Source organism: Tenrec ecaudatus, chromosome 16 (genome assembly GCF_050624435.1).
Source record: "Tenrec ecaudatus isolate mTenEca1 chromosome 16, mTenEca1.hap1, whole genome shotgun sequence".
NCBI lineage: Eukaryota > Metazoa > Chordata > Mammalia > Afrosoricida > Tenrecidae > Tenrec > Tenrec ecaudatus.
The window spans coordinates 106,237,071-106,523,397 of NC_134545.1; the positions used below are offsets into that span (position 1 = coordinate 106,237,071).

The following is a 286,327-nucleotide window of genomic DNA, read 5'->3' on the forward strand; positions in this document are numbered from 1 at the left end:
TCTTTCCTCTATTTCCTTTTACTTTCCTCAGAAGAGGATTTTTTTAAACCACTTATCTGCTCTTTGATTTCCAACTACAACAGCTGGAACACCAACGGCCATCTTGGATTTGGCCTTGAGGATGGAAGTCCTGTGCTAGCAGGGTATAGACAGGAAGATCGACTTTTGAAATTAGCTCTTTTGCTAAATACTTTTCCAAACCTGTGGATTCTCTTTGAACTCTTTTGATGGGTATAAATGTTGCGTTTTTAGAAGGTCCCAGTATTTGATGCTGTCTTTTATAGTGTGAATATTTTTCATTATGTTCAGTAGTATATTTGTGCCTTGTCTTAGGGGGCCTTAAGTTTGTCCCTATTTTTCCATGAGCGACGACTTTAGAATTTATATCTAGGTCTTTGCTCCATCTGGAGTTCATTGTGTGTGTGCTGTGACGTATGGGTTTCATTGTCTTGCAGGTGGAGATCCAAGTTTTCTAGCAACATTTATCGAAAAGGTGCTCTTTTCCACTTAATATACTTTAGTCCTTTATCAAAAATTAGTTGTCCGTGGGCATTTCTGGGTGATCAATTATAATCCGTTGGTCCAATTCTAATCCATTTTAAGACCACTGGTAGCCACCCAACTCCCTGTAGAACAAGTGAATCAGAAAATGGCATCTGTGCTTCTGTGCCATCTAATCCGATCCCCCCAACGGCCAGAACGAGCTTCCTAAGACATCAATTCCCTCTTGAATCCTCAAAGAGCTCCCTGTTATACTTGGGACAAAGCCAAATCCCCATCCAGACCGCTGTGAGGAGGGCTGTCAGCCAGGCTTCCCAGCCACCTCTGCCTCCCACTCACTCAAAGAAAATGACCCAATTGCTTAGAGCTGGAAGCGCCACTCGCCCGCTGACTGAACCCCCTCACTCCCCCTGGTTATGTTTTATTAGGTTTTACTTTGATTAGAAACACAGGTGCAGGGCGCATAGATTCCAGGTGTTATCCAGGGCCAGAGGCCGTCAATTGCCCTCTGCCTCCATCGTGAGTCTGGAACGATGACTATGCTGCAGAGGAATCCAGTTTGCTCCTGAGGCTGGTCGAAGCACGGAGTTAGCACTTGTCTCAAGCCGACCAGACATGACCAAGGGGCTGCATTGTGATCAGGAGTGACCCCAGCTCCATCCATGTTACCAGCCTCCATCGAGAATGTGGAGGGCGGGGAGGGTGGTGACGGGCTCGCTTGGGTAGCTGTGGAGTCTGGGGTGCTATGGGAGACTTCAGTTGGGACGAGCAATTATTTGGTTTTGAAGGGGGGTTAAGGGTTCGAGGATGCAGACAAGGATTGATGGATCATCAAGATTTAGGAGATGGTTGAAACCATATGGACGTGTCCTTGGATGGGGCCGACAGTTAAGCGCTCATCTCCAAACTGAAAGGTTGGTGGTTCAACGTCATCCAATGACACCACAGAAGACCTAGCTACCAACTTCCAGAAAATCACAGCCATTGGTCACCTACCACAGAGACCAGTCCTGCTCCGAAAGACCTGCACTTGCCATCCCCCAGATTTGGGCTTGAGTTTAAAGACACATTTGTGAAGAGACCATTCAGTGCTGCGTCGTTAGGGAGAAAGGCCCAGGGTGTCCCAACATTCATGGGGCAGGCAGGTGGCGGGACAGAAGGATAGACTCAGAGAGCAGACGTGGGTGGACGGAGGCATGACAGCTGGGAAGGGCAGGGACACAGAAACCAGGGGGAGAAGCAAGGTCAATATAAGACAGAAACTGCAGCCAGATGAGGCCCCCTGAATGACCATGAGCTGGGGGAATGGAGATGCCTGATGGACAGCGACAGAGGTGGACATCAGGGTACAGACCATGAGGTTTGAGTGGGAGGCGAGGATCTTGCCAGGCTGCTTCTCCTGGCACACCAGCCAATGTTCCTCAAATGACATGTGTCCCTATGTTTCCACCTGCCACTGACCCACAGGTCATGTGTGTGTGTGTGTGTTTGTATGTAGAGGTGTGTGTGGGGGGTGTTTGGATGTAGAGGTATGTGTGTGTTGGTATGTAGAGGTGTGTGTGTGTGTGAATGTAGAGGTTTGCGTGTGTGTGTGTATGTAGAGGTGTGTGTGTGTGTGTATGTAGAGGTGTGTGTGAGAGAGAGAGCACGCCCATGTGTCTATGCAGTACTTAAGTCACTTTGCTGTCAGAATCTTGCAGTAAACATTGTTCTTTAAAGCTCACACACACACACACACACACACACACATCCACATGCATCCTCAATCTCATTAACTGCTAGCCCCACTAGTCAGGTCCCCGACACAGCCTCCTGGTCCTTTCACAGAACCTTGTTAGCTGGAGGACACATGACCTGGCAGTCCTTCTATACCCCCTTGATATTAGTCCTGAAAAAAAATACCCAAAACAGCAGGAACTGTGACAACTCCAGTTTCTCAGATGCCACGTGGGCTCCTTCAGAAATTCCCCCACGTGGCCTCTAAGATACGAGGAAACATCTTATTTACCCAACAGTTGTAGGCTTCTAGTGACTTTCTCTAAGACGTGTGAACAATGACAAACAGTGGGAGCTGATGAAACGCTCCCTTCCACACGCCATTCTTGGGCTATATTTACCCAATCTAAACTGGTCTAAAGTGCTAGCGGGTTTTCTTCTTCTTCTTCTTCTTCTTCTTCTTCTTCTTCTTCTTCTTCTTCTTCTTCTTCTTCTTCTTCTCCTCCTCCTCCTCCTCCTCCTCCTCCTCCTCCTCCTCCTCCTTCTTCTTCTTCTCTCCCTCTGTCTCTCCTTCTCGTCAACTGTCAAACTCTTAGCAATGGGAGTGGACGTTCTTGGTAGGTCACTCCTCTCCAATCACATCCACCCAGCAAGAACATGCAAATGCGATGTCCCCGAGTCACCCACATGGTCCTGATGACAGCTGTTACCCTGTCCCAGCCCTATGTGGCCAGCCAACTTGCCACAAGCTAGAATGTAATGTGGCTGGTGCCAAGCACCATGGGAGATTTCTGCCACGAGGTGGGTGTTCAGTGGGAACCAGGCATCCCACCAGGCACAATACGTCATCTTAGGTGAACTTAACATTCTTGAACAAGACAAGAGGTTCTCCTTTGGCCTTCTAGCTCCATTTTCTTTTCTTTTAGTCCACATATTTAACATTTATTTGAATGTTACATATTTAACACTTATTTGAATGTTACACATTTAACACTTATTTGCCTGCTACAAGTACCAGAGGGAGCCTGGTGGCAGCGTGGCGAAGGGGTTGGTGGCCAACTGGGAGGCCAATGGTTGGAACCCATCAGCCATTCTGTGGGAGAAAGACGTGTCAGTGTGATTCCAGGAAGACCCAGCGTTTAAAATCGCTGGGAGTCAGAATCAACTCAATCACAAAAGGTCTACTTATCAGCAACAGAGTCTCTTGGGGGCCCCAATGATTTGGCCTTTGACTATGAGCCCAAAGGTAGCAAGATCAACCCTTGGGAGGCAGCCCTGAATGGTCACAGTCCTAACAACCTCAAGGGGAAAATTGGACTTGACATTCAGGGGGCTGCCACGTTCCTGGTAAGAGGCTCTGAGTTTCAAGCCTCTGTACTCCTCCCTTCCTGCCCCGCATGAAAGAGAGATTTCCGGCGAGGGATGTGGTACTTACATAATATCCTGTCAACTTGCAAAGGGGTGGAGTCTAGTCTGTCATTCAGGTCGCACTTGATGACTTCATTTGGAGACATGAAAGAGATAAATAGCTTTCACTGGCGGCCAGATACACTGACTCCTGAAAGACTTTCCTATTGACAAGCCACTTGGAGCTACACTGATGCAGCCAGAGCCCTGGAGCTGAAGGAGCCACATGGAGACCCAGGCCAGTGCTGAGATGATTCCACCGCCACTGGCCTAGGAGCTTCCTGCACTCAGTGTCCTGTATGTGTTGCATGAGTCTGAAGAGTTTACAGACAGGTATTGAACATATGGGCTAATATTGGACTTATGGACTTGATCTGGACTAGGCTGGGATGTTTACTTAATATACAATTAGTCTCTATATAAAACTCTTACCTGCACACATACGAGTGTCCATGGATTTGTTTCTCAAGTCTATTTACACCAACACAAGGGACAAAACTTAGGCAAGAGTCAGAAAAAAGGTTTGAAGAGAAAGAGTGGGTTTCCTGAAGGGCGATGCATTGGAAAAGAAACCCAAGGGGCCCTTAGCTAGTCCACAAGGCCAGGCAACACATAGGGCTGGACCATGATGGCAGACCTCCTGCCATAGGCTGGCCGGCTGCCGGGCTGTCTGCTATTGGCTGGCTCTCTTTAGCATACCTCTTCTGTTCAGTACGTGCATTCCAGCACCCCAGCCTTCCAGCTGAGCTCTTGCCTCAGACCTACAACTCAAGAGTCTGCTCCATCGTCATGGGAGTCATCTGGGCTTTCCCTGCCGTTTCATGGCCTCTGATAGCTCAGGTCTCATCCGTTGTCAAGGGCACGTGTTCCATGCTGCCCCCACCTTCCTGTGTGCAGGAGGGGTCTGTGAGAAGTGTCTCCACCTCTCTTCTGTGTTGGGATTACTACCAGTTACCTTCCATGACCCTCTCTTCTCCCCTTGCCGCCCACAGGCCCGCTAGCACCGTGAATGAACTCGAAGGCAACGGACCACAGCCACAAGTACCTGAGAGTTCCTGCAGTCGAGGCTCGGGAGAAGAAGGGCAGGGCAGTCACTGGCTCCACTGGCCCGGCCGTGGGGCCGGAGGGATGGGGGTACCGAGCTCGATTCTGCAACAACAGGCTCAGACCGGATGGGGGGCTTGGGTCTGTGAAAGGTGGGTGTTGTCCCCCTGTGGCTGGAGTGGTGCATCTCAGTAGAAAGGACCAGCCTTCCCCAGGTCCCCCTAGCAGGGCAGCGCTCTCTCCTGGGGCCCAGTGACAGGCAACCCGCCCTCCTTTGTGTGTGTCCCTCCCCACGGAGACAGCAAGCTTCTTCAGGTAGGACTGCATCTTGGCAGCATCTGGAGCAGCACCTCATAGGTGCTCAGGAGGAGTTCTGCAAAGAAGCCATGGGAAGAATTCACTGGCAGATGCATGGGGACAGGCGCTGTCCGCCCCCCACCCCGGAATTCCCACCTCTGGGGGTCCGTCTCTCCACTGATGGCAGCAGCAAGTCCAGGCTCCCACTCTGACCTTTGTTCCTACAGTAGGTGCAGTACCTGCGCCATGTAAACCGGGTCCAAAGCATGGAGTCCATGCCAACTCGCAGGGACCCTATGGGACAGGGGTTTCTGAGACTGTGACTCTGAATGGGAGGAGAAAAGCCCCCTCTTTCTCCTTCAGAGGAGTTGGTGGTTTCGAACTGCTGACCTTTCAGTTAGCAGCCCAACTGGTAACCCACTAGGCCACCAGGACTTGGACGTTAGCCAATGCCAAGCAGCCCCAGTTCACCATCAGTGGGACCCCTTGGTCAGAGGGCTTCCTGGGTCAGGGTGGGGGCTGGCCTTCATCACCCAGGCATGTGTGGTAGCTGATCATCCTGCACGTGGTCGAATGGTGCTCCCACACCACCGACCTTCCTTATAGAGGAGCCCGGTGGGTCCATGAGGAGCCCTGGTGGCCTGTCAGATAAGAGCTGGACTGCTGACCACGGAGTCCAACCCACCGGTAACTCTGCAGGAGAGAGATGAGGCTGTCCGCTCCACGCAGCCTTGGAACACGCAGCCGCGAGGTAGTGTCAGCGCGATGGCAGTGGGGAGGTGGCTGGGGGAGCAACAGTTCGGCTCTCACTGTGAACCCAGGACAGGACCAGTGGTCAGAACCTACCAGTGGCTCTGCAGAAGAAGGACTTCTTGGTCCCCATGACAACTCACAGCCCTATAGGCTCCTATAAACTCCATAGGGTCCCATAGGGTCTCCAGGAACGGGAGTGGATGCTACTGCCATGGATTCGTTTCTATTATATTTTTGGTTCAGGTTTTGATGGTCCTCAGATGACCACCTTGACATGTCTCTGACACATACACATGACTACACCCCTCTCCGATCTCCCAGGAGAGCCCCTGGGGACTGCCTCTCCCCCTGACTGCCACGGGAAGGTGTCAAGGCGTCAGAGGCTACATCTGTCTCTGTCCTAGTCTCCATGGTAACCATCATACCAGACAGGCTGAGGCCAGGCTGAGTTATTTGTCTGCTAAGTGGAGAGCTACAATGGAGTCCAGTCCCGGGGCTAGGAGTTAACAAGACAACAACTTTGCAAATAGGCACACACGCTGTTCTCTGCCTGCAAGTCTGGGGAGCCTTCCGACCATTACAGTCAGACATGCTTACACTCAGAGACAAGTACTGCCAGTTCTAGGGCAGAATGTGACCTCAGGTGGCTGTGCCAGGAGTGTCTATTAATGCCACCTAGCCACGATTCAGTAATGATAATGAAACCGTGATAATCACAGCTATCAGTAACTGAGCACTGAGTAAAATGCTTCCCCCACCCCCAATCTCCTGCTGTCACCTGCACCAACGGGCCTCTTTCTGCAGCTGCGTGAACACACCTAGATGCTAAGTCACTCACCCCCTCCCCTGGGCTTTGGGCAGTCATACATCTGTTTGGTCTTCTTTGATTTTCTGCTAGGAAGATGCTCCCCTATCTTCTGTCGGATGGAACTATTTAGGAGCTGACTCTGTGTTGGCTCCCAGGTAGACACGTCGTGCAGCCGTTTCCTTGGCTTTGGTAAGACTGATTCACAGATGGATGCCTGGTCCAAGTCAATGCTGTGAGAGGCAGCTCCGTGATATTTGGAGGCAGCCCTTACAAATGGGTCCTGTTTTTACAGAGAGCCGCTAAGCTGGTAGGATACTGGCTTAGAACTGCTTGAACTTATTGGGGTTACCTATTTCTCCTTAATTAGACACCCTAAAATTTAATAGCTAAAGTAACACTTGCATGCAGCCATGTCTCTGGATTTTGTGGCCTGGTTGGGATCTGCTGGGACGTTCTTCTGCTCTGTGACAATGGTCGGGCTGCAGTCATGGGTGGCTCCTCTGGGCTGACACATCCACGGTGGTCCACCCAGATGGCTGGGACCTCAGCTGGGCTGTTGCCGGGAGCATCTCCGTTCTCATCTCTGTGGTGTGATGACTCCAGGGGACTCCACGAGTGGGCATTCCAGAAAGACAAGCTCCGCTATGCAGACACGTCTCAAACTCCTGCCCATTGCTTCCAGCATGCGATGGAAATGAAACCACACAGAAGCACCGTTCTGAGATTGGCTCTATTTTCACTTATTCAGTGACACTGAGGCCACCCAGGTAGTTTGTGCATCAGTAGTTTGTGCCCTTTTCATGAATGAGTAGCATTCCATAGTGTGGGGGTAACACAGTTTTTATCAATATGCTTATTGATGGGCATTTGGACTGTCTTCAGTCAGGTTATTATTACAAAGCTGTGAAAATCCATGTACAAGTCATCATAGGGATCTATGCTGTCATTTATCTTGGTTAAGTACTGAGGTCAAGAATGACTGGATTCTTTAGTGGGTCTATTTTAACTTCAAAAACAAACAAGCAAACACACAGAAAACTGCCAAATTGCTGTCCAAAGTGATTACAGCATTGCCTGTTCCCACCAGTATGGTGTAATTCCAATTCCTCCCTAACCTCACCAGCAGTGGGTATGGCTCATCTTTCTAAAGTTTAGTCATCATAAAAGGTGCCTTCCTGGATCCTGGTTTGTCATCGAAAACACACAGGGCACCCAAACTGTGTCTCATCCTCCCAAAGCCGCCTGACTACTCACCTGGGATCAGCTGGCTATCAAGCTGCAGCAATGCCAGATCCTTCTGCCCTGGAGGATCGGGTGCCAGGTGACTCTTTGCGCCCACTTATGTCCATGGGGACCATGGAAAGTTGTGTGGCCCACTTGCTAAGGCAGAACCTACCCTTAGCCAGGTGACAAGAAGACAAATGTATAGGCGGGTGGAGCAGGGCTCAGTGACCTACCTTGTCATTTAGGACAGTTCTATCCATTCTGAGGCCCTCCACCAAAGTCCTCAGTCCTCCTGTGGCCACTCCAGCGCTTGAGTCATCTTGACATCACACATAGAGTTTTCATTGAAAAAGACAACCCACCGCCTGCGCTCGACGGCAGAACTGAGCGATGACGTATTCAAGGGCTGCTCCTCTTGCCCTCTCTTTCTCCAAACACGGACTTGGGAAGAGTGTTTACCCAGCACGGAGAAGGCTCAGGAATGGATGGGTGAGAATTGAAATGGTCAGGCCAATAAGTGACCTCTGTGAGTTGAAGCGGCGACCACTGACCCAAACCACAAGCATGCTCCCTTCAAGCTTGTGCCGCTCAGACCCAGCAGTCAGCCCCTGCTGGCCGCCCATCCCTGCCGCTCAAGGACACTTGCCCAGGGCTGTGTCAGTGTCGATGAGAAAGGGCCTGTGCTTGACCAGGTTGACTAGACAAACACAGCCATTGACACTCATGTATGTGTACAAGCTTTATGTCGAGAAATAACTATGTGTCAAGAAAGCATCCCAGCCCAGTCCAACTCAAGGCCCTAAGTCCGATACGAGTCCATTAGACCCTCTTCAGACCCACACAGCCCAGTCCAGCTCAAGGCCCTAAGTCCGATACGAGTCCATAAGTCCCTCTTCAGACCCACACAGCCCAGTCCAACTCAAGGCCCTAAGTCCGATACGAGTCCATTAGTCCCTCTTCAGACCCACACAGCCCAGTCCAACTCAAGGCCCTAAGTCCAATACGAGTCCATTAGTCCCTCTTCAGACCCACACAGCCCAGTCCAACTCAAGGCCCTAAGTCCGATACGAGTCCATAAGTCCCTCTTCAGACCCACACAGCCCAGTCCAACTCAAGGCCCTAAGTCCGATACGAGTCCATAAGACCCTCTTCAGACTCACACAGCACATGCAATGATGCAGAATGCAGGAAGATTACAGACCACTAGGTGCACAGTCTGCGGGTCCAATGGCGGTGGACACATCTCGAGGGCTCTGGCTGCCATCAGGGTCAGTCAGTGGGCAGGGGAAGGCAGAGAGAGGGAGGTTCCCAGGTCCCTCCTTATGAGAAGGCCACGCCCATAAGGAGTCACCATCAGGCTGTGACCTGATTGACAGGCTCAACTCGATCCCTACATTTCGATAAACCTTCAAGTTGGCATGAAATGATGTAACTACCACAGGACCTTACCTTGACCCGACATGGGGCTGTCAGGGAGAAACATGGAGGTGGGGCAACGGCTACCCTAAACCCAGCATAGAGCTGTTTTGTTTTCCAGAGCTGTTAACTTGGGGAGGCTGCAGACACCCCCATACACAGGAACATGGCACACGGGCAGGGCCATGCATCAGGAATGGAGACATGCTCCAATCCCAGGCTTCTGGAATCCATCACATGAACACATGCTTGGGCAGCCTTGGTGTCTGAAGATGATTTTAACAAGATCATGAATCTCTGTGGTGGCCCTGGCACCAGGTCAGGTGAACTGTCCTTGGAGTAGATGCCCATCCCCCAATGTGGTACTAGTGACACAGTGGTCACCAGATAGCAAGAGGCTTCAGGAAACTTCTAGGTGGATTTGGGGCCGGCAGTCCTCTTCTGCTGGCACCAACACTTGGTTTTCCTTTGTAGAAAAATATCACCCCCACCCCCATTCACCAGTACTGTCCTTAGGCTGGCAGTGATACACTCCTTAAGTGGGCGTGAACCCCCTTCCCAGTCTAGGAAGTGGGCATGAAACCCAGGTCTGTAAATCCCTTCCTTGATGTCACTTAGCTGGGAAGATGATAGGCTGATGTTACTAAGGTCACCTGGATACGGCATGTTGGGATCTGTTCCCGACTCCATCATGAAGCAAACTCAGAGGAAACTGGAGACTAGACTGGGAAGAGACCCCTGATGACTTCGTCAGCACCCAGATCCAGCTAGGCTTGATGCCCATCACCCCCCGGACCCTGCCTCCAGTTTCATTCGCCAAGGAATTCCCCTGGCCTCCAGGGCAGTCTCAGTCACTTGTCTAACATCCACAGGGGAAAGAAGTCTAGTCCCTGTCAGACCAATGGTCCTTGCTCCCTCCCATCAAATGGAGCTCCCCTGGGCAGCAAAGTCAAGAAATGAGTCGAAACCTTCTACTGCTCTGTACCCCTTTCCCCTTTACACTCAGGCCACTACCAGTGCCCACTGCTTCTCCCAGATGGCCAGTAATGTGTTCTCTCCCTCACCCCAAGCTGCAAGATCCCTCTTCCTCTAGTTTGTCACCCCATTGGCAGTGGCCTTCCCCACCTCTGTCCCTTTGCTGTGGCACCAATTTTGGTTCTTGGCAAAGGGCTCTCAGAAGGACGGGCCCCTTCTCTGGCTTCTCTTCAGTTCCCTTCCCACTGGGCCTCCCTTCCTGGAAAGGAGAGCCAGCCAGAAGCAACATGGAGGCGCTTACTGAGCTTTTTCTACACCAAAAAGGCCAAGTCTCTCGCCTGCCCCGGCTCACCCCCTACACTCCCCACCAACACTGGAAGCAGCAGGGTTCCAAGCCAGTCCGAGCACAAAAGAACCTTTCTCTGTACTGCTCTAAGACCAGCCAGCAGAATCAAATGCACTTCCAAAGTGGTCTTGGTAACTGGACCCCACTCAGAGCTTCTACTTCTCGATGATAACATTTGGGGGACTTAAGCTGTAATTGAGTTAAAATGCTTTGAAAAGATTGAGCCAGATCTCAAAAGTTGAGCTCAAAATCCCTCTTGTTTTCCAGTTATTGAGATGGCCTTAGAGGCCTGGATACATTCCTTTTGGAGGGTGGGGGTTGACGGGGGGCTGGGAGAGGAGGGGAAGAGTGGAGATGAAAAAAGGAAGGGAAAGGAAAATTCGCAGAGTTGTTTGCAATCAGAAGTCACCCACTCATGGTGCTCACCAATCCAGTCTGGCCCAGGGGCAATTTTTATGTTCAGCGTGGTGATGAACGTACACATGACACACACGTGCTGATTTCTGCTTTCTTTGGGAAACTGGAGGCTGAGTCTCCCCAAGCTGGCCTCTGTTTGTCCTGCTGTTAGGTCGTTCTGGCCCAGGCACAGGTCCTTCACCCCCTTCCCAGCCCCCTCTGCCGCCTGTCCTTGTGTCTCCACTAGAATGGAAGCAAGAAGGCACCTACTCTCAAAGCCACCTCCTGGTCTGGGAAGCCACTCAGGTAAGGGCAGAACTGACAGGTTTGCTTTTCCAGGAGTGGACAGGGTCACTCAAGGGGCTCTGGTGGCACAGCAGGTTACACATTAGGCTTCTAGTCACAAGGTTGGCAGTTCAAACCCACCAGTCATTCTGAGGGAGAAAGAGGAGGCTTTCTGCTCCGGTGGAGAGTTACAGTCTCAGAAACCCGCAGAGGGAGCTGGTTTTACTCTGTCCTTTAGAGTCACTGTGAGACGTAATCGACTCCATGGCAGTTGAGGTTTTTAAATAGGGTATAGGGCTGTTATAGGGTTAGTACGAGTCAGAGGGGTTTTGTTTTGTAAGTTTGTGGGGCTCATGGTGGGGGGTGAGTCAGGCTGTTAAGCATGGGACAGAAATGAGGCTGGCTGCTCCCATACATCCTGGGGTCACTACGAGTTAGCATCAGCTCAATGGAAGTGGGCTTTTAGGTGGAGGGGTTAATAGAAACCCCGTCCATCTCTGACATGACCTCCCGTTCATGTCTGTTCCTGCTGAGAAGGCAAGTCCTCCTGGGCTGGAGAGACCAGCGGAAGGGTACCAGTAGCATGTGCCTGCCTGCCTCCTAGCTCTCCCCACGACAGTTATTTTCCTACTGTTTGATGAATGTGAAATTCAGAACGCGCGTCAGGAACAAGAACATACATCAGCTCTGGCATTTATGCCGGATGGGATGACTGACGCTTGGTGATTGAAATGTGTAAACAGATACTGTTAATTCCCCAGGAGATTGACGCATTCCCAGGCGCAGGCTGAATCTCTACAAGACACAGCGACCGTCAACGGCGTTCTCCTTCCCCCAGGAGGCCGCTTCCTTCTGCGGGAGAAATGTGTGGGACACCGGCCGAGCGCATCCTTGAACAGGAAAGGCCTCTCATGCTGCGCTAACGATCTTCTCAGGTTCCTGAGAGCCCACAGGACCAGCCCACTACACTTCTGGTACTCAGAGGCATCCGGTGGGGAAATTGGCACGCCTTCTAATCCATTTCTAATATATAGAAAAGTACTGTGCGTCTCTCCAAAGCATATAGTCAATTCATACAATACAAGCATATGCTCCACTCCGGGGCAAAGGATGACTGATGCCTCCCCCTCGTTCGTGCCCTGCAGAGAGAGCAGGTTCTTGGACGAGGCTGCTCGAGAGTGGAGAGGAGGCGTCCTGTTGTGGAGCTGGTTCCCACTCCAGCAACCCTCTGCCCGACTGAGCCGAACACTCCGCTCTCACCGTGGGCCATCCTTCAGCCCATAGCTGAAGCCAGTGACAATCTACTTGGCTGAGGATCTTCTTCTGGGTCCCCGACTCTCTCCTTGACTCAGCACGGTGTCTTTCTCCGGGAACCAGGCCCTCCTGAGACAGCTTGGCACCCTGGGTTCAGACTTGAGGAACCGCTCGGTGGAATGGCTCCACTCTTCTCCCAAGAAGCGGGCAGCTCCTTCTGAAGTCGTGGTCGGTCTTGGAAGGGCACGGGCCACTCTGCTGAGCACTTGTGGAGTCCCAGCCCGGGGGCCCTTCTGACCTCGCCCTCCAGGTCCATCCTCAGCCTTCCTCCAACGGATCCTGGTTTCCCCTCCTATATGGAGTCCTCACTGCATGCCGGCTGTCTCCCCGCTCTCCGGGGATGCCTCCGCTTCCCCTTCCCCTCCTGGTCTGCAAGGTAGGTCAACGACGGGCCCTCTTCCCATTCCAACCTGAGTTCACCTTCTTGGCCAATAAATACCTCGGAGGCGCCAACAGCTAAGCGCCCAATGACTCGCCAAGCAGGCTGGCGGCCCGAACCACCCAGAAGGGCCTCGGAAGAGAGGCCTGGCAGTCTGCTTCCAAAAGGTCGCGGGCTTGGACACCCGTCACCGTGAGTCAGAACTGGCTCCCTGGCACCTGGTTTGATTTGGGTATTCTCGCCACCTCTAGCCATCAGGACCGACCAGGCTCTGGCATCTGCTTTCAAGCGACACCTGCTGGGGTCCTCTGTCTGGGTCCTCACAAAGGGCTGGAGGTGTGAGCCCGCCCACCCGCGTGAAGGGAGCGTACAGAGCGGCAGCATCCACAGCTCCAGGGAGCTCAGCGGGCGGAAGCACTTTCTGTTGGGACTTTGTAGTTTTTCACAACAGCCGCATTTGAATGAGACGGCAGCACCCACGGCAGCCTAAGAGGTGTGAGAAATTGAAGGGCGGTGGAATGAGCAAGCCCTGCACGGGCCTCGGTGCTTTCCCGGACACATGAACACCGGAGCTAGAAACAGCTGGGCCACGAGCTTACAGATCGGAGACATGGCTTTGGCCTTTAAACGTGAGCATTCTAGCAGATTCCATAAAGTGCTGCTGCCTATCACAGAAAGCCCCCCACAGCCGAGGCACATGTGCGGTCCATTGGATGCCCTAAGAGGCAGGCAGCTTAGGCCTGTGTGGCTGCTCTTGGGCATCTTCAGAACCCAGACTCTGCCCTCCTCCACGACCCTCCTCCACGAACGGCTTCCATCTTGCCGGTGAGCATCGAAGGTGCTTCAGGAGTGTCCGCCCGCAGCTGGCAGAAGGAGACAGAGAAGGAACCAAAGGGCACAGTTTCCTCTGTAAGGGACCTGCTTCACATTCACATCGCCTGCAACCTCTCGGCCTGGTGGCCACCGTTAATCACAATGGCAGCTTTGAAATACAATCCTGGCCTTGACCATCTTGCTCCCAGACCACAGCCAGGGCTCTGTGGTTAAAGATGAAGGGGAGAGTTGGGTGGAACCTCAGGATAGGCCCCCCAAAGCAGCACCTAGAATGAGGGTTTGTGGGTGAAGGAGATGTTGGGAAGGACACCCAGGAAGATCTGGCTGGGGGTGGGCAGGGGGACGTGCGCTGAAGGGCTGTGGTCAGCAAAGGAGAAGACCTGCAGGGACTCAGTGTCAAGCAAATCATGCCAGTCTGGGCCCACCCCACCGGGAGGACTGGGAGAGGGAGTAGGGGCCCCTGGGAGTGTTCTTATCACTCCCCACTGTCCTCTGGGCAGTTCCCGTCTGCTCCATAGGGGCATGAGGAGTCAAAATTGACTCGATGGCAAGACGTTTGATTCTTTTGTTTTGCTTTGTTTGTTTGGTTGTGGTTTATGTACAAGGAGAGCTAAATTGTATCCTACTAGAGATATTTTCCTGGTTAACCGATCACATAAGCTAACATAGTGACTGCCGAATGTGAAACTCACTACCATCAAGTCAAACTGACTCAGAGCGACCCCGTAGACCAGAATAGAATGTCCCCCTGTGGGTTTCCAAGACCGTAGCTCTTTCTAGGAGTCGAAAGCCAAGTCTTTGCCACATGGAGTGGCTGGTAGGTTTGAATTGCTTGCCTTGGGGTTAGCTGCCCAACTCGTAACCATGATGCCACCCGGGCTCCTCCACTTAACGTGTAGGGTGATGAGAAATGTAAACTAAATTGAATCATTAGGCCACCAGACACAGTAATTACATTTTGTGCCGTGCTGGCTGGAAGAAAATTCCCAAGATCTTTAGGTGCCATAAACCCTTTAGAGGGATATCAAAGTGCATTAATTAATGGGCAGCCATTGGAGGCCTAGATCATTTCTCAGGAAGAAAAACCACCTCCCCGGGAGAAGCAGAAGGCCTTGTACTCCCGTAAAGAGCCACAATCTCAGAAAGCCACAGGGACGTCTGCCCCGTCCTACACGGTCCCTGTGAGCTGGCATTGACTCGAGAGCAGGGAGTGTAACTTGGCGGGGCTTGGAGCACGGCTGGCTCCTGCGTGCCTGTGCTGTCTACATTTCAATGAGAAACTGGTGGTTCAAGTCCACCCGAAGGTACCTCGGAAGAAAGGCACTGGTGATCCACCCTCCACAGTTGTCCTCCACTGGAAACCTCGTGGAGCAGAGTCCTGTGCACGAGGTCGCCTTGAGGTAGAGCCCCGTCCAGGGCGGCGGGCTGGGCTGGGTTATGTCTGTGTGTGAGTGGCAGGGCAGAGCGATGGCAGCACAGACAATGTGCCCTGCCAGGCACCAGCTGACGACTTCCATCAAGGGGTTACACTCACAGAGAAAGGTCGCCAGCCCCTGCAGAGATGGCCAAGGCACTTGGGGAGGACCTGTGCTGGTGAGCTGCCCACTGACCCCTCCAAGAGCCACTGGTGCAGGACCGTGTCAGGGCATGACCTCAGAGAAAAGCACGGGCCCAGCACGGCCACGGCCACAAGACTGCCCACATACGTCACACAGGACCACACGCCACGAGGCTCTTGCCACTTGTTTTATTTAATGAGTTCATTCTCCCCGGGTTGGTCAGGCGACAACATCAACACGCACGGAGGCGCAGCTGACTGCTTGCAAAGGAATCCCACCACCCTGCCCAGACCGAGGCTTCTCGGAGATGCCGAAGTGTTTTCCATCAAATCACGCTGGACTTGGAAGGGCCAGCGAGCCACACACCCAGGGTCCCTCCCCTGCTAGTGCCAGGCCAACGTGGGAGCCCTGGTTTCCAAGCCAAGTCTCTTAACGGTGAGAGCAGGCCATGCTGGCCTCCCCTCGGCTCTTTCTCTGAGCCCCCTCGCAGGCCAGCGAGGGACACAAGCTCCATGACTCGGTTTCTTAGGAAGGCTGGCACCTCTGGGTCCTGGGACATGGGAATTCAGAGTGACTATCCCAGCAGGAAGGGTGTGAGTCCCCGTGTGGACAGAGCACTCTAGCGTGCACCAAGTTCAATGTCCACCTGCAGCTCCACGGTCCCACCTGAGTCATCTTGGTCCCCGACCCCCCACCCCTGCAATGCCACCCTTTATTGAAAGGGGACTCTGAGCTGACCCAAGCAGCTCCCAGAAGCTCACTGCTAATACTCCTGTTGTCAAAGGGTGCACGGCCAGAGAGGGTGGACTCTCTTCCATTGCCAGGGAGCACCGTGGATGGTGGCATCTGGGAGCGGGGGCAGGGCTCCAGGGACACTGGGATGTTCACTAAGCACACAAACAAGGGGTGCCCCAATTTCCCTCTCTGAAAGGGAAGGGGGTTCCTGAGTGAGCAAGCATCTGGATCTCTCTTATTCCCGGGGTCCTGCTGGAGTCTCTCCCTCTACTGGTCTCTCTGCTGCTCTGCCCACATTATGTGGGTAAATAGAACATCATAGAAAAGAAAATAGCCCTTTACCTGGCCCCCCCGGGGGTTGGGGTGGGGGGAGTGCCTGGCACTCCTCCCTGGTACAGCCAGGTGGGTCAGCATCCGCCGGAGTGTCAGCCGCTCACCAGCGTTGTCGCCTCCTGCGGCCCCGCAGCTTGAGCCGTCTGGCTGGCAAGCTGACAGGCTGCTTGCCAAACTTCTCCATGATCTCTCGAATCCTGGCCAGGTTGGTTTGGCTGAGTGTGAAGTCGCAGTGCGTGGCGCCCATGTCATAGCCCACCAGGCAGTCCTTTGTGGAGGCGGTGAAGCCTACTGCCCTGGCTGTGACCACATACTCGCCCGGGTTCAGGAGGCGCCAGTAATCCCCGTCGCTGGCTGTGAAGACAGAGCAGACGAGGTTGGGGGTTCGTGGGGGCAGGAGCAGCCCCACGCCACAGCCAGCCTGCCAGCTAGGGAGACTCTGGGGCTAGTGGGGTCACCCAATTCCAGCTTCTGCAGATGGGGATCATTTCAGCACAACGGGGGCCGAGATGGTTTCCTCTTAGAAGCTGCCATAATGGATTCATCAGGAAGGAGAGCTGGGGGTACAGGCTCCCCACATTGCTAATGCACATGAGCAGAGAGGACTTGACGTTCCACTCTCCCTGGGTGACAATACAAGCCATCCATGCCAAAACCTGAGCCGCCCACTCTTAGGCCCCCACCACAATGCCATCTTGAAAAGTCATTGCCGACCCCCCCACCCCACCCTCTGGCTTCCTTTCATGGGCTATAAATACAGAAGCAGACTTTTCATCAGGGTGGAGCTCCTGACTTCTGAGAGCAGGAACTGGGTGAGAGCCCAACGCCTTTGGGAAGAGGCCCTGACTTCCCCACACCTCATTCTGTGGCCCAGACAGGCCAAGAGTGATGGAAACACAGGAGAAGATACACGTAGATGCTTCAGCACATCTACGAGGGTCGTGGAACCTACCTGCCAGACACCCAGCTCGCTCGGAGGCTGTATCCAACAGCTAGTCAGCCCTGGCTGAAGGCCACTGCCAATGACATGGATGCGGCCCTGGCCTGCACTGCCCCCAAGGCGGTGGGTCCTCGTTGGCTGAGGTTTCGGAAATAGAGCAGCAGGTCTTTCTTCTCAGGCTCTCGTCTAGAAACTCGCTGAAGCCTGGTCAGCACCGTCGCTGATCACCAGCCTCCACGAACAGGGGGAGGTGGCTATGCACGAGGTGGCCTGGCCAGGAACCGACCCTGGTTCTCCCACCTGAGAGGTGAGCTTGCTACCACTGAGCCACTACTGCCACCAATTTCCACGGCCTTAGACCTTGTGTTCAGAGCCTGTGTCTTCATCTTCAGTGTCATGACAGGCCAGCAGTGAAGGTCAGTTCCGCTGAGCAATGAGCACCCAGCAGGATTAGAGAACGGCTTACTAATGACCTGCGATACGCAGATGACACAACCTTGCTCGCTGGAAGCGAGGAGGACTTGAAGCTTGCCGATGAAGACCAACTTGGCCTTTGGTGTGGATTGCCACTCAGTGGAAGGAACCCCAAGTCCTCAGAACTGGGGGGGGGGGTGGTACCATGACAGCCAGAGAGAAGACTGAGATCATCAAGGACTTGATTTTGCTCAGATCTGTAACCAGCGCTCAACCGTGGAAGCAGCAGTTAAGAAATCGGATGACATATTGCACTGGGCAAATCTGCTGCCCAAGACCTCTTTCAAGTGATGCATGTCTGTCGCTGTAAGAACCAAGGTGAGTCTGGCCCCAGCCATAGCCGTTGTCAGTGGCCTCACAGGCATGTGAGGCTGGACAATGAATAAAGATGGCCCAGGAAGAATGGGCGCCTTTGACTCATGGCCTTGTCGAAGAATACTGACAACACCAGGGGCTGCCGGAGAGCAAACACCTCGGTCTCGGAAGAAGTACAGCCGAATGCTCTCCAGCAGCTAGGACGGGGAGACTGTGCCTTGTGTGCTTTGGACGTGTTAGCGGGAGAAAGACATCATGCTTGATTAAGTGAAAGGGCGGTGAAAAAGAGAAAGTCCGTCGAGGAGATGGATCGACACCGTGGCAGCACCCACAGGCTCCAAGGAAATAATTGTGAGCATGAAGGAGGAATGAATGGGCAGGGTTTTCTTCTCTTGGAGATATGCCCCAGGGGTCAGAACCGACTCAATGGCACCCTAACAACCACCCAATGCCAACGAGTCAATTCTGAATCCTATCAAGCCGATGAGTAAGTATGAAACCAAATCTCTTACTGGCAGGAGAGTTGACCATTCTATACTTCCACTAACCGGGGTGCTTGCTCCCAAAACATCAGAGTGAAGGAAGTTGTGACGCAAGAGTCCTCCACCCGCCTCTGGAAGCACCATCCTCAGGGAGCACGGAGAACCAGGAAGGGTCAGCCCAAGTCCTCCCCAAGGCAAGTGCTCACCAAGCTGAAATGGAGTGAAAGAAATCTTCGATCAATGACGACTCCCAGCATGCGGGATCCAAAAGGTGCCTTTGTGAGCTCCACCACATGTACAAAGCTTACTGTTGTGGATTAAACTGTGTGACCCCCCCCCCACACACACACACAGACTCCTAAATAGAACGGAATCCTAACTCCTACACCTATGGATGCAGTCCCACTAGGGAACAGGACTGTCTGTTATGTTAGTCTGGTAGGGTGTATGTATCGGTGTAGCTTAAACCTAATGACTTTGAGACCTCAAAAAAAAATGTGGACAAGACACAAAGTTGTTCTTGTTCATTTTCTTATGAGAGGGGGCCTCAAAAATTTGTGGGGGAAATTCCCTTATCTTTTCATTCTAGGTTCCCACCAACTTTTTGAAGTCTCCTGGTACAAGAAGACAAAACCCAGCCTGGTCCTGGCACCATCCTCCCCATCCTGGTTCTGAGTGAGTCTCTGGCTGTGCCGCTGGATGGAGCCATTTCATAAAGGGCATTTGTCCTTGTAGCTGACCTTGTGTTTTACTGTGCATGACACCCTTCTCTGGGAACTATGGATGACCTGCCTAAGTGTATGAGATGGCGTCCCGCTGTCCTTGCTTTAAGGAACAGTCTGGCCGTAGTTCTTCCAAGACAGATCTACTCATTCTCTTGCAGTGCACAGTATATGCAAGATCCCGCACCAACTCCGTGATTCAAAGGATCTGGTCTTGTCTGGTTCACTGGCCGGCTGTATATGCATGTACAGGAGCCAATGGAAGATAGCACGGGCGGGTCATGTGCACCTTAGTGTTCAAGGTGACGTATTTGCTTCCTAACGCTTTAAAGAGGTAGTTTGCAGCATGTTGTTTTTATGGATGAATGCTTTCATGGGCCTTGACGGTGGATCCAACTAAAACAAAGGGCTTAACAATTGCAACCATTTCTCCATTTATTGGGATGCCATTTCTCCGGCTGTGAGGATTCTTGTATCTTTATTGTGAGGTATAATCCCCACGGAAGGTTTTATAGTCGATTCCCCATCAGTAAGTGTTTCAAGTCCTCTTTGCTTTTAGCAATAACAAACAAGCAAACCCCACACAAAATGTGTCAGCTGTGTGTCACGGGTGGTTAGTGAGTCTTCCTCCAATCCTGCTGCCTCCGCCTTCTTCAGATAGCCCGGCTTCTCCGGTGATTTGCTCCGCATGCAAATCGAATGAGGATGGTGAAAGGATGCGACCCTCACACCTTTCCAGGTCTTCCACCATGCACTATCCCTTCGTTCTGCTTGAATGACTGCCTCTTGGGTTAGCTATAGATTCCACTTGAGCACAATTCAACAGTCCGGAATTCCCACTCTTCTCAAAGCTACCCATAGTTTCTTATGAGCCACACAGTTGAGTGCCTTTGTAGAATCAATAAGACAGAGGTAAACATCTTTCTGGAATTCTCTACTTTCAGCCAGGATCCATCTGACCCCAGCAGTGATATTCCTTGTTGCACACCCTCTTTGGAATCCAGTTTGAATTTCTGGCAGTTCCCTGTCTATGTAATGCTGTAATCATTTTTTTTAATTCTCTTCAGCAAAACTTGTATGCACTATTAATGGTATTGTTTGATCATTTCTGAATTCCATTTGACCTCTTTTCTCTGGAATGGACACAAAAGGGATGTCAGTAAATTAGGTATTGTCTTCCAAATTTTCTCGGCACAGTGAAACGAAAGCTTGCGTTCATTTGTTGCTCCATCTCAGTTGATCTTGCATCGATTTCTGGCGATTTGCTTGTCACCAGCGCCCTTGGTGCAGCTTAGACGTCTGTCTTCCTTCAGCCCCGCTGCACCCAGTCACATGCTGCCTCCCGAAATGGCGAAATGCTGACTGGTTGTTTTTGGTCCAGTGACTGCGGATTCCTTCCATCCTTTTCTTCCCCGGCGCTTCCTGCATCATTCGGTATTCCCCCATTTTTTGTTTTGCATTCCACACTTCCCGACGACTGACGAGTGTGTGCAGCGGTTCCCTCTCTTTGTGAACTGTGCGACATCAGCAAATGAACTCGGTTCATGTCCTCGGGGTCGGCTCGACTTTGACGAGGCAGCTCTTCCCCGGTCGTATTTGGAGCACCTGCTGACCTGAGGGACTCATCTGCTGGCACGACATCAGTGCATGTTCCTATCACTACTTCTCAGGTTTTAGGTGGCCGTTTTGTTTGGGTCTGCTCTGTTTCTGACTAAGAAGGTCCCCAGCCTGTCTGAGTCTGGAAGCTCCCCTGTCTACCACGGGCGGCCCTGTGGGCATTTCAGTGTGCAGCCTGCAGCGTCACAGTGACACACAAGCCACTGCAACACAACCAATGAACCCATCAGTGTAAGGCCCAGAGAAGCAAGCTGGCACGGGGGGAGGGAGACAGATGCCACATGGAGAGGGCTAAGGAATTGAGAAATGCTGAGGCAAGAATTGCCACCGAGGAGGGACAAGAAGAGCCTCCCAGAGAGCTGGTGTCCTGGATTCAGACTGCTGACCTCCTGGACTGTGAGAAAATAAATGCCCACTAGAGCCATGCATGCCGGAGATAGAAGAGACTTTCTACACCTGTAAAGAGTTACAATCTCAGAAAGTTCTACCCGGCCCTGTAGGGTTGCTGTCAGAATGGACTCAGCGGCAGTGAGTGAGGGAAAGCCATCCACTTGCGCTCTCGTTGCCACAGTGACCGCAGGAAATAGAGACATCTTTCCTCCCTGATCCTTTTTCCTGCCTCCCCCTGTGTCTGAACCATGGCGCCCTTGACTATGGACCATGCCCTTGAGGTATAGTCATTGAACAACCAAACCCACATCTCCATGGGTCAATCTACCCTCCATTCCTGCCCTCCCTGACCACGTCTCAGACCCTTCTCCCGGCCACTTCTGAACTCCGTGGGGGAGGCTGTGTGCCTGAACCACACACACTCTCAGACCTCCAGGCTTTTGCATATGCGGTTCCTGCTGCTGTTCCCTAACTCCCCTCCATCCTTGGACAACTCGGAATGAGGGTTTGGTTCCCAGGCCTAGCCTTTCTCTGAGCTTCTTTTTAACGCCAGGAGCTGCTGTCATTTCAAGGCACACTGCCTTGCCTCCTCTGATGCTCTTAGGAGAACGTCTTAGGAGAAAAGTTCTACCTGCACATGACTAGGACGGACAAGCAGGTGCTGAGAGATGGTGTTCCAGCAACTTCAAACTTGTGATGGGGGGCCAGGGCCCCTGTGCTTTGACCCCCTCGTACCTCCCACATCATTGCACCCTGGGGCCCCTTTTCTGCATACACCCTTCTGCCTCCGAGGCTCTTTCCAAGTCACTGTTCCCTCCAGCTGAAATGCTACGCTCCTGCAGGCCGCCCCATGCTCCTCCTTCCAGTGCCGGCAGCTAAGTCGTCATCGCCTCTGCACGGAGCTTTGCTCAGCTGTCCCATGTGACCCCCCTCTCCCAGTGCGTCCCCTAATGTCTTCCTTCCTGGATCCCAGGAGGGAGTTACTGGCTCAGATGCTCACGGGGGCAGAGCAGCCCCGTCCTATGGGGGTGCTCTGAGTTGGAATCAGCTTGACGGCAGTGAGCGTGGGTTTTGATGTGGGGGCTGGGGCGGGGTGGTCTGCAGTGACTGACTCACAGGCCTCCTTCACACAGACACTCCCAGAAGGCAGAGGCCACCCCCAGATTGCTAGGACTCCTAGCCTGCCACACCGTGCGTGCTCCCTAACATGTCTCCACAGGACGGGTGACATGATTGGGCCTTGGCTTAGCATCCATGCATCAGAGTAGGGGGGCTGACTTTGAAGTTGTGTCCCAAGCGGCGACTCATGGTGACATCCGTGGGGGCAGCGCAGAATTGTTCCATGGGCTTGGCAAATCTGTGGCCAGATCGCCAGGCCTTTCTGCTGATGCACTTTGGGTGCGTTGGGACCCCCTACTGATGTTGGGGCTGAGAGTTGAGTGAGGAACCATTCCTGCAGTTTAGAAATGTCCATTTCCGGACACCGAGTCCCTTGCCTGAGGCAGGGTGCCTTCTCTCTGGGAGGCCCCTGCTTGGCGGCTCCTCTTTAGCCTGATGTTCTCCCGATTCCAGGGGAACCGGAGAGACTTCATCCCATGAAGTGTGGGGGCGTCATGCTGGGCCACTGTCCTGCTGCGCCACAGCTTGGCCTCAGGGGCGAGTGTTCCGTGGAGCATGGCAGGAAGCAGACACGCAGGCAGGGGCACCTCTGGGCATCTGCAGACAGAAGGTCAGGTTCGTGTTCTCCGAACAAAGAGGAGTCACGGGGGGCCCTGAGCTTGGTGCTGGGCCAGTGCGCTCACACGTGTTTGTAAAGCATTCGAGCTCACCAGTGTCCCCGGAGGGGTCCCACTTACTGCTTCTGTTATGCAAAATCCCTTCCGAAATAAAGCTTGTCATATCACATGAACTTCAGACAGAAATTAAGACAAATTCTGAGTTTGTGTTGCACTCTGGATGCTGGAGCCTATAAAACAGAGAGGCACGCATGAAGTACGGAATCCATTTGTCATGTGAATATGCTGGGGAATTATTTATAACGAAAAAAATAGTCAAGGGAGAGAGAAATGCACTTGCCATTAGCTCGCCAAAACAGTTTCCGCCTCGCTTCCAGGGGCCTGACAGGCAGGGCCCATTAGGCAACGGATTCTAGCTCCACTTACAGCTCCCCAGGGTCCTTTTTAAGTTCCCATTCCGTTAGGGGAAAAAAATGTTTTCTCACATTGCAAATCCAAGGAATGTTCCAGGCTCTTTCTTGAATTCCTTTATTTCAAAGTCACCCAGAAGCAGTGTTGACAAAGGAAGCACCAAGCCAGACAGCCTTGCTGCTCACCCATCAAGATCTTCTGCACCCGCAGAGGCTCTGGCCACTCCAGACTCCACCCCCAGTGCCATGCAGTCGATGCTGACTCGTAGCGACCCGATAAGACAGGACAGAACTGCCCCGTGCGTTTTCACGACTCTAACGGTTTACGGGAGTAGAAAGTTGCGTCTTTCTTCCTTGGAGGAGCCGGTGATTTCAAACTGCTGGCCTTGAAGTGAGCAGCCCAACACAGAACCACTACACCACCAGGGCTCCACTTGGCCCACAATAACTGAGTAATCAGATGAATTAATGAGTGCATGATGGATGAATGGATGGATGGATGGATTGGCGGGAAGTTGGGTGGATGAATGAATGACTGGTTGATGAGTGGGTGGGTAGGTGAATGGATGGATGGAGAGATGGATGGATGCCTGAGAGGGGCCTCAATATACAAGTGCCGTGCTATGCAGTGTGACATCTCCTGGTCACTGGCTATGAGATCCTCAAGGAGGAGAGGCAGGAACATTCAGACAATACAGTTGTCACAAAATGGATAACCCAGCGGGAAGAGTGAGATTTGAGGTTTTACAAAGCAGTGTGTAGGGTCTCAGCTAATTTAATCTATCTACATCGTAATGGCCTTCCAGACCAGGCCATCCGGCACCGTCCAAGGGTCTCCATTTCCTCAGGCAGACAGGACTTCTGCTGGTGAGGCCTCCTGTCCAGTCTCCTTGGGGGAACTGGAGTGGCAAAGGCGTGAGAACACTTAGCAGAATGTTCTCGGATGACAAAGGGGCTCCTGAGGGCAGCAGGGAGGGAGGGAGCTCGGTCGCCCTGGCTCAGGTCTCACTGTGGCTCCTGCTTGTCTTCAAGGATGGCTCACAGCACCACTTGCTGTCGAGTCAGTGACAACCCCGGGGACCCCGCAGGTATTGGAACAGAGCTGTGCTCCACAGGGCTGTCAGTGGCTGACTTTATGGGAAGAGGTCACCAGGCCTTTGATACTTGAGGCACATCTGAGTAGATGGGAATCGCCAACCTTTGGATTAGTAGCCATGTGTGTGCTATTTGCTTCACCCCGGGGGCCTTGGGTGCAAGAGTATCGAGAAATGGAACTTCCGTAAGGAACAACTGCTTTTACATGAGAAGTTACTGTGAAACAGTGTCTGTCATATGGAACACACCCAAAACAATGTCAGATCACATTGCTATGATGAGGAATAGGAGTAGCAGGAGGAAGAGGATGCTTTTCCACCCATAAATTGAGAAAAATTAAGTTGTCAGGGACTTCATTTTACTTGGATCCACGATTAACTCTCATGGAAACAGCAGTCAAGAACTTAAGTAGCCACTTTCCCAACAAGATCGCTGAAGAAAAAGCAGGTGCATAAGCAAATGTGGTGAAGAAAGCTGATGGTGCCCGGCTATCAAAAGATATAGTGTCTGGGGTCTTAAAGGCTTAAAGGTAAATAAGCAGGCATCTGGCTCAGAAGCAACAAAGCCCACATGGAAGAAGCACACCAGCCTGTGAGATCACGAGGTGTCAAAGGGATTAGGTATCAGGCATCAAAGAACGAAAAATCAAATCATTGTGAATGCGGGGGAGTGCAGATTGGGGAATTCAAGAGCCATATATAGGCAACTGGACATCCCCTTACAGAAGGGTCATGGGGAGGAGATGAGTCAGTCAGTGTGGAGTGTAGCAACAATGACACATACAACTTTCCTCTAGTTCTTAAATGCTTCCTCCCCCCACCCCCCAACTATCATGATCCCAATTCTACCTTAAAAATCTGGCTAGACCAGAGGATGCACACTGGTGCAGATAGGAACTGGAAACACAGGGAATCCGGGGCCACTGGTGAGAGTGGCGATACTGGGAGGGTTAAGGGAGGGTGGGGTGGAAAGGGGGAAGTAATTACAAGGATCTACATATAACCCCCTCCCTGGGGGATGGACAACTGAAAATGAGTGAAGGGAGATTTCAGACAGTGTAATACATGACAAAATAATAATTTATAAATTATCAAGGGTTCATGGGTGGGGGCATGAGGAGCTGATACCAAGGGCTCAAGTAGAAAGCAAATGTTTTGAGAATGGTGATGGCAACAAATGCACAAATGTGCTTGACACAATGGATGGATGGATGGATGGATGGATGGATGGATGGATGGATGGATGGATTGTGATAAGAGTTATATGGTTTAAAGCAGGGGTTCTCAAACTATGGCCCACGGGCCACATGTGATCTACCAAGAACATTTATCAGGCCCGCCGGGTGTTTTTGCTCCATTTGGTTTTTTACTTCAAAATAAGATATGTGCAGTGTGCATAGGAATTTGTTCACAGTTCTTTTTTAAACTATAGTCCAGCCCTCCAACGGGTCTGAGGGCCCATGAACTGGCCCCCTGTTTAAAAAGTTTGAGGACTCCTGGTTTAAAGAGTTTTAAAATGATTTTTTTAAAGATAGAAAGAACTTAAGCAGCAGCTAAGAAATCAGTTGACGTATAATATTGGGCTGCACACAACTCTTTTACGTGTTAAAGAACAAATACATCACTTTGAGGACTAAGGTCCCCCTGACCTAAGCCATGATATTTTCAATCATCTCCTATGCACGTGAAAGCTGGGCAATGAATAAGGAAGACCAGCAAGAAGGACCGTGTTGGCAGAGAAGAGTCAAAGTACCAAGAAGACCAAACACAGTGATCTTGGCAGAAGTACAGCCAGAATGCTCCTTAGAGACGAGGCTGGCAGGACTTCGCCTCACACACTTTGAACAGGCTGTCAGGAGGGGCCATTCTCTGGAGAGTGACGTCATGCTTGGTAGAGAGTCAACGAGAAAAGGTGTAGACCGTCGGCGAGATGGGCTGACACAGTGGCTGCAACCATGGGCTCGAGCATAATGATAATTGGGAGGGGGCGGGACCAGGCAGTGTTTCACAGGCTACTGTACACAGCATCCCCGCGAGCCAAAATCAACTCAATGGCACCTAAAGCCCATGACACTTACCCATTATAGATGATGAATTCTTCCGAAACATCACCTTCAGTCATTGCCTGTGGCCTGTCCACTTCTTGGACTGGTTCACCGGGATTTTTGCTCTCTACCCCAACCCACTGCCCCAGGCCTCCATCTGCCAACATTGCCCTGTACCAGCATTACTTACAGCTTCTCACCCTGCCACGTGTAGGGACCTACGTTTCCTGCATCGTAACAACACTGTAGAAAGAGCTGCCTCTCCCGCTTCTAGAAATTTCCACTGCACCCAGACAGTAACCAGCTGCTCCAAACCCAGCCCAGGAAAGGGGCAAGAGGAGTAGAAAGGACAGCCTGAAAGCTCTTACTTCTAGAGGTCTCCCAGGGGAAGTAGAGGAAACTGGAGACACTGTCAAGCCAGCTCTGCCTAAGCAGCCGCTAGCACTCCACCCATGACCCTAACCCACGAACACACTTCTTACATGAACCTACTTCTTACAGAGTCGCGGTTGACAGCGTGCATGCCGTTTACCTGTTCGGATGTCGTGGTTGACACCTTCTACGGAGATAATGGCATTTGGAATCCCTCTCCCAAGTGAATCTCTCACGATGCCTTTGATGCCGCGATGAACCTGTCAGGGAGTGTGAGAAGCAGCAGGTGAGATGGTAGCCAGCTCTGGGGACAGCTCTGAGCCCAGTGTCACCCCAGGCCCCACCTGGAAAGCTCACCCCACCACTGTAGCACAAAAGGCTGGCCATTCCATGAGGATTGGGCGCATTGACTTTGGTTTTTCCTTTTGGGTTCTTCCATGGAGTTAAACAAAAATATCCCAGGGGGTTAAACAGATGAAGATCTGAGATGGCTCATCAAAACCCATGCACGAAAGAAGGCATTTGATTTTTTTAAAGGATGAGACCAAACTCAACCCGATCCCATCCTCACCCAGTCATTCTAGTTTCAGCGACCCTACAAGACAGGAGAACTGCCCCTGCACCATGTTTCTCCCCTTCCTGTGACAGCTGGGAAGGAGGGTAGCTGAGCTATGCCTGCCCAGCAACAACAAGAGCCTGGGGCTGGAAACGAGTTTTTGTCCAGTCCTCTGATGTCCATTAGTCTGCTCTTTACAGGGGCATGGATTGCACTTGGCTCATCTTAGCCTGAGCTGGTGTGGTGGTTACATAATCTGTTGGAAATTTGAGGCTTAAGAGTGAAGGGGTGGAGTCTAGCCTGTCAATCAGATCACAGCTTCATGGCCTCATTTGGAGGTGCTAAGAAGATAAAATAGCTCGTTGGAAGCAGGACACACACTCACTCCCTGAGAGACTCTACTGACAAGACACATGGAACTACACTAGTGTCCTGAGCTAGAGAAGCCACATGGAGACCCCTGCCAGTGCTGAGAGGCTTACAGCACCACTGGTTCCACAAGACTTCCCACCCACTGGCCTGTGATCATCCTGCATTCGGCATCATTGCATGTGTTTCATGAGTCTGAAGAGGATTTTATGGATTGGGCTAATATAGGACTTATGGACTTGATCTGGACCGGACTGGGATGTTTTCACAATATTCAATTGCTCTTGTGTATAAAGCTCTTTCTTATACACATATGAGTGTGTCTATGAATTTGTTTCTCTAGTCTATCCAGACTAACGCAGCCAGTTTAATCAAGGATGCTCTGGACAGGTCCACGGTGCAGGTGATGCTGTATCACCCTGCACAGCAGAACTCAGTGTACCTTGTTAGAAATGCTCCCAGAACTCACCTGACTCCCAGGAGGCCTGCAGGACCCCTGGATGGGTTTGTTTGTTTTCCCACCAGTACCAAGTGGGGCAGCTGCCCACCCCCAACCCTTGCAGGGCAGCATCCAAGGGTCCTTGGGACCAGTTCCAGTTGCCGCAAACTATGAGGAATGGCCCAGCTCACTTCCTGGGGCTCTAATTTCAGTAAGAACAAAGAAGGGTCCCTACCTGCACTGCTCAGGAGGGCAGAGGTGGGTGTGGGGGTGGAACTTAACCTGCTGACACAAGGCGGAAGCCCTTTTGAAGTCTCCTGTCTCCAGCCACCTTAGCAAGCCCCCCTGCCGTCAGCGCTTCTTCTCCCTCACTGTACCTGCTCCATGAACACGATCAGGGATTCCCGATTATTCTCCCACTCCTCCGGCAGCTCGCTCTCATGCGGGTACTTGTCACAGCCCACGTAGATGGACAGCTCGAAGCAGTTTGTGTGCAGGTAGCTGAAATCATTCAGGCCTGCCAAACCAACCAAGGACAACTGCTGAGACAACACGCCAAGATGCCCACAAGACACCGCAGAGGTGACCGTGTGGAGGAGGGGGGTCTTCAAAAGTTCACTGAAAAATGGCATGAGAAGGTCATGGAATTTTCCCCACGAACTTTCTAAAGGCCTCTGGTATGTGCTCCGCAAGCGATGCTAACGCAGACGTGGTGGGGTGGGTGTGGCAGCAGCCAGCCCTGAGCCATCCCGGCAGGAGTGGTTTGGGGAACGCAGACAAGGACACCTCGCATGTCTTGCTCACTGAACAAAGTGCTTTCCAGGGAAGCGGTTGAATGTATGGTATGAAATTCCAGTTCACACACGGTTTCTAGAAGCATCCCGGACACTATGGATTTGAAACATGTAACTAAGTTTTCGCCTGTAACTATGCTGAACTCAGCTATACCCAAGCCTCCACCACAAAGTCAATTCTGACTTACAGCAAGGTGTTGGTGAAGAATCTTGAAGGGCCACGGGCTGCCAAAAGAAAAAACACACCTGTCTTGGAGGAAGTACATCCAGAATGTTCCTTAGCGGTGAGGATGGCGAGACTTTGTCTCACATACTTTGGACCTGCTAGCAGGAGAGGCCAGCCCCTGGAGAAGGACATCCCCCTTGGTGAAGTGGAGGGGCAGCAAAAAGAAGAGAGGCCCTGGGTGAGATGCAGCGACACAACGGCTGCAAACGTGGCCACAAACAACAATTGGGAGGCTGGCACAGTTGTTTCCTTCCGCTGTCAATAGGACCTATCCGTCAGAACTGGCTCAATATCACCTAGCAACAATGATTTAGGGGTTTTCTTTGTTCTTTTTCCATATTTAAATTTTTTGCCAATCGGACTTGAAAGGCGCACAGGACAAATGCTGGGATTTATGGAGTCTTGTGGTAAGTGGCACCACTCTCCATTAACCAACCTCCACCTGCACTCTGCTGGTTAGTGAGAAAGAAATGTGGGCAGGAAGCAATGTGGGGGTGGGGAATGGGGAGGCAGGTGAGAAAGGACCATCATCTGCAAAGAAAAGCCACAGCAGACTTCCGGACGCCCCCAAGGAGAAGCACGGTGAAAGGGACTGACAGCCACCTAGCCCCAGGAAGCAGGGGAGACAGGAGAAGGTGGGCTTATGTGGCCGTGGACTTTGGAAAGCATTAGTATTGACCAGGCACGGATGATCCAGCTGGGTTCGTGTCCAGTTTAATCACGGCAGCCTTACCAAGTCCATGGAGGTGCGCCACTCAATGGTTTGGGTAGGTCATGCCGTTGACGTTGAAAAGTCAGTAGGGAATTTTCCTGACAGAAAGGGACGTGTGTTCCATCACAGGGGCAGCTACAACGCCTCTGTTTGCTGGGCCATTTGCCTGCCCACGGGTTCAGATGGCACAGCAACAAAGGCTCCTGCTACTGTTCTTCGTCTGCCCCCAGGACAGGAAGCATGTCTGAGCAAGAGAGGAAGGCTGGAGCCTGGGCAAAGTGAAATAGCATGCGGGTTAATTGTGTCATGGGAAAAAGAAACGGAACGTGTGCATCCAAGAGGCCGCGTGGCCAACAGGCTTCTGAAAACCGGAGAAGGCAGGTGACGGGAGGGCTTCATCACCAGGCACCATATTGTTATGCAAATAAAACACGGGCGCTATACAAGCATACTATGCCAATGGGGGGGGGGCTGCTGTGAAAAAAGTTTCATCAGCATATCATGCTGATGAAAATATTTCTTTGGAGGAGGGCATGGTTGGCAAACTAACAGAACACATGCACTACCTGTGTGAAAGCACTTCCGAGGGTACACACGTTCGCCATGTTATGGAATTCTCACAACAACCCCAGAGGGAGGGAATATCATCATCACCATCATCATTTCATTTTACGAATTGAAATAAATGGAAGTTTGGAGAGGTCATCCTTGGGGGTCATCCTTGGGGGTCATGCAGCCACCAAGTGAAGGAGTAGGATTTGCGATCCTGTTAGTCTGCTGTGGAAATTTTTCCAATCTATCATTGGCTGGACTAACCTTCACGTAAAGCCAGGAGAAGCAAGGAGCATCACATCCGGGTTCTTGCAATACTTGCGTTGAAATCGATTGTGACCCGCGGCGATTAGAGGGCAGAGCAGAACCGCTCCAGCCTCCACGATGGACGCGGACTGAGCGTGCTGCTCGACAAACCTAGCTGAGTGCTTACCCTCTGTGCCACCAGGGTTGTTGGCCACACTCTGCCCATCAGGGGTCCTCACCTCAGGACTCCGACACCCTCTCCCTCCTCCTCTAGGAGCCCTGGGTTGGGGACCACCCCAAAACAGGAAATGAATTGCTCACCCCAAGTCATGGGCTTACAGGGACCTCTCTGAGGGCCACCATGAAAGATCCTGAATCTGTAATGGGGCCTCTGCTGCATGGACTCCCCACAGTGCGCACAGTGAGACACAGGGAGGCTCAGTCGGCTGGACTCTAGGCGACAGGGCCGTGTGTGAAATGGTCTCACCGCATATCCGGCTATCAGGACACACCACAGCTGGGCCCAGACCAAAGGCCAGTCCTCTCTGCAGGTTTCCATCCCAGGATGTCCCCCTAACCTGATGGGCTCCAGCCCTCTCTGTCCTTTGGGAATGTCCTGCCATAGGGTTTGTTTTTCGGTCCAACATTTCCGCTAACTCCTATTTTACCCATGTTGGACCCTATAAGTGTGAGAACAGTTCAGTGACTAAGAGCAGCCCGGGGAGTCTACCAGATTTCTACTCAGCCCTTTCTTGGGCAGACCTCTTCCCACTTCATCAAGTGGGAGTGCATCGTAGCACAGGACCTCAAAGATGGTGGTAAGGACGAAATGAAATGTACGCCACCCAGGGCTCAGCACAGCATCAGCGTACGGCACCCACCCTGCTATTACTTAACAAGAACAGTGATCCTCATGACAAAAGAGGGTGTGGTGGGTTACACGGTGGCCCCTGAACAGCTAGGTGGAAGTCCTCATCTGTAGGACTGGTGTGTGTGGCCTGGTTTGGAAATAGGGTCTTTGCAGCTGTCATCAAGTTAAGGAACTAGGGGAGCCCTCAATCCATAATGTCCGTATAAGGGGAAGGAGACTTGGAAAGCAAGCAAAGCTGGCCATGTGGAGACAGAGGGAAGGTGTGCTAAGTGTTGCTGGCAGCTCCTAGAGGATAGAAAAGTCTTTGGGGGGAGCATGGCCCCGCTCCTCCGGAACTGGAACGCCAAGTCTCCAGAAATGCGAGGGAGTAAGTTCCCAAGATTCGAAGCTCCTACGATGGAGGATTTTGCGCTGGCAGCGCCAGGACCGTAGTAAAGAGGGGTGGGCTCCTCCCTGTCCTGGCAGTCCCCATCATGGATCACGGATCATGGATCAGGTGGTCTGTAAGGAAAAGCGGGGCAGATGGAGACTTACTTCCAGCCACAGTGTGCCAAGAAGCCCCGTTGACCGTCCCGTCTTCCTTCTGGAAGTCTTCCGTGTGGCAGACCCTCCTCCGAGCGTCCGTCATGAGGCGGTGGGTGGAAGCGTAGGAGTAGGCCAGCCAGCGGAGCACGTGGTCGTCGGGTGTGGGGGTGTGCTCCTGGGTCTTCCACATTGACCGCACCATGTCGTAGGGGTATGCCACCACCAGCTCTCCGCCCTGCAGGTTGCCGCCCAGCACAAAGGGGATCTTCTCCATCCAGGCGATGACAGCCCTCGTCTCCGCCGCCACCTGTGAACATGCACATGTGGGACCCACCGATGAACGCAGCCCCAGCTGCCACAGGAGGGGCCATGAGAAAACAACCGTTTTATGGAATAGTCCTCAGGAAATCCAGAGCCTCACCATCTGCCCTGGGAGAACTAGACTGTGTGGAGATGGCGGGTTCAAAAGAGGAGCATGATCCCTTAGATGTGACTTTCTTTTGAGCTAAAGAAGGGGGCAGCAACCATTGTCTCCATGTTTGCTGCTGTTGTTTGGGGTTGCTGTTCTTAAAAACACTTTATTATTAAGAATAGGCTTAGGTTTACATAAAAACTGTGGCGAACTCACAAGTATTCTCCTGTCCCCTCCTCCCCCAACTGCATGGTTTGTCCTGTTATGAGTATCTTGCAGGCATGTAGTGTACTCGTTGCAATGGACCAGTCAAGACTAAAACGTTACTCTTAACTGTAGTCCATAGTCACACTAGGTGCACTCTGGGTGAAGTACTGGCCTTTGGTTTTCACAAAGTTATGAGTGCAGGTGTCCATCAAGACAGTATTATGCAGAATTATTTCAATGTCCTGAAACAACTCGTTTTCCTCCTCAATTTTTATGTTTCTGAGATCCATCCATGTTGGCGCATCCAACTTTAGTTCCGTTCCTTTCACTGAAGACTGAGCATGACCGTCCTTTACCTGTTCTCAGAATGATGACCATCTAGATCTCTTTTAGCATTGTGCTAGAATGAACAATATTGCTTTTAATTTTCTTGTACTATCCTCTACAGCTGTAACTTGCCTGTATCATCAGAAATGAATGGAATTTGCTTGGTCAGAAGAGTTAGACACACACGCATAGAGACACACACATCGGTATAATATGCACATACATTCTATACATAAATATAAATACACACACATACATGTATATGTTCCACCTTCCAAGGAAATCAATGGTTCTCCTGCTTTGTGCTAACTTACACTGTGGCTTCAGGGTAGAGTGTGCACCAACCATGTCCTCTCTCACACTTGTGTATTGTCTGACTTCTCAATTTGGTCAATGGTTGTTGTTGTTGTTTTTAATGTACTTGTCTAAAACATAGCATTTCAACCCCTAAAATGTCATGAAGGAATCTTGTTGGCACCACAGTTAAGCCCTTGGCTGCAAACCCAGAAGTTGGTGGTTTAAACCCACTGGTGGCTCTGAGGAGAGAAGACCTGGCGAGGTCCTCCTGCAGGGCTCCTGGCCGAGGAGACCCGAGGGGGCAGCTCTGCTGTGCTCCGCAGGAAGCCGGGAGCTGGAGACTACTAGACCGCTCACAACAAATACAACAGGAGCTGGTGACTCGACTGGTCGCTGAGATTGAGCACAACTGTGGTGGAGGGACCCCAGGAAGACTTATTGGGGGGGATTTGAATGGCCTCAGAAGAGGATTTTTAAAAAGCACTGATTTTCTCTTTTTATTGTTGTTGTTCTAGCTACAACAGCTGACATACCAATGACCATCTTGGATTTGACCTTGAGGATGGAAGTCCTGTGCTAATATGGTAGAGGCAGGGCAATGGGTGAATCCTGGGTATCTGAAGACTGTGGGGCTTCTCTGTGGCCAGTCATGTGGCATCTGCCTCCAGCGTTGTTGCCCTCCCAAAAAGAGCCAATTGTCATCAAGTTGATTCAACTCGGAGCGACCAATTAGGGCAGAGTAGAACTTCCCCAGAGGGCTTTAAGGCTATAATCCTTTATGGAAGCAGATACTGCGTGGTTATCCCCTGAGCCATAAAGTGGGTTCAGATCACTGACCTTTAACTTCGCAGCCAAGTGCTTAATCACCATTAAGCCATCAGGGCTCCTTCGACCTTGATAAGCCAATCTCATTTTTGTCACTCACTCACTCACTCACTCACTCACTCACTCACTCACTCACTCAATGGCATTTAGTTGACACTGACTTACAGCAACCCCATAGCACAGGGTAGAACTGGCCCTGTGGGTTTCTGAGATTGTAATTCCTACAGGTGTAGAAAGGCCCATCTTTCTCCCCAGTCACGCGCAGAGGAACCTAATCCTACCTTGTCTAGCAACCAAGGCAGGCATCCTGAGAGGCATGTCAGATCAACGCCAGGGTCGGGATGGCGGTTCTCATGGGCAGAGGAGGCACTAAAAGGCCTGGCTGTGAGTTATCCTTTCTACAACACACTCTGTGAAAGAAGACCTGAGAAGCTTGGGGAAACATCACACCCACATAATAATCTCGGGGGACTTATTCAAATAAAACTATCTCCAGCAGCCCATGGGTGCTCCGAATCGTCGCAGCACAGTGGCACTGGCGATCGTGAGGTACTGATGCTGCTTCTGTTGTTAGGTGTTGCTAGGTGACGCCAAGCTGGTTCTGACTCCCAGTCCCCCTGAACAGCCACAGGAAACACCACCGGCAGGGCCTACGCTGTCCTCACAGTCATGGCTTGGCTGAGCCCGGACAGTGGCTCAGTGCAGAATTTTTCTGTTTTTGAAGTACTATAAAGTGATAACAAAATATACCCCAAAGCTCTCTCTTCTATGAAGCCCCTTCCTGAACCACACTTTAGAAGGCGGTTATTGTCTAACGTGGCTCCCACCTTCCGCAGCCCACAGGAAAGCAGAGTGGCTTGGGCCGCGTCCTGCGCCGTCACCACGGGCGCTCTTGTGGGGCACTTCCACACTCACCGTGGCATTTTCGGACAGAAACCACTCTGGGATGGGGATGTAGTGATTGGGCACCCTCCGGGGCATGCTGGCTCGGTCCTCCGCTTCCCAGAGCAGTGTGTTTAAGTCGGGGAAGTTGTTGTTGATGTCGATTCCCTCGTGAGTCCAACGCCCCAGGGACCAGCCTCCTAGCTCTGAGCCCTGGGAGACAATCAGACCAGACTGTGAGGGGCCCACAGCCTGCAGGTAGTCAGCACTCAACACCAGAGACCCACCCACAACATCGCCAACGGGGTATGACAATGGCTAAGTGTTCAGCGGCTCAGCAAGAGTTTGGCGGTTCAAAGTCACCCGCTTTCTCTCTCTGTGGGAGCAAAGACTCATGATCCGGTTCTGTAAAGGTCCTACCAGTCAGTTCGACTTGATCACATGGATGGTCTGTGGGTTGGAATCAACTCAAAGGCACTCACCAATCACAATTCTGAGAAACCAGAAGCCCTTTGGCTAAAAAGGGCCTCTGGAGGCGAGAATTGAAAAGTTTGTGGGGCATTCCATTCTTCCCATTCCATGGTCCTACAAACATTTTGAAGCCCCTCGGCGATTAAGATTTGGTGAGTAAGGGACGGAGGAGTCTGATGGCCACAGAGTGGGAGTGCAGAGAACCGTGCCGACCCCAGGGAAGTGCTGAAAAATTAGGTGGTCTCTTCTGACCCCTTTTCCCTATTCCCCTCTACACTGGGTAGTTATGTAAGACTCTAAGAGTCCATCAGGGCAAAAAGAAGAGGTTTTCTAATCCCATAAACAGTTCTAGTCTTGGAAATACAAAGGGGCGGTTTTACCTTGTTCTATAGGGTCACTATGAGATGACCTGACTCGATGGCATTGAGTTGAGTTTTGAGTTATTGTTTTAGCTAAGAGCCCTGGTAGGTGGTGGGTGAAGCGTCCAGCTGCTAGCCACGAGGTCAGCAGTGTGAAACCACCAGCCAAGCCATCCGAGAAAGAAGAGGCTTTCTACCCCTGTAAAGAGTTACAGTCTCTGAAACCCCCAGGGGCCAGTTCTACAATGTCCTCTCGGGTCATATTGTTGGGTAGCCAGAGCAGGGGCCAGGTGTGTCTACTGAGCATGCTCCACATTCAGGCCCTTAAGCCACAGAGGCGGTATACCTGGGTGGGCCCAAACTAGGCTAAGTGAGCTTAATCCAGCCAATGGGGTCAACCAGTACCGTTGACCACGCCACCTGCAGAAAGCCCTAAAAGCCGGAACCTGGAGACCACCAGCCTCTTTTTCCAGCTGCTCCTCGGTCTCTCCCTCCCTGGCCTCAGGCTGCTTGTGCGGGTGTGCAGTGGCCTGAGGATGCTTGTGTTCAGTTCATGGTAAAGCCTGAACCATCTTCTAGCCTTTCTGAGAACCCACTTGGATCACAAACTAAGCTTCGGTATGAATTCGTTCTCATGTGAAGCCAAGATCCCAGGTATTTCCCACCTGAGACACCTAACGGTATGTGTCAGCACCAATCGATGGCCTTGAGTTTGGGTTGGCCTCCTATCTGGGGGTTGGTGCTTCCTGCCTCCGGAGTCTATCCCAGGGCATTTCCCAGCGGAGGGTCTTAGGGATCAGGATCAGAGGGAAGTCCTTACCCCTTCGTAGGCCTTCTCGTAGCCGTCGGGGTTGAGGGAGGGCAGGATGTGAATGCGGGTCTCCTCCACCAGGCGGACGATGCGCTCGTGGCCAGCCAAGTACTCCTGGCACAGAAACTGCAGCAGCAGCAGCAGCAGCTCTCGGCCCAGCACCTCGTTGCCGTGGGCCCCGGCAATGTAGTGGAACTCGGGCTCCCCTGCGCTCAGAGGGGGGAGACACAGCTCTCACTGGGTGCTCACAGAAACGACAACGGCAGGGGCAAAAGCCCCAATGATCCATAGGCACCAGGCCACCCTCTCTCCTCTACAAATGAACATCCCGCATCGCTCCTGCATTCCAGAGAATGTGGGATGACACCAGCCAGAGGGTAACAAAGGGTTTCTTATTTAGCAAGAACAGAGAGAAACGTCTGCTCATCCTGGAAAAGGTCCGAGCAAAGCACTAGCCATTATCTTGCTCTGTTGGAGGGCAATTCCTTTTCTGGAGCCAGCTGCCTGTTACACATGGCAAAGGCCCCCAGAATAGTCCACGCAGAAAGCAGAGACTAGCCCATGGGGCAAATGAGCGATGGCTGGGCATCATGTCTTTGAATATTCCCCTCCTTCCAAGGCCAGCTCTGGAAACACCGGGGTTTATCTGCGCCAGGCATGAGCGTCCCAGCTCGCAGGCAAAGCAGCTGCCTGCTTTTGAGGAACTTGGTACCCGCAGACAAAGCTCTCTCACCTTTTAAAAGGAGCTCCCGAGAGGGCCCTTGAGACCCGGAGGGAGGTTTGAGTGGAATGAATCAGACAAATCTATGCCTTCGAATGCCAGTGGATTACTAAACAGTCCCTGGATTTTCCAAAGGACAAATCCACACCAGCTCAGTGGACTCCTGAGCATACCAGGAGGCCCCTCAGAATGTTCGTCCGGGAAAAGGAACGAGACGGTCATGGGCTTCTCCCCTGAAAGTCCCTCCGATGGGTTTGGGGGTAGACTGAATGAGAAGTAGCCAACGGCAGGAAATATTCCGTTTGGGATGGAAATGCTCAACTAGAGAAATAAAGGAAGGAGGCTTCCACCCTTGACCTTGAGCTGTTCATAATTTTCTTCAAGCCCAGAATTTTGTCCTGGGGTGGGGCCTAGACTCTAATGGGTCCCCAGCCACTTTTTGTCTTTTCACTTTCAGGATTAGCCTCAGAGATGGAGAGGGTGGTCTCTGTGGAGAGAAAAGGCCACTTCCGTTCTCAGTCGTTCCACCATGCTGTCCCCAGAGGAGTGTCCACAGCTCCCAGAGCTGCAGAAGCATCTCCGTAGGAGCTGTCACATGGACCGCTGAGGCCCAACTGGGCAAATGTGCTCAGAGTGCACAGTCACCTCCCTGTCCTTTCAGGAATCCAGCACCCGAGGCACCCGGGAGCGCATCCCTCACCGACTTCATGCTCCCCGGGGTGATCGGAGATCTCCACAGCATACAGCTTCAGGCCCTGGTGGCTCTTGCCAATGTTGTAAATTCTCGAAATATTGGGGCACATTTCATTCACGACCTTCATCAGCTGGAACACAAGGGAGTGCAAAGTTCTCACAAAAAATGCTTACCAAGCAAGCCCACCTCTGCTCTTCCCCTACAGCCCCTGCCCCAAGCAGCCCATGGGGAATGCCTGCCTGTGCCCCCTCCCCGAGGATAGCACCCACCCTTCCTTCCTATTGTCATTTCCTTTAAGAAGACACCCTGGCCGGAGCACTCCCTGCCCTGTCCTCCCCAGCCCCCTCCAGCTCTGAGTGCCCAAGGCTGCACGGCCGTCTGCTTCTGTAAAGAGGGAAGGCCCGGGACTGTCCTTGCGGTCTCAAAGAGTGGGAATACACTGGGTGATGAGGTGGATTTAAGGATTCGAACTTTCCTACTGGCTTTAGAAAACGCATGCTCCACACCCAAAGGGGGAAACTGGTTCTCTGGAGGCTTCAGAAGCTTAGCTATGACAAGGCTTTGTGGTCCTCCATGTCTCAACCCTACCCAACAAAGTCCTTCCTCAGCCTTTAACGTAAACAAGGAGGGTAAATGAGGCAGCACGACCTGGGAAGGCTCCTTGGGAAGCCGAGGATAGGGTAGGATTGAGACGCGCGGCCTTGGAGAGCAGCCAGACCTGCAAACCATGCAGCCTCTCCTCGCTCCTTCCCCAGCTGTGACCGGAATCAGTTTTCTCCCTGACATCTGCTGACTCGCAAGCACCGCTGCTCCCTTCCTCTCCTGATGGGATCAAGCAGGGAGCCCCTTCTTCTAGTCATGCCCATCCTCTCGCTAGCTCCCAAGAACTTAGCCGCACGGTTCTTGCTGCCATTGTGGTTAAGTGCCATCCGATTGGCTCCAACTCGCAGCAGCCCTATGCACTACAGAAGGAAACACTGCTCGGCCCTCACTGTGCTCAAGGTCACTCACGGAGGGCTGTGTCAGTCTGGGTAGACTAGAGAAACAAATCCACAGACACTCAGATGTGTGTAAGACAGACCTTTATAAACGAGAGCCATTGAATATTGAGAAAACATCCCAGGCCAGTCCAGATCAAGTCCACAGTCCAATATTAACCCATATATCTGATACCAATCTATAAATTCTCTTCAGACTCAGACAGAACGTGCAATGATGCTGAATGCAGGATGATCGCAGGCCAGTCTTGTGGATCCAATGGCAGTGGAACCATCTCAATGCTGGCAGGAGTTTATACGTGGCTCCTTCAGCTCCAGGGTTCTAGTGTAGCTCCGTGTGTCTTCTCCACAGGAATGTCTCACAGGGAGTGAGCATGTGTCCTGCCTCCAGTGAGCTATTTATCTCCTTAGCCGTTCCAATGAGGTCATCAAGCTGCGACCTGATTGACAGGCTAAACTCCACCCCTTCACTCAATCCTCTCAAATTGACAACAGGTTATGTAACCACCACAAGGGCCTGTTTGTGCTGCCCCTCTACTCTATTGTGCATGATGGCTTCTCCAGGGCCTGATCGCTCCTGCTGGCAAGTTCAAAGTAAGAGATGAAGCGTCCCCATCCTCCCTTCTAAGGATACATTTCTTCCAGGACAGATGTGTTCTTTCCTGTGGAAGCCCCTGCTACATTTAATATCCTTTGCTAAACCCTACTTTCCCCTCCAGTCTTCCTTCCTCATTGACAATGCACATGCCGACAACAGGGTGCTTTCTGGTTTCCTCAGCTTTGCAGTCGGGAGACGTCGAAACGTTGCAGACCAGGAAAACACGGAGAGAGCGACGGTGCAGGCGCTCATCAGAATAGTCTGCACATTGCAGTCGCACCAGTGAAGACATGAGGATGGATGTCTAGCGGCGGAGGATTCGCCCAGAGAAGCCAAGCAACACCTCAACCATTCTATGACCCAAACCGTGGGAACGCCGTGAGCGTGCACGTCAAACTCTGCGCAGGAATTCGGAAAATGAACTACTGGTCCTGTAGGGTGGGCGGCTGGACGAGGATTACCTTCTGTTGGCCGGTGGATACTGGTTGTGACAGTGTTTGTCCAGAGCATTACTGTGCGAGGGGAAGAGGAGACCAGACCAAGTCCTTCCTGCCCCATCCTTCCTCCGCTACCTGAGAGACGGTGTACAGTACCTGTCCTAGTGGAGGAGAAATTCCAGGAAGAGGGAGGAATCTCAGGGAGAGGTGCCCAGGGTGAGAAGTTGGCTGACCAAGCCCCTCTCCCTGCCCAGGACCAGCCTCTCTCCCAGCTCAGACAGGCCTTTTTCTCATCTCAGAACCAACCCTTCTCCCAGCTCAACCTTCTCCCAGAACCAAACTTCCTTCCCAACTCAGACTCACCCCTCTCTCATTTCAGGGCCAGACTCCTCAGCTCCTCTCTGGTCCGGGCACCCATTCATCTCTGCCTGTCTCAACCTAACCACATGCTGGCATAGCAGCCAACCCCATCAGCCACCAAAGTCCTTCCCAACCACGGCCAACCAGACCAGCTTCCTCTCCTTCCAAAGTCCGGTGATTGTTACAACCTCAATTACCCATATGTAATCAAGTGCCCACTCCGGGCTCCTGATACAAAGGCCAGGGTCTTTGTCCACGTTCTCCTCAGGGGGAGGAGATACACAACCTATGTGTAGACACACCATCCACCCTGACAAGCACCAAGAGGACCTGCAGCACCCACCTTGGGATACTGGCCGTACTCTGCTTCAGAGTAAAGGGGTTTGCAGGGCATCTTTCTCCCTCCTCCCCTCCTTTCAGCCACCCTGCACCACTCGCTGGGCCAGGAACAATGCTACCCGGCCACTGCTGCTGCTGCTGCTCCAGGAGCTTGCTGGGAGCAGAGCCACGCATGATCTGGCGACTGCCCTCTTGCAGCTCCATAAGGTGTCTGCTGTCTCGCCTCGCTTCCCACTCCTGCTGTACCATCTCATGTTTTGTTTGTGGCAAACGTCTCTTTCAATAGTTGTGTAAACAAACCTTTTTAATGTTTCTTTTCTGGCAGTAACCCAGCAGGATCCATACAAGAACCTGTGGGGGAAATGCCGTCTCTCTCTCCCGTCCCCAGAGTCTGGGATCCAAAGGGCAAATCACTTCTGGATTTCAGGAACATTCTTGGGCCCCCTTCAGGCTCGAGAGCCCTTCCCTGGGCAGTTTCCGGTTGAGTGCTGCTGGGCTTGGGGACCTCGGAGGGCTCCCCCTCCGGGGCTGGACTCCTGATGCCAGCGTCCCTCCTAAAGGTGAATGACCGCCAAGTCCCGCGGATGAGAGTCACACAGCGTCACGCAGCCCGCTCCACCAGCTCGCCTTAAGTGTCTTCGTGTGGGACAGCAACCTGGTTGACAGGTTGGGGTCCACCCTTCCCGACACAAGTGCAAGTTGACATAAAACCTAGCGGTCACAAGCAGGCTGATCCCTCCCCTGGGCTGGGGGCGGGGATCACACTGACCTCCAGCACCGATGCTTCTCCTGCAAGGCCAGTTGCTCAGCTCCGCACCTGTGAGGCTCTGCCTTTGAGCCTTGTGACCTTGCCCTGCAAGAAGACTTGCCCAGTGAATATACCAGGGAGGCCGGGCCTCTGTGGCGCGTCTCTTCAGCCAGGTGCATATGGATCTAAGGGTTTCCTGTTTGTTATCTTCTCCCCTTGGGACAGCCACCAAGCAGGATGTGTAGACCAAGCGCAGGGCCTACCATCTTAACTGGTTCCCACACCTTCTCTGTTTACACCCTTAAGCAAGCAAGCGTTGCCAAGAGCTCCGAGTTACTCGATTTCGGCAACTCCATCTGGAGAGAAAAAAACCCATCTGGGGTTGCCATTTCCTTCCGGTAAGACTAAAAGCTGCAAAGGTTTCAAGCAGTGGCTTTCCAGCCCAACTGGACAACAGAATCTCACAGCGGCCATGACCATTTCAGACTCCCTCACTGCTCCCAGAAATTCTGCTCGAATGAGCCTGGGCTTGGATTCACACATGGGCTTTTTCACAAATCGTCCCAGCCCCAAGTCATTCTAATAGTCAGCCAGGATGAAGAAGGATTGGTTTGAATAAGAAGGGACTGTGGCTCAGTTTCCCTATCTGTAGCAGGGCAGCAACAGCCCCTAACCCACTAGGGTTGTTGGAGGTACTGATACACGTCAGTACCTCTAACCAGACCTTGTTGAGTGTCGCATCTGGCAAGGGGAAGGTCCTATGTGAATGGTTTCTGCATTATCATCACCAAATGAAGTTGTCCAGGATTTCATCTTGCCTGGATCCACAATCCATGCTCATGGAAGCAGCCGTCAGGAGATCGAATGACACACTGGGTCCATCTGCTGCTGCACTAGACCTCTTCAAAGTGTTGGAAAGCAAGGATGTTCCTTTGAGGACTAAGGTGCACCTGACCCAAGCCCTGGCATGTTCCGTGACCTCACGTGCATGTGAAACTTAAGTTGCTGACAAAGAATACTCAAAGAACCATGGACTGCCAGAAGAGCAAACACATCTGTCTTGGAGGAAACGGCCAGAATGCTCCTTAGAAGCAGGATGGTGAGACTTCATCTCATGTACTTGAACATGTGTTCAACAGAGGCCAGTCCCTGGAGAAGGACGTCGTGCTCGGTAAAGTAAAAGGGAAGCAAAATAAGAGGAAGATCGTCGCTAAGATGGATGGACACAGTGGCTGCAACAATAGGTTCAAACATGAGACCAATCATGAGGATGGCTTAGGAGCAAGCCCTGTTCCCTTCAGTTGTGCACAGGGTCACTAAGAATCAGGCCCAGTTCAACAGTACCTACCGAGAACATTGTCATTATTCATAATAATAACCATTGCAATTATTTACACACAAAAGCTGGACGCTGACGAAAGAAGAACCGATGCATTTGCATTATGGTCTCGGTGAGGAATCCTGAAATGCACTTGTATTATGTATTGGCAAAGAATCCCGGAAAATATGACCTGTGAGAAGAACAATGGAGCTGTCTGGGAAGAAGCCCAGCCAAATGCTCCTTCAAAGCAAAGACGGCGAGACTTTGGACACCTCAGGAAGGATAGCCCGCTCGGTAAAGCACAGGGTCATTAGAAAGAGAAAGACCCTCCATGGGGTGGACTGACCCAGGGGCTGCAACAGCGGCTCCAATGGAGCCGTGGGGGGGAGGATGGCACAGGAGTGGGCCACATTGCCTTCCGTTCTACGTCGGGCCAGAGGGAGGTGGGACCAAGCAGACAGCACCTCACACCAACTACTCTCTCTAGAGTCTCCATCTAGAGCCTATAACCTGTTTCTTCTCCACTTCCCTCGCGGGCTGCACCTGCACGCTATGGTATCGCTCCAACACAGAGGGATCCTTCAGAACTAGGGTATGGAATCAGAAGCGGCTGAGTCAAATTCTGTTTGGACCATGTGTTAGTGAGGGAACCTTCCACGGGGCATGGGAGCCCCCCTCTCCACTGTGACACGACAAGCACCGAGAGCCTCCAGTAAACCACCTAATGGTTCAGACTCTCGTCCATAGGGCGGCCTCTGAATCTCTGACCACGGAATGAAGTGCTGTGGGCATGTGGCAGATGGCCCTTCCGACAACGTCCCGGGAGGAGACAGCGCAGGCTGGCTCTTACCTGCCGCATTTCCTTATAGTTGTGATGCTTAAAATCCAGGTCATCAGTGGTGGTCATTTCATTCCGTCTGTGGTAATAGTTATTAGGATCTAGAGACAGAAATATACATTTTTATCCTGCCCCCTGCCCCCTAGGACTTGAAGTCTCTCAAGAAGGGTCTCATTCATGCAGCAGGTAGATGGCAAAACAAGCCCCACACAGCCCAGGGCTCAAGGTCAAGCCTTCACACAGGGGAGAGAAACAAGCCGCGGGGAGCCCGGAGGATGTGGAATGAGCTCCCAGGCCAGGCTCCCTGCGTTCAAATAGCGACCTTCTCTTTGGCTTGCACACTGGGTAACCTGGGGCAAGCCACTCAGCCATCTCTGCCTTGGTGTCTTCAGCCACCCACGGGGGCAATCAGGGCCTTCTCTCATCTCTCTACTCGTGGGTGTCAGAAAGTCAGCAATCAGCAGAGAAATGAGCGGACGAATGACACAGCTACATTCACGTGCGTGGGGATTTTCGGATTATGCTGGACGCCTCTCCTTGCTTACCTAGAAGTCACTCCCTCTTAGCCCTCCCTGACAAAACCCTGCAGTGCTAAGGGACCTTCTCTTTCTTGCTTCTAGGAAGCAAAACTTCGTATCTTAATTCCAGAGGCTCGCTGTGACTGGCCAGAGACAATCAGCGCACAGCTCCCACCACCCAACACATACCATTGATTCAAGTGGCAGGGAGGGTCTTGTTGGGCAAGAGTCTCTCAGCTGTGGCAGTGCCCAGGGACCGGCCATCACCCAACTACAGAGGAACCAGCCTCAGAGTGCAGACAGCATGGAGGTCTCATAGGGAGGCTGAGACTGCAGTCCAGACAAAAGCAGGCTGCCACCTCTGTTGTTGCTGTTGTTAAATCATTTTACTGGGGACTCTTACAGCTCTTATCACAATCCATCCATCCATCCATTGTCAAACACTTTTGTACATATGTTGCCATCATCATTTTCAAAATATTTTCTATTTGAGCCCTTGATATCAACTCCTCATTTTTATAGGCATTTCATCCACATACCATCCAATCTCTCAATCATATCAAGAAGAGTTGGACCATCATTAACCACAATCAACTTTAGAACATTTTCTTCTTCCTTGTACCCCCTGTCACTCGTGTCATCACTTTCTCCGAGTGTGGCTGCCACATCTTCATCCTACTCAGTGGCTGCTGGCTTTGAACCGCCAACCGTTCATTTATCAGCAGAGCACTGAGCCATCACGACACCAGGCCTACTTGGAGAGACCAGAGAGAACCCCAACATCAGTAGATGCTGGCTCAGCCAACCCTGGAGCCAGACCTTTCATGGGACTTCCGGTGACATTGTAATAAAGGTTCCCTTCATAGTTAAGCCCCTGGGAGCTGGGGTCCCATTGTGTGCAGCGGACTGTCATGCGAAGAGGGGTGTCCACGCAGGCTGGAGGAAGAAGAGTCACTTCAGGATCCCTGATCCCTCCTTGTACCCACCGGCTGACGTAACAGTCCCTCCTGGCCAGGACCGAACCCCAGAGAAGGCAGCAAAGGGACCAGGGAAGAAAAAGGAAGGTGAGGGCGAGTGGTGGGACCTGCCAGCACAGCCCTGAGACCTTCCCTGCAGCTGGAGGGGTGGGTGGCCACCAGGACCCCAGGCACCTCTGGAGTGTACTAGACACACTGGACAGCTCAGCTCTTCTTCCAATGGAGAGCAATTGGTCAGCAAGGTTGGGGCCAAAGAGCTCAAAGGGCGATTCTGGAGGCAGAGGTGGGCTGAGCAGGTGGGTGAGCAGTCAGGCAGTGTGGGCAGGGCTGTCCCTGACCTCAGTGGGTGTCCCATTCCTCAGGACCTAGGGCCCCGTGTTACAGGGTCTCTGTGGTGCAAATGGTGCTTCCTGAAAGGATGCGGGCTAGAGTCCCTCGGCAGCTCCTTGGAAGAAAAGCCTGGCAATCTTCTCTTGAGAAACCAGCCCCTGAAAGCCCTAAGGAGCTCAGTCTGCTGTCACATGCACGCAGTCGCTGTGGCCCCTGGAGTTGGGTTTCTGTGTTCAGTGGGGCCCTTTGTCCACCGGGCTTTGATCTGTCATTGTTCTGTCCTCCTCTTGTGCGGGTGGGGTGGGTGTTAGTGCAGGTAACTGTACAAAGCGGTCCAGGGCAAGCATCAGTGGCCGCTTGCCTTCCGGTGCCTTCAGTGGATGGCAGCTCAGAGTGCCCCTGTAGGACAGAGCTGAGCTTCCCGTGGGGTGTCTGGGGTGGTGATCTTTGAAGGAGCCAGTGGTCGGGGCTTCTCTCCAATAGAACCACCAAGAAGGAGTGTTCAAATGAACAACCTTGCAGTTAGCAACCTAGCGCTGACCATTGGTGCCGCTGGGGGCCAGAGCAGATCAAATGGATCAGAATCCTCTTTTTCATGGGTCCTGGCAGGTCTTCAGGTAGGGCATGGAGAAGCCCCACAGGGGCCAGCCTCCCAGTCCACGTAAGACACAGCTTATGGAAGGCACCCCCACGACCAGAGGTCTCCGCCAAGAGCTGGCTTTCTCAGAAAGCACCGAGGCCACGAGTTAAAAATCACCTACAGACCCCAGTGCAGAAAACACACCACTCAACAGTCTTGAAAGCATTGCTGGCAGTTCTGCTGGAAGCACAGAAAGGTGGCTGAGAGAGAGGCCACAGGGCAGGGCACCCTGGCACCCTGTCTAGGAAAGAAAGCAAAAGCAACTCAGGTCGAGCCAAACACCCTCCAATTATTTTTTCCAGCTCTTTCCCTGCGAGAGCGAGGACAGGCCCGAGGTAGGCCTTCACACTGCTTAAACAAGAGGGGGGTAAACAGAACCCGCCGCCCAAAAGAACCTCCGTCTTTGCTCCCCCAAGCAGTCTGCACAAGGATATGGGCGTGCCTCCTGAAAGAGTCTCGGCGCAGCCTCCATGCTCCCTTGAGTGGGAACAAATGCCTCTTCCCGTGTCCCTTTGTTCTGAGGGGGCCAAGGCGGGTGGAGGACCTGTGATGAGCCCAACATGATGGTCTAAAGCGGTGTTGTTAGGGAGAGGGCGGAGTGGAGACCCAAAGCCCATTCGGAGACCACTGGACATGCCCTTGTCCCCTTACAAGGAAGAGACGAGCCAGCCAGGGTGCAGTATAGCACTGATGAAACATACAACTTTCCCCTAGTTCTTTAATGCTTCCTCCCCCACTATCATGATCCCAATTTTACCGGACAAATCCGGCTAGACCAGAGCATGTATACAGGTACAGAGCAGAGCTGGAAACACAAGGACTCCAGGACAGATGAACAACCCATCAGGATCAATAATGAGAGGGGTGATACCAGGAAGGGAAGGGGAAGGTGGGGGAGAAAGGGGGAACCGATCACAATGATCTACATATAACCTCCTCTCAGATGGCCAATAGAAAAATGGGTGAAGGAAGACATCGGTCAGTGTAAGTCATGAAAAACTAATGATTTATAAATTACCAGCGGGGAGGGAGGGAGGGAAAGAAGGTGGGAGGATGAGGAGCTGATACCAAGGGCTCAAGTAGAAAGCAAATGTTTTGAGAATGATGATGGCAACAAATGTACAAGTGTGCTTGACACAAAGGATGCATGGAGGTATTGTGATAAGAGCTATATGAGCCTCCAATAAAATGATTTTAAAAATAAAAATAAAGAGATGTTGCTGCTGCTGCTGCTGTTATTAAGTGCTACTGAGTGGCCATGGTCCATTAGGACCCCACATACAACAGGACAAAGCACTGCCCAGCCCTGCCCAAATCTCATCATTGGTCCCCTGTTGTAGCCTCTGTGTCCATCCATCACCTGAGGGCCCTCCTCCTTTTCACTGCCCCTCCTTTACCAAGCAGCACATCTTTCTCCAGGGACTGGTCTCTCCTGATGACATCTTCAAAGAGGTGAGTGAGTTTTAAGCCCATGGTCCATCAGAACCAGTGGACTTCAGCAGCTGGGATCCTGTGTTACCTGAGTAGAGCTGTGTGCTCCATAGGGTTCCTAGTGGCTGATTTTGGGGGGAAAGAGATTGCCAGGCCTTTCTTCCAATGTCCCTCTGGGTGGACTCCAACCTCCAATCTCCCAGTTAGCAGCCAAGAGTGTTAACCGCTAGCACCACCCAAGGACACCCCCGCGGCCTAAGAAACCCACTGCTATTAAGTTGATTTCTAACTCAGCGACCCTGCGAGATCTTCGGAACCCCGTAAGGTGACACGGCTCAGCAGAGAAGCAGCTCCGGCCATCGCATTAAGAGTGGGATCATTCCATATTTGACCAGTATGACCTTGAAAGGATGTTCCGAACATCCAAATGGGCTTTGGCAGATAAAAAGGGTCGCCACTCCTGTGCCAGGGGCCAATGGTGTGAAAAGATGCTGGTTCTGATGGGAATCGTCATGTTACCATGCAGAATGCTCTGGAAGGCGGGTTGCTGACGATGCAGTAAGTTAAAACTTAGCACCCTATCATTTGATCCCTCTCAACGGCCATTTAAATTGGTTCTAGCTTTTACTATTTTCTTCTTTCTTTTCAATCGAAGTCTTTGTCCATTCCACTTTGTTATTGTTGTTAGTGGTTTTCAAACAGTATTTTTTCTGTATAGTAAATCCAGGATAGATACATCTATAGAGACAGCAGTTTTAATTTTTTCTTCTTTTTCATTTGAGGTTTTTATCCGCTCTACTGTGTTGCTGTTGTTAGTGGTTTTTGTTTTGTTTTTGCTTTTAATGTCTCTGTATGTGAAATCCAGGGGAGGTAAATCTATAAAGACGGTGCAGGGAGTGTGGCAGGAGGGGTTGGGGGTGGACGTGGACTGAGCAGCTAATAACAGCGAGGACAAGAAGGAAGGAAATGCTCTAAAACTGAGTGTGGGGACGATTGTCCAACTCTTCTTGAGCTGACTGAGCTACCGACTTGTATGATATATGAATTGCATGGCAAGAAAACTGTTGGGAAAAAATCTTTTTAAAGAAAAGAAGTAGACAATAGGAGCTTCAATTCCATCAGTCATAACAAAATACTGGAGGACCACCAACCGGCGAGGCGTGTGGAGCAGGTCCTAGTCTGAATCCCTCCGTATCAGTAACCCATCTGAAGATGCTCCCTCTGGCCGCTAGCAAGCTTGGCTCTCCAGTCCAGAACTGTCACCTCAACTCGTCTCTGGCGATGAGTGCCTTCTTTCTCTTCTGAACTTCAGAAGTCCTATCAACAGGGGCCCACAGTCACCCATTTTCCAGTTCAGAAACTTCCGGAAGGGTCTCTGTGAGAGCCCCCAACAGAGACCATCTGAAGACAGTTGGGGTGAAGAGGGCAGAAGGCAGCAAAGGGATGTGCATTTTTCATAAACTAGAGTCTCAGGAGGCAAGCTCAGACCACAAGGTCCCCTTGGGCTCGGGAGGCCACAAGGTGGGACAGTGCTGGCTTGGCCTCATTCACCAACACAGAGGAAGCTCTCTAGTCCCACCGCAACGGCATGGACTGGAAGCCCTGCACCTCCACCCCCAGCCCCAGACACAACAACCACTTAGAGGCACGCATGAACAGCCAGTTCCCCTGGGCGGACGGGCAAAATCACTTCTGGAAGCAGAAGGGTGCGATGCACATGTGTGGTACAACACTGAGATCTGTCTCCTGGAAAGCCCAACAGACTTTGTAAGGTTACTTCTGCCTTTGTGAGCCTCTTCACAGCCCCAGGACTTCTCAACCGACACGCGACGATTAACTACAGAGGGAAATGTTCACTTCACAAGGCTCTCACAGGCTGCCCTTCGACCTTTCCCAACAACAGATGAATTCCTGCTGCAGAAGCGGTGGTCCTGCCCTTGAAAGGAAGCAGACCTCACAGTTGGTGGGTGGGACAAGAACAAGGTCCTGACCTGACACCGAGGGGCTGGGGCCCGGCAGCACTGTGGAGAGCCCCAACTGCAATCCCAGCAGTACCAGTTCAAACGGAGGTCCAAGTCCAAACCCCGGCAGGGCTCCCGCTCCTGCCCACAGCACCTTCCGGAATGAGGGGACCCTGTGCTGGACCCACTTCATGGCTCGGGATCCCCAGGACGGGAAGGGTCGTGGGCAGGTACAGTGACACAGAGGCAAGGCAACAGAACAACAACAAACCCCAGGTGGCCTCAGAGAGCCTATGGATTCACATTTCGAATCACAATCAATCGAAGCGTCCCAATCTGGGTTGTGGTTATAGGTAGGGCTGATAACCACCAGGCCAGCAGTTCAAAACCACCCCCCGATCCTCAGTGCAGCCCTTGATCTTCGTCAGCAAGGGCTTCAAGTCCTCCTCACTTTCACCAAGCAAGGTCATGCCATGGGCATCCCGCAGGTTGCTTAATAAGCCTTCCTCCCATCCGAATGCTACCTCCCGCGTCGTGTCCGCCAGCTTCTCGGATGATTTGGTCGGCACACAGACTGAATGGGTAGTGGGAGGATGCAGCCCTGAAGGCAAACCATGTGGTATTCCGTGGCTCCCTTCTCACCACTGCCTCTGCATCCCTGTACAGGTTCCACACGAGCGTACGGACATGTTTTGGAATTCCCATTCTTCTCAAGGTCATCCATCGTTTGTTATGACCCTGCAGGATCATGCCTTTATTACACAGGCAACGAAACGCAAGCAAACATCTCTCTGGTGGTGGTCTCTGCTTTCAGTAAAGATCTTTCATGACAGCTTCATCCTTTTCCCTGAAGAGGGGCTGGTGGATTTGAACCAGTCACCAGGAGGTGGGCTGTCCAAGACTGTCAAGTTTCAAATGCGCTTCCATCACCTCCTGCCCTACCCCCATCCCACAGTGTAGTCAGGGCCCTCCGCACAATGAAACGTGTTGGCAAACATTCCCCCCTAAAGCTTTGTCCTTTTTTGGGGGGGGGTCCTTTTCTTTCCTTCTCTTTTTGTTGTGGGGTGGGGCAGGGGCTCATCTGAGTATTAACCACCAGGAATTCCCAGTCTTGCAACGCACGTCATGGGTGAAGCCGGGGGGTGGGTGGGGGGGGGTTGGGGGAGTTAAGTGATTCCTTGTGCATGGCCTCTTGCTGGTTTTTATTGTCTTTGTCCGTGCTTTCTAAAGATTTCACAAGGGACACACGCTGGGTTTTTGTGACCTGAGAGAAGGGCTCTGGCTTTATTGACTTATTTTAATTTGGGGTGAAATATGCACAATGAAGTACACACTGGTCCAGCGGTCTGTGCCTGGGAGGTCCTATGACAAAGGGAAGATACACCCCGTCGTGTCTTCCTGCTCACGAGCTCACCCCCTGCATTTCACCACCAACCCAGATTCTCTGCCCCGGGGCTTCCCCCCCATGCAGCAGGGTGACTCGGGTCGGCCTTGGCTGGACGCCTGTCCTCGCTGCCAGGCACAAAGAAGCGGGACTCACCAGGGAGCGGGCAGCCCAGGATTTCCATCCGCAGACAGATGTCCCCATTGTCCAGCCAAGTCTGTGGGTTGATTCGGATGCAGCGCGCCACAATGGGGACGGGCAGCTCATTGAGGACCGGGATCTCCTTCTCGCTGTTGCCTTCAAATATCTGTTCATGCAGAAGGAGGAACGAGGGGGCACATTGACAGGTACCAGGGCATCTAAGAGGAGGCAGTAACTAAGTCACTCCACAAGACACAACTGGGGAGCAGCCCATGGGTGCTGGGTATTGAGGGGCAAAGGAAAACGGCAGCAGGGCTGGACCCTGCCCTCAAGAAGGCCCTAGACTCAGGGGAGGTTGTGGGGGCAGCGCCTTAAGTGCAGAAGTCAATGGGTGTCTTGGGAAGTGCTATGCGTGCTGGCCTTGAAGAGAGATGATTAGACACCTAAGGGGGCTGGATAGTGAGTGGGTGAGGCAGGATTCTAGGGAAGAGTGTCAGCGTCTTGGGAGAAGAGCCACGGGCACATTTCCTCCTGGCAAGCACGGATAGGCGTCGAGGGTGAGGATGAGGAAATGGTGACCAGGATGAGGCTGGGGTGGGAGCGGATGCAACCCTGGACTGGACCCCACACTAGAAATCTGAGTAAGACAGTGACCTGCCCAGAACTGGCTGAGCTGGAGCTGATCTCAGAGCTCAAAGATGAGGGTCTCTGAAGAAAGTTCGAGATTATTGAAATGGAACAAGTGCAAGGGACTCCAGCCTACCCTCTGCCCTGTCTATCTGTGGGGCATATCCGTGGCTGGGGTATGTTGCCTCTCGCAGATGAAGAGTATATGGCGCAGCCCTTGGTGCTGAGCTGCAGGACACGGGAGGGGCATGCGTCATTGGTTCTCAGACCCTAATGTACGCTGGCCTGAGCTGCCACAGAATGGGGGGCCCTCCAGAAGCATGAGGCATAATTCTCTTTACAGAGCCTCACATGGCCAGGAGCCGAGGAGTTCAGAGGGAAGCAACAACTCACCATGTCTTCGGATCCATTCTTGATCGTGACCCAGGTGTGGCTGTCATTGCTCACCATGACCTTGTAGGAGGTTACCCAGTCACTCCTACAAGAGAACAATGCCTAAAAACCCAAGACAACGACTTCACGGGCAGGCTTTGGAGGTTCTCCAGGGAGGGAAGCAGGGGTGTGGATATGAAGCGATGGGCTAAAAGGTGGACCGGTGTTGACTTGGCCCAAGGGGAGGTGGGAGAGCCACAGAGGGAGATGAAATGATCCCTAGTGGGAGGGGCATAATATGGGGCTGGGGGTGGGGGGCAGGATGTATGTGACAGAGTGGTCTGAAGTTGTTGGATGCAAAGCTGATGATCTGCAATGCAAACCCCGCCACCAGCTAATTCACAATTTTAAACACGCATTAAAAAAAAAAAGAAAACAAAGCCTCCTCCCTCCTTCCCACGTTACAATGACAATGGCCAACCTATTCCATGTGGTGCTGTCACCGAGAAGCAAGTAGCAGCCAGACACAGAATGCACCTCATCAGAGCCGGGTCCCCAGTGGGTGAGCCCTCACTGCCGTCGAGCGGATGACGGACGAGCCACTGTGATCCTTTAGGCTGGGACAGAACTGCCCTGCGGGTTTCCGAGACGAGCACTGGAAGTCAAAAGCCTCATCTTCCACCCACAGAGCCACTGGGGGTTCCAACTGCTGACCCTGAGGGTCGCAGTCCAGCACGTCACCACTGTACAACCCATCCACCCCTGCCACTGCTTTCCCATCTATGGGAACGGACGGAGCACACCCTTAACCTATTACCGAGAGCACTAAGTGGCTGCCTGGCTACCATGCCTGGCCCTCAGCTCGCCACAGTGGCCACACCCAAGGAGATAGACAGACACCAACATCTAGGCCTACACGGAGCATTTGCTGGCCCTCAGTGCACGCCCATCACACACTCCTCACTGAACAGGGGTGCCAGGTGGCAAGATTGGCTCAAGAGAGGATTACGACACCGGTCCAGACATTTCCTTTGGAAAACTAATTTGGGAATGTAACAAACTGGGTCCAAACACACCGGGAAAAAATACCAGCTTGCGTCTCTGAGAGAGGGTTGTGTTCCCCCTTGGCTGACACAGCCACCTAGACAACCCCCATCCGGCGAGACTCCCGAGCGAGCTGGCCCCAAAGCCAGACACCTGCCATCTTGTCCTCCTGCACTGAAAGCAAAATAGCGCTAAGATAGCCGGCATCTGACTTCGGGTGTGGAGGTCATTCGGCGAGGCTTGGGCAAAACAACCCTTTATGCAGAAAACACATGTTTTCTTGCTGCTTCGTTTTCCTAAGAAACCCCTGCTTCCATCTTGTAAGTTTTAAATTATTACGTCTGAGTCTGCTGAGGACTCGGGACACCTGCTTGTCTTCTCTGCCCATCTCCTTGGACTCAGGAGACAGAGCTAGCCGGGCAAGGTCATTGGCTTTCCGTGTGAGGCATGACTGTCTCCGAAAAGGGTATTTAGAGAGGGCAGCCGGCTGTACTGGTTCCAGTACATTGGACTCAGTTGTCAAGAATGTATTCGTAGGCATGTTTCTACGAATCGCTTGGAAACAAACATGCCTCTCACACCTTCTCTGCTCTTGGCCCCATGGCTCGGTCGGAAGGCCAGCTAGGAGTCCCACTCCCGCACCAAGCCGTGGCTGCAGGTGTGGACGCATTCAGTGTACCTGTGTGAAAGCAGCTCCGCAGCAGCTCAGTCCCTTGAACAATTAACCTCTGCCACAGGAGCAACCGGATTCCCAAAATTTCCAGATGACCTGCAACCGTAGATGAATCTCCATCACTCCTCTCCCCCCTCCCCCACTCCCTGCCCAGGGATCAAGCCCATGGCTGACTCATCAGAAGAAAGAGCTGCATTCTGCTCTGATAGGGGTGGATTGGGGATGCCTTTGACTCCAAAGAAGATTGTACATTTTAAAAGAGAGAAAATGGTCCTGCCTGCGTGTGACAGATCAAGCCTAACCACTGCCAGGGAGTAGATTCTAAGCCATAGCAACCCTGCAGGGCAGAAAGAACTGCACCCATGGGATTTCTGAGGCTGTGCTCTATGTGGATGCAGGCGGACTGCCACATCTCTCTCCCACGGAGCACCTGGTGGGTTTGGACTGCTGACCTCTGGACTCACAACCCAATGTCTAATCCACTGCACCACTAGTATTCCTTCAGCAAATCAATGGGGGAGGGCAGGCATATTAAAATCAAGTGCCCCAAGGGAAAAGAGGGGGGGGGTAAAAGGAAATGAGAGCCAAGTAACAACTTGATAAGAAGAACACGTGTACTGTCGATATGTGGATAAACTCACTGCCATCGAGTCAACGCTGACTCAGAGGGAGCCTGTGGTTCAGAGTAGAACTGCCCCTCTGGGCTTCTGAGACTTTACCTCATTACAGAGGTACAAAGCTCCACGGGAATGGCTGGTGGTTTCGAACTGCTGACCTTGCGGAGTACAGCCCAATGCAGAACCACTACACCACCAGGGCTCCCTATGTTTGTTTAATCAGGAAATAATCACATGCATCAGAGCACTCTTCTAAACTACAGATACACAGCTTACTCTAGATCAACTGGTTCATCTCTTTACCCCACCATCCCACCCTCAACCTTGTCCCCAGCACGGCGGTCTTCTGTCTCAGGAAAGGCACAGCCATGCTCCCAGGGGGCAGTGTTCCCAGGCCATCCCTGTTTGTTCTATTGGATTTACTTGATCATGACGTCTGAGGACACGGGCATGTGTAGCTCTTCCTTTTCCTTGTGGTACTACATTGGGTGGGACCTCACTCCAGGCTGCAAGCAGCGGACATATCAGACACCCTCCTCCTTACACTCAGAGGTGTCTCAATAGTTGGCCATTGAGTCAGAGCTTTCTGTTTGAGTCAAGTATGAGTTTACTGTTTGCCAGGCAACGTACTTTGGACCTCTGATCAGGAGAGACCAGTCTCTGGAGAAGGCTATCGTGCTTGGTAAGGTAGAGGGGCGTCGGAAATGAGGATGGCCTACGACAGGAGGGATTGGCACGGTGGCTGCAACAATGGGCTCAAACAGGAACGTTTGTGAGGGCGGTGCAGGTCTGGGCAGTGTTTCATTCTGTGGCACACTGGGCTGCTGCTCTACGTTGGCGCCAGCTCGACTGTACGGAGCAACAAGAAGCCACGGGGTCCTTGGGCGGGTGCAGCTGCTGGCTTTCACTTAGCTGGTTCACTCTGCTGGAACCACCTCAGTCCGTGTTGTTTCCATAGGTGTTGTCTATTGGGAAGGGTGTCCTCGTGGCATGGTAGTTAAGTGCTTGGCTACTGAGCAACAGGTAGTAGGAAGAAAGACGTGGCAGCCGACTTCGGCAAAGATGAGAACCTAAGGACACTCTCTGCTCAGGCTGTTGTGTTGTTAGGTGCCATTGAGTGGGCTCCCCCCACAGCAACCTGACGCACAACAGAAGGAGGGAGGCACTGCGTGGTCCTGCACACCCTCACAGTTGTTCCTGTGCCCCCCGGGCAGCTCCCGGCTGTGAGCTGCAATAGACTTAGCAGCAACAGGTCTGGCTTTGGGGTAGCTCTTATGGTAACTGGTGAGTTCTAAGAGGGCCTCCTGGAAGACATGAGAATACATTCACCTTGCACACATATCTCAGAGTTCCCAGAGAAAATGGCGAGTTATAGTCGGGTCCTATAGCTGCTGTAGCACCACATCATATCCGTGTGCAGAATAGTGTCCAGCCACTTCTTTCCACAATCCATGATGGAAAATCTATTACTCCCTCCTCTCTGCTTCTTGCCCTTAAATCGACTTTGTCTGATAAAGTTTGGCTAACCTGGCTTTGCTAGTACTTGCATGATATTGTTCGTCTTTCCATCCTTTTACTCTTAGCCTTTCTATCTCCTCATATTTGTACTCTATCTCTTACAACTAGTACAGATTTCAGTTTAAAATAATAACATTAGCCTCTTATTGGAGAAAAGGGTCCACATGAATGTAATATAATTGTTTTGGCATTTGGATTTATAGCGGCTATCTTATATTTGTTTTCTGTTTGACTTGCCTATTTCATTTTCATTATCTTTTTATTTGGTAGGAGCCCTGGGGGCACCTGTTGGGCTGCTAACTGCAAGGTCAGCAGTTCAAAACCACCAGCCCCTCTGCAAGAGAAGACAAGGCGCTCTACTCTTGTGAAGAGGTGCGGTCTCAGAATCCCCAAAGGGCAGTTCTACCCTGTCCTGTGTGGTCCCTATGAGTCGGCGTGGCAGAGTTGCTTTTGGTAACGATTTTTCTTATCCCATTTCCCCTTTCTTGGCGTACTACTTATACGCCAATACATTATTCTTTTCAGGATGACCCTAAAGAGGACAGCAGGCATCCTTGAGTTATCATAGTTTTATTTTACATCTCCATGGGAATGCTACAGTCGTACAGCGCTTTATGTAGATCGACAGTGCCATCGACTGCACGATTTTGTAATTCCGTTTTAATGCTCTCTAGATTCTAAACGTCACGAGTCATTAGATAGCTAATATCTGCAAACCCCTTTTGTGGTAAGAACATGCACAGCCAAACGCATCCAGGACTTCTACGTGAACACTCCAATGACCTTGACTCCATCCTGCACACCCTGCTGCCTTCCTCTTTGCAAATGGTTCTCGCACCATTGAACTAGACTCCCTGCACCCTAAACTTCTCAGCTGGCTTCTAAAGCTACTATTGTCGATTGTCGAGGAAAAGATGAGCAAAATGGACGTAGAGATGAGACTCGCATCTCTAGAAGAATTTAAGTGGATATCTAGAACTGAAGCAATCATATTTAAATTTTAAATCATTCAAGCCCCTGTCTGTTATCTGCAAACACTGGATCACCTGGGGGTGGGTCTAATTCTATTGTGTCTTTTCCCTTGCTTATTGCTCATGCTGTCCTCCAATGTCACGTAAGTTTATGTTGAGTGCTGAACGTTTATTTTCAAAAATCTGTAGAAGCTTCCAGTGATCTTCTCTTCCACCAAGAAGAGCTTGCTAATCCCCGTTGCTAAGCAGGTAGCATAGGGCATCAGTTCACAATCATAGACTCAGCTCCGCCATCGTTCATCCTCACATCTAGGGCCAGGACTCTCCGGAGCTTTCACTGAAAGCCCATTAAGACATTGCTACCTCATGCCCAAAGACTGTGGGAAAGTCCACTCTGCTTTTCAGAGATATGTGCTTGGGCCCGTGCCTGTTCATAATTTGGTAAGTGTCTTAATAGAAGCAAAAGCTACATATGTGCGCACTTAGTCATATCCACACACCCATTTTAAAACTATTACTGCGTAACATGAACATGAGTCAAAAAATGAGCACTAACCAATTTAGTTCGAATTCGCCATTTTTGTTTCCCATGTAAAGCTGACAAACTGCTTAACCTTTCTGAAAATAATAAGGTTACGTATTCATTCTACCTGGAGCGAGATTCCCATAGGCGGGTTGAGCCCGCGAGACTTGAGGTCAAGAGGTTCAAGATGACATCAGAGAGCATTTACCAATCGGCTTTGTGACCCGTGTGGGAGTCAGGTGGCCTCTGAGCACCATTTCTGAAAAGAGGTCTACCTCTGGTGGGATGACCGAGATTTGAATGAGGTCATGAACAGAGTTCTGAGCATGGTACCTAGAACACAGGAACTGCTTGCTCCGTAAGCAGACACTGCCAATCAGACCACACTATAATTAGCAGGCTGCCAAGTGCACAGCCCACAGAGAAGATCACAAGTTGAACTGTCACGGAATTCAGGAGCTCTCTCCAGACACATCCCGAGAGTGAGTAATCTCCGATCCTAACCCTTCGTGCCTTCGTTGTGGTAACGATTTATCACGGTCACAAAGGAATGAAGAATGCATTCATTCTTAATTAAAATGAGGACGATTGTTCATCCAGGCTGATAGATAATTTTCAGGTCAGTCTGACGCTGTCGTGGGGCCGAGTGGCGCCTTAAAGATCTGAAATGAAAGATCGGCATGCGCAGACTGAAGCCACGGGGAATGGGTTAAGTCTGGCAGCAGCTCTGTGACAGACACCGTGCTGGCTCTCAGAAGATAAAGGTAAATTATGCATGAGCCTTTCAGTGAGGGGTTGAGCAGGTTAATGGCGAAGACTGGGAAGTAAACGGAAAATTGGCAGAGAGTGTGATTCAGTGCCGTGATGAGGAGGAGAGACAGCAAGGTCGCCGGGTGTGAAGCAAAGGAAGGAGGCAGGGGGCAGGATAGTGAACGCAACAGGCTCCTTCCTCATTGAGCACAGAAGCTGCATGTCTTAGCCTGTGATGCCAGGCCCAGCCATTGTTACCAGAGACACAGCCAAGGAGACGGGAGCCATAAGGTCCAAGTGTCTCCATCTTCCAACCTTCGGGGAAGGTTTGAAATTCTCAGCACTTCTGTGACTTCCTTCCATTTCCCTCAAAGGGTTCCTTCTGTATCACAAAACCACCTTGACATTTCATTCTCCGCTCCTGGCAGTTTCCAGTCAGAGCAAGGCCGGCCAAGGTAAGAGAAAGAGCTGGCGTCCTAGGCTTGGGTGCTGGGAATGAGGAAGAGGCCACGCTCCTTCTCTGGGCTCCAGGCAATGTCCTGCCTCAAAAAGAGAAGGAGAGGCCACCTTGCTACGATGGCCACACAACCCTCCGACCCGCCTTCCCTCAGCTCCATAAAATGGGGGAGATCTCGGAACGCACTCAGATATTTTACTACCCACACCCACTGCCCCGGCACCATGTGTCCTTGTAGGGCTTCCAATGCTGCAGTCTCGGGGTGGAAGGAGTGTGGGGAGCAGGTGGCCACAGCTTTCTGCTGCAGAGGAGCTGGTGAGTTCGATCCTCCCGCCTTTTAGGAAAAGAAGGAAGACCCAGGAAAGTGCATTGGAATGGTGCTGCTGGAGAGCAACACTGACGGTCTCATGGATTGCTGAAAGAACAAACTGCTCGGTCCTGGAAGAAGTATGACCAGAGCACTGAGTCGAGGCAAAGAGGGTGAGAGTTCATCTGATACACTTTGGCCATATTGTCTCTGGAGAGAGACATCATGCTTGGTCCAGTGGAGGGGCGGCGAGAAAGAGGAAGGCCCGCAGTGAGACGGACAGACACAGTGGCTGTCACACTGGGCTCAGGCACAGGGACCGCGGTGAGGGCGGCGCCGGACTGGGCAGTGTTCTGTTCATTGCCCAGAGGGTCGCTCTGGGTTGGAGCTGACTCACTGGTATCTAACAACAACAACAACCTTTTAGTTAGCAACCGAGTGCGTAGCTGGCGCCACTAGGGCTCATTGACATTGAACTACATGATGTCTGTGTGCTTTTAATAAAAACCCAGTAAGGTTTTGAGTCGAGGAAGCGGTGACCTACATGCCTGCGGAGACTTCCAGCAGCCAACCCAGATCCCAAAGTGAGCCCTGAACAAGCAAGCAGGTACAGAAAATCCTCAAGGTAGAGGAAAATGGAAGAGAAAAGGACAAGGGGGGAAAGCCCCAGAATGCTTTAAAAACAAGAATAAAAAGCACCGAGTAAACAAAAAGCCAGAGTTGCCTCAGGGGAAAATAACTGGTGCTGGGATCACAACACCGTCTGGGGGAGCACCCCCAGGAACGGAGTGTCCTAACCCCTCAAAGGGAGGCTCAAATGGTCTCAGAACAGTAGACCCAAGAGAAACACATAGCAATTCTCTCCAGAGGGGACAAACATTCCATTTAAGCTCTCCCGGCTTCCATTGCACTCCATCGCAATTCCTTTTAAAATTAAACTCACAAGAAAACATTTGCCATAAGAAAGAGGCAGCAGAAACAAAAAGCCACAAGTTTATATCCCAGAGGATTTTAACATTTGGAACTACTATATATATATTTTTTATGTTCCTTCCTCGAAGATTTATGGAGTACCTATCATGTGTCAGATACCTTGCTGGAGGCCTCTACAACTATTCATGTGTTTTGATCTTCAGGATGACCTTCTGACCTGGATGATATTAATCCTTCATCGTAGATGAGGGTATGTGGCACAACGAGGGCCAAGACGCTAAAAAGTTTGAGTGGTGAATCCAAAAGGTTATATAACATGCCGAGTGCAGTAAACCATGTAAGTGATAAAACCAGAACTTAAACTTAGGTTGTCTGGCTCCAATAGATTGGTTTTTAAACACTTTAATAGGAAACATGTTTAAAGAAGTAAAACACAGAATTTTAAAACAAAGAAAAAGGAGAGAGAGAGAGGGGCCATAAAAATTACCAGGCCTAAGAACAAAAAAAGACCAGGCAGATTTGAAAAGGAACCAAATGAAAGGTTCTGAGATGTAATTACAGTGCATTACATGACTCAGCTACATAAATAATAGCTGAGTCGACGAGGAAAGAGAATGAATGAATGTGCTTACAGAGGTGGAGCAAAACAAAGTAGTAGAAACAACGGAAAGAAGCAGTCGCAGGAAACAAGAATTGGGACTCAGGGTGCGGGGTATCCTTGCTAATTGCTCTTGAGTTGGTTCCAACTCGGAACGACGCTACGCACAACGGGACAGGGCAGTGCCTGGTGCTGTGCCACCGTCGCTATTGTGCTTTTGGTTGAGCCCTTGGCTGCAGCCATGAGTCAGTCTCACTCCCTCGGGGTCCTCCTCTTTCCCACTGTCCTACTTGACCGAGCATGGTGTCCTTCTCCAGGGCCTGGTCTCTCCTCATGTCACGTAGATGACCCCTCATCTCATAAAGTAGCTGAGAGGAAGTCTTGCGTTCTAGCAGTGCTTCTTCCAGGACAGACGTGTTGTTGCTGTTCTTTTGTCAATCTGTGTTACTTCCAATATTCTCTCTGGCACCCTGATGCAAACACATTGATTCCAACACCCGCCAGATGACTGTTTCCTGCATGAGTCTGATAAGAAGGTAGGGGAGAGATTATTGACAGGAACCACCTGTGAGTAATTGTGAACAAGATTCACCGGAGTGGCATCCTGCTGTGTTGATAAGCAGGAGGACGGATTTCCTCTGGACCCAAGGTTCCTGCCCAGTGAACCTCCTGGGATCCAGAGACAGTGATACCCTCAGAGGAACAGCAGCAGAACCAGGAACCAGAGCACGGGACAGAGTGATGGACTACCCAACCCACAGAGCAAGTAGAGCTGGGGGCTTTTCCTCCCGGGGGCTGGCTTGCAGAGTAGGGTGCCACTGGGCACTTAACTGGGGGAGTTGGGCTTGCTGACCCATGCAAGTGAACTGGGGGCCTTCGGGCTGAAGATTACTTCATTCAGGAACGGTTTGCTGACCCATCAAGCTTGAGTTGACTGCCTTAGGGTTGTGGCTTACAGAGGAGCGATCTGTTTCTTTCTGCATTTATTAGAAGGCGTGAAAGAACTTTGTGGCATGTGCTGATAAAACAACTTGACCCTGAGCATTTCTCACTGGCACTACAAGTTGTGAATAGTAAACTCTTTAGCCAGGAATTTTGTCTGTGAGTCCTGTGTAGCCATTGCAAAGGATATTAAATCCCAGAGAGCTGAAATGAAGAACATTAATTAAGAAATCCCAAGTGCGTCCTTTGAGGTCTTGACTGCTGATTCCATGAACATTGATTTCAGATCCTAGCAAGACAAAATCATTGACAACTTTCATCTTTTCTCTGTTTACCATGATGTTAACGATTGGTCTAGTTATGAGGATTTTGGTCTTCCTTTATTAAAAAACAAAATAAAACATTTTATTGGGGGCTTGTACAACTCTCATCCCAATCCATGCATCCATCCATTGTGTTAAGCACATTTGTACATTTGTTGCCGTCATCATTTCAAAGCATTTGCTTCCTACTTGAGCCCTTGATATCAGCTCCTCATTTTTCCCCCTCCCTCCCTGCTCCCCACTCTTTCATGAACCCTTGATAATTTATAAATTATTATTATTTTGTCATAACTTACACTGTCCAAGGTCTCCCTTCACCCACTTTTCTGTTTTCCATCCCCCAGAGAGGAAGTTATATGCAAATCCTTACAATCAGTTCCCCCTTTCCACCCCCTCCTCCCTCTACCCTCCTGGTATCACCACTCTCAGCACTGGTACTGGAGGGATCATCTGTCCTGGATTCCCGGTGTTTCCAGTTCCTATCTGTACCAATGTACATCCTCTGGTTTAGTCAGATTTGTAAGGTAGAATTGGGATTATGATAGTGTGGGGTGGGGGTGGAGAGGAAGCATTTAGGAACTAGAGGAAAGTTGTATGTTTCATCATTGCTACACTGCACCCTGACTAGCTCATCTCTCCCTGTGACCCTTCTTTAAGGGGATGTCCAGTTGCCTACAGATGGCTCTTCGGTCCCCCAATCTGTACTCCCCATCATTCACAATGATTTGATTTTTTGTTCTGATGATGCCTGCTACCTGATCCCTTCGACATCTCATGATCTCATAGGCTGGTGTGCGTCTTCCATGTGGGCTTTGTTGCTTTTGAGCCAGATGGCTGCTTGTTTACCTTTAAGCCTTTAAGACCCCAGACGCTATATCTTTTGATAGCCGGCCACCATCAGCTTTCTTCACCACATTTGCTTATGTACCCATTTGTCCTCAGTGATTGTGTCGGGAAGGTGAGCACACAATGATATGATTTTTTGTTCTTTGATGCCTGATAACTGATCCCTTCAGCACCTCATGGTCACACAGGTTGGTGTGCTTCTTCCAGGTGGGCTGTGTTGCTTCTTGTTTATCTTGGTCTTCCTTACATTGAGTTGTAGCCCATGCTGAAGGCTACAATCCTTGATCTTCATCAGCAAGTCCTTCAAGTCCTCCTCCCTTTCAGAAAGCAAAGTTGTGTCATCTGCATATTGCGATTGTTAATAAGCAAGCTTTCCTCCCGATGCCACATTCTTCTTCCTGTAATCCAGCCTATCCAATTATTTGGTCAGTGTACAGATTGAATGAACAAGTATGATGACACAACACAACCCCGATGCACACCTTTCTCGGGGCATGGGGTAGAGGCTACTATTTTTTATTAGAAGTCTCATAGTGCGATTTGACTTTTTAAACCACGTATGTGATTTGCTCCACCAAAAATCATCCCCATATTTCTCTTTCTCCTTCCTGCTCTGTTCTTCTGTTCCTTTCTAATATTTTCCACCCATCCTGCAGTCATTTTCTTCTACTGCTTGCAAAAATGGAGCCCAATTTAGATCATAGTTATAAACTTAAAGCCAGACTAAAAAACAGCATCTGTTTTCCTTTGCTCTTACGAGTTCATATTTTACGGTGTTTCTCGGAGGAGGGATACAGTGGAGTTTTATAAGGAAAACTGGAAAGTCTCCCACTCTTCTTCCTTCGCCACCGTGTGTTCTGGGTGTGTTGCCACTGGGCCTTGCTGCTAGCCAAGCTACTGCTATTTTTTTAAAAGATTGAAAATTACCTGTGAGGTGGACTTTAAAGGGAAAAAATGGCAATCACAAGGTTCTTTCCAAAGAAAAACATAATGAATTCTATGAAATGGATCCATTATTTTAACCTTTTAAAATGCCTAGAAAGACTGTGGACTAAGCCCCACCCTCAACCATGATTGAGATTTAACGAGGTATGAATGGCTCCCCCAGAAAGGTAGACCTTGATAGAAAATAGCAGGTTTTCTACCAGACAGGGGAAATGCTATCAACAGACCAAAAGCCATGTTGTATGAAGGTTGCATGTTGCCAGCTGGGGTGCCCAAAGGGACAAGATGGGCTACAGTCAACTTGGGACTTGAAGTGTCACAGTCCTCTGAATGCCACAGAACTTGGCTCAACAGCTTGCCAGGTTCTAACCAGCCAGTTGATGAACCCAAGGGAAATGTTCTCATGTGTAGTGTAGTGGTAAGAAGAGAGGAGGAGGAGGAGGAGGAGAAATCACCAAACTCATTACCACCGAGTTGATTCCAACTCACATACAACCCTACAGGAGTTTCAAGACTTTAAACCTCTGTGGAAAAGAAAGCCTCCTGTTGGTGCTGTGGAACAGCCAGCGGATTTAAAGCTCTGACCTTGATATTAGCGGTCTAAGTCAACAGCGACTTGGGTAGATGACAGTAAGTGACAATAAGCAGGTCCATTACAGCGATGCTGTCAGGAGGGTTAGCACACCCAGAGCTCTAACACTACCGCAGCTTGACACCTGATCTTTTCCACCAATGACATTATTACCACAAATGTGACATTTTCCAGCCAAGAGCAATACTGAGTAAAGGGGACTTGTATATTCAACTGGCCACCATTTGCAATACCATTTGGAGGTCCAGGTCAATGCAGAATAAAATGTGTACCCGGAAGAATCTTTTTCTTTAATTTCCTTCCATTTTGAAAAATCTCCTTTTCTCTGAAATTAAAATGACCAGGCATAGTAGTTTTGAAAAACTGACAAAATGGCTAGATACTTTCAGGGAGATCAGAAACTTCTGGTAAGAGGATTATAGCGGGGGCAACATTCATCTTTGGGGCCAAAAAAAAAAACCTAAACCTAAAATACAATTCATAATGATTTCATAATATAAAACTCAACTGGATAAATGAGGAGGCCGTAAGATTTTCATACTAAAAAGAAAGACCACTGGCAAACTGGGGAGCTCTCGTGGGCTATGAGTTGGGCTGCTAATCGCAAGGTTGGCAATTCAAAACCACCAGCCATTCCATGGGAGCCTTCATTTGCGCCCAAAGGACAAAGAAGAAACAAGAGAGGGCAGGGCGGAAAGGGGGTGGGGATGGGGGAGGAAGAGGAGGAGGAAGAGACAAGACTCCATTTACAAGAGCAACAACAAGAAAAAGACTGGAAAAATGGAAACACTCAGGGCCGGTATTGGGGACTGAATTGGGTCCATAAAAAGAGATGGGGACACGCTCTTCTCGGTGTCCATAGATAAGACTTTGTTTGGAAATGAGGGTTTTCTTGTGTTCTGTTAGTGAAGGGGGTCTGAAGCCCAGTCCCTTCTGAGTGGTGCCTGTCGAGGGGGAGTGCACACATGGAGAAGCACCATAGGCACCATGGGAGGACCTTCTACAAAGACTTAGCAGCGATGAGAAGCCAGGTGGGAGCCTGGCCCAGCTCTCCTCTCAAAGTCCTCAGGAAGAATCGACACAACTGACACCCCGATCTCAACTTCTAGCCTCTAGGATGGTGGGATGATTAATCTCTACTGTTTTAAATCACACACGGTGGTATCTTTGTTAAAGCAACTCTAAAAAACAAAGATGAGTAGATTTAAGAGGTGTATAAGAGAGAACTGGGAAATAAACCCAACTTAAACAATCCCAAGAAGCTAAAAAAAAAAGACCATCTGAACAAATGGAAAGAAGACCCCCAAGTTCGTTTATAAGGAGACACCTTGAACCTAAAAATGTCAATTCTCCCGCGACCGATCTCTCCATTTGAGAAAATCCACCTTAAAATAGAAACAGAATTTTGTTCAGATACGAGTTGCCTTCTTGAAGACGTCCTATGGAGAAACAGATATGACAAGAAGAGCCAGGAAAGGTGGAGGAAGAACGGGGGACTCACCCAGTACAGGCTACTGGAACCCCAGCAGGACTGTGCTGCACCAAGACAACGAATACTGTAGATCCCCAAATATCAGCCGAGGCACCTAATTTTACCACAAAAACTCGGCTTGTACTCGAGGATATATGGTAGATGGGACATTGAGATCCAATGCAGACAGCAATCATGACTAGGTTGGAAACAATAGAGACCATATTACAAACAGGCATCCTGGTGGGCATTTGAGGACCCTGACGGCATAGTAGTAACCCTGGTTCTTCATGGTGACATGTTGGCCTGCTAACTCGAAGGTCAGCAGTTCAAAGGAGAAAGACAGAACTGTTCACTCCCATGGAGAGTTCGTCTGGGAAAGCAGCCAGTTCTGCCCTGTCCTACAGCGTTGCTATGCGTCTGAATGAACTTGATGGCAGTGAGTTCGCTCTGGGGGGTTGGGAGCATGGTGATTACCTGTTGGGCTTCTAACGGTAAGGTCAGCAGCTGGAAACCACCGGCCATAGAGAATTCGTCTCAGAAACCCACAGGGGAGCCAACCAACTCGGGGATGAGGGAACAATAGGAGAGGTAAAACTGATGCCGAAGAGGCCCGGTGGGGGTTGATCAAGGGCAGTGTATCCAAGAGGAAGTACTGAGTGGAGGGTGAGCATGATAGCAGGACAGAGGAAGGTAAAAGGAAATAAAAGAAGTAGGAAACAAAAGCTATTTGTAGAGGTATAGCTCTAGGCATGTATACATGTAAATATATTAATTTATGATGAAAGGGATAGAGTCCAATGTAAATATATTTATATTTTAAAGTATTAAGATAGCAGACGGACTTTGAGCTTCTACCCAAGGCCTTCCTAAACACACGAACATTTTGTTCTAATAACTTGGTCCTCTTTGATGCTCACCTTCCTGACATGATCACTGAAGACAAAGTAGGTGCATAAGCAAATGTGGTGAAGAAAGCTGATGGTGTCTCGCTATCAAAAGATATAGCATCTGGGGTCTTAAAGGCTTGAAGTGAAACAAGCGGCCATCTAGCAGGGAAGCAAATAAGACCACATAGAAGAAGCACATCATCCTGTGTGATCATGAGGTATTGACGAGATCAGGTATCAAAAGACCCAAACTAACAATTATATTGATATGAATGAGGGAGGTTGGAGTGGAGACCCAAAAACCATCTGGAGACAATTGGACATCCCCCCAAAGAAGGGTTACAAGGAAGGGACAATTCAACTAGGGTGCAGTACAGCACCAACGAATCATTCCTCTAGTTTCTGAATGCTTCCTCCCCCCACTACCATGACCCAGTTCTACCTTACAAATCTGGCTAGACCAGAGTACACATGTTGGTACAGATAAGAGCTCTTCATACATGGAATTCAGGACAGATAAATCCCTCAGGAACAGTAGTGGGAGTAGCAATATCATGAGGATAGGGGGATGTTGGGGTGGGGGAAGGGGGAACCCATCACAAAGTTGGATATATAGCACACACCCCCAGGGAGGTGAATAACAGAAATGTGGGTGAAGGGAGACAATGGACAGTGTAAGGCATGAAATAAAAAAAGTAATATATCATTGATCAAGAATTCATGAGGGTGGGGGAGGGAAGGGAAAAAAGAGGAGCTGATACCAAGGGTTCAAGTAAGAAACTGCTTTGGATGTAACTGTTGATGGCAACATATGTACAAGTGTGCTTAATATAACTGAATGATGGATTGTCACAAGAATTTTAAGAGCCCCTCAATAAAATGATTAATAAAAAATAAAATAGAAACCCACAGGGTCAGTTCTATCCTAACCTATAAGGTCACTATGACTTGGAATCAATTCAATGGCCATGAGTTTGAAGTTTTGATAAACATTTGAGGGGGGGAAGAGTCTAATTTATTAGAATTAGAAAACCCAAACATGCTCAACATATCTGAAACCAAAACAACTAAAGAAAACACTCATGCATTGACTGAGTTACATTATGGAAAGATTATACAGGCAAAATAGTGAATGATGCAGAAGGCATCTCAGAGGATGGAATGAATATACAGAATCACTGTACCAAAAAGAATTAGTCAACATCCAACCATTTTAAGAGGTAGCATATGGGCCAGAATGAATGGTACAGACAGAAGTCCAAATTGCCCTGAAAGAATTAGCCAGTAACAAGACTCTAAGAGTTGATAGAATTACCACTGCAATGTTTCCACACACTGATGAAGCACTGGGAGCACTCACTCAGCTGTGCCAGGAAATTTGGACGATTGCTACCTGGCCGGCTGACTAGAAGGGATGCATATCTGTGGCCATTCCAAAGAGCAATGATCCAACAGACTGTGCAAAATATACAATAATATCGTTGAGATCACATTCAAGTACAATTTTGCTGAAGATCACCCAACAATGGTTGCAGCAGGATATGAAGAGGAAGCTGCCAGAGGCTCAGGTCAGATTCAGATGAAGAGATAGAACAAGGGATATCAGCGCTGACAACAAATGGATCTTGGCTGAAAGTAGAGAATACCAGAAAGATGTTTACCTACATTTCATTGTTTATGGTACGACATTTGCTTTTGGGGATCATAACAAACTATGGAGAGCCTTGAGAAGACAAGGAACTCCATTGTGCTCATGCTGAGCCTGTGCTTGGAGCGAGAGGCAGCTGTGCACGGAGAACAAAGGAACGCTGTATGTTTTAAAATCAGGAAAGGTGCATCTCAGGGTTGTATTCTCTCACCCTACTTGTTGTATATGTATGCTGAACAAATAATCAGAAGAGCTGAATTATATGAAAAAGAATGATGATCAGAATTGGAGGAAGGCTTATTAACAACCTGCAATAGGCAGATGACACAACCTTGCTTCCTGAAAGGGAGGAATGGAAGCACTTGCTGATGAAGATCAGGGATTGAAGTCTTCAGTATGGATTATAACTCAATGTGATGAAGACCAAAATCTTCATAACTGGATAAATAAGTGACATCGTAGTAAATGGAGAAAAGGTTGAAATTGTCAAGGATTTCATCTTGCTTGGATCCATAATCAATGTTCATGGAAGCAGCATTCAAAGTTCAAACGATTCATTATATCGGGTAAATCTGCTGCACACGGCCTCTTTTTAAAGATGTTGAAGAGCAGGGATGTTACTTTGAGGACTGAGGTGCACCTGACTCAAGCCAGGGCATTTTCAATCTCTTCATATGCATATGAACGTTGGATATTGAACAAGGAAGACTGAGGGAAAAGCAATGCATTGGAACGATAGTGTTGGTGACGATTGAAATACCATCTGTTTGGAAGAAGTGCCCCAGAATGCTCCTCCGAGCAAAGGATGGGGAGGCTTCATCCAGGTACTTTGAACGTGTTATCAGGAGAGATAAGTCCCTGGAGAAGAACGTCATGCTTGGCAAAATGGAGGAAGGCGTTGGATAAGATGGACCGGCGTGCTGACTGCAGCTATGGGCTCAAACATAAGAATAGCCGTGAGGATGGCTCAGGGCCAGGCAGGGCTTTGCTTTGTCCTTTTGTACACAGGACCATTGTGAGTCGGAACCAAGTCAGTGAGCTCTAACAATAACAACAACAACGGTGGATTACAAATGCCCTGCACCAAATACATTCAAAATGGAAACCATGAAAACCTTTGCGGAAATGACATCTTTAGAAGGAGCAGGGTCTTTATAAGCATGGCACCAATCCCAGCAGCCGGGGGAGACTAATAATGTGAATCATATAAAAATTATTGATTTTAGGGGGGTAATAACAAAAGGTACATAAGCAAAGGCACTGACTATGAATGACCACGACTAACTGAAATCACAAGAAAATTAATTTTTGTGTGGACACAGGGTGAGATCTGTGGCAGCCATGGAAGACCTACCTCAATGGAGCTCTACAGCACACAGCTGGGTTGACTGGAGAAACGAATCCAATGACCATCAGATATGTATAAGACCGAGCTTTGTATCAAGAGGTCATTATCTATCAAGGAAGCATCCCAGCCCAGTCCAACTCAAGCCCATAGGTCCAATACTAGTCCATAAGTCTGATACTAGCAGTTCCGGGGACCCTCCAGATGAGAAAGCCACACCTACCAGACTGTGACCTGATTGACAGGCTAGACTCCACACCTACACTTTCCTATCTTCAAGATGACACAGAATTATATAACTGCCACAAACATGGGGGTCAGGGCTTCCTCTACTTCCACCTTACAAGAAAAAGACCCTCCAGCAAGTCTCCGTGAGCCACTACTGTCAGCTTCAGCAAACACTCCGCGGCGAGGCGGATGGACAAAGACAGTCGATCAAAAAACACACACAACGAATTAGCCCACCACCAAGTCATGAATTATCTGCTCCGCTCACAAGTAGGGCAAGCAAGCACCCCTAAACGCCTGGATAGTCAGAGAAAGGGAGGGTCCAGAAAACTCTCTATGTTTTCAGGCCAACTCTCTGTTGGAACAACGAGGAAGCTGGCAGCTTGCTCTTCTGCTCCCCACCTCAATCGAGCTGCCTTCCAGCTGCTTAGCAAGCGCCAGTTCTGCCTGAGGTCAGGGTCTATCTTAGGGTACTTGCCACTGTTGCCAAGAGCTGGAACTTGACTTTAGCGGTTGGGGGAAATAACAGGAAAAAGAAAAGTCTTTACAGTAAAAGTGGGCACACACAAAGCTCAAGAACATGCGTGTCCACACATCCATCTCTCCCTCCCTCCCTCCCTGCCTTCCTCTCCCTCTCCCTCTCCACTCCCCCACCCCCAGCCTACCAGTTCAACTGCCCTCTTATTAGAGCCGAATGCTAGAGCTGTGTGAAACATCAACCCATTGATTTATTGGTGTTCTCACTCTGGACTGGTTACCATGGCTTTTCGAGAAGGCAAAACCATAGGAGGGAGCGTTACCAACTGAGAAATAGCTATTTTCCATTATCTCCGGTGAAAAGGTCTACTCAAGCAAGACAGCAAAATATGCCGCTTTGGGGGCCAAGTCACAATAAATTGGGGCAAAGGGGGAGTGATGGAGCCATGCTGCCAGCCAAGAAGGCCTGCTGCAGAGCTAGAAGGCCAAAGAAGGTGCTGGAAGTCTCCCCAATCCTGAAACCCTCGCTGAGAGTCCAGGCAAAAATGGGGGAACCAAGAGAAAGACCCCCGTGAATTCTACCGAGTGGCAAGGAGAGGGCTGCCTGGCCCAGTCTGTTCACGGATCACATTTAGGGAGCATGAAGTAGCAGGGCAGCCACTTGGAGCAAGCCCAGGGAACAACCTCAGGACACACCATCTCAGGAAGCAGCCAGACCTCAGCCCACGGATTCTGTCAGCCTGCAGGGCTTTCCGATGGCTTCAGCCAGGGCCTGCATCCAACGCCGAGGTTCAACCAACACCGTTTACTCTCTTACAGATCTGGAGGTCAGAAACCCGGGGTGGGTCGCTGCATCCAATTAAATGATGCGCAGCACCGAGGGAGGACCCACTTCTTTGTTGTTTCCAGCTTCTAAAGACCATCGCATATCCTGCTGTGGCTCCTTCCTCCATCTGCAAGGCCAGCCAGAGCTGGTCCAGTCCAGCTTTCTGGTTTTCTCTCTTGGCCTTCTCTTCCACTTATAAGGACCTGTGTTGACATTGCCCCCACCTGGACCAGGCCAATCGCCCCAGTCTCCGGTCGGTGGAGTGTCTGTCATTACTGTTAAGTGCCACCAAATTGGTTCCAACTCATAGCAACCCACGTGCAGCAGAGTGGAACACAGGCCAGTCCTGCAGCACCCTCACAATTGGGACCACGAGCCCACGCTGCAGCCACTGTGTCAGTCTATCTCCTTCCTCTTTTCTGCTGCCCCTCCACTTTATCAAACACCATGTCCTCCTCCAGGGTCTGCTCTCTCCTATCACATGTCCAATGGGCGTGACCCAAAGTCTCAGGTATGGAGGGCATTGCTGTTGATTTCACGTCTTAAGATGGGCTGTGGAAATACATATAGAATGTCTCTTCTGTTAAAAAAAAAATCCCTCCAGATTCCTCATCCCTCCCTCCTAAAGAGTAGGCTGAGTGGCTGAGAAGAAAAAGAGGAAAAGTAAACTTGGAATGGACTTGGAGTCTTTCGTGACAAACTAGTTCATCGCAACCCAACAAATGAAAACGAGACAAAGTCTCCATGATCTGCTTTCTAAGGAGCCTTCTGGCTGTACTTCCTCCGAGACAGACCTGCGACCTGCTCCTGCTTCTGGTGGTCAGTGGGGTTACTGGGCTCACATCCTTACACCCATCGGCAAGCTTCGTCCCCTTGCCTGTCACTGAATAGATTCATGGGGTCCATCTTCCGACGTGGACATCTTTGCTTTGTTTGTCCTGTCTGGGATGGGGGTGGGGGTGCCATTAATCTACCTGCCACAAGTCCTTCCTCCATAAAACAAAACAAAGCATTTTCATTATGTCTACGACTGCCTTGGGTATGAAGATACATGTATTATCTATTACAATGGTTCCTTTTCCCTAAGAGTGGCTTGTTTCCTCATGGCTTTAAAAGGGATAAAAGACTGTCGCTAGCCCCTAACCGTCCCTGGGACTCGGGCTGCCCCCCCTGCCCCTGGACCCCAGCCCCCCGACAGATGCTAGGTCAGCCCCAGGCTCCTGGCCGTCCCCTCCTGGTCGCAGTCTCAGAAAAACTCAGCTGGCTTCCAAGTCCAATAGGACAACTGGTGGAGGGGTCTACACTGCCCCCTCCCCCGCCCCACCCCCACACACTGTCAACAAGAACCTCCCAGAGCTTGGAGAAATTTAAAAGCAAAATCTCACTGCCATCAACTCGATGCCGAGCCATAGTGACCCTGTGAGACAAGGCAGAACCGCCCCCTGTGGGCTTTCAAGGCTGTACCTGTTTATGGGAGTAGAAAGCCTTGCTTGTCATCTATGGAGCAGTTGGTGGATTCAAACTGCCGCCCTTAGGGGTCACAGCCCAAGACCTAAGCGTCGCACCCCCAGGGCTCCAGATAAAAGTAAAGAGGAACTCAAATAAGGCCATGCAAGGCCACAGAGCTGCTGGGTGAAGCCTCTGAACGCAGAGGGTGAGGGTCCCAAGCAGAGGGAGTACTGAGTGCAAAGATGCTGGACAGTAGCTGCCCGGGGCATCAGCGGCACTGGCCGGAGGGTAGGGAAACAAGGCGTGGAGGACATGAGGTCAGACAGACAGCACACTGCCGGGCCACCCAGAGCCATGTGGGCCAAGGTTGGAGACGTGAGGAGAGCTAACCAGGGGAGGGGGCCAGTCACAACGGACTCTCCCACCTGGAAAGCAGGTAAGAGAAAAGGAGGGTGCCTCTAGCATCCACCTGGAGGGTTTCCTGGGAGCCACAGCCAGGGGTCAAGGACCCTTGAATAAAGCAAGGTAGAGGCTTAGTTCCCAGGAGCAGGTCCTGGTATAGAGCATTCACCGCCCGCCTGAGAAACCCAGGGTGTGCTCCCAGCCACCTCCAACGGACTGCCATCACACCCATTCCAACTCACAGAGGCGCCGAGGTGAGAGCCGACTGCCACAGGCCTTCAAGGCTGTCAGTCTGCTGGAAGCAGCCTGCCTCCCCTTCCTCCCACAGCGGGCCTGGGGGGGGTCTAACAATCAGCCTTTCAGTTAGCAGCCCAGTGCTCAACCACTGCGACACCAGGGCTCCCTGGGGAGCCACAAGTGAGAACTTTATTTAATTGCAAACAATTCTCTAGGTCTTCTTGAAATTTAACACGAAACGGAGAAATAACTGCATGCCTGGCCTTCTAACTGAACTCAGAGATGCTTGCAAGAAAAACCTTCCATTCCAGGCCAAACTCTGCAGCCCAGATGCTGACAGATTTCAAAGGGGCGGGCAAGAAAGGCAACTGGAAACTTCTGTCTCCCCTGCCGGTCTCGGTCTCTCTCTCTCTCTCTCTCTCTCTCTCTCTCTCTCTCTCTCTCTCTCTCTCTCTCTCTCTCTCTCTCTCGCACACGCACACGTGCCAAACATTTCATTTCGCTAAGAAGCAAGGAGACAGGTCCTGGAAATCCAGGTGTACACTCCTGAAAGCTGAGGATATGATTTATGAAGTGTCAGCTTGCTCCCTTTGAGTCTCTGTCCCGAGCTCCTGGCTGTAGCCCTGGTGCCCCTTCCCTCCGAGCCTCGGCAGACTGCTGCTGGGTTTGGGCGCAGATCCACCCCGAAGGACGGAGAGAACCAGGAAGGCCAGCTCAGAGAGGCAGACGGCCCGATGAAGTGGAGAGAAAGAAAGAAGCGAGTAGATTTTGCTGAGGTTCCATATGCAGGCTCTTATCTCTACAGAAACTTCCGCTGGTGACTTTTCCCTGCACCAGTTCCTCACCCCTTTGAGCTAGGTGCTGGCAAAGAAATTCAAATACACAGGAACTTGAACTCCTTAGAACTGAGGGTGGGAGACTTCAGCTCAAGTACTCTAGACATGGTGTCAGGAGGGACGAGCCCCATCATACTTGGTCCAGTAGAAGGTCAGCAAAAACAGAGAGAAGCCATCACTAAGGTGGTGGACACAGTGGCTGCAACCATGGACCCAAACATGGCAATGACTGTGAGGACGGAACGGGGCAAACCAGTGTTCCGTTCTATTACTGCACATGAGGGCATATCAACCTCTAACATCGTTTTTGCCTTTATTTGGTCCTCCTCTTCTGCAAACTCCACTATCTCACCAGCTGCCTCTTCATCTCCTCTCCTCTCCAGCTGGCTTCTAGGATACTCCCTGGGGGTGGGGTGCCGGGTAACCAACCCTGTAACCTTCAGGTCCCTTGACCTCTGCTCCTCTCTGACCTTCAGCACCCTCTACCTGAGCGCAGTGCTCCCTGAGCCCAGCCATCACTCTAATGCACCCATGGAACCTGAAGTAGACCAAAGTCCTCCCAGACCGGGGCTGTCTCATGACTTGGTCTTCTACTCTTTGCCTTTTTGCCCTCCACAAAATCCTTGAACCAGCCCTTGCACGAGTGAATGAGCCTCCAAGTTGTGGTTCAACTCCTTCATTCCATCCCTGGATCCCAACCTCACACCTTCGTTCCTAAGCAGCCTGTGTTCTATCTTGAAGGAAGTACAGTCAGAATGATGCCCTTGTCCCTTGACCTCATACAGCAATTGACCGACCAGTTCCCAAGGTAGATAAATACAACCATCCTCTAGTGGAGAAATCATGCTGCTGTTGTTGTTGTTAGGTCCTGTGGAGTCGGTTCCAACTCACGGCAACTCTATGCACAAAACACTGTATGGAGCAGAATGGAATGCTGCCCAGCCCAGTGCCGTCCGCACGAGCGTTGCTGTGTGCTCTGTGTCCTCATGCCATTGTTGCAGCCACTGTATCATTTCATCTCATTGAGAGTCTTCTTTTGGACTGATTTGCTGCTTTCCCATGCGTAATGTCCTTCTCCAGGGACTGTTCCTTCCTCAGACCATGTCCAAAATAAGTGAGGCAAAGTGTTCCCGTCCTTGCTTCCAAGGAGCATGCTGGCTGTACTTCAGCAAGATTTGCATGTTCTTCTGGCAGCCCATGGCACCGTCCATATTCTTCGCCCACACCCCAATTCAAGAGCAGCCGTTCTTCTCCAGCCTTCCGTGTTCACTGAGCAGTTTTCACATGGAGAAACCATGGCTGGCGGCACATGGGGCAATCACAATTGTCTGGGTTCCTGGCCGAACTGAACCCTTTCTACAACCAGATGGAGTTTTGTTTACTTTCTTCCTCTTCCAATCCCAAAGCTCCCACCTCTGTTCTCAACAGAGGACCCTGCCTCCTATTTCATCAAGATGAAAAACCCCACCTTTGTACGTATTCCCCCTTCTTAACCTCTCAGGGGACAAGCAGACCCTCCTCTGCTCCAAGGTGAATTCCGTAACCTGAGTCAACTCCACACCTCACCGCATCTGTGCCTCCTGCCCCATCCGACACTCCCACTCACTTTGTGGATAGTATCTTCCTCTCACCTGGCTCTACTCCTCCAGGTTATGCACACACCTGTCTTTCGGGGGGGGGGGGTACGGGGGTAGGGTGGAGATAGGCCTTTTCGTGACCTTGTCTTGCTTTTGACTTTGGCGCTTCGCTAACTGCTTTCTTCCACTTGCAGAATTTTCAAAGGAGAAGATCATAGCAAGAATTCCTGCTAGGGCTTTCCACGATCAGACATCGCAAGAGCTCCTGAAGGCTCGGTGATGAGTGTGGTTCATCTCTGTAATCTCGGGGTCACAGCTGAAGCCAGTCCAACCAGTCCAACACTTGGACAACTCCACTAACCAGTGCAGACATCTGCAGCTCTTTACATGACATGGTCATGGATCAAACTGCCGCCTCACTTTAAAGACAATTCACAGCCTCTCAAGAGACAATAGAAATTATTTCTGCTTATTAAGCAATCAAAATGAAAAACATTTGGTTATTTTAAAGCCCTGGTCTTTCCTCTTGAGTCATTAGAAGCATCCACTCACCTCAAACAAAATAATTAACTGTTGAGTCACCTCATTGTCATAATTCTAACACTCGTATGCCTAATATACTTTCTGACATTGGGGAAATAAAAGAGTGGTCGGTACTGGTCTATTAAAGTTGCGTGAAACGGCAATGCAGAGAGAAAGGATCATTTATATTGGTGAAAAGTATAAATTATGCAATATCATTAGAACAATTAAGCCGTTTCTGCTTTCAAATAACATGAGTTATTTGAAGAATTATTAAATCCAATACTGAAGTATTGATGCTTATTTTCAACTTGGTAATGAGCTAGTCTCGGGACCTGAGCCTCCTGACCTTATCCCCATCCTTCCCTCCTCATGGCAAGTCCGCTGCCGGCTCCCCTGTCCTCACTCCACATCCGCGCATTCTCTGCTCAGTTCTCCCCGGCTCCAAGTATATTGGACTCGTATCCTTGGCTGAAAGCTCGCATGTGGCAGGGTCACATCTCTCTCAACTCTGCACTTCTGGACTTTAGCAGAGGATGTTCAGTTAAGGTCAAGTGAATGAAGTTGTAGCCACCTACAGAGTCAGGGAGGTCCTAAACGGACCACCGGTTCACATGGGCAATGGTGAGATGTGGCGAGACGGATAGGTAAGACTCAGGGTATTTTAAGGGCAGTGGGAGTATTCTGCGTGGTACTGTCACAGTGGACACGTGGCAATATGCCTGTCAAAACATGACGTCATGCATGTCAGAAACCACAGGATGGAACAAAACAAAGAGCGAAGCCCACCTAGTGCACATCATGGTCCTACGTCATTAACAATTTTCAATATTGACTTCTCTCGTAACCAGCGTAGCCCACATCTGTAACCAGGGTGCCGCCATGTTAATAACAGGAGAGAGTGCGTGCAGGAGGGGGAGGGGCTTATGAGGCCTGTCTGTACTCTCTGAGTAGTTTATCCTATAAATCCACAGCTGTTCTAAAAGACTAACATATATCACCAAAAGGGAGCATGCTATGAATAAATAATATGACGGATGCTTGTGTAAAACCACCAAGTAGGGGAGTCCTGTAAATGAAAAGTATTCTTTGGATTCTTAAATATACATTTTAACTCCAGCCACTTCTAAGGTCCTTCGATATTCCAACAACCAGCTAGGAGGCATCGATAATCAGCCCTCACCCTTTGTTACTGTGTTGCCCCTTTGCCGGAAGGTTTGCCATGGATATTTCACATACCAGCAGGGTCACTCATGGAAGACAAATGTCAACGGCTTCCACTCCTCCTTTCCCAAACCCTCTGAACTTTGTCCAAGAGCAAATGCTGGCCCTCTGGTCACAGAGAGTGGCTTGTTCTAAGCTGTGGGTCCCCCTCGCAGATCTGCGTATTGTTTGGCTGAGGCAACGGGGCCGAAGGGTCGGGAAGGATGAACATCTCAGGGTTCCACCAGTCTCCATCCAACCGAGAAACCTGGACGTTGTTGTGATTTTTGAGTTCTGTGCCAGATCTGTCTCCCCCTCTCCCCTGGTCCTGCCACTGTGACCCCATTCAGAGAAGCCAACAGTGGGAGGGGGGGATCATGAAGGCCGACGTTCCTGTGGTCCATCCATCCATTGGACTCATTGTTTCTGTGTGTCTCTGCTTTCTTCTTAAAGCCTCCTCATGTGATTAAACTGTGATTTCTTGGTCACTTGTAGTCCTCTGATGAAATGTGGATGCCTAAGGACCTCTGCTCTTGCTTCCTATTCCATCATCACCTGACACTGAGTGTGGGGTCTCTACATTGGTCAGACAGAAAGTTAATATTGATGTATCCAGACAAAATCCCTGCGCAAATCCCAACAGACGACGGATTTTCCCACGAGAATTCGCACCAAGCATTTTCCTTGAGCAGTCTAACCTTTCTTTCCAAAAGCAGGGAGAGTAACTGTCCCGGGAGAAGCCAGAGTATAGCAGGCAGCCCCGAGCAGAAGGTGTGCTGTGCAAACACATCCATAAATCCCCCAGACACACAAAGAGAAGGAATGTGACAGGCAAAACGGCCCTAATACAAGCCCACACATTTGTCAGAATGGATGGATTGTCCTGGTTCTGAAAATGCCCGTGAAGAACATGCAAACGAGGGGGCAGGACATAGGAAGAGCCTTTGCAACGGGTTATGTTGGAGCTCCGGCTGATTTGGTCAGAGCTGAGCAAACTATGTCTCTTAAAAATTATTGTTGTGCAGGCTGAGTAACAGCACAAAGCATATAACAGCTATATTTTTAAGTGAGAAAAACACAATTGCGTATGTGTGGCAACGGTTTTTAAACAGCTATTTGCATAGAGGCATTGAAATTACTCATGTCTTAAAGGGTTCTCAGATGTTATGATATTGTCATTACCATAAATAAAATTCAGGAGAGAAAGGAAAGATGAGTCGTGGGCTGCCAGTTGCCTCTGTCTAATCAACCTCCTTAGGAATAGCAATGTCAGGGAGTTCACATGGAAACCCAGAGGCTGGCCTCACCTCCTTTACCCCCGTTTTTTGTGTTTTTTTTATTACTTCTGACCTTTCCAGAAACCGGATGAATCTAATGAGCAGGTTGTAGTCAGATGTTCTCGGGGCTGCTAAAAGGCAACTGGGACAGACTGACAGAGGCCAGGAACTGGAGTCCAGAGAGCAGTGTGGATGTGAGGGTGGACGGGCATGAGGGGTCTTAACTGCTCAGCACAGCCACCAGCGTGACTTGACATTGAAATGTTAGGGCACTTGTGTTTGTGGTTTCTCAGGGGAGAAAGTCCTAGAGCAGCGGTTCTCAACCTTCCTCATGCCATGGCCCGTCCATACAGTTCCTCATGTTGGAGTGACCCTCCAACCATAAAATTATGTTCATTGCTACTTCATCACTGTCATTTTGCTTCAGTTATGAATTGGGTAACCCCCGTGAAAGGGTTGTTTGACTCCTAAGGGGTTGCGACCCACAGGTTGAGAACCACTGTCCTAGAGGACCATTACAATGTCTAGTTTGGCTTATATGGAGAAGGTACTTGTGGTCCTGCTTTGGCCCCTGCTGACCCACCGAGCCCCAGTGCCTTCATGGCTGCTGTCCGCATGGCTGGGCCCACAGATCAGCACTGGACTGTTTCACACCCCACCTCGCTGGGATGACCAGTAAGTCTTGCTTGTAAATGACCAGCCCTGGCTTCAGGCTCCTATCTGAAATCTGGGCATCTGGGTCATTCCTGGGCCACAGATGGAATCATTCTGCGGTTTGGCGCCCATTCTCTAGCAGTCCCTTAGTGAGGGCCTGGCTCAGGCTCCAGTACTGCTTCAGAGTCTGGAAGGATCATTTGCTGGACCCCAGGACTGAAGGTAGGTCCCTGTTGATTGTCAAAACCATGCCTGTTACACACAGTGCATCCAAACCTCATCCTCTGTGGTCAGCCCACGAGTCAGGACACCCACGGTCTCACTGAGAAACCTGGATCCTACAGGGCAGCCACCTGCCCACCTTGCATCACTGTGATGGGCACCTTTGTCACTGGGCTTGACCCACCTGATGAGTCTCTCTATTCCTGGAGGGTGTGTGTGTGTGTGTGTGTGTGTGTGTGTGTGTGTGTGTGTAGGGGTGGTCCTTCCCCACCTGGTGGGTCTTTCTCTCTATTCCCGGAGGAGTGTGTGTGTGTGTGTGTGTGTGTGTGTGTGTGTGTGTGTGTGTGTGTGTAGGGGTGGTCCTTCCCCACCTGGTGGGTCTTTCTCTCTATTCCCGGAGGAGTGTGTGTGTGTGTGTGTGTGTGTGTGTGTGTAGGGGTGGTCCTTCCCCACCTGGTGGGTCTTTCTCTCTATTCCCGGAGGAGTGTGTGTGTGTGTGTGTAGGGGTGGCTCTTCCAGGGTGTGTACCTGCCCAGGGGCTGTGTCTACAGTACGCCAAGCCTCCTGTCAGCGGCCTGTGTCCACTCCCTTAGCTTGCCCATCTCCAGCTGTTTCCAGGCTCAAACCCTCCGAGCGACAGACCCAAGACACGGGGTCCAGAGAAGCGCTGGCCCCACCACACTCACAGCCAGAGCGAGTTCCTTCCTTGCGTGATGACGCCAGTGAATTTGGTCAGCCGCCTGGCATCCACTTCAAGCCACTGACGGCGGTCGTTCCGTCCGGCACACCACGCACCGTCGTAGAAGTCGTTCTCGTTAATGCCCGCCTAGAAAGAAGGGAAAGACGCTCTTCAGAAAGACCTGGACTCAGAGGCAGTGCCACACATCTGTCCATGCGACGACACATCTGTTCATGCGACACATCTGTCCATGCGACGACAAAGGAAGGGGGCAGAGGAGGTAATGCGGGTGAAGGAGGCAAGTTTAAAAGCATGGTGCCCCCGACCCCTAACTCTAGGTCGTCGTGGGGAGTTGCCTGGTACTAAGCGCTGGAGCTATTTGCCTGTGCTGTGTCCTCTCCTGGCCCAGCGTGAAGATGCACGTTAATGAGCTCTCCTATGACTCATTCCGCCAACAGACAGAGATTCAGTGTCTCCCACGTAGCAGCCCACACGCCAGGTGCTGCGATACAAGGTGAATTGTGCTCTCACAGGAACTGAGCATCCAGCGGGAAGACAGACGTGAAAATAGATGAATTCGAACACATTGGACACGTGCTATAGCAGGGACTCGAGCAAAGTGCTGCGGGGGCATTTAAGGGAAGCGCAAGTCACGTGATCTAACTTTGGGGAGACCGCGGCCCTAAGGCAGAGGGACTATTGGAGCTGCGTGTGGAAGGGTATGTCTATCTACCCAAATTACAAAGAAAAAACACCACCAGTGAGTTCACTCGGATTGACAAACACCCCGCCCCATGAAGGGTTTCTGAGGCTGTCGATCTTTATGAGAGCAAACAGCCTCATCTTTCTCCCTCAGGGCAGTTGGTGGGTTCAAACCACTGACTTGGCAGCTAGCAGCCCAAAGCATAACCCGCTGTGCCGCCAGGGCTCCTTCACCGTTGGTTAGAGAAAGTGGACATTTATCTGTTTGCTGTTAAGTCAGTTGATGTGGTGGACATCTGCTGTTGTTACTGCCCAACAAGCTTTATGGTCCGTTTTGGTTTTTAGTTCTGAATGTAGGTGACATTCTAGAATCTTCCCCATCTTATCACGACTTGAAGAGAGAATTCCTTGACCTCAGAACAAAATGTCAAGGCAGGTGAAGCTTCCTGGTTCCCTGACATGGTTTCTGCATTCATCTTGATTTTCTGTTCACGATCCATATGTTCTGATTGGCTTACGAGGGCAGAGTTGAATGAGACCAAGTCTGGCTGAGGAGCTAAAGCTAGGGATGCCAGACAGCTGCCCTTCCCTACCTCACAACACGCCCAGCTCCAATTCTGGGGACAGTCTTACTTTTAATAGGCGGCAGGGACGTGGAACTCAGCGTCCAGCTGTAGCAGATAGGCAACGGGGCTAATGAGTCCATGGTGAAGGTCTCTCCATCATCCTTGGACAGGACCAAACCACTGCCTCTCCCGGTCCATTCCTGGCCCAGCCCGGAAGGAACTGGGAGGGCAAATATTGGAATGTCACCTGACATGCACTTCTGGAAACACCACCACCTCAAATGATGATGGCTATAAAGCCCCCACGAGCCAAGACCCTCGAAAACGCCAATTCTCGATTCAGCAGGGACGCTGTGTCTGAACGGTATATGCGGCACCTGTAACAAAGACTTGGTGATGCTCCCAGGCACCTCTGAGAATCATAAAAGAAAAATCAGATTTTGTGAGTGTGAATCACGGGCCCTTCACTGCTCTCAGGGTGGGCTTCTTGTTCAGGGTCTGATTCTGAAAAGGTGACGGTGATTCCGTGAAGCATGTCTCATTTCCCAACGCGGCCAAACAACAGACATCCACGAGAAGAGTGCAGACGTTATGCCACAGCCCGCTTCCTCATGAAGGAAACCTGCAATCTGTCAGTGACCTCGTGCGGGGTCTGGGAGAACGAGGCCTTCGACTCCCGTCAAGAAGAGTTAGCAGTCTCGGAAACTCACAGGCAGTTGTATGAGCCTGTGTTGACTTGATGGTGGCAGTGGGTTTGCTTTCATGTATGTGTTTGGTGTGAGAGTTTCCTGTGCAGACCGTGATGTTCTTCTGCTTTGTTCCCGGTCTCCTTTTCTTACAAACACCGTAAGGCTGCTGTTTAGAACAGTCACGGGGACTCAAGGAACGATCACACTGCCATGAGTGAGCAGGGTGATAGGAAGGGGCAGGCGGGAAACATGCATCCCAGTCTTCTTGGAGCTGAGGATTGGGTGGCTGAGCTGAGGTTTGCACCTGGGCCCCTGTCAATATTTTTAAAGCATTTCATGAACACAGAGTTCACGTTTCAGCCAATCCATTTAAAGTGTACTGGTCGATGATTCCGTTATATTCACAGATAGATGGACATGTCCACTGCCACAGGCCATTGGAGAACATGTTCATCACCTCTTGGCTGCACCAGACTGGCTGAATTGGGAAGGACAAAGAGGGGATGACTTAGGCTCAAGACTGATCATCATTGTTCTTACTGGATTTTAGACTTTCTTGAATAGCTGCTTCGTTTGCGATCTGTCCTGGGACCAGTTCCAGAGACTCCAAGGGGTAGGGTACTGTCACTTTCACCAGGCCTGCTGGAGCGTGAGCTGGGGAAGCCCCTCTGCCTGCCATGCCAAGAGCCCTCCCTCGTGTCTCGGAGTCTTATCATCAGCCACCATACGGCCTGATGGTTAATGGGCTCCCTGTAGGCTGAAGCCGGCTGCAGCACTCACACATAAGCTCAGCCCAGACACACTATGCCTCAGTTTCCCCCTCTGTTCAAATGTGGGACATGACCACTTAACCCTTAGCATGTGGGTTGTGCTCACAACCGAGCTCCACATGGTGAGCCCCAAACTACTGCCATCGAATCCCTCCTGACTCATAGAGGCCCCCCTCTATAGGGCTTCAGGGACTGAAAGTCTTTACAGGAACAAAGAGCCTCATCTCTCCCCTTCAGAGCAATTGGTGTGTTCAAACCACCAACCTCGCAGTTGACAGCCTGTAACCTAACCCACAGTGCCACCAGAGATCCCTCCCAGGAGGCACAGACAGGAAGCTTTCAATAAATATCAATTCTTATCGTTAAAATAATCCTTTTTAAACAATGAATCTTTGGTGACCACAGGCAAACTATGCAGGGGTGGCTGCTTGGTGAACTACTCAGAGTTTCACAAATGTCTAGGGTGTTCTGGTGGTGCAGAGGGTAAAGTGCCCAGCTGTGAACCACAAGATTGGGAGGTCAAACCCCACCCCACTGCTCACAGCTCAGTTAGGGAAAGACCTGGTGACCTGTGGCTGTAAAGGTCATCATCAAGAAAGGCCTGGGGCTCCATGCTACTAGTTCACAAGGGTCAATACGGGTTGATGATCCATAGCAGGGCACCCAGCAATACCAGGGGGCTACAATTCCTTCCCATCTCACTGCAATTACATGGTTTGCAACGTCAACTATCCTGAGCAGAGTGACAGCATCCGGAGAAAGAGGAGACTCAGAGTCTGGAGTCATTGGGCCCGACCCACGGGGAATATCTGGGGTGTCAGGAGTGATTTGAGCTATCACAAGAGGGAGGGGCTGGGGGTGCTGTTGCTGGCGGGAACTGAAATGTAGGGGCCAGAGATGCAGAGTAGTCACCCCCAACAAACCGTAGAACCCCAAATGTTACCATGGCGACGTTGAAAAACCCAGGTCAAAGGTGAACAGATGAGGCCTTGGTGGCGGGAAGTCCGACATGCCTGCCCCAGACCATGGTTGGAGGACACACTCTGGGCTCTCTGACCAAAGTCCACTGCCTGGGATGTGCATCTGGGTCGGAAACTCTCCGTGTGGCCAAAGTATTTGCTTCTGCTGTCAATCTCCAGTTCTCCACCATCAGACCAGACCGTCAATTAAAGGTGGCCAGGTGTCAGGCGAAGTGAGAGCTCTCTCCAGGCTGAGTCACTGAGACCTGACAGGCAGCTCTGCAGAGTTGGTTCTGAATTTAAAAAGCAAGTCCCAGGAGAATGCTGTGACAGAGGAGGCGGTGGCCCAGACATGTCAGCCAAGCACACCCCAGTGTAAGCAACGATACCATGCAAGGCCTCCGAGTGGCCCAGGCCAGGGTTCGGTTCGTGGCTCTCCTTACAGAGAGATAAGACTGGCCTTAGGCCTCTAGAACATGGCAGAGGATCAGTAGTGGATCGGGGTTCCTGGTGGAGGAAATGACAGTGACTCCACAGAAGAAAGGCCTGGAACCCCCCCCCCTTGCCCCGCTAGATTCCTGCCTAGAAAACCCATGGCACAGTTCACGCCAGACCACACAGGGTGGCCACCAGTCCGCATCATCTCAGCAGCACTGGACTTGATTTTGGTTTGCTCCATTGGGGTAAGATGAAGCCATGCCCGCTCCAGGGCAGAGTGCTTGGCTTTTTGTGCAGGAAGCAATGGCTCTCCCCGAGCCCTTCTGTGCTTGACAAGTTGTGGGCCAAGGGTTTCAGGATCACACGCAGCTCCTGTAGAGAACCGTCCAGAAGCAAATTAAAAAGCTCCATCCAAGTGGGTGCAAAGCTTTCCCAGACAGGGCTGGATAAGACAGGGCTTAGAGCTGTCAGTCTGCAGACATCACCCAGGGCTGTTTTGACAGAAATAATGAATTGGTCGTTATTTTAAGCTACTTTTTGAAGCAGAAGAGGCTGCTGGCAGTAGCAATGTCTGAAACGTTCTAGATGACCCGGGAGGTGCACCATGGGAAGGGAGAGGGTAGGGCTACCTGTCCACAAGCTCTGAATCCCTATGACTATGCACGGAACCTGTGTGATCAACTTTCAGCCGGCCCACGGAGCTGCCCAGGTACAGACCAGCCAGTCCCGATGCAGATGAAGAGAGAGCCACTGGAAACAGCGGGCATCGAGTCGGCATTGGCTCCCAGTGCTGCACGCACGTTGGAGTAGAACTGTGAACCTCGGGTTTACAGTGGCCGATTTTTCCAGAGTTGGTCACCAGGCCTTTCTTCTGAGGCGCCTCTAGGTAGACTCAAAGGTGAACCATCTGTACCAACCAGGGGTGAGCAGAGAGCCCTGTCCAACTAACAGACTCCGGAGGGCAGTCAAGTCCTTGAAAGGGCAATTCATGGTTTTTGAAGACATTTTCAAAACTCGAATCTATTTCTCAATCAAAGAACCCAGTTAGTATCTAGTGGGGGGGGGGGTTAAAAAAAAAACCTTACAAGCAACCAGTCTATTCTGACTATGGTAACTTCATAGGACAGGGTAGGCCTGCCTTTTTCAGGTTTCTGAGATAGTAAATCTTGACAGAAGTAAAAAGCTTCCTCTCTTTCCCCTGGAGGGCCTGGCGGTTTCAAACCTCTGGCCTTGTGGTTAGCAGCCCAATGCATAGCCCGCTGTGCCACCAGGCTCCCGGTCAATATCTAGAGTCTGAGAGTCAAAGTCTTTGACAACGGAATCTGTTCAGCAGACCAGGAACCATGTGTTAATGGTTGTGAAAGAAGGGAGGATGAGAGGAAGATGATTAATCGGCAACTAAATCAAAGGTTGCCCTCATGCACGATCTCGATCAGTTCCATTAAGAGCTGGGAAGCACTTTGGTGGTTCCAACAGCATCATCGAGTTGGTCCATCCTCAGCAGGAGCCATCTTGCCTTCATCCGTCAGAGGGGGCAAACAGCCACCCTCTCTTCTCAGACGCGTGTCTTTGGAGGCCCAGGTCACGTCCCAGTTCCGCAACTCCTTATCTGACTACCTCTCAGGCTGCTGCTGCTGTCGTGAGGCACCATGGAGTCAACTAGGACCGCTAGCGACCTCTGCACAGCATAACCAAACACCGCTCAGCCCTGCACCTCCCTGACCACCGGCCCTATGCGTGAGCCCATTGCTGCAGCCACGGGCTCAAACCATTTCCCTGAGGCCCTTCCTCTTTTCCACGCCCCTCTGCTTTACCAAAGATGACGTCCTTCTCCAGGAACTGGTCTCTCCTGACAACGTGTCCCAAGTGTATAAGACCAAGTGTCACCATCCGTGCCTCTATGGGGGCATTCTGGCCGCACCTTTGGCCTTCTTTATCAATGTCGAACGTCTACCTCTTGCTAGGTCAGTAGGTTTCTTGGGTGGCATTGACAGTTAACGTGCTTGGCTGCTATCAGAAACATTGGTGACTTGAGCCCACCCAGAGGCACCTCAGAAGAAAGGCCTGCCTGTCTACTGGTGAAAAACCGGTCACTGAAAACCCCACGGAGCACAGTGGTCTGCTGATCGGCAGGGAGCTGCCCTGAGTGGACGGTCACAGGCCAGCACTCAGCTTTCCCGGCATCAGCCTGCCTGTAAGAGACAGAAACAGAAGCCGCCTGATCACATTGCTCTAATGACCATACCAAGACTAGGCTACATACCTGGCAAACAAGCAAACTCACTGCCACCTCATTGATTCTGACCCACAGTGACCCTATATGACACAAGAGACCTGCACCCTATGGGCTTCCAAGACTAATTCTTGATGGGAGCAGAAAACGTCACCTTCTCCTGCTTGTGGTATCGAACTGCTGACCTTGTGGACATAACCACTAGGCCAGCAGGGCTCTAAGGGAGCCCCTCAGTGGAAGCTACGGCAGATACACGCCTGGCTCACTGTGTCTGGATTTGAATCAACTGCCGGTAGCTACATGCAGCGCCCAGCCCGTGTAAACACCCCAGGAGTTGGCTTCATATTAAAAGAATCCCGTTTGAAAGCAGCTTCTCTTTCTTCTTTGTCACCCTCCTCCTCTCCCGGACGCTCTCAGGCTGGCTGGCTCCAGTCAAGCGCCAACAGAAAAGCCCCTGCCCACCGCACCCCAGGTGCGCACACTCAGGTGAGAGAGGGGGGCCTGAGTCTCCATGAGAAGGGGGTGACACTGCAGGCACAGAGGCCCCCGTGAGTGTGGCACTGTGGCACCCTCAGGCCTCTCTGGACCCAGCAGGAACAGGGCAGCAGGGAGATGAGCCCCAAGATGGGACACCAAGAGAGACCAGGAGCTCGGGGGCCACATGGGCCATCTTTTGATACAGGAGGGGGCAAGGGAGCCTGCACTAGGCTCACCCGGCATTGAAAAGCCTGCAGGTGGGTCTCAGCTCCGGGGTCTCTAGCGGAGGGATCAGGGTGGGCGGGACCCTCACTGCTCAGACTTTCCTTTCCTCCAAACTAGAGACACCCCTCCAGACACACTAAGAGACACCAGAACAAAACCACTGCCATCACATCAACGCACAGCGACCCTGTGGGACAGGGTGGCACTGTCCCTGGAGGTATCCAGACTCTAACTCTTTATGGGGACAGAAAGCCTCCTCTTTCTCCTGCAGCGCCACTGGTGGTTTAGAACTGACAACCTTACAGCTCGCAACCTAAATAAGCCACCAGGGCTCCTCTAGAAGAGGCAGTAAAGAAAAGCGTGCTCTGCAGAGGGGGCGACAGGTAGCAAGGGGCAGGGGAGCACCACCTGCACCAGTCAGTCTTGGAGTTTCCATGACGATGTGTGATTTGTGAGCTGGAGGGGGGCTCTTATTATGTGGGGCTCCCGTTCGCCTCTGCTGTGCGTTCTTCAACGCCTAGATCGTCTCCTGGGCTGTTGAGGTCAGCTCCTGGCATGTAAGCATGGCGCATTCTAACCCCAAGGGAAGCCCTCTGCGTGAGCCTTCTGAGCCGTGAACGTAGGGAGCCCTGTTCTTCCCACCCAAACCCAAATATCTAAGCTGCCCGCATCGAGCACCCAAACACCGGCTCCCGGACGGCTGCTTGAAGCCAGATGCAGCAAAGCCTCCCTTTCTCGGAACGAGCCTGGCATTCTTTGGTTTCTAACAAACACCCCTTGTGGTTGTGTTTGCCTCGGCAGCACAGAAAACTCCGCTGTGGCTCAGGCAGGACTGTGCTCAGTGGGCTTTTCGCTTGCAGAAGCAGGTCACCGGTTCTTTCCTCCTAGGGACTCTGGACCTCCTGGTTAGCGGCTGAGCCCTCAATGGCACCACCCGGAGACCCCGAGCCAGCTAGTCTGCTCGGCTCAGACTCAGGCTGACCCCATGTGTTCAGAGCCCTACTGTTCCCCGGGCTTCCGGTGGCTCTGACCTTTTGGAAGTAGTTCTCCAGGTCTTTCTTCCGAGGTGGCTCTGGGTAGATCTGAACCATCCACCAACCTTCTAGTTAGCAGCTATGTACCCCCCAGTGCCCAGAGAGCTTCCAGAGCTGGAGGTTTAGTGAGCCAACATACACTGGAGACCAAGACCCAGGGTACCAGGCAGATCTGCAAAGGCCAAGGTAAGCAGGTGTGGGGGTGCCCAGGTGACACCTGAGAAACCAGTGCCATGCTGAGGCCCCCCAGCAACCTTCCTGTGGTCCTGGAAGGACTGGGTGACCAGGGCCTTGGGTGCACGGGTCTGAAGGCTACGGGGAGGCCACCCAGTGGCACATGTGTATGAATCTGGTGAGCTGTCATGAGTGGGGGGCAGGAGCCCTAGGATAGACGTCGGTTCTATGTCCCAGCACGGAATGGTGTCTTCCCCCAGGGCGCATGGCAAGCCAAGGGTGTGGTCCTTCTTCAAATTGTTCAGATCCTCACAGTTCTAAAGCAAAACAAGCCTCTCTGTTACATCTGGGCTGGATCCGACTCCAGCATCCTGGTGTCCTGGGATTCTTGCAGTGGAAGGATTACAGGGAGTTCAGCTTCATCCCGGCCCTGGCAGATCATGACCCCAACAGCCAGCCCTTTCCTAGGCAATCAGCACTAGCAGTGGACTTCTCTGACCCACTTCAAACACGAGTGGACCACAGAGGGTTGGTGGCTGTGCCCAGGCCACCACAAGCCATCTAGAAGCCCCTAGCTTTTCCTGCGACCGTGAAATGCCACCTTCTTGTTCCAAACAATCATCCAAGCACCTACCTTACTAATTGCCAGCACAGGGGGTGGGGAAAGCAGGACCCTGGTGACACAGTGGTCAAGTACTAGGCTGCTAACTGAAAGGCCAGATGTTCAAACCCAGCAGGTACACTGTAGGAGCTGTAGCATCTGCCTCTATGAAGATTACAGCCTTGGGGACCCCATGAAGCCATTCTACTTTGTCACCTAGGGTCCCTGTGTTTAGGATTCAGGGACAAAAGTGGTCCTACTAACATGTCAATAGGAGCCCAGCCCAGCCCTCTGGGGTGGCAGGACAAGCGTGAGTTTGGCCAAGGCCCTCCCCCTACGGGGCACCCAGGAGAGCAAAGTGGGGACATGCTGACTCATATGTGTCAGACAAGACTTGTGGGGCACAGAGTCTCCACCACGGGCTCTGGGTGCCCCTGGTGGACCTGAGTCATACCTCAGGGGCATTTCATCTTGACACCCACCAACCAGGAGCAGGGCTCCAGGCAGGCAGACCTTCCAGAACCTAGCAGGTCTTCTCAGCAACGACTAAAAGGAAAGCAAGCCTCAAACATGACTCAAAAGTCACGCTGAATGGCTTTCAGGAGAGAAACACAGCCATAATTCTAGGGTCCCACTGCCATCAAGTGGATTCTGACTCGTTGGGACCCAATAGGATAGAACGGAACTGCTCCCCTTGGTCCCCAGATGGTACATTTCCTGGGAGCAGACAGTCTCATCTGGCGGGTTTGAACCCAGGACTTTGCAGTTCAATCCATTGCGTTACCACAGCGGAGACCATTAACAACAACAGCGACAGAGTTTGATGGGCCAGTCGAGGTTGCTGGGTTGTGGAGGCAAGGGCAAAATGTTTCTGGAACAGAACTTTGGGAAAATAATAAGGTTAAGGAGGGGCACAGGCACTATGGGGTGACAGGCATGGGAAGCAGGAGGGCAGTCCTCCACAGCAGGCTGCACCCAGTGTGCCTGTCCACTCCGTGCTCAGGACCTGGAGCGGGGCCCACAGAACATGAGCACCCTGGGAAGAATTCCCCGATTTAGATTTACCAATCACATAGGAGCAGATTCACACAACAGACACACACACCCTAGCAGCAGACTTTCCTAGCATGTGGCAGATGCCGGGATGGCCCGGAGGGGAAGGGGGGGCAGAGGCAGGGAGAGCACAGAGTCCCACACTCTGGCCCAAGGCTCATCATTTGGTGGCCACCCTAGTGGCAGGTGAGTGACTCAAGGTGAGATCGTCGTCAACACAGAGATCGGTGCCATCCCCCCAGCTGCACCTGCCCCCAGGGTGCAACTTGCACCTCTCTGTCGACATGGGAGGTGCTTCTATGAAGACCACCCCCCCCGTTCCCCCACCCATGACCCTCCTGGGAAATCCTTCCCAACTCCCTCTTGACACCGCCCCTGTCTTTTCCATCAGGGCACTCACTCAGGTTGGAACTAAAGGAAACAATTCCCAGAAAGAGCTGAGCTTGGTTCCGATGACCCAGCAGAGCTCGGCAGAGAACCAGAAGCTTGCGTCCCTGCCCTTAGCGAGCCCAGCAGGAACAGGCTCTTCACAGGCCTCTGTGGAAGCAGAGTTCTCACGCGAGGGGGTGCCATCATGTTGGAAGAGTTGCAGGGCTCGGACTTCCATGGCTTCTTTTGCAGCCACCTTCACGACACTCTGAAGGTGACAGAGTTGAAGGGGGGCAGAGTGGAGCAGGGGGAATTGCACCTCAAGGCTCTGAGAAGGTGGGCAGCTTGCCTAAGCACCCCAGCTCCTGTGGGGCAGAAACTAGACAGAGCCCCATGCTGGACCACCACCAGGCCTGGCCAGCAGAGAGTGGATGAAACCAGCTCGCCGCTCTGCAGCTGTGACTGCGGTGACTAGTTTGGATGGCAGGACCGTCCATGCATGAAATTCTGTTTGCTGACATGCCTACAAGATCTTCACACGGGAGACAAGGCGGGGTCAGTAAAAACAATGGCACCTCTCTTGTACGCAGCACGATACGCTCAAAACTAGAGGACACTGTGCTGAGGCCACGTTGGTCAGTCTTAGAAAGAGAGCTATTTAGTGATACTGTGATCGTAAGGGAAAGACAAGAAAAGCAAAAGTTGCTTTCCCAACAAAAGGTAAGATTCGAAGGCTATGAGGAGGCCAGGGATGGGGTGGGGGCAGAGGGAGGGGAGGGGCAGGGATGATAGAGGAAGGGAGGGTGGGAAAGAAAAAGAAAGAGAAACAAGACGGGGTAAGTTCAGACTGCACTGGGAAGCACGATGTGGGTGGAGGTGGGTTTGGGGGGATTCACTTATGCACTTGGGGAGATCAGATACCGTGGCGTGGGGTCTTGACTCTGGAAACTGGGGCCTGACCCAGTCATCATTTGCTAGGGAAGCTGGATGGCTGGATGGAGCTGAAGAGCAAACCCACCCCCATGCTGTGGTCAGCCTGCCTCTGTCTGGGGTCAATGTCAGGTGCCCAGCAACATGCAGACGCATCCACATCACATTCTGAGGCACAGAGAACATCCTTGTCAGATGCATGTGGTCGATTGACAGCTGCCACTGCGTCAGCCCCATCACGGGAAGGAGAGGACAGCAGTGACCACAGCGTTTGTGTGGGTGCGTTTTGAGAAGTGCACTACCAGGCCTTTCCTCCTTGCCTGTCTAAGACAGAAAGCTCTGCTAAAACCCACGGTGGCTGTAATGGCCAGGGACTGAGCCCAGACCCCCAGCAAGCTGCCCGAGCCCCTCAGCGGGCCTCACTGCTATGGCTGCTGCTGCTGCTGCTGTGGTTGTATGCCAGCCCATCATTCCTCAGATGTCCCTCAACCTAGAACCATACTCACTGCCGGAGGCTGCCATGCAGGCCAGCCACAGGCAGGGGCTCTCAGAGCAGCCACCCTCTGAGGCCAAATGCAGCATCGGCCCCAAAGCAAAGCTCTGGACATGGAAGGAGGAGGATTTGGGGGGAGGGGGGGAGGAAGTGACCAGAATGACACTGCAGACACTGCATCAATGTCCTGAAACAAAATGTGGGGACATGGGGGGGATGGGAAGCAAGGGAGGGTGGGAAACATGTTTGCTCTGTACACTTTCACCCAAACCACAATGAAATGTCCAACAAATAAATGGCAAGGGGAGGGAATGCCCTGCTAATATGCAGAATAAAAATATCCAAATCAATTCTTGACTCTTTAAAAACAAAACTCTTAAGAGAAATGATGACAGTTTGACCACCCGATGGGGCAGTTCTACTTGGGTGTCTAGGGTGCTGTAAGTTGGCATAGATCCAACAGCAGTGGGGTTTTGTGTTTGTTTGTTTGTTTTTGTTCTGATGTCGTGGGGTTTGGTCCAGCCCCAGAGCAATTGCCAATGCGCTCCCCATGGAACCGGTGTGGTGGCATTAGGCCGCCCCGATGTGCAAGGGCAGGCCTGTGATGCACAGGGCTCTCAGTGGCCTGCGTTCTGGGAGTCCAGGGCCAGGCCTTGTTTCCCAGATGCCTCTGGATGGCCCCGAACTGCCCACTCTCGGGTTGGCGGCATGTTGTCTGTACCTGGATGTTGAGCCTGCCCCGGTGCGCCCCCAGGCCGTAGCGCTTGGTTGTGGATGCATGCAGCTGGAAGTCCGTGATCTTCAAGGTCTCTAGTCCCAGCGGTGGGCAACCTGCAAAGCACAGTGCTGGTGAGACACAGGGTCCTGTTAGCCCCCCGGACATCCGCCCCCCGAGAGCCCTGGCCCATCCCGAGCCTTCAGACAAGGGTCCCTCCCAGTGCCAGCGTGTGCCAGCCGTCTTTTTGGCTAGTCTTTGCTTTATGAGTTTCTGTGTATCTGTGCCTGTTTTATTTTCTTGCTCTAACATACCTTTACTCCCACATGGCTTGCTCTCCTAGCCTGCTTTCAGTGTCACACAGGGGAGAGAGTTGGTTTGGAGCTTCGGACAAACCTCGGGATCGAACTCTGCAAGTTCACCACATTGCATCTGCTTGCTACCACCCCAATCAACAACACAAGTTTAACAGAGAAATAGTGACTGCATCCTTGCTGGCGGTACCAAGAACCGTGAGAGCAGCTACAAATGACGTTTGGTCCGAGCTGCCCCTGGGGCTTGGGTGGGTCTGCGGTGGTCCTCCCATCAAGTTCCCGTCAAGCCCTCCATGTGGGTACAACGCCTGGTCTGCTGGGCCAGCCACTCTGCCACAGAGCTGTGACATTTCAGTGACTTTACCTCCCACATACTTGACCTTCGAGAAAAAAACAACCAAAATGCTGAGAAGCTCACTGCCATCCATTCCACGTCAGCTCAGCGTCCCTATGGGACAGAGACGGAAGCAGACTACCTCATCTTTCTCCCCAGAGCTGCCGGGAGCTTCAAATGGCCAACCTTTCTGTGAGCCGCCCAGGCTGCTTAACCCACCACACCCTGAGGCACCGGAAGGCTGGAGTGGAAGCAGACAGAATCTCCTGCTCCTAGGAGTGTTAGAAAACCCGGACTATAACCCAGGGGTCCCTGGTTTGTGGAGAACATTGTCCTGTCGAGATTAACCAGATGACTGGAAGTTCAAATCCACAGAGAGGTGCCTCAGAAGAAAGGCTGGGCAATCTAGTTCTAAAACATCAGTCGCTGAAAACCCCACGGAGTAGAGTTCTACTCTGACACGCATGGGTCACCTTGAGCTGACGCAGCCTTGACAGGTACTGGTTGTTTCTTTCTCATCAAAAACACGTGTATCCACTTAATCGTAGCCCCAATCTAAGGACAATTAGCTCTTATGACATGGCCCTGCCCGACGCTCACCTCATGAAGAGATCACGGCAGACATGGGCACTATAGCAGTGTGGCATAGAAACTACATGGTGCCCAGCTCTCAGAAAGAACTGCATCTGGGCCCTTAAAGGGTTGTCTTCAGCAAGTAGCCCTCTTAGGAAGGCCTCAATTAAGGCCACATGGAAGAAGCACTTCAGCCTGTGTGATCCAAGGATTCTAAAGAATAAATCCCAAGAAGGGAATGCCATCAGAGCTTAAATGTTGACAGCTGTTTTACACAAGGCCATGGATGGCACTGGAAGCGCAAAATCCACTCTTAGCATCCTCACATGGATCACATTGGTTAAGCCTCTGGAAAATTCCACATGACCGGAGTCCAGGGGTGTGGCTGACCTTGCTATCAGACGGAGCATTGGAAAGCCTGTGACGGCATTTGTATGGAGGTTACGATGTAACACCTTATCGTTTGACCTCCCTGTTGACCGATTTTAAAGTTGTTCAGTTTTAAATCATTCATTTTCAATTGAGGTTTTATTGTTTTGCTGAGTCGTCGTTGTTGTTGGTTTTATTCTCTTTGCTTGTTTATTGTTGGTGTTTGTGTGACTTTCTGCATATGAAATCCTGGATAGGTAAATGTATAGGGACAGTAACTGGATTGATAATTACCTAGGGACACAGCAGGCGAGTTGGGGGGGGGGGTGGAGTTGGGAGCTAACAACAATGCGCACGAGAAAGAAGAGAATAATCTGAAATTGATAGGGGCCATGATTGCACAACTCTTCTCCATGTGATTGAAGTACGAAATTTTATGATATGTGAATTATAAACCAAACCACTTATTTAAAAGAAAGAAACACGTCCATGCAAGGGACTGAGAGATAATTAATTAGAATCTAGAATTCACTGCCAGCTAAGCCATCGACCACCAGTCCAGGCACATTAAGGGTACTTTCAGATGGATGTATCAGTAGTTTACACTCCCACACCATAACCACAGAGGTCAGGGGCACACCGGGGCCCAAGACAGTGCAAGCCACGTCCTTGGTACAAATCCTGCCCACAGTAGAGGCCCAGAGACCACCGCCACCAAAGGACTCCCAAGGCAACGCAACATCAGCACAAGGTGTCAGACCTGTTTACTCCCCGTTTTCAAAAGAAGCACTTGGTCCCCATTCAAGAAGCTATCCATCAGAACACCAGCTATGAAGCAGCAAGACTTTTCTCCATTTTGGGGGAAATAGTCCCAAGGCAGCTGGAAGTACTGCCTAGTTAGAAACAAAGGTACAGCACAGGTGTTTCTAGGCTTAATTTAAAGATCTGTAGGCAGCTTGGGGCGTACAGACAATGGTCTGCATCAGCGGTTCTCAGCCTGTGGCTCACAACCCCTTTGGGTCGCCGGATGCATCACGGTAGCAAAATGACAGTGATGAAGTCACAACAAAAATAATTTTATGGTTGAAGGGGTCATCACAACCTGAGGAATTGTATTCAAGGGTGGCGGCCTTAGGAAGGTTGAGAACCACTGGACATCCTGTGGTCTTCAAAGCTCATGAACAGCTACTTAAGGAGCAACTCTGGGTCCCTTGCTGGCCACTCATACCTACAGCTTCCCTGGCCCTGAGGTTAGAAGAACTAGATAGTGCTCAGCTTCCACGCTGTCCTCTCTCAAAGGGATCACATAAGAGGTCCTGGATAGAGGAAGAGAAAAACGAGGAGTCAAACTTAAAATCATAAAAAAAGATCTGACTGACCCGTCTGATAGGGTCTGGTGGGAACCCTGAAACTGTGGAGTCTTACTCACCCTTCAAACCTGTCACTTAATCCAACCCAGACGCCCGTAAAGGGAACAATAACCTGGGAGGCACACACACCTGAGAACAATCGTCCATCCTCAGGCAAAGAGCACCCGAGAACACTGAGCAGGCAGGGATGGGGAAGCCGTGGAGACAGGGAGGGCGTGGAAAGCGAGTTATTACATCGTGGGAGCCGCAATCAAGGTCGTGAAACAAAATGCATATGGATTGTTGAGTGGGAACCCAATTTGCTCTGTAAGCGGTCCTGCCCCATCACCATAAAAAGATGATGCAAACAAGCAAATACGTATCTGTCGCCGGGAAGTTAAAAAAGCCAGCAATCCAGAAACGATGGCCCCTGACCCGTTTGGAACTGGAAGTTGAGCTTCGAATGCGAGCTGATGAGGTTCCCCAAGGTTTGAAGGAGGTGTGGCACCCATGAGCAATTTGCCCACACTCTCCACCCCCACCCTACACCACCCTGCCGGCTGCTAAGGTCCCAGGAGACTCTGCAGTTCCCTGGAAAGGAGTAATCACCGAAACTGCACCCATACTGAGCCAGCCTGTTCCGCCCGCTGGCGGTGGCACGCGCAGGACAGACAAGCTCCCCTTCACCTCCAAATCGTCTTTGCTGACTTTCAGGTGGCAAACCCTTCTGAAACCACATGGGTGAAGTGAACATGGGAAAATGTTCATCCGACTGGCGATGGGTCAGACTCCAGGGGGAGGCCAGTGACTGTAAGATGTTAAGACGGTTTCGTGCTAGTCCCGGGGGCAGATTTGCCCCTTGCTGAGCAGGCCACAGCGTCTTGCCCTGCTCTCCCAGCCCCTGTCCTGTTGTGGTTCGGTGCCGTTCAGTCCATTCTGACCCACAGTGACCCCACATACAACCGAAGGAAACATGGCCTGGCCCTGCATCATCCTCCCGATTCTCATGAGTCTGTGGCTGCAGCCACACGCAGTGTCCGTCTATCCCGCCGAGGGCCTTCCGCTCCCTCGCTGCCCCTCTACGTTACCAAGCATGAGAGCTTCTCCAGGGACTGCTCTCTGCAGACAACATGCCCAGGGGCGTGAAACTCAGCCTTGCCCTCCTTGCCTCTCAGGAGCATTCTGGCTGTACTTCTTCCAAGACAGATTGCTTGTTCCTTTGGCAGTCCGTGGTACTTTCAATAATTTCCACCAGCACTGTGGTTTCAGTGCATCTCTTCTCCGCGCTCCTAAAGGAGGGTTCCCTGTCTGCCATCCTCCCCACCCCACTTAATTATATTCGTTCTTTGTCAAAGTCCTCAGCCGTTCTGCAGTCGGTGTGTATTCGCCTCCATCGTCACTATGACCGTTTCCTTGGCTATCTCGTGCACGCGTCAGCTCCGGAGCATCACAGCAGCTGCTGAGTTTCACATCAGAGAGGATTCTCCTCGTGGCCCAGAGCCAGCCTTCTGGATCTGGAGAGCCCTTCCCAGTCCCGCCCCACTGCCACTGAGTCGATTCTGACTCTCAGGGAGCCTGGGGCACAGTGGAATGGCCCCATAGCATCTCCACGCGTCACCTTTACCAAAGCCAACGGGCACACCTTTCTTCTGCAGTGCCGTGGGTGGGTTTGAACCAAGGACTTTGACCACTGTGCCGCCAGGGTCCCCCAGTCTCTTCCCTCTGCAAATTTCAGTTCCGGAGAGAGGCTGTTACAAAAATTCAGCCCTGGATTTTAAACGGTGGGGATTTGGGGAGCAGAGAGGCTGAAGTCTGAGTAACTTCCCTGAGTCTGATGGAAAACAATTTGTGGTTGAATTTTCAGAATCCACGGGACACACGAGACGGGCATTTCCAGTTCCGCTTGCTGCTGCTGTCGCCAGGAGCTCTCGAATCATTTCCAACCCAGAGCGACCCTGCACGGCAGAACACAACACAGCACTGTCCCACGCCGCCCCACGACGGTCCATCCATCCCGTCGAGGGTCTTCCTCGTGTCCCCTGCCTTTCTACCACACTGAGCAGAATGTCCTCCCCTTCCCCCTACCCCGCCCGCCTCACTTTACACACTCAGCAAACAGACTGAAAATCAAGTGCGTCACAAAACCCCAGCCTGCGCCACGGGGCAGGGGCAGGGGGTTGGGCAGCCCTCCCCTGCTGGCACAGGGAAGCTGAGGTCGCCTGGCCCTGCTTTGCACCCATGCTGGGAAATGGAACAAAGAATTTGTTGAGACATCCAGCACTCTGCCAAGGACAAGTTCAGTCTTCCTGAATTTTTGCTTCATTGTCGCCTGCAAATTGAATCGCTCTCCCTTTGAAATTCTTTCCCTGGCCATTCTGAACTTGGCATCAACTTTGAGCTTGGAGGGTGGAGGCAGCTTCCGGGCAGGCTGGGAAAGGCATCTGCAGACAGTGCAGGCTTCCAGAGGGGCAAGGCCTCACCCTGGGTCCTCTCGGGAAAGGCAGCTAGTCTCAGCCTCGTGATTGTTAGAAAGCACTGGACTTCTCAGAGTACAGCCCTGGATGGACCTCCAGGTCTCCTGGGAGGCCTTTTGTAAAACCCATGGTACCAGACCCCTCCCCAGAGGCTGTGGACCAAGCACCATCTAAAGCTTCCAGGCGATTTATTCTGAGCCCAATGAGAGGACAACGGAGGTCTTATTGAGTCCCGCTGAGCTGGTTGAGAAGCCTCCTAGCTCTCAGTCTACCCAACGCTGAGATTTCCTTCCCCAGGCCCCAATGGACATGACAGAGAAAGCCACCAAGGACCTGCCGAGCCATTTGAGCCATGGGGTTGTGGACCAGGCTGGTGGACACCACTCCGACTGAAGATGTTTCCTCGTACCATCGGGGCACATACAACCAGAGCTGGACAAAGATGACCGGAGAAGAAGGGGTGCCTTTCAGTTATGATGATGCGACTCCACGGAATCTCCCCTGGAGGCCCCGAAGAATGAGCAAGTCTGTCTCGGAAGAAGGGCAGCCAGAATGCTCCTTTCAAGTGAGGCTGGGAGACGGGCATGTTGTCAAGAGAGACCAATCTCTGGGGAAGGACGTCATGTGTTGGAAAGTAGAGGACTGGGCGCTGGGAAGACTGTCAACTAGCTAAACTGATACGGTAGCTGCGATGACAGGTCAGTGTTTACAGGTCACTAAACAAACAAACAAAAAAAAACCCTCACTGTCCTCAAGCTGACTGGGACCAACAGCAAACAATAGGCTAGTGTAGATCTGCCCCAGTTGGTGATTACCCGCCCAATTTTTAACCACTACACTCCCAGGGTCCCCCGAAGTGTCACTGTGAGTTAGAAAGGACGTGGGATGAAGTCTCCCCAGCCTCACTTTGAAAGAGCATTCTGGCTGTGTTTCTTCTCAGAGAGATTGGTTGGTTGTTCTGCTCTTGGCAGTCCATGGTACTTCCGATGCGCCCCGGGTACTTTGGACGTGTTGTCCGTAGAGCAGCCCCTGGAGAAGGACGTCATGCTCAGTGCAGCAGAGGAGCGGCATAGAAGAGGAAGAGCGCTCTCAGTGAGATGGATGGACAGAGGGGCTGCAACAACAGGCTCCAACCTAACAATTGTGAGGATGGCGCAGGACTGGGCAGTGTTGTGCTCTGTTGTGCATAAGAGTCACTATAAGTCAGAAGTGACTTGATGGCACCAAACAACAACAGCATGTGTCAGAGCCCACAGCCTCTAACCACCCCCACCCCGTTCCTCTGGCTCCTCCCACACTACCCACCCAGGACCGCGTACCTGAGTAAATACAAACCACCGTGCACGCCCACCACATCCTGTCTCCCTGGTGAGGCTGCAAATAGCTCAGGGCAGCCAGGAGCTGATGGTTGAATTACCAGCGCACATCTGATGCTTCTCAATCAAACGGATGGATTTGTATTATGATCCTATAATACATCTTCCATCAATACTTTGTTCTCTTCATCAAGGCAAAAATCAAGGCACTATCTGTTCAAAATAGCATTTCTCACGCCTCAATCATCTGCACATCGCATTTGTTTCCTGGGACTGCTGTCAAAAAGCATCACGAATTCTATGGCTTACAACCACCGAAATGCACTCTGTCACCACTCTGGGGGCTAAAAGTCCAAAATCAAGAGATCAGCAGAGCCCCTGAGAGTCCTAGAACAAAGGCCTGGCTGGTCACATCTAGCTTCTGCTGGGTGCCAGCAAGCTTTAGCTGATGGCAGCATAGCTGTAATTTAGCGGAGAAGTTACTACTGGTTGAGTTCAATGGAAATAAATCATTGCTTTTCTTAGTCATCCTCAGCAAGGATGGGGTCAGAAATAATACATAAGACCCTTAGAGGGCATCCTATCCAAGAACTGGTATGAAGCCTTGAATTCATGTGCAGCCAAAGTTGCATCCGAGGCAAATTCAATAGTACAATCAAATCCCTCTTATCCAGCAAAAGCAGGGTGGTAGGTTGGTTAGTTAAGCCAGGAAGTTAGTTAAAGCAAGCTAAATTCATATTTTAAAAAACTCAGGATGGGTGCCAGGGTCGAGTATGGTGGGAAAGGGGTTGGCAATAATGGAAGAATGTCATTGATTAAGGGTAGGGCCACACTATGGATTACTGGAATTGCTGTCACCAAGTTGTACATTTGTCAAAAGTGGAATTGGCCAAGGTTGTGCGATTGATATAATATGCCACTGGGGGGACCCAGTTCACACAAGTCTCTGCAGACAAGTTCTCTCCATCATACTTGCGTCTAAGTCTCTTTCAAGTGCCTTCAGAAAAAAGATCGATCGAAACAAGGGTTTTTAAAGGAAACCGCCGAGCCTGTTAAAGTCAAGACAGAGGAGCCAGCTCTGAAGGCTCTGGTGTCTGTTTTCCAGGATTCCAACAGGGTCATCTCAATGGATTGTCTCAGAAGATATAAGATAGTCACATGGGGCTTGTTAGGAAGAATTTTTAAGAAACTGGAAAAGCTTATTGGTGAGAAAGAAGTTAGGAAAATTGTCCCTAGGAATCTTTCCCATCCGGACAATGCACCTCCTCCTTTTTTTGAGGGTAGCACAAGCTGTCTTCCTAGGAGAATTTCTTGGGGAAATTACACTCCATTTACCCAACAGCCAGGATCTTGTCCTTTCAGGCTTTTTTTGGTTCCCCCAAACTCAAAGAACATTCTAAAGATATATGATTTCAGTCTATCAAAGATGCCAAACCTACCATTTTGGTACGGTATCAATCAAAGAGCACAGACTTCTTCGGAGAAGGGTTAGAGAGATGGAAATACTGCCTTAAGAAATGTATGCATGATAGGGATATGTTGAGAAACAATCGCTTCTCACCCCAATATTTTGTTTAATGAGGTTATTGGTTAATAAAGTTGTTTATGATATTTTAAGAAAGCCATGTCAACATAGTAGTCAGGCTGCTACACACAAGGTGAGTAGTTCAAAAGCACTGGCCTACTCTGCAGGCGAAAGATGAGGCTTTCTACTCCTTGTAAAGCATTCCTTTGGACACGCTGTGAGGAGAGACCATTCCCTAGAGAAGGGCATCCTGCTGGGTCAAGTAGAGGGGCAGCAATCAAGAGGAAGACTCTCAACAAGATGGGCTGACCCAGTGGTGGCCACAGTGGGCCCAGGACTGGGCAGTGTTTCGTTCTGTTGAGCATAAGGTCACGATGGGTTGCAACTGACTCGATGGCACCTAACAGCACAGAGTCATCGCCCATTGATCCACAGGGATGGCTCAGCTCTGCCCGCCAGGCTCCCTAGGAGTCAGAATCAACTCGATGGCAGAGACATGATAATGACGATGGTTTTGTAGTGACACGTTTTGACTTACTCTCATGTCTACAATAAGGATAAACAAAAGAGAAGCTGCTGAGGCTGCTTAGGTACAACCTCGTGGGGTTTGGTGTCTTGGTTCGGAGGCATGCGCTCATGGTTGCATGGGATATCCTGCCCAACCGAGCTAATAATGTGTTTGCTGCTGCTGCTGCCAGTCTACCTCCTGGTTTGCGATGAAGGTATCTGGGGCCTGAAAAGCTTGCAGGCAGCCATCCAAGGCACGACAACTGGTCTCGCTTCACCTGGAGCAGCGGAGGAAGAAAGATAGCTAGGAATGGGATGAGGCCATGGAATGTGTGTATGGCCAATTGCCTCAGCCAGTATCTTGACCAGGAGACCAGAACTGCATGGCGCCTGGCTACGGAACATTTTGAGCAAAGATTCCATAGAAGAGCCCTGATTAAAATGGGGCTGGGAGGAGGGGGAGGTACAGAACAAAATTTCAAATTCTCATGGACTCCAGACTTGATGGATGAACCTATGACTCTGAGATCACCTTTTACTCTGATATCCCCTGAAGAGTCCTTACAAACAAATAATGTTTTAGCTGGTGAAAAAGGACTGTGTGGGGCATTATGCTCTTTTAAGATTTATCTACATGGAATCAGCCTGCTGGCATGGTGGGTTACAAGTTGCATTGCTAGCCACAATGTCAATAGTTCAAAACCACCACTGCTCTCCTGGAGTAAAAGGAGGCTTTCTACTGCCAATAAGAGTTATAGTCTCAGAAAACCCACAGGGCCAGTTCTACTTTTCCCTATAGAGTGGCTATGAGTTAGAAATCAACTCAATGGCCGTGAGTTCAGAGAGTGCCTGGAATCGAATGAACAACAGCAACTCAAAAGATTAGATAAGAGCCCGAGCAGGGAGTGACTTTATGTTAGGGAAGGAGGAACAGCTCAGAAAAGGATGGTAAAAGAGATTGCATAACTGTTGTTGTTGTTGAGTACTGTCAAATCAGTTCCTACTCATATCAATCCTATGTCCAATAGAATGAAACACTGTCTGGCCCTGCAGCAGCCTCCCGATTGTTCGTATGTTTGCGCCCACTGTTGCAGCCAGTGTGTCAATCCATCTTGTCAAGCATACTCCTCTTTTTGCTGTCCCTCTGCCTTCCCAAGTATGCGATGTCCTTCTCCAGGGACTGGTCTCTCCTGCCAAGATGCCCAAGTACGTGAGAGGAAGTCTCCCCTTCCTTGCCTCCAAAGAGCCTCTGGCTGTACTTCTTCCAGGACAGATCGGTCTGTTCATCTGGCGGTCCACACTACTTTCAATATTCATTGGCAGCATCATGTTTAAACACTTCATTCTTCCTCGGCCTTCCTTATCCAGTGTCCAACTTTCACATGCATGTGAGACCAAAGGAAATACTACAGCTCGGGTCAGGCGCACCTTAGTCCTCAAAGTAACATCCTTGCTTTTCAACACTTTAAATAGATCTTGCGGCATTTAATCTCTTGACTGTTACTTCCACGTACATTGATTGGAAGCTATAGAAAACCCCAAAGAACAAAATTCATGATTCTTATCATGCAGTATAACCTCAGACAGTATTCTTGGAATGGATTCCCCCAGGCTTTTCTCACCATGAGATCACAGGTGTGGGTAGATCACACATACACACACACACACACACACACACACGTCTTGCCAAATTGAATCAGCTATCCTTAATAAGTTTTGATTCCTATTTAATATGTTATTTAGTCTAGTTTCTCATGCCATCCAACATCCTCTTACCACATTGTTTAGAAGCAGTTTATCTCCATACATCCTTCCATGTCTTCGTTGGCCTGCTCTCTGAGCGAGTGACCAGAAAGGCAGACTTGTGCCGAGGGTAGCCACTTCCCTTCTGGAAGATCATCCTAACTTGCACTTTTGCCAGCTTTTCTGACCCTCTGTCTAGTTTCTGTGTGAGTATTTGTTGATTTCTAAGAGCTTTTTATATATGAAGAGCAAAGGACTTTCTTCTTGCCTTATTCTGGAGTTCAAAGTCCAATTGCACTGTTTCCTGGCTGTACAAACTTGAACATAGGTAACCTCTTTGTCCCCCAGTCTCCTCAGAGATCAGGTGGGGAGAACCCTTGGGCTTGCCTTGTAGGCTTGTGAGGAGCATTAAGTACCATGAACAGAGCTGGAATCAACCTGACAGTAGTGGACTTGGTTTCTACTGTGTTCTTAGAATTGAGCTTCATGCTTCTAATGCTTCTAAGGAATCATGCGTGTTTGTTTCCAACGGCACTTTGTTTCCAGTTGCGCTTGTCATCTTGATTCTATATTTTCATTAAACGTCACAGAAAGTAAGGGAATTAGGATGAAATTGCTCCCATGAAGACTAAACAGAATGGTTTGGAGAAACTCAATGCCTTTTGTTCCCCCTTCTACATCCAGGCAATTACCATATGCTCGTATCGTTTTATGCATGGTTTATAAAACTTTTATACCATGGTTTGGTTGCAGCAAATTCCCCACTTGGCATTCAGAGCTCACTTATGATCTGGCCCATGAAAAACTGAAAACAATCCTAAATATAGTCAACATTTGAAGACACTGACTTTCTCACTTCAAAGAATTCAGAACCAGACAACAGAAAACAAAACCCCCACCACTGCCATGAAGTCTGTTCTGACTCACGGTGAGGTCACATCAGGTTTCTGAGACTCTAAGTCAGCGGTTCTCAGCCTTTCATCCTCATGCTGCGACCCTTTAATACAGTTCCTCATGTTCTGGTGACACCCCAACCATCGAAAATATGTGCTTTCCCATGGTCTTAGGCGACCCCTGGGAAACGGTCATTCGACCCACAGGTTGAGAACCGTTGCTCTAAGCCTTTGTAGCAGGAGTCCTGGTGGTGTAGTGGTTACTCATTGGACTGTGATCCACATGGTTGGCAGTTTGAAACCCTCAGCCACTCTGCAGGAGAAAGACTGGGCTTTCTTGTTTTATTTTATTTGGGGCTTTTACAGCTCTTATCTCCATCCATATCTATCCACTTTGTCAAACACTTCTTTGCATATGTTCATATGTCATCTTTGTCAAAACATGTTCTTTCTACTTGAGCCCCTGGCATCACCAGCTCCTCATTCTCCCCCCTCCCTCCCCCACCCTTCCTCTCTCCCCTATGCTACCTTGATAATTTATAAATTATCCTCTTTTTTTTACATGTTGAAAACCACTGAGTTTGGAGGGTTGTTTTTTTAAAAAAGTTATTTATGGGAGTAGACAGCCTCTTCTTCCTGCCTTTGGAGAACCAGGTGGGTGTGAACCACATGTCTTTCAGTGAATGGCCCAGTGCCTAACCCATAGAGCCACCAGGCATCCGTAACCAGACTCCATAGATGGGTGCATTCTGGGGGTTATTGTGCGGGAGGTTAATGAGCCCAGTTAACGGGTCTATTGCCAGAGACAACCCTGTGTTCTTCCACCAAAAGACTGATGAATGTTTGCACACTTACGTTTTAAGTTAAAATGACATGTTAAGGGATATATAGATAATTATTTTTTCCTTGCTTCTAAATTTTTTTACTTTTTCATCATTGTCACTGAGAATCCATACAGTAAAAGCATACAATGACTCAGTCATTTCTTCATGTACAATTTAGGGGCACTAATTACATCTATCCCGTTGAGCAACCGTGGTATTTTCCATCACTAAGGAAAACCAAAAAGGAATCGATGCCTTTGAACTAGGTTGCTGATGAAGAATATACACAGTACCACAGACCGCCAAAGGACACACAAATCTGTCTGGGAAGAAGTTTAGCTCCTTAGAAGCAAGGATGGTGAGGTGTTGCCTCAGCATGTTAGACATGTGTCAGGAGAGATCTGTCCCTGGAGAAGGGCATCATGCTTGGCAAAGTGGAGGGGCAGCGACAAAGGGGAAGACCCTGGACAAGAAGATGGACACAGTGGCCGCCACAGTGGGCTGAAACACAAGGACAATGGTGAGGACGGGGCCAGACTGGGCAGGGTGTCCCTCTGCCGTCCACAGGGTCACTCACGATGATGCAAACTGACTGACAGCGCCTAACAACAATAACAGCAGCAATGGCTATGCAACCAATGTGCCATCCTGCCACCTGGGTGGCTGCACGACCTTCTGTGCCAGAATACTCCAGGCCCGGACTTGGATCAGCAGCCAAGATGGCTGGGAGCAAATGGAAAGCCCTCAAGGAAACCCAGCATCACATGGCGTGGGGCACCCCACATTTCCACATCCCCACATTCCTTCCTACATCCCGGTGGGTTGTGCTGGGAGCTTCCATGCTTGGCCAGCCCGGGCACTTGGGAGAAACACCATAAGAACAGTCCTACCTTCACCTTGGAGGGAGACCGTGCTTCCTTCCCCCAGACCTGGATCTCAGAACCGAAGGCAGAGACCACATCCTCCCAGGCCACCCTTGCTGTCCCGGGTCCCAACACACCAAGCTCACTGCCATCGAGTTGATTCCAATTCCCAGCGGCCCCAGAGGGCAGGGTACAACTGTCCCTGGCGGGTTCCCAGACTGTAGCTTTGTCCAGGAGTACAGCGTCTCATCTTTCTCTCACAGGGAGGTGGGTGGTTTCAAACTGCTGATCTTCAGAAGTTTGCAGCCCAACGCATTACCCATCACACCGCCAGGGAGCCACAGGTGTGGGGTACATGTTCTGCCCACCAGTGCAGGTGTTCAACAAGCTTACTGGTCATTCTTGTTACCAGATGCAGTGCCAGTCCAGAAGATCCAGAGACAATTCAGACGTGGACCCCTCCCCGGACAAAGCAACTGTGCGTATGGGGCGTTATGCCATGAGCAAGGGGGTGACAAGGCTGTGAGAAAGAGGGGGAAGCAGTGTTTACAGAAAACCTAGAGTTCTCCGGCTTTGTATGGCCAAAAGCTAAAATGGTTTTAATATTTTCTAATGGTCTATTTCTTAAACTCATACATTGGTTGCAAATCAATCCCCTCATTGGCAGCAACACCTACCCAAGATGGAAAGATTTCTGGGGGAAGGTGAAGACATAGCCATGAATTCAACCCACCGCCTATAGACCACGTCATCAGGCAATTGCATCGCAGGACACCATCTGGAAGCAGTTAGCTCCCTCAGGACCACAGATGGAGTCAGGCCACATCCACCCCACCCCCCACAATGAAAGTCTCCTGGGGGGCTGGGGGAGACAGGCCCCTTCCTGCCATCTACTCATCTCGTATGACACGGTGAACATCTGCACCATTGTCACCTTGAGCACAATGTGGCTTCGCCCGCCGTCATGAACACGACATAGCTGACCCCTGTTCCACTTGTCATCATGACCGTAAAGCAGTCGACATCTACGACCTGCCAGCCCCACCCCCTCCTCTGTACATCTTCAGCAAGACCCCAGCATGTCACCAGAGTCCATGTTGAAAGGAGATGGAATCAGGGGCCAGGCAGGGGGTCCCAACTGCACCGCTGAGGGATCACTGCAGTATTAGAGATTCTGTCAACTAGACACTTCTGGCTAGGGGCGGAGTTCAACCTGTCAATCCAGCAGTAACTTGATGACATCTTGGGCGGGGGGAGGGCTTTTGTATAAGAGCAAGATCGAACAGAGAAGATTCCTCTCTGCCACATTGCCTTCCTCTTCATTGGGACTCTGCAGCTGCCTCTAGGGGCAGCCCCACGTGGGCTGCCCAACCCTGAGATCTGTGGGCACCCTGCCAGGTGATCACTGACCTTGGATCCACATGACTCTGCCCTTGCCAGCCTGTGATCTCTGCTTGACCTCTTCACCTTTCAGCACAGCAGCCTGCAGCTACGTGACTCTGAAGAGGTCCCGGCTAGCAACAGACCTGCGGGCTTGAGCTGGACTGCACTGAAGTGCCTTCTTGCTATAAAGTTGCTTCTTCAGACAACCCAGCCTAACACAACCACCCTCTGACTCCTGACCTCTAATCCTTAACTGCTAGGCCGCTGCGCACACCACCTCCAAGGTACCCCTGCCATGTGTCTATCTAGCATGGCACCCACAACCCCACCCCGATCCCTTTCCCAAGGTATAGAAAGAAATGAAAAGAGGTTTCCCAGACCAAAGTTCTATCTAAGGCACCCAATGACTCAGAACCACAATGACTGCCTTGGAGAGCAGTGATCCCGGCTCATTTAGCTGGAGATCATAGGGCAAGGCCTGGGAAGAAGCGCAGTGGGCCAGTTCCAGGGAAGAGGGAGAGTTCAGGCTTCAGCATGTGAGAGAGAGAGAGAGAGAGAGAGAGAGAGAGAGAGAGAGAGAGAGAGAGAGAGAGAGAGAGAGAATGTGTGTGTAGTGGCTCCCAAATGTTTAACCCCTTCTAATCCTGGCAAGGAAGGAGGACAGTACTTCAGACCAATCCTTCAGAAGATGCTGCAAAAAACCGTCTGGAACAATGTGCCCTTAAACATTGAAGAATTCACAAGCTGGGGAAGAACGATGCTGCCCAAAGTTGGGCGACCCCAAGAACTCAGAGGCAGTCAGCGCCGGAGGTGGCTCAGAATTGTGGCTGGTGGGGTCTTGAAGAAACCACGGGTGTTTTCTGGGTCTCCGGGGCAAGCAGGAAGCAAGTGTGTGCCCTGGGTCTACCCAAGGTGGGGTCTTCACTTCAGTGAGACCCCAAGGGCCAGCACCCTGCTATGGACTCCACAGTGACTGGCGTTGCTATCGTGGGCCGGCGAGTGGCTGCTGGCTGCTGGCAGCCTCCTACTGTGCCAGGCCCTCCTATCGGAGAGCAGGAACACGTGCCAGCCTGCTTCCACGTGGAGCTCTCTCTCCGTGCGGTCTTGTGGTCTGGAGCAGGTCTGCTGTGTGCAGGGCGCACTGTTTGTCCTGTCTACGGCTTTGCCGATGGCGAGTTCCCAGTTAGAAACACAGCCCCACCTCATGACAGTGTGCGTCTGGGAATACTCGCTTCCCCGTAGCAGCTGAAAACTGGTTCTGTACGTGCCAACCTGTGCCCGCTCTGGTTACCTGTGGCAGCGGGTTGTTGAGCAGGCAAAGTGGAGTCAGGAGATCTGGGGCTCAAGTTCCTGTGTGACTGCTGACGAGCTGCGTCTCCTTAGGCCCGTGGTTCCCCACCTTCCTCCTGCCGAGACCCTTTCATGCAGTTCCTCATGCTGTGGTGACCCCCCAACCACAAAATTATCTTTTGCTGTTTTTTTGCTTGTTTGTTTTTTCCATAAAGTTATTTTTGTTGCTGCTTCATAACTGTAATTTTGCTACTGTTATGAATTGGGCAATCCCGTGGAAAGGTCGCTCAACCCCCAAAGGGGTTGCGACCCACAGGTTAAGAACTGCTGCCCTAGGGGAATCGCCCACCTTACTGAGTCTCCTTGCCTCCCCCGTCAAATACAGGGCATAGTACTAGTACAAGGAGCCCTCACAGCATGGTGGTTATGCATTGGGCTGCTAACTGCAAGGTCAGCAGTTCAAATTCACCAGCCATTCCTTGGAAGAAAAATGAGGCTTTCTATTCGCATAGAGTTACAGTCTCAGAAACTCACAGAGGCAGTTCGACCCTGTCCTATACAGTTGCTTTGAGTCCTGTCGACCAGAGGGCAGTGAGTGCTAGTACTAATAATAGCACTCAGGTGGGTGCCAGGAGAGACAAAGTATCAGGGACACCGTGCCGGGCAACCACCGAGAGAGTCCGTGCTTTGTGCTGCAGTTGCCGTGTGCTGGCGGGGAGCTGATTGTCAACTCCTGGCAACTCCGTGTGACACAGTTGAGCTGTGCCATCAGGGTTTCTAGGCAGCAGCCTTGACGATAGCCAGTCATGAGCTCTTTCTTTCTCAGAGCCCCCGGTGAGTCCAAACCACCAACCTTTGAGTTAGCATCCAAGCACCTCACCATTGTACTGCCAGCGCCCCTTGTGAGGTGCTGAAAAGCCCTGGTGACATGCTGGGCCACAAGTCGAGATGGCAACTACAAGGTCAACAGTTTGAACCCACCAGTCACTCCCAGGATGGAAAAGAGGCTGTCTGCCCCATAAAGATGCAAAGCCTCAGAAACCCACAAGGGCAGTTCTACCCTGTCCTACGGGTCACTAGGGTCTGGAATCAGCTTACTAGAATTGAGTGTGGTTTTGTGTTTGTTTTTATTACTTGCAGAAATGTGATCCTGGATACCACAACTTCCAGTAATAGAGATACAAGCATAATAATAGTCATCGATAGTAATGATAGCAAGCATGATTGGTAATGCTATCTGAACACCACAACTTAGAGTAATAGACATAACTCCAATAATAGTCATTAATCATAAGTAATAGTAGTAATAACTATTGGTAATGGAACTGAGCTTGCTGGGAGCCTAGAAGTAAAGGCTTCAAGCTGACCAGCATTTGTTACGGATTTATTAGTGGCCATGGTGGTGCAGCGAGTTAAGCATCCGGCTGCTAAGGGAGCAGGGGCAGTTTGGGTTCACCAGCCAATCTGAGGGGATAGATGAGGTCATCTGCTCCCATTAGACTGCAGCCTCAGAAACCCTCCGGGCAGCACGATTCTGTCCTATAAGGTCACTATAAGGTCATTGCTTATTAAGAAGCCAGGCCAGGCGCCCAGGTGGCACAGTGATTGCATGTGAGGGCTGCTGTCCTGGAGGTCAGCAGGTGTGACTGACACCACCGTCTCCATGAGAGAAGACCGGGCTCTCTACTGGAAACAGCAGTCCGGGCGGGAAACCGCAGGGGCCGTTCTAGCCTATCCTCTAGGGTTGCTACGAGCCGGCAACGACTCCATGGCTGGGAGTTTGGCTGTTTGATGGTTAAGAAGTCCAGGTGGCAGAGTGGTTTGAAGCTCAGCTGCTAGCTCAAAGGTGGGTGGTTCAAACCTACCAACCGCTCCCCAAGAGAGCTGAGGCCATTGGCTTCTATGAAGATGCACAACCTTGGTGAACCCTGTAGGGGCAGTTCTACCCTTTTGTTTTGCTTTGTGGCATGATCATTACCTGCCAGGCCTCCCGCCACACGCTCTGGAAGTAGAGCACCTGAGCCCTGAGCCCCATGCCCAGAGCCCCTCAGCCTGCATAGGAGCAAGAACTGCTGGGTCCAGGCTGAGGCCCCACAGAAGCGAGACGGTGTGCTCTTTGGGGAGGAGGGGATGCCGGGGAGGCAGCCGAGAGCTCCCAGAAATTCAGAAATGGGCTCAAGCCGGGCAGCAGTGATTGCTGCCAGTGTGGGAGCCTCTGTGAACGCGTTCTGCCCTGGACACGTGACCTGACCCGCCTGGGCAGGAGCCCCTGGAGAGTCCACTCACTCTCTCTGACGTCCTCGTGGGCTTCGGGGGCACTCTGACGGTCACCGACAGCCTTCTCAATGCTCCTGGTTCTAGCACCTCTTCTGGGGCTGGTTTTACCTGGAGAGAGAGAAGGAGAGAGATGCCTTTACTTTGTGGGGGTCAGTGGGGAGAGCTCGGTCACCTGCTCCCCGAAAACCAGCAGCCCCCACCCTCTGCCTCCACTCTCCCCAAAGATGGTTCAAATGAAACCAAAACCAACTCATTGCCTCGGGCAGTTTGCCACCTGTGGTGGTCCTGCAGAGTGCCGGGCCTTTCCTCTGTGGTCTGATGGGGGCCTTCAGAAGGCCAAGCCGCTGTCACAAGGCCCCAGGAAATGGAGTTCCCACAATCAACCAGTCACACGGTCACATGAGATGCCTGTGGCAAAGTGCTGTCTTAGGCGAGATCTCTTACACGCGAGTCTCACTGAGGCCCAGTTATTGTTACCAGGTGAACGGACAACGCTGGAAGTGGAGGCTTGAACTCCTGGCTCCAGAGCAGCCATCTCCCGCCATGGTGGGCTTCTCCTGCCACACTGGCTCCCAGGTCTCCCGGCTCCCTGGCATGGGGACCTAGATGGGAGATGCTACATCCCACCCACTGGAGAGAGTCCCACTGGAAAGCTGCCTCTGGCTTCTTTGAGCTCATGATCCCACTCTGCTCCAGCTCCATGGCTGCCCCTCGGGTGCCTGCCCTGGCTTCCTCTCCAGAAACGCGGCAGGTGCCGCTCCGCTGTGGGGTGCGACAAGTAACCTTTCCAGGCACGGAGCAGCTATGAGCTGTTGGCAGCCGGGGAGGGTCTGGGGACAGGCAGGGGGCAGAGGGGTACTAACACCCTATCCCTCACCCCCAGAGCCTGGTGAGCTGTGATGAACGAGTGATTGGACAAAGAACAAAAGGGCGAAAGAGTGACCAGACGGACATAAGTCCGGGGGGCAGGGCAGGTCTGTGGAGCAAGATGCTTCTGGAAGACCTTAAAATGCAAGCTGAGTTATCCAAACCATCGTGCACACATTCCACCCTTCCTGCCAGCCCTTTTCAGGATTCAAACACCCTGCTCGCTGCTCTGCCGGCAATTAGAAGCATTTCTACTACAGCCCTCACTCCTGTGTTAGGTGCCTGCTGTGGGAGCACCCCCTGGATCGTTCCAGTGCTCACGCCCGGGAGCTGCTGCACGGATCACACTGTGAAGCACTGGTCTAATGGCGGCACCAGTCACTGAAACCAAACCCTGAGAGAGAGAGAGAGAGAGAGAGAGAGAGAGAGAGAGAGAGAGAGAGAGAGACTTATCATTCACCAGCCAGCCGAGCAGCAGGCCACGACGTGAACAAGCACAGAAGCACAGGATCCTCAGAACAGTCCCGCCTCGGAGACCATAGGGCAGCAGAGGCCCCAAAGCCAAGCCAAGCCAAGCCAAGCCAAGCAGGCAGGAAGCAGCCGGAAAGAAAGGCCCCGGGAACAGGAAGCGCAGGAGGGAGCGGGGAGAGGGCCGGGACTTTGAGGGTACTGCAAAACCCACGCCCGGAAGCCAAGTGTCCATCCATTCTTGAGTGGGAAATGAGCGCACGCCATACTTTCCCCCAAGCTTCAGTAAGGAGAATAAGGAAGTGTCGCTCCTTAGTCTTTTCAGAACAAAGAAAACCCTAGCTCAGTCGGGGTCGATGCGGGCCCCAGCGAGGGGCCACGCCATTCAGGTGGCATCCAGAGGTGTCTGTAAATGTGGACGCCTGCTGCAAACAAGGACACTTTTTGTGTCTCCCTCTGGGTCTAGGCAGCCGATAAGCAGAGGCTAGACGGGGAAGACTGGCTGGAGCCAGCCACGCCGCCTCCTCTGCCCTTGGCCACGTAGCAAGAATGCCCCCCAGGAAACCCTGCTCCCGTTTCTCAGTGCCACTGGAGAGAAATCGCTCGTGTGGGTGGTGCCCACAAAACGAGCTGTACTTTCCCTGATAAAACCAGAATCCATTGAGTCAATGTCGACTTTCAAGGACCCTGCAGGACAGGGTGGGAGTGTAACTCCGAGACTGTAACTCTGTACGGGAGCAGAAAGTCCCATCTTTCTCCCATCAGGAGCCTGGGAATCAGAATGTTGGCTGCTTCTGTGCCTGGAGTCCTTGGCGGGGTCTCCGTGTGGCCTCTGTCCCTCGCCATCTGTGCTGCTCCTGAGCCTGACCCGCTCTTTCAGAGCTCGCCCGTGACTGGCTGCAAGCATACCGGCACTGGCCAGTCTCGTTAATGTCACAGAGAAAACCCCACGTCCAAATGGAGCCCCGTCCACAAGCACAGGCCAGACACAGGCCACCGCCACCACCACTGAGTGGCTCTCGGCCTCCACAGGGCTTTCTGACTGTCAATCTTTCTGGGGGCAGAGGTTTCTCTTTCTCCTGCGGAGAGGCTGGTGGGCTTGAACCGCTGATTTTTCTGTGAGCATCCTGAGGCTTAGCCCACGGCGCCACCAGGGCTCCTGCACAGGCCCAGGGGTTAGTACACACAGATGTTCGAGGGTACCATCCAATCGGTGCCCTGCTGAGAGCAGCTACAGAGGGGCCGGCAGTCGCTGTTCTTCAGCAAAAGCAGTCACAGAGTGACTTAGGTGATGCGGAGTTTCACAAAAACCCCGATTTCGCAGAAAAGGAGATGTTTTGCACGTGAGGTTAAAAAAACAAAAACCTAAGTTCAGGGAAAGAATGTCCAGCCCCAGCCCCACCTGGAAGCCCGCAGCCAGGATGGGACAGCCTCTCTACAGGACACCACCAAGCCCCAGGAGCCAGCCAGGCAAAGAAGCCCTGGACACCAAGTGTCCACCTGGAAGATATGCATAGTTGGGGACAGCATCCCTGCTCAGCTATGCATCTCCAACAAAGACCCAGATGTTGGGCCAGCTTCCTGCTGCCTGAGAGTCTGAGCCCCAGGGGACCCACATGTGGGTCACAGAAATCCTGGTAGGAGTGGCGGCAGGGCCCAGGGGCAGCAGGTGAGGACTTAAGCCACCTCCGGAGGGAAGAGGCGGGTGGTGGCTGCTGGGATATGGAGCATGGGCCCGTCTGCTTCCTCCTCCATCCCTGCAGCCAGGCTCCACCACAGCCCTGACCACTGACAGGGGGTGCAGCCTCACCTGCCAACAAGGAGCCCAGAGTTCTCACCTGCAGAGCTGCAGAGAGGACTGATGCGTGTGCCGAGCTGAGGACAGGGCCAGTCTGCTTGGTCCCAGAACAGACGGCAGCTTCACGCAGTTGCTGTCACGATCCTCACGCCCCTGCACTTCACAAGCGGCTCAGGCTTTGAGCTGCTAACCCTAAGGCCGGCAGTTCCAGCCCGGCAGCCGCTCTGAGGAGGAAGATGGGGCCACCTACCTTCATCAAAATCTGCAGCCTCGGGGTCCCTGTGGGCAGCTCTCCTCAGTCTGATGCGTCAGCATTGACTCACTGGCTGTGGGTTCAGTGTGGGTTAGCTTTACATTCTAGTCCACTTGCTGGAAGACCAGCATTGCACCATGGGGCTAGGCACTAAGCTGCCCACGGCAAATTCAGCAGTTCAAACCCACCAGCCGCTCCTTGGAAGAAAGATGAGGCTGTCTACTCCTGGAAAGATTTAAAGTCTCAGAACCCCAAAACTCCATGGGGTCAGTAATGAATTGGGTTGTTTTTGTTTTGTTTTGAGAATAACAGCTGACATCTGCATGATTGGTAACGCACGGGGCATTTGCACACCAGTGATAACATTTTAGGAAGGAGCCGTGACACCGTTGATCGTTACAAGTTGTGCTGAGCCCACAAGGTCAGCAGTTTGAAACCACCAGCCACTCTTCAGAGAACAACAGGGGTTACTACTCCCGTCAACAATAACAGTCTCAGAAACTCAGAGAGGCGCTTCTGCCTGGACCTTGTATATAGGACAGGGTCACTGGCGGTGAGTCGGCCTCGATCAAACGCCGGTGAGTGTAGTCCTTTTGTTTGGATTACACTTCATCCCCCAGAGGAAAGAAGTGTCTGAGTGACATCATTTCACAGATGGGGAAGTGGAGGCCCCAATGCCAGTGGACGATAGCTCACCTGGACACCCTCCCCTCCCCCACCCCCGCCACCTGTGCTCCTACCTCCTCTCCACAGCCCCTCCCTCTCCCTCGAGAAGAAGGCAGCAGCATACGGTGTGTGCAGAGGAAGGAAGGAAGAAGTAGAAATAGAGCGCAGAGAAATCCAAGAAGGTCCCAGGATCCGGTCGGCGTCTCCATCTGGGCTCTGTGACAAACCGGATTCTTTAAAAGTCACACATGGAGTCCCAATGTGGGCCCTGCCTTCTATTCTGGTCTACGGTGATAAATATAATGTCTTCTTCGTTAGCAGAATATGATTTTCCCTTCTTTGTGCGAGGAGCTTACAGGAGCAGCCCTCCCCATCCCACCCCACCCCCTGTCCACCACCAAAACTGAAAAAAAGAAGAAGACATGCCTTAACTGCATATTTGAAGTTTTCCCAGGAAATTCCAGTCTAACAGAGTCTGCCTTTCCTCTCGGGAAGCAGGCTTGGCACTCAGCTTCTCGTCTGTGTCTCAGGAAGCAGCCACTTGAGGAAAGAGCCGCCCAAAGGCACACAAGAGTGCCTGGAGCACCCAGAGGTGTAACCTGGACAGACAGGAACCACAGCTCCCTCGGTGACCATGCACAGAAGCACATCTGTACACCTGCACACACAGGAGAGCCGGGGGGATGGCTGGAGGGATGCAAAATCAAGGGAACGCAGCCGGGACGAGACTGCCGTGCAGAAGGCAGTGAGGAGAGGGCAGGGTGCAGGGCCAGCTCGAAGAACAGTCCAGCTGGAGGTGAGTGGGGAGTCTCTGGGGTCAGGTGATTCCTGACTTCCTGAGCGGAGGGATGCCCTGTCTTGCAGGTCAGTGTGCAATTCAGGTGGGGAAGTGGGTTTCTTCAGTATTTCCAAGTACTTCTAAGCTCAATTCCAACCCATCTCCCTGTCTCTCAGCAGTGTCATCAGACAGCCCTGGGCCTCTGGGGCTTGTTCATGCACAAGGTTTGGTCCATCTCCATGTCTTCTGAGGCAGGAGGACTCGGGTCAGCTTGGAGGACACCAACCCTTGTTCTGCTCTCTGTGTGCCCTGCAGGGGAACCAGGAGCTCTGTCCCTGAGTGGCACCCTTAATGCCTCAGCGGTTCCCCCAAGGTTGGCAGATTGAGTCCCTTCAGAGGCACCTCGGAAGAAAAGCCTGGTGATCTATTTCTAAAAGGTCAGCCCCTGGAAACTCTCTGGAGCCCAACTCTATTCTGATCCACACGGGGTCAGCATGAGTCACCAAAGGCTTGGTGGCAATTGGTTTCTGCCTTCAAAGAGGTGCCTCAGCCCCAGCAGCGGGTGGCAGTGTGCCAGCCAATAGGCAGACTCTGCTGGACTTTTCTGATCGCCGCTTGTGTTCTGCATGGAAGCAGAGGCTGCACTGACCCAGGGGGTTCAAGGAGGCCAAGAATGGCGGGTACAGGCCAGGGTGCCCTACTGGCTGAGTTCCACATGGGACCCTTTAGGGACCTTGAGGGATAGGAAAATGGTGCCTCTAAACTGTCCCCAGCCTTGCTTACCCCAGGTCTGTGTGTTGCTGTGAATACCATGTGACAGGGAGGAGGAGGGCACCCATGCCTACAGGGAGCAGTGGCAGAGTGGGACCTACCCCCCTTGTGCACTCACATGGCATGCGTGGGCCAGAGAGGCAGTGCCCACCTGGCACATTCCCATCTGAAGCCAGCATCCAGCAAGGGCAGTGCCATACCCAGCAGGGAGCTGACTGGCCCCCCAAGGTCAGACAGGAAATCTTGTGACCACCAAAGAGACCCACTTCCCCTGCTCTGTGCCCTGTCTAGCAGATGCTGTGGTGGTGAAGCTCCGAGAGGGCACAGGGTGGATGCCCTTTCCTAGAATGCCCAGCCTGAGCCCCCAGTCATCTCAGGACACTGATAGGAGGTGGCCCTCAGCATGGCTCCAGGGCCAGGCTGGCATCATCTCCTGGCAGCTATGGGCAGACAGAACCCACTGCAAATACAAAGGGACCCCACTCCAGGGTCCTTGTGTTGGAAATGAGACATCCCTCCCCTCCTCTGAGCCCCTTTTATCAACCACCCAGGAGCCCTGGTGAGACCCCCAGTGGAGGCAGGCTGTGATGGACCAGAAGGAAGCGCTGCCTTGGGAAGGCATTCTGGAAAAGGAGGTGGGTCTTAGCAGGCTGTTGCTGACGTGCACAGAATGACCTTCCTCTTTCCTCCCAAATTCCAGAGCAGATCTGGACACAGCCTCCGGGCTCCCTGTCCCAGCGAGCCTGTGATACACTGGCAGTAAGGAGCGAGAGGCAGACCTGTATGTGTGCTAAGAGCATTCCTTGTCCGTGCTCTGCAACGCACAGGCTGCGATCCCGGACAGAACCAAGGGTCCGGCACACACGCAACAGAAAGGGCTTTGTTGACAAGAAAATATGTTCAGACAGCAACTCTGGGTTATTTCCCCCGAGGCTGGGGCACAACTCAGTACAAAATGGAAACGCGCTGTGTGCCCCAAGCCAGTTCTGGGCATGGACACACCGCAGAGCCTGGTCCCCTGCCCACTCTGCAAATCCCACGGCTCACGAGGGCAGCTCACATCCTAGGTCAGTCAGGGAAGGAAGCAACAAGCAGTCCGCCTGGCAGAAACCCAAAGGGCGGGCTGCAGGTCTGACGCCACACTAACCCCAGCCCCCATTTGTGGGCAAAGGAAGACTCCAGCCACCTTCACGGAGTCTTTCTTCGGGTTCTGTTAGCTTCCTCAGAAGCCCAAAGCCAGGCCCACGGCCACGAGTAGGTTCTGACTCATAGGAAGCCTCTAGAGCAGAGGAGAGCTGCCCCACAGGGCTGATCAGGCTGGCATATTTACCAACACAGACTGCCATGTCCTCCTTCTATGGAGTGCTGGTGGGTTCAGACCGTTGGCCATTCCATCAGCAGCTGGCCACTTACCCCCAGCACTACCCGCGCTCCTGTCTGACTGTCCGCATAGGGCTACGAAGGGGATTCCGTCTGGACCGTCCCCTCGGGGTGTCACCTTCCCCTTGTGCCCAACCTCCACGCAAGACAAGGCTTCACCGGGAAATACCTTCTTACTTGCCTTGTGTGACATCAAACCAAACTCACCGCCATGGAGTTAATGCCAACTCTTAGCCCCCCGATAGGACGGGGCAGAACTGCCCCTGTTAGTTTCTGAGACTGTAACTCTTCCCAGGAGTCGAAAGCCCCATGTGTTAGCCCAGGTAGACCAGAGAAACAAATCCAGGGAGACTCATATGTGTGTAAGAACAAGCTTTATGTACAAGAGCAGTTGAATATTGAGAAGACATCCTGGTCCAGTCCAGATCAAGTCCATAAGTGCGATATTAGCCTGTATGCCCAATACCAGTTTATAAATTCCTCTTCAGACTCACGCAACACATGCAATGATGCCAAATGCAAGAAGATCACAGGCCAGTGGGTGGGAACTCTTGTGGATCCAGTGGCGTTGTAAGCACCTCAGTGCTGGCAAGGTTCTCCACGTGGCTTTTCCAACTCAGGTACTAGCATAGTTCCATGTGTCTTATAAGCTGTTAGGTCTCACAGGGTGTGAGCAGAGAGAGAATGTGTCTCCCGCCTCTAAGGAGTTAATACTGGAGTTCCCAGAATTCTCAGGAGAAGGCCAGGCCCACACAGAGGTCCCCTGTCTATGACCCTGTCTATGACCTGATTGATAGGCCAGACTCCACCCCTTCACTCCTAATCCTCAAACTGATACCTGATTATGTAATTAGTAGTTTTGAACTGCTGACCTTTAGGCTCGCAGGCCCAATGTGTAACCACTACCAATGCCCCTGCCACATGTGACATACCTGATATACTTCTCAATTGGTTACAGGTACCCCAACCCTCTTATTCTTCTCCAAGTCTGGCCTTTCCCTGCAACCTCGGTGCCTAGAACAGTGCTGCCTGGCACCCAGCATGCACAGACCCACAGCAAAGCCAAGTCCAGAGGTGGCAATAGACACCTGGGCAGTGAGTCTGTGTGCCCTCCTCTGCCAAGGCCTTCTGGGGGTGCTCAGCCAGCCTGCTTGAGATCGCCAGAAACAGAGACCAGGGCTCCTATTACATCAGCCATGACATCCTGGGAGCCTCTGGGTGGCCAGTCAGATGGCCAGGCAAATGCACAAGGGCACTAAGCGAGAGAGGGGAGGTTTGAATCCATCCAGGAGCCATGCAGAAGAAAGGCCTGACAATCTCTTCTTTAAAAAAAACAGAACCCAGTTCAACCCGACACATGTGGGGAGGGAGCTGATGCTTTGGTGCCTAGTGCCCAGTACCTGGTGCCTGGCGATGGCTTCCTACGGAGAACCTATACCAAGCTACCAGGGAGAGTGGAGACCCAAGCGCCTCTTTCTCTGGTTTTCCTGCATGAGGTCGTCATTCGCTGCCTGGAGCCACAGGGATTTGAAAATCAGCTTACACACACACACACACACACACACACACACACACACATTTAGGGGTCCACATGGAGGGCTCTGCTGGCCTATCCCCAGGAAGAAAGGGATAGAGTTGAGAGAGTGAGGCAGTGTCAAGTGCTCTAAATGCGCCTCCCCCCACCCCACCCCCACCCTGTAGGCCTGGAGCCAACTGCCTGAGAGGCACCTAGCAGAGCCTCAGGGACTGTTCTGGACCACCCCTCCTTAAAGGCCTGTTCTGAGCTTGGAGGTCAGCAGCAGAGTCCACTAGAGGGGCTCAATGGCCGTCTGCACGCAGCCCTCCCAGCACGGGCCACCCTGCCTCTCGTTTTGCCCCAGCAGAAGGGCCCCAGGTCTCCCAAGCACTTCAACCCCCACCCTGTGGGCCAGCAGAGAAACACAAACCACTGTGTCCCCCAGGGACCTGCTTCCACCGACTACCGGAGCCCTCTGCAACCGCCAGAGCCCCACGTCCACCCCACCCCACCCCCGGGGACCACCCCGCCGTGCCCAGCGCTGTGCCAAACATGAAGCAGATGCTAAAAGCAAAACAAAACACATTCAGAGGTACAGAAAGCTCAGAAGAACTGTTTCAAGTCTCCCCATGGGCCCGGTGGCCAGGGCCAGCTACTCAAACCCCCTGTAAGGCAAGTTCCCCAACTGGGAACAGAACTAGCCACCCCCTGGGAGCTTCGGGGAGAATTCCTGAGGGAGATGTATCAGATGTCCCCATCCAGGTGAGCCCTGGTGAGCCCGTCTCCTGTCATTCAACCAGCGCCACCTTGCTGGCTGCAAGCCCTCACGGCCATACCTCGCCGTCCCATCCGTAAAACATGAAATAAAATGAGCATGGCTTCTGGGAATGCCGGCGCTCTGCGCAGGGCGACACGCCTCAGAATTGCCCCCCCCCCCACACTCAAGTGTGCAGAGACGGCTGCTGGGATGGGACCCCACACCGGGCTTCGGCCCCCAGTCCCACCTTCTCCTCTGCGCTTGCTAGGACTTCCTCCCAGGTAGGCAATGCCAGCATGGGCAGTGTCTCCTTGCAGGTGAGGCGGTGATGCGGAGGGAGAATTTGTCCACCCTCCTACTGGCCCCCTACCCCCACCTGAACTTGAAACAGCAGGATGCAGCCCCTTGCCAAAAGTTTGGAATTTGGGGGTTTTGACAAGGCTCACTTCCCATCCCGGGTGTGTAGACTACCTGGGAAGTCAAGTCCCTAGTTGAGGGCTGGCCTGCAGACGCCTTCCAGCAGAGAGGCTGGACTGAGGGAACCCCTTCGCCCTTCCAGACTCCTACAGGCCCCCTCCTCAAGTCCCAGAGGCCAGCCATGGAGACCTGTGACCCAGGAAGGTCAGGCATGCCGCCCAGGGGTACGCAGGTCAACCAATGGAGAGGAGAACCTGGGCGGGGCAGAGCGTTCACCCCAAAGGCCAAAGGGCCATTTTGAGCCAGGAGGCCAGCAGTTTCCGGAGAGGAGTAGGAAACTCAAGAGAGCGCCCCTGCGCGGTGCAGGCGATCCAGGTGCGGGCCCGCAAGGTAAATCATGAGGTGGAGGAGCAAGCTGCGCTCCAAGCAGCTTCCAAGGAGACAGCACCCTGACCACCTGGGCTGGAGGGGCGCCCAGAGGAAGGGTGTTGTTCAAGTTGTGCGCAGCTGGGAGTGCCCAAGTGCACGGAACCGCGACCCCTGAGGCCACAGAGCACCGAGGGCCGCTATGCTCTGCGAAGCCGACCTGGAGGCCCCGGAGGACGCACTCACCTGGCTGCTGCGACTCGGGAGGCAGCTTCCCCTTCTTGGGCCCCTTCTTGGGCCCCTTCTTGGGTTTGGTGGCCTTCTTGGGCGGCTTGGGTGCAGGCGCCTCTCGTGCCAACTCCCTGGTCCCCGCGGGCAGTGGTGGCGAGAAGGGGTCGGGCATGGGTTCCGGACGCACATAGTAGGGGTTCCGTTCCCAGGTCTCCTGCACACCGTAGTCAGCGTCCTCTGCAACCGAGGCCTGGGTCCCGGCCCGGGACAGGGTCCCGGCCAGTAGCGCGAGGACCAGCGGCAGCGCGGCGGCGCCCCGGTGGGCCATGCCCACTCCGCACCGTGCCCAGGGCAGGTCGCAGTGGCCGGCGGGGCGGACAGAGGGGCAGGGGCGCGCGTAGGGCGCGGGCGCTGGGACTGAACAGCCCTGGGCCAGGCGGGCAGGGGCGCGCCCAGGAGCGGGGCGGGAGCGCCAGGGCGGCCCCGCCCTCCTGCACCCCTCCCTCCCCGGCCCAGCCATCCGCCTTCAGGGCAGGTGCTGAATTCTCCTGCGCCCGCCTGGGTGTTGAAACCAGCAACCCGGTCAGTGTTGAAATCTGGAGAGAAACTTCTTTGGGCCTTTTTTCTCCCAGGGAAGAAAGGAGACTGGACATGTGGAGACTCACCCAGAGTAACGTGGTCAATTGGAGACAGAGCCTGGCCAGGGCCCAAGCCCTGGTGGGCCCCTTACCAACCAGCTGCCCATCCTCCCACTCAGTTTCACCATGGGCCTGTCTCTCAGGAGTTGTACATGAAAAACTCCCAAGTGTGTCAGCCCTAGGGTCCAGAGAGGTGAGGTTTCCATGGTGGAGGGGGCCCTGGTCCCTTCTGAGAGAGAGAGATTCTGGCCGTAGGACTGGTGAGAACATGGAATTACCCCAGGGCTGGCACCGAGAGTCACAGGCCACATTTGAATCATCTGCAGAGCAGCCTCCCTCCTACCCATGGCCCTGCAGGATCTACTGGGACTCCCTGCTTATGCAGAAAGCACCTTCCACCGGTAAACAGTCCCAGCCAGACTGCTGTGAGAGAAAGAGGTCTGTGTCTTTCTTCCGGTGCTGCTGGGACAAATTGCCACCAACCTCGACAATTAGCAACCCCTCAGAGAAGGGAGCCCTGGTGGTGTGGTGGTTATTCGTTGTGCTGCTAACTGCAAGGTCAGCAGTTCAAAACCACCAGGAGCTCTGCAATAGGAGGACAGGGTGCTCTACTCCTGTAAAGAGTTACGGCCTCAGAATTCCAGAGAGACAGTCTGCCCTGTTCTTTAGGGTCATCATCTCCATGTCAGGTTTGGGGTTTGTTTGTTTGTTTGTTTTGTTTTCAGTATCACAGAGGTAAGAAGCCCAACCTCTCTTGGCAGGGTGGCATCCTCTGAGGGAGACCCCTGGATTCAGGGGCCTTGAGACCACAGGGCCAGCATGAGTGAGCTCTGGGGAGGCCCTGCAGGAGGGCACAGTGACCAGTCCAGCCCAGGTCTTCAAGCGATGGCAATGACCTGTGATTCTCTTGCTTCCTTATGGGCTCGTGTAGTTGGACTCAAGGGGCCCTGGTGGTGTACTGGGTTCCAAGTAAGATGCTAACCGCAAGTCAGGATTTCGAAACCACCAGCTGCTCCGCAGAAGAAAGACGAGGCTTTCTATTCCCGTAAAGATTTACAGTCTCAGAAACCCGCAGAGGTGGTTGTAATCTGTCCTATAGAGTCGCAGGAGGCAGAATTAACTCGGTGACAGTGAGTTTGAGTTTGGTGATTGGATTGGGAGACCTGCTGGTGCCCCGGTGGCTGCTCTTTGGGAGAAAACTGAAGCTGGTACTGCTGTAGAGTTAAAATCTCAGAAAGCCTCAGGAGCCGTTCTGCCCTGTCCTATAGGGTGGCTATGAGACAGAACCGACTGGAGGGCTTGGGTTTGGGGGATGAGGTTAGACCCACCACATCATGCAGGTGAGCACCCTCTTTGAAGGACTATAACTGGACTCGTGTCTGCCAAATCCTCTCCTGGCATTAGCTGAGGGTAGCCCCTGCTCTCAGGCCTGGCATCTATCAGAGAGGGGCTGTCTGGCTACTACAGGGACAGACTGACCATCAGTCCTTTTGGATCTGTGATCCCGGAATGCCACTGTCCCAAATCAGAGTAGCCACCCTACTGGGACCTCCCATTCCTTAGGAGTGAGGGAGCCCTCTCCGAACCTGCGCTGAGGTGGGGGCTTGGTTCACAGCAGCTGTGACTCTGCCTGCAGTTCCCCGTCTTTCGTTCCTCACTTTCTCTCTCTGTCTCCATACAGGTCACCTCACTGGATCATCCTTGTGGGACAGGCTTTGTGGGCTCTCATGCTGCAGGCCAAAGCGGAATGGGGGGAGTGATGGGAGGAGTTAAGGAGTGAGAATGCAGGCAGAGGCCGGCCCCTCTCAGAGGCCCAGGAGGCCTGGACTGACCCTACCAGAGCCCCAATGGGAGGGCCAGGGTAGGGTCTCTCCCGAGCCCCTCCTTGAAGACCTGGGCTGGGATGGTCACCACCCCCTCCTCCAGGGCTTCCCCAGGGCTCACTCATGCTGAGCCCTGTGATCTGAAGCCAGACAGCCAGGCACTCAGACAGGGAGCCCAGAGAGCCAGAGCTGGAGCTTCAGCACAGACCTCAAGAAGCTCCATGCAGTGGCTCAAGGTGACTGTGCAAAGTGCCTCTCAGGGACCCTGGAGTCCCCTGAAATCCCAGTCAGAGGGGCTGCAGAGACTCACCCAGCCCTGGAGGCACCCTGCCTCACACCCATCAGAGACCCTAGAGTTTACCAAACCTGCCAGGTCCCAGCCCATACCTGCACATCTCCCAAGGGATGGAGCCCAGGATGCACCTCAAATAACCCAGAAACTCTGAAAATAGAGACTCCCTGTCTCTCTCCCAAGTTATAAGAGCCAAGATGGTGCCCGCCCTCGCCAAAGGACATAGTGACCTAACGAGGGTCAGCAGTGAACCCCACTCTTCCACTTTCATCCAATAGTGGGGCTCAGCCCTGTTAATCCTGGTGGCCCCAGAAACTCTGAAAAGCTTGTTAGGTTTTTCCTGGTCAAATCAAATCGTGTTAACGAGTCAGTTCCAACTCAGGGCCACCCCATGTGCTGCTTAGAACTGGGCTCCCTACTGTTTTCAGTTGGCTATGATCTTAGGGAAGTGGACTGCCAGACCTCTCTCCCGAGGCACTTCTAGGTACCCTTAGGTGAAGAAAATAGCCACACACCTCCTCTGTGGTGTCTGGTAAATGTCCAACTGTTCTGCCCAGATGTGACTCTCAGTGCCTCCCCGGAATCAGTGAATGTCCCACTGATGACCATTGTCCCTGATGTTGTCCCTTGTCTGTGCTTTCTGAAGAACTAGTAACGAGGAGCCCTCTCTATGCCTACCGCCTACTCTCTGCTCTGCGTGCCAAGACATCTGTCCTGGTTAATGAAGCTTCGGACAACGAGCGACGGATCTAATCTCATTCTCATGTCTCTGAGCCTCATCCCACCTCCTGGCTCCTGCCCGGCTCCTGGGAACTGGCCCGGCATTCTCAGCCTCCCCCGTCCTCTTGGAATTCCAGGTCATTGTGGGCTCATCTTCCTGGACCTCCTAAAAGTTAAAAAAAATAAGCCACAATCTGGTTCTGGCTCATAGCAACCCCAGAGGGCAAGGTAGAATTGCCCCACTGGGTTTTCAAAGCTGTCATCTTTACAACAGCGACCGCACATCCCTCCCGCCCCTGCCCACTAACGGCCCATTCCTGGAGTGGCTAATTGTTGAACGTGGCCCCAGGGAGCCTCTCGCCTTCTGAAATATCTGCTACACTGTACCACTCGCCTTGCTGCTTCGTGTGTCGCAGGTTCCTAAACGCGTTTCTTCCTCTGTCCCCACTGCCAAGATGCAGTCATCGTCCTAGCCCCACGCTAGGTTATGGGGACGCTGGCTTCCAGCCTCTCCCACCTGAAATCCTCCCACATCGAGAATCTTACTCCCAACGGAAGAATCCAAGCCCCAAAGGCCCAACCCCTCTGCCGAGAATTCCAAGCTTGTCCACTCAACCCACCTCAGCACAAGCACAGAAAGGCAAACAAGATCAAGATCCTAGTCATTCGTGAGCTGAAAGTAGCCATTGTGGATCAGACAATCCTTTGATCTGTTTTGCTGGGAATGACGAATTCTAGGAGAATGGCATCAAAAGGACATTGTCCAAAAGAACGTTCCAGGATGTCTTGGAGTCCCACGCTGTCTGGGAGAGGACACACTCTGCTGCTACAAGGAAGACTCGTTAACCGGCATTTACACACCATCCACTAATGCCAGTGAGAAAGAAATGGAAGTATTCCACCAGCTTCCTCAGTCTGGAATTCATCAAACATGCGATCGAGTTACATCTGTCATCCCGGATGATTGGAATGTGAGAGTTGGAAACGAAGACGAGAGATCAGGAGTTGGGAAATTTCGGCTTTGGTGACAGAAATGAAGCTGGGGGTTACATGATAGGATTTTGCAAGACCAACAACTTTTTCACTTGAAAATCCCCTTTTCAACAGCATAAACAGCACTGTACACATAGACCTTACCAGATGGGTTCCACAGGAATCTGTGGGAAGAAGTAATGGAGAAGCTCAGTGTCATCAGTCAAAACCAGGCCAGGGGCCGACTGTGAAACAGACCACCCATTGCTCGTATGCAAGTTCAGGTAGGAGAGGAAGAAAATTAAAACAAGCCATAAGAGCCAAAATATGACCTCAAATATATATTCTGTAAATTTAGCGCCTGCCTCAAGAAGAGATTTAAGACATTGAAGACCAAGTGAACTGTGGGAAGACATCAAGAACAGCATACATGGAAAAGCAAAGGTCATTCAAGTGGCAGCCAGGACAGGAAGGCTCGGAAACTGGCTCTCAAATGCAGAGGTGCGAAAGCAACTGGAAGGAAGGATAAAGCTTAAAAAATTGAACGGAAAATACCAGAGTAAATCATGATGGTGAAATGTGCAAAAACATGCTGCCGGAAAACCAAGAGAGAAGAACACACTCAGCACATTTGAAGCCGAAAGACCTGAAGGAAAAAGGCAAGCCTCGGGCTGAACTATGGAAGCATTGTGTAGGCAAACTATGCGGTGATGCCAGGAGCATCTAAGGAAGATGGGAGGGGATACCCAGTCACTGGACCGGAAATAATTGGTCGGGGAATCAGCTGCAAGGGGTAGCATAGGATTAAGAACCGAGGGTACCAAAGGAAGAAGTCCAGGCAGCCCTGAAAGCGTTGGCAAAAAAGACGGCTCTAGGAACTGATGTAATACCAATTAAGATGTTTCAACTAACTTGTGTAGTGCTGAGAGAACTCAGTCGTCTATGCCAAAATAACAATAGTAACTGGAAGAGGGCCGCCTGACCACCTGACAGAAAGAGGCCCGTGTCACAATATCATCAATAATATCACATGCAAGTAAAGTTATATTCAGATATTTCAAAAGCAATTGCAGCAACACATCTCCAGAGAGCTGCCAGAAATTAAAGTCAGTTTCCCAAAAAAGAGGGGGGGGTCTTGGAATGAGGGCTATTGTTTCAAGTGTTCGCTTTATCTTGGCTGAATGCAGAGAACACCAGAACGCTGTTTGCTTGCGCTTCATTGATTATGCAAAGGCACAAGCCTGTGCGGATCAGAATGAACGATGAGTGGCGTTGTGAAGGAGGGAAAAGGAAGGCCATCAAGGGACTAGGTGGGCACAGTGGCTGCAACAACAGGCTCAAACATAAGACAGCCGTGAGGCTGGTCCAGGACCGGGCTGCGTTTCTGTTGGTTCTCTGTCGGGTCGCTGTGAGTGGAACTGACATGTGACATCTAACAACAGCAATATTGTGAAGAATGAAAATTCCAGAACACTTAAAAGTGCTCATGCAGAAGCTACACGTAAACCGAGAGAGAGTCTTGAATCGTTATATAAACCAAGAGAGAGTCCGAACAAGGGGCTACGGTGTGGCTACAATCAGGAAAGGTGCGCGTGTCCGTGTTATATAACCTTTCATCATACTTATTCAACCTGCGTGCTGAGCTACTTCGAGAAGCTGACTACGAGGAAGAATGAGGCATCCGAATTGGAGGGAGACTCACTAACGATGCGGAACAGGAAGATGGCATCACCTGGCTTGCCGGAATCAAGGAGGACGTGAAGCCCTTACAGAGGAAGATGTATGGATTTGGGTGCAATGCAAAGAAAACCCAAATCCTCACACCGGACCAATAGACAACACTATGATAAGATGGAGAAAATGTTTGTCAAAGGCTTTATTTCACTTGAATCCACCAGCAGTGTTCCTGGAAGCAGCAGTCAAAACCCCAAGTGATGTGTCAACATTGGACACATTTGCTGCAAAACACCTTTTTCAGGTGTCGCAGAGCAGAGCTGTCACTTTGAAAACCAAGGTGCACCTGACCCAAGCCATGGTATTTCCAATCACCTCTTACGCATGTGAATGTTGGACAATGACTAAAGAAGACTGTGTTAGTCTGGGTACTTTAGAGAAACAAATCCACAGAAACTCATGTATATGAGAGCGTTTTATATAAAGGGTAAGTGCACATCAAGAAAACATACCAACCTAGTACTGCCCAAGCCCACAAGTCCACCATTAACCCATATGTCCAAGACCAATGCACAAAGTCCTCCTCCATCTCAAAAAACACACACTATGACACCTACTGCAGGAGGAAAGCCGAATCAGTGAACGTGTAAGCATCTCAGTGCTGGCAGGGTTCTTCACACCGCTGCTCCAGCACCCAGGGCTGCATCAGGGTAGGTCCATGCCGCTTCTCCTTGGGGATGTCTTGCAGGAAGTGAGCCTTGCCAGCTGAAGCAGGGAACTGGCTAAGGCGGCTGCACCCTGGTTCGACCATCAGAAAGCAAGAGACCCAAGAACTCAAAAGGTGTGGCTCACCGAGCCATTTATCCATCCCTCTGCCCTTTAATTAACCCCACATGTGTTTATCAGCCAGGTTAGCACAATAAACTAGCTACCTCAAAGACCGAAAGAGAATTGATGTATTTGAAGTATAACGTTGGAGGAAAATATTTAAAAGGATCGTGGACCGCCAGGAGAACACGCAGATCCATCCTGGAGAAAATGCAGCCAGGGCGCTCCTGGGAGGCAAGGATGGTGAGGCTTCGTCCTGCATGCTTTGGACATGCCGTGAGAAGGCTCACCCCTGGCAGAGGACATCATGCTGGGTAGAGCAAAGGGCCAGCAAAAGGGCAGGAGACGTTCGAGGAGATGGGTTGGCAGCGGCTGCAACACTGGGCTCAAGCATAACCATTGCGCGGGTGGTGCAGGAGCGGGCGGTGTTTTGTTCGGTCATATAAAGAGTGGCTGTGAATTATAGCCCACACCCGACAACAGCAGACTATGAGACGTCTGGGACCCTAGGAAAGGCCCCTACAACAGTGGTTCTCAACCTGTGGGTCACGACCCCTTTGGGGGTCGAACAACCTTTTCACCAGGGTCACCCGATTCATCACAGTAGCAACATGACAGTGATGAAGTAGCAACGAAAATAATGTGATGGTTGGGGGGGTCACTACCACATGAGGTACTGTATGAAAGGGTCGCGGCATCAGGAAGATGGAGAACCACTGCCCTAGAAGATAGAGAACAGCCTCGTAAGGTTGCCAAGACTGTAAACCTGCACAAACGCACATGGTCCTCCCTCAAATCAGCTGGTGTGTTCAAACCAGCTTAGCCACTGCGCCACCAGGGCTCCTTAAAGGGCTGTTATTCCAATGCTGTCGAGTCCCTTCTGACTCCCAGGGTCCCAATAGAGAGTTTCCTAGAGTGTAAGTCCTTAGGGGAGCATGCAGCCTCATCCCTCTCCCATCGAGCAGCTATTGGGTTTGAACCACTGACCTCGTGTCTGGCAGACCAATGGTAACCCACAGTTCCACCCAGGCTATTCACAGCTCCTAATCGTGTGAGGGAAGCTTACCGGAGTGCTCGTTCCTCTCGGATATCATCCACGCCATCAAAAGCAGACCTATTCCCTGGGGAATTTGGGAGACGAGAATGGCGTCTCAGAATCCCATCCCGCCTGGCTTGGGAGGCACGCACGGCCCGTGGCCAGCCTCTGGCGGGACTCTGGGAGGTGCACTTCCTTTAAGCCCTGGTTTCTCTCGCCTCCATTCCACTTAGGATTCTGCTCAGCCCATTTCTGTTACAAAGCATAAATCCACACTTGTCAAATAATGCTCAAACGCCTTACACAGCTAATAATTTTTAAAATATTTATGAGCCCCATGGAGGAGATTTATGTTAAGCTGTCTGAGGAGGAACAATAGAACCCGCAGGGCTGGGGCCCATTCTGTGGAAACCCGTGTTGTCACGAAATCCCTTCCTTCCGAGCAGATTTTCAGTCTGGACTTTCACGCCTGCTCATCTCCCTAATTAGCCCGGAGCCTGTAACACTTACTTGCAAGCACGGTGAAAATGGAATTCTCTCTCTCTCTCTCTCTCTCTCTCTCTCTCTCTCTCTCTCTCTCTCTCTCTCTCTCTCTGGAGAAAGATCAGTAATCTGAAAAATTAGCTGCTGAAAAAAGAAAAATACATGCTCAGTCACAGCCATTGTTAAGAATAGAGTCTGGCGAGGGATGCACAGAGAGAGAGAGACTAAGTTGTCATGGCAACTATGGTTCTCACGAGGAAGCTGGAGGGGTCTTCCCCTCTGTTGCTATGTTGAGACATGGCGTGTTAAATGGCAGTGTCCTTTGTCCTGTCCTCAGGCTCATTACGACATCATTACCCATTTCATACCTAATTTCTGATGTGTTTGTTCTTCACTCCCGCCCCTGTGGGTCTGACCAGGCTTGTTCTTCCTGCTTCGGTTCCCCTTGCAATCGGCTTGGTGCCTCGGCTCACTGTTGCCTCCACTCTGGGGTTTTAGTTTCTATTAGACCTCTGGGGAAACTTGCTCGGGCTTGAAAGATGCCATTTGTGAATAAGACTACGCTCTCGTGGGAACTGCTGAGCCAGGCAGATAAGGAGGAGCCCAGACCTGCCGGGTTCTTCCTGGAGACCCAGCACTTCCCCGGGCACCTACTGCGTGCTGGAGAATTCACAGATAGGGTCTCATTTGCTCACGGGGCTGATGTTTCACGCTTGGAGGCCTGTCTCCAGGGCCCACCTCTTTCTGCCCTGCCTTGTGTCTTGGAGCCTGCATGGTCCCTATGAACTGAATGTCCTTCAAGGACTGGTCCTGATGGGGATGGTCAAGATCTGGGCATTTCTTTCCCGATGTGCTGACCCCAAGGACTGAAGGTGGCTGCATTCCGCTGTGCCCCACAGGCAGCCCCCTCCTCTCCCTCCAGCTTGGCTGGCTGAGAACTTATTTAATGTGGTTCTTCTGTAACTCCCACAAAAAGACCTTCTCCTGCAGGGGTCCCGGGAAGAAGGCAGGGGAAGACACTGACAGGATTCACTGGTGAGTAATTGGTAAGAGGATCCATTGGATTGTCCTCCTGCTGGGTATGAATGGGCCCTCTGAGAAGCAGGAGGGAGAGCATCTCACTACCAGCAAGAGCCAGGAGTGGAGCACACCCATTGGACCCCGAGATCCCTGCACAGCGAACATCTGGATCCAGAAGAGCTCTGTGACACCAGAGGAGCAGCAGTAGAACCAGTAGCCAGATCATGAGACAGAGTGGTGGGCTCCCAGGCCCTCAGGGAAAGTAAAGCTGGGTGCTTTGGGGCAGGAGGCTGGTTTGTGGAGTAGGGTGTCTCTGGGCACTTAATTGGGCGAGCTGGGTTCACTGACGGAGCTTGAACTGAATACCTTTGGGTTAAGTCTTATAGCAGAGTAGCATGCCCCTTGAGCATTTGCTGGCAGCCCTGAGAGAACTTTGTAACAGTTGAGACTGAATCTCTGTATCCTGAGCATCTCTCACCTTCATCATATCCTGTTAACTTCTTTCATAAACCGTATAATCTCAAACATTGTCTGTGAGTAGCTGAAAAGTAATGAGTGCCGTGGGAGGTAGGGACATAATAGTGGAGAAAGGTGTGTGTGATAGGACATTACACCAAGGGCCTGAAGACAGCAACGGAGCAGCTACTTGTACACCAGAGGTGGTGGCAGCATCACTCATGAGATCAAAGGAGTGCAAACAAGCCAGCTGTTCCCTGACAGATGGACAGATAAAGGAAACGTGATGTGTACACACAGCGGAGTATTGTGCAGCCATCAAAGTGAATGCCATCCTGCTACATGCAGCTCTGATGGACACGGTAACATATCCTGACTGCACATCTATCCTCTGAATACTTCTTACCTGCATGGTAACGTATTAACTTCCTTCATCACTCCCATAATTATGAGCATTGTCTGTGAGTTTTCTGTGTGGCCATTGCAATAGATTAGGGAAACAAGATAGAAAAAGTAGAGAACGTTGTGTGAGGCAGAACCCAGAGGTCATGACTCCTAGCTGTCACTCATCTCTGGTGCCTCCCTGGCTCCTGGGGGTCCCCTTAGCCCATCTATACCTCTGTGCTTCTGTTCATCTGTATGAGGCATCTGCTTCCTGTGGGGTCCTCACTGATACAGCCCCCCAGCACCTTGTGAGGGGAGGAGGTGCCCTCCCTCCTTCCAAAAAAAAACCCAAACTCACTGCCATTGAGTCCATGCTGATTCATGGCGACCCTCCAGGATGGGTAGACCTGCCTCTGTGGGTCTCTGAGATTGTAGCTCTTTACAGAAGTAGAAAGCCTCGTCTTTCTCCAAAGACAGGTTGGTAGTTTCTTGCTGAAGGTAATCACTTAGCAAGGGATGATGGGCCAGGAGTTGACCCTCAAATTTTCTGACTCCAAGTGAATTCTGGCCCAGGAGGCAGCCGACCAATGCCCAGGACAGGTGTGGGTGGGCACTCAGGCAGAAGTGGTCAGCTACAAGGAGTGCCAGTAAGGCATGGCCTTGGCCCCAGTATATCTCTTCCCTCTCCTCCCAAATAGAGTTCTGTCCCTAAGTCTTTGGAATGTCAATGTAAGGAAATTCCCTAATTGTTATTATTTTGGCCTTACAGCTTAGCCTCCTTTTAAAATTTCATCAAGGAATAGAGTTGAAGCTGCTGCTGCAACCATTAATGCTCAACTGCTAACTGAAAGGTTGGAAGTTCAAATCTAGCCAGTGGCTCAGCAGGCGCAAGACCTGGTGATTTGCTTCTACAAAGGTTACAAGAACGCCCCAGAGGGGCCATGCTACTCTATCACATGGGGTGGCTGGGAGTGAGTCAAAATCCACATAATGGCACCTACCAGCAACAACAGCATTGGGGAGTCATTCACATAAAATATAACCCATCAAATTGAGTGGGTAATCTAATGGTGCGCCCTGCTTCCTATCCCCACTCTCCCTGGTAACCACCAACCTTTTTCTGTCTCAGTGGTCCTGTAAAACTCCCTGGCATCAAGGCAATTCTGACTCAAACAACCCTATAGGACAAGTGGAATTGTCCCTGTGGGCATAAGAAATAAACAATCTATAAAGCAGTACAAATGGCACAGTGCAACTCACTTCCATGAGACAGCTAATACACTGGCAGTCCTTCAAGTCTTGAAGGCCACCAGGTAGTCCTCTGCAGAGCAATTCAGGCTATCGAGTCACAGGCAGCAAACAGCAAGGCAGGTCACCAACAGTCAGCCAGACCCAGCTCAAGTGATGTATACTCCAGTAGCATGGCGAAGCAGGTCTTGAAGGAACCTCAAACTACAGCGACACAGTCCACGGGTTGGGTGTCCCACAGGTAGTGTAGCTATAAAATTGAGACAGAGAATAAGCTAAGGCAGCTACACACTGCTCCGATTATCAAAGAGCAAGAGACAAGAAAGGCAAGGCTCACCGAGCCACTTATCTCTCTGCCCTTCAATTAATCCCACATGCTCATTGGCCATGTTGGCACAATAAACCTACCTATCACACCCATGGAGAGGCTGGTGGTTTGGAACTGCTGAATTGAGGTTAGCAGCCCACTGCTTAATCATTATGCCACCAGGGCTCACAAGTGGTCCTGAGAGTCTCATAATGTGTATCAGAGAAAACATGAAAGATTATTAGTCCAATGGCAGAGGAAATTTTAGCTGAGAATAGTTTTTCTACTATGCTAATTGTCCCAGTCTCCCTATCATAGAGTCAATACTGACTCATAGCGACCTTGGTGAATTTCCAAGACTGCAACTGTTGACGGGAGTAGAAAGCCCAGAGCTGCTGGTGGTTCCAAACTGCAGACCATGAGGATCGCAGCCTAACATGTAACCACCGTGCCGCCAGCATGGAGAACATTATGTGAACTCAAACTGTTTCCTAGGATACACGTCGCTGAAATCATTTCTAGAATGGTGCCACTGTTGTTTGCAAACCGAAGACTTCAGTCAATCAATGTAACTGAATTTTTTTCTTTTCCAGTGAATCAAATGAACTCATCGATTTTGTACCACTGTCTTCTAGACTCAGCCCAAATGAATTCTTTGGCAAAAGGGTGATGGATCATTTATTCTTCCATAACATTCTGATTGCTTTTAAGAATTAAGTCATAAAGGACTAATAAGTAAAGGCAGTGTATCATGGGCAACAAGTCCTTTTCCATCCACAGACTATGTCATCTGTTATTGCTATTGTTGTCAGCTGTCAGTAAATCACCTGCAGCTCACAGTGACCCCCTCTGTTTAACATAGCAAAGCCCTGTCCAGTCTCGCTGCTTTCTGACACCATTGTCACAGCAACTGTGTCATTCCATCTCACTGACGGTCTTCTCCCCTTTATATTGACCCTCCACTTTTCCAAGGATAATGTCTTTTCCAAGGACTGGATGTTCCTCTTGTCCCAAGTGCATGAGATGAAGTCTTGTCATCCTCAATTCTAAGGAGCATGCTGGCTGTATTTCTTGCAACATAGAATTATTTTTTCTTCTGGCAGTCCATGGCATATTTAATATTCTTTGTGAACACTGTAATTCAAAGGCATTGATGCTTCTCCAGCCTTCTGTGTTAGTCCAGGTTGACTAGAGAAGCAAATCCAGGGACACGCGTGTGTGTGGAGAGGGCTTTATGTCAACGAGTAATTGTTCATGAAGAAAACATCCCAGCCCAGTCCAGTTCAAGTCCATAAATCCGATATTAATCCATATGTCTGATACCAGTTCATAAATTCCTCTCCAGACTCACGCAGCACATGAGACATCACACAATGATGCCAAGTGCAGGAAGATCCCAGGTCCGTGGATGGAAAGTCTTGTGGATCCAGTGGCAGTGGAAGCATCTCAGCATTGGTGTGGGTCTTCTCGTGGCTCCTCCAGCTCCAGGACTCTGGCTGCCATCAGCATGACTTCATGTGGCTTGTCAGCAGGAATGTCAAGCAGAGAGATTGTGGTCATTCTCCAAGGAGAAAGGGAGGAAATTCCGAGAATCCTCCTGGTGGGTGTTACCTTGTGACCTGATTGACAGGCTAGACTCCAGCCGTACATTCTATGCCTCAAGTTGGCATGTAATTATGTAACCACCACACTTTCCTTATTCATTGTCCAGCTTTTAAGTGCATGGGAAGGTGTGAAAAATGCTGTGGCTTGAGTCAGACCTACTCCTCGAGTCTTCAACGTGACATCTTTGCTCTTTAACACTTACATATTTCACAGCACATTAGCCCAATACAATATGTGCTTTGATTTCATGATGGCTGCTTCCATGGCATCGATTGTGGGTCCAAATAAAATTAAGTCCTTGACAACTTCAATCTTTTCTCTGCTTATCATGATGTTGTTTATTGGTCCAGTGGTTGTTTTTTTTATAAGTATCTAAATCATTTTATTTAAAGAGCTTTTAAAAAGGTACATTGACTACATCCCTACTTTACCATGTTTTTTTAAATGCGTCTCTGTTCCAGAAAAGATTTAAGATAGCGAAGCTGTAACTCTTCTGGCGCGGATGTAATTTTCAGATATGGAAATAGGTCTTCACCAGAGCAAATTATTTTGCTCTCAAAATAGCAACAACATTGAGATTTTACAGATTAAGCTATTCAGGTGGCTGTGGGGACACCAAGACAGAGATGCTTGGTCCTCTCTCTGAGTTAGCCCGGAGGTTACTGATACCCAGGAGAAATGGGTCTCAGTTTCCTTAGAAAGAAAACAGCATCAATCACGAAAACGTCTTACAGTCCACGTATCTCTTGACTCCTTCCTGTGATTTGTGATACAACCGCCTTCAGAGGAAGGCAGGATTCAGGTGCTTGTTCCAGTAAGGAATTTCCCCACAATCACCGGCAGATGCCCAGGAAAGTTTGCTCTTGGCCCTCACAGTCTTTTTTTTTTTTTTTAGAAAAAAAAGTATTGGTTTTCTGATTAGTTTTAATTTCAGAAAATACATTAGACATTTCTTATTTTCAAAATCCATCCTTTACAGAGAAGACAAGAAATGCCTGGCATCCATCTCCAGGCTCTTTGGGACTCTGGCTGACTGAGCAACATTTTTAGTTAAGAAAAGCGGGTCTTTGTCTTGCTCAAGCTCTGGGAAGAAAACATGGGCGTTGACCGTGACATGTAGGTATTCTCAAGTTCAAGGCCGGGCTCTTGCCCTTGGAACTAGACAGCTCCTGATGGAGTTCGCAGAGCTCAGAGCCTTCCTCTCGGTGTCCTCAGAGGGGGTTAGCCACAGGAGCACCAAGCCTGTTCTTCAGCGAGGAGAGAAAGCTTCTACTTTTACCTTGATGTTTAACCATTCCGTTGCGTGTCTAACAGGTCACCAACAAGACCCTTTTGGCATCTTTGTACTTTTTCACAATTTTTGCTTCTTTAAAGCTGAGTGTGTAACTTTTTGCTTCTCCATCCAGGAGTTTCTGTATTTGGGGTGTCAGTTTGGGCTTCGGCTTGAGGCGCACTCAGGAGTTATATCCAACACCAGCAACTGGAAACAGTGTGGACAGGTTGCTTCACAGGGGTTCCTAGCATAGGAGAGAGCGGGCTTCGCCCGGGCAGCCAGCTTGGAGCTTCCGTGCCTCGGCCTCACGGTGCTTCTCCTCATCCTCATCGGCGAACTATAGGTCCAGTTTTGAGAACTTTTGTTCTCTTTATCTTGGGATGTAATCTGTCCCAAAGGCCATAAGCTTTGATCTTCATCAATAAGTACTTCAAGACTTCTTCACTCTTAGCATGCACATTTGTGTTGCTTGCATGTTATAGGTTGCTTCCAGTCCTGGTGCCGTGTTCTTTTTCATATAATCCAGCTTCTCAGATTATTGTCTCAGCACACAGACTGATTAAGTATGGTGTGACGATACAACTCTGGCCACACCTTTCCTGATTTTAACCACACAGTGGCCTTTGAACAACGGCTCATCAGTCTGTGTGTGAGTTCCACATGAGCACATTCAAGTGCTTTCTGGAGTTCCCGTTCTTCTCAATGATACTCATGACATTGTATGATCCACACAGTCAAAAGCTTTTGCATGGTCAATGTGATAGTTTGGTTTCTTGTGCCAATTAGGCCACCTCCCTAGGAACATGTGGGCAGAGTTTAATCAGGTTGCAGCTTGATTGGAGGGCGACCAAGAAAAATACTTTTCAAGGACAGCATCCCATCGCTCTTCCTCCAGTGTGTTGGTGCTTGAGCTAGTTCTTTGCCTCAACCATGTGCTGCATTACCTGTGAGCCGAGCCAACCCATGGATCCTGTTGCTACAGCTTGAGTCTCCTTTGAGACCTGCTTCGTCATGCTGCTGGTGCGTGCATCACTTGAACTCGAAGTTGTTGGATCATGTCACCTTGTGTCCCATTGGAACTGCTTCCCTAAGCTCCTGGTGCTACTGACTGTTGCTGCCCCACCCTGCCTGTCTTTCCTGAGGGTAGATTTTGCTTTCTGCTTTCTTGACCTTGGACCAGCAGCCTATGTGAGTTGAAGGACCTTTATACATTAACAGTTCCATGAAAATGAGTTGACCTGAGCCCTCTGTACTGCTGTGTGGACTAATTAGCCATTATGTTCCTTCTTGCTGTATGAACCTATCCATATATATAATCGTAAGTGTACTGCTTTTGTTTCTCTAGAGAACCCCGCCTAATCCAGTCAAGAAAGCACAAGGAAACGTCTTTCTGGTATTCTCTGCTTTCAGCCAAGATCTATCTGACAATCCATCAGCGATGATATCCCTCATGTCACACACTTTTCTGAATCCAACCTGAATTTCTGGCAACTCCCTATAGATAGACATCTGCAAGCACTTTGGAATTCTCTTCAGCAAAATTTTACTTGCATTTACTGTTATTGATAGTGCTCAATAATTCCTGTGGTCTGTTGGGTCACCTTTCTTTGGGATGGGCACAGATGTGGTTCTCTTCCAGTGAGTTGGACAAGTCTCTCAAATGTCTCGGCGTCAATGCACAAGCCCGCTTAGCTTTGCAGCCATTTGTTGAAGTATCTCTGTTGGTGTTCCGTCAATACCTGGAGCCTCATTTTCCACCAGTGTTGCTGGTGCTGCAGGGCTTCTTAATGCCATAGCAGCTGGTTTGGGTCATGGATACATGTTGTGGTTATTGTTCTTGTGAGGGGCCCTCTTGAGGGTTCTGGTTCAATATTCTTTTCCAGCACCATAATTCAGATCACTCATGTGCATCGAGTCTTCTTCGGTCTTCCTTATTCAGTGTCCAACCTTCGCATGCATAGGAGGCCGTTGAAAATGCCATGCTTGTGTCAGGCACACCTTAGTCCTCAGTAACTCCCTTGCTCCTCCACACTTGAAGGAAGTCTTGTGCAGCAGATTCACCCGTCGTGGTGTGTTCTCTCATCTCCTCACTGCTGCTTCACGAGCATTGATCATGGATCCAAGCAAGACGGTCGTTGTGATGTAAAGACACCGATATCATCAGAACATGCATCGTCACCTTATACCACTGACTGAAATTTCAAAGCTGGCAGCACCAGAACCAAGCACCCCCAATTCTACCCACAAACCCCAAAGAAGGGAGAGCAGGATCCAACAGCCGCCTGCACTCCGACGTTGTCGTAACTCTATTCATACAGCCGAGAGGTGGAAATCAGCAGCAGCAGATGAAAAATAAAATGCTGTATATACGTATACACATCCAAAAATGAAGAGAGCTTGCCGTCCAGTTGATGCTGACTCCCAGCACCCTACAGGACAGGGACAACTGCCCGTGTGGGCTTCCGAGACCCTGAACTCTTTGCCGGAGTAGAAAGTTCCATCTTTCTCCCATGTGGGGAGAAATGAGGATATATGTGAGGAGGTGGGTGAACCCTGAAAACCTTAAATTAGCTGAAATAAGTGCCCACAAAAGGACCACTATTGTCTCGTCCCTGGTAACTGAAACAGGCAAACGAAGAAAGAGCAGCGTTTAATGGTGACTGCCAGGCAGCAGGAGGGGCATGATGTGGGGAAGGGTGGGGGCCGTGGTGCACAGGCTGATGGACATAATGGTGTCACTCGCCGGTATATGTGAAAACAACTGATTGGCAAATGTTTTGTCACCTATATTTTTACCACCAAGCAATAAAAGGAAATAAAGAAATAAAAGCAGACATACAGTTTATGAAAACCCATTTAACCAACTCGTCCCTCAGCGCACAGTCGGGAAAGACATGTGGAAAGAACCTGGGCCTCGTGCCTTCACACCTGCGTGTCTCTGGGCACCTCGCCCTCGGATGTCCATCGCAGGCTGATGTCCATGTGCCGCTCAGGGGCCCAGGCAAGGCTCCATTCTCCTTGCAGCCCAACAAGTTTCCCTCCGTGTGTGACCACACAGGGTGGGTGCTAAAGGCCAATGCCAGGATTCCATTCTTCCAGGGCACTCCTGGGGGCACTCAAAGGTCAACATTGGTTACTGTATGTGCCCAGCCGAGATGGGCACCTACTCTAACTTCCAGGGGCCAGTCGATGACATCACGAATGGGTTGGGTCATGGTGACCTTAGTTCTATGCTCTGGGGTGGAGGTCGGGGTTTCCATTCTGACCTCAAGGCAGCTCAGCAAGGTCAGCTGCTGTGGTTACTCGCCATTATTGTTAGCTGTCCTGTGGGTGCAAGCTGAAGGCTCCCGGCTGCCACATGCAGAGAGGCCACCTCTACATCCTACCCTGTCCTCTCTTGTCATCCCTGCCTCAGCACAGAGTGCTCCCGGTCGGTCTCCTGCCTGTGCATCAATACATCCATACTGCCATCGAGTCGATTCTGACTCATAGTGGTCCCATAGGACAGTAGAGGACCGACTGTGTCCAGGGCTGCAACTCTTTACAGGAGCAAAAGAAAGAAAGAAAAAACACCTCATCTTTCTCCCTTGGAGTAGCTGGTAATTTCAAACTACTGACCTTGTTGCTAGCAACCCAAAGCATAATCACTACACCACCAGGGCTCCACTACCTGTACATCTGCTATCTGTACATCAAAGTCTAGCCTCTGCACCTCTTCCTGGGCAAGCCCTCTCCCCTGACCTCCCACAGGGCCCTCCAGCTCTCAGGGCCTGCAGGTAGAGTGCTAGCTGAGGAACATGGGAGGCCTTCGGAAAGGTCCAGAGTCTGACTCCTCCCTGGGCCCCCTCCGAGCCTGTCCAGGGCATCGCGTACAGTTGCCCAGTGTCCTCAGGGACTTCTTATTCCCTGACTCTCTACGTTACCGAGCATGATTCTTTTCTCAGGCCCTCCTCAGTCCTGGGGGCCGCGCAGAGTGCGCGCGGGATGAAATCTCGCCATCCTGGCCTCTGAGGAGCTCACTGGCTGGGCTTCCACCAGCACAGAGTCACTGGTTCTTCTGAAGGTCAAGGTCTTTCAGGATTCCTCACCAGCCCATCGTTGCAAGGCCTCAGCTCTTCCCCTCTGCCTTATTCGTTGGGCCAGAGGAGCCCTGGCGGCGTAGCGGATACACGCCGGGCTATTTACTGTCAGCAGTTCCAAACCACCAACCTCTCCGTGGGAGAAAGATGGGGCTGTCTAGTCCCATAAACTCACGGGGGCAGTTCTATCCTGTCCCGTAGGGCCGCTGGGAATTGGCATGACAACGGCGGGGAGTCTGGCTCTTGGAGCTTTCTTCACTGGCCAGTTTTCACACGCATACAGTAGGTGCTCAATAGAAAGGGTGCCATGGAATTGGCTCTACAAGTGGCCATTGCCAGGGCTGCATTGTCCTCCAAGGACCCCCTCTTGGGCTCGGACTCAGACTTGAGGCCTCCCCCCATGTGCCGTAGGTCCCCCTCTCAGCCTGGGCCCACCACGTTGAAGGTGACTTTTACCTTGAGGTGGGCAGGCTCTTTTGTCCCCTGGGGTTCACCATACGCCGCTGGCACCGCACCTCCAGTTCTACACTGGGCCTCCTTCTCAAAGGAGAAGAGCTGGAGGCAAACCAATTAATTTTCCAAACGCTCGAGAGCTCCGAGAGAAGCAGAGCTTGCCAGACGAGAGCCACACGGGACCATGGACTGGCCTGGCCGCGACCTGCCACCCACTCCTCAGCACCTGCCCCTTTCTCCCAGGAGCATCCTCCCCCCTGAACTTCCCCTGGGAAAGAAAAAAGAATTTGAGAAGTGAGGTAAAAATAGCACAACAATGAAAGGGAGCCTCCAGTATGTTCTTATCCGAAGGAACCCTTGCCAGTTCCTAGCGAGGCAAATATCCCTCTCAGCCGTCAGCTCTCACTTAAATGCCACCGCTTCACAGAGCCCTTTCCAGAACATTCTATCTCAAGCAGGACTGCCCCATCGTCCCTGCTTTCCAGGCTTTGCATCCTGGTCTTTGTCATACTGGTACCGCCCACGCTATGCTCTGCTGACTGAGATGCCTGGGGTGGGACAGGAGCCGGGTCCTCGGGCAGGTCGCCTCTCCTCTCTGTGCCTCCGTGTTCTCTCAGCTGAGACATGGGGACAGCCCACCACACAGTCTGGGGAGGAGCCCATGAGTCCACAAGTGACAAATACTCGGACCAGAGCCTGGTCATCTAGAGGGGTCCGTTATTGCTGCTGTCACTCCATGGCGGTGTTGTTCTTGGGTGTCCTTGGGTGGGTTCCAGCCGTGGCCACCCAATACACATCAGAACAGAACACCGTCCCGTCCTGCACCATCCTCACCATCGCTCCTAGGCTTCAGCGCACGGTTGCAGCCACTATGTCAATCCATCGTCCTCTTTCTCTCTGTCCTTCTACTTTGCCAAGCATGGTGTCCTGCTCCAGGGACGGGTCTCTCCTGATAACATATCCAACGTTCACGAGACAAAGTCTCACCATCCTTGCTTCCAAGGAACACTGACCACACTTCTTCCAAGACAGACTTGTTCTTTTGGCAATCCACAACACTTGCAATATTCTCTGCCAGCTCCGTCTTTCAAATGTATCAGTGCTTCTTCGTCCATCTTCCTCGGTCCCTGGCCAGCGTTCACATGCCCTGGAGGCAATTCAGGGCAACCTTGGGCCTCACATTACATCCTTGCTTTTGATCACTCGTAAGAGGTCCTGTGCAGTGGATTGACCCAATGCAATGTGCCTTTTGATCTCTTGCCACACCCTAGGGGCACCCTAGCTGTGTTCTTCACTGGCTTTGAGTCAATGCTCAGTAAAGATGGACCAAGCTCCCCCACACTTGTCCTTCACCTGTGCCTCCACAGCTACCCAGGCACCCCTTCTCCGGCTACCCTGAGCACCTTCCTCCCCACAGTCTTCAGGAGGCCTTTTTCTCAGCTGCCACCAAGCCAGTCCTTCCTTCCAGCTACTACCACCTCCCCCCGACTACCATGTGCTCTGTGACCTTTAGGCCCAGCCATCCACTTTCAGGATCTGAACCCTTCACCACTCCTCTTCTGTCTCCCTTGACAAGGATTCAGCCCTCCTGGCACTGTTGAGCTGTGAACCACAAGGTCAGAAGTTCGAAAACACCAGCTTCTCCAAGGGAGAAAGATGGGGCTTTCTACTCCTGTACAGAGTTCAGTCTGGAAACCCACAGGGGCAGCTCTGCCCTGTCCTGTTGGGTTGCTATGAACAAGAACGACTCCATGGACGTGAGTTTGATTTGGATTTTTGGGGAGGCACTATCAAGTCAAGTTCAACTCTTAGCGAGACTTTGTGGCCTAGTGGCACTGCTCCCCCCACCAGGGCATTCTTGGCTGTCGCCTCCTCAATGACAGTATGGCAGGCTGCCATGCTTTTTCCTGCAGAGCCTCTGGGTCAACTTCAACTGCCCACCTCTGGTTAGAAACCACCTGCCCAACTGCAGTGCCAACTGCAGGACACCTTCTGAGCTTTCCAGATGCACCTGTGGGTGTCTGCTGACCCTCCATGGAGGACCCTCCAGACGTCCTCTAGAGAGGACCAGAGGGGACCTGGGACTCCAGGAGGAAGCCAGGAGGAAACCCAGCCTGGGGCCCTCTCTGCACTGAGCGGAAGGTTGCTGGGAGAGTAAGGCAGGTGGCCCGCCATCACTGCGTTCTTTGGGGGAGAGAGCACATGATTCATAGTTCCATGAGAGTGTGGCTGTAAGGTCAGGATTCAGGGATCAGGGCTTGTGGCTCAGGGCTCAGTGAGAGGACATCAGTGGGACTGAACAGCAGGAATGGAAATGACCGGGACACTGTGACAAAGTCACTGAACAGCGCGGGTAGGAATGGTGCCTGGGAAGCTGGATCACTGTGTCCCCTTCCTCCCAAAAGGCAAGAGCACTTTCTGAAAAGAGAGCGAGAGTTAGTTCTGAGTGACATAGCCCCCCTGGTGGTGGGGACCCGGGTGGACTGTGTACCCCACTGTCTAGGGCTTTCTGAAAGGAGCCTGAGAGCCCAGGCCATAGGGCAGGCTCAGTGGTGGCTTGGGGTTCACTAGCTGAGCCGGGCTCTGTGACTGACCGCAGGCATGTTGGGTGGGGAGACCCTGCAGCTGTCTGGAAGGTGAGCCGCTCTTGCCACTGGGAGGGAGGCCACAGGGTCAGGCAGGAGATGTGATTCAGTCCAGATGCTACAGCGCTTCCCAGGAATCTAACTGCAAATTCCCCTCCATGGAACGCCAACCCAGAAGAAAGAAATAAACACTTCACTTTGCTCCCCACACCTTGAAACACCACCCCGCCCCGCCCTGCAAACTGGGCCCCAGCAGCCCCGGGGACCTTCCAACAATAAGAAATCCATGTTGGAAACCTCCCACCACCATTGCTACGGCACCCAAGCCACTCCCATGTACTTTCTGGAAGGAAGGAGAGAAGCAGGCTGACAGGCAACCAAGGGCTGGGAGGGGAAGCCAGGCGCCTCGTCTCGTCCACGGTGACTCCCAGGGACTCCAAGTGTCTTCTTAGCATAGCGCTCTGCCATAGGGTTCCCGTGGATCAATGCTCGCAGAGCCTGCCTGGCCTCCTTCCCAGGTGCCTCTGGGCAAACTCAGCAGCCACACAAGTTGGACCACCCAGGGACCCCTGAATCACAGGAAACAACCCCCAAATTGTGCCCAGGGGCAGAGCCTAAAGAGGGTATCCTTAGGGGTCTCCCTAGCAGTGATGGATCAAACCCATGCCCGCCCCTCCATGCGGCGTGGGGGTGGGCCCATTGCCCTGCCCCCAGGGGCTTTCTGGGCTGCTGGCCTTGCAAGCTGGTCACATGCCTTGTGCCACGATGGTCACAAGGCATATCTGCTGGGAGAAGCCTGAGGCCAGGGGCTTGTGTGTGTGTTTGCGTGTATGCGTGTGTGTGCATGTGTACATGTGCAGTGTTGAGGGCCTGGGAAGGAAGGGGCCATTGAGTGTTTGCAAGACGCGGCCCGCCGGCTTGGAGCATGCATGTAATTAACGATGGGGCTGACAGTGGAGAGGGCGGGTCCCATCATGACACCTATTTTTAGAACCTCTAATGGAAAGTCTCCCTTTCAAAGCACCCAGCTTTCTGCAAGCAGAAGAAACATGATCGTTCCCATCAGACGGAGCTCTCTCAGATTTCTGCCTTTGTCTGCCATGGGATCGTGCCGTCGCAGACCACGGGCAGGGCAAGCCCGGGCTCCCAGTGCTGCGTGGGCAGGGCGCCCACTGTGTCCTTACCCCTCTACACACAAAAGGAGCGTGGCGACGTTGCCCTGCAAGACCTCGCCCCCACCCCAGGCCCATCCCACCCCGGGCCCTGCGAAGCTGGCTTGTCCCATGTGCCTCGGCCTAGGTCCCTGAGCGCAGAGACCTGTTTGGAGGGTGATATTTTCAGCACCTTTCTTCCCCAGTCCCTGTCATGGAGCCTAAGGTGCCATCCCCAGGACTCAACTGTGAACTCACCATGCACCAGTGAGCCTCGGCTTTGGAGTGGGCACTCCGTGTCCATAGCAGGACAGGGGCAGGGGGCACCGTCTCTACCTCATAGAGCTGAATCCTGGTGCGTGTGAGTGTGTGTGTGTGTGTGTGTGTATGTGTGTGTGTGTGTGTGTGTATTACCTAAACCAACGCAGCAACAAAGCATCTGCCCCCTTGATGAAGACTTAAGAGAAAAGATGAATGAGAGGGAGGGACAGGGAAGCAAAGAAGAAAGTTAGAGCAGGCAAGGGGGAGGGGGAAGCTGCGGGAGGGAGGAGGGAGGGAAGGACAGAGAGAGGGGAGGTGGGAGGGAGCGAGGGGAGAAGCAGGGCGCTGTGGCAGATGGCAGGAAGGGGTCCCCTGGGGTGAGTGGGAAGGGTGCTCTCAGGAAGTCCTCCCTGCCTCCCACCCTGAGGGTGAACAGGACAGCCCAGTGAGGAAAGCATCTGAATAGAAGCCAGAGGCCCTGGCCTGGGAGAAGCAGCTAGACTTTCTCAAAGCCAGTGAGGCCTAGCCACGGAGGGTGCCAGGTGGATAGGTCCCAAGAGAGTTGGGATGGCGGGTGGGTGCCAGACCTGGGCAGCGCTGAGGGCCAGCACAGGCCATTAGAGGGCCCCTGGGTGGTACACTGAGTCAACTACCTACTCACTGATAAGTCCGCAGTTCTGTCCCACCCAGAGGTGCCTCTGAAGAAAGGCCTGGGGATCCACTTTTGAAAAATCAGCACCTGAAAACCCAACAGAGCCCAGGTCTACGTGGACACCCGGGGTCACCAGGATTCGGGTTGAGGCAACAGCAGATAACGGTGCCTGGGTTTTCTTTTCTGCTTTGACGCAGCTTAGAATCTCTACTCAGCCCAGTGAGGAACTGATAGAACACCCCTTGGGGAGGAACGTGAGTGAAGGAGGACAAACTGGGACAGAGAGTGAGCCACAGGGACAGCGGTGAAGGCCTCCCCTGTCCAGTGATCGGCACGTGGTGGTTGGGCTGCGGCAGGGAAAAGGGGGCAGAACCTGGTCAGGTGTTGGGCGAACAACTGATGGGACTCGCTGGGGTGGCTGTCAGTGGGATAGAGAGAGGCAGAAATGCTTCCAGGCAGGGGAGCTGAGAGGAGGCCTTACACAGAGAGAAACAAGACAGCACTGTGGTGGTCACTGTGCCAGGCTGTGGTTGAGTGGCTGCTGCGTGGTGCTGGTGTGTCATGTTGTGCGTGGTGTCGTGTGGTGGAATAGTGGAGGTATGGTGCTGGTGGTGGTGGTGTGGGTGTGGTGATGTGCTGTGTGGGGCGGTTGATTAGTGATGTGGTGGGAGTGGTGCCGTGTTACTGTCGAGTGATGGCCATGTGTGTGTTACCTTTGCAGTTGTAGTACGGTTGGTGGAGGTCGGTCATGGTGGTGGTGTGCCACGCTGTGTTGTTGTTTGGTGGTATGGTGGTAGTGGTGCTGTGTAACTGTAGAGTGATGATGGATGCTGTGATAGGGTGGTGGTGGTGGTGGGAGCATGTCATGCTGGTGGGAGGTATTGTGACAGTGGGGTGTGGGTGGTGGTAGGAGTATGTTGTGTTGTGTGTGGTGTTGTGGTCATGGGGTGTTGGTGGGATGTGCTGTTATTGTGTGGTGGTGGCAGTATGTTACACTGATGTGTGACGTTGGAGTAGTGAGGTGTTGGCCGGGTGCCGTTTTCAGCTAAGGCCGGCCCATCGCCACCCTGTGGGACAGAGCAGAGCTGCCCAGAAGGTTTCTGGGCTATGAGCTTCCTGAGTCTTTCTCCCAAGGAGCCACCAGTTTGACTGCCAACCTTCCCGTCAGCACAGTGCTTAACCACGTGTTCCACGTGCTTTACTTCCTCAGGGACATAAGAAGCTTCCAATTCCCAAGGCTGCAGCTTGTCCATGTCTGAGCCACCCACTAAAACCAGGGCGGACACCATCCCGCCAGCAGAAGACCCAGGTCACCTGCCCGCCCTTTCACTGGGCCCTGTCTCCATCACTCTGTCAGCAAGCAGTGGCTGAGCGCTGGCCAGGGAGAGGAAGCAGGACTCAGCCGGGCAAACATGGGGAGGCCCCAGAGCAGTGGAGGTCAGTGAAAGCTGGTGAGTGCCTGGACACCGCGGCCGCCACCCAAGGACCAGCCAATAGAACAGCTGGAGCTGGGCAGAATCTGACAGCCTTGTCCGAGCTGGCAGCTGGGGTGTACCAGCAGTGAAGGGACTGGGAGCCAAGGGCCCCAGGAAATGTCCTGGGAGAGTAGTGAAGCCCCATCACCAGGTTTAGTGACACTCACACACCTGTCAGGAGCCCTAGCAGCATTGTGGGTAAGCACTGGAGTCTAACTGTGCCCTTGGTCAGTGGTTCAAACCTACCAGCCACTGCTCAGAAGAAAGGTGAGGCTGTCTCCTCCCATAAAGATGGGCAGTCTTGGAAGCCCTATAGAGAGTCACTATGAGTGGCAGTGAGGGGGGGCACTCTGGTAAGACAGCACCCCCCCACACACATGGTGCAACCTTCAGGCTGGTGTTTCATATCCACTCAGTGGTTCTGCGGGAGAGTCCTGGCAAGCTCCTTACACAAATATGATAACCTAGACACCCACGGAAGTGAAGAGCCAATCAGTTGTAAAGGGGTCAAGGGTCAGTGGGACACTCTTCTGCAGGTCAGAGTCAGGGGCCTGACCCGAGCTAAGGGGAGCGTCCCTGGCGTGTGGCCTGCATCACCTTGTGTCTGCCAGGAGAAGGAAGGCCAAAGAGTGCGGGACCCCAGCACCCCAAGGAAAGAAAAAGCAAGAGGAGACCCTGACTAAGCACCTTCTAGAACCAGAGGAAGATAGACACCAAGACACATGGACATCTCTGAGGAATGCCAGGCCCACAGATGGTTGAAGGGTGACAAGTACCTTCCAGAGAGAGAGAGAGAGAGAGAGAGCGCCTTCCCTTGGGGTCAGCACCCTGACATCATCAGCCTTCCCTCGAGTCGGACATCCACCCTCCTCAACGGAGAGGGACTGCCTGGCTGTTGGTGAAGCCCAGCCACTGTGGTCTCTCTGTCACGACAGCACTAGTCACTATGACTGTAGCTAAGTGCTTAACCACTGCACCACCAGGGCTCTTTCTCTGTGGGGATTCAGGGCACACTGAGGCTCGGATGGGTGCCTGACATTGCTTACCTTCCCTCGGCCCACCCCCAGGACTCTAAGTATATTTCTATCCAAGGGTGTTTAATTGCTGGGCTCATCCAAGCTTCCAGAATCTCTCTCTTTCCACGACACAGTTCCAGTCTTTGCTGACACTAGCTCAAATGCAGAGAGTGCCAGCCAGCCCCCATGCGATGTCCACCATCTGACTCCAGTGGGAAGCTAGGAAGCATTCCCAAAGGAGTATCTGTCTACATGTCGTTCTGGTTTCATGGAAACCCAAGAAGACAAGGTGGCAGCTTAGGACTGACACGCTGCCCCTGTCCTTTGAAAGCAGAGACCACGGGGGGATGGATTTGGGGTTCCCCCTTGATCCAAGGATGGCACCAGGCACAGGGTCACTCGTAAGTGCCATGGAGTGGTACCCTGACCACAGTCTCACCCACACCAGCCATCTCATCCCTGCTTGCTGATGGCCTGGAGCCCTTGGCCTGGAAGTGAACACATCACAGAAAGAGGTGTCCCTGAGTCCATGGGCCAGGCCTGTTGGGGCCCCCGAAAAGCTCCCAGACCAGTGTCGACTCAGCCCAGGCAGCTCCTGAGCCACGTGAAGCCACGTCAGTCCCTTTGCATGGCAAGACCACCACAGTCCCATTGCCCAGACCACTCGAGTGAGCCATCAGTCCCAGGCACCCCCTGGCCCAGCCCCGCCCATGTAGGCCTCATCTGCAGAGTTGGACATCTGCCTCATTCCTCCCCTGATCAGCACCAGGTGGTTGTCCTGATCTGCTCACTGAAGCACTGAACCAACCCTGGGCTCTGCTCCCAGCTCTTCCAATGCTGCTCCCTTGGGAGACTGGGACAACCGATCCTGAGCATCCAGAGCCTTGAGTGGAGGCCAGGACCATGACCTCCACCTCTGTGAGTCCTTTGATGCCTTATCAACATCAATCAGGAAGAGCAGCCCTCCTCTATACAGCTTCTGCCGGCTGGACCACCGAGCCCTTCCTCGAGACCCTGGAAAGGAAGTGACGGGCTGGTGGTCAGGGTTTGTTCTAATGCTGGGACCCTCTTCGGCACCCCACCCCAGGGCTCACCACTTAAGGAGTAATTGGGGGACTTGGAGACAGGAATCCAGAGCCTCCACCTCCAACCACTTCATTGGGTGGAGAGCATGTTTGGGGTTCCTGGGAGGCCATGAACTTGTCTTGTGTGGGGCCCTCCTGAATGATTCACCTTGGCCACTTTGAGTCTCCGGGCCTATCATTTCATTTTTTAAGAAATCCCATAGCTCACTCAACCAGCCAGAAAACTCTTGTCTCTTGGAAACGAAGTAACAGATAGAAATGTGAGGTTAGTGTTTTGTCTTGTGCCAACTGGCTATATCAGATCAGGAAGAAACAGCCAGGGCCCTGTCAGCTGTCTCTGCAGGACAGGTCCACTGCCTGCTCTGGACTGACCAGGAGGAGGCTGAGACATGTTGGTGATGGAGATGGCCCCCCAGGCTCCACTGGAGTCAGGATGAGGAGCCCTGAGCCTATCGAGTTCTCCCTTCCATTGGCTTGGGGACTCTCCGTCTTGATGTGATTAATGAGTTTGGAGTCAAGAGAGGCACTCTTGGAAGATTCCCGATCGTTTGTATGTATACAGAAAATACAAGGCGTGCTGGGGGTATTTTTAGCCGAGCATGACGGATGCTGTGTTTATACAGAGAATAGCAATCAGACCCTGGCTGTTTTCAATCACAGGCAGACATGCCAGAGCAGCGCTGTTCTATCTAAATGTGGAATCTCGGGATTCACGGGGGAAGGGAAGGGGGATTCCTGGTTTTCCCCATAGGGTTTGCTGAATGACACATCCCCTCCCCCGCCCTTGTCCTTGTCCTAAGCGTGGTTTGGGTAGCTCTGGCTTGGACAAAGCTCTGGATGTGTTTATGTGTACAGGTGGAAAGAGGTGTGTGTGTGTGTGTGTGTGTGTGTGTGTGTGTGTGTGTGTGTGTGTGTGTGTATCCGTATCCCACAAAGGGAATTAAAGGTGGTGAACAAAACCAAGTACACATCGAGGAAGAAAAGCCAGAAGAGGAAATCAGGCTAAGCGAGGTGATGTGTCTGTCTGGGTTGACTAGAGAAACAAATTCTTGGACACTCGTGTGTGTATAAGAGAGGGCTTCAGATCAAAAAGCAATTGTATATTGAGAAAACACCCAGGTCAGTCCAGATCAAGTCCATAAGTCTGATACTAGCCCTTGTGTCTCGTACCAGCCCCGACATTCCTCTTCAGACTCACACAGCACCTGTACTGATGCTGAGCACAGGAGATCACAGGTCTTGTGGATCCAGTGGTGGTGGAAGCATCTCAGCGCTGGCTCCTCCTGCTCTCTGAGAGCCGCTCCTCAGCAGGAAGGTGAAGCAGAGGGAGAGTGTGGTCCACCTCCAGGGAGAAAAAAAAAAGTTCTCATGAGAACTTCTCAGAATCCTCCTGAGACGGCCATGCCCACAAGGCAGCATCGTGACCTGATGGACAGGCTAGACTCCACCCCTTCACTCAGTACCCTCACCTTGATACAAGATTGGGTAACTACCATAGGTGGAAAATGAGGAAGGGAGATAGAGGGAAAGAGACCAGGTGTGAGGGCAGTAAAAAGGAAAGGGCTGGGGGCAGGGGGAGCAGCAGAGGGAGGCGAGAGGAAAAGAGGACCTGTGAACACAATCTTGTTTCCATGGAGACCAGCAGCTGCAGGTCCAGGGAGAGGAAGCCCGGGGAGATGCTGAGGACTGCCTTGCCTGTTTAACTGGATAGAGCAGACATCCTTTCCAGCCTTCATCTCCCCAGGAGGCAACAGGGCCCGTTTCCTGGAAACTAGAAGCTAGCCTCAGCCCTAAGCATCTGACTTGAGTGCCCGGCCTGGGCCACACCTGGAGCTAGGCAGGACCATAGCGCCCTCCCCTGGGACTGGGGCTTCTGCTGAGGGACAGGAGAGAGGCATGCCCCGGGGTTGGTAAGATCTGTGGTAGGTGGACCGAGAAGCAGGGATCGTGACATGTGGTCTCCCACCCGGTCATTTGTGGACGCCAGGGGCCTGCCCATCACTCTGTCCTATTCTTCCATCTCAGCAGCAGCGGCTCTGGTGGGCCCTGTGCTTGGATTCCGAATGCCGGACCTCCAGGCCTTCCTCCCAGCTCTGAGATCTGGACAGGACGGCTCCGCCTCCTTCTGCTTCGCCGAGACTAGGCGTTCATGTCCCTCAGAGCTCATCTCCGCCCCTCAGCTTTTCTGGTTGCTCCCATTCTTGCCACTGCCGAGCCTCAACGTCCCTTCCGTCCCATCAAAGCAAAACCAAACTCCCACCACCAAGTCGATGCCGGCACAGAGGCCCCGGTGCTTTTCCAAGACTGTAAATCTTTACAAGCATTTGAAAGCCTCATTTTCTCCTGCAGAGCAGCTGGCTTCGAACCGCTGATCTCCTAGTTAGCAGCCCAACACATAACTCACGTTGCTAAGACCCCCTCTAGACCCCCCCCCCCCCGAAGCTCCCCTGAAAGCCAGATCTGAGTTCTCAGCAGGCTCCCTAACAGGGCTGGCCACTCCAGTGGGTCAGTCATATCCCTACCTGAGACCCCAAAATCAAGCCTGGATTTTCCCTCCTCTCAGGCAAGGAAGGGGCCCCAGAGGCACAACAATTAGCCTCTAGGCTGTTATCCCAAAGGTGAGTGGTTCGAACCCACCAGCCCTTCCGTGGGTGAGAGATGAGGCAGTCGGCTCCTGGAAAGCCTGCCCGCCAGTCCTGCTCTAGTCTATGGGGCACTATGACTCAGACTCGGCGGCCATGGGCTTGAGTCTTTTCTCAGGAAATGACACCACACAACGCCTGGTCCATTCTGCTTTAACCCTTCCCTCAGGCCACCCCAGCTAAGCGCCCACCAGCAAGTCTGATGGACGCAACTTTCCAAACTCAACATGAATCCCTTCTCTTCTCTCATGTTCTAAGCCCCCCACCCCCACCCCCAGGCCACCACCACCTCCAACCGGAAGTTGCTCTGTGAGGCTCCCCTTCCCACTCTGCCCGCCACCAGCCTAGGGTCTGTCAACAGGAGGCTGGGTGTGTCACTCCCAGCCCAGTGGCTTCCAGGGTTCAGAGAACAAAAGGCAGGCTCCACAGCAAGGGGTCTGAGAAGGGGCCTGGTCTGGTTGCACACTCACTTCCACCTCCCAGCAGTAGCTTCACTGGTTTCTCCTATATGACTCCAGTTTTCTGCCTCGGGGCCTCTGTACACCCCACCCTGCAGCTTGACTGCCTGCACTCTGGCTCTTCTGCCTCCATCTTTCCCCACCCACAGCTCTCAAAGAAGCCACCCACCCCATGTCCCATCTCATCGCCTCTCCACCTTAGCGAAATGCCTGCGTCCTGACGCCCCCAGCATGCTACTAAGTGTCTGTCTGTGGCCTCGCTTCCCCGCAGCTCCCTCACTGGTCTGGGGTGACCTGAGGACCAGGCTTGGGGCTCCCTCACCGGCCCTGCCGCCCAGGCTCTGGTCCATACAGCTCAAGGTCCAGCATCTGGAGCACTAAGCAGAAAGAATGCCAGCCAGGGGCCAGGAAAATGCCCGGCCACCACCTAGCTCCTGGCTCCGTCACTCCAGAAGGCCGCCCCAGCCCAGTACTAGGACTCCACTGTACACACCTGGAATGTTCTGGCGAAGGCCAATCTTGGGTATGGGCAGGTTCTGCTCCTGAAGCCAGGGTATGATCACACACACACACACACACACACACACACAGCCTCTCTCAGTGGCCCATGGATTCCTGCTCTGGAAGCTCACTCAGTGGTGGCCCCAGGCACTGGGCACAGGCCAGGTCTCCTTGAGACTCAGAGTCTAGTGCATTCTGCAATTTGGATGGGCATGAAGAGCAAAATCAAGCACTGCAGGAGGGGTTCTGTCTGGACCACCCAGCATTCCCAGTCCCCCAAACACTCTGCTGGCCACGGTGAAACTGGAATTGTGCCCGAGGAGCTCAGAGCAAAGGGTTGGTTGGGTGAAGGAGGGTGGGATCATGGGTGGGGGTTGGGGGTCTCCGGCTACATCAGCCTCTGGGCATGCTGGGCGATGGGCTGAGAGATGTTCTGGACTTCTGCTTCCACAAGGTGGAGACAACCAGAGCAGGCCACACCAACACCCCCCTCTCCCCTGGCCCCTACCCGTACACCCAACCTCCACACCCACTAGGTGTGGCAAAGACCACTTCTTCCCAGAATTCCACAGGAGCTGTCTCTTGGGTTGCTTTGAGCTCTCTTTGGAGAGGTTATTGAAATATTTGACTGTGTGTGTGTGTGTGTGTGTGTGTGTGTGTTGTGTGTAGAGAGAGAGAATCAGATCTAAGTCAGTCTGTGTGTGTGACAGAAATAGAATTAACTGTAACTCAGATTCTGTCTCTCATGGTGTGTGTGTGTGTGTGTGTGTGTGTGTGTGTGTGTGAGAGAGAGAGAGAGAGAGAGAGAGAGAGAGAGAGAGAGAGAGAGAGAGAGAGAGAGAGAGAATAAGATCTAAGTCTTTCCATGTGAGAGGAGAGCCAGGAGAGCCAGGCTCTCACTAACTCAGTCTATGTGTGAGTGCCAGGGGTCCCCGCCCCCCCAAAAAACCCAGAATTTTTTCAAAGCTATGTTTTTATTATTATTATTACAAAGCAACCACATCACCTTCAAAGAACTCTCTATTACACTTAATACACTTGTCAAATCTGCAATTCCATTCTTGGAAACATTTTTCAAACTCACCTATTTGGATGGCTAGCAGCACCTCCCTCATTTTTTCTTCACCTCTTCCTTTTATTTAATTAATTGATTTAAAAAATAATTTTATTGGGGGTCCATACATCTCTTATCACAATCCATCCATCCATCCATTGTGTCAAGCACGTTTGCACATTTGTTGCCATCATCATCCTCAAAACATTTCTTTCTACTTGAGCCCTTGGTATCAGCGCCTCACTTTTTTTTCACCTCTTCTATGTCATCAAGTCACTGTCCTTTCATGTCCCTCTCCATTTGTGAAAGTAAAAAGAAGTCTCACAGAGCAAGGTCAGGTGAATAAGGTGTGTGCTACAAGAGAAGCATGTTGTTTTGGCCAAAAGTGACACATTGAAATGGCTACATGAGCAGGTGCCTTGTCGTGGTGGCAAATCCAGTCCCTGGCCTGCCACAAATCAGGCCTTCCTTGCTGCACACTGTTATGAAATCTTTTCCGAACCTCTAAATAGAAAGTATAGTTAACAGTCTCACCTAGTGGGATGAACTCTGAATGCACTATGAGTTGACATTTTTGTCTGTTCAGGAAGTTCTCGGACATCCAGAAGGAGGTTTGCCATCAATTGACATTTCAACTTTTGAAACCAGAAAACCACTCGTACCGTTGAGTTTTTCCCACAGTGCTATCCTTGTAAGCTGTGTTCAACATCACAACGGTTTCTGAGGCATTTTTCCTGAGCAGGAAACAACATTTCACAACTGCACGCTATTCTCTTAAATCAACTATCACAAAAGACAAGGTTCGAGAGAAACTGCTTTGTGCTAGTCTGGGTACATTAGAGAAACAAATCCACAGAAACTCATATGTGTAAAAGAGAGTTTTATATAAAGAGTTAGTGCACATCAAGAAAATATCCCAACCCAGTGTGCCCAAGCCCACAAGTCCAACATTAACCCATATGTCCGACACAAAGTCCTCCTCCATCTCACAAAGCACACGCAATGACGTTGACTGCAGGAGGAAAGCCAAGTCAGTGAATGTGTAAACATTTCAGCACTAGCAGGGATCTCCACACAGCTGCTCCAGCACCCAGGGCTGCATTGAGGTAGGTCCATTGTGGCTTCTGATTGGGGATGTCTTGCAGGAAGTGAGCCTTGCCAGCTGAAGCTGGGAACTGGCTAAGGCAGCTGCACCCTGGTCTGATCATCACAAAGCAAGAGACCACAGGACCTGAAAGGCGAAGCTCACTGAGCAATTTATCGCTCTGCCCTTAAATTAATCCCACATGTGTTTATTGGCCAGGTTGGCACAATAAACTTTAACTAACTCATGCTTTTACGAAAAAAAATTCCCTGTCCTCAGACAGAACCTTCCCAGGTGATGCCACTGAGTGCACTAACTCAGAGAGAGTTGTTCAGTGCTCACCTAGCAGTAAAAATTCACACTATGAAAGCTCCACTCCACCCAGAGCAATTCCGATTTTGGGGAACGCGGGGTGGGGGGGAATAGCCCCTCGTATATGTGTGTGAGATGATTCTTAGTGTCTATCTCTCCCCTGTGTGTGAGAGAGAAGCACATCTAAGTCAGCCTCTCTGTGTGAGAGACAGTCAGAGAAAACTGACTCTCATGAACTCACTCTGTGTGTATATGTGTGTAGGGGAGACAGAGGGAGTTGACTGTCATTAACTGTGTGTGTGTGTGTGTGTGTGTGTGTGTGTATGAGAGTGAGAGTGAGAGTGAGAGAGAGAGAGAGAGAGAGAGAGAGAGAGAGAGAGAGAGAGAGAGAGAGAGAGAGAGAGACAAGGAGAGCTCTCACAAACTCAGGAGCTCCTTAAGGGCAGAACCTCAGTCCCACCTCCTCCCAGCATGCAGCAGGCAACCAGTACCTGTGTGTTGGCCAACTCCCTTGCCCAGCAGCTCTCTGGCCCAAGCAACCCTCTCCCTTTTGTTGTCATCTTGATTCCATTAGCTGGCAAGTAGGCCCAGCAGGGAGGGAGCAGGAGGCGGACAGACAGATGAAGGGCAAGGGGGGAGACAAGGAAGAGGAAGGGAAATCTGCTTTGCTTGAAATCAAGCGAGCCTGGTGGAGGGATAGCCCCTCGGAAAGAACTCAAGGCAGCCCGGCTGGTGGGAGATGAGGTTAGAGCTACAGAGCCCCACCCCCCGAAAGCCTCAGAGTGTTCCTGCATCCCCTAGAGCGTCTGTCTCTCCAGAGGCCCACAGAGAAAGTCCTTCCTCCACTTCTCATGGAGACTCCACTCCGATGTTCGCAGGCACAGGTAGGAGAAAAGAACCGGGACAAATTTTTTAAATGTCATTTAAAAAAATATTAAATGACACAGCCATCTCCTACACCCAGGCTGGACACAGCTCCCTGCTGTCCTTCAAAAGGACCTCTGGGATTGGAGGGGACTGAGAACACAGCCTGGAGGGCAGTGGCCAGCGCTGGACTTCACAGCCCAGCTGAAATGTTCTCACTGTTTTGTGAAAATAAAGACAGACAGACTAGCTCCAGCTTCCATGGCTTATCAACCAAATGTAGTTTCACAACAATCTCTGGCTGTGTGGGGGTGAGGTGGGGAGCAGTGCTAGCAGCCCCCCTCTCCCAGGAGTGGCAGCTCAATGAAAGCAACACACAAACACACACACACACACACACACACACACACACACACACACACACACACACACCACAGCTATCGATTCCAATCCCCAATGATGCATTAGCTCAGAGCAGGTCTGCCCCAGGGTGTTTCCAAGGCTGCAACCTTCCCGGGCTCAGACTGCCTGTCTTCCTCCTGGAGATCATCTGGTGGGTTCAAACTACCCACCTCTGGGGTTGGCAGCTAAACCCTGTAGCCACTGCCATCACTGTGCTCCCGGATGACCCCAGGCACACACCAGGACTCACTGACCCCTTCCCAGACTGGCCCAGAGCTTTCCCACATTGGCTCTCACGCCTCTCAGCAAGTTCTCCCACTCTGAGCCAGCGTCTAAGCTCGAGCGGTCTGAACACAAATACACCTGCTGGATATTGTTCAGCCAATTTTGAGTGAGGACCTTGTTCTCGCCAGGCCCCTTGCTGGGCACTGGGGATGAGCAGGCATCCAAGGAATGATTGGATGGGAAGCCAGTTTTCCAGAGGAAATGACATCATCTTTGGAACCCCTCCTAAACGAAGGGTGTGCAGAACTTCTTCCTGCCGAGCTGATGTGAGAGAAAATCAGACCAGGGGAGTGTGATCCAGTGTCTCAGAGGGAGGTCTGGGGGATTCCTGAGGCGGTGACATTCAAACAGAGCTGAGTGACAAGGACTCATTCACGAGGGAATTTCAGAAGACACAGGCCTAGCCAGACTCATGGAGGTGCCAAAGGTTAGCATGCTCTGCTGCTAACTGCAAGGCTGGAAGTTCAAGCCCACCCGGCAGTGGCTAGGAAGAAAGGCCTGGTGATCTACTTCCAAGAAATAAGTGTGGCAGTTACATACTTTCCTGTCAACTTGGGCAAAGGGGTGGAGTCTAACCTGTCAATCAGGTCACAGCCAATGAGGCTTCTGTGTGGGCATGGCCTTCTCCTGAAGAGTCTGGGAACTCCTGTCTTTCTCCTGGGAGGCGGGTGGGACACACAACCTCTCTGCTTCTTATTCCTGTTGACAAGCCACATGGAGCTATGCTGATGGAGCCAGAGCCATGGACCTGGAGGAGCCACTTGGAGGCCCACCCCAGCACTGAGATGCTTCCAATGCCACTGGCTACACAAGACTTTCCACCCACTGGCCTGTGATCTTCCTGCACTCCTGCATGTGTTGCGTGAGTCTGAAGAGGAATTTATGGACTGGCATCAGACTTATGGGCTAATATTGCACTTAAAGACTTATCTAGACTGGACTAGAATGTTTCTCAATATACAATTGCTTTTTTATATAAAGCTCTTTCTTATACACATATGAGTGTCTATTGATTTGGTTCTCTAGTCCACCCGGACTAACACAATCAGCCATTGAAAACTCTGGGGAGGTGGGAGTATAGCCATGAATATGTATAAGTTTGACAGAGGCCGTCTGTGTGTGTCCTTACCTTATCTGAAAACAGATCTGTGAATGGTGTGGCGTATAAAGGGGACAGAGCTATGAAAAACTCATAGCTCCCCCATTTCTGGTGGTCAAACTATTGGGGACAGAGAAGTCCAAGGGAATGTGACACAGAAGAGAGATTTAAAGAAATAACAGCGTCCAGCCTTTCAGATTTGGCAACAGATGAAAATGTTCATGTCTGGGAAACTCAGGGGACCCGATTGCGAAAAGATCCATCAAACTGCTGAAAACCAAAGATGTTGGCTGTCTTCAGTTGGAAAACGCGCTGTCAGTCGAGGGCAGCCTCCACTGGAACGACTGCAGATTTCTCCGCAGAAACCATGGGGGCCAGGAGAAGATTGATGGGGAAAGTCCCCAAAGACAAGGACTGCCAGGCCAGAAGACTATCTCCAGCAAAAGTCTCCTTCCGAAAGGGCAGGAAATAAAGGCATTCGCAGCTAAGGAGAAGCTCAGAGAGTTTGTCACTGGGCCTACAGGCATTGAAAAGTGGATGTTAAAAATAAGCACTAAACAGAATTATTTTACCCAGGATTGATAATGACTTGGAAAACTTCCTTATGATCTAATGTTTAAAAACTTATGATACAAAATTAAATAAGCAATGCGATTGAAGTTATGCCCAAAAAACTGCTTTTCATAAAGAAAGGGGCTCGTAGGAAGTAAAATAAAGTGTGAATCCTGACTTGTTGGAGCGGGGATAAAATACCGGCATTTTCCCCTTCTTTTCCTTACCTTATGTTCCAAGATTTCATGGCCGTGAGGAAAACTGTATGTTTACCCTTGCAGACTCCGTTGGCAAGGACAGAAGAGGCACGGTAGGGTGGCCACCAGGTGAGCATATGGCAAACTATTTAAACTTTGGCCAGTTTTCCTGATGCTCCAATCACTCAAAAATAATTGGGATTTTTAAAGACCAAATGAAGCAAAAACAACCACCCTCATGAACGTGTTAGGTCTGGCCTACCTGACAATTTTTAATTCTGTTTACCCAGAGAGACGACGGGTAGTCTTTTTCTGGAATGGAACCTTCAGGAAACGAATGGTAACCACTGACCCACAATTGATAACTTGTTCAACCAAGAAAAAACAAAACAAAAACACCAGCGAGCTCCAAATGGCTGAAGTCAAATGTATGGACAAGCTGGAGAATCCTACACACCGGAAACCAGAGAGACCAGCATCCCTAGCCCAACTAAGACCTGTGCGAAGACCAGGTTCAGTATGGCGTGGACTCAGGTGCCAGATGTGTGCACATGATGGTGCCCATCTTGTGCCAGAGCCCTGTGCCAAGAAGCATTCAGGAATAACCAGGAGATGGCCAGGCAGGAATTCAGGAGACCGACAGCGCCACCACTGGCCTGAGCGAAGGGAAAAGGCCGACGTGTCAGAAGGGATAAGAAACCCAGGAGAGGGGATCGATCCTTCAGAGTTGCTGATCCACCAGAAGGGAGGGGAGAGGCACAGGATAGATGCATAAGCATGCATCTTTATATATCCGAGGAGTCCTGGTGGCGCCATGATTAAGCACTCAGTTTCCAACTGGGAGGTCGGTGGTTCAGGCACACCCAGTGGCTGTGTGGGCAACGATCTGTTCCCATAAAGACGGCGGCTAGGACAGGCTATGCATCAGCTCGATGCTGACCTACAGAACCACTACGTCAGCCCATCAAACTCCCTGACAGCGAGTCAATGCTGACTCAAGGTAACCCCTGTGGGTTTCTGAGACTGTAATTCTGTACGGAAGTAGAAAGCCCAGCCTTTCCCCCTGCAGGCTGCTGGTGGTTTTGAACTGCCCACCATGCAGATCGCAGCCCAACACATAACCTCTACACCACCAGGGTTCCCATACCAGCCCGCAACAGCCTGCACATGTGTGTGTACATATGCATCCCAAACAAAAACAAACAACAACCCATTGCCAGGGACACACGAAGAAGGCTGCCAAAAGGCTCATGGGGAAATAGAGGTAGAGGCCTTTGTGAGTCGCTCACACATATGTCAGCATATGTGCAGAAAGAGAATTGAAATCACGCAAGAGGTTCAGTGGGCGTTTCTGGTTGACGGATGTTGATGAACGGTGTCGCTCTCCCCACCGCCAGCCCACACGCATGAGTCAGACACTGCTGTCTGCAGCCCATCGCCGCTCTGAGCCCAGCGGGGCATGACCCCACCTTCAAGAAGCCCCCACCCGCAGAGGGGGCAGGGGCAGAGGCGATGCCAGAACCCAGCTGGAGGCCTCATCCCAGGCCAGGGTTCTTTCCACTACATGACATGGGCATCTCCAAGAGGCAGGGATTCCAGAGCACCAGCCTCAACCGGGTGTAACCCCTCGCGTTTAAAGAACAACATCCCTTCCAAGAGGAAAACCAGAGAAGTTTGGTTTGAATGCATGCTTCACTCGTCGGCAAGCTTCCAAAGCTCATTAAGCAATTGAGATTATTAGAAACACTCTCACAGGTTTATTAATTTTGTTTTCCAGTGAATCAAAGATCATCTTTGTCAGCCTTTGCAAAAGCTGCAAGAATGCGTCAGCATTTTGATGGCTAATTAGTATAGAGAGAGACGGCGGCTGCCCAACAGTTTCACATAATGGAGTGGGTTTAATTGAAATGCATATATTAAAGAAACAAAAATACCGATCTAATTTGTAAACATCTTTTTTAAAGTCTCGTATGCCAGTGCCAAAATATTTGTAAGTTGTACACATCTGATGAAATTGGTATTTTCGAAGGCCTCTTGTGTCGCTCTGCCATGTTGGCCACTTACCGACACCAATTTCTTCTGTTCACTTGTTTGGCTCCATCTCGGGAGCTTACCAGCAGTCCGCTCATTCATTCAGTCATTCAACAAACAACCAACTAAGTGTTAAGACAGTAGTAGGAAATGGGAATGCAGCCGTGAACAGAACTCACGGAGCTTAAGAGATATCACCCTAACAAACCACAACAATGTAAGCTATTAAAACACACAAAATCAGACTCCTTGCCATCCAGCCCATGCTGTCTCATAGCGAGCCCTGTGGGACTCCGAGGGCAAAGAGCTGTTTACAGGAGTAAAGAACCCAGTCTTGGTCCCCAGGGGCTGCTGGTGGTTTCGAACTGCTGATCATGCAGATCACAGCCCAGTGAGTATCCAATGCATCTCTCACTGGACCTATACAATAAACAGCCCCAAAAATCCATTTGTATTTCTTTTCAATGAAATCCTAGCAAACACACGCACATAATGCTTTAAAAGAATCACATTCGAGGCTAGACAGATGACCAGAGACCATCTATTCGAAGCCCACCCTCACTTTTCTTTATTTTTTATTTTAAATCGACTTCCGATTTTAGAGCAGCCTACCAGCCCACCCAAGACCACTGTCAGCAGAGTCAATTCCCACCCAGAGTGTCCCTCGAGGACAGAGGAAAACGCCCCCCCCCCCCAGGGTTTCCAAGACTGAATCTGTGCGAAAGCAGACAGCCTCATCTTTCCGCCAGCAGAGTAGCCGGTCAGTTTCAGCCGGTGACCTTGTGGTTGGCAGCGCAACACTCACCCGCTGTGCCCAAGGGCTCCTGGAGCAGCTTTAGGTTTCCAGAAAGATGACACAAAATAGTTCCCACGGGGCCACCCTGCTCAGCCCCGCCCACTTGCTCCCGCCGTTACTCACATCTGGCCATCCTGCGGTACTTTCTTTACCGTCGCCGCCGTGCCAGCATGGACGCATTCTGAGCAATACGGGGTTCCCTCTTCACGTTGCCACGTTTTGACAAGTGCGCAACGTCCTACATTCTTTGGACGTGTCATCAGAAGACACCCATGCCCCGGGAAGGGCAGGGTGACGCGGGAGCAGGCGGTGTCTCGTTCTGCTGGGCAGAGGGTCTCTCTGAGTTCGAATCAACTGAGCAGCACCTAACAATAGCAACATATTCTGCTGAGTGCGTTCAAGAGCAATGATCACTTTAAATGAATCTATTTAAAGACAGAAACAGAGCAGACTAGGGGCCGCTCTGTGTCATGCAGATTCCCTGCACTGCCTTTCCCAGCTCAATCCTCCCCAGGCCCCTCCTCCAATACAGATCACCCCCTGGGAGCCCCGGCTCATCTCCAGCTGCTGCAGGACCAACGTCCTCACTACAGTGGCTGGAGCTCTGGGCTGGGCCTTCCAGAAGGGTCTTCCTTGGCCGCAGCTGCTCTCCTGCATCACCCAAAGCCTCACAGCATCGTGTGGAAGAAGGGTTTGTCTCCATTGATCTGGTCCACGTACTGGCTCTGCTACCTTCTACGCATAAGCTGGTGGCTAAGGCACTTGGCCCCTCCTTACCTCTGCAGTCATCTCTAAGGCGCCTTGCACGCAGTCAGATGGTAAGACGTGCCCAGCACGTACCGGGCACAAAGCAGGGGCACATTCTAGCCGCCCACCTTGACCCCACCCCACTTTATGCACAAGACAAGGACTTGAAGACTGGTCTGATTACCTGCAACCAAGTTCCTTACCACTAAGCCCATTGCTCTAGATTGAATTGTGTTTCCCAAAAATAGGGGTCAACATGCTTCCCCATGATCCTCAGGGATTCTCATCATGACTTAATCATCCTACGATGCTATCTGATGTCACCCACCAATCAGCTACAGGGGCACTACAACATCCTTCACCAGGCCGCAGACGGAACACGAAGTGAGGTGAGTTGCCCTGGGGGTGGGGTGCGTCTGCGGCACCTTATGTCCTACACCAGAACCAAGAAGCTAGAAGCGTGCCCAGAACGAAGCATCTTCTGCAAACAAGAAGGAAGAGCTAGGAGCAGAGCCAGGCCTTCAGACCCAGGGTTGCAAGGCTAAGAAACTCCTAGACCTTGGGCCAAACCCACCAGTAGTTCCTTGGAGAGGCTGTGGCAATCTGATGCCCAAAGATGGCAGCTTAGGAAGCCCTGTGGGGCCTTCGGCTCTGTCCTATCTGGTCACTAGGAGTTGGAATTGACTTGATGGCAACAGGTTGTGCTGTGTGTTCAGGGGACTATAAGGGGGACTCCAGGTTCAAAGGGATGCTTCCCTTGCACATCTCAAGGTCACCATGAAAATGAAATGCGATCCTACATTTTTGGAGCCCGGCACACAGTGGGTGCTCCATCGAGTGGGTGTGCTGGTGTCCTGAGATCCATGGTTGGTGCTGGAGGTCGCTGAGTGGATTCTGCCACGCAGGGACACCCAAGGGACAGAGCAGGACAGCCCATCGGGTCTCCTAGGCTGGGTTCTGTACAGGAGTGGGTCACCAGGTCTCTCTCCTGAGCAGACTCTGGGGTGGTTTGAACTGCCGACCTTTCAGAAGCCACGCGCTTGCCCACGGCACCACGGGGCGTGAGGCGGTCATGGGGCGGGCGATGGTCACAGGAGGAAGAAGGATCAGAGAGGGAGCTCAGTCATCTTGAGCAACACAGTGTGTGAAGGAGGCCCGGCCTATTCTGCCAAAGGACTCACCCCGTCTGCCCCTGCAAGGTGGAGGTCAGAAAAGCCAATGCTACACTGCTGACCCTGCCCACTGCGACTCCCCAACACCTGCCCTTCCTCTCTCAGCACAAGGGACATCCTGAGACTCCAAGAGCCCCAGATGCATCGGGTGGAAGGCTGACCATCAGAGGCGGCACGGGGCAGGGGATGGGGGGGTGAGCCTGGGAAACTGGGGAGGAGGTTTCTGCTGCTATGAGTTTGTGAAACAAATGCAGAGAAGGCCCCACCGGTGAGGATCCCGAGACAGGTGTGCCAAGTCTGCGCCCCCCAAAGAGGAGGAGGACTTCTTTGGAGGAGGGAGCCGATCAGGACTGAGGCACAGTTAGGCACTCAAAGGCTGGGGCGGTTTCCCGTCCTGTGGGCCCAGTCACAGTGGGTGACCCCACCCACCCAGTTCTACCTGAAGGGGAAGTCGCCATGTCTGAAAGGGCTGCCCACCATCATGGGCTCACTCACAGCCCAGCCTCACCCCATCCCCCATCACCCTGAGGGGCCCAGAGCCCCTCCTGAAGCCCAAGAATGCCCCATTGCCTCCCAGTTTACACATCTGCCTGGAAGGGACAGCCCACCACCCGTGACCCTTTCCCTGAAGCCACCTCTGCAGGACCCCGTTGGCCCAGGCCTTACACACAACAGCCAAGGAAGCAGCTACACTCTGGCCGGCTTGCTCAGCTGTCGTGGCAGACCTGTGCCCAGGTGCACTAAGGGGAGGAGTCAGGCCAGCTCCTCTGGGCTACAGAGGGTTTGCGCTCCACTGTGAACCTAAAGGTTGGTGGTTCTAACACACACAGGGCCTAAGGACACAGCCAAGACACCCCGACAGCCCAGTTGCCCTCTGCACCCCTGAGGCGGCCAAGAGTGGATTCAATGGACAATGGGAGCTCCACACTTCCCAGCAAACCGGTCCCCGCCGCCCAGCCAAGCTGTAAGTGGCTGGTTGGAGTCTGCATTCAGCAGCACCATCTGAACCCAGAGGGGAGGGCCATCCTGTTTTCCAAGGCAGAATAAGAATGAAAACAGGCCCTGGCTCCTGCTTAGTTTATCTTGGGTCTGGATCATTCCAAAGGAACGCGGTCCTGCCCGGGCCAGCGAAGGCCCTAGCAGAGAGGTGGGCAGAGTGAGCCTCCTGCTGGTGCTGCCCAGCTGCCTGGGCCATACCCGGCCAGAATCTGTGCCTCCGGTGGGTCTGCAGGGGCTTCAGAGGGGCAGAGCGGCCCTGGCTCTCCGCTTCTCCCTGAACCGCCCAACGCCCAGGCCGCACAGAGATCAGCAGGGACAGGAGAACTAACGGCAGTCAGTGCCAGTAAGGAAGCCGGGAGCTGAAAATTCGGAGTGTGCCCCGGAGTCACCATATGCTTCTAATTTCCTTCTTCTGGTAAAAGTAGAAGGGAGCGACCCAGCCAAGGAGTGGCTCAAAGGTTTAGAAAACGCCTCAAAATCAACCCACAGTGCCATCTCCCAGAGTCCCCTGCAGTGGGGCAGCTGCAGGTTGGAGTCCTGGGACTCTTTCATGTTGGTCAGTGCCGAGTGGCTCAGGGGGTCTCCTGGCCTGGGAGGGGAGCGAATCAACCTTTGATTTCTGCCATCCAGAGCTGAGTGCAGGCCTGGGACACTGGCCCGGCTGGTAGTGTTGCCCTCGGTCACCATGTGGAGAGTAGAGTGGACCTCATCTGGTCCTACCCAACCTTCACAATGGTTGGTAAGCTTGAGTCCATTGTTGGAGCTTCTATATGCATCCCTCTCATTGGGGGGAGGGGTGTCCCCTCCTTGTCACTGACCTTCTACTCCACCAAACATGATGTCCTTTCTGGTCTGTGGTCTTGGCCAATGACTGTCCCACACTAGATGTGGGATATCCTGGTGTGGGGGCCAGGCTTCTGCTCACTACAACAGGTCATCCAAGAGAGTGCATGGACTACTGAGATTCCCCAGTCAAGAAGGGTGCCTAGGGGTGTCGGGGGGGGGCCTGTTTCCTCCTCTGGTTCCCACAAGCCCTGGTGGCGAACACCAGCCCTCCACCACCTTCTCTCTGGTGAGAGCGGAAGCCGGCTGATGCTTCCAGCGCATTCCACCACTTTTCTCCTCTCTTTCCTTTTCTCCGAGTTCTTTGACGTTAGCATCTCGCTCTCAGACAAGAGTTGTATTCTCTTGAGCACTTCGAGTTTGAAGTCATCAAGGGACAGACTATTAGCTCTCTTAGTATCAAAGGACCCTTAGTGAGGTAGTGGTTACATGTTGGGCTGTGATCCATAGGATTGCCCGTTCAAAACCACCAGCAGCTCCACAGCTGGACTTTCTACTCCTGGAAGCAGGTACAGTCTCAGAAACCCACCGGGGGTGCTATGAGTTCACATTGCCTCGATGGCAGTGAGTTTGGTTTGGTTTTACTCCGTATCAAGGAGCCCTGGTTGAACTGTGCTGATAACCACAAGGTCAGCAGTTCAACACCACCAACCTCTCCTTGGAAGAAAGATGAGGTTTTCTATGCCTATAAAGAGTCTTGGAGGGAGGGGAAAAATGAGGAGCTAATACCAAGGGCTCAAGTAGAAATAAAATATTTTGAGAATGATGATGGCAACAAATGTACAAATGTGCTTGACACAGTGGATGGATGGATTGTGATAAGAGTTGTACAAGCCCCTAATAAAATTAATTTTTTTAAAAGAGTCTTGGATTTAGAGACTAATTGTGGTAGCAATTGTACAATGCTGCTTGATGTGATTGAACTGTGGGTTGATATATGTATTAACTCCCAATGAAAAAATAATAAAACATTTTGTTTTTTAATTTTAAAGAGTCTTGGAAACCCACTGCGGCATGCCCGCTCTTCCCTGTCCTTTAGGGTTAAGAGTCAGAATGGACTCTTTTTAAGTCAGCGTCTCCCCAGCCTTGGCGGTCGGTGGCTCCGGGAGAGGCTGGGATTTCTTTCCTCCCCTGGGGAAGGAACAGTCAAAGGCCCTTTAAAAGACAAAAAGAAGCTGGATAAGTAGAGTCTCATCAAAATGATTCAGACGGTGCTTATCCACAACTCCCACGAACTCGTGTTAAATAAAGAATGAAGCTGGAGCTGTGAAAGTGAGTTCTAGAGGCAAAGTGTCTGGTTCTAGAGCAGTGGTTCTCAACCTTCCTAATGCCTCTGACCCTCCAATACAGTCCTCATGTTGTGGTGGCCCCCCCAACCATAAAATTATTTTCATTGCTACTCCATCACTGCCATTTTGCTACTATGTGAAAGGGTCGTCCAACCCCCAAAGGGGTCGCGACCCACAGGTTGAGAACCGCTGTTCCAGAGACTCTTGCTGTGGTCGTTAGGCGGCATTGAGTTGGTTCCAGTGCCCGCCAGCCCTGTGCACAACGGAAGGAAGCATGGCCTGACCCGCACCATCCTCGCACGCACCGCTGTGGGATGTGGCAGTCCGTCTCAGCGAGGGGCTCCTCTCTCCGCTGCCCCTCCGCTTTAACAAGCGTGGTGTCCTTCTCCAGAGACTTGTCCCTCCTGACAACCTGTCCAAAATATAAGAGGTGAAATGTCATCATTCTATTTCTAGGAGCATTCTGGCTATACTTCTTCCAAGACAGATTTGTTGGTCCTTCTAACTCTCCAGCCTCACTGAAGGGGAGGGGCCAGCAGAGGACGGGCCTAGAAGGGAAAGATGCAGATATCGTGCTTTTTTACCCCCATCTGAACAGATGGAGAGTGTGACAGCTAGGTTTTTGGTGCCAGCTGCTTCCCATAGGAACATGTGGGTGGAGCTTAGCCTGTCAATCGGGTCACAGCTTGATTGGAGGGCCACCGAGATAAATGGCTTCCTGGGGCTGGCCTCTTCTCTTTCTCTCTGGAAGCGGGCCACACTCTCTCCGCTTCACCTTCCTGTGGACAAGCCACGTGGAGCCACGCTGAGATCTGCAAGAGCCCTGGAGATTCGTCCACCACCTGATCCACAAGACTTTGTACCCACCGGCCTGTGATCTTCCTGCATTCTGCATCATTGCATGTGCTGCATGAGTCTGAAGAGGGATTTATGGACTAGTATTGGAATTCTGGGCTCATATCAGACTATGGACTTTATCTGGACTGGGCTGGGATGTTTTCGTAATATACAGTTATTCTTTGATATAAAGCTCTTTGTTCTACACATATGCGTGTCTCTGGATTTGTTTCTCTAGTCTACCCGGCCTAACATACTGAGGCTTAGAGAGGTCAATGACAGCAAGCTGAGGCAATGTTTGCTCCCTGCTGACCTCTGAGCACCCCGCAGTTCCTCCTCTGCAGCTCATCCTCCCTGACAACGTGAAAGGGGACCCCAGAGTTCCTCCCAGCAGCATCCTCTCAATGATGAAGCTTTCTACTCCCATAAAGTTACAAGACTCAACACTCATGGGCATGGAGTCTGTGCCCCCGCAGAGCGGCCCTATCACGTTACAACCGTGGAAACCCATCGGGACAGTTCTACCCAGTCCCGTCAGTGGCTGTGAGTCGGCACTGGCTTCATGCCATGGCAATGCTTTTTGAGTTTATAATCACTTCATCGCTTGATGCCAGTTTGGGTGCTATGTCGGCTTGCTGTGAGTTTGGTTTGGAATGATAACGCGGGCATGGGAGGTTGGCTGACTGATGCCAGAGTGGCCACAGCAGGTGAGGGCACAGAGGTGCCGCACATCTGGAGAGAAGCACTCTGGGTATGGGTTCTGCACCTGTGTCTTCCACCCACCAGCTGGGAGACCTTGGGGGGCCATGGTCCCCTCACACCTTCGGCTCTCCCTTCTAAGAGGGTGGGGCCTGTTGCTAGGATACTGGTGTATCCATGAGCCCCAAAGGCAAGGCACTGGGCATGACTGAAATGACGACCCCAGATCTACATGAGGTTCTCTTATGAATCAAACCACCGCTTGGTCTAAAATCTTGCTTCTCCGAAAGAGCTTCTTGGGAGCGTGTAACTGCTGGAAACCCAAAGGGAGCAAGGGTCAGACTGCTTGTGAACAGAGTGCCGGGCGTGTTGGCTCGGTTTGATCCAAGAAGGAACGCCTCCATCGGCATGTCCCAGGAGGTCAGGAAATAACCAACGGCATTAAGAAGGATGGCAGTTTAACAGCCGCCTTGTGACGTGTTTGCCATGTACCCTGTGTCTGTGAGCACATGGTCCTCTGTCCACACCACTGTTACAAACGTTGTCATTTCTCTTGTTGTCATTTGGGGCCCCGGAGTAGCCCGCCCAGGGCCTGGCGTGTCTCTGGATCCACACCTCTCTCTGCCCCTTGATAAAAATGCTTTGCTTTCTGGCAGCGGGAAGGGTGGGGTGGGTGATCCCCCACCCACCACCCTGGGAAAGCTTTCTAAATTCCTACAGTCTGGGATGCGATCCCCTCCCCAGAGTCCATTAGCACACCTACTTCCCCAGTTTCTAATTTGGCTGGTGGGGGGGTGGGGCGCACGGTGAACTGCCAGGATGGTAGAGAGAAACAGTCCCCTGAGAGCCAAGCTCCGTGGACCTGGCCAGGGAGCAAGCGCCCCTCCGCTTCAAGATGGCTCCCTTGTGCAACAAGCCCTTGAAGCCAAGCTTCGCCATGACTCACTGCCCTGGTGTCCTGGGGAGCAGACAAGCAGGCTTTCAGGCACAAAGCGTTGGATCTTTCCATCGTGCGGCAGACTCCCAAGGAGAGAAGGCGGTCTGAATGAGATGCAGTTGTCCTGCACCCCCACCCCCAGCAGTCCACAAAAGGGGCCCCCTCCTGGCCCTGTCTGTCCCCGGAGCTAGGTGGGGTGACAGGTGCCAGGGAGAGAGGAGATGCTTTGTCTTCCTCTTGAATCCAATCAAGATTTCTTTGATCTTAGCCCAAGGAGACACCCACACAAAATACCACCAAGAAGATGAATTTCCAGCTAAAGCCAGTTCTTTCCATTGTCGGAAAAACCACAATCGCAGCCATCTGGTCCAATCTGACTCTTTTCACCCCCTATAGGACAAGATGGAACTGCGCCACAGGGGTTCCTCAACTTCAGGAGGGAGTCAGCCTCCTCTGCGGCACAGCTGGTAGGTGTGAACCCCTGACTTTGTGTCTAGCAGCCCTGTGCTTTACGGTCCTGCACTCAAACTCGCACGGCTGGCAAGTCCATTCCAACCCCTGGTTGCCCTAGAGGACAGGGGGGTTTCTGAGACTAACTTTCTACAGCAGTAGAAAGTCTCAGTTTTCTCCCGTGGAGCAGCAGGTGGTTTCGAACTGCTAATGTTGTGGCCAACAGCCCAACGTGTAACCACTGGGCCACCAGGACTCCAAGTGCAACTCAAAATCCAAATGGGGTCTCTAGGCCAGCAGCATCAGTGCCCATGGCTGGGGGTTCTCACCTTTCAGGGGTGCCGGCTCAGTCTGCAGTCGGCCTGGGGAGACACCTGAGAATCCGCATTTCTAACCAGCTCCTAGGTGATGCGGTGCCACTGCTCTGAGATCACACTGAGCCACAAAGGCTCAGACAATGACACACAAACTTAAGGACAAGAGCCCCCCCACCCCCAGGGGCACGGGTGCAGCTCAGCCACACCAGGGTCAGTGGCCAGCACCCCAGTGATGCTCATGTTCACTAGCTGGTTCCAGAGAGCCTGTCCTCACAGGACTGACCCCACACAGGAAGGAGGGAGCCTTTCCCCTCACAGGCAGCGAGCAGGAGACGCCCCAGCATCTCCTTCATGTGAACACCGCCGCCACCACATTGCCTCTCCAGCGGTGAGCAGGGGTGGGAGAGGGGCCATCTGGGGAGGTGGGGCACCATGACCTGTGCTCTCAGCAAGCGAGAAAGAGGAATTACTTCTGGGTGCCTGGCCAGCAAGGGGGCCACTGCCACCCCCATGCGTTTTGGTGTCCTGGGACCAGCGGACAGAGGGGACCATGCAAGGCTATCTCTGGGACTGGGAGGTGGCAATGGAGGTGACCTTGGTCAGGGGATGCAGATGGAACATGGCCCAGGTGACCTGCAGTGAGGTCTCAGGTGGGGCATGTCCCAGGTGCCGCCATGGCCCTGCCTGGGCACTAGCTCCGCCAAGCTCTCTGATGGGAAACCCTGGCATCGATGTGAGTGGCTGCCTGTTGCTTTCCCTCTCGGAGCCCCTTCTCCATCATATCCTGAACACATACCAGACGTGAGAAGCCCAGGAGCGCATCTGCAGAGCCAACTCGGAAGAGCACCGAGGACACCGGTCCCTCAGACCTGTCCATCAGCTCTAAGGGATGGCGCCGGAGCATCCCGTTCCTGGAGGACAAGCTCCCCCTCAAGAGCAATGGACACCCTGGCACTGCTCTCCCCAAGGCCTGCCTCCCACAAGGCCAGTCAGGGAACCCAGGTCTTTGAAAGCCAGTGCAGTGAGGGCAGGGCTTAGGAAGCCCCCTCACTGGGTTCCTTGAAGATCCCACCTTCTGAGTCACGCAGGAAGAGGTCAGCGCTGGATCTGAGCTGACCGGGAGTCTGGACAACCCACATGTGTCAGAGGAGAACTCTACTCCAAAGAGGGTGCAACGGGTGATTTGGGGGGATGCAGATGGTGAGACCTGCTTCTGAGGAGGCAAACTAGCCCCCTTTGGGTTAGCAGGCCAGAGCGGGGACCATTTCTGCCAGCCCGGGACCCCTCTTCTCTAAGAAATGGCTCTAAAGTTCCAGCAACCCACTTTTCCTGCTCACTTCTCCTTCTGGCTTTCCCCAAAGAAAAGCCCTGCCTCTCAGTGAGAATTCCTAGACGGGGCAGAGCAAAGCTGGAATTCCAAAGACGGGGCAGAGCAGATAGGCTCCCGGGAGCGGTTTGCAGAACCCGCTGCAATGACCCCTGACCTCTGGAAAGCGGATGGACTCCTCCCTGCTACACCAACATTCAAACCCAAAGGGGAGATGGCAAGGCCCTGCCCCTCCTGGGAAAGACTCAGGCCCTCACTGGCCTCCTGGAGCCCACTGGCTCCTCTGGTTGCAGTGCAGGCTGGAGGGACAGGTGCAGGGACTTGGCTGGACACCGGCATGGGCAACTTTGAGACGATGGAATTCGCTGGCTTTGCAATCACGCATGTCCACCACGGAATGAGGCCCCCTGCTCGTGCCAGAGGTTCACTTACTCCGTGGAAAACATTGCTGAGAATGGAGGGGAGCAGGCAGATGTGTCCTGAAATAACTTGCCCAGCTGCATCGCAGGTGGCTCTGCAGGCTGAACTGCCGGCGGCCACATCGTGGTCAGGGAAGGGCGGGGGGGTTGGGGGGAGAGCCGCTCCCTCTCCCAGATTTTCCTGGGGATCTTTTTCTCCTTGATAGCCAGTCCAAGGACACAGGTCAGGGTAAGCCTCGAGGTTTTGCGCCCTGATGAGGCAGAGTCAACAATGTACTCCCATATGAAAATCTGAAAGGAAAAATGCATCTTCTTAGAAGCTTCCAGAAGGCCCTTTCTCAGCTCTGTCTCCAAGTGCATTTTACCTCATTCCACTCATAGGAACTCACATGACAAGGAAGTCTCCCTTCCACCGGTGTCTGGCTGAATTCTGTACTGGCCCTCTTCCTGGGCTGGAGATACACAGCCAGGCAGGCAAGCAGGCAGGCAGACAGATAGATAGACAAGCAGATAGGCAAACCAATAGATAGCCATATACATAGGTAGATAGATAGGCATATGATTAGACACAAGCGTGCTTCAAAACTTTGGTGGGGAAGAGACATGGAAAGTGTTCCCCTTCTGAACAGGAACCAGACAGCCTTGCCCTTTTTGACCACTCTTATTTAATACAGTCCTGGAAGTCTTACCCAGAGCAATAAAACATCCAAAAGCATCCAAATCAGGCAAAGTAAAACTCTATTTGCAGAAGACATAATCAAATATGTAAAAAAACAAAACCAAACCAAAGACTCAATTTATAAAAGGAAAAAAACCGGAACTAATTGAAAATTTGGCAATAAAGCAGACTACAGCATCAACATACAGAAATCAATTGAATGCTTGAATATTAAGGAAGAGAACTCTGAAATCAAAAGAACAATACTGTCCACAACAACCACCCCGAAGATAAACTATTTTGGACTAAATCGAACCAGAGGCCTGACTTACAGAAAGAAAAGCATAAGATGCTTCTACAAGAAACCAAGAGAGACTTTCATAAGTGGATGGATGTCCCATGCTACTAGATAGGAAGGCTTACCATAGGAAGAATGTCAATGTTACTGAGGGCACTCTATGGATTCCTTTGTGGAACACTGGGTTAGTTTTAAACAATTGGGGGATAAAAGATTGTAGGAAATAAGATGAAAACATAATGGAATTTTCCTACAAACTATTTGAAGCCCACAGGTTCTTTAATAGATAGATGGTGGATAGATGGACAGATAGATTGATGATAAGATAGGTAGGTAGGTAGGTAAGTAGGTAGATGATAGATAGATAGATAGATAGATAGATAGATAGATAGATAGATAGATAGATAGATAGATAGATAGGTGCTGTTGTGTTAGGTGCCATCAAGTTTGTTCCAGCTCATAAGCTACCTGATGTACAACAGAAGGAAGCACTGCCCTGCCCGTCACCTCCTCACCGTTTTCCCGTGGTTAAGGCCATGGTTGCAGCCGCTGTGTCGATCCAGCTCCATTGAGAGTTACCACTTTATTGATGGCCTTCTATGTTACCAAGCACAGTGTCCTTTTCCAACTCTGGTCTCTCCTGATAGCGTGTTCAAAGTATGTGAGACCAAGTCTCATCATCCTTGCTTCGAAAGAGCATTCTGGCTTCACTTTTTCCAAAACAGATTTATTTGTTTTTCTGGCAGTACATGATACTTTCAATATTCTTTATCAATGCCATAATTCAAATGCAGTTCTTCTTTAGACTTCCTTATTCATTGTCCATCTTTCGAGTGCATGTGAGGGGATTGAAAATACTGTGACTTTGGTCAATTACTCCTTTAATCTTTATGGCAGTTACATCACCTGGTATCAACCTGAGGCTATTAAGAGTGAAGAGGCGGAGTTTAGCCTATCAGGTCGCAGCTTGATGACCTCATTTGGAGGCACTACAGAGATAATAGCTCAGTGGAGGCAGGACACACAGACTCTCCCTGTGAGACATTCCTGTTGACAAGCCACATGGAGCCACACTAGAGCCCTGGAGCTGGAGGTGCCACGTGGAGACCCACGTCAGTGCTGAGATCCTGCCACTGCCACTGGATCCACAAGACTTTCCACCCACTGTGATCTTGCATTCAGTGTCATTGCATGACTGCATGAGGCTAAAGAGGCATTTGCGGACCAGTATCTATATATGGGGTAATATCACACTTATGGGCTTGATCTGGACTGGGCTGGGATGTTTTCTTAATGTACAATAGCTTTTTGTTATAAAGTTCTCTCTTACACACATATGAGTCTCTCTGGATTTGTTTCTCTAGTCTACCTGGACGAACCCAGTTCTCAAAAGGGCATCCTTGCTCTCTGATATTTCAAAGAGATCTTGTGTAGCAGTCTGGTGCCATATGCCATTTGATTTCTTGATGGTTGCTTCCACGAGCAGTGATTGAGGAGTCAAGCACAGTGAATTCCTTGGCAGCTTCAATCTTTTCTCCGTTTAGCATGTTGTCTGCTGCCCCAGTTGTGAGGATGTTGGTCCTCTTCCATTGAGTTGTAATCCTTACTGGAGGCGACAGTCCTTGATCTTCATCAGCAAGGGCTTCAAGTCCTCCTGGTTCCTGCATCTCACCAGTTGTTAATAAGCTTTCCTCCAATCCTGGTGTTGTGTCCTTCCTCATAAAATCCAGCTTCTCTACATCAGTCTGTGTGATCATGAGGTATCAATAGGATCAGGTATCAGGCATCAAAGACCCAGAACAAAAGATCATATCAATATGAATGAGGGAGAGTATGGAGTGGAGACCCAAAGCCCATCTGTAAACAATTGGACATCCCCTTACAGAAGGGTCACAAGGAAGAGAATAGTTAGTCAGGGTGCAGTACAGCACCTATGAAACATACAACTTTCCTCTAGTTCTTTAATGCTTTCCTCCCCCCCCCCCATCATGACTCCAATTCTACCTTACAAATCTGGCTAGACCAGAGCATGTACACCAGTACAGAAAAGAACTGGAAACACAGGGTGTCCAGGACAGATAAACAACCCCTCAGGACCAATAATGAGAGTAGCGATACCAGGAGTGGGAGGGAAGAGGAGGGGGCAGGGGGAACCAATCACAATGATCTACATATAACCCCTCCTAGGGGAATGGGCAACAGAAATGTGGGTGAAGGGAAACATCGGACAGTGTAAGACATAGAAAATAATAATAATTTATAAATTATCAAGGGTTCATGAGGGAGAGAGGGTGGGGGAGGAAGGGGGAAAAAATGAGGAGTGGATACCAAGGGCTCAAATAGAAAGAAAATGTTTTGAGAATGATGATGTCAACAAATGTACAAATGTGCTAGACACAATGGATGTGCAGATGGATTGTGATAAAAGATGGATGAGCCCCCAATAAAATGATTTTTTAAAAAGAATCCAGGTTGCCAGATTTTTTGCATATTGAATCCGTATGGAGGGAGACTACAACGTTGACTCATGCTCTTCTTGATTTCGAGCCCCTCAGCAGCCCCTTGTGCTGGTCCAGCAGCTGCCGCGCGGATCAAGTATGGGTTCCACGTGAGCAGAAGGCAGTGTTCTGGAAAGTCTAGTCTTTGCAATGTCCCCACAGCTTGTTCTGACTCACACTGTCACATATATGTGCCTCGTGAGTAAAACACAAACGAACATCTTTGTGGCCCTCTCTGCTTTGAGCTCAGGTCCGTCTGACATCAGCCATGGTACCCTTGCACCACACCCTCTTGGGAACCTGCTTCGACTGTTGGCCAGCTTCCTGTCAATCTGCTGCTGAATTATCTTCCAGCAAATTGTACTCGGTTAGATGGATGAATATATACATATATGCATGTGTATACATATATACACACATACATACATCTATATGTACACAGAGGGGCAGACAGCTGCCATCAATACCCACATGTACCTCACCTGCAACAAAGCATTGCCCAAGCCTACATCATTCTCACGATGGAGTCTGTCATTGTCGCCATGGTGCCCATGCAAAAGCACAGCCCTCTGAAGTAGTTCCTTCTTTAATCCTTCCCCTGGTGCCCGCTACTGGTAGGGCATGGCTGTGCCTTTAGCTGTGCCCATAGAGCAGGGGCACAGTCGAGGGTGAGATTTCCAACCAGCTACGACAAGGTGCACACAGCATTTCTTCTTCTGGAAGCGTGTCCTGCTGCTCTGTCGGTGGGGAGCTCACTGCTGCTGAGCCCACTCTGACTTGTGAGGCCACATGGACACGAGGACACGGGTCGTCTGATCCCACGCCGTCCCTTTGCTCTCCAGAATGTGCGAACCCATAGTCGAGCCTCTTGTGACAATCCACGCCACCAAGGGTCCCCTCTGCCCCTGCGAAGCCTCTGCTTCAACACACGGGGTCCTTTGGACGATGTGCCCAGACCAGCAAGTCAGACTGTGCCCCATGATGACCTGTAGAGTCTCCACTGGCAGATTTTCAGGAGTGATGTCCAGGCCTCTCTCCTCTGTCTTAGTCTGGGAGCTCCTCTGAAAGGTGGCCGTCACCCTGCTGGTGTTTCAGATACTGGTGACATCGCTTCCAGCAGTGCAACAGCTCACAGGCCACCACAGAGAGACAGACGGGGGTGGTCCTAGTCTGGTGGTGGTGTTACCTGCCACCAACAAGCTGCGATGTGCAGATAACGCACCCTGGCTTGCGGAAAGTGAGGGGGACTTGAAGCACTTGCCGATGAAGATCAAGGGCTGCAGTCTTCTGTGTGGACCACAACTCAATGGCAGTCCTGACCCAGGATGCGGCTCACTGCCATTGAGTGAACTCTAACTTTCAACAGCTTCCCCTTTGGGTTTCTGAAGCTGTAACTCTGTACTGGGGCAGGAAAGTCTCCTTTTTCTGCTGTGGAGAGGCTGGTGCCTTCAGCCTGATGATGTAATGGCCACCGGGGCTTCTTGGGATGGAAAATCAAAACATCTCACTTCCATAGAGTGCATCCCAACTCATAGAGACCTGTAGGACACAGCAGAACTGCCCTTGTGCATTTTGGACACTGTAATACTTTACAGGAGTAGAAGGCCTCCCTCAGAAGGACCAGGGGTTTTGAACCACTGACCTCACGGTTAACAGCCCAACGCGCCACCACTGCAGCAGCAGGGCTAGGACTCCCCAAGTAGAGCAATGCCTGCAGGAGCCAAGGGCCTTAGAACTTGACCCTCCTGCAGAAGAAAGCTGTCCTGTGTTCACACAGCCGCAAAGCTGAGGCCAGAAAGGCTTTGCTGAGAGACTGGAAACGGGGGGGGGGGGGGGGACAGGTCCCTGGCGGGCGGTCTTGCTGTTGCTGTTTGCAAGCTTCTTTTGCATTTTTAAAAATGAAAATGCTGAATTACAAGTGCTTTATTCTCTACTGAGTCTCTGAACTGAGTTAGTTTTCCTTTAAATGAGAAGCCAGTCCCCAGTGGAGGCATTTTGCTATGTAGATTAAATGCAGATGAAGCCAGAGAAAACCCTCTGCTGAAGCTCGGGCTCCCTTCAGACACTGGAGCTCCAGCCCTTTATTAAAACTAGCCTAACTCCATAGGTTGCAAGGTCCTGGTGGTCAGCAGTTCAAAACCACCAGCGCTCCCCTGGAGAAAGACTGGGTTTTGGACTCCCATAAACAGTTGCTCTCTCAGAAGCCCCCCGGGGGTCGCTGTGAGTCTGTGGGGATGGCAGTGGATTTGGTTTCGGTGTGGTGACTGCTAGTGGCTGACAGGGCCTCATTGCCAAACATTTCCACAATCCAGGTGCTGGTCTCTGCTGGGATCCTTCCTGCCTTCTCCTTCCTCGCTCCGTGCCGCTCTCCTTCCAGGAGGAATTGAGGAGTCCTCCCAGCAGGGCTTTGCCACTGAAGCTGCCAGAGGAGGGAAAGCACCACTTCCACGTGTCACCGCATACAGATGACTAGATAGATGCTCCATGTGAGGGATTCAGAGTTAGTAGGTTCCAGGTTCAGGTGTCTCTGCTGGGCAGGTGGCTTCACTTTCTGTAAACCTCGATGCTCCAGAGCAGTGGTTCTCAGCCTTCCTGATGCCATGACCCTTTCATACAGTTCCTCATGTGGTAGTGACCCCCAACCATAAAATTATTATTTTTTCCATAAAATTATTTTCGTTGCTACTTCATCACTCTAACTCTGCTACTGTTATGAATCATCATGTAAATATCTGATAGGCAGGATGTATTTTCATTGTTACAATTGAACATAATTAAAGCATAGTAATTCATCACAAAAACACTATGTAATTAAAGATTGTGAGATATTTCTAATGAAAAATAAATGAAATATTGTCTTGAAGCCTGGTGAAGCATAGGTCACAGTCTTCATGCCAGGTACTCGTCTGTGGGCATGTCTGCACGTGGGCGGACCCGCCTGGAGACTGATAGAGGAGCGGTGCGCCCAGTTCCTAAAACCATGAGAAATATGTGCTTTCCGATGGTCTTAGGCGACCCCTGTGAAAAGGTCATTAGACCCCCAAAGGAGTCAGGACCCACAGGTTGAGAACCGCTGCTCTAGCACATCTGTACAATGGGGGTGTGCCATCTGAAGGTGCTACCCTCTAATTTTGCCTCTCTGGATTCTAATATCCATTGCGAGAACTCAGACAAAAGCCATGATGAAAGGGCATAATCTGGAAGTGGAACTGTCATCCACTGAGAAATGCTCAGGATTGAGTTCCTCCTCAGGACAGGTGACAAAGTCCTGTCAAGTGGGCTAACCAATGCCCACAGGGCCCACCATGCTGGAAGTCTCAGGCCAAAGGCATTCAGCTTAAGCTGTGCCCAGCCCCTGAGGGCAATGCCCAAGGCACCCACTCTAGGAAGCCCTGGAAGGTCAAGCCACAGACCTTTCAGTTAGCACTGGGCGCTGAATCACTGAGAGCCACTAGGGTTCCTGCCAGAGCCCCATCTAGAAGGAAAAGGCAAAGGGAAGAGGGTCCCAGGTGCCCTCCCCATCCCCCCCCCCTGCGGCCATGAGTACCCTGGGACTTTCTCCCTGACCCAGGAAAGCTGAAGCAAGCAGTCCCTTGGTCTCTACGTGGCCTCGCCAACCCTCCGGAGCACCTACAGCACATTCCCAGGCCCAGCCTGCCCCCTGGTGGCTACTCGGGACCCTGCTGCCGAAGGTCACAGTCAGACCCAGGCTCACGAGGGCAGCCGTGGGCAGGGCTGACACCCTCATCATTCACTCCGGCCACTTCCTGGAAAGGACAGCTTTGGGGGGTATGCTCCACCTGCCTGAGAAACTCCTCATCCAATGACATGAACTCGGTGAGGGTTTTTGTCTGGGGGAGACCCCCCATCCAAGCCTGGATGTCCAGGCCAGACCATGTGGAATAGAGAGAGATCAGAGGTTCTGATCAGGTGCTGCTGCAGGGCCCTCACCAGTGGCCTCTGGGGGTTCTACATTCGTTGCTCTGCTCATTAGAGAGCCAGAGGTCATTTGGGATTTGATGGCCCCAACCAGCCTGAACACCTTAACAGCTAGGAGTCCCACACTGCCCTCAAGTTGGTTCCGACCCATAGCAGCCAGACTCATTGCGACCCTTCTGAGTCTGTCATCTTACAACAAACCCGCCACATCGTTCTCCCATGGAGTGGCTAGTGGACTCGAACCACTGACCTGGTTATCAGGCTAGTGCTTAACTTCTTGAGGCCCCAGCTGCTCGGAGGAGAAAGGATAACACCTGTCAAGAAAACGGCGGTGCTTTGTGCACAGGGAGAGACACTGGGGGGTTTCGAAACCCTTGGGCAGCTGCTGTAAAACCTGATCCCAGAGGACAGGGATGGGGCTCAGAGGCTGGTGAGCTGTGCCTTCCCGTGTCCCACGTGGGCAGCCCCAACAAATCCCAACCTCTTGCTTTCCCGGTGGCTCTCTGGGTTACATGACGTGATGGGCTGCTAGCCACCAGGTGGGCAGTTTGAATCCACCAGCTCCTCTGAGAGAGATAAATGAGGCCGATCCTTCCAGAGAGATGTGCGGCCTCAGAAGCCCAGTTCTCTGCAGTGCTACCGCGTGCTAGAGTCGCAGGTTGACTTTCCGTCAGTTGCTGACTGGTATTTGAGCATTTCTACCAGAAAATATCATTCTGTCTTCTCTAGGCAAAGGCCAGAGGCTGATCCTTGTAACAGACCAAATTTCGCAGGACTCGGGCCGGGTGGTAGAAGTAGCTCTGGTGTCGCAGTGGTTAAGCATTCCGCAGCTAAGCAGAAGGTCAACGATGTGGCAGTCGGTTCCGTAAAGAAACCAACCGAGAGACACTTTGAGACGGTCTGCCCTGTCCTCTGCAGTCCCTGGGAGTCGACTGACTCAGGGAAACAGATAAGAGGAGCCTGGAACCAGGGGCAGGCAGAACGTAGCCATCCTGCTGCCCAGTCAAAGCCGAGGTCCCAGCCCACAGCTGGGTCTGAACTCAGATGCACAGGTGCTCGGCCGACACCCAGAGGTCCTGGGGAAGGGGCTCCCTGTGGACGCTGAGCCTCTCCCTTCCATCCCAGGCAGGGTTGGCGGAGGCCAGAAGGACGCAGCTGCTGCCTGCCTAGGGCCAAGAGGATGAAGGCAGGTGGTAAGGAGGTAGGCCTGGGCCAGGTGTAGGGAGGAGAGAGGCTGCGTGGAGGGAGAAGAGAAGCAGAGAGGAGGCTGGGAAGGGGAAGGATGGGGGTCCTGGTGGCCTTACAAACAGAACTTTAGCCGTGCCCCGTGCCCCCACCACATCACTAACACTCCTACCTGCAGGCCCCCTGAGATCTTCACCACGGTGCAGCGCCCTGGGAGGAGGCATCAGGTAGACTCAGGGCAGGTGTTTGGAAGGAGGAGGAACGGGATGTGAGGGGCGGTGTCTGCACCACTGCTAATCTCCCTGGAGGCAGGAGGAGGAGCGAGTGCAGCCCTCCAGAGCCTGGGCAGGACCAGCACCCCCTGGGGCACTGTCGCTGTCTGTGCTGGCCACTCTGGCTGATGGCCACTCCACCTAGAGTGGACAGAGCCTGGAGACCAAGAAGCTAGTGGGGGGGTCACCTTGGGGGACCACCCTGGGCCCACCCCATCCCAGCAGCCTCAGAGTAGCAGTCCTGGTTGGTTGAACCCCTAATCCCTCCATCCTGGGGGGCCTCTTGCTGGGGTTATCCATGGCCCCTGGGGATTGCCTGGCCCAGGTAGGGGGTGAGCAGGGCAGACAGTTGGGGGTCAATTGTTAGTACAGAGGGGTGATGGGGAGAGGTGTCCATGAGAAGGCGGCTTCCGTACAGTGCCCAAGAGGGCCGCCAGAGGGCAGCGCAGGGCTGTGCTTCCAGGCTGCCTGGGACCCTGGACCAGCCACCCATAGAGCCAGAGCCAGAGCCAGAACCTAGCGAGGAGGCTGGGGTCCTGCTCCCATGCCCTTAGACTCGCCCTTCCACTCCCTTCTTCGAAGTGCTTTGGGGGAAAGAAAGCGGACACCAAATCAAGCCCACTGCCATCAAGTGACTTGCTTCCTCCTGCCCAGCCAGCTGACGGGTTTGAACGAACACCTCACCCATCGCACTCCCCGACTCCTAGGGGACACACAGGGAATTTTCAGAAGTAACAAGAAAGGCAGGTCTGGAAAAAAAAATGGCTTGATGTCCTTCTACCTCCCCCCACCCTGCTCAGGATCAAGGGAATCCCAGGCTGGGAGAGGTTGAAGGACTGGCTGGCCCCAGGCCCCAGCTCCCTTCTCTCCTAGTGGTATCAGCTCAGTGCTGAGCTCCTGAGGCCCTGGGGAAGGGGGTACAGTCTGTGTGCCCCAGGGCCCCCCTACTTGGTTGGGGATAAAATTTAGTGAGGCCGAAACTGCTCAAGACCACAGGAAGGTGGGAGCAGGGAGGGAGGGCAAACCCAGAAGGTCTTCCTGGAGGCTGCCGCCTAGGGCAGCCTGAGCTTGACCCAGGGCAGGGGTCTGAAAACTTCTGGAAGAGTCGATCCTGTTCCTCAGAACAATCAAAAATGATCCAAGCGCCATAAATGTACTTTTCTACACTGTGATGTACGAAATCACTATGACCTGACTAATAGTCTTTAAATCAGTGGATCTCAACCTTCCTCAGGCCGCGGCGCTTTAATCCAGTTCCTCGTGTCGTGGGGACCCCCAGCCATAACATTATTTTCATTGCTACTTCATCACTGTCATTTTGCTACTGTTATGAATCATCATGTAAATATCTGATTTGCAGGATGTATTTTCATTGTTACAAATTGAACATAATTAAAACGTAGCGATTCATCACAAAAACAATGTGTAATTATAGATTGTGAAATATTTATTGACCAAAAATTGAAATTTTGTCATGTAGCATGGGTATCAGTCTTCACACCAGGTACTCGTAGGTGGGCGTATCTGCATGTGCGCAGACCTGCCTGGAGACGGATAGAGGAGCCGTGTCTCGGTCCCTAAGATCATGGGAAATATGTTTTCCGATGATTTTAGGCAATCCCTGTGAAAGGGTCGGTCAGCCCCCAGAGGGGTCGCGACCCACAGGCTGAGAACCACTGCTTTAAATGTTTTATAAATGAAACTATGATGGTTTTCTGTTCGTTTTCAATTTTGCTTCAGAGCTGCCTGTCTGTACAGGGAGAGCAGCTGACGCCTGGAGAGTCCAAGTCTGGGGGCCACTGGCCCCACAAACCACCTGAGAACCCGACAGCAATGAACAGGTCCACTGAGTGCGAGCCCACGGCAGGCCCCTGTGCTGCGTGCGGCGTGTGCAGGGCTTTCTGCGTGGTTTCGAACTCTCAGCCTTTGGGTCAGTGTCTGAGGAAGGGCAGGAGGCAGGAAGCCTGGGTGGGACTATGGTCTATGCTCCCAGGGAGCTAGGGAGTGGGGGTAGGGTGAGGAAGAGATTGGGGGTGGGCCAGGAAACCTGCCTTGCAGGCTGCCTGGGCCCTGGCCTCTAGACACAGAGGCTGGCTCAGCTTTGGAATTTTCCAGAATTCCATGATGCTGAAAGAGCAGCTCATGGCAGGAGTCCTCCCCATGAGCTCATGGGGAGTGGGAGTCAACACGTGGTTTCCAGGGGGATGAGGGGCGGGCAGGGGAGGCTGCTGCCCTTTGCAGAGGTGGGGGCCGTCCAGGCTGGCGGGAAGCTGCCCCAATGCCCCATTCCTCCGCCCAGGTTGACCTGCAGGCAGCTGCCTTCTGGCTTGTAAGACAGCGAGGGCCCTCTGTGACCCCCCCGCCCTTCCTGGACAAGGGGCTCCCCTCAGGAACCCCTGAGGGGCTCTGCAGCCTGCTGTCCAGGTGGGTGCAGGCAGGAATGGGAGATGGAGGCCTGGTCCCTGGGAGGTGGGCACTGAGAGGGAAGGGCAGGGACACCCCACCACCGGTTCTCAATTCTGTTCTTCCACCACGGAGTTGCCCTGGAGACAAGCCCTGGTCCTGACCTCAGCCCCGGGTACTGGGGCTGGCCTCCTGCCTGGCCTCGAAGCCCAAGCTTTCTCTGGAATGTTCTCCATCTAGGAGCTCCACCCGTTCCAGGGCCCTCCCTGGAAACACTAGGGGTTTGGTGAGTCAGGGTTGAGGAGCTGAGGTTGACAGATCAAGAGCCAATGGTAAGCGGAGCTGATACTAAGGGCTCAAGCAGAAAGAAAATGCTGAAAATGTTGATGGCAACCTATGTACAAGTGTGTTTAATGCAATTGAATGGTGGATGGTTTGCAAGAGCCACCCCACCACCACAATAAAATGATTAATTAAAAAAACCCAAAAATTAACAAGACAAAAACAAAAAAGAGCCCATCGTGTCCTGATCAGCTGGAGGGGGCCAGGATGGGGTGGGTGGGGTGAGCCTCAGCTCCAGCACCTTCCTGGGGGACAATGGCACCCCTACCTGAGCTGGGGGGGTCTAATGAGGGGAGGTGATAAGGAGTCTCCCATGAAGGTTTTCACAAGCTGCTCCCCAGGCAGCAGGTCTCAGCCAAACTAACTTCAGAAACCCACCTGTCTTGTGGCAGGTGGTCTCCTGGGGGCCAGAGAAGCTCGCTGTACAAGGAACTTGTCATCCCTGGGAATTACTTCTACCCAGAGCTGGAGGGGCTCTGGCGGAGGGTGGGGTCCTGACTACTGCTTAGAAACAAGATGGCCCTTGGGGGAAATGAGAAGAACAGGAATTTGGGGATCGGATGGACGCCCCACAGCCCCGCCCCGCCCCACCCCTCCTGCGCTAAGCGCAGGGACCCAGTGATGCCCATCTCAGAACAGACTCATTCAGGGATGCGGCAGCCTGTCTGCCCCTCTGATCTGCTGGGGACACGGATGGTGGGGTCCATGCCTCACCTCCCCCCTAACCTGACACCCGCTCTGGGGGAAAGCCCCCTGGGAGCAGCAGCTGAATGCCAGCCTGGGGCATGCCCATGCATGTCCCTAAACCAGTGACAATGGGATCTTAGAGATGTGATCTGGAGGTGAGGCCAGGGGCATCACAGGGCCCTTGGAGGAGGGACCCTGAGAGAGGTGTGGCCTCTTAGCAGTCAGAGGTGGAGATGCTGCTCTGGAAGGTGGAGGGGTTGCCTCCAACCAGGGAAGGAGGCGGCCTCCGGAGCAGGCTAAAACCCAGGAATGGACTCCCTCTCTACAGCCTCCAGAGCGGGATAAATCCCAGGAGCAGCTCTCTGCTGGTCTCTGGGAGCAGAATAAACAGGGTACTGGAGCCTCTTCCTACAGACCTCAGAGCTGCTAAGCTCAGCAGCAGATCCTCCCAGAGACAAAGGATCCAGCCTGGCCGCCACTTCAGGTCTGTTCCGAGGAGACATCCAGCATGGCGAGACGGTACTTTTGCTTCGTGTTAAGCCTCTGCCTGCCCCTGAAGCCCCCCAAATCTGTTGCCATTGACCCCGTTCTGACTCAGTGGCCCTCCCTCTTTGGTACATCCAGAGCAGCAGGGCCCTAGAAGCTTTCTCAACTGCTGTCTTGACTCTGGACGGAAGTGAATCGCCAGGCCTTTCCTCCGAGCCACTGCGAGGGCACTCAGACGCCAGCCTTTCAGGGATGGGCTGACCACACTTTTACCACCAGAGGGCTTTCAAGCCACTGGGTTTGTGACCATAGTTGCAGGATCAGCAGTGAGCTCACACCCTGGGACTGACTGTCTTCTGGCCCCCGCGGCCCCCACCCCACAGGATTCCTCTTGCAGGAGTTCTGTTCCAGGGAATCCTATCCATCCAAGAGACTTCCTTCCAGTCTCCACAGGTTCGGCACCGCCCACAGTCTGTGGTACCCTGGGGAGAGTCCTGGGTCCACACTCCCCTCTCCCCTGTGCCCTCCTCCCCCAGCCTGGGAGGGCATTCCGTGAACAAAGTGCAGGTGGGTGATCAGACACCACACACAGGGTTTAGAAAGCATGGGGGGCAGGAGGGGGGGAATGAAATGCAGCCACAGGTTTATCTGGCCCTGCCCCCCTCCTTCTCACAGGTGTGTCCTGGGTAATGACCTCACCTATTGAGGGGGTTCAGCCCTGCCCTTATGGGAGGAGGCCAGCAGGAGAGGTGCTCCCAGCCGAAACCCGCTGCCTTTGAGTCTGCTCTGACTCAGAGACCCTGCAGGGTGTTTCCGAGGCTGGGAATCTTCTCGGGAGCAGACGAGACAGCCCATCTTTCTCCGAGAGGATGGTGGGTCTGGACGAGCCTCTTTGAGGTGGGCAGTTCAATGCCTAACTCACAGCACCACCAGGGGTCCACGAGGATCTCCCAGTGCCATCATTGTGTCCCCCCAAAGCAGTGGGGAGCCCCAGGCTGTGTGAGCACCACCTGGCTGGGAGTGAGACAGGGGTGCTGTGTGCCTGAGAAGCTACAGCCCTTTGAGGGGTTTGCACAAAAAGAGCATAGCAGGGACACACACGGAGTGGGGGTGGGGGGCACAGGGGACACGTGACCAAGGCGACAGCCACTTCTTCGCTGGGGAACCGGAAGCTGAGAGAAGCAGGGAGCACATCTCCCTGGGTAACTGTGGAGGTTGGATGGTTTCGTGCAACTAGACACTTCTAGCTAGGGGTGGTCTCACAAACCTGGCAACCAAGTGGCAGCTTTGGGGCACCTGCTTGGGGGTGGGGCCTTTGCGATGGGTAAGGGACTCGGGGACCCCCACCCTTCACCCTCCTTGGGACTTCTCTGGGACTGTCAGTGTCCTGCCATGCTTCCTCCAACCTTGGATCCGCGGGACCCTGCACCCACCAGCCAGGAGTCTTCTGCTTCCCGGGTCACCATTTGGGGTCACCAACATGTGACTATGAGAGCCAGCAAAGACCTTAGGGACTAGCATCAGGCTTAGGGCCTTGAGTGGGACGGGGCTGGACATCTTCTTGACGCCAAGTTGCTCCTTGAAGTGTAGCTCTTTCTTGTACGGACATGAGCCTCATGAGACTTGCTTCTCTAGACAGCCCAGTCCAGCCTAACGCAGCAAAGGTGGCACTCCAAAACTCACAGCGCCCCTGTGGGTTTCCGAGCCTGTCACTGTTGACGGGAGTAGAGGGCCATTTTTCTCCCGAGGAGCTGCTGGTGGTCTCGAACTGCCAACCATGCAACCACAAACCATAGGTAACCACTACACCACCAGGGCACTGTAGATACTAGAGTGGGCCTTGTTGGCACTAAGGACCAACCCACAGCTTCCAGTAGCCCAAGAATCCGGGGCTACACGGCACCCAGGCTGGCCCAGGGCTCCAGACCCCGAGCCCCAGGCAGCCCCTCTCCTCACCACGCTTGCCAGGCCCTAAGTAGCAACAGCCCGAATGCTTGGTGTCATCTGGCAATGAAATTCACCCAGTGACCCCAGGGCCTAGGCAGCCACGTGCCTGAGGGACCCCGTGGCGTGTGAGCCAAAGGAGCGGCAGGACCTGCAGTACCTGTGCAGGTAGCTGGCCATCCCTGCCCTTCCAGCTCATGTCTGAACACCCGGCCAGCTGGTGGGCCTCACTCAGCCACAAGACGGGCGTCCCTGTGCCGTCTGAGCCCCCCTCCTCGGACCTGGAGTGCTTGCCGCATTAGCAGACTCACACCTGAGCCCCCAGCTGTGGCACCTCAGGCAGGTCTTGACCACAGAAGTGCCAGGTGTACAGTGAGGTGGCGAAGAACTTGCACATGGACCTCCCTGAGCGGGGGCGCCCGGGCGCACTTCCCAGCAACAGGCAAACACCCACTCTGTAGGCAGGAGCTGTATGGACCAATTTAATCGTGTTAAATAGTAATATGATACAGGCGACCGTGGCTCACTGTCAGACGACCAAAGGATGTGGGGACCGCAGCCCGCCTCTCGGCTTCTGGAACCCCGAGCAGCCTCAATGCCCCATCGGGAGCAAGGGCCCTCTCGCTTTGGTTTGTAATGACTGGCCAGAGAAGCACTGGCCCAGACGGACCAGGCCCACGCGGCCGGGGACACCCTCAGAGGGAACCGCGTCAGTGGCATTGTGCAGCCCAGAGGGGGCAGACCTGCGTGTACAAAAAGATCTGTAGAATAAACCAAATAATATTGGAAAGAATACAACTTGGTAATACTTCTGTAAGAAGCAGAATTTCAACACCATATGTTGTTCCCATGCACAGGAGTGCGGCAGAAAGTCCCCGTGTGGTGGCTGAGGTCGGCGTGGAAGAGGGAAGTGTGGGCTGGCGATGACCAGGTGGTGGATGGGCAGAGGCGCTCAGCTGTGCAAGGGCAGGGCCTGGAGCAGGGGAGCCTCGACAGGATGGGACTCGGGAACGTGTCCACATGCACGGTCATGCACACACCGCCCCCTTGGGCTGTGAACACACACATCAACTGAGGGCTCCCGAAGGCCTCTGTGTGCCCCAGCCAGACTTCCAGACAACAGGGAGTAACAAAGGGGACAGCCGCTCCTCCAGGAGCAGCACAGGCCAGCCAGGCCAGGACGCAGCCTTTGGCGTGCCTTCCAGTGGCTCTGCAATCCACCTGGGTAGGGGCAGGGCAGCTGCTCTGGAAGGACAATCGAAGGACCAAACTCCTCACAGCAAGGGAACCCCATCTCCTCTGACTTCGGAGTCCAAGGCCTGGGGACTGGGGTCTCTGGTAGATAGGAAGCCCACCCCACCCCATGGCAGCAGGGGGGCTGCAGTGTCCTGCATGTGGAGTGCGCCCAGTGTGCTCAGCCCCACTCCATCATGTCCAAGGCCATGCAGCCGGGCCGTCATCTGCCAGCCAGACCAGTGAGAGGCCCAGAAAGTCCCACAAAGAACACGGCTCTTGCCCATCTCTGTCCAAATGCGGGCGCCCCACCTTCAGTCCATGCTGACCTCCCACATCACACTAGGGAGTCAAGAAGAGGTCTTGATGGCTCAAAGACACTGGGCCACGCCATAGTGGGTCTGCTCCAACAGGAAGCACAGAACCAGGCCAGCCCTCAGACCCGCTTCCCCTCTCGCTGCAGCCTGGAGGTTCCTGGATTTTCCACTGAGAGTTCACTTCTGATGTGGCTCGCGCTGACACTGGCAAACAAGGTTTCTCTTCAGACCAGACACTGGATCAGAACCCGCTCAGTCGTGGTCAGAACAAGCGCTGCAGCCAGTGAGGTGCACCTGGGGTTTGCTTTCCACACCCTCCTCCGCGGCGAACACAGAAAGGCCAACTTCACATGCAAGGAAGGAGGCCAGGGGCCCGGGAGACGTGCTGCCCAAACCCAAGGGACGTGTGGCTCGTTTCAACAGGGACAGTCATGGGGCTCCCTCTGAAGATCCCGGGGCTGGCCCTAGCACAGAGGGGCAGATGGAAGAAGCACCTGTGTGAGTCAGTTGTGCCCCCATGTGTTTGCCAAGCACCTGGAAAGCTCGGGTTCTGACCAGCCCCACGGCGTGGCCTCTGGCTGTTGAACCTGAGCCCAGAGCTGGACACCCCAACTCGCCTGCCACTGGAAGCAGGAGCCACGGCGGCTTCTCCACGCCCAGCCACCCGGGCCTGCCACAGCCCCGAGAACTGGGTTCTTGTAGAAGTGGACTTTCAGTGGAGCGCCACCGGGCGGGGACAGGAACCCTGCAATGGGGATAATGACACTGGGGCGCCGAGCAGGAAAGAAGCCTCAGCCTGGGGCTCTTCCCAGTGGGATTGTAACAGCTCCCGGCCAAAGGGGGACTGGAAATCACGGTGGCAGCGCCGAGCCCCTCACTCAGAACAGGGCCAGCAGTGGGGACCAGGCCCTCACGTCTTTTTCCAGGTGAAGGCCTCGTCAGCCAGGACCTGGGCCAGCTGGGCATTGAAGGGCCCGTAGAAGTCCTGCAGTATCCGCTGTGTGACGGGCCACATGGGCCCCAGGCTGCGGTCCTCGGGGCGCCGTGTGTTTGAGGCGGGGCTCTTGGTCATCAGGGCTTCTTGCTTCTCACTTAAAGGCCCTGGAAGGAGAAGAGATGGTGAGGCAGGCGGCGGGGCAGAGAGGGAAGGCACTGTACAGGCCCCGCTCTGCCTGGGGGCAGGGACTGCTCTTGGAAGGAGGAGCTCTGAGATTAAAATCCCTGAGCCTTCCCCCTTCGGAGGAACTGCCCCGGGGAGGAGAGAATGTGGGGGGACCCAGAGGGGGCCTGGGACTCAGCTTGCACCTGCAGCTTACCCCCCTGCTTTCCTTTCTAATCACCTTCCCTAAGACTGGAGCCCTGATCGGGGCTCAGGTTAAATGCCTGGGGCTGCTAGCCGAGGGGGTCCCACCCACAGCCACTCCTCAGGAGAAAGACGGGCAGTCTGCTCTGTACAGACTTACAGGCTCAGGAGCCCCTTGGAGCAGTTCAGCTGTCCCTCAGTGTCACTGTGCTGCCTTGGCCACCCTGCCTGTGCCCTCTGCAGCCAGTCACTTAACACTGCTGACCTGGCCCCTTGTGGGGAGCAGCTCAATGCCATACGTGATGCCTCCAAAGAAAGGGGTGATCTCCGCCATCAGTGTGAACTAGGATTCTGAGGCTGGGGAGGCCGACAAGCCCTGGCCACCTGCCAAAACCCAGCCACAGAGGTCTAAGGCCAGGGGTCCCCAAAAACACATGAAACCACAAAGTGCCTGTCTACAACCCCCTCCAAGCCCTAGGTTCTCTGGCCCATCCACCCTGTTCCCCTGGGGTCTGCATGTACCCTAGGGTGACACCAAGCCAGCCCCCCAGCCCAGTTTTCTGTTGTCTGAGCTGCGGCTCCAGTGGGGAACCAACCACCTACAGTCACCCAGGTCTCGGGAGCCCCTCAGAGACAGTGTCCGCACACAGTTCGGCCCCTCCTCTCAGCAGCGGCCAGCACCCGTACCTAGGTCCAGAAACTGGAAGACCCTGCGCATGGTGGCTCTGACGTTGGACGCGTGGTCTTCGAGGCGCAGGACCAGGAACTGCTCCTTACTGAAGACGCCGAGCCAGTCCAGCAGGTACACAGCATACAGTCCGACTTGCAGCCTCACCTGGACACAGAGGAGATGGTGACAGCAGGAATGAGGACCGGAAGACACTTGCCCGAAAGTGACAGGGTGTCATCACCACACAGGGTCATGCTGGCCAGGGCTGTCTGCAAGGGTCCTGCTCGTGTTCATTCACAGAGGGCTTCTGCGCTGCCCGGGTGGCCCATGGGTCGAGCCTGGCCACTGCGAGTCCAGCACTATCAGAGCAGGCCCAGGCTCCACGGGGTTTTCCATGGCTGGCCAGGGAAGCAGGGCGCCAGGTGCCTCTTGGTGGCCTCCAACCACCAATCAAACATGAACCTGTCATGCATGGAGCCCCGCTGAGCACTTCTGAGGAGGCCTGGATGCAGCCATGGCTACTTTCTACTGACACGCCTCCTGGTCCACCTCCCACCCACCACCCACCACCCCACACACACCTACTCCACTCAAACCAAGCTAGCTGCAAATGCCAACACCGAGTTCTGAACTCTGCGGGCCGGGAGTCAAGTACCCAATCAGCAAGGTAAGCATGGACTTTCTTGTGCTTACATATTAACCTGCAGGGAGCAGTTCACCTGGGTCTCCAGCATCTTTGAGGGGTGTTGTGCTCAGCTTGCTGGGGATGGGGTGGGGGGGACTCCATCTCTGTTGAGGACAGGGAATTCGAGAAGGAGCCTTTGGCTCAGGAGAGACAGAAGCCGTCCAGACCTCCAAGTCGAGTCTTTGATGTGCAGAGAACCAGGTGCAAGTGTTGACTACAGATTAGTGAGCAAGCAGCAGGAAACCCTGCTTACCTTGCCTACTGAGTGATCTGACACTGCTGAGGGTCCCCACTCCCATCTTCTTCCCTCCTAGCTCAACCCAGGGGTCCCAGGAAACACCTGTCAGGGCCCGTGCAGGCACCGAAGTGTCATCTCGCAACTCCTGTGCTTGTCTTCCTCTCCCCGTGCAAGCACGGCAGGAGGTGAGTTCTCTCTGAAGTTCATGAGCTGCCTCCAGCCCACCTTGCACGCTCGCTCCAAGAAAGAGCTCAAGCCAGCCTGATGCTAAGGGGAGAGTGGGTCCCCGCTGGTCAACAACAGGAAGCAACCAGGAAGCCGGCCTTGAAAAGTATTTCTATTTCAATTCTCCACATAGGCTCGGGCCCAGCCTGGAGCACCTCAGCCTGGGAGAGAACCTCAGCCTGGGGAAGGACTATGGTCAGAGGGAGGTCTCAGCCCGGGAGAGGAGCGAGGCCCGGCAGGGAGGGGCTGGCAAAGCTGACTTCCTCAAGGAGCCTGCCCTTTCTGGAAGGGAAGGATGGGGAGTTTGGCACAGGCTGGGGTGCCTCGCGGTGGTCGTCTCTGTGGCGGTGAAAAGCACCTAAGAAAACAGTTGCCCTTTCAACCTTTCCATGCACACAGGTGAGTGGCCATAGTACCCACCCCCCCACCCCACTGCCTGCAGGTTTAGGTGGTGTGGGCTCCTTCTGGTGACAGGGTGCACTCATGCCTGTAAGCAGGCTGCTGCCTCCATTCCAAGCCATGTCCTTTGGTAAAGCTCACGAATTCCCCGATTTTCTCTGCATGGAGTTTTACAAACTAATGGCAGCAACAAAGGGCCCTGGGGCCAAGGATATTGTCACCAGTGTTGGACATGACCGTTTCTGTGACCTCTATAGCTGCAGGAACACACGGGGACATGCAGGGTGGGGACACAGGAGAGATACAGGCAGTCTCAAGTGCCTTGGCTGGTATTGCCTTCAGCCTGACCCCAGAGCTGCCCCCTAATGACAGACTCTGGCCCTAGGTAGAGAGCTGGAGTCCTGCCTGGACTGGCAGCAGGCAGGAGGGGCCAGGAGCCTCAGGAGGACAGATGGCTTCTCCCTGTCCTGCATCTGGTGCCCTGCACAGAGTAGGTGCCCAGTGTCTACCCAGAACAAGCCAAGCCTTGTAAACAGGGCTGACAGAGTTCAGGCCCCACCTCCGCCGGGCTGGGAGCAGTCTCCCAGATGTGACTCCTCCCTCCAATAAGGAAGGCAAACTCGGTGCCATGGACCCCACATACCGGGGTGGCGAAGGTCTGGGTTCAGCAGGCTCCAAAGGTGGCTTGGTGGCAGCACCAGCAACCAAAGCAAGGCATGCTGGGCGCCCCCCAGAAAGCGTGCACGGTCTCTGGTTTCTCCCAATGACCCCACCCCTGGCCGACTTGACCAGCTAGTCCCACTCTTCCTCCTAATTGTTTTTTAAGCCTCCATGACTTCCTGCCCTCTGCCATGGTCCCTACTCAACCCCCAGCTCTCTTGAGGAATGGTCTGTAGCCCCACCCCTCCCCACCTCCCTGGCTTCTCCCTGTCTAGGCTTCACCAGCCTCACCCACCTCGCCCACCCACCTCAAACAGTTTCTTTTCCTGTTCTGCCATGCAGACCAGGCTGAGCAGAGCAGGGAACCACACCGTCCTCACGTGGGGAGAGGGGCCCTGCAGGAGGGGTCTCTGTGATAGCCCTGGGCCACCCCTGCCTCTCATCGCAGACAGTGTAAGTCGCCACCCGCAGCGTCCTAGGCACTGGGGGCAAACCAAGCAAAGGCGAAAGCCAGGCCCTTTCCCGAGGGGCAAGTGAGTGGAGGGGCGTGCACGATGCTGCTCTGCAATGGAGAGCCCAGGGGTTGTCTCAGGACAACCTGAGGGCGGGTGTTCCAGTGCCCGTGGGCCCACACGGCCGCCGGTGCTTCCTGGGGCACGCTGTGCTGGGCCCTTCTCTCTCTGAAGGACAGTGCACTGGGAGTGTGGGTGATAGTGGGTGGGGGAGGGGCGGGGCTCAGAGGGCCCCTCTGCAGGCCACGCACACATCTGTGACTGGGGCCCTGTGCACTACTGTGCACACGCAAACACAGTCCACAAGCAAATGGTGTGTTTCTGCGCTCAAGTCCAGAGTGGCCTGCGCCCTGGCGGCGGCGGCGGCACCCACGTACCGGCATGGCGTTGTTCAGCGTGTTGTTATAGACGCAGGCACGCAGCGAGCAGTCCAGCACACAGCCCTCAAACAGCTGCAGGGCCTCCGCCACTTTCTCGTGGAAGTCGTCCGCTGATTTATTCGAACTCGCAAAGTAGAGATAGTCTGAGTACAGCCTGCAGAGACAATCAGAGGGGGCTCTCAGCACCTGTGGGCGCCAGACAGCACCATGGAGGGGGGGGGGGGGAGAGAAAATCCCAGCCCACCGCTTCCAAACCAGGCAGAGGCTCCCACCTTGTCCCACATAAGCCCCTGGCATGTCTGTGTGTCCGTATGGTTGCTTCAGCACACTGCGCCGTGACTGTTAGGGCAAGGGGCATGTAATAGACCGATCTCTATAACCACACATCTGCCAAGAGAGGCTGGCAAATCATGCACAATCACAGGGGCCAGTTCCCCTGGGGACCCCGGGCCCTTGCCACCCATGTAGCTGACATTACGGGTGGGGAAAGCGATGTGCAAACACTCCCACATGAGTGTGGAAACGCCCATCAGCTTAGCGTGTTTGCCCAGGTCCCCCCGCCACTGCGACGCAGACCCCGGGTGCAAGCAGCCCTGTGCTCCCTCAGCTTCTGGGAGTCGGTCTTAGAGGACTAGATTGGCAGGCCTTTCTTCCACTCAGGGAAACATTAACGCACAGTGCAAGGACCAGTCAAAGCGTTATCCCACGAGGGTAAGTCCAAACGTGTAAGGCTTTACTCCACATAAAACACTTATCAAGGTGTCTGCTGCAACCAGTGGATGGCTGCAGACACGTCCTCTCAGGGATGCACATGGTGCCTTCAGAAACCAAGGCTCAACCCAACTGTGGCTCCCAGGGGGATCTGCTGGGCCCGCTCAACTCAAGGCAGAGAGAGGAGCTCAGAGATGGCGACTAGTCCGGGGGTGGGGGTGTGGAGGGGGGACAAAGGGGTCCTTCTGAGTTGACCTATTTTCTCCAAGGATCCACGGCCATCGCAGGGTCGCATTATGAAGAAATTTTAAGAAATGGAAAACTGCATTCCTGAGAACAGGCCAGGCGACTTGCGCCGAGGTTTCTTCGTTTGTTTCACATCAGGAAGGGCAGAACGCCGGTCTGCAGTCACCTCAGCAAACCCTCCAGGTGCCCAGTCAGCAAGGACGTGGGCAGGGCTTGCTGCACCAGGACGATGGCCTCCGCCTCCTGCTGGGATTCTAACCCCCAATCCCGAGGAGGCCTAGAGTTCCTTTGGTCAGCACCCCTCCCTCCCTGAGATCCCAGAGCCACAAGGACGGTGACCATGAGGACCACAGCCGCAAGGCCAGGTGTCCGCGTAGAGGAGAAAAGGAACCCAGAACAAAGGGTCCAGCTTTCAAGGGACACTGCAGGGTCTGCCTAGACCCTGGGGCTCCCACCCATCAGAACGGGTCCAGCACACATTTCTGTGATCCCTGCCCCACCCCCAGTGGCTCTCTGGGAGAAGACAGCAGGCCCATAATCTTGGAGGCCTTTAAATCGCTCAGAAGACAGTGGGCCCCTCCAGAGTAAGAATCCACCAGGACCCCCGAAGCTGGATCCAACAGCTGGCACAAACACTACAAGTCCAGGTTGGAGGAGGTAAAGCGAAATGCCCACGCCTGGCATTACAATCAACTCTGAAACAGGAGGCGGCGCCGGAGTGAATGAGGCCAACATGAAGCTGTGCCCCCGGTTCAGCTGGCACTGACTGCTCACAAGCCATCCCAGACCCGCAGGCCCTGTGGCCGTCTCGGGATGCATTACCAGTGGTACGGCCACAAGAGTGTGGGAGGGAATGGGTCCCCTTGCAGGGCAGACACGTGGGAGCGACACCATCTCCAACCAGCAGGCCAGTGGGGAGAAGGGTTTGATGGGGGTGGAGGGATGGGGGTGACGGTTTCCTCTGGAAGGACAGCCACTTTTGGGGCTCCCAGCCCCCATCCTGTAATGCTACCTCCTCCTCTCACTCCCCAATGCCGCCTCCTCACCCCCTGCACAGATGAGTGTCACATTTGGCCGGGGCTGTTTCCAATAGTAATTCCAAATATAAGCGCGCACACTCTCTGGGCCTTCTGCGCTGTGGCTATTTCCAAGTCTGCTTCTACAGCCTGTGAGGGCGGGGTGGTGTTCATGTAGGGGGGGTGGTGGTCAGGTTGGAACCCTGCTTGGGGGAAGGCAGTATAGAGGCTGACAAGTCCTGACACCCCCCCCCCCCCCGACCTGGGAAAGACCTCAGGGAGAAAGAGGCTCTGTGAAGGGTTGAGATGCAGACATTTTGGTGAACAATGGAGCAGCTAAACCCTGTGCCACCGGGCCTGAGTTCCAATCCCTGGGAATGTGGCATTGCTGGGAAACAGGAGCTCTGGCATAGTGGTGATGCACTGGGCTGCCAACCCAAGGTCACCAGTTCAAAACCACCAGTCACTCCTTGGGAGAAGGAGGGGGCCTCCTCCCCCATGCAGAGGAAATCGACTCAGGAACTCCTGAGGGCAGCTCTCCCTGGACTGCTGGGTTGTTCGGGGTTGGCATTGACTCAATGGTAGTGGTGGGGGGTGGTGTGGTATGGTATGGTATGGTATGATATGGTTTGGTTTGGTTTGGAAGGTCTGTGCAGAAACAGCCCAGGGAAGATGAGGTGACATGGGTTTGGGGTGCTCACACAGGCCTGAGACCCCCGAGGGCCATGGGAGCAGACGGCGGACAGGAGGGCACAGCTTCCAGCCAGGATCGCCCACCATCCCAGTCCTGCTGGGGAGCTTTGAGCGTCCAGTCCCCTGACCCGGGAGCAAACAAGCACCTGCTTCTCAGCCGCGTGGCTTGTGGTGCTCTGCCTCAGTAGCCTGGGGTCCACGCCACCCGTCCCTCAGGACTATTACTGCCAAAGCCGCCTCCTTCCCATATGCGATGGCATTTACCAGCAGCTGCTCCAAGCTAGGCCCACGATCGCCATGAAACCAAGAGCAGCTACTAGTTCTGGGCCCTCCCCGGGGGCCAGGAGTCCTTGTGGAGATGGTGATAAAGGTAGCCTGAGCTCCTCGCCTCGGTAGTGTCCCTCCAACAGCCTCCAGGTTCACACCACGCAACAACCTCTGATACAGGGCCATCCTGACTGAGCACATGCATCTCTCCTACAAGGACAGGGGCTGCTGGCCAGGGCCGGACAGAAGGCCTCCCTGCTGTGGAACCACAGCCTCCCCTAGAGCTTGCCCTTGGGAGGCGCTGTGGAGCCGGGCTGGCCGGCCAGCCCCTCAGAGGACTTATCCAGGTCATCGTCTTGCTTTGTGCTGGATCTGGACCCTGCCTCCGATGTGTCGACCTCGGGTTCTTTGGATCGGAGCCAGTGGCCTGCCATATTGCTGGCTGGTCCTGGAGTTTGTCAGTCATCTGCCACCTGACCTGATGATTTTGGGCTCATCGCCCCCCACAGCCGCACAGTCAGAAGAAGCTTCCCATCTAACATTGAACCCGTGGACAGAGACACAGAGGCAGAGAGAAAATGGTCATGTACCGACAGAGCAGAAAGGGGGATGCTACTGCTGCAAGCCAGGGGCACTGGAAAGGCAGGACAGGGTCCTCTGAGTCTTGGCTGCTGAAACCCTGAATTGGAATTCCTGGCTTGCATGCCTGTGAGGCAGTACATTTCTATCCCTGGACCACTGGCTTGGTGACAGTTTGCTATGGCAGCCTTGGGACATCAGACACACGGCTGGCTGGTGTGCCCTGAACTGTCACCTCCCCCACACATCCAGTCAACAGTCTCTCTTTCACCTGGCTGCTCCTCCCTGGGAGAACCGCCCTTTCCCAGCCTGCCAAGGACTTGTAAGCATCCTGAAGACAGAGGTCATGTTCAGCACTCCAGAGCTCTGCACACCATGGCCGGCACACCCAGCTCAGTGGGTGGCCCTCCTGGGACCAGCCAGCCAGGGAAGGAGGGAGAAGTTGGATGTCACATTGGACAACATGGAAGTAAGGCTAGCGTGGCCACTTCTAACCAGGTGACATCAGATGGGAGACTCGGTCCTTGGAGCCCACATGCCTGCCTGGGAAACAGAAGCAAGGCCCAGCGCTGGGGCGGTTCTGTATCAGTGGGAGATCTTCTTACGGCCTAGCCCTGCCCTTCGCCTCACGTGACTCCACGAGGGTGCCAGCGGGCAGTCTGCCTGCCAAGGTGGGTGAGGCACTCAGCACATAACATATTCGCTTATGATAAGAGGCAGTCCTTACAGACCTTCCACCTGCCCAGCACCGCTACGAAGTGAGGCCATTTAATCCCACAACCCTGGAGATGGGTCTCTGCCCTCCCCCTGCCTGAAAGGAGGAGGGTTCCTGGTGGTGCAGTGGGTTAAATGCTGGCCTGCGACCTGGAAGGTCAGTGGTTCGAACTCAACAGCTGCTCCACTGAAGAAAGCTGAAGCTGTCTGGTGCAGACGGACTGCCTAGGGCAGAGTCTTGGCAAGCAGATCTCTTCGGTCTCACAAGGTCAAACTGGACTAGATGGGGTGGGCTTTGTGATGGAAGAAGAGAAGAGATGAGGCACTGAGAGGTGAGGCCGCCTGCCCAAGGTGGAGGGATGGCAGACTGCCCGGGGCCCTGTCTCAACCCAGCAGCTGTCCCCCTAACCCCGCCACAGGCCCGCCACACACCGCCGGACAGGAGGAAACCAACGACGCCAGGCTTCCTGCCCACAGCCTGGGCCCATCCTTGCAGTGGCCAAATGACCGAGAGCATCTAAATGGATGCATTTCATTAAGCTCTGCATCTGCTCATGGTTCACGGTCATAAGGAGATTAATTATTTAACCAGTCCACTGGGCTGCTTAAAAAACCCGTTTCTACGAGCCCAGGGAGAAAGCAACTACTCAAGTTGCAAGGCTGGGCGGGGGAGGAGGGGGCGGTGGAGGGAGGGGTTGGGCCCAAACTCCTTCCAATTCTTCTCGGAGCCACAGTCTCCTTCCCTCAGGAGTCACCATCCTAGATGGAGGACGCCCACGTCCCGGTTGCCTGGGCAGAGCGGAATCCAAAGCAAAAGAAGCCAGTGTAGGCCCTCTCCCAAGGACCCTGTGCAGAGAGAGGTGCCCCTGGGGTGGAGCTGTCACTTAATGGAGGCCGGAGCTGCCTCTGCATCAAGAGCCCTCTGCCATCAACCAGCCTCACAAGGAGAAGCAGAGGCCACCGTGGGAAGCGCTCAGAGAGAGCCGTCTTCTCCACTTAGGAACCGGGAAAATGAAGAAAAATTCTGCTCATTGTCATCGGCAGCTTTGCTTTAATTAAGTGGACCGATTTAGCGGATGCATGCTTGGCTGTGGTATTCAATCGTTATAACCTCCTACACAGAGAAACGACTCTTGAATGGCCCCTAGGGCCACAAGAACTCTCCCACCCAGTCCTTCCCACCGCACCTCTGTTCTCCTCCACAAAGCAAAAAAGAAGTGGGGGGTTGGGGGGGGGGGCGCTTCTCATTTGCTTATTTCGCTGGGCACTTACATGAGCCCGATGTGACTTTGCCCACAATTACCATGGGCAGCAGTGGCCCTGCGGTGGAACTTTCAACTTCCAAGTGGGCGACGGGCCCCCTTCCTGGCCAGGGGACTCTGTGCTCATGGAGACCTGCGAGTCGCGCGACTGCGATGCTGACCAGGTCTCAGCAGGGTTTCTCTAATGAGACAAGGATGAAAGGCCTGGCGAGCTGCTTCCCAGAGCAGCCCAGGGTCTGACGCACTGTCAGGGGCTGGCTTCGCAGTATCACAAGGCAATCCCAGCATGGCCAAGCCCCTATGCCAGAGCAACTCAGCCAGTCAGGGTGAAATGCAAATCTAGCCCAGAAATGAAATGCTTGCCCCTTTTCCTCCTTGAGGCTAAACTGTGGAAGGAAAACCACAGTCTGGCCCAATCCAACTGGCGGCAAGCAGCCCCGGGAATCTCCCACTTGCACAAGTTCAAGGTCAGGGGTGACCAATGCGGGCCTCGGGCCCAGGATGCAGTTATCCTACTGGGAACTCGGGCTTGGAACGCTGGTTTGTTTCTTCAAGAGTGATCTAAACATACATTAGCTCCATCATCATATGTGTCTGGGACAGGCAAGGAGCCAGCCCTAGCCGACAGGCCATGAGTCATGGGTTTCAAAAGAGAAGGCATCCCTATTGTTCCACATTTGCACACAAGGTGAGGAAACAATGAAGCAGCTGCCGCTGCCCGTAACACAGGCAGGAAGTAGACGCACTCAATTCCAGCCTCAGGGGGTGGGGGGTGGGTGGGGGTGGAAAGCATTGCCTGGGCCAGCTGCTGGAGCTACCCGGTCTTGCCTCCTTGACTCCTCTCTGAACTTCGGGGCCCTGGGTTCTGGAAGGGGTGGAGAGGGGAATCAGAGAGGACAGGTATGACAGGTGACTTCTGATAAGGCCCCTGATGACCCCACTTCCTGGTGTCCACACTACGCCATCCCCTCCCCTGGAGGACAGGCTGGAGCCAGTGGCTTGCCTGTGGCCAAAGTAATACCCTCCAGGTGGAAGGACATCGCTTTGTGATCTGGGCACAGAAGACAGCAGGTTCTGACTTACGGGCGTGCATCAAACAAGCTGCCCACATGCAAAAGGACTGAGGGCAGGCTCCATCCATCAGCTCACAGACAACAGAGCTGCGCATTCCAACTGCCCGTGAGGAACCAAATGTTCCCAACAACCACGTGAGCCTGGAACGGACCCTTCCCCAGTCAAGCTTTCAGAGGAGGCCCCAGCCCTGGCCAACACGTGGGCTGCGGCCTGAGAAGGAGGCCCTGTGAGAGGTGGGGGGTGGTGTCTACCTGCCGGGACCCCTAGGAACCTGGCTACACTGTGTGGTTCCCCCTGGCTGTTCCCTAGCAGTGGGTAACTGATCCAACTAGTGACCCCATGGTGATGGTTAAGCTTTTGCATCAACTTGATGGGGCCAGGATTCAGTGGTTTGGCAGGTAAGACCTAGTCATTTCCTCTGATGAAGTCTCCTGGGTGACCTGCTTGGCAAGAGAGGTGGGCAGTGTGGGAGAAGCACGCTCGCTCATCTGCCAACCTCCCCTTCTCTGGACTTGAACCAGCGGCCTGCCTTATCGCCTGCTGGTCCGGGGCAGCAGCAGCAGCAGCCTGCCATCTGGCCTGCAGGACCTTGGATTCATTCACCTCTGCAGCCAGAAGCCTGGCACAGGACGGGGTGATTTTGGGCTTGTCCACCTCCATAGCTATGTATGTCAGGAGAAGTCCCCCCACTGGGCTTTTGACCCAAAGATGGGGATTTTATCACCTCTGCAACTGTGTGAGCCATTTCCATGACATAAACAAACGCCTCCCTCCCTCTCTCTCTCTCAATATAGATAAACACATGCACACGATGGCATTGAATAAGGAAGATGAAAGAAGAATCGATGTGTTTGAATTATGGTGCTGAAGAATAATATTGAAATTACAACGGACTTCTAAGACTTCCTCTGTCTCGGAAGAAATATAGCCAGAATATTTCTAAGAAGCAGGGATTGGGAGACTTGGGCTCATCTGCTTCGGACGCATTAACAAGAGAGACCGGTTCTGGGCAGGCAGTGGAGGGGCAGCAAAAGGAGGCGTGTCCGCAACAAGACAGGTGCCCATGAGGGGCTCAAGCACAACAGCTGCGAAGATGGGGCGGGGCCAGGCGGGGCTGTGTTTTGTTACGCAGCAGACTTATTAATGGCCGTGATGGACTTGACGGCATCTCACAACAACCACACCCAAGGAGACCCCAGCTGATGGCGTCCAGGACCAGCTGGCAGTCATTCGCCCAGGATGACTAATAGAGACCATGTATGTAACAGAATGAGGCAATGCTGGGTCCTGTGTCGCCCTCACAATCATGGATGCTCAAGGCCGTCACGGTGCCCATTGTGCCCATCCACTGCCTCGGGAGAGACCCCTTGCCTCACTGACCCCCTACTTCCCCACACGAGGAGGCTGCCTCCAGCGACATCCACTCCAACAACGGATCCCTCTGATTGCGGGTCCAAAGAGTGCAAGTCAGACAAAGCTCTGCTGTGTGTGATTCAGGGGGTTTGGGTGGCTAAGTCATTCACCAGCCTTCCTTCCTAGTCTGTCTTAGTCTGGATGCTCCACTGAACCCTGGCCTCCCTGGGACCCCTGCAGGGATTGGACGCACCAGCAGCAGAACTGCCAGCTTCACACAACAAGCTGAAAGAGAAATGACCGGGTCAGTCCCCTCCTCTGCCTCAGCGCCACCCAGTTTGTCACCAAAGAACCAAGGCATCTTGTCTGACAAAGTGTGAATTCTCAGAGGCATGGGTCTCCTTCGTCACACACTGTGCCTGCCAAGGTGGCGAGGCTCCACAACTCCCAAGTGAGGCATGATTTCTGCCAAGTTGAAGGCCAGGGAGGCAAGAAAGCCTCACTTTCCGTTCCGAGGATAAATAAAGCATTCTTCTAAGACGAAGAGTCGTGGTGACCACTTGGGTTACCACATCAGAGCCAAGGTCAGTCCACGGTGGCTCGGCCCAGCACTGGCGCAGGCATCTGGCCCTTTGCGCACCCTGCACCAAGTCCCCTTCATGTGCTCATGTCCTGAGAAAGAGGGACAGACTCAAGGAAGAAAAACACGCCCAGGGGAAGCCGACCGGCAAGACGGTGGTGCCCTGCCTTCTCTCTGCACAGCAGGTTCTCCCACTTGGCCCCGGGGTCTGTTTCCCGCCAACACCCAGCTGGTGGCAGACCAAAGGCTGGGACAGACACCCCTGAGAAAGAATGTTCCCGCCAAGTGCAGCTTGGGACAGGGGCCAAGCAGCTGTAAAAACACCTTAGCGAGTGGTGAGGGGCTGGCCCAGGTGCTGGCCTATCCTTCTGAGGCAGACCATTATGTAAGCCTGTCTGCACGAGAGCAACACTGCTCTGTGTCAGCTGCCCACGTGGGGAGGAAAGCGCCAAGCTCCCGCCTCCGAGTGCGTGGGAACCTCCAGGCGAGGGCGGGAGCTGCCCCAAGGCCAGCACTGCCTGGGATCAGAGGGAAGAAAGGATTGCAGAGGCTGGAAGACTCACAGAAGGCAGAGCGGGCTGGGCCAGTGGGAGTGGCCCCCAAGTCAGCAGAAGTTGTCTGCTTTAATGGGGGCCGGGGCAGCGTCTGAAGAGGGGCGTGAGACCTAGTCTGAGGACTCCAGGAAGGGGTGTGCACACAGATTCCAACTGAGGGACAAGCGGTCAGGGCGACCTTAAAGCACAACATTCGGGGTCCACGATGTTGAAGGAAAGAAGCAAACCTAAAACCAGACTCCCGCAGCAGTTCGCTGCTATCACACACGCTCACTACTGTTCATGTACACACACACACACACACATACACGACCCTGCTCGTTGAGCTCACCTACATTCGGGGGGTGGGGGGGAACCAACAAAACATCCACAAGAAAACACACCACACTATACAGAGTTAACTCTAAGTGAGAGTGTGTAAGCAATTTTTCCCTTTGTCTCATAAGAGGGCACTTTGAAAAATTCGTGGAAAACAGAATGAAAAGGTAATGGAATGCTCCTGTGTGGGTTCCCACTGTGCAAGTAAAACACCACAACAAACATGTACTGTTGTTTTGACAAGTGGCAAGTAGGTGGGGCCAGAGAAGCAGGCTGTGGAAAAAGGAATGGGTCGGGGCTTAAACTGAGACAAAAAGACACAAAGGGCTGGTCCCTGTCTGGGGGTCAGGCAGGCTCTCAAAGGCTGAGACTCTGGTGTACGGGAAGCAATGGGACCAGTGGGTGCTCCCCGAAGCCAAACATGGACTTGAAGTAAGGAAGAATTTTCCCACCGGGCTGAAGGGCTTTCTTGCATCTTGGAGGATGCTGGGACAGACTGGGCCATATCTCTGATGGGGGTGGGGGAGGGAACACCGGATGAAATGATTTCCCCTAAGAGTCTACAGTCCTAGCAGGCATCATCAACGGTGATAGCGCTGGGCACTGGCCGAGCTGCCTCTGTTCAAGATCCTGCCGGCTCTGCTCTCCACGCTGGGCAAGCCCTGGCCGTTAAGACAAAGCAGCTCGCTCCAGCATCTGTCTCCCTTTTGGCTTCTCCAGCAAAGGTTGAGAATCACACACAGCCGGGCACTGACAAGGCCCTACGGTGAAAGAGAGACATAGAGCCCAACCAGTTAAAGCTGCGAGGTACACACACACACACACACACACACACACACACACACACAAATGGGTTTGCAAGTCCCCACTGCACCCAAAGGAGGAAGCCCCCTCCCAGGTCCTCAGGTCAGATTCACCAGAGGCAAAAGGCCCAAAGGTCACAATAGCTAAGAAAACATCCAGCAATTTGTTTAAACACACTGAGGATTGCCCTGAGAACAATATTTACATAAGAAATAGCAGTGACATAGCAAGTCAAGTTGGTTTATTTAAAAAGAGAGGCGGGGGAGGGGGAACACAAACCTTGCTTGTGTGGAGAAAACTGCTCTCCAAACTGACCTTTCCCTTCAACACGGGCACCGTGAAGCCACCGTGCATCGGTGCAAACCCAGGCAGACACGGAGGGACAAGGGGTACATTGAGAAGCCCCTCACCCCCCTCAAAGCCAGGATCCTGGCTTTCCAGTCATGTGGAGTGACCCATCCTGCTGAGGCCATTGCCTTCGGGTATCCCCTTGAGCCCTGAAAGACCTGATTCCTAAAAGGCACCTTTGAGACAAACAATGGCCCAGATCCTCTTGGGAAAAATTCAGTCAGTTTCCAGGAAGCAATCTCTGAGTTCAGAGTAGCAGCCGAGCCGTATTTCCAGTGCATCAGTAACACGGTTCCCTGCGCTTCCGGACAGTCGTCTATGAAAACCCTTCCTGAGCCCAGAGCTTCCTTCCACAGCAATGCCAAGAAGCCCTGGGAAGAGCGCTTCGAGGTTCTCCTCTTGCTGGACACTCCGGTCACCTCAACTCACACTCCTGGATGCAATCAACATCCATCTGTTTTTATTACGGGTTAAATATGGTTTTTTTTCAGTCTAACAGTCTGAACCCACTTCTAGGCAGTATCTAGAAGTGACAAAAACATAGTGTGTATGGGTGGCCACCAGGGAGAATGGGCACGGGGGCTCCCGCTGAGGGCACTGGGCTTCAGTTTGGGTTGATTGGCAACAGACGTGGTGACGGCTACACACGTCGGTGAGTGCGGTCATAATGCCACCAAGCTGTGCATTCCAACAAGGTGAATGTGGAGATTTTTAATTACTCATACTTAAACATATATATAATTACATAGGTAGAGAGATAGGTGTATATGTATGTATCGCTTTTTCCTTGGGGGAAATCTAAGCTGTGTCTAGGAGTCTCCCCTGTGATGGGCCCACCTTCCTGTCCTGTCAGGTCACTAACAACTGACCCCAGCAGAGGAACATGTCACCGCTCTCCTTTGGGTGGGGCATTTGTTTCCAGGCACCCACAGTAATAAACTGGCTCAGTCTAAGTCTCAGAGACACGTTGTGGGGGGCGGGGGGGCAAATATGAAGAGTGCGCGCACAAGCAGGGCCTGGGCCGCCAGCCCTGCAGACTCACCGCTCCACGGGGTCCCTGAGCATGACGATCAGCTTGGCCTGGGGCTGGATGGCGCGGATGAAGTCCTGGACCAGGAAGGGCGGCTCGCCGTCTGTACCGTTCTCGTAGAAGAAGGTCCACGCGTTGTTATCCCACATGGTGGACGCGCTGGCCTCCCCTGGAGACGGAAGCACTACATGTGAGAGACCGCAGGGCATGGGGCCCACGAGGGTCCAGGATAGAGCGTCCCGTAGGGCATCGGGACGCTGAGTCTGTCATCCAACCCTGACAGATGGGAATCCACAGAGGGCAGCGCCCCCTCCATGCGGCCCCACTCCATCTGGAAGTGAAGGCCCTCTCCACCACACCGATGTCCCTCGTCCCCACTCCCCACTCTTGACTGTGCATGAAAACTGTCCCAGCATCAGGCTCCTGTTTCACAAATTCACTGTGTGGGGGCGCGCAGCTTCGGGGGCAGCCGTTCCGAGGGCCGGCTGAGAATAGAGAGCAATAGACGGCTGTCTTCAGAACGGTCAGGGCTGAAGGGGCAGGGGAAGGGGCCTTCGTTAGGAAGTGGGACACCCCTGGGCCTTTGCTTAAAACACAACAGCAGGTCAGTCAGTGAGTCACAAGGGAAGGACCCAAGGTTCACGGACACCCGGCCTCAGGGGCTGAGGTCACATTTTGCTAACCCAGAGTCTCCCAAACAGGCAACACCATCCCCCTGGGGGGTGGGCTGGCAAGATCCAGGGGGGTGGGGGCTTCACAAGCAGACACCTCCACCAGATTATGAGCTAAGGGGGTGGAGCGGCGAACTCAATGGCCTGCTAACTGGCAGGTCAGCAGTTGGACACCACCGGCCACTTTCTGCTCCCGGAGATGGACAGTGTCTGAAAGGCGCCGGGGCAATTGTACTCTGTGCTACAGGACCGTGATGAGTTAGGTCGGACTTGATGGCAGTGAGTTTGGGTCCTGGCTTAGGGAGATGGTACAAATGTTTACAATTTCTGGGGTGTAAGTCTTTATGTTTCTCCCTCTGAAAATGGGTGCTGTAGGTCAGATAAGTTTGGCAACCTAAGCCCACAGCCACCTAGTTTATCGATCACCCACCTATCAGATCTTATAACTGCCTATCCCCTCCCCTCACACAACCACCCACGTTATCACCTGTCTATCACCCATCACCTACCCCACACAACCACCTACTTGTCTATCATCTACCTATCACCCTGCTTGGGCTGCTATCCCATCATCCTGCATGCAGCTGGCACTCAACCAGTGCTGACTGAGAAGACAGGGACACGGTTCTCCCTAAAAAACACACTGCCATTGAGTCGATGCTGACACAAAGCAACCTCTTAGGGCAGGGTAGAACTGCTCCCATGGGTCTCGGAGGTTGTAACTGTTCACAGGAGTGGAAAGCCTTGTCTTTCTCAAGAGGAGTGGCTGGTGGTTTTGAACTGCCGACCTGTGGATAATGCATAACCACTACACCACCAGAGTTCCTGACACAGTTTGAGTCCTTGTTTTATCGTGACCTGTAGGACTGAGGGGTGAAAACTTTAACCACCCCATCGAGGATGTGTGTGTGTGTGTGTGTGTGTGTGTGTGTGTGTGTGTAAGGTCAAGACAAAGACATTCTCAATGATGCCAAACTTTCCCAGACAACTGCATCCGCTCCCTCTTTCATTTTCAGGGCAACCACCTGAGATTTAAGACAAAAGGCAAACCAACCCATCAATTACATGCTGCTTTCCTGACATCTTACACAGGACAATCTGACATCACAAAGCCCCTTATTCAGGGGAAATGGAGCCAGAAGCCTAGGTGTCTTTGATCAGTGATAGGGCCATGGAAATACTGCAGGAAGCTGGCAAGTCCTAGTTATCCTGCTGGATGCAATCACACCCAGGTGAGCTTCTGCTCCAGTCTTTTTCGAGAGATAGGCCCTGGGGTACAGAAAAGACAGTCAATCAAAGTCCTTTGAATGTTCCATTCACAATAAACACAGAACTACAAAAGGGAAGTGTCTCAATGTGAATTGCATAATACCTGTCAAATCTCAAAAAAGAACTGATTCTACAACCACAAAAGTACTTTTCATCCATCTGTCCATTCATCCTTCCACCCATCCATCCATCTACTCATCCATTCATCCAGCCATCCACCCACCCACCCATCTCTTCATCCATTTTCCACTCACCAACCCATCCGTCCATCTACTGCCATCACCCATGCACCCCTCCATCCGTCCACCCATCTATCTATTTTCCCATCTATCCATAAACCCATCTATGTAGTTCTTATTTGTTATCTGACATGTGCCAGGCACTGGGCTCGACATAGAGAATATATGAGTGAAACAAGATGGATGTGGACCTTCCCTCCCTGAATCCAACCATCAAGAAGGCAGATCACACAAGTATTTCCAACACCACTAGAGGATGCTGTCGCAGGACAGGGTGCCACAGGAGTAGACTCAGGAGCCTCTCAACATGCCTGGAGCACCAGCCCCACAGAGCCTGGCATTGGAGTCAACCTCCTTTGTGGCTCCAGCTGTTTGCACAGACCATTGAGGGCAGTCCCTCCTGACTCGAGGCCCACGATGATGAAGACTGAGGCAGCGGGAACACTACTGAGTCACACTGTCAGGGTGAGGAGGGGTGTGGGACCGACCTGGGCCAATGGTCCATCCTACAGATGAGCACCATGAGCTAACTCACAAATGCCAGGACCGCTCTGTCACAGCACAGTCCAGCCTAGTGGCACAGGTGGCGAGGTAGAGACCAGCTCTCCATGCTGCCTGCCCAGGGTGAGGCCACCACACAAGTCATCAAACTCTGTGCTCCCCACTCCTAACCCTTAGCAGCCCACCAGAATGGAGTAGCCCCACGGTAACAGGGTGTCAAGGCTGTGAGTCTATGGGCACAGACTGCCTCATCTTGCTGTCATGCGCAGGCTGCCAGGTTCGAACCGCTGACCTTTCAGTTAGCCGCATAATACTGAAACCTACTGCGCCACTTGGGAGCCTTAGCATCTGGTCTGATCAACTCAACTCACTGCCGTCGAGTCGATTCGGACTCCACATGGGATTGGTAAATGTAAAGATAGTGATCTTCTCTTTCCTTGGCTCTTTAATCTGGTGGTGGGCCTGGTGTGATGGATTTGACCTCCACTCCCATGACCCCTGTGGCAGAGCAGAACTGCCCCATAAGGCTTCCTGGGCTTTCATGTCTACAAGAGAAGCACTGGTGACACAGAGGTTAAAGCACTTGGGTGCTCAGCAGCAGGTCCATGCAATGAACCCACCAGCCAAATTGCAGAAGCAAGAGGTGGCCCTCCACTCCGGTAAAGACCAAGGCTTTGAAAACCCGTGGGGCAGATGGAGCGTGTCCCACAAGGTTGCTGTACGTCAAGACTGGCTTGGGGACAGTGTGAGTGTGTGTGTGTGTGTGTGTGTGTGTGTGTGTGTGTGTAATCTTTTCAAAAGCAGATCACCAGATCTTTCTCCATCAGAGTCCCTGGGTGGATCCAAACTGCCAACCTGCCCATTAGTAGCTGAAAACAAACTAGGGCCTTCTCTTGTCATGACTTATCTCGTCTCCATTTGGAGGTCCTTCGGAAAAACTCACGGTCACCGAGTCAATTCTCACTGACACTGGCCGACCCGACCAAGCAGAGGGGTGCGGGCCCTGCGGGTTGGGCAGACCCTCAATCTGTACGAGGGCAGGCAGTCTCATCCCTCTAGGAGGCGAGTTTCAGCTTTGTCATAAAAACATGCCATTGACCCAGAGGGAAGAGATCACAGTCAATCAAATATTAACTTAGAGCTGGTGGTGTTTGGACCCCCCAACTACAGGAAACAGTGATGAGTCCGTCCATACTGGGGACAGAGGCATGATCTCATCTGGTGTCTGAATGTATCAGTCTGGACTTAGGAACACAGGCCTGCCCCTAACTCATTCACTGGGGAGTTCTGGACCCTGGCTCTCCCAACAACTCCCGGTCATCAAGTCAATGCTGACTCCTAAGACCCCTGTAAGAAAGACCTGCCCTTAGGGGGTTCCAAGGCCCTGAATCTTCCCTGGAGCAGAAAGTCTCATCTTCCTCCCTCAAGGCGGCTGGTGGCTTCCAACTGCTGACCATGTGGTTACTAATCCCATGTGCAAGCCACTACACCACCAGGCCTTCTGATTATGGCTCAAGGACAATTAAAAAAGAATGAGTCACTTTCTCAGGTGACCAATTTAAGCAGAATGATTTCATTTATCTCATTCAGAAAGAAATAAGTGAAATCAACATCTTCTTTTAAGCCAAATCCAATGAAAGAATACACATAACCACCCACCCACTCACACACACACACACACACACACACACACGTATTTTAACATGACACTGTTGTAATTTTTAAAAAGTAGTATAAATACAACAACCTCATTTTGAATGTCTAGTACATTAAGTTGGCAAAGGCTCGGCTTTTTAAATGGCAATTAGTCACAGATGATATTTTGGGATTGGGTCTTTCCAAAGCTCCCGCTGGTCTCAGCCACCAGGATTGACAAAAGCCCCCAGCATCAAGTTGATAACTAATCAGTATGTCACATGTATGATCTCTATCCAGGCTCGCTCAGCTCCCTAGATCGGGAAAAGTCAAGTGTGCATTGCTCAATTTAAACAAAAAGGAGAGAGCCTGGAAAAAATGGCAACTTGAAAATACAGACAAACAACACAAAAGAGGAAAAAATGACACCTTATCAGTGGTGCTAGGATCTCCAGGCAATTAGGAAAGCTAAGCACTTCTGTTTGGACAAGCTGTACTAAGGACTGACAGTTTGGGGCAGGGGTCAGACTGACAGCCAGGTGGGACCCTAGACACTGGACAGATGCTGTCTGCAAGCAGTTAAGGCAAAGTTCCGCAGATGAAACAAAGCCAGGGCGTGCCTGGCCCTGGAGCGGGGCCCCTGAGAAGGCTGCCCCACCCTGACAGGAGCGCCGCAGGACACACACCAATGATGATTTTGTTCATCTTGTTCTGCTCCTTCACAGAGCTGGCCTGCAGCCCCTGGTGAATCTGGTGTGCGGCCAGGTCAAAGAGATCCAGGTAATCTTCCACCGGGTAGCGGTCCCGAAGCCCGTCTCTCAGGCGGACGATTCCTAGGAGAACCAAGAGGCTGGAATTAGTGGCATTTGAGGTGTCCCCACACAGGGAGTGGCCTCCTGGAGTGACAAGAGGTCGGGAAGTCCCAAAGGCCCGGACACAACAGAGAAAGGTCAGCAGGGGCATGACATCTGAAAACCAGCTATTTTATTTGAATCAATAAAGGTTCTAAGTGGAGGATGGCAATACCATGAAACTGGGTTGGTGCTGTCTTATATCAATTCTGACTCGTGGAAACCACATGTGTTAAGAGCAAGACAACCCCATGTGGCTTTCTCAGTTCTAATCCCCACCCTCTACCCCCACCATCTCCACTTTGCTGTCATCTCCACAAACACAGACCGCCAGGCTTGTCTTCCCTGGAGCTGCTGGATGGCTTTGAACCAATAAAGGACAGTGGGTATAAAGCAAACCCACAGTGGCTGAGTTGATTCAGACACACACAAACCCCATGGTGCAGCGGAGAACTGCTCCCTTGGGTTTAACAGGACCCAGAAAGCAAGAGCAAACGGTTGAGTTCTCTTTCGCCAAGGTTTCATTGTAGACACCAGCAGGGGTCTGGGGAGTTGAGGCTCATCAATAAGTGCACTAAGCTAAGACATTCCAATGGCCAAGCCAAAGTGTCATCCAAGACACTCAGTATGGACAAGGGCAAGGGGCAGAAGATGGCTGACCAAAAGGGTCCCTTCTTCATCAGGGCCCCACCTGCATCTTCCTGCAGGTCTATCAGACAGCTGCCCATTTGTCTGAACAGTAAGGGGACTAGGGCATCTCCTGGGTGGTTGTTGGAGTGAATTCACCTGCTAGCTGCCTGGTGGAGCCAAAGTGCCCATCTGGCCTTAAAAATGGGTCTGTTTTACTTTCAAGCTTATTCAAAGAGCACCACAGCAAGCCAAGGTGGAGGGAAGAAGGAGCATGCCCACAAGTCAGGGTCGGGCAGAGGTGACTAGAGGGACTAGATTCAGAGGCACGCCCTGCTCCTCTCCTCCCTGGTTTGCATTACGGAAAAACAGAAAACCTTCCAGGGGAGAGTCTTCTACAGCAGGAGTGAGATCAAGCGCTTCTGGCACAAGCAGCTCGGCCACAGTTTATGTTGCCATAGCACTTCCCCCACAAGGAACATCAAACGGATCTCAGCCACTGGGAGACACACGAGGAGCTGGTCTACACTGTGATTCTATTAAGGAACTTTTCAGTTGCCTCTCTGAACCACCTGAGACCTTCCAATGGGGAACGCCCTCAGAGCAGCTCGCCTCTGTCCCAAGTCAGTCATTGGTCATCTGTTCTGGGTGACCAATTATCTCCTGGCAGAAGAGAAAGGTCAAGGAGAGGAAACAATAATCCCAAATGCCTGGAGATGAGACAGGGGTGAGGCAGAACCAGGCTGCAGGAAGGGGGTTCTGAGGCCCAGGGTCCTCCCAAATGACTTACCTTGGACTTGGACTTCTACCTTGTGGGGCAGGCTAGTGAAGCCACCCACACGACTGTCCCTTACGCTAAGAAGCTGAAAGACTGCCCCACAGAGCTGTCCTTCTAGCCTGTCTCTCCCAGGGGAGCGGCCTCTGAAAGGGCACCCTGCCCTGCAGGCTGATGTCATGTCCTGTCCTAGGGAATGGGGAGGAAGGGCAGCCAGTTACTGTGCCCTGCCTCTGCCCTGCGCACAGCGTCCACCTACTGAATGCTTGCTGGTGGTCGGGAATGGGGTCCAACCTCTGCTGGATCTTTACCTGTAGGGCCTTTACCTTTATCAACTACCTGGGGGGCCTTTACAACCTTCCCAGGGGAACCATGACATATCTTGGCCTCTTGGGATGCTTTCTCATCCTGTCTGCCTAACCCTTACAGAATGGTGGCCTAAGACGGAGCACAGTGCCTGGCAACCCGCCACTCTCCCACCCACCAACCTCCAAACGTCCATTGAATGAGTAGGGTGACAGGAAGCTTCATGAAGCATGCGATTCCCCTACTTCGTTCATCAGTTGAAACTCACTTCCGCCGGAAGCAGACCACACTTCCGCCGGAAGTGTCCCCCACTCACCAAACCGCTTCCGGGTCCACCAGTGCGGCTCCTTGATGGCGGAAAACTTGACTTCCGGGTGCAGCCGCAGGCGGTCATAGAGGTCGGTGGTGCCGCACTTAGGCTGCCCGATGATGTAGAAATGGGGCAGACATCGCAGGCGGAAGTGCTTGCCGTGGGCGTGCGACAGGTGGCCCCAAAAGGCCTTGCGCAGGACATCGAAGGTAGAGCGGAACCTTCTGGAGTAGAGCACGTAGGAGTTGGTCAGGTATGGGTCGGTGGTGTTTCTGCCCGAGAACTCCTCGTACCAGCAGGGGCTCTTACTGTTCGGGAGAAACGTACTGGGGATGACGGAGAACATCTGCAGGAAATGGAGAAGAGCGGGGCGAGGCGAAAGAAACCTGAAAATTAGCGACTGCGTTCCAGCTACAACGGAAACCTGCCCTGATGTTTATGAGCGTGCTCAAATCCAGAGCATCGTTTGATCTGATGCTCGATAAAGCTAAACTAACCAGCGACTCTTTCATCTCCTCCAAGTAAAAATAAATCTTGGGAGTGAAAGAAGATAAAAGTTTAATCAAAATCCATTCGACTGTGGACTTGGAAAAGGCGCGAGAACGGCTGCACAACTTGAAGGCTGTAAACCGTGTTGCCGGGATGTACATAGAGGAATTGTTGAGATGGCGTGTGTATTTCTGTCTACTTCCCATTCCACTGTGACTTATCTTACACACACACACACACACACACACACACACACACAGAGAGAGAGAACAGTCTAATTAAATTAAACAGCGGAAATCTTTTTACTTGCTCGATATTTAAATGGCCATTAGAGGCAAAAATACTAATTAGGGCAAAACAGAAAGAGGAAATCAAATGGAACCCAATTTTTAAACTCCAAATGACAATGATCGGCCTGGAATGCAGTTATGAGCAGGCAGCCCTTGAACATGTCTAGCCATGCCATGCCGGCTAGCCAGCCTGCCTCCGTTTGGGTACCCCATAACAGAAGAGCGCTCGCCCCGTGCCCTCTGGTTAGTATCCTTGTTGAGCTCTAAATGTTCTCAGAGGAGGCGCCCATTCTTTACAAATAGGCAAATGCATGGAGACCGGCACACGCCTACTCACATGCAACTCCTGCTTCTTGAGGTCTTCCAGACTGGGGCGCTGTCTGCTGGTGAAGGCGATCCTGGCTGTGATGCTGTTGATGATTAATTGGATGCTTGGGTAATCCTTCACGTAGGAGAGATTACTGACTGAGGGCTGGTGGTGGTGCTCTTTCGGGTCGCCCGGGCCTTCGCCGTCCATTACGCCGGTGCTGCTGGGGAAGCCCCCATAATGGAAAGGGGATGGGATCAGGAGCTCCTGGCGGACTCCCGAGAGGATGTAGGAGGCCATCACCAAGGTCATAATAACCAGCACGAACACCAGGCTACATCGCTTCCCCTTCTTGAAGCGCAAAAACCCGCCCCAGCTCTCGTTCCCTTCCGTCCTCACTTCGAGAACAGCAAGCAAGTTCATCTGCTTACTGTCCACTCGGAATAGAATCTTGTTTTCTCCTTTGCACACGGGGCACGCCTGGTGGCTGGGATGGGGGCCTCCTTGGCAGCCAAGTCGCTGTGTGCGTGCCTCGTCAGGTAACAACTGTATGCAGCAATTGATGCAGTGCCTCATGTTAGTGCCCTCTGACTGATGGCTTAGTGGGCCATGGGGGAGCTCCCCAGGAAGTCCAGATGCCTTGCCAAGGGTGCGGGGAAGTGATGGACGTTGTGTGATGATTACACGCGATGCTCAGAAGGCACACCCCCCCCAAAACAACGGAAGAAATAAGCAGAAGCCAGAGCCCCAGAGAATGAGGAAGTGTCTTCTTCAGTTCAGCTCTGAGAGACCACACAAAGATGGGCTAATAGTCATGTTCTAGCAAAGTCACTGGACTGGGAGGGAAAGTTGCATGGTCAGGAGGACTTCCTGCCCATCAGGTTTTTCCCATGGAACAAAAGAACGTGGAGGAAGTATCACTGGAAGGCAGGGCAAGCCAGCAGAGGTTGGAAGTTCTCATTGTTGTCCCATCGACCAATGGGTTGACTTCCACCCAGGCAGCTGCCCAGACAAACTCCTTCTTTTACATCCCTGGAGCCTTTGGAATGCTTCCTCTTCATTGGAAGCAGAAAGGTTCAAATCTCAGATGATCTACAGAGACAGAAGTTATAGTGCCTTTTAGTACAACAGCAATAACCCAAGGGCCATCTTCCACGTGGTGGAAGCGAGAGGAGAAGGCGAGAGGTTTCGGGTCCTGAGCTGAACACCAGCACCCCGACAGATACCTCCGCTTCGACACAATTACACATTTAATGCCAACGCCCTCTAGCAATGCTGCTGGGCAGTGCATGCTGAGAAGTGCTTGGCTGCTAAGTGAAAGCTTGACGGCTGGACGCCACCCAGCGGCACCTTGGAAGAAAGGTCTGACTATCGCTTCCACGAGCTCACAGCCACGACCGACACACATGTGGAGAGCAGTGTGATGCTGCAGGACTTGGGGCATTGACTCCACGGCAACTGGCGCAGTGTCTTTCCCCACTGGCACCACTGGCCTTTTTCCATTTATGTCATCAGATCCCTGCCCCAGGAATATGCAATCACTCTCAGCTTCCTACAGGAGATGAATTTGAGGGGTGAAGTGAATTACCAGCACTTTTCAATCAACGAGAACTCCTATGGGTAATAAGAAGGAGGCTGGTTAGGACAGAAGCCTGCAGAGAAAGGACTTTTCTCCCTCCCAACAGCGCCCATGATCTTGCACCTACAGCGAACTTTTATGATCAGTTTCAGAAGGAAGCGTTAATGAAAACTGAACAATCATGTGAAACACCATTTGACTTGAAGTTATTAAGCAATTAAATCCAATATGGAAGTTTCCTCTGAGGAACATAATGTTCCAGCCCCGGAAATCATTTTTCATTTTCATCACCCCGGGAAAGACGATTCTTAAAAATCCATGAAAAGGGGCCTGTGGTTATCTAAGGCATTGCTGCCCCAAAGATGCCTTATTTTGGGGGAGGGGGGGAAGCAGTTAGAAAAGCAACCCACTAGTGCAAAGGAGACCTACTTAGTTCCCAAGAGCAGTAGACCACCAGTAGACTTACTGTGTGACATTTGGCGAGACTCATAATCTTCTGAGCTGTCTCCTCACCATCAAAGCTAGAGGAAACGCGTGTACAGAATTTGCATCATCCCTGACTCACATCAAGCACCACAAAAATGGCAGATGGCATTAGCTGTAATAGCATCATTAACTTTTACTACTATTCTAATTTTTTACTGTTGGTGAGTGCCAAGGACATTTGGAGTCAAATCAAAGAGATGGGAGATCCAACATATTATTTTCCTTCATTGCTTAAAAATTACCTTAAGTAGGCAGACCACTACACACACACACACCCTCTCAAACAAACGTTCCGAGAGTAATTTTATTTGCCTTATACAAAAGCCGCCTCCTTTTTGCTAAAGGATTGGGCCCAAACTGAATGCCCTAGCAGAACTCTTCACTTCCTTTGAAGAGGAAGCTCATGTTTCCTCAAACTAAGGAAGAGCTATAGAGTGCTTCCCCAAATGGCTTCCACACAAAACATCCTGCCTGTGGTCAATCCAGTTCTGCACTTGGACGGAAGCCCCACAGGCTTCCTTCCAAACGAGACCTTTCTGGGCCTTGAGTAGACTAAGAAGCCCAGGTGGCATGGTAACTAAGCCCTCAGCTGCTAACCAAAACATCAGTGGTTTGAACTCAGTCATTGCTCTGAGGGAGGAAGACCCTTAATCTTTTCCAATAAAGATGACAGCGTGGGGACAGCTCTACCCATGCTGAAGGGCGCTGCCACAGTGGGGAGTCTTCCAAGGCTCACAGAGCCCAATGACGGTACAAACCAGTCAACCTTCCCAACTGTCAACTGAAGGTCGGCAATTGAAATTCACTCAAAGGTGCATTGCAGGGAAGACCTGGTGATCAACAAAGGGACCTTCAGGAAGTCCATGGGACAAACCCATTCTCTGTTCATTCCATTTCTCCAGGACTTCACACTTCCACACAATCCAGCCATTGAAAGCGCCGCAGAGTCCAGCTGTGGACACTCGATCGGGGGTCACCATGATTTGGTTTGCTTTCTAGACTAGCTAATGAGCCCGAATCCAGGAGAGTGGAATACAACACACAGCATTTTAAAACACCACAAGCCAGGAAATTCTCAAGGAATCCATGTGAGAAGGCAGGGGTGGTCCCGGTGGTTAGCAAGCAGATGCTAACCAAGAGTTTGATGGTTTGAGCCCACCAGCTGATCTATGGGAGAGAGAATGAGGTTGTCTGCTTCCATAAAGATTTACAATCTCAGAAATCCTGTGGGTTGGTTCTACTCCACCCTATAGAATTGATTGGATGTGTGTGTGTGTGTGTGTATGTGTGTGTGTGCAGGGGTGTGTGTGTGTGCGCAGGGGTGTGTGTTTGTGTGTGCAGGGTGTGTGTGTGTGTGTGCGCAGGGGGGGTGTGTTTGTGTGTGTGTGCAGGGTGTGTGTGTGTGTGTGTGTGTGTGTGTGTGCGCGCGCAGGGGGTGTGTGTTTGTGTGTGTGTGTGTGTTCTAAAGGCTGAGCTATACAGGTAAGATAGAAGAGTCTTGGGCAGTTTGGAGAAGAGCAGAGGAGTAGGGGAGTGGGGGAAAACAGTTCTAGAAAGGACAAACATCTCAGGCTCTAGCCCTCTTAGTGCCCCCTCCCACTCAAACCAGCATCCCTTAGGACAGCTGCAGGGACAAGTCAGGACCCTTCAGGTCAAACTCTGCTTCCAACTTGCTCAGCCACCCCTGACCCATTACATGGTACAAACGGTTCGTCCAAACTAAAGAAACAAAAGGGTAAGCCCCCCTGCTTGGAAATTCCATCATTAATGCCAAGAAAACATTTTTCACCAATCCGAGACAAGGCCACGCTGAGGTTAAAAATGAGACTCCAGCCAGGATCGCAGTGGGAAGCGAGTTTGCACCCTCATCCTGCTGGCTGCAAAAGGCCTAATTAGATTTTTCAAAGAAAACATGAGACTTTGAAGTCACGGGACCAAAATACACATGATGGGGATCCAACAGGCTAGACTAAGCAGTGCTCACGGGAGCAAAGGTACCTAGTGCACAGCGAGCAGGCGAGTAAGCAAGTCTGGGCAAGTCAGGGACACTGACAGAATCGCAGTGAGTCAGGAGTTGGGCGTGGGAGCCAGGTCCGTCAGAACTCCCTCAAAAACATGAAATGGGGAGCAGAGGGCTAGAGAGGTGATTCAAGAGGCCAGTGCCATAGACATATGCTCAGCGACAGCGTTCTCTGGTCTTTACATCCATGTACAAGTGTTTTGAAGGTTGATGGGAGGCCAGGTATTGTGTGTGGAGGTGGTGGCATGAAGAATGGTGCTGGGGGTTCCTGTGGGCAGGAGTGTAAAGGGGGGGAGGGTGGACCTTGAAGGGTGGGTCCAGGTATGTGTTGGGGATTGAGGGGTGGGCTTAGGCGAGTCGGAAGGGGACCTGAAGAGAGGGTCTGGGTGTGCAGGGCCTGGAGAGTGTGTCCTGATGTGTGAAGGTGGTTTCTGTAGGTGGGAAGCCTGAAGGTGGGTCCAGGTGTGCATAGGAAGGGGCCAAAAGTCAGGTCCGGGTGTGTGTAGGTCCAAGTGTAGGGAAGAAGGAGAGGGTCTGAAGGTGGGTCCAGGTATGTGTAGGTGGGAGGCCTAAAGGTGGGTCCAAGTGTGTGTTGAGACAGAGGCTGAACAGAGGGCCCAGGTCTACAGGGTCTGTAGGGTGAGTCTAGGTGTGTGTAGGTCCAGAAAGGGGGCGGGGAGCAGGCAGCCTTGAAGGGAGGATCTGCAGGTGAGGACACTGGCTGGTACAAAGCCTGTTGAAAGGGTGGGGAGGGGAACGACCTTCAGAGGACAAGAGATCACCTCCTGCTTTCAAACACTGCGCCGCCACAGGGCGGCTATAGAGGATGAAGGTGCATCGCCCCGGAGCTGATGGCAAGGTGGTGCACAGCTAGGTCGAGGGAAGTGGTGGGAGGGAGTTTCCAGGCTTGCAGGTAAACCCTCCTTGGATTGCAGTGCTCAGATAGGTGGGAGGAGCAGGTGGCCCCAGGAAGAGTATCCTGTTCTTGCCTGGAAGTCTCTTCCACCAGGGATGGGCCGGGAATGAGATGGGGCGGGGCGGGGTGGGGTGGGGCTGGGGCGGGGATAGAGACAGAGAGGGCTGTGGGCTGCAAGAAAACAGTCAAGAAACAGAAACTCCAGCTCAGACCCCGCTCAGGGCTCTGAAGCAGGACAGGAAAGCACCACAGAGGCCCCACTTAGGCGTCTGCCCTGCTCCAGCCAGGGATATAGAGCCCTGCCCCTGGCCTCTACCCACGATACGCCAATGGGGGGAGGGCTTTCCCCAATTACCAAAGGTAGGCACGCCCGCCGGACATTCTTTCAATAAGATCTGTTCGAGTATGCAGTGAGTCCAATGGTGTGCCCCCAAACATCACGTGGGCTAGAACTCATGAATGGGACCTTACTGAAGAGCGGCTGTCTGCGTGGCTCCCCTGCTAAGACAAGGTGGTCCAGGCGGGAGTGGGCCTGCAAATGGCGATGCTCAGAGGGAAGGTGGGCACCCAAACACGGGGGCCCACACAGGATCAATTGTCTCTGGGCCGAGGAAGTGAGCAGTTGGCAGCAGCTGGGTGAGACGCGGAGGGGGCGCTTCTCTGGAGTACCAGTCCCACCCCTGCTCCCACACCTTGTTGGGACCATTCTGCTACTTCCCCCTCCGCTGATGCCATTTGGTGCTGCAGCCCAGGAAACGCTCGGACGGTGAAATTACGAGATAGCACAACCTCGAGAGTAAGAAACCAGGTGGCTATGAGCGCAAGAGCACCCGGGGCCATAGTGCTTTCGCACTGGACTGCCGACCACAGGCTCAGCACCATTAGCCCTTCCGCGAGCGAAAGAGGAGGCTTTGGACGCTCATAAAGAGTCTCAAACCCACAGGGGCAGTTCTGGGCTGTCCTGTAGGGTCGCTACGAGTCAGCATGGACTCAAGGGCAATGAGTTTGATTGGTTTGGCTGTGACTATACGGAGGGGCAGGGATGACGACCATGCTTCCCACCTACCCTTTTCCACCCTCACAGACTCTCCCAAGGGCAGGCCTCCAAGGCCCTCCTCAAGGGGTCCTTCCTGGGAAAGAGAAGCCCCTTGTGTGCCTCTCTCTTCTTTGCCTGGGGACCCACCTCTTGGGCTGGGGGACTCAGTTTAAGGACGCTGGGCACCGCCAGCCCCATGGGGAGCCCAGGGTCTTCAGGGGTACATTTTGTTGGGGTGGCTTCCCAAGCTGGGCTGTGGGCTGTACGATTGCTACAATCCTTATCCTGGAAACCTGACACCCCCCCCTGGTCCAAGATCAGAAGCGGCCCCCAAATAGAGAGCACTCCATTACCAGCCCCTGCCCGGTGCCCCCATTAACCTCTGCCCTCCAAGCTTCATTAGCAAACCATTTCTAACAAAGTGGCAATGGATAGACCCAGACCCACTTTAGCTGAAGTAATTGAATGCCCCGCTCTGCAGAAGATTGATAAAGGGTGCCTGATTTCACCCTGGGTGGAGGGCGGGGTGGCGACATGAATTAAATTAACACAGTGAAACCAGCTGATATCACAGAAGAAATATGTTTAAAACCTCCAAAGAAATCAGGGTGAACTGAAATAAATAGCTTCATGTAGGTAGAACATTTACATGCGCCCGGTGGGGATGGGGGGCAGGTAGGTAGGAAAAAATAGCTAATGGCATGATTTATTTTTCTGTTTTAATGAAGAAGAATTCCATGGGTCTTAATGTTTGCGACGACACAAAGCTGACTTCTGATTATGCATATGAACAGCTGACATTTCTCTTTGGGCTGAGGATGGAGATATATCTCTACCCCACCTCCCCCCACCCCTCAAAGAATATCAATCAAGACACGGAAGACAAGCCATTGTTCGACTTCTCTGACAGTTGCTGGGACGTTCAGGGGAGAAGCTACTGAGCAGGGAGAGTTCCTTCCGCACAAAACGTCCACGTGGAGTGTGTCTTCCACCGGGAGTTTTCTGCTTTTGATCACAATTCACTCAGCAAAGAGTCAGCAACATGGATCCACCCGAATCACCTGCTTTTCTCGGAGAGGCGTCCAGCATCGTGGCTCCAGTCACCTGGCGACCTCAGATAGGTCACTTAGCTGACCAGGGCCTCAATATGCCCAACAGTCCCTGAGCGGGGGGAAACGGTGAGCAGGCTTAGCTGTCAGGTCAAAGTTTAGAGATCCAAATCTACCCAGCTAAGTGCCTTGGAAGAAAGGCTGGCTGACCTCCATCTAAAAGAAACAACACAATTACTGAAGACCCCAGAGAGCACGGCTGTGTGCACGCATGCACACACACACACACACACACACACACACACGGCAGTCACTCGACAGCCCCTGATTCGTCTGCCTCCAGAAAGATTCCCGCTTCAGACACCTCACAGGGCACTTCTACTGTCCTCTGGGAATCAGCCCGGCAGCAGCGGGTGCTTTGGTTCTTCAATGAAACTATACCTGAGTGACTCTCCCACAGGTGAAGACCACCCAGCTACGATCATGTACTTGTGAGTCCCAAAAGGTGGATGAATAAAGGGGATGGTGGGCAATACAGGCCAAAGCAGCTCATCCCAAGATCCATGAATCAATGTTCTTTCTCTCAAGAATCTGTTGACTGTAACACTCAAGGCCGACATCCCCACACAGTGCTAGACCCCGGAAGGAAGCTGTCGTCAAAAGACACAACGGCCCCAAACCTCGCATGACAGGTTCTTTTCTGGCCCAGCGAGTGTCTGTGACAGCCACAGCTGTTGGGTCTAATTATCTGGAGAGCTGCCCCCCCACCCCCACCCTACTTCCTGCCGAAGAGGACTTCCTCCTGCCTCCACATCCATCATTTCGTCCTGGCTTCCTCCCCTGGAGCAAGACCTTCCTGTAACCTGCCTTCTCAAGGTTTCCTTGCCAGATTCCATCTTCCCTGGTGGCTAGGACACCTATATGTGGACGTCCACTCCAGCCAGACTTGGTCTACAACAGGGATTGGCACACCCCAAGAGGTAGGATCTTCCTGGTGGCCTAAATCCGTGTCGTGGGAAGTCCGAGCAACCTTGACAGTATGTTTAAAGCCCATGACCCTCTATTACGCTCAATATCAATGTTGCTCTGTCCCTAATGACTGCCTTCCATGGACAGGTAACAAGGAACCCTGATGGCTCAATAGTTAGGAGCTCTGCCACAACCCCAAAGGTTGGTGGTTCGAGCCACCAGCAGCCCCATGGAAGAAAGCCTCGGTCACCGAGCCTAGTAGACCCCAGGGGCCGTCATCCACTGTCACACCAGGCAGCACTGGGTAAGAATCACCTTGACGGCACCTGTAACAACACATCGGGCCTATAACAATGCACGGAAAGTAAATTACAAGTTACACTTCCTTCCCATAATAGCCAAGCACACACTTAACAACCAGGCATTCTGACTGGTTTCCGTCAGACACAGAGCACCTGCTCTGCTGCGCCCTGCCACGAGAGCTCACTTCTTCTTTGAAGCAGAAGTGGAGGGTGGGGGCTCGGGGTAACATTAGCTGCACTTCTGATGTTTGGAGTTGGAAAGGGATGCGAGGGCAGGCAGTTTGACCACTTTGCTGCCACCGACTGAGGATGTCCTTGGAATCTGACTTAGCTCAGTCTCCACAGCCAAGAGAAGACAAGAGCTCTCTGCTCTGGATCTCTGGCTTATCATGGGTCTCCTGCCTCTCTTGCATCCCCGACCTGCTCCAGACTGGGGCAACCAAAGGCTCTTGATTTTCTGATCTAACAACTGGAACACACAGCCAGTGACTCTACATGGGCGCCATCTTCCCGGAAGTCCCCCATGAGCTCACTTCTGAACCCAGCAAAAAGGGGCCAAAGCTGGAGAGGGGGCAGTTGGGTGGGCCTGCCCTTCCATCTCGCTTTATGATCTCAGGCACCTGACTTCACTGTCTGGACCTTCATCTCGCAAGGTGGATATAAATAAAAAAGAGACAGCATCCAGAGCATGCTTCATGTCGTGTCTGGCACGTAGCACGCCTCCATGGCATGTGTCCTGGTGCTGTTGAAGACGACTGATTCTACCAGGGAGCACCAGAAGAATAAATACAGCTGTCTCGGAGGAAACCCCGCTAGAATGCTCTTTAAGAGACAAGGATGGCGGGGCTTCACCTCAAGTATTTGGGACATGTTATCAGGAGACCAGTCCCTGGGGAAGAGCATCCTGCTTGGTAAAGCGCAGGGTCAGTGAAGAAGAGGAAGCCATCCAGTGAGATGAACTGACACCGTGGCTGCGACCACAGCCTCTGACAGCAGCCGGTGTGCGATGGCGCAGACCAGCGCCGCTTCGGTCCGTGGTACCCAGGGATACCGTGAGATGAAACAGACTTGACAGCAGCTAACCACAACTTGACACAGATTATCATAGCCCTGGCCCACTGTCCTGCCTCTAGGTCCACTTGCTTTCCATTTCAGCGTTAGGCGCAGGCATCCAATTTCCCTGTCTCCCACAGAGCCAAATCTTGAACTAGATGAGACAGGTGGTGGCTAGGGACAGGTGCAGGGTCCACAGGAAGTAGCAGCTACCTCCCGTAGAAACAAGCTACACAGAAAAAGTCAGGGCAGGAGGCTCCAGATGCTCCAAAGAGCTGAGCCCCTGCAACCAACTATGTCCACCCACAGGTAATCTCGGTACAAACAAGGGAAAGTCAGGGATCCTGAAGTGTGCCAGCCTCTCCCCTCCCCTTCCCCGCCCCTCATGATCCAGAGGTCTAGGAGACTGAGCCCCATCACAGCCAACGGGAGCGGGGCAGCGGAATGGCCTTCAGGAAGTTCTGAGGGTCATGGCAACAGGAAGTTTTTGGAGAATTCTGGACATGAGGGCAGGCAGCCAGGGTCCAGACAACACCTGGAGTCAGCCCTCTTCAGCTTGGTTCCCAGGTAGGGCCTACGCAGACTGTGTTTGGCAGCCCAGGAGCAGGGGTACAGTGTTGATGGAAGTGGGGGTGAGGGTCAGGAGATAGGGCTTCTCAGTGCCCAGGCTGCCCTACCCCTCACACAAGAGAAGAGCTCAATCGAGCTCAGTGGTTCTCAGCCTTCCTAATGCTGTGACCCTTTCATACAGTTCCTCATGTTATGGTGACTCCCCAGCCATAAAATTATTTTCGTTGCTACTTCATCACTATCATTTTGCTACTGTGATGAATCAGGCGACCCCTATGAAAGGGTTGTTTGACAACCCCCCCCCCCCAAAGGGGCCGAGACCCACAGGTTGAGAATCACTGATCTCGCTGGTTCTTGGAGATCCAGAAGCCCAGCCATGCTTAGACGCTCCACTTTCCCATGCCTTCAGGGACACAGCCCCCCAAGGATGCCTGGCATGGAGCAGCTGGCAGACCGGGATTTCCCTTGCTCCTAATAGCAGCAGGAACAGAGCTGGGAGGGAGTCAGAAAGCCCAATATCATCTCTCATTATGTCTTCCAGGCCCAGGTCGGCTGGGAGAGCTGGGGTGGCACTTGCTGGGTACAACAGACCTGTGTCTCCCATGACACTCACCATCTCCTCCTCCGGGAGTGGCTGGCATATTGAGCAGGGAGCTGCTCTGGCTGAGGTTCAGAGATGAAGAAGTCCAGGCTAGCCACTGGACACCCCACCCAGTTCCAACCAAGTCTCTTAGCTCCAGGAACTCGCTCCAATGGCATGTTTCACTTCAAAGATGCCCCCTCCGCTCCCTGTGAGCCCCCTACTAATCTGCAGACCTAAGACCCCATTCATCTCCAAGAAGCCCAAAGCCCATTCCATCAATAGCAATGACTCATAGGGCCATCAGCCTGGTCTCCCACAGTGATGACGGGTGGGAGAGTGGACGCAATCTTCTAAAGATTCTCTGCAGCACCAGCCTCCCCCTCCTGCCCCAGTCTTTGGCATGTCTGCCTTCTTGGTGAGCAAAACACAGGCAGGCACCTCCCTCTAGCTCTCTGATGAGCATATGCATCAGATGTCTTAACAGAGGGGCCAGGGAGACCACAGACCTCCCGTGTTGTCACCCCCCTGTCTCCCAGCATCTCCAAAGAATTCAGCCCCAGTAGGTAGCATCATGATAAACAGAGAAAAGGTTGAAGTTGTCCAAGATTTTACCTTGCTTGGATCCACAATCAACGCTCATGGAAGCAGCAGCCAAGAGAGCAAAAGCCAAGTCGCACTGGGCAAGCCTGCTGCGAGGTCTCTTTCACTGCATGGATCATGACCCATGGGGATTGAAAAGCAAGGGTGTGACTTTGAGGACTGAGTGTGCCTGAACCAAGCCACGGGGTTCAATCACCTCCTTCATGTGGGAAAGTTGGACGCTGAATACGGAAGACCAGAGAAGAGCCAGTGCGTTTACATGACGGTGCTGACAAAGAACACTGGACGCAGCACAGACTGCCAAACAGACAAGCAATTGGACTTGAAAGAAATCAGCTGGAGTGCTCCTTGGAGGAAGGAAGGACAAGACATCATGGTATGTACTGTGGACATGTTATCAGGAGCGATCAGTCCCTGCAGAAGTAAAGTAGCAGGGCAGGGGAAGGGAGGAAAGACCCTCACGGAGATGGATTGACACAGTGGTTGCAACAAGGGACTCAAATATTAGAACATGGTAAGGACGGTGCAGGGCCGAGCAGTGCTTTGTTCTGTTGGCCATCAGGTTGAGATGAGTCAAAACCAACTCGAGGGCCCCTAGCAAGCAAAAGAAAACAAGGAAGGCAAAGTCCCTCGGGTTCTCAGAAACCTATCCAGACCTCTCCTGGCATTATTCCCAGCAGGAATCTTAATCCAGGGCGATCCTAGATCTTCCACTCAAGCATGTGTGGTAACAGACTCTGCTTTTCCAGTAAGTTCAAGTTGAGAAATGTTTACTGGGTTGACCTGGGGGTCCAGGCAGCAGAGGACAAGGGGGTCCTGTGGGGTGTTTCCAGGGCATGGTGGGCAGCCTGCTAGATGAAAACATCAGTCTCTGTCTTGGTACAGACTGGGATGCAGGCTCCCAAACACGGGTGCAGGGTCAGGTTGTCAGTGACTCCAGAGAAACAAATGATCAGCCAAGCGCCCAGCGGGCACAGTAAGCACGGGCTTGCTTGTGCTGGCTTACTCATCCCGGGTGAGGTTTTGCATGCCATCCCCACATCAGAGATTCTGCTTTGAGGTCTGATTGGTGTCTGTCTCGCTCCCCAGCCCCACAGCTCCTTCCTCTGGATTCCAAGTCCCTTTCACCTTTCCAGTCCCTGGAGGGAGCCAGGGCTCAGGGAAAACAAAGCACTCACTGCCATCGAGCCAATGCCGATTCACAGCAGCCTTGTAGGACGGGTTTCTGAGACTGTAACTCTCTAAGGGAGTCAACAGCCTCGCCTTTCGCCAGAGGAGCGGCTGGTGGGTTTCAAACTGCTGGCCTTTCAGTAAGCAACCCAAAGAATAACCACTACCCCACCAGGGCTCCTTACAAGCAAGGTAAGCAAAGGCTTATTCGTGATGATTTAGCCATGTGTAGTGAACAATTTCCCATGCTTTCCCCACATCGGAGATTCTGCTTTGAGACTGGCCTGTCTCTCGCCCAGCCCTGCAGCCCCTTCCTCCAGAAACTAAGCTTCCTTTTCACACTCCCTGTGCCAAGGGAGGGCCAAGTGCCCCAATGCTCCGAGTTCTCCAAGTACCCCAATGCCAAGACACTCTATCCCTGTTCTCCACCATCCCCCACGGGCCGAGGTCCAGGTTGGGTCCCTTCTCCATGCCAGCCCCCTGAGGTCAACCCCGCCACCCCCAAGCTCTATGTTGGCAACTGAGCCATAAGACTGGCCAGCAGCTGGCCAAAGTCCTCTCACAGGCCCGTCCAGTGACAAAGCCATGATCCATGCCATCAGGTAAGAGCTGGGACAGGCAGCCCCGGGGAGGGACCTATGGGGCAGTAGGAACAAGTGAGCACTAGCCAGCCCCCTGGCAGAGCCAGAGTTAAGTGACTTCCCACCACACTGGGCAGCTGGAGAGGGCGGGGGCCAAGTCTATGGTACTCAGTCCCACATAACGCAGGGCCTGCCATGGCGGAGATAATCAATAGATCCTTAGGAGCCCTGGTGGTGTCGTGGCAAGGTGAGCTGTTCGAAGTCACCAGCTTCTCTGAGGGAGAAAGATGTGGTTTTCTACTCCAGTCAAAGGTGATCATCTCAGAACCCCACAGGAGCAGTTCTTCTCTGTCCTATAGGGTCGCTGTGCACTGGCATCGACTCGATGGCAGTGTTTGAGTGACCGAGGGAAGGAACTCCTGGAAGCATGACTACTCCCCAGCAGATCTACTTAATCTCAACAATACGCGTGACAGTCACCAACGTGCTGTAGTGGATTGTATGTTCAACTGCTAATCACAAGGTTGGCAGTTCGAACCTAACCAGCTGCTAGTGACAAGAGAAGACAAGGCTTTCTGCCCCCATAGAGATTTACAGCCTTGGAAGCCCACAGAGGCAGCTCCACCCTGTCCTTGAGCTCACTCTGAGTTGGAATCGCCTCAATGGCAGTGGCTTTGACCTTTAAAACATGGTTAGGGACCATCCAATCAATTCCGACCCACAGGGAGGACATGTCCCAGAGCAGAACCGACTGAAGCGGGTTTCCTGAGTATAATCTTTATGGAGGCAGATAGCTGGGTCTTCGCTCCCCAGGAGGCCCTGGGTGAGATCCAACCACCAACCTTTGTTGATTCACAGCCAAGTGCTTAAGTGAAGTGCCGCCAAGGCTCCTTTCTGGCACCATGTTTGGCTTTAGATGGATTTGCCTGTTCATTACCCTCTGCCCATCTGGCCAGCTAGGAAACCGGGCCCCAGAGTTTGTGGCACTGAACCATCCCCCGGCCACCATCTGTGTGCAGAAGAGAGTGACCCGGGGATGAGCTGGGGACAGCAGACCTGGGGTGAATGCAGAGCTTTCCACTTAACCAACCACGAACCTCTCTCCATGTTTGCCAGGATCCAGTCATGTGCAACATGCCGGGTAAGCAATGTGCTGCTAATGCAAGGTTGGCTGTTCAAGCCCAACAGCTGCTCTGTGGGGGAAAGCCAAGGCTGTCCAGACCAGCAAAGGACCACAGCCTCAAAAACCTTGTAGAGGGCCGCTATGGGTCAGAGTTTAAGAGTTCCCAATGGCCAGGGGAAAGAGGGATCATTTTAAGAGGGGTCATTTTCAGGTACACCACAGAGCCAATGAGTGCTTCTCGTCTTCCTGCAGCAAGCCTTCCTCCCCACAAGCAAGAGAAGAAGCCCCCCCCCCCCAGCAGAAGGCCTGGAACCGCTGCATCAGTCACCAGAGTCCCTCCACACAGGGCCTGGACCCTCCTGCCCCTTCCTCAGGTCTGGGAGGAGGTGCTGGCTGCAGCCCTGTAGAAGCAGCCCAGCCAGACATGCCAGGGGCCGGGGGGCGAGGAGTGCAGGCACACAGCTGCCCGCCACGCCCCACACAAGCGAGGGTAAGGCGCACGAGGCACGTACACAAGGCCCCTGTGGGTAAATCAGCAGCGGCCCCATGGACCAAGCAGCTGGGCCTCCTGCCAGATGGCCTTGCAGAGCCGAGTGCTTCTCCGCATGCCTTCCTCCCGTGATAAGCACTGCCGTATCCCGTTAACCCTTCAACAGGAAACCGCCCCACAGCTCTGATTTGGGATGGGGTTCTCACTTTTTCTTTCCCAAAAGTTTTATTGGCACATAATTCATATATCATATAATTGAACAGTTCAATCATTCAATCACATCCAGGGGAGATGTACAACCACCATTACATCTATCTTAACCCACCCAACCCACCCCACGGTTAGGTCACCTTTAAACTGAGTTGTGCGATCAGGATCCGTTCTAGTGCTCCCTCCCCCCTCTGCCTTCATTGTTGACTCCAGAAATCCCCTTTCTGGATTTGTTTCTTTTTGACAAAGAGAGGCACCGTCTGGCTAAATGTCAATGTCCCCCTCCTCTATCAGGTTCCGAAAAGGTTCAAGAGGACATCTCCAGGGTCAGTACAGCTCCTGAGTACACACCCAGAGTCCCTGCCTCTCAAAGACCAAACTCACCGCCATTGAGTCCAGGCCCGCTCTCAGGGAGCCTGGCGGACAGGTGGAACCGCCCCTGTGGGGCTCCGAGACTGTGACTCCTGACAGAAGTGGAAAGACTCATCTCCTCCATCGGAGCCTGAGGTCAGCAGCCAGCGCTTAACCCTTCGCACCACCAGGGGCCCTTTCCTAGTTGTGGCAAAAGGCAAGTAAACACCAGCCTCACCCGACTCACCACAGCACCCACCCTATGGAGGTGTGCAGACCTCGGGGTGAGCAGAGGTACGCGGGTTGAAAGAAGCTACAGGATCCACCTCTGACAAGCTGTGTGCTTTCAGACAGCTATCTGACTTCTAAGTCCAAGTTTGCACATCTGTATAATGGGGACAGGCACCTGGTGGTGTAGTGGTTACTCAATGGGCAGCCTTGGAAACCCACAGGGGGTCACTCTGAGCCACCATTGACGCCAGGAGAGCGGGTTTGGTTTGGTAGAATGGGGATTAAGACAGTCTTTGCCGGATGCATGAACAGTCAGTGTTGGAGGGAAACGGAGGCATAGTGGCAAAACGGATGGAGTTTGAAGACGCCCCCAACGACCAGCCCTTGTAAGATGCTACTCAGCTCTGTTTACCCCAACTCCCCTCTTGAGTCTGTTCCCTCATGTCCCTGGGTCCTGCAGTTCACTGTGACGTCCACAGACAGTCAGGAAGCTTTGAGGAAATGTCCCATCGGGTGCCGTTCAGTCCAAACTCCGACGGTCAGGCAGAGGTGCGCCAAATGCAAGGTCCAGAGTCAGAAACTAAAACTGTCCGAAAGTCACAGTGGGTCTTCTTGCTTCTACCAAAGCTCAGCAAAGAAATCGGAGGGCCGCCCCGCTTCCCCGAGGTGATGTGTGTGGAACTATAAGGTGGTACCAAGGTGTCTCCATGGAAACAACGGGCGTGGCCTGGGCCCACCCAGCACTAAGGTGGGGTCTTAAAGATGCCCTCAAGGAAACAACAGGTGTGGCCTGACCCACATTCTCCACCAAGCCCACCCCACTCCTGTCCCCGGCCCTCTGAATTGGGACCAGCACTCTGAGTGTCTCAAGCCCAGAATGACCACGTGGCACACAGAGGCCCATGACCAGAAGGGCTGCCTGAATCGACCATAACTCACTGGACGAGTTGCCTGGTGCTAACCCTCCAGTCCCTCCTCGGGAGAAAGATGCAGCTTTCTGTTCCCATAAACACTGAGGCCTCAGAAGCCCACAAACCTGAAAACACGACAGAACTTCACTGCCCCTGAGTCCATTCTGGCCCTTAGGGAGCTGTCCGGGTGGGCTTCCGAGGCGGTAACTCTTCACAGCAGTAGAAAGGGAGAAGGCCTCATCTCTCTCCGTCAGAGCGGCTGCTGGTCTTAAACCGCTGCCCTAGTTAACAGCCCAACCTGTAGGCCATGATACCACCAGGACTGGGGCAATTCTACTCTGTCTGCCCTGCAGGGTCGCTAGGAGTCAGGATTGATTTGATGGCAATGTGTGTGTGTGTGTGTGTGTGTGTGTGTCTTGGGAAAAAATACATCCTTAGAAGCAAAGATGGTGAGACTCCAAGTCCTTCGTCCGTGCCATCAGGAGGGACTGGTCCCTGGAGGAGGGCATCGTGCTTGGTACATGAGCGAGTCGGTCGGGGGAGGAAGACCTTAGATGAGATGGATGGACACAGCGGGTCCAACCGAGGGCTCTAAGAAAGCCAGGATTGAGAGGAGGCTCAAGACCTGGCACGGTGTCCTTCGGTGGGGCTGCTGAGAACCAGTGATGCTCGAGGGACTGTCTTCATTCCCTCCTTCATCCAGGAGCCACCTATGGAGCACCTACCCTGCAGCAGGGCCTGCATTATTCGGGGTTCAGACATGGCCCAGGCCCTTGCCAGCCTTCGAGTCGAGCAGGTACAGCAGGAGTTGCAGAGCCAGCACCAGCTCGCTCGTGCACCAGCACGAGAGAGAGAGAGAGAGAGAGAGAGAGAGAGAGAGAGAGAGAGAGAGAGAGAGAGAGAGAGAGAGAGAGCTGGTGGGTGGAGTGGGTGATTCCTGCCAGATGCTCATTGCCAACACCACTGGTCTCCTTGCCACCTGGGCCTCCATCCCCTCACCGTCACCTACCCGCCCTTCTCCACAAAAGGAAGCTCTCAGCTTCCCGCTCGGCCCCAGATGAAGCCCAGCAAGTCTGGGCCAGCGGCAGGATAGTGGAGACAGGAAGAAGGGAAGTTGGAAAGATGCTGGGTCAGCAGGTTCAAACAACGGAATGCATGCCCAGAACATACACTCACTCTGCCATCAAATCAACTGAGGGTCACAAAGACCTTGGTCCCCAGGGCACCCCGGGCTGAGACCGCTCTCCGGGTGGAAGCAGAGGCCTAGAGAACAAGCTTCAGACACGGTGGTCCCAGATCCACTCTCCGACAACCTCACAGAACCCTGGAACCCAGAGCCCGTGGCTGCTGAATGGGCGGAGCCGGCTCCTCTCTATAGACCCGGGAAGCCTGGTCGACCACAAAGGAAGCTTTTCTTTCCCGTCCCGTAAGTGCGGGCATTTTCTAAAGGCCTTTGGCCATGAGGAATATCGAAGGCGCCACGGACTGCCAGAAGGACAAACAAATCTGCCTGGGAGACATAATCAGAAGGCTCCTTAGAAGCCAGTCTTGCATACTTGCGATGTGTCCTCAGGAGAGACCTGTCCCTGGACAAGGGCATCGTGCTCGGTCAAGTGGAGGCAGACCCTCACTGTGATGGCCTGACACCGTGGACATCACCAAGGGCTCAGACGTCCCAACCACTGTGAGGAGGGCGCCCAGGCTGGGCAGTGTTTTATTCTGCCGTACGCAGGTGTGCCATGAGTAGGAATCACTGCACCTCACAACAACCATGGCTTTTTCATGCCGGTCTGGGTTTCTCCATCAGAAGCTGAGCCCTCCGTACCTTCAGAACAAACTAGGGTCTCCCATAATACCCATGGCCCTCTCAAATCCAGAAAAAGCAACACTTCACAGACACTGTCCATGCTCAACACCCCGCTGGCCCAGGCCATGGGCACGGTTCCTTCCAGTTGGGAGTCCCTGGGTTAATTTGCTTCTCTCGCATTGTGGTAGTTACATAATCTGATGTCAACTTGCGAAGCGGTGGAGCCTAGCCTGTCAATCAGGTTGCAGCTTGATGACCCCATTTGGAGGAACGAAGGAGATATAGCTCGCGGGAGGCCAGATATATACAAAATCTCTGCTTGTCTCCCTGCAAGACATTCCTGTTGACAAGCTACACGGAGCTACGCTGATGGAGCCAGAACTCTGGAGCTGGAGGAGCCACGTGGAGGCCCCTGCCAGAGCTGAGATGCTTCCACCACCACTGGATCCACCAGACCTTCCACCCACTGGCCTGCAATCTTCCTTCATTCAGCATCATTGCATGTGTTGTGTGAGTCTGAAGAGGCATTTAGGTATTGGACATATGGGTATTGGACATATTAGGTATTGGACATATGGGCTAAGATCGGACTTGATCTGCCTTCTTAATATACAATTACTCTTTGTTATAAAACTCTCCCTTACACACAAATGAGTCTGCCTGGATTTGTTGCTCTAGTCCACCCCGCTAATACAACCACAGAAAGGGACCACCCACAAGTTGGAGTCCACCCACAAGTGCAACCCACAAGTTGGAGTCCACCCACAAGTGCAACTGAAGAAACACCTGAGGTGTGCTCCCCAAAACTCAGCTCCTGGCAACCGTCAGGATCACGCACGCGCGCACGCGCGCGCGCATGGTCCGTAGAGGTCGACAGACCAGTAACCGGTAAGGCCATGCAGGTACAAGGGCAGCTGGAAGAGGATTAAAGGGCATAAGATGGGCCAGTGGGTGAGGCATTAAGAGCAGCAACTGGCTCTCCGCTCTCTGTGAACAAGTTTAAAAACATAACCAATAGATCTTGGCTCGGGCACAACCATGCCTCACGGAGCAAGCGATCAACACCAGTGGTTCTCCACCTTCCTCATACCGCGACCCTTGCACACAGTTCCGCACGTGGTGGTGACCCCCCCCCCCCCAACCATAACATTATCTTCCTTGCTACTTCATCACTGTCATGTTGCTACTGTTATGAATCGTCATGTAACTATCTGATAGACAGGATGCATTTTCATTGTTACAAACTGAACATAATTAAAGCATAGTGATCATAACAAAAACAACGTGTAATTCTATATAGTGAAATATTTCTAATGACAAACAGAGGAAATGTTGTCTTGAAGCATGGTGTGGGGTGGGTCATGGTCTTCACGCCGGGTACTCGTAGGTGGGCGTATCTACACGTGGGCGGACCCGCCTGGAGACGATAGAGGAGCGGTGTCTCGGTTCCTAAGACCATGGGAAATATGTGTTTTCCGATGGTCGAAGGCGACCCCTGTGGAAGGGTCATTCATCTCCCAAAGCAGTTGCGACCTACAGATTGAGAACCATGGATCTACGCTGGGAGGCTCAAGCAAGCCCTTGGAGCTGGCCCAGAAGAATGGGGCCTTTTTCATAAGAGTCTGGGCAGTAGGCAGGTATCAGTTTGAAGGCCAGGACTTGTGTGTGGAGAGCTGACTTCCTCCTGGCTAAAAAAAGGCCCGAGTTAGGAAAACAAGGGAAGTTTTTTAAATAGTCCTGGTAGCTGACTTCCTGTGAAAGCCGCTGCTCGGCTGTTTTTCAGGAAAAGGAACTTTTAGCCGAGGCATGTCACCCTTGAGAAGTGCACTCAGCCACGTCCGAGCTTGCCGGCACACAGCCCCCGCTGGGGCCTGCCATCCTCGGGCCTTCCCAGCGCGGCCAGGAGGCCAGGGAAGTCACGGCGCACCACAGGGACCATCGGCGGGCAAACACCAAACAAGGAAACCCCACACCATCGAGTGACCTCAGCCACTCAGCCTCGGGCACCCCAGGCTGGCCTCCCTCCCAGCACTGCGAGAGAAAGAGGGAAGGAGAAACAAAGCTTGTCCCCATGCCTGGCTGCCCCTCTCATCACCTCCACCCACTGTCCCGTTGCTCCGAGTCTCCATCTCTCGGCCTCGGTCCAGACTCCCGGGCCTTCCACTCGCCCCTCAGGCCCTTCAGTTCTCAGCCAAGGAGTCCTTCCTGGGCCCCCGGACCTTCAATCCATGCCGCCCCGGCCCCTTCAGAGCCCCAGGGGGACACACTGAGCGTGCTTGGCTGTTAACGGAACGGTTTATGGTCAGAGTGCACCGGTGGTGTCTCAGAAGAAAGGCCTGTCCATTTACCTCCCCTCCCAAAAAGCCAGCCGTTGGAAGCGCTCTGCCCACATGGGGTTGCTCTGAGTGGGAGTGAATCACCAACGGGGTTCTCCACCTCTCATTTGGCCTGTGAAGCAGGGGGTCCTCGACTCAAGGGTCTGGCAGCACCGCTGCCACAATGGACTCAAAGTCAGAGCCCAGCTTCCGTCGGTGGGTCACTATGGGTCGCCATGAGCCAGGACTGATTTGACAGTTCCTTGTGACAACCACCACCACCACAAGCCACCCTGGTTATGTGGCATCACGGTTACGTGTGGGGCTGCTAACCACAAGGTCAGCAGATCGAAACCACCCACCCCTCTGAGGGAGGAAGACGGGGACTTTCTATTCCCACCAACTGGGAAACTCAAAAGGGCAGTTCTACCTTACAATGCAGGGTCACGGTGAGTAGGCATCGACTCGATGGCCATGAGTCTGCTCTGGTTTTCATAACCACATCATCATGGTGTGAGTTTGTTAGAAGATGCCTGGCCTGGCCTGACCACCAGAGCACACAATTCCTAGACACAAGAGAGTGTCTCTCTTCCTTTGTGTGCTTCTACACCGATGGCCTAAAGCAAGAGGATAAGAAAGCCTTGCTTGGAGGGACATGGGTCCCAAAGGGACACCCTGTCTGATTCCATGGGTCGGGAACATCTAGTGTTGACAATACCCAAGGCAAGGGTGGTGAGTGGTTCAGCAGACACACAGCCTCTGCTGGGGGATGCGAGGTTTGGGATGATGATGGGGAAATCCTATTACCTTTCAGTTCACTTCCCCCTGAACTCTCTGAAGCCTCTCCCATAATACCAGTCATGCATGTAACTGCATCCCTTGGGCCAACATCCAACCACATTGACATGATACAACCCCCGTCAATAGCCTTTCTATTCCAAGGTCATGCGATGGTGCATGTATATAAACACATTACTGTTGTGGCATTTTGAATTTGCTGCTAGAGCGGACTATTGAGACTACCACAGACTGCCAAGAGAACAAACAAATCTGTTCTGGCAGCAGCCCAGCCAGAGCGCTCCTCAGAAGCCAGGTTGGTGAGACTCCGTCTCACGTACTTGGGACATGTTGTCCGGAGAGGCCAGTCCTCAGAGAAGGGCATCATGCTTGGTAACGTGGAAGGGCAGAGACGAAGAGGAAGACCCCGGACAAGCTGGAAGGGCACAGTGGCTGCAACAATGGGCTCGGACACAGGAGGAAGTGAGGATGGCATGGGGCCAGGCAGCATTTTGTTCTGTTCTGCATGGGGTCCCTGTGGGTCGGCGCCGACTTGATGGCGCTGACCAAAGAACCCCATTTGGCGAAGGTGTTTTAGTGTATCTGAAAGCATCACGTGAGTGTCCTTTATGTACTAAAAGTACGTGGTATATTACCCACAACAAACGTTTGACCCACTAGCATGAAATTCGAACTGTCCTTATTCCAACTGACGTACGAATTTGACCCCCGGATGAACGTATCTCACAAGCGTACTGGGGACATGAAGGGACATACCCACAATATCATTAAAGCGCACGTGTACGCAAATGTCGCGAGGCAGAAAATGAATGTCATGCAATTACATAAAGTTAGGAAGGCAGGCCCGGGGCAGACAAGGCACAGAAGACACAGCAGAGTCAAAAAGGAAGGAGTCCCAGTTACATCTGTATCTGTTCATTCCCACGTACAATACAATCACAAAGCCAAACACCTTGCTTGTCCATTGGTTCTGACTCACAGCCAGCAGATAGAGTGTAACTGCCCCAAGCCTTCCCAGTTCGGTGACCCTCCTGGGAGCAGTGCCGAATGGCTTCTCCAGCTCCATGGCTGGTGGAGAATGGCTGGTTATTAGCCGTGCACTTTGACTACTGTGCCTCTCTCCTTACAATGGTTGCTGGCAGGGGCCACCGGGTCTCCCAAGGCAATAGTGACCCTCTGCACGACCATTTACAATTCTGCAGGCTGTGAGCTGCTGCCTCTCCCTGGGATTGCACACCCTTCGGGGCCCTAGGCTGCCCTTGGCCCTGAACTCCACAGCTGGGCTGAGCTGTGCATCCTGGCCTGGGGGCCCTGACACCCACGGCAAGTCAGCCCCCTCACCTAGCTCTGCAGGGGTGGGGGCCCGGCAGCATTCCAGGGACCCTGTTATTGCATCTCAGTCAGCCTGACCACAAGTGGCCTCCATGGCCTTTTCAAAATTAGCTTTCCTACTTGGAAAACCCCCAAATGACATGTCTTTGAAGATTACAGGATTCTTATTTGTAGCCAGAAGCTTTGCTTGTTTGTGTTTTCCCTTTAAAAAAAAAAAAACAACTCTTGCTGGGTGTGTGTAAAGCCTTTCAGGCACACTGCCGGATGCACTTGGCCTCTGCGCCTGAGCTCAGGATGAAAGGGGGGCACCGCTCCCCGGATTTTCATTCCTTGTCTGGAAAGGTTTCAGAATCATCAAGGACCAGGAATCACTAAATAAAATCCCAGATGGACTTTCCTGCTGCCTTTTCTGTTTCATTTTGAGCTTTCTGGTCTCTCTGTGGTCTTCTGAGCTCTTCTGCATCACAAGGCGGACATCCAGCAGACAGACAGAGACCTGGTGGAAGTGCTCAGAGGACGGGAAAGATGGACGCATCACCTATCTCAGTGGTTCTCAAACTTCCTCCTGCCACGACCCTTTCATACAGTTCCTCATGTTGTGGTGACACCCCCCCACCATAAAATTATTTTCATTGCTACTTATCACTGCCATTTGCTACTGTGCTGAATCGGGGGACCCCTGTGAAAGGGTCATTTGATCCCCAAAGAGGTCACGCCCCACAGGTTGAGACCCACTGACTTATCTGGTTCAAAGATCGCCCTCTCCGTGTAACTCCTCGGAGGAAGGTACTGGCTTTTAGGGGATGCTACCGGTGGTCACACACTAAGCTGCTAATAGCCAGCTGTTTCAGCAGATCGCAACCACCGCTGCTCTGCAGAGAAAGCTGTGACGGGCCTGAGTCTGGGAAACCACGGGGCAGTTCTCGCCCGTCCTGCAGGGTCCCGATGAGTCGGCATCAACTCGATGGCAGTGGGGTTGGTTTTGCAGTTAGCTTTTGGTGATGCAGCGAGTTAAAGGTTGGGCTCCAAACTCAAGGCCGCAGTTCAAAACCAGCAGGCACACAGTGGGAGAAAGATGAAGCTTTCCACTCCCGTAAAGACTCAGTCGCAGAAGCCCGCAGGGGCAGTGCCACTCAGTCCTACAGAGTTGCCGTGAGTCGTAATTCACTGAATGGCACTGAGTTTCACCTGCAGGGGTTAAACAGCAATCCCCTGAATCATGGCATGTTGGGGCCGAGCCTTGAGAATCAAACAAGCCTCCTTCCACGGGGAGTGAGGTGGGGAATGAACCAGCCCCCGGAGACCCCGATCCCTGGCGATGTCACATGTGTAGGGTTTTCATGGTCATGACCTCCCATAGGAGATTGTGGGGCCTGTCTTCTGAGGTACCTTTTGGTGCATTCAAGCTGCCCACCATTTGGGATTAGTAACCAAGGGCTCAGCCATTTGGGCACCCAGGGGAAATAAGGCAGGGAGAAAGAAGCCTGTTAGCTTTGAGACCCAGGGGCATGGGTGGGGCAGCCCCCAGGCTGCTCTGTGACCACCCTCTCCTCCTCCTCCTCTGAAACCGGCTGACAGAAACACGGTCACCACTGTCCACAGGCCGAATGCTCTCTTTCCTACATAGTCATCAGCGGAAGGGACCCTGGGGTGCTGCAGACCAAGCAGTGGCTTGCTTGTCAAGCCCAGTGACTCAGCAAAGGGAGAACGGTGGGGTGGTCTGCTCCCTAAACACCTGTGTAGGGTCGCTGTTAGGGGGGCTCGACTCCACGACGGGGTATCATCAGCTGGGGTGACTCTCACCGTCCGAGGACAAACCTGCCGCAAGACTGGGCTGCCTTAGGTCGGCTTGGTTTTCCACAGCCCCTGGGAGCACACGTGGTTGAGTCTCGGGTCTGAACTCCACCCAGAGCAAGCGCAGGAGGAAGACCTGTTGATCCTCTTGTCTACAGCAAAGAAGAAACAGAGCACCTACGGAGTTAACAGCCCCCCAGATCCAGGGCCCCGTCTCTCCTGAGACCAAATGCTGTAGATGGTGCCCCACTGCCAAAACCTGCCATCCCGAGCAGGGACACAGAGTCAGCACTGGAGAGAAAGGGAGGGAATGTAGAATGAAACTCAAATGTCCTTAAAGGCCAGACGTACTGAGCTGGAGAAATGCCAAGGCGACTGCCCTGAGCCAGCCTGGAAACTGCGCTGAAACTGCCCAGGGCTCATCGAACACACGGTATCGAGGAGTGTGCAGCTTCTAACCCCCTTTCATCCAACCCCCACGTTTTCCTGAAAGCAAAGGTGGGGTGTGGCGGGAGCTAGATGGATAGGACTGGCCTCACCAGCATGGAAATGAGAATGCTGGAAAATATATAACCAATGTCTCAGAACAATCGGTCTCCAGATGGGTAGCCAGGAACTCCGTTGGCTGTGTAAACATTCACCAGCAGCACCACCGTGTTAGCATCCAAAAAAGGAAGAAGAAGAAGAAGAAAAGGAGGAGGAGGAGGGAGAGCTTTCAACAAAAAAAATAAAATGTTGTCTAAAAGAAAACCAAAAAGAATGAGGAAGAAGAAAGTGGCGGTCACTGATGGGGCAGGTCTGCTCTGAGATCCAGATCCAGTACTTCACAACATGGTCACCAGGGGCTGCCTTGTTGGCTTGGTCCTGCTTTGTGTTTGCAGCTATAAAACCCTGAGCACCCCCCAAGGAGGCCTTTCTGGACAAGCTAGGCACCACCTAGTTCTTGTGGTCTCAGGAGAGATGAAGCCCTGGCCCATGTGGGCGGCCAGTCCCATGGACATTCCTTTCTTCTTTGCTCTGGACAAGAGTGGTACCATAAGAGTTTCACTGTGTACTGGAAAAATCAGGGGCGCTTGCCCTCTTGGGGAGGACCACCCCCTTCCTGGGATGCTAAGCACCTTCCCCAGAAGGGTGGAAAAGCAAGGCATCTCATCCTCTTGGGGCTCTTCTCCACTCACCACTGCCTGGCCACACAAGGTCTTTAAGGGCAATAAGGCCCCTGCTAACAGGACCAGCTCCTCCTGGGAGGAGGCCCCTCCTCCCACCAAGGCTCTCTCTAAGATCCGCCCCCTGGCTGCACGCTCCCAGAGGTGCCTGGTGCAGGCCTCGGGGCAGCAGAGTGTCCGGACCTTCAGGTGGATCTCTGAGGATCCCCCAGCAGGAAGGTCACTTGTCCTTCAAAAGCAGAATAAAGCGGAGAGGTTTCGCTTCCATGAGATCTTGTGGCCAGAAATGCTCATCCCTGAACACCCTGTGTTCAGACTTTGGTGTTTAGCCATCCATGCTGGGCACAGGGGTGGTGTTATCTCTGGGTGTCCTTGAGTTGATTCTGAGTCACAAGACCCGTCAAGGGACAGAAGAGAAGTGCCCCATGGGAGTCCAAGGCTGTCATCTCCACAGAATCAGACCAGCATATATGGGGGGGGTGGGGGTAGGATAGAGCCGTGATCTCCCCAGTAGCAGCCGAGCACGTTAACCCACGCACCACCAGGGCCCCTATCAGTGCTGCACAAGGACACACCCTACTGACGAGGTGCCATCCAGCCGGGCACGGGCCCATGGGGGCAGAGCCTGGGCCCCACATGGAGACACCTGAGTTGTCATCCTTTTCAAAGCCCTCATCTTCCAGACAGGGGTCCAGGGCCAGTCTGAATACCCCGCCTGCAATGTGACATTTTCCAGCCTGTCCCAGGTCCTGCAGAGAACTTTCCCTGCCAAGCAATCTCACTCATCCCTGGGCGGGAAAGCCGTCAAGGACCGTAGGTAACCAAAGTTAGAAATAGAAGCTAATAGCGTCTCCCCTCAGTCAAGCTGGGTTTTCCAATTTCATTAAAGGTCGAGTCCGAATATGGGACGTGAAAATGATACATCGCTGCAATTACTCAGATACTTTCTGTCAAAACTCCTGGAAACTTTGGCTCAATTAGTGAAGCAACTGAAGCAAAAAATTAGCACCTGGCTTACTGAGGGCAGAGCTACAGTGAGAGGGCCAGAGGAGAGCTGAAGAGATGGGAGGACTGGTGTCCACCTGGAAGAGGTGCTTCCCGCTGAGTGCTTGGGGCAGGGTGGTGGTCACCAGCCCAGGGGTCATCTAGATGGTCTGGTTCGTGCCCTGACTCCACAGCCGGACACCCTGCCTCAGGCTCCTCGGACGTAACGTGGGGACGCTGAAGCAAAGGTCCAGCGTAATGGAACTGCAAAGGGGACAGAGTCCAGGCAAAGGGAGGCTGGTACACTGTAAATGCGCAAATAACTGCTGGCCGTGGTTGGAGCAAGGGGCCCTGGTGACTCTGTGGCTTAGACATGGGGTTGCAAACTGCAGGATGGGTGGTTCCAACCCACCAGCCATCCGGCAAGAGAAAGATGAGGTAAAGGTGAGAAACAACCTTGGGATGTTGGAAACTGTCTTGGAAACCCCAGGGAAGTTCTAGCCATCCTGTGGGGTCAGTAGGAGTCAGGCCCGACTCAGCAGCCAGAGGGGTTGTGGGGGGGGGGGGGGTCTACTAAACCAGACCCACTGCCGTTGAGTCTGTCCCGAGTCTCCTGGATGCTGTAGGACAGAGTAGAGCCACTACTGGGGGCTTAGGAGGCTGCATGGTTTTACAGGAGCGGAAAGCCTCCTCTTTCTCCCTCAGAACCCACGGTGGTTTCAAACCGCTGACCTTGCAGTTAGCAGTCTAACTGGGACCCACTATACCACCAGGACTCCAAAACCAAACTCAGTGGGTTGGCTGTTGGTGTAAACAGCAACACCCTGGGCTGCTCCCCAGACATTGGAGGTTTGAATCCACCTAGAGACAACTCAGGAGCCCTGGGGCCTCCTGGTTACGCATCGGGCTGCTAACCTCAAGGTCAGCAGTTTAAAACCACCAGTCTCTCCATGGGAGAAAGACAGGACTTTCTACTCCTATAAAGAGCTACAGTCTCAGACACCCACGGGGGCAGTTCTACCCTGTGCTATAGGGTCCCTATGAGGCGGCATCATAGGCTGGCAGTGACGGAGTGAGAGGTGCCTCAGAAAAAGGCGTGGTGATCTCCATGTGAAAACAATCCAGCCAATGAAAATCTGGAGCCCTCTGCCTGCCGCTGCTCCTGGATCACAGTCACCATGCTTGGCATCAGCATGGGTCTTCCTCCCATTACCACCGCCTGCCCTTCGGGGTGGTGTTGGCTGGCATGCAGGCCAGGCCTCTGGGCTGGTGTGTGTTCGTCCTGGCCTCTTGCTCCAGCAGGCAGGCCCGTGGAATGTGCCCGAAGGGAGTTCCCGGCTCCGTCGGTTGCGAAAACCCAGCGTATTTCAAAGGAAGAACCCTGCTGCAAGCTCAGAACCCAGACGGACATCTTCAATGTCGGCCAGCAAGACCCACTGGCTCCGCCTGTAATTCTGTCTCACATCAGCTGCTCCTCGGTCCCACACACCCCCCCACCCCAAATTTTTTTTTAAAAGACAGAGAGAACAAAGTGTTTTCACAGAAAGGCTTGTCTTATCCCTATGCCTGCAACGCGTTCAATTTTAACAAGAAGCACAAATCCCAGCAGACACAATACAATGCATTTTCATTTTCAAACGTGGGGTCTCGGGGTAGGTGGGGGAGGGTCTTGTACACAGAGAGAACAGTGAGGAGCTAATGCAAGCTGGGAGAGAAAGAGCCAAGGCCGGCCTGCATCCAGCTTATGGGGGGGGGGGGGCCTACGCTGCAAGCCGAGACCAGCACGTGAGATGCTGGCTGAGGTCCTCCTCCAGGGCCTATGTCCGGCTCAGGGCCATCGGCCAGAGGCCTCTCTTTGGAAGTGGCATTCACAGGGAGCATCTGCAACCCCACAGCACTCCCAGAAGGGAACCTGGGTCGCCTGACTGCAAGGTCGGCAACCAAGCTCTGTATCTGCTGTGCCTAAAAGGGACCCTGGAAAGTCACTCTTTCCCACAAGTGAGGCTCCCTTGGGAGCCTGGTAGCCATCCCGGCCGTCCCTGCATGCTGAAGAAGGGACCATTCCACAGGGCTTTCTGGCAAATGCAGCTCGCCAGGCTTCTATCGACAGGACCACCACCAAGAGACCTCAGTACATCTGGGGAGGGGCAGCAGCACCCGAGGGGCGCCCCGAGGTCCCTTGGTGCAAATGGTTCCCACTCTACGGCTATGGTTGGCAGTTCAAACCACCCACCAGTGTCATCATGGAACGGGGGACTGCAAGCTCCTTTCTCTTACATGAGAGCCGGGTTACCCCTCTCCCCAGAGCACAGCCATCAGAGGCAAGCCCCAAAATCAATTCTGAGCCCAGCCTCGGCCAGCGGGGTGACCCTGAACAAGTCATCCAACCTCTCTGAGCCTGGATCCTGCCCTCTCTCGGACTGGCATGGAGATGAACTGCGTTTCCTGAGCCTCGAAGGCCATGGCAGTGTGCTGACCTCTGTCGCTTCCTCCAGCAAGACCACCATCTGGCAGGGCAGTGCCAGGACCCCAGTGGCTGGCTCGGCCCCGTTCACTCACAGATCCCACTGAGCGAGGCTCTGCAGTGTGGGTATGGCGGAGGGGCCACAAGTCCATTCCAACTCACAGGGACCCCTCGGGATAGAGAAGTGCCCCTCGGATTTGGGTAGGCTGTGTTCCTTCTCAGAAACCCACAGGGCATTCTACCCTGTCCTACAGGGTCGCGGTGAGTCGGCACGGACTCGATGGCAGTGAGTTCTTTTTTTTTTTTTTTTTTTTTATTTTAACAATTTATTGGGGCTGATACAATTCTTTTCACAGTTCATACATATACATACATCAATTGTATAAAGCACATCTGTACAGTCTTTGCCCTAATCATTTTTTTCTCTTTTCTTCTTTTACATTTTATTAGGGACTCAAACAACTCTTACCACAATCCATACATATACATACATCAATTGTATAAAGCACATCCATACATTCCCTGCCCCAATCATTCTCAAGGCATTTGCTCTCCACTTAAGCCCCTTGCATCAGGTCCTCTTTCCCCCCCCCCTCCCTCCCCACTCCCCCCTCCCTCATATGCCCTTGGTAATTTATACCTCGTTATTTTGTCATATCTTGCCCTATCCAGAGTCTCCCTTCCCCCCTTCTCTGCTGTCCCTCTCCCAGGGAAGAGGTCACATGTGGATCCTTGTAATCAGTTCCCCCTTTCCAACCCACTCACCCGCCACTCTCCCAGCATCGTCCCTCACACCCTTGGTCCTGAAGGTATCATCCACCCTGGATTCCCTGTACCTCCAACCCTCATATGTACCAGTGTACAGCCTCTGTCGTATCCAGCCCTGCAAGGTAGAATTCGGATCATGGTAGTTGGGGGGAGGAAGCATCCAGGATCTGGGGGAAAGCTGTGTTCTTCATCGATGGCAGTGAGTTCTTTTACTCTTTCTAAGAGGGGGTTGTTTGTGGAAGCCCTAGGCAGATCTGAACCAGCAACCTTCTTTGGTTCACAAGCCAGTGCTTAGTTGTTGTACCACCAGGGAAAGGGGGACAAGACTGTCCCTTCTAGGGATGTGATGCTGTGCCCAGTGTCTCAGTAGACTGTTCCTCATTTTCTCGCTCTCTGCTTGCCTCTGATATCTGTATCAAGATTGCCCCTAAGAGTTTGATGTTAGGAGAGTAATACTATTACCTTAGCCTCCCTCATCAGGTAATAAAAATGCTGTGGGGGGAGGCGGGCAGGACTTGTGGGTGTCTCCACCGGGGCAAATAAATGGGCCTCTGGATGTTTGTTGTTCGCATGAGGCTGCTCTTGGCTCTTGGCGGAGGAAGGGAAGCTGCCTGCTTGTTCCCACGCTCCGAGGGTGAGCCGCAAGCTGGACCCTGACGCCACTCAACCAGGGACCCCACGGAATTCCCTGCCTGTGTGCCAAGCCTGGAGCTCCGGACCACTGAATCCCACCTGCCCCCGCCAGCAGGCACGAAAGATACTTTTCTCTCTGAAAGTGTCCCCTCCCCATTGAGGACCCTCCCCAGGTGAGCAGTCGGTACACAGCGCACAGAAGGAACCAGGGGAGAGGGGTCAAGAGGGCACGGGCCAGCCCTCCAGGGAAGGGAAACACAGGCCGGCTGAGGAGGCGGCTAGATAGCCACCTTTGTGGGTGGGCGCCGTGTTTCCCAGCAGCGAGGGCTCATGGCAGTGCCTCCGCGCCACGTTCCGGCCCTCCTCATAGGATTTCCCCACCCTTTGCACAACTGCCGCTGCACACTTCATGGACGACGGCCTGACACAAGCTCACCACCCTCCAGTCGATTGTGACTCAGCCACTGGCGACACAGTGAACCCGCCTCTGTGGGTTTCCGAGACTGTTCCTCTTTCTGGGAGTAAAGTCCTGTCTTTCTCCCAAGGTGCGGCAGGGTGTTTTGAACTGCTGACCTTGCAGTTAGCAACCTAATGTGTAATCACTATGCCACCAGGGCTCCCACCTAAGCTTAAAACGAACCACTAATCACCAGGTGCCGGAGAGTCCCTTCCAATCCATGGCAGAGGAGCACTGGGCTCCAGGCGGGTTTCAGTGGATGGTTTTTCTGAAAGAGGCCACCAGGCCTTTCTTCCCGGGCACCCCAGGGTGGATTCGAACCCCACTCTTTTGATGGGAGCCGAGCTCACTAACTATGCACACAGGGCTGAGACTCTGCTCACACGTGCAGCTTTGGTTTTGTCCTCTGTTTTGACTCCTTGGAGGGCTTTACAAAATGTGCTTCATAAAATACAATTAAGCACACAAAAATCCATTCTTTGAACAGCAAGGTGGGATGTCATTTCCCCCGGCCTACGGCCGCTAAATGCAAAATCGGCTGTTAAATCCAACCTATGTCCCACAGAAGGAAACACGGCCCTGTCCTGCCTCATGGAGTCCGTTGCTGAATGCACAGTGTGGTTTGAGTGGCCCCAATCTGGGGGCTGACCTCCCCAGCACTCTACCGGAAAATATACTGATGTGGTCCAGAAGGTTTGCATGAGCCAATGTTCAGAAGTAGGTTACCAGGCCTTGTTTCCTCATGTGGCTTAGCCTGGAGGCTCCGCTGAAGCCTGTCCACCAGGTGACTGACGTTGCTGGTATTTGAAATAGAGGTGGCCTCTCTTCCCGCATCACAGCCACACAGCAGGTGGGGAAGGAGGGTGGCTTTACAAAGAAACAAAACCAAACCCACCGCAATCCAGGCTATTCTGACCCATAGTGGCCCCGAAGGCAGGGCAGGGCTGCTCCCCAGGGTTTCTGAGGCTGTAAATCTTGACAGGAGCACACAGCTTCATCTTTCTCCCTTGGAGACGTTGGTGGGCTCAAACTGCTGGTCTGGCAGTTAGTAGCCCAACACATGGCCACGGCACCTCGGGGGCGCCCTGGAAAGAGATGGATGGCTTAGGTGAGTCTTCTTATGCTCAGTCTAGGTTCCTGCTAAGGAGCCACTCGGTCATGCAAGATGGCGCGAGGCTGGGTCCCAGGTTTGTGGCAGGCATTGAGGAGTGAAAGGCTTCCTTCCGTGTGCTCCCAGGGGTGGGCAGAGGCAGTCTCAGTGAGCCCATGTGCCATCCCCCTGACTTCCCTGCTCAGGCTGAAAAACGAGGGCCTTCTCATTGATCACAGAATGGGAGCCAGTCTAGGTGCCCGACCCGGCTCCAGAGGCCCGGGTGGGAAATCAACGGCCTGCAGCTTACACCCTTTCAACTCGTGCAAACGGGATATCCCGACCTGGCTAGAGAGCCACACCACAGACCACCAGCTCCATGGGAGAAAGGCAAGGCTTTCTATTCCAGTCTAAAGTGGCCATCTCGGACGCCCGCAGGGACAGTTCGTCCTGCCCTCTAGGCTCGCTGGGAGTCAGCATCCACTCGATGGCAGTGAGTGGGTTTTAAGGCGAAGGAAGATGCAGATGGCACTCTGGCAGGGAGTCCCGAGGGAGAAGCACCAGGGGATGGTGCTGTGCGGCTCTGCGGTAGCAGCCATGCCCCACGCTCCATTCCTGCCAGGCTCACCCTGGCCAGAGTGCAGAGCCAAGCACCACAGGCCAAGCGGAGACCTTGCCTTTGGAGGGCTTGGCCGCAGTGTCCTTAGAAAGCTCCAGAGCATAACTGGTTCATAATCGAGGCTCCCATCAAACCCCGCCCGCCCCCCCCCCCACCCGCACCATAAAAGTATGTCCTGGAACAGGGCAGATGGTTCACTGGGGCCTCTGGGTATTCCTACCTCAACTGGGGGTGGGGAGGGGCTGCACGATTGTTCTAGCTTAGAGGACAGGGTAGAACTTCCCCTGTGCGTTTCCAAGACTGAAACTCTTTACAGAAGTCAAGAGCCCCGTCTTTCTCCCTGTCATCCATCCCAGAGTCTGGCAGGCTTCCTCAAACTACTGCCCGTGGGCCACATGCAGCCCGCCAAGGACATTTATCCGGCCCGCCGGGTGTTTATGCCCCGTTTATTTTTTTAACTTCAAAATAAGATATGTGCAGTGTACACAGGAATTTGTTCATAGTTTTTTTTAAAAAAAAAAAAAACTATAGTCCGACCCTCCAACAGGTCTGAGGGACAGTGAACTGGCCCCCCGTTTAAAAAGTTTGAGGACCCCTGTCTACCTGAGGCAGGAGAGAAGGAGCAGCCTGTCTGAGAAGGCGCCAGAGGCAGCTAACAACACCTGTGAGGAAGACAGCCCTTAGAACAGTCAACGCTACGAGACCCCGAGATGAAGCCCAGAGGCAGGAAGGGGCAGGGAAGATGGGGGATGGAAACAGGGAGCCAGGGAGGCCTGGGAAGAGAGCTGTTACATGCAGGGATTGAAACCTGCCATATACACTCACATATAAGCCGAGTTTGTCAGCACATGTTTAATGCCATTTTGTGGTAAAATTAGGTGCCTCGGCTGATATTCGAGTTGGCTTATACTCGAGTATACACGGTACGTCAGGAAACACCATGTAGGTGGATTGTTAAATGGGAAATGGGAGTGCTCTAGAAATTCTCACCCAAACCACAGTAAAATGTTAATAATAATAATATAGCCGGGAGTGGGCCGCCAAGTCTAGAAGGAGGATCTTGGCCACAGCTGGGGCAGGAAAGTCCCAAGGCTGGAGAAAAAGGGCAAGCCAGTAGAGGAGTGTGACATGTCCTAGCCTCTCTTCCCACCACCCATCTGTCCGCCTGTCATACTGGTGAGTTTCGTATGGCTGTTCTGCCAGGAGCTATGTCACCAGTACTTCAGCTCCCAGCAGGGCCCATGGTGAATAGGCCCAATGAGTTCCCTGCAAAAGACAGAGGAGGAAGAAAGGTCTGTGACTCGATGTCCACACACAAGTCCACAAACCCCCCTGAACCAATAGGGCAGAGTCTGGCTCAGGTGCGTTGGACACAACGCATTCCTAGGGACGTGCCGGGGCAGGGACTCCCTCAGTGTGGCTCTTCTAGCCAAAGTCTCTAACTCTCACCAAACGATCTTTACCTGCATGGGTCTGGTCAGAAGATGGGGGAAGACACTGATAAGCTTCACCTGTGAGTAACTGTGACCGGTTTCCTACAGTGTCCCGCTGCATATAAAGGGACCCTCTGAGAAGCAAGAGGAGGGATCTTACTGCCAGCAAGAGCCAGGAGTGGAGCACGTCTTCTGGACCCAAGAGCCCCCGCACAGTGAGTCTCCTGAGTCTAGAAGGCAGCTGTAGCATAGAGGAGGAGCGGCGGCAGCAGCACCGGGAGTCGGAGCACGGAACAAGTAAAGGCAGAGCCCACGGAGCAAGGAAGGCTGGGTGCTGTTGTGCAGGAGGCTGGCTTGTGGAGCGGGGTGCCTCGGGGCACTGAATTGGGAAAGCTGGGCTTGCTGCCCAGAGAAATGGAGCTGAGTGCCTCTGAACTGAGGCTTTACTGGAGAGGGGTGCCTCTGGGCACTTAATTCAGGGAGTGGGGTTTGCTGACCCTCAGAGCTTAAGCTGAATGCCTGCGGCTGAGGCTTCCAGCAGAGGGAGTACCCCTTAGGGCCCTGGTTAGCAGACCTGGAAGAACTTGGTAACATGCCCTGATAACCAGTTCAACCCTGAGCATCGCTCACTGGCAGGACAACTCATTAGCTTCCTGCACAAAAGCACCCATTCATGGGGAACTTTGTGAGTTCTGTGCAGGCCTTGTAATGGATAGCAGGACCTAGAGGTAATAGTCCCAAGCCAAACTCACTGCCACCGAGTCAGTGCTGACCCATAGAGCCCCCTGTAAGAGTCCAAGACAGTAACTGTTCAGTCTTTCTCCCAAAGAGCTGCCTGTGGTTTTGAACTGCCGACCATGCAGATCACAGCCCAACTCCTAACCAAGACACCACCAGAGTTAAAGGTAAACTAGGGAAGAGTAATTCAGCCAACTCAAGGAGTACCTCGTGACTGGTCAAGTGAGGGCCAGTGAGACCCTTGGTGAGGTCAGATGGCAAAGTTGCCCCGGGGTGGACAGAAACATACAAGCAATCATGAGGGCGGGGCAGGGCTGGGCAGCATCACCTTGAGTTGAAGTCAGTGTAACGCCACCTAGCAATGGCAATCCTTCCCCTCCAGACAAGCCCCACCCCCCACCCCCCGCCCCAGCTACTTGGATCTGTCCCCACGTGGACCACCACGGCCTCGCACCCACCTCGGGCCCCACAGTACTCTTTCTGTCTTGTTTGCCTGAGTGTAGTTTCAGTGACCCACCCAAGACTTCCCCCTTCAAACACCTATTTACACAAAAATAGCTTCTGCTCACAAGCCAGATTAAGGAGGAGGAAAGGAGGGCTGGGAATTTTTGTTTCTGGTTTCTGAAATTCAGCAGCAGCTCTGAGGTAGCCAGCACTGGGCAAGGAGCATCCTTCACCCTGATCCACGATCTCACAATGGCAGATGCAGCAAGCAAAGCATCTGAGGATGCAGACAGAAACCACCAAGTGTGGTACCAAGCAGGTCCCCAGCCTTGTCTCCCAGGTACCCCAGAAATGGACTCCTTCCTGGGAGATCTTTGTATTTGCTATGTCCTCTGCCCCAGATGCTCTCTCCTCCTGCCCTCAGGTGGCAGGGCCTTCTTGTCACTGAAGGATCAGCAGGACTTCTCTGATCACCACTGGCCTCCATCACACAGCCCTGGTTCGGCTCTCAGCAGGGCCCTTCCTGCTCGGCTCGCTGGTGCTGTAGCACATCCATCCTCTCCTCGAGAGCACGTGCTCTGTGCCTGCAGGGACCTGCTTGGCCTGTTCACTGCTTGGACACCCAGCTCTTGGCCCAGTTCTGGCCCACAGCAGGCCCACCAAGAAAAGTTCTGGACTATTCACTGGAGGGTGACTCTCAGCAGAAGTGGAGTCGGAGCCAGAAGAGCTGGCGGAGTTGGAGGGACAGGTGCTCAAGTGTTGTTAGCTTTGCTCTGATGACAAGTCCCTGCACCTGTGCACATCATCAGTCTCCCCAGCGAGAAGAGGAGGTGACCAGACTGAAGCATAAAGCACACGAGCTCTAAGGCCCTTTTGATCCCTAAACCGTGGTCCTAGGGTTCAGTAAGTCCATCTATCCAGTCGTGCACCTGTGTTTCCATCGACCCATCTGTCCATCCATCAACCTATCCATCCATCCATCACCCAGCCAGCCAGTCAACCAGCCATCCAAACAAGTATCTGTCCATCCACCCACACATCTGTCTGTCTGTCCATTCATCCATCCATCCTTTCACATGGACTAGCCCTGGGAATAAAACCTTGAATAAGACATACTTCCTTCCCAGCAGACTAAACTTGCAGGGGCAAGAGGCGCAAGGGCTGCAGCTTTAGCACTGACCAGCCAAGTGCCAGAGGAGGCTGCTAGGTCTCTGGCCACAGGGGGGTGAATGGCAAGGCCATGTGTGAGAGAGAGAAATGGGTGGAAAGCCCCCCCCCCCCCCATGGCTTCTGCAGAGCGCTGAAAAAGTAACCTGCTTACATCCAGGGAGTCTGACCATGAAGTGAGGCCCGAACACAGAGAAGAGAGAGAAGAGGCTCAATCAGAATTAGGGGGGACAACATTCCGCCCCTCACTTTGCTCTGAGATGAACTGGAAACTCTCCTTAGAGTGATTATAACCACTGCCAAGTCTCGTCCGTGTGCCAAGGCACACCCAGGGTCTTTCCCCCAGAGACCCCCATTCAACAAACGTGATGGAGGAGAGGAGAGGATGTGTTTTTTCAAAAGCCTCACAGGGTCCTGATGCCCCCTTGATTCAGGGCTGCCCAGCATCCTGCAGAGCTGATTCCTTAGGAGGAGAGAGGGGGGCTGTGCACAAGGGCCCTGATGTCAGTGGTAACAGAAGCCCGCCCCGAAGGATCTACCCAGACAAGGTTCCCAGAGCACAGAGACCATTCAGCCACAAACACATTGACCTTGTCGGAGTGCAAATAGACCCTGGGAGCATAGGGCTTGAAAGGCTCCTTGGAGAGAGGAGGGCACAGCACCCCCAGCCTGGGCACGTCGACCCCTCCCAGGCCCGCAGGCTGCTCTGACTGTCCCAGACCAGCCCAAGTGTTTATAAAACCCACCAATGCCATAACGCATCCCGGAGCCTCAATCGCAGCCTTTTGTTTATGGGCTCAGCCAAATCAGATAAAACTTCATTCTCTGAATTGATTCCTAATGTAATTATTCCCCGGATACTTGGGTCAGCCTTCCGCTGCTGCAGGGGAGAGAACCAGAAGGTGCTGGCGCCACAAGTTGCTGTCTCGTTTGTGGCTGGTGGGGGAGGTGGTGTTCTTGGGGCCCTTTGTGGAGTCTATGGGACTCCAGCCCAGCAACCTCCATCTGCCTCCCCTTGGTAGCCTGTCCCTGGGGCCTCAGCATCAGCCAAGAAGCGGGTGGGGAGTCCTAAGAGTTCAGGGAGGATGTGGGGAGTAACTGGGCTTGGCGAGAACCTAGATTCAATCTTGTCACACTGTGTACCTCAAGGAACCCGGGTAGTGTAGTGGGTTCCATGCTTAGGCTGCTAACCCTAAGGTCAGTAGTTCGAAACCATGTGCTGCTCCTTGGGAGAAAGGTGAGGCTTCCTACTCCTGTAAAGAGTGAGTCTCGGAAACCCACAGGGGCGGTTCTAGCCTGCCCTACAGGGTCGCTGTGAGTCAGAATGCACTCGATGGCAGGGCGTTTGGTTGGCGTGCCACAGTTTCCCCTTCTACAAAATGGAGCTGCCCTGTGTCCCAGTCCTTCAGAGACCACCAGAGGTGGATCCAGACAGGCTACATGAGAACTGGGGCTGGGGCTGGGGCAGGAGCAAGTTAAAAACGCACCAACAAACCAACCAAACTCACTGCCATCGAGCTGATGCCAACTCCTGGCCACCCTACAGCACAGGGGAGAACCGCTCCTGTGCATTTCCAAGACTGTAACTGTGGATGGCTGTAGAAAGCCCTATCTTGGCGCCCCTTCCAGGAACCAGAAGTCCACTGGGAATCCAGGGCGGATGATACCTTCAGGACCAGGGGTGTGAGGGGCGATACTGGGAGGATAGAGGGAGAGTGGGTTGAAAAGAGGGAACTGATTACAAGGATCTACATGTGACCTCCTCCCTGGGGGACGGACAACAGAAAAGGGGTGAAGGGAGACGTCGGACAGGGCAAGATATGACAAAATAATAATTAATAAATTATCAAGGGCTCATGAGGGAGGGGGGAGTGGGGAGGGAGGGGAAAAAAGAGAACTTGATGCCAAGGGCTTAAGTGGAGAGCAAATGCTTTGAAAATGATGAGGGCAATGAATGTACAGATGTGCTTTACACAACTGATGTATGTATGGATTGTGATAAGAGTAGTGTGAGTCCCTAATGTTAATTAAAAAAGAAAAAAGAAAATAAAGAAAAAAAGTCAAGAATTGGGGGGAAAAAAGAAAGAATAAAAACCCAACCAAAGTCACTGCCATCGAGCCATCGAGTGGATGCCGACTCACAACAGTTCCATAGGCCAGGGTAGAACTGCCCTTGTGTGTTTCCAAGACTCTGGTGGCTTTGAACTGCTGACCTTGCCGCTAGCAGAACAGCGGATAACCACTATGCCACCAGAGCTCCTGGCCACCTCCAAAGGCCTGCATTTTTCTGTTGTTTGCAACTTACAGCACATTTGTACTTGTTGCCATCCAAACCACAATGGAAGAAGCCTCGCCTGCTTTTTAACGCCCCACTGTTATTCCCACAGACAAACTACATGCCGTGCAATGGGCCCGTGCGTTTTCAGATAGCCCCTCGTGGGCACAGGGACTCTCGCTTGGCTGGGCAGAGATTTCCAGCGCCGGGATGCCATGCACTAAACTCCAGCCTGTCCTTTCTGTATCATTCTGGGTCTAATTCCCCAGGCCCCGATCCCCAGTGAGTGAACACAAATGGCTTCCCAGAGTCAAGGTGACACAAATGTCAGGCTGACCGGGCCATCCTTGCTTGCTTCATTCACTCCTACTGTTAAGTTTCTCAGGCAAGTGCGATGTGTGACGTGTCCTCGAAGCCACCCTTCCCCACAACTCGTCAACCGGACGCCTGGCCTGGCATGGAACTGGGTGGAGCCGCTCTCCCCAGAACCTATCACTTTTCAAAAAGGCTGTGACAAAGGGGACGTCCAGGGTCCCCATGTTCCTGGTCAGCGTAAAGATGGCCACAGATGCGTGAGCGCGCATCACCCACAGTTCAAGAGTGTCCGGGTCCAGCCCTTCCACACCACCTCCCTGCCTGTCTGTCAGTCTGTCTGTCTCTGGGCCTCTCGTCACCACTTCCCCTCACGGTCTTCCATGGCACTGTCCACACACTGATCTCTCACTGCCAGGGATGGAAAATTTTTAGAAAAGTTGGATCAAGACCAAAAAAGCCACAAGACTCTGAAAGACAAAGAGTGCACTTGTGCCGACGTTTTAGCAGCCGGGAAGAGCAGTTGGAACTCGGCTCGGAGACAATGCGGTCGCCTTCCAGGTGGGGACCGGGCTTCAATCCCCGGCCACCACCCATCTTTCAGTGAGGGTTTGATGTTGCTTGGATGTGGAACAGGGCTCAGTAGAAGTTTCCAGACTCTGAGAACCTAGGAAGAAAGGCCTGGCCAGCTACATCAGTTAGGAACGTTACGGATCCTAACAGCTACGGCCACTGCCGTTCACAGGAAAGACACAGGGTGACCATCGTCTAGGTCAACTCAACAGCCCCTGGCAGCCACAGTGAGGCCTGGGGTCTCAGCCACACTGCCCGCACCCCGGGGCACCCTCCAGAATCCCAAACACCAGGTGCCCGTTTGGAGGGTGGCAGGCATTAGGCCGGACATGAATCCAGCAGGGTCCCTCACATCAGGGAGACTGAGAAGCAGGTATCACAAGAGGGCAGATCGAGCCCTCTACACAGGAGTGAGAGGATCGCCTCTAGCCCCCTGTCTGCCTCTCAGACAGATCCGCCCTCATGCAGAAGCACTGGGCCTAGTGTCTTGGGAAGCTTCTAGAAGGGCCCAGCAGAGCAGGGCAGAAGCTCACCTGAGAGTCAGGGCATCTTGCTGTACTCTTCCTCGCCTGAGGCCACCACGGTCCCTCTGGCCACAGGGAACAAAAGGAACCAGCGGCTTGTGCCCAGTGGCCCGGGCCTCCAGCACCTTGGAAGGCATGAACCCACTGTCCCTGGCCTGTGCCTACTTAGTCGCTGACGTTGGGGTATTTCCCAGGCACCTGGCTGACTGGGCAGCCTGTATTTTTATCGCAAACACAATTCTGGCGGGAGGCCCAGTTTCCATTATAATGACCCCCGCTGCTTTTGAGGATCTGCCAGCCTCCGTCAGGGCCCCACAGGGCCAGGGCTCCTTCTAGAAATGTAAAGCAGGCGGCAGGGCAGCCTCAAAACCAGCTGCCCTAGCACATTTGCAGTGAGGGCTACCTCGCTCTGCTCCACTGCGCCACACGGGAGCCGGGCAGAGCCACCCACACTCGGCCTGAGGGTCTCTCCAAGGTCCACCGCTTCCTCCCTGGATCCCTCTGTGCACACAAGAGCTAGCAGAGGCCCAGAGAGAGGTGAGGCAGTCACCTAGTGGGGCTACAGGGCATCTGGAGGGGGACAGAAAAGCCCTTTGAGGTAGAAGGTGCTGGAAGGTATGGACTCCGTCCCCCCCCCCCCTCCCTGGCTCCAAGAAATATACACAGGTGCCCACAATTGAACTCACAGAGGCAGGAGCTTAGGGCCATCCTGGGTCCTGGATATGAGCACAGAGCCAGCGAAACCACAAGAGCAGCACTCTGGAAGGGGGAGTGTCCCCGTCATTCCAGTCTCAGAAGTCGCTGCAGAGCTCCTGCCGCCCTGGCTGGTGGCCCCAAGGAAGGCACTCTCAGTGAGTTACGTAGCTGACTCCAACAAGTTCAGCCTCGCCCACTAATCCAGGCGCTGCACTAAGCCTGCCCGCCGCCCCCTAACACCTGGCCCAGCACCTGAAGGGTGCTGCTTACTGCTGCTAGCAATAAACAGGCGTTGTGTGTCCCCGCCCTCCTCCATCCAAAAATCAGCAGAGCCAGAAACCTTCCCACTTGCCACCCGCAGCCATCCCCTCCTGCCAGCACCCCTCCCCATTCATTAGCTGAGCCACCTGCTGATTCACTACTGCCTTTCTCCTCCGGGGGTCCTTAGTGACTTGTCCCACCATCCCCTGCCCTTCTCTCCCAGACCCCCAACCTGAGCCTCTGGTGGCTGAAAGCTGTGGGCCATGTTCTCTCCAATATCCTCCAAGCCCAGGGCCAGCGGGGACCAACAGGAACCTGGCAAATGGCAGCTTTCATCAAGTGTCCCCCTCCCCAGCCCTGCACTTCAAAAAAAAATCCAACATTGGCCCCCAAACACAAAACTTTTTCTGGACACTGAGACCGGACACATGAGCAAACGGTTTACGCTTGGCTACCAACCAAAAAGTTGATGGTTCAAACCCATCTGGAGGTGCCGAGGTACAAAGGCCTGGAAACCTGCTCCCACACACGCCAGAAATAACCCTAAGAAGCTGCTCTACTCGATAGCATGTGGGTCACCATGAGCCGGGGGGCGGGGGGTGGACGCAGAGGGGAGAGAGACGGCAGCTAGTAGCACGGGCTGATGGCACATGTTACCTACATCCAGACCACTGGCAGCTTTCCTTCTCTGGAAGGGAGGGGTCAGTGGTGGTGTGTCTCGGTTCTAAGCATGTGTCCCAAAGAAGGAGCCTCCTCAGTAAAGGTACCGAACATAATACGTGGGACAAGAAAGAACACTCCTTGTGCCACTAAGGGAAAAGGCAGTTAAGGGAAAAGGCAGTCTCCATTTTCAACACAGGCTCACAAGGACCCTTCAAGTGAAAGGAGTTAGCATCACACCTGAGCATCCCAGCTGACGGCCCAGCAGGGGGGCAGGTTCTGTAACTCTTGCCACTTCCAAATCACAAGCCTCTCAGGTGCCTGAGGCTCCCAAACAATTGCAACTTCTTTTTTTTTTTTTTTTTAAGTAATCCCGAGGCAATGGAGATCAGGACCCGGGAGGGAGAGGCAGGCAAAGCGGTGGTGGAGCGCAACAGCCTGATCAGACCCATCTTGGTGTCTCGAACAAACTCCAGCCCAGGAGCTGGAGAAGGGATGATCGGAGTTGGCGGCCCCTCTCCTTCCCTATGGCCTCCCTTGGCACTCACTTAGCTGAAGAAGGCATTCTGTGGGGTTCTCTGCTGGCCCCCTGTCATCATCCGGAGACTGAACTGTCCCAGCAAGCTCCCCATGCCCATTGGGTGGACAGGACTAAATGGAGAGTCCCAAGCACAGCCTCACTTCAAACACGAGACGGTTGTTGAACGAATAAATGATAACTCGAGCCTAGCAAAGCGCAGCACAGGAGGGCCTGGCACCCGCGCAAGGCCACTGGCAATGTGGGCTCACGGGACCTCTTGGTCCTTGACCCACATCATGGGGAATGTCCCCTTGTGCCATCCGCCATGTGATCTCTCTGTCGGCAGGGCATACTTGCAAGAAACAAACGGAGGGCTGGTTGCTGGCTCCCGACTCCAAACAGCACCCTCTGCCCCACACCCACCGCTACTCTCTTTCTGGACTTGGCACCCACGCTTAACGGCCAGTTTGAAAATTTTCTGGACAATTCAGACCTTCCACAACAGGCTCCAGTCCCCCTTCCCGAAGTCCTGACTCTCCCTCCTCGCTCACCTCCCAGCAAGCCCCTAAACTGCCAGCAGGAACCGACAGCGTCCCCTAGGGGCAGTTACAGGCCTGGAGTTCCTGTGGTCCAGACTAATTACCAGGGTGCATCTTCTCTTAAGGCCCCAAATAAACCGGGTAGCTTCCCAGCCCTTTCTACAAACACTGGCTCCACCCCCAGCACGGACTCGTCACTTTTGCAGGAAAATCAAATACCTCTTCTGCCACCCGTCTCTCCTGCCAGGGGGCAGGGGCTCAGCCAAGTGGCCTGTGAGGTGCAGGATGGGCAGCCCTGAAGGGTGCCACTGAAGGGGCAGTTCTGGAGGACCGTGCCACCACGGTGCAGTCTGTGACCTAGTGTCTGTACAACTGCCTCCCTGCCCCCACACAAGACCCTGGGTGAGGTCACCCTCGGTAGGTAGCTCTCCCACAACTCATGGCAGAGGGCGCCTGAGAGAGAGCAGGCATGCCTGGGTGGGTTCTCCAGAGCAAGGGGATCTCAGTGGGCAAGCCAGATATGCTGCCCACCTCCGCTCACCTGTGCCCTCGGTGCGAGGCCACTTGTAAGCCACATCCTTCTATGACTCAGTTTCCCCATTCTGGGTGTCAGGAGAGCATCTTTTATCAATTTCCCAGGAGTACTGAGAAGAAAATGTGTTTGATTTTTAAAAAAACTACTGAATTGAAAGTCATTTTTATCGCCACAACGATACTGCAAACAAAACTGTTTGATCTGAATGTATTTACCAGCCAAAGTCCTGACTCAACACACAGATTATAAAATCGCTAGACGCCCCCTTCTAGAAGGTACGGGTGAATGTCTCTGAACCTTCATCAGGGCAGACGGGCAGGGGCTGGTGGTACAGACACATTCCTAGGTCTGTTTCCTTCTGGGACCCTCGGGCCTTCTGCCTGCAATACTAGGTACCCCTGGCCCTACCCCAACGCCCCCTCCAGAGCAGCCCGCACCCACAAGCCTTCACTGGGGAAGCCACAGCTTCATTCCAGAAAACTCCACGCCATTAACTTACCCAACGAGGACGAGAGCGAAAAAGGGTCGCTCAGGCTCTACCAGCTGTCACTGCGGCTCCGCAGGACCCCAGGGCAGCCGGAGGAGCCCATCTTGAGCGCCTCTGCCTCCCCACTCCTCCCGGCCATTCCCAAACCTTCCAACGCGAGGCACAGATTCCCAGCCGCCAGCAGCCAGCAACCAAGGCACAGCCTCCGTGTCTGCACGGGCCGCTCCGGTGCCCCTGGGAGCAGGGCTGGCGACCCGGGCCTGCGGAGAGCCTGAGGGACCAGGCAGCCGCCCCACCCCCTACCCCGGCCTCTCCACACTGGCCCCGTGCACCCGCTGGCGTCGCCCGAGCCCAGGGCACATCCAAGCAGAGACGGCTCTGGGGTTCAGCAGGTAGGACACGTGCCCCGGGAGCCACTTGAAGGGGGCGCCCAAGAGCAGTTCCTATTCGCCATCGCAGTGTCCCTCGCCCAGCCGGGGGAGATCATTCAGCAAGTTACAACTCGCGGCCCTCCGCGCTGCCTTCCGGAGATCCGCCTCTGCGGCCAGGGCTCATTCATTCCCAGTGCCCGGCACCCGGGGCTCGTCGCTCAGGGCCCCGCGCCCCGTCATCCCCGGGTTCCCTGGAAGCCAATCGGGCCCCGATCGCCCCACACCCCACGTCCTCCCTCGCCGCACACGGCACAGACTCGCGCGTCGCCCCCGCAACGACCTGCTGGCTGGCTTCGCCGCGCCCAGGCCTCAGGGGACGCCGCCCGCGCCGCCTCTCCGGGTTCCCGGGGAAGGCCAGGCACGCGTGGAGGAACTGGAGCCAAAGTTCGGGCCACGCTGTAGCCTCCCTCCAGAACCAGGTCCCGCGGGGGTCGCAGGGCTAGGGCCGGGGATCGGAACCCAGGAAGGGGGCGCGAACCCACCAGCTTGCCCCGGGCCGCGCCTGGAAACTTCCCCAAAGTGCGCGGAGCGCGCGGCTGGCGGGATTCCCGTCCCCTCCCCCTAGGGCGCGCGCACCCCGGGAAGCAGGGGGTCCCTCCGCCTGTCGGTCTGTCCCTGCTCTGCCTGCAGCTCCTGGGGCCTGGCCGAGCAAGGCACGCGGATCCCCGGTGCTGGGCCATTTGGCGGGACAGTCAGCCGGCAAGCCCTGAGCCGTGCGCCCCCGCGGGCCTCCGCAGCGCCCCCTTCGCCCGAGCCCCGAGCCCCAGCCTTGTCCTCCCCGGCTGGGGACCCGGCGCGCGAGCCCCGGCGGCGGCACCCTGCAGCCCTTAAGCAGAATCCCCGGCGCGCAGCCACCCCCGGCGCGGAGGCGGCCCCACGCTGGTAGCCTCCAGGAGGCTGGGGCCAGGGGCGCTGAAATCAAACCTGCCTGGGCTCCGCGCGTTCCCAAGTTCATTGTCTGCTGGGCCGCCTCCGCCGCCGCCGCCGCCACTGCCACTGCCACCGCCGCCTCCGCGCCCAGGACGCCGCGGGGAGGGAGGCTGCGCGCTGCCTCCGCCGTCCGGATCCACCGCTAGCCCGGCGCCGCCCGGCCCGACCCGGAGACCGGCCCGAGCACCGGCTGGATCCCTGCCGCCGCCCTGCGCCCAGCACCCAACTTACACCTGAGAAGGCGAGTCCAGCCGGGGCGCCTCTGCGGCTCAGGCTCCGCGGGAGCGCGCCCAGCCCGCGCCGCCAGCCCCGCAGCCAGGGCGCGTCAACCTGCCTCCCGAGCTAGCGCAGGGAGGAAAAGTTTGGGAGTGACGTGCAGATGGCGAACGCAACACCCGACCGGGGCCCTCCCCCGCCCCATGTCGCGCTGACACACAGCAGCGCGCGCCTGGAATGTGCGATCCGGGAGAGCGCGCCCCGCGGGGGGCTGGCTCCCCGCCCCCTGCCCTTTGGAGTAAACACCGGCCGGGTGCTGCCGCCGCTCCGAATCAAATACAAACCGAAACCCCCAAGCCTGGCGGAGGAGACATTTTGGGAAAACTTGGCCGCTTGGAGCCAGCCCAGACACTAATATTCGAGACCGCGGCGCTGGTGAGTCCGGCGCCCTCGTGGACGGACACTCGCCTCCCGTGAAGGCTTACCCGGCCCTTGGGCCTCGGAGGTTCCCTTCTGCTGGAGCGGGGAGGGCGCTCGGAGGGACCCCAGCGGCACTGCCTGCTGCACGGACCCCACAGAAACACTCGGGCGGCCCAGGGCTACCAAGCGACACCAGCGGTCGACCCCTCAGACTCTGGGTTGAAGAAGACACAGAGATTCCAGAGGATTCAGCTCAAGGGAGACCTGGGGACCAAGCCCAGCCAGCTTCTCAGACTAGGACACAGAGGACTAGGAGACCCACCCTTGTCCTCTCTGAGGTCAGCAGCCTGGTGCCTGTCCCACGGCCTATGGCCCACCTGAAAGCCATTTCCAGCAAGCCACAGACAGGGAGCGGAAATCACTTATAAATGTAGAGTCCTGGCCCCTGTGCGCAAGGGTGATTCTTACTGTGGGATGGTCTTTATTGCTTACACCTTAAGGCATCATGCCCCCTACACACACACACACACACACACACACACACACACACACACACACACACCCTGCAGATGATCATATCCCCTACACACCGTGCAGATGAGAAAATGGGGCCCGTGGGGAGTTCAAAACCTCCCTTGTATGTTCCAGCAAAGCATGCCTCTTCAGAAAGCCTACATGGAAAGATTAATACAGGAAAGAGACCAGCCTGAGGTCCTCAGACGAGATGGTGATTTTCCATGTAGACTCCACTGGGTGATTCCGTTCTTTATTATTATTGGGGTGGGGAGGGAGGGAATCTTTTTTCTGAAAATACAATGAGCTGCTTTTTTTGAAGGGGTTCACAGTTCCCAATAGGGGATGAGGCCATTTTTCAAGGCCTTCCATCGCTGTGCTCCAGGCTTTATTTATTAGCTCCCAAGAAAAGCCTGCCTTTCAGTGAGGTTTATATATTCAAATAATTGCAAGGAGGGGGGGGGGCACACAGTACAGGGCGCTCTTAAGAGGCTGGGTTGTGCAGGAGTCTTGCAAAGAAGGCCCTGGGCCAGGCAGCTGTGGTGCCAGAGTGTGCAAGGGTTTAAACAAACACCAGGAAGGTTCTATGGAAAGACCTAACGGAAGTCCCGCTCCCGTAGGGGTGCCTGGGAACTTATTCCAGGCCCCACACCCACCGCAGCCTTTCCTCTCCGGCCTCTAAGCACACATATGACCCACTGACGGAGCTAGACCACTTTCAGGTTCAGGTGTCAGAAATCATGGTTGACAGTGAGCAAATTGTTTTTAAGTGAAACCACGGTGCCCCTTTGATACTGCTTCCACCAGGGACTTTCCAAATGTATTTACACACGTGCCCAAGATTAACTTCACAGAAGGGGGGCTCCGCTCTGCCCCCAGATTAATTTCAAAGCATTGCCCACAGGAGTTGCTCTGTGTCTATTATTAACCTTCCCTTCCCAAGGGTGTGTGACTAGGTGGGTGGATGGACAAGGTGGATGTGTAGCCTGGCCAGTTGCTGCCTTTCAGGTATTGGTAACTAACAGAAACAAAAAACAACAACAAAAACTCAGTGCTATGGAGTGGACGGTGATGCTTAACGGCCCTATAGGACAAGGTAGAACTGCCCCTGTGGGTTTCTGAGACTGGCTCTTTCTAGGAGTAGAAAGCCCTGTATTCTGTAGAGCAGCTGCTGGTCTCATTCTGATGGACCTTTCAGTTAGCAACCCAAAACGTAACCACTAAGCCAACCCAGCTCCTTTGGGCAACTAATGGATCATTGCAGATGACAAATATCCCCTCCCCAGATGCATGCTGCCAGCTGAGGCCAAGGGTAGTCAAACTCATGGCGAGGCAACCCTATGTGTGGGGTTTTCTGAGGGTTTTCTGATCAATCACCAAAGCTGATCACCACCCCTGTCTCCCAAGGCATCTCTGGGTGGGTTGATCTGCCAACCTTTTTGGCTCGTTAGTGAGTGCTGTGTCCACGGAAGACAACCTGTATGCAATTTTATCCCATCCGTTGCTGTTGGGTGATTTGAACTCACAGTTACCCTGCAAGATAGAGCAGAACTGCTCCCATAAGGTATCCCAGGCTGTCATCCGTATGGAAGCAGACAGACACATCTTTCTACCACGGGGTGCCTGATAAGTTCAAACCCCCACTGCTAGTTAGCCATCAAGCACCTGACTTCTGTGCCACCAGGGTGTCTCTCTCTCTCTCTCTCTCTTTTATAGAACTCCATTGGTTTCTTTTAATCATTTTATTGGGGGCTCATACAACGCTTAACACAATCCATACATGCATCCATTGTGTCAAGCACAGTTGCACACTTGTTGCCATCATCATTCTCAAAACATCTGCTTTCCACTTGAGCCCCTGGCATCAGCTCCTCATTTTTTCCTCTCCCTCCCCATCCCCCTCTCTCTCATGAACCCTTGATAATTTATAAGTTATTGTTATTTTGTCATATCTTACACTGTCCAACGTCTCCCTTCACCCACTTTTCTGTTGGACAACCTCCAGAGAGGAGGCTATATGTAGATCCTTGTAATCAGTTCTCCCTGTCTACCCCACCTTCCCTCCTCCCTCCCTGTATCACCACTCGCACCACTGGTCCTGAAGGGGTCATCTGTCCTGGATTCCCTGTGTTTCCAGTTCCCATCTGTACCAGTGTACATCCTCCAGTCCAATTGGATTTGTAAGGTAGAATTGGGATCATGATAATTGTGGGGAGGAAACATTTAAGAACTAGAGGAAAGTTGTATGTTTCATGGTTGCTACGCTGTCCCTTAACTGGCTTGTCTCCTCCTCAAGAGCCTTCTGTAAGGGGATGTCCAGTTGCACAAAAATGGCCTTTGGGCCCCCACTTTGCACTCCCCCTCATTCACGATGATGTGATTTTTGTTCCATGATGCTTGATACCTGATCCCTTCAACACCTCATGATCACACAGGCTGATGAGCTTCTTCCATGTGGGCTTTGATGCTTCTGAGCTAGATGGCTGCTTGTTTACCCTCAAACCTTTAACACCCCAGACACTATCTTTTGATAGCCGGGCACCATCAGCTTTCTTCACCACACTTGCTTATGCCACCATTTGTCCTCAGCAATCGTATATGGTGGGGAAGTAGCGTGGTCTGAACCCCCCCCCCACAAAAAAAAATGAAGCAAATCAAGAAGGGAGCATACCTGGATAAACAATATGGAGGAGAAAACACCTGGCTGACTATTCAGGGGGGACAAAGGAGAGGGGGATTGGGGTGGGGAGAAGTGGTGTTAACAAACTCAGGGACAAGGGAACAACACGTGGTCCAAAATCAGCAGCGAGGAGGGTTTAGGAGGCCTGGTAGGGCTTGAGCAAGGAAAATGTAACCAAGAGGAAATGCTGAAACCCAAATGAAGGCTGAGCATGATAGCGGGACAAGAGGAAAGTAAAGGAAATAGAGGAAAGAGCTAGGAGGTAATGGGCATTTATAGGGGTCTAAGTACAGGTAGGTACATATGTAAATATATTTATGAGGATGAGGAAACAAATCTATGTGCATATATTTATAGGCTTAGTATTAAGGTAGCAGATGGACATTGGGCCTCCACTCAAGTACTCCCTCAACACAAGAACACTTTGTTCTATTAAACTGGCATTCCATGATGCTCACCTTCCCGACATGATCGCTGAAGACAAATGGCTGCATAAGCAAATGTGGTGAAGAAAATTGATGGTGCCCGGCTATCAAAAGATATAGCGTCTGGGGTCTTAAGGGCTTGAAGATAAACAAGTGGCCATCTAGCTGAGAAGCAACAAAGCCCACACAGAAGAAGCACACCAGCCTGTGTGATCACAAGGTGTCCAAGGGATCAGGTTTCAGGCATCAAAGAAGGAAAAATCATATCATTGTGTGCTCACCGTCCCGATACGACCAGGGTTTCTTGTAAACAGATTTCTTTTAAAAAGTTCTTGGCCAGGGAGACCACTCTGACTCACAGCAACCTTACAGCACAGGGTAGAACTTCCCCTGTGGGTTTCCAAGACGGTAGCTCCATGGGAGTACAAAACCTCATTTTCCTCCCACTGAGCAGCTGGTGATTTCGAACTGCTGACCTTCCAGTTAGCAGGCTAATATGTACATGCTGGTTTTCTCGTTTACAGTCTAAAGTATCGAGCACTCTTGAGTTAAATTGGTGCAAATCTTACATCTGCCACTTCCTAGTTGAGTGGCGTTGGCCACAATTTTCTGTTCTTCCTTGGCAAGTTAATAAGAGCACCTTCCGGGGTCAGATGGAATGTTCGGCCCTGGATCACCATTCCCCTCTGGTGGCATTACACATCTACACTGCTGAGACAGCCTCCCGAGCCATGGGCTGTGATTGCAAACCAGCCCCATTGACTTTGGACTTGGCCGTGTGACTGGCTTTGGCTAATGGGATCTTAGGGGACGGCCTAGATTAGAGCTTTGCCATGCTGGCTCTCTTGTGCATCGGTGGTCCTGCAGGAGGAGAGTGTGTCTGGAGTGGCCACTGCCTCTTCCTGGAGGACCCAGAGTGAGCACCCGCTGAGCTGAGCACAATGCGGGCCTGAAGCCAAGTCAGCACCCCCAGCTGGACTCAGAGCTGCTGGAGCCCGTAAGCAAGAACAGGAGCTGCTGCTGTGGTCAGCCATTGGGTGCTGGAGTCCTGTTACACAGCACTGTGGTGACGGGAGCTGTGGTCACATTAGCTGTAGCGACAGTAGTCTTTACACAGCGAGGTGCTGGCAGTCAGAATGCTGTGGAAGATGCTTGGCACAGTTGGGTTCTTGGCACAACCTCAGAGCTGTTGTTTATTATTATTATTGTCGCTATATTTGTTTCTGAGGCTGTAAGTCTTGATGGGAGCAGGCAGCCTCATCTTTTTCCTGAGAAGTGGCTAGTGGGTTCAAACCCACCGGCCTTGCAATTAACAATGCCCTTGGGGGCACAGTAAACACCAAGGATCCAAAGACCCAAAGGCTCTGTGGCTGCCAACAGCTCTCTGTGAGACCTCTGGACGGCAGTTTGCCCAACTGAAGGAGGGAAGGGCCTTATCGCCCCAGCTCTGGCCTTTCCCAGAGCTGTGAATTCAGGAGGAATTGCTGGAGGACGTTGATGTGGGCAGGGGGTGTAGAGGGGAGGTTTGAAGGGCAGATAGCACTGTCTTGGGAGCAGATCCAATCATTTGAGCCCAGGGAGAATAGTCCACGGAGGAGAATGGAGCCCACCCAGGCCCCCCTCCACTCCATCATCCCATCACCACAGCACCAGCCCTTTGAGTTCTGGGGGTGTGAGGGCTCCCAAGAGAATGCTCCCATTAGAATGCAAGGCTCTGGCTTGGAGCCCAAGTTCCAAAGACCCCTTGTCACTAGGTGACACCTTCAATTTCAGTTAATGCCTCAGCAAACTCTGGACATAAGAGTAGGCCTTCAGCTTACCTTCATCTTCAAGATTTAGAGAGAGGGGGTTCCCAGGGAAGGGCAAGGGTGGGGGCAGCTCAGGGAGTCCCTATACTGGGCAGCAACAGGCTCTTGGATTCATTTGGGTGACCCTGGCCTGGGATCCCCGCCTCCCCTGTCATGAGCCATGCCCTGCCTTGGCTTCTATGACTTTGACAAATTTAGCCTGCTTGGGAACTTGAAGTGCATTTTCATAAATTTAGCAGGAGTCTGGTTAGACAGCTCCCTTCTGCAGTAATGCATCCATTAAGTGCACTTTAAGCCAATTTCTGTATGCTAATCCATCACGAATCGACGTGAAATTTGGTTTCTTGCGAAAAATTTCCTACACCCAACACCAAACCTCCGCTGGATTCAGGATAATAACAGAGAGTGGGCCCTAGAAGCCGTGGTTTTAACTCTGCATAGAAATTTGATGAAAGAACCGGCGGGGGGTGGTTTCTAATCAAGCATCAATTCCTATCTACAGGACAACCTTCCTTTCCAGTAGGACACACCCCACCCCCACCCTCACCCCGCCTCAGGACACTGTGATGATTCTGAAGCTCCTGTCATAGCTCTAAGGTCCGGGAACTCAATTTTGGAGTTTCCGTGAGAAAAGGGTTTTCACTGCCTCCTAGAACCAAATGCCGCCTCCACCTGCAGTACCCAGTGTTCCCTCTACCCATGGTCACTGCCCCCTGCCATGGAGCCCAGTCCCACTTGTGATGGCCCTGCTGGTTACAGAGGGTTTGCTTCAAAGTATTCTCTTGTCTGTAATCTCTTAGGAAAGGGAATGCCTGGCCTTTCTTCCCAGTAGCAGCTGGTTGGCTGGAATTACCCACCATCGGGATAGCAGTCCCAAGCCACCTGGGCCACCCTGGCCCTTTCCAGGGAAGCTTCCAGAAGTTTGGATACATTTGATGGATTCACGTTGCTGTTGAGTTGGCTCCGACTCACGTGACCCAGTAAGGCAGAGTGGAACTGCCCCCTGGGGTTTCCAAGGCTGACACCTGTACGGAAGCTGACTGCCGCCGCTGAGACGTGGCGGGTGGCTTTGCTCGACCTCAGGTTAGCCACCGAGCGCTTCACCACTGCACCCTCTAGCTGCACAGGCAGAATTTCCAGAGGAAGATCCAGACGAGGACTCCAAATAAATGACTGGGGTGCTGCCACTCCGGCAGAACATGTGTGGCTCTGAGCCCCAGGTGAATGTATCGCCAGGCGTTGGGGTCACAAAGAACCCATGTGGATAAACGAGAAGTGTGTCGTTGCTATCAGCACCCGAGACGCTGCAGGCACCAGCTGCTGAAGGGCAGCACCTATTAGCTGGATGCTCCGTGCTGCATGATGGGCATTTTTCCCAATAAGCTCAAGTTCACAGCCGGCGGCGTTTCTCCGTTTCTCACTTGCTCATGTCTTTTTGAAAGATCTACAACCCACTCAACAGCCAAATGAGCTGTTGACTTGGACAACTTAGAGCAGCACCACCCTCCCTCCCTCCAGTGAAGTTCCTGGGCCTTCTGAGCAAGTGCCGCCTCTCAGGCAGTCAACGTTACCAAGTGGTGCTTTTGAGGCTAATGGGAATGGCACGGCCTCATCTCCTCTCCCCTCCCGACAGCCCTGCTTCTCACCCTGACACCCCAGCTCTGGGGACGCCCCCTCCACACACATGCCCAGGTGTCATCCTGACTGCCGTGTACCCCCAGCTCCAATCAACCCACCACCATCCTCTTCCCGAGCCTGGTTCATCGTGGAAGCCTTAGGGCATGTAAAAATGCAAATTCCTTGGCCCAGACACCTAAGATTCCATTTCAAAAGGTGGCCATGGGGCCCAGGAATCTGAATACGAGTCTCCGTGACTGCTGCCAGGGTTGTCCGTGGGCCATGGAAGTGGAGCAAAAAAGTGGACCACCAGGCATTTCTTCCAAGGGACCATCCAGTCGGCTCTGATCCACGGTGATCCTGTGCACACCAGAACAAAACCCTGCCCGGTCCTGTGCCACTTCCCAATTGTCCTTATGCTGGGGCCCATTGTTGCAGCCACTGTGTCTATCCATCTCCTTGAGGGCCTGCCCCTCCAGTTACCACCATGATGTCCTTCTCCAGGGACTGGTCTCTCCTGACAACTTGTCCGAAGTATGTGAGATCAAGTCTTGCCATCCTTGCCTCTAAGGAGCACTAGGCCATACTTCTTCCAAGATAGACTTATTTGTTCTTTGGCAGTCCTTGGTACTTGGAATATTCGTTTCCAGCACCACAATTCAAAGGAATCAATTCTTTGTCTTCCTTAGACAGTGCCCAACTGTCATATGCATATGAGGCAACTGAAAATACTAGGTCTTGGGTGAAGCCATGATATTTTCACCTTAATTCTTGTGTTAGGCCAGGTTCACTAGAGAAACAAATCCAGAGACACTCATATGTGTGTGAGAGAAAGCTTTATATAAAAAAGAAATTTTATATTGAGAAAATATCCCAGCCCAGTTCAGATCAAGTTCATAAGTCTGATATTAGCTAATGAGGCTGAGTGCAGGAAGATCACAGTCCGGTGGGTGAAAAGTCTTGTGGATCCAGTGGCGGTGGAAGCATCTCAGTGCTGACGTGGGTCTCCACGTGGCCCATCCAGCTCTGGGGCTCTGGTTCCATCAGCATAGCTCCATGTGGTATGTCAGCTTAACTCTGTGTGTCTTGTCAGCAGGAAGATGAAGCAGAGAGTGAATGTGTCTGGCCTCCAGTGAGCTTTTTATCTCTGTCACACCTCCAAATGAAGTCATCAAGCTGCGACCTGATTGACAGGCTAGACTCCACCCCTTCCTCAAGTTGACAGGAGGTTGATTATGTAACTGCCACAGTCCTCAAAGTAACATCCTTGCTTTTCAGTACTTTTTAGCACTTACTAAAAAGGTCTTGGGCAGCAGATTGACCCAATGCAAGGCTTCCTTTTGATCTCTTGACTGCTGTTCTCATGAGCACTGATTATGGATCCAAGCAAGAGGAAATCCTTGGAGCCTCTGGGCAGAGACTCAAACCTCCAACCTTCAGTCAGCAGTGAGCGTGTTACCGTTGGCCCTGCCCAGGCACCCTAAGTTGAGGTGGAAGGTGCATAGTCATCTTCTGAGTGCCCTTTGGTCCCCACCCCCTACACAGATGCCTCTTGGGACCCTGGTTGAAGTCAAAGCCAAGGAGTCCCATCTCCACCCACAGGCCAGCTGTCTCCCCCGAAGCAGGGTCTCTGTGTGCCCTGGGCCCAGAGCAGCATCCCTCCCATGCACACACCTGGCGCCTTCTGCAGTGGGGCTGGGAACTCGCTGCCTTCTCCGTTTCCCTCAGCTGAGCCAAATGGTGCTTCTTTCTCCCTTCAGGGCCCAGGAAGGTCAACATTGGGTTCTCCCATCTGTTTCTCACACCAACCAAACGACACCACACACACCCTCTCAGGCCAGGTCACAGCTGCGTCCACAGGGGATCAGGGGGAGAGCCCATTCCCCAGGGGTGCGATTCAAAGCATTTAACCACTGGTCTGCTGCCTTAATGACCATTTTAAGTACAAAAAAAAAGGATATACCGAAAGGTGGATCCTTACTTCAACGGGTCTCAGAACTCCACTGTTCGGCAGATGAACGTCAAGAGAGAAAAGAATGTACATTTTATGATTTCCGTGCTGGACGGCTGGGCAGCCTTCGAGGCAACCTTGATTACACGTATCCTACTGAAACCAGTTCACCCAACTCAACAAGAAATTAGGTATGGGTTCCTTCGAGACGGTGTGAACAGGCTGCGTCCCACCACCGTCTTTCTGCGCCTCAGTGCCGCCAGCATGCTGAGCTGACGCCTGTGGACTGGAGGGATCACATAGTCACAGCAGTGACAGCGCCATTCCTGGATGGGATGTTAATTAGATAGGGAGATTGACCGAGACCCCCTTCTGTTACAGAAGGACACGTTGCCCCCCCACCCCCCAACCCTTGTCTAAAACCAAACACCCTGCCATCGAGTGGATTCTGACTCAGGTGACCACGTGGTGTCAAGTTGGTTCCGACTCATAATAGTCCTTGAGGACAACAGCACAAAACACGGCCATCCTTCCCCGCACCATCCTCACCACTGTCTTTTCTCCCCAGGAGCACTCCCTGATCTCGAACCGCTGACGACGCATTGCATGGGTAAATCTGCTGCACAAGACCTCCGTGGAGTGTTGGAAAGCAGGGGGGTTACGTTGAGGACGGAGGTGCATCTGACCGAAGCCATTTTCAGTCACCTCATCGGCATGTGAAGGTCAGACCGTGAATGAGGAAGACTGAAGAAGAATGGATGGTTTTGAGTGGTGGTGGTGGTGCTGGCGAAGACTGGTCCATGGACCACGGACCGCCAAAAGAACAAGCAGCTCCGTCTTGGAAGAAATAGGGCCAGAGTGCTCCTCAGAGGCGCCGATGGCAGACTTCATCTCACGGACTTTGGACAAGTTGTCAGGAGAGACCAGTCCCTGGAGAATGACATCATGTTTGGTAAGGTGGGTGTGGTAGATATATAATCATTTGTCAGTTTGAGGATTGAGAGTGTAGGGGTGGAGTCTAGCTTGTCAATCGGATCATAGCCAATGAGACCTCTGGGTGGACATGGCCTTCTCCTGAGAATTCTGGGAAATCTGGTTTTTCCTCCTTGGAGGTAGGAGACTCTGTGCTCACACCCTAGGAGACATAGCAGCTGACAAGACACATGGACCCACCCTGATGCAGAGACCCCTGCCAGCGCTGAGATGTTTCCAATGACACTGGATCCAAAGACTGTTTACCCACTGGCCTGTGATCGTCTGCATTCGGCGTCATTGCCTGTGTTTCATGAGTCTGAAGAGGACTTTATGGATTGGTGTTAGATATGGGCTAATATCAGACTTATGGACTTGATCTGGACTGGCCTGGGCTGTTTTCTCAATGTTCGATTGCTCTTATATATAAATCTCTTTCTTATACACATATGTGTCCATGGATTTGTTTCTCTAGTCTCCCCAGACTGACACAGTGGGGGAGCAGCGAGAGGGGGGACAGACCCTCAAGGAGATGGATGGGCACAGCGCCTGCAACACCAGGCCCCAGCAGAGGGACAGCTGTGAAGACAGCACAGGACCGGGCAGCATTTTGTTCTGATGTACATCAGGTCACCGTGCACCTAACAATTAAAACAAGCACAGAATTAACCACCCAGAGTGTCACTCGCTACGCCACCAGGCATCCTGTGCAGGCAGAGCAGGAACATCAAAACAAGTCCCTTGAGTCTCTCCGAAGCTTTCCAGCACACAGAACCCATTCACATGCGCCCCATCCTTTAGGCCCCCTGACTATAAACTGCGGGTCCTTCTTGTTGGTTAGCTGCTGGGCTCATTGCCCACCTCATCCCCTTGCCCTAGGCAGGGCCGCCCCAGGCTCCAGGGCACAAACCCCAGTCCCCGTGGTCCGCTGCTGATCCAACTGTTGTGACCTAGAGTTTTCATTGGCTGGTTGTCATAACTAGTTTGCCAGGCCTTGCTACCCAGTCCAACTCAGTAAGGAAACTCTGCTGAAACCTGCTTAACATCACGGCAGAGTGTATGCCTCTGCTGGCAGATGGGGCAAGTGGCTGAGCATGAGGTACACTGGCCAGGAATTGAACCCGGGACTCCACCGCTGCCCCTACTAAAGCTATCAGGGCTCCAGGTAATACGCGAGTCAGTGGGCTCAGAGGGGTGAAGGGTCTCAACAAAGACTCACACCCAGTAAGTCATCCTCAAAACCAACAAAGAGAAATCCAAGTCTGATTCTCCCCCGGCAGGACCACCGCCACTCAGAAAATCCCCCCAGGAACGTACGTTAAAACCACCAAACCAGTCCCTGCCCCTGAGCCCGTTCTACCTCAGAGCAGCTCTGGAGGACAGGGAGGGACTGCCCTGCGGGTTTCTGAGCCTTTGAATCTTTGGGGAAGTAGACGGCCTCCCCTTCCCCCCACGGAGTGGCTGGGTTGGTACTACTGGCCTTGCCATTAGCAGCTGAATTCGAGTGCCCACCTTCTAGAACAGCAAGCTGTGACTGAGTTGAGTCCCACCTTCTGCCTCTTCTAGAACTTCCCCAACGCTTTCCCTGTCACCTGCCAGGTGCTTTCAGCACCTCCGGACCCTCACCCGCCTTTCCCAGGACCAGAACCAGGGGGCGGGGGAGGGGGACATCTCACATCTGAGTTTTTCAATCCTGTGGCTTTCAGGAAAGATCAACGCCCAGAACCACGGCCCACGGGCTTGTCTGCACCTTGGCTAATTTCCTGCTGAGTCAGTGGGCTGGAGAAGAGCCAGTTTGGGGAACTAATCTGGCCTTGGGTGAGAAATATTTATTGTTGACTGCTGGGTGCTCTGCCCAATAAAAGGGCCCCAGGGGCTTCTGCGAGGGTGGCAGCACCTTCTGCCGCGTGCTTCTCAAAGGCCGCCTTTTCTCTGCAGAGTGGACAGGGTGCGGCTGAGATTGACAAGAACCAGCACGGGGCTTCCAGTTTCTGTTTGCACCCTCCTGGCTCTGTTTGAGAGGAACCCTGGTGGGGGTGTCGGGTAAGCATTGGACTGCTAATCACAAGGTCAGTGGTTCAAACCCACCAACTGCTCTTCAGCAGAAAGATGAGGCTATCCTACTCCTGGAAAGGTTCACAGCCTCGGAACCCCTGTCTAGGATTGCTATAAGTCAGAATCGACTCAGTAGCCATGGTTTGGAGAAGCCCTGATGGCAGAGTGGGTTACACATTGGGCTGCTAACCTCAAGGTCAGCAGTTCAAATCCACCAGCTTCTCTGGGGGAGAAAGATATGGCTTTCTATTCCCGTCTCCCCTGTCCTATAGGGTGGCTGTAAGTCAGAATGGATTCAATGGCAGTGGGTTTGCTTTTGAGATTTTGGTTCTGTTTGCTGAACCAGGCAAGTAACTTCTGCCCTGTGAGCCAGTTTCTCCACCGGTGACACAGTGAGACTCAAGCACGGGCTTTCTCCGCTGTCTGTCTCTTTGCAGAAGTGAGGATCGAGGAAGCAGGTTTGGGGCTCCTTCCTGGGCCTGAGTGGCACCGTGGGAGGTGGCAGAGCACAGCACAGAAGGAGGCCAGGGCCCACGGGCACGCCCCTGTCTCCTGAGGCTGGCAGTGTGGCCAGCTCCCGCCCATGAAGAGAACCCGACTTCAGAGGAGGACTGGGAAACAAGCAGCAAGGACACGGCTGCCATGAGTTGACCCTGACCCAAAGGGTCTTGACACACTCCAGAGGGGCTCTGTGCTCCCCTGGGAGCTCATGGCTGCTTTCAGAAGTAGATCACCAGGCCTTTCTTCCAACGCACCTCTGGGTGGACTCGACCCTCCATCCTCCCTCTCGGTCAGCAGCCAGGCGGGGTAGCATCATGGACCATCCATGGATAGGTTACAATATCAGATTCCAAGTCCTAAGCATGGGGCTGGGGAGAAGGCTCCTGGTGGCCCAATGGCCTCAACTGTTGGAAAACACAGGGTGTACATGGGGGCCTCACCATCCCCCATGTGTAAGGGTGGTGCCCCCACTGTCCCCCATGTGTGTACGTGGGGTTCCCTCACTGTCCCTCATATGTGTGCATAGAGTTCCCCCAGAATCCCCCATGTGTGTACACGGGACGTCCCCACCGTCCTCTGTGGACAGATCAGGCCATGTGCCTTTCTGATATCTGCCCCAGGGCTGGGTGCTCAGAGGGACTTGATGGCTCGTGAGAAGTCCAGATATGATGACCGTGACCGCGATGCTTCTCATCTGCCAGCACTTTGCGCTTCTGGCTTGAGCTGGCTGGTTCCCTGCAGGGCGGATAAGAGGGCAGCTAAACCCCACAGGCAGGCAGTACTTCAGGGCAGGGCTTAGGCGTCAGGGACTCTGCCCTGCCCAGGTCTCTCCCCAGTCTTAGAAGATGCACCCCACTGCCTCCTGACAGGCCTACAATGGATGCTTCTCAGCTTCCCCCAAAGGGATCAGCTTCCCCCAGGGGTCAACTGTCATCTACAACCAGGTTGGAACTGCGCTGGCCTCTGGCCTCATCCCCTTCTTCCTCTTTCCACTATGCCAACCCCTCCGGGACTGTCCCCTCCTCCCTTGCCACCAGCCACAGCCTGACTCGGGCCTCTAATTCTCTGTCCAGATCCTGCAAAACTCCCCCACTCACGGGGCCCCCTGGCCTCCAGCCTGGCCCCTCAGACCCAGCACCTTCATTGTATGGGTGGTCCAGCCTAGCCCTCCATTTCTTCCTCGTCCTGAAGCGCCCCTCCCTCAAGCCCTTGCTCCCCGAGCTCCTTCCAGTGTCCTCACAGCTCTCATGCCTCACCCTGTGCTTCCAGACCCCAGCTCCAAGCCCCCAAGTTGCTTCTGACTCAAGGCAATGCCTGTCTGACAATCTGCTCCCTAGAACTCTCTTGGCAGCAGGTGTCCAGCCTTCCTTCCTCAGTGCCAACCTTTGGGCTAGTAGCCCTGTGATTTCCGCAAGGGGACAATCTCTGCCTTCATCACCGGTCACTGCCCTTGCCTTCACCCTCCAGGGAATGACCCTGTCTTGTTCCTTGATTGCAGACCAGAACATTGGGGCTCAGATGGTGTGTGTCTCGTTCAGTGACCTGGCTACTGAGCGACAGCCTCAGCCCACTGGACATCGCCCTGTGGTGCCCGTGTGCCCAGCACTCAGCCGGGCTCCTGTATTGGCCGGTGCCTGTTGGGTGTTGCAAGGTAGCAGAATGATGCTCTGATCTTCAACCCTATAGGGCAGGGTAGGACTGCTTCTGCAGGTTTCTGAGACTGGAACTCTTTACAGGGGAAGATCCCAAACCAGACAAAAATCACCACCATCGAGCTGAACCTGACTCATACAATCCTACAGGGCGAAGCAGAACTGTCCCCGGGGTGGGTTTTCAAGACTGATTCTTTATAAGAAATAATAGGCTCCTCTTTCTCCTGAGCAGCAGCTGGTTTCAAACTGACCTTGGAACTTAACAGCCCACCACCACCAGGGCTCCCCTAAACTCTGTAAAACCCAAACTCGAAGCCATGGAGTTGATCGATGCCGATGCATAGTGACCCTGTAGAAAAGGGTAGAACTGCCCCTGTGGGATTCCCAGACTGTAACTCTTTATTTGTTTGCTTGTGATGAACTTGACTGTCATTCAAGACCCCAAGTTCATTTCCAGACTATCACTCTGTACAGGAGTAGAAAGCCCTATCCTTCTCCCACACAGCCGCTAGTGCTTTCAAACTGCGACCTTGGAATTAGCAACCCACCTTGTAATCACAACTCCAGATGTTCACGAAGCACCCAAAGGGTGTCCTCTCTAGTTTGACTCTGGGGCCTGGGGTTCATCGCCCCATTTCCTGGATGAGAACACTGAGGTCCACGGACGCCCACCAAGTGTCCCTGCTCAGTACCCTTAAGAGACTATACTGCAGCCTGACCCCCGACCCTCTAGCTTTAAAGCCCACAGCTGTTCCTAGACCCGGGCCACCTCTGTTCCGAGGCCGCTGTCCTGGACACTGAGCAGCAGGGATAGGGGCCCAGCCATCCTGGAAGCCTGCCTTCTCGGGTCACCCTTAGCACAAGGAGCCATTGTAGCAATGGTCTTTCTTCCTGGACAAAGGGACTCACAGACCCAAGGTTACAAGTGAGAGGTCTGTCTGACAGGCCCTGGGGAGTCAGCAGGAGGGAGCAGGCTGGGCCTGAGCAGAGCCCATGGAGGCTGCCTGTGGATGGCCGCTGCAGGGCCAGCTCTGGGGATAGAAAGGGAGAACCGGAACCCTTCCTGAGGCAGGGCCTGGTCTGACGATGGTGTCCACCACCTCTCCTTCCCCCTGGACTGGCCTGACTCTGGCCCAGGAGACAGCCCGCTGAGTCTGCTTCGTACTCCAAGACAGACCTAAAGCTGATTCTGGTGGTTGGAAAAGTCACACCTAGGTCCCCCCGGTGTCCCTGTGGGAGGCAGCTTGGGTTCTCTGGAGGGTAAGTGCAGCTGGCATTCTCATGGGGGCATGGGAGCTGCCACTCCCCCTTCCCCTACTGATGGGCAGGTCCCCAGTCAGGGTCAAGGGGTGCACTGCAAGGGGTGCTGGGACGTGTCTGTGGTGACTTCAAAGATCCGAGAGAAAGTAGGCCAGCCCACGGAGGAACACGGAGGTCCCAGAGCGTCTGGGCCTGGGACCACTCTTTGGTCATTCCTTCTGCAAGCACACACCTGCTCCCTCGGCCCAGGCGCCGCGCCCTGTCAGCCGGCGAGATTCTGAGTGTGAAGCCAAAGCCCTGACCACTCCATTCCGAGGTGGAGCCACACAGGAACACAGGGGCTCCGGGAAGGGAGCAGGAGTGTCCCCACATCTGTCCAACCATCAGTCTACTTCCCCATGCTTGGGGAAGAGGCTGGCGATGGGGCTGGGTTCAGACTGCGAAGGCCTTAATGCTCCAGCTTGGGGGGTGAGGTGCCCTGGAGGTCAGAGGGCACCCACTGTGGGTTTTTTAGAGGAAGCAGCAGAATCAGGGGAAGCCATCAGAAGATTGTCCTCAGCTTTGATGGGATTTAGTCACCAACCTCTGGTGGACAGTGGTGGTGGAGGAAGAAGTGAAGTAATACAGGCTCCCAGCAGAGGATCAGTTCGGATACTTCCTTATTAACCAAGACAGAAAATTCTGGAGGCTCTGCACGAGAACGTCACTGCCCTGACCTTCCTCCAGGCCTCCTTCTCTAAGGTGCTCCCCAACCACTCAAGAAGTCAGCGTTCTCCGCCCCCTGGAGTCACGGCAGTCCTCAGGTGAGATCTTTAGTGGTTCGAGGACAAGGAAGGCTGTGGTAGTTACATAATCTGGTGTCAATCTGAGAGGATTAAGAGTGAAGGGGTGGAGTCTAGCCAGTCATTCGGGTCGCAGCTTGATGGCCTCATTTGGAGGAGCTAAGAAGATAAATAGCTTGCAGGAGGCGGGGCACAGGTTCACTCTCTGGGAGACATTGCAGCTGACGAGACACATGAAGCTACGCGAGAGCCTTGGAGCTGAAGGTTCCACGTGGAGACACCTGCCAGCACTGAAATGCTTCCACCACCACTGGCTTCACAAGACGTTCCACCCACTAGCCTGTGATCTTCCTGAATTTGGCATGATTGCATGTGTTTTGTGAGTCTAAAGAGGACTTTATAGATGGATATCAGACTATGGACTAATATTGGACTGATGGACTTGATCTGGACTGGGCTGGGCTGTTTCCTCAATATTCAATTGCTTTTGTAGAGAAACCTCTTTCTTATACACATATGAGTATGTAGGAATTTGCTTCTCTAGTCTACCCAGACTAACACAAAGGCCTACATCGAGAAGCTCTACTCTTAGACGATCACCCACTTCCCAACATGCCCAGAACCTCAGGGCCACTCACCTGCAGCCTGAGGATGCAACGAACACCCAGGCTCAGGCAGAAACAAAGGGACCAATCAGAGTCTTAGAGTCCATGTCCTTGGAGTGTGCCCTGTTCAGGACTCTGGGTTATGAGATGACAACATCCTTACTGTTTAAAGCAGATTGAGTTGAGGCCTTTGATTACTTGAAGAAAAAAACCAAACATCCTAATTTGATACACCAGATGTCTGAGCCTTATCCTGGGGCCAAGCAAGCAAAGAAAACTGCCATTGGGTCGATTCTAATTCATAGAGACCCCATAGGACAGGGTGGAACTGCCTCTACGGGGTTCTAAGACTGTAGCTATTTATGGGAGTAGAAAGCCCTGTCTTGCTCTTGAAGCGTGGCTATTCCTTTCGAATGGCTGACCTTTAGGTTAGTAACCCCAGGGCATGACTACTCTGCCACCAGGGCTTCCTCCTTTCCTGGACAGTGGAGGGAGAACCGGTTCACGTGGGGACTTGCAGCAAGTCCCCACAGGCGTGTGAGGCACAGACCAGAGCTCTCTGCACCCCCACCCCGCCCCGCCAGCCCCGGGAGGTTGCTGCACCCTCGAGGGACTGCAGACACCCGGCGTGACAAGGCTCCCATTGCGGTTGTCACACAGATGTAGTAATAGCTCCCGGGAGGCACAACACCCATTGTTTCTCCGCCCACGGAGATGCGCGCAGGGTCTGCCTGTCAGCACGCCATCACTAGAGAGCATGTCGGGTTGAAAACACAGCCTCTGATCACAGCTTTCTACCCTTTGCCAGCCAGCCAACCAAGCAGGAACTGGCACCTGGGCCATGGGACGGTCAGCACGGGGATTCGGAGAGGAGACCGCGGCGCTGGGCCTCGTGTGCCGCTAGGACAAGCCACGTCCGAGCATTGTCGGGGCTCACGCCGTGCTCGGTCACTGAATAACTGGCGCTCAGGACACGCCCTGGACGTGTGGGGAGCTGAAGCAGATCTGGGGGAGCCACTGGGTCGCAGACCAGGGTTGGTACCCACTCCACCAGGCTCTGGTCGCATGGCCCTGGAGTGGGAACTTCACTTCTCTGCAGCCACCTGAAGATCTTCCTCTGAACATATTGGGAAAAACCAGTGACCATCTGGCCACGCCTTCTCATGGCAACCCACTGTGTCAGAAAAGACTGCCCTCTGCGGGCAGCCAGCCAGGCCTTTCTTCCAAGGCACCTCGGGATGAACACAAACCTCCAAGGTTTCTGTTAGCAGCTGGGTGCATGTTAACTGTTGGCACCACCCCGGGAAGGAAGCCAGCATGCTAGGAGGGGGCTCTTTCTGGGGAAGGACTAGACCAAATCAGGCAATGTGCTGAGGATGGGCTGGGGCTGGGGAAGAGGGGCTTAATTCTTAAAGGAATTGAAAGCAGAGAGAAGTGTGTGTGTTAGACAGGGAACGGGGCGGGGGGGGGGCGGGTATGGTACAAGGGGGCCGGGAGCCCGGAAACACTGGCCTATAATTAGAAATAAGTGTTTTCTCACCATGACCTCAGCCTCCTATAATTTTATTCTCTTCCATAGATTAAATATTACACCTTTCAGCTTAAATAGATTGTTTTGCTCTCTGTTGGGCCAAGTTAAGAGGCTCCCCCTGCTGAGTTCACTTCAACACAAACTGAAAACTGGGGGGTGTTCCAGCTGGTCCCTGAGGGATCTTCTCATCTACCAGCTGGGTGGGGGACCCCCTGCCCCCTACTCACCTCTGCCCCTTCACTGCCCTGGCTCCTCTTTCTGCTGGGTTTCAGGGGAGGGGCGGGAGCGAGCTCCCCACAGGACTGAGGAGTCCCCTCAGGAGAGGCGTTAGCGTGGCAATTTTTCCATCCACTTTCAGAGCTCCCACAGCGTCCGAGACAGCAGCCTCTGCAGCCGGCATTCCTGATGAGCCAAGCCAAGGTCCTGTACGTTTCCAAATGGCCTTCACAGGCTGGCGGCTGAGTGGGGCGGTGCAGAAATCACATTGGTTCCAGTGGAAATGGGGTGCTCAGGTCTGTGAAGTGGAGGCAAATGATGCCTTTGTTCTAGAACATTCTCTTTGTGGTCCTCCCCCCCACCCCCCCTCACATCTCAAGATCTGAGGATCAGCTGTCGCACTTACCATATGGAAAAAAGCTATTCATTCCCCTCTGTTGTCATTATGCGAGTGTCCTCTCACCATCCAGGGGGGTTAAGAGCAGAACAGAAAAGTATAGAGTGGGAAAGGAGAGCAGGATCCAACAGTGAGCTCTATGCACCCCCACCCCACACCCCTACACACACACACACACACCCCAGCCTGCCCTGCAAGAGGCCAGCCCAGGATTCCAGGCCTTGCTGTGTAGGCAGGAAACAGAGGCAGAGACAGGTCCACAGCTCCATCCAAGATGCAGGGGTTATTGGAGGTTATTGCTTTTCTCTTTTTGAATCATTTTATTGGGGGCTCACAGTTCTTATCACAATCCATCCATCCATCCATTGTGTCAAGCACATGTGTACATTTGTTGCCATCGTCATTTTCAAAACATTTTCTTTCTACTTGAGCCCTTGGTATCAGCTCATTTTCCCCCTCCCCCTTCCCTTCCTCATGAATCCTTGATAATTTATAATCTTTTTTTCATGTCTCACATCGACTGCTGTCTCCCTTTACCCATTTTTCTGTAATCTGTCCCCTTGGGAGGGGGTGATATACAGATCATTGTTATCGGTTCCCCCTTTCTCCCCCACCTTCCTCTACCCCTCCTGGTATTGTTGCTCTCATTATTGGTCCTGAGGGGGTTATCTGTCTCAGAGTCTCTGGGTGGTGGTCTTCTGAGGTGTGTGTTACAGCTGAAATTCTGAGCACCAGGTTTGCAGGTCCAGTTGTGAGTATTTGGGATTTCTCTGCATTGAGTTGTAATCCATAGCCTTCCGTATGGACTAAAACTCAATGTAAAGAAAAGCCAAATCCTCACCACTGGGCCAATCGGTAACATCATGATCACAGAGAAAACACTGAAGTCATGAAGGAGTTCATCTTGCTTGGATCCACAATCAATGCTCCTAGGAGCAGCCGTCAAGAGCTTCAACGCTGCATTGCGTCCCATCAATCTGTTGCCCATGACCTCTTGTAGGTGATAAAGAGCAAGGATGTTGTCTTAAAGACTAACATGTGCCGGACCCAAGTCAGGGCATTTTCTACCACCTCCCACGCATGTAAAAGCCGGTCATGGACTAAGGTTCATCACTATGGTGCTGGTGAGGAATGCTGAAAAACACAAATATGTCTTGGAAGAAGTACAGCCAGAATGCTCCTTCGAGGCAAAGATGATAAGACTTCACCTCACCTACATTAGCCATGTTGTCAGGAGAGACCAGTCCCTGGAGAAGGGCATCATGCTCGGTAAAAGCGCAGGGCAGCAAAGCAGAGGAAGACCCTTAATAAGATGGACGGACACAGGGGCTCAGACGTAACAATTGTGAGGATGCCGCAGAGCTGGGCGTTCTGTTGGGCGTAGGGTCGCTGTGAGTCAGAACCGACGGGATGGCACCTGACAACACCAGCAATCACAGTGGATAGCAGTCAAAGCCCAAGATCCTTTGGAGTCTCCACGTGGGTTAAGCCTCCATTGACTTCCTCCTGATAATTGTGAGTAGCCTTGTCTTCAGGCGGAGAGCGCTGGAAAGGGGTTACGCCCACTCCCCTGGCCAGTCCAGGGAGGGGCAGTCCAGCGCTTAGGGCAGCGGTTCTCAACCTGTGGGTTGCGACCCCTTTGGGGGTCGAACGACCCTTTTACAGGGGTTGCCTGATTCATAACAGTAGCAAAATGACAGTGATGAAGTAGCAACAAAAATAAATGTGATGGTTGGGGTGGGGGTCACCACCCCAGGAGGAACTGCAGTAAAAGGTCGTGGCATTATGAAGGTTGAGAACCGCTGCCTTAGGGAATTGCCTTGGAGAGTCTGATGGCACTTTGAGGTTCTAGGGTCGCGTGGCTGAGTCACATCATGACTACATGGTCAAGAGAGCCCTGGACCAATCGAGTATAACAAGAGTCCCATTTCTGATACTGTGGTCCTGCCTGCAAGTGCGCTCTACTGATCTGCCTCAAACCATGCTTCTGCGACAGCCTCTTTGGTCCTCCCATGTCCTGTTCCAGCTGGAAACTCTCTGCAAACCCCGGGACGCCATGGTGACCTCATGCCGATGGCCTCCTCATCCCGGTGATGCCTGTGTCTCGATCCCCTGTAAGACCAATAAATCTTCTGAGCCAAGTTCCAGCACAATTCTTCAAAGAAATGAAAAAACGCAATCATCCATCTTATATGGAAAGGAAAGCACCGCAAGCAAAGCACCAAAGCACAGCTGAGACGCAGAAACGAAGGAGGGGAGGCCCTTCCTCTCAGGATTTAAAACCTCCTGTAGTCACGGTCTCGCAGCAGGCTGGTAGTGGTACGTGAATGACATGAAGGCCAATGGATTTGAACTGGGGACTCAGAACGACAACCAGGGACCTGCAGACACGTGATATTTTTTAATGGACGGGGCCCCATAGGTATTTTGGCAGCAAACCTAATAGCCCTAAAAAGCCCTTCTTTTCTGCGACGGGCTGAAATTCTAGAAGCTTTAAAAACATGTTCAATTAAACAATGCACTAAACAACTCCAAGAAAAACAGCATGCATGCTTACGTCACAAAGAAAAAATACAAAAGTGATAATAGAGCTACAGTGTAATGTTGTGGATGCCTTCCATTTATTTTGTGTTATAAAATTCAGGCCTTATCAAGAGAAAAAGTTACCCCGCCTCCGACGGAGTACAAACTTAGTCTGCGGTGCCAAGATAGTAGCGAGTCCCTGGAGAGTGGTGCAAGTTATAGTAAAATGGTCACATATCTCACCTGCAAGTTACAAGCTTGGTCACCTTACGGGATAGCTCCTGCTTGCCCTGCATTATACGATTCTAGACTTCGTTTCTGTCTCTCACGCTCCTTGGGTTACTTCCTGGTTTATTGAGAAGCCCAGGAAGCTATCGTGAACAGTTTCATGCTTACACCAAAGAATTAAATCTGATCCTAAATATCTGATATTTTGGCAGCTCTTATACAGGGTAATGAGACACCTGAGTTTTGAGAAAGATGAAAGCACAGTGAGTGGGGGCAGAGATAGCCTTTTCAGTAAATGGTGCTGGAAAAATTGGATCTCCCCCCGCCAAAGAGTGAGATGGGGCCCATACCGCACCCCAGGTACAAAAAGGAACTGTAGGCAGATCAAAGACCTAAATATAAATCCTAGAACCATACAGACCATTAATGAAAAAATCAGGACAAAGTGAAGGGTCCTAATCAACTGCATAAATGCATTATCAAAAGTAATGAAAAATATTCACACCATGCAAGCCAAACACAGGGCTGGGACCTGCTCACAGTACAACACGGGTGCACGTCAAACGTCTTCACCAGAGTTTGATGTGACCTACCAGTTGGGGGGAAATATTTAGCAATGAAAAATCAGCTAACCGGATAACTCCAAAAATCTAGAAAATGATAAGACCTTAATAAGAAAAATACACACGGCCCAATCAAACATGGGGCCAAGACATTAGCAGACAATTAACTAAAGCCAGGCAGCCAGCAACCATACAAAGAGATGTCCGTGCTCATTAGCAATACGAGAACTACAAATGAAAACAACAGTGAGATACCAGCTCACACCGACACTTTCATCAAAATTAAAGAGAAAAACAGACAATAATAAGTGTTGAAGAGGATGTGGAGAGACTGGTACGCTCGCTGGTGGGACTGCTTCCTTAGACAGATGCAAACACAAAAATGCCTTCTACTGGGTATAAACCCGAAAGCAATAACAAATACAGCACTGACAGACATACACCCACCGTGTTTGTGGCACCAGTCCCCACCACAGCCCAGATATGGAAACAAGCAAAGCCTCTGGTTACAGAGGAACGGAGCCGCCAACTCCGGTCCGTCCACACAGTGGAACAGTGTGCAGCCACAGGAAACAATGGCAGCGCTCTTCAACGCCGCAAGAGCAAGCCACGGGCAGAAGTAGAGAGCACTGTGCTGAGCAAGTCCGTCCGTCTCATGAAGACAAATAGTTAATGGCGTCGTTATTTGAAGGAAAACCAAAGACAAGAAAAAGTGGTCCACACATCAAAGGATAAAACTCTGAAGACAATGAAAAGGCCAGGATGGGGCCTGGAGAGGGGAGGGACAGGAAGTGATGGAGGAGTGGGGCGTGGAGGGAGGTGAGAAAGAGCCACATTTAGTGGGGGGGCGGTAATAAGATATTATTGCTGATCTGATTTGATGAGAGATGTGGGGAGCTACACAGAATATGTTTTCCTTTAAAACCCAATAGAAACAAATAAATAGAGTTAACCATTTTTTTTTAAACGAGATTGAAGGCCTGCAGCCTTACAAACCCTCCAGACTCCTGCCCCCTGAGAGCTAAGCCGTCTGCGTGGCTGAGAAGGGAGAAGGAAAGCTGACGTGGACTTAGCTTCTTTAGTGACATATAAATTCATTTGAAACATATGGGGGGGAACATAGTATATCTTCTCTATCAATTACATTTGAGATTTGGGGTCTCTTTTGTCCCCCACAACAGCTACCGGAGAATCCACTCCCCAATCCTAGTCACCCTATGGACAAAGCACTGCCCGGCCTTGCACTGTCCCCGTCATCTGTCACCTTTAGGGACATTAGGATCCAGACAGTTCCTATCGACTGACTTTTGCAAAGAGATTCCCTGGGCCTTTTGCCCGGGCCCGTCTTAGTCTGGAAGCTCACACCAGCAGCACACCAGCCTCCAGAGACTAACAGGTAGGTGCTCTGCATGGAGAGTACTGACTGGGAGTTGAACCCGGGTCTCTTCATAGAAGGCAAAGATTCTGCTGCCAGACCATCACAGCCTCTAGAAAGGGGTCCCACCAAAGCTGTTGGGAAGCCTAGGAACCTCGGTCACCTGCTCACGAGCCCGCATTTTCAGTCAGCATGCCTGGCATCCTGGAGCCTGGTGTGGAGACAACCCATCAAGAAAAAGCATTGAGAATCTGGTGTCTTCCACAACTGCAAGGGAGGCTGGGGCAGGGACTTCTGGGAGGGTTTGAAAGCCCCCCAAAATGAATAGATATCTGAGGACAGAGGATACTTGCCTGGGTAATATCGATTATCTTTGCATTTGTCCCTGATTGAAAGACTGTCTATTAATTCCTCCTGGCAGGCAGAATAGGGAATATTGACTACCTAATTGCCTTTGAATTAATTACGCCCCCCAAACGCAGCATCTTAACCAAGGCATCCTGCGATCGATTAAAGAAAGGCGCTGAGTCGGCGCTGGATGGGGCAGGTGGCACACCAACTCTGAGAGGTGGAGTCAAGGCAGGCTGCTCTCTAGGCTCTCTTCTCCGGCATCCTGGGTCTGACCACCAAGCTGGGGACAGAGAGCCTCTCCCATCGGGGGCCTAGGAAAACAGAAGTGGGCTCTGCCAGGGACTATGGGGTTCCAAAGGAGCCCCGGTGGTGTCATGGGTTAAGCACCAGGCTGCTACCCCACCACGTCCACCAGTCCCTCCCTGGGAGAGAGATGCAGCTGTGGGCTCCCCTAAAGAGACACAGACCGGTCAACTCTCAGGAGCAGCTCTACTCTGCCCTCCAGCGCCTGGAGACGTCGGCATCCACGAGGTGGCCGTGGGTTGGGACTTGGTTTATAGCATTCCTGGTGGCACTGTAGTTTGTCAAGCATTGGTCTGCTGGCGGGCAGCTCAAACCCACCAGTGACGGGCGACGACACCTCGGAAACCCTAAGGGCTCTCCATGTGCCGAACCCCACTGGACGGCACGGACTTGATTTGACCTTTGAGCAGGTGAGGTGCTGCTGAGGGCACTCCTGGGTGATTGGCCAGCAGCTTGTCCACAATGAGGGAGAGGCGCGGGGCGTGTGGAGTCCCAGGGGCAGCTGGGGGCCTCCTCTTGCTGCTGTTCACGGACTCACGGTGACCCAATCTGAACAGAGCAAAACTGTCTCGTGGGGGTGAGTGGGGGCGCTCTCAACTGCTCACTGGATGATTGGGAGAAAGTTAGGTCCTTCAAGTTTATAGTTTTTAAATCCAGTCCCCTACATCTGGCTTGGTAAAGTGGCGATCCGGTGAGAAAGAGGATGCTCTTGAGATGGATGGACTCAGTGGCTGCAACACTGGGCGTGAACTTGGCAATGGCTGTGAGGAGGACACGGGACAAGGTAGGGTTTCGTTCTGTTGCACACGGGGTCAAGGTCGGGATGAGTCAGAGTTATCCTGGCGGTAACTGACAACAACAACACGAATCACGATCGACATGGTGGCAGTAGGTCTGGTTTTTAGAGCCTCTTCTCTGTTTAGAGCCCATCTCTGTTTCTGGGCTGCCCCCCGTCAGCCTGGAGTATGTCCGGGCAGAGCTGTCCTCACCTTCTCCCCCTAGGATCCCGCAGGCCTCGACAACACTCAAATTCACTGTCATCGTGGAGTGAATTCAAACTCATCGCGACCCTCCTAGACAAAGTAGAACTGCCCCTGTGGGTTTCTGAGGCTTCAATCTTTATAGGAATAGAAAGCCGCATCTTTCTCCTGCGGAGCAGCCGGTGGTTTCAAACTGCTGACCTTGCGGTTAGCAGCCCAATGTGTAACCCTCTGGGCCATCTTGATCAACTTTGTCACTCCACCCTCAGAAAACGGTGATGGAATAGTTAAGTGACTCTTCTAATTGTGCCTGGCTCGGCACTCTGCATTCTGAAAACACAACACTAATAGCCATATGCTACATAGGAAATTTAGGGAGAGAGAGAGAACAAGAAGGAGAAAGAGTCCCTTTTATAAAAAGCAACAAAACAACACAGCATCACCCCCAAAGTGCCTTCCATCTGCATTTTCACTCCACCTGGAACCAGGGTGCCAGCGCCGGGGAAGGCGCGGACGCAGAATGCAGGTGCTGCCGGGCTTCTGGGCTCCCAGCTCAGACTGCTCTGCGGATTACAAACAGACTTGGCTCTCATCCAAGCGTGATAAAATCAGCACCCTTTGTAAAGCGGCCTGCCAGCGCCCGCCCGCACTCCGCAGCCGAGCACGAAGAGACCTTGCAGGAAGCGTGGTTTCCTCTGTGCCCAGCCCTGGCACTTCAGAAGCAGCCCAGGACGCCAGTTTCGGGGTCCAGGCTGCACGAGCTGTGCCCCGCACCTGCCCATGGGCCACGCTCAGCAGGAAAGCCTGAAGAAAACCCTTTCTCCTGCTACCAGCCTCGCCGAGGGCCTCTCTGCTGGCCTCTATGACACAGCCTGGCCAGGGAGACTACAGACGGACAGGTCGTCAGCCAGACGTTGGGCCCAGGTCTGAGCCAACACAGCCCATAGAAAAGCCTCAGTGGCCACCTGGCCCCAATCCAAGGCCAGTGGCCCCAGGGAGCCTCTCAGACAAGGGCACGTTTGGTCCTTGGTTTGCTCGGTCCTATGTCACCATTTGGCATGAGGTGTGGGCCCCTTGCTCACAGGAAGTCCCATCTCTGCAAACGGCTAACCTGCTCCACTGGTGACTGAGAGGCTGCAAGTCCAATTCCACCCTCAGAAGAGAGGCCTGGTGATCCGCTTGTTAAAAACTAGCCCCTGGGACGAACCAAGAAGGGAACTTAACAGACCAACAACGGAGCAAAGTCAAGCCGCAAAACCCCTGAGGAGCCCCCAAAATAGACTTTAGGCTGGAAGAGGCAGTTCCCCAAACCCCTAAGGACCGGTGAGGAGACAGTCATAAAGGTTACGGATAGACCTAGAATTGTGTATATTTGGTATGTGTGTGTGGGGGGGGTTCTTTTTGTTCTGTTTACTCTCTTTGTATTCCATCTTGCTTTCTTTTTGTTTTGTCTCCGTTAGTGTTGTTTTGCCTACCTATATAAGAGGCATGGAAGCAAGCCTGAGGAGAAAGCAATGGGACCAACGGTTCTGGAGGGACCTGGGGGGGAGGAGGCAGGGGGAAAGGAACGGTGAGCAAACAACGCCTTAGACAGGGGAACAAATAGGGAATGAAAATCAACAAGGAGGAGGATGTAGAGATCCTGGGAGTATTGGAGAAACAGCAATCTAGCTGAGAGGAATGACTAAGAGGCAGAAGAAGGACGAGCATGATGGTGGGGCAGGAGGAAGGTGAAAGGAAACGGAGAAAAGATAGAGGAAGCAAAGCTTTGGATAGAGGTTTAAACACAGGAGTGCACTTATGTAAGTGCATTAATTCATAAAAATAGAGGTATTGGCCTATGTACATATATTTAAATGGGAAATACATTGAGGAAGTGGACGGACTTTGGGCCTCTGCTCAAGCCCTCCCTCAACACAAGAACACTTTGTTCTAACAAACTGGCATTCTGTGATGCTCACCCTCCAGACAGGATCACTGAAGACAAAGCGGGTACATAAGCAAATGTGGTGAAGAAAGCTGATGGTGCCCGGCTATCAAAAGATATAGCACCTGGGGTCTTAAACGCTTGAAGTTAAACAAGTGGTCATCTAGCTGAGAAGCATCAAGCCCACATGGAAGAAGCACACCAGCCTGTGTGATCATGAGGTGTACACAGAATCAGGTAACAGGCACCAGAAGACCCAAAACAAACAAACAAAAAACCAAAAATATATATTGTTGAGATTGAGGGTCCCTGGAGCAGAGCCCCAAGCCCATCTGTAGACAACAGGTCCTCCCCTCACAAAAGGGTGGCAAGGAAGGGATGGGTCAACCAGGGCGCAGTACAGCACGGATGAAACACACAATATTCCTCTGATTCCTTGAGGCTTCCTCACCCTCCACTATCATGACCCCAGTCCTGCCTTTCAGGTCTGGCTAGACTGGAGCACGTACACTGGTACAGATAAGAGCTCGCGACACACAGAATCCAGGTCAGATAAACCCCTCAGGAACAGAAATGGAAGTAGTGATACCAGGAGGGTGGGGAGAAGGTAAAGACAGGAGGCTAGGAAGCGGGGATCGATCGCAATGATCGATGAATTCCCCTACCTAGAGGGATGAACAACAGAAATTCGGGTTGAACAACAGCGGTCAGGGTAAGACAAGAAAACAATAATAATTTATGAGTTATCAAGAGGTCACGAGGGAGGGAGGGTGGGAGAGGGAGGGAAAAAGAGGAGCTGATACCAAGGGCTCAAATAAAAGTAAATGTTTAGAAAATGATGATGGCAACATATGTACAAGTATGCTTGAAACAATTGATGTGTGAATTATTACAAGAGCTTTAAGATCCCCCAATAAAGGGATCTTTTAATTTAAAAAAGATTAAATTCCTACCTCACTCCTACACTTTTAGCAAAACTGACACACACACAGAAAATGACAAATGGCAGAGACGATGTGGAGAAATGGGAATAGTGCAGATGGAACACGGCTGCTGTGGAAAACAGCATGGCCCTCCTCTAACCCAAGGCAAATAAGTATACCAGACGACCCTACAACCTCTCTACTTGGAATATACCCAAAGAAATAAAGAACAAAATGTGAATACCCAAGTTTATCTCAGTGCTCTCTATAATAGCAAAAAGATGGAAACAACCCCCCAAACCCCCATCTGTGGAGGAATGGATAACTAAGCTCTGGTCCCTGCACACAGTGGAATATTATGCACCCCTCAAAATGAAGGTGGACCTGTCAAACTCCTCACGACATGAGCAAAACTGGAAGAAGTTCTGCTCAGCAAAGTTAGTCCATCTCATAGCAGTAAATATCGCACGACACCACTATTATAAAGGAAAATGGTTTTCACACCAAAGGAAGAGACTTTCGGAGGTATGATGCGATAGGAGGAGTGGGGGGAGAGGGGCAGGAAGGAGGGAGGGTGAGGCAGGGACCAAAAAGAAGAAAGCAGGGCCACATACATAGAGTGTTTACTCAGAGACAGATCTG

General features: G+C 52.7%; 2 protein-coding genes and 1 pseudogene across 5 annotated transcripts; all 3 read right to left on the reverse strand.

Annotated features, from left to right (window-relative positions):
• Positions 1 to 16,422: 16,422 nt before the first annotated feature.
• Positions 16,423 to 121,275, reverse strand: CPXM2 (carboxypeptidase X, M14 family member 2). Its single transcript, XM_075533481.1, has 14 exons — positions 120,963 to 121,275; positions 110,689 to 110,787; positions 92,652 to 92,761; positions 80,225 to 80,364; positions 52,257 to 52,341; positions 51,252 to 51,402; positions 43,867 to 43,955; positions 38,222 to 38,345; positions 36,810 to 37,006; positions 35,193 to 35,372; positions 32,219 to 32,516; positions 28,661 to 28,800; positions 27,080 to 27,179; positions 16,423 to 16,676 (listed from the first exon to the last, which is right to left on the reverse strand). Exons 1-14 carry the CDS (start codon positions 121,273 to 121,275, stop codon positions 16,423 to 16,425), a joined length of 2,280 nt encoding a protein of 759 aa, XP_075389596.1.
• Positions 121,276 to 135,406: 14,131 nt separating this feature from the next.
• Positions 135,407 to 138,688, reverse strand: LOC142428696 (UPF0711 protein C18orf21 homolog pseudogene; annotated as a pseudogene).
• A 47,262-nt stretch (positions 138,689 to 185,950) lies between these two features.
• On the reverse strand, positions 185,951 to 257,323 carry CHST15 (carbohydrate sulfotransferase 15). Of its 4 annotated transcripts, none has more exons than XM_075534809.1 (8): positions 257,143 to 257,323; positions 211,960 to 213,021; positions 210,850 to 211,189; positions 208,661 to 208,807; positions 203,672 to 203,828; positions 192,108 to 192,264; positions 189,029 to 189,176; positions 185,951 to 188,139 (listed from the first exon to the last, which is right to left on the reverse strand). In XM_075534809.1, the coding sequence occupies exons 2-8, from the start codon at positions 212,503 to 212,505 to the stop codon at positions 187,949 to 187,951; spliced, it is 1,686 nt and encodes a 561-aa protein (XP_075390924.1). In that variant the 5' UTR covers positions 212,506 to 213,021; positions 257,143 to 257,323; the 3' UTR covers positions 185,951 to 187,948. The 4 variants fall into 4 exon arrangements, with proteins under 4 accessions (XP_075390924.1, XP_075390925.1, XP_075390927.1 ...); XM_075534810.1 differs by lacking the exon at positions 257,143 to 257,323 and adding an exon at positions 256,910 to 257,101; XM_075534812.1 differs by lacking the exon at positions 257,143 to 257,323 and adding an exon at positions 256,464 to 256,482.
• Between the last annotated feature and the right edge of the window lie 29,004 nt (positions 257,324 to 286,327).

Coding starts and splice junctions, on each gene's coding strand:
- CPXM2 (XM_075533481.1), bottom strand. CDS start 121,275: ATGGCCCACCGGGGCGCCGCCGCGCTGCCGCTGGTCCTCGCGCTACTG. Junction 110,788..120,962: donor TCCCGAGTCGCAGCAGCCAG/GTGAGTGCGTCC, acceptor CTCTCTCTCCAG/GTAAAACCAGCCCCAGAAGA. Junction 52,342..80,224: donor GGAAGGAACTCGCTCTGGCT/GTGAGTGTGGTG, acceptor GTTCTCTTGTAG/GAGTGACTGGGTAACCTCCT.
- CHST15 (XM_075534809.1), bottom strand. CDS start 212,505: ATGAGGCACTGCATCAATTGCTGCATACAGTTGTTACCTGACGAGGCA. Junction 208,808..210,849: donor GTGGACCCGGAAGCGGTTTG/GTGAGTGGGGGA, acceptor TGGTTCTCCTAG/GAATCGTCCGCCTGAGAGAC. Junction 188,140..189,028: donor CTTCCAGTTTCTGGACCTAG/GTACGGGTGCTG, acceptor TTCTCCTTCCAG/GGCCTTTAAGTGAGAAGCAA.